At 39.2% G+C, this 288,358-nt stretch overlaps 1 protein-coding gene and 1 long non-coding RNA gene across 10 annotated transcripts in view; both read left to right on the forward strand.

Annotated features, from left to right (window-relative positions):
• The window catches only part of NFIB (nuclear factor I B), a 169,852-nt gene extending 117,979 nt beyond the window's left edge, over window positions 1-51,873 (forward strand). The window contains exons 7-12 of one of the 9 annotated variants that reach the window (XM_075079379.1): window positions 14,064-14,195; window positions 16,668-16,852; window positions 28,096-28,261; window positions 31,757-31,839; window positions 40,737-40,825; window positions 51,109-51,873. In XM_075079379.1, coding sequence (XP_074935480.1) covers window positions 14,064-14,195; window positions 16,668-16,852; window positions 28,096-28,261; window positions 31,757-31,839; window positions 40,737-40,825; window positions 51,109-51,238 — 785 coding nt within the window. In that variant the 3' untranslated portion in view covers window positions 51,239-51,873. The remainder of the gene's footprint in view (window positions 1-14,063; window positions 14,196-16,667; window positions 16,853-28,095; window positions 28,262-31,756; window positions 31,840-40,736; window positions 40,826-51,108) is intronic. The other 8 variants (XM_075079380.1, XR_012658073.1, XM_075079383.1 and 5 more) reach the window with 8 other exon arrangements.
• A 32,616-nt stretch (window positions 51,874-84,489) lies between these two features.
• Window positions 84,490-225,424, forward strand: LOC142050017 (uncharacterized). Its single transcript, XR_012657888.1, has 4 exons — window positions 84,490-84,634; window positions 88,155-88,216; window positions 201,466-201,639; window positions 221,499-225,424. It is a non-coding gene; the product is annotated as an uncharacterized LOC142050017 (long non-coding RNA).
• Window positions 225,425-288,358: the final 62,934 nt, after the last annotated feature.

Genomic DNA, 288,358 nt, shown 5'->3' on the forward strand with positions numbered 1-288,358 from the left:
ACTGAAACAGCCTTTAACTCTCTGCATGTCTCATAAACTAGAGAACTCCAAAAGATGAGAAAGAGAGAATGAGAGAGATAGACTTGAATCAGTGTGGGGTTTTTTTGCTTCCTTGGATATACATTTTTCCTGAATATCCTGTTCTCCAGCACTGCTGGGCCTAGTGAAATTTTACCAGATCCTTCATAGAGAGGTTGTCTCTGAGACACTATGAGGGACTTTGTTTTTTCTTTCCTTAAGATGTTCTTCCATTCCTGCAGAGGGACAGATATACCGCTGTCCACTCTGAAAACTATTATACTGGGGGAAGCATAAGCCTTTTGCCCCTAGCCATCTATGTTTTGCTCCAATCACTTTCTGAGATTATCCTCCTGCTGCGGAAACACTGTAAGGAAACAATGCCTGTCCTTGGTACCTGGTCTCACTGTGAGGGGCTATGCTGCAGCTCCTGGCATATTTGTTCTGCTGCTAGTTTGTAGATGCTTGATATTATCATCCTGCTAGCATGTATCTCCGTAAAGCTCCTTTTGGACACAGGCATCTTATCAGGATATGATATTTGTGAAAACATATATTCTGTTTCCTTATGCGTGCAATCGCAAAGATAACAGAAATAAAAGCTTGGTTTCTATGCCAGAGAGCTCACTGGCACTACTTCCCTCTCTCCCATAAGATCTGTGTGTCATATGAGGCTAAGCAGAAATGAAAAACAGGAGAAGCCATTTGGGATCACATTTGTGTTATCCAGTGTCACCAGGGGACCCTCAGGTAGTCCCAACAGGCACTGCTTTTCCAGATTCCAAAGGTTATCAGAGGGTGTTCCAAAGCACAGTGTCCACAAATGAGAATATGCAGAAGTATAATGTTTATGAGTAGGTAGCTTCTCTTTCACTCTGACGCAATTTTAACTTTTCTAAGAGGAACAAAATCAGAAATAGTGTTGGTATTAAGATAGAACATTACTGACTTCAGTTTCATTGTCTCTGAACCTGACAGAGCAAAAGCTCGAACTTCTGGCCTGAAATAGTTGTAGTTTCTTTGTCTGCATACCTAAGTGTAATATATTTTCATAGACATAGAAATGACATAGATTTGAAAGATTCTTTTATCATGAAGGCTTTTCATGTCTTTATTTAGTTGCATTTGTAAACTAGCAGAAATGAGATGACAGTGGTAGTTTGGAACTGGAGATAGTCTCGATGAAACAATGATAGCTGAAACAGGTTGGAATAAAGTAGTTAGGAGTTTCATAGGTGTCTATGGAGTATCTAACCATTTTGATAGAGAGAGTGGGACAAAGATTAATGGGTAACACGGAAAAATACTGAGATCAAAAATGTGACAGATGAAAATTTGCAGTGGGGTGGAACAGGTTAGGTCAACCTTTTATTGCTGTGAAAAACAAATATGTAGTTTAGTAGGTAAGCAGACATCAGGAGATGGGTGATACTGTATGAGTGCTTCTGTTGTAATCCTCATAGGTTCTACAGCTTCTCTTCCATGCAAGCATGCATCATGAGGGATAGCAACATGACTACAGGAGTACCTGTGGTTTAGCCAGGATGAGGCATTTGTGAAGGAAAAGAAATCTAGCCCAGCTACAATAAAATCTTCCTCATAACACACTCTACTTTCAGTTGTAAAACTCCAGACTTTGTCCTTTTGCTGTTATCAGTCGTCCTCCTGTTGTAATACTTCCAGAAATGTTTTGGTAAGATTTCCAAATGTTGAGTTCTACAGTCTATTTTAGGGGAGTTGGCTGTTTGAAGATGTAATTCTGGGCAGAAATAAAAAAACACATCTGAAAAATGGGAACTTTAGATGACATGAGGTTGGTCAAAGCCAATCCATGGAGGATTATGAGCAGTGGCTTCATTACCCAATGCTCTAGTGTTGTTATGCATGTTATTTTTCTCATACAAAAATAAAGAAACCTCTAATGAACCAAAATTAGTATTTAAAATAATTTTTATTTGTATTTATTGAAGTCAGATTATAAATACTTATGGAAGAAAAGAAAAACTTGTGAAGCTGTGATACTGTTCCGGAGGTTTGCTTCATTGGCTTGCAAAAGGTTGTGACTATTTTAAAAAATACATGTAAACACAGAAGTATATGTAATTGTTTCAAAAATAGATGAAAAACATGTTACTGTGGATTTACAATGTTGTTTTTGAGTTTATATACATTCAGTCATTGTGGGAAGATTCTGTAGTTTGTGCTGTTACTTTTGCTATGTTAAAATACTTAAAAAATGATTCTGTTTGCATGATTTTTTGAAACAGGTGTGAGGTCTTTCTGCAGAGCAAAAAGACCTTTATAACTGCAAAGATTTCTCCCAAAACTTCTCTCTACCAGTAGCTGTCCAAGTAACTAACCATCCTCCAAAAATCCTAGAACCTAAGAATGTGAAAATTCATCTCTGAGAATGGTGCTGTACTTAGAAATAGAGCCCTAACATGATAATTAGTTCAATTTCTGTGTCTGCTGTCAGATCTTGTGCAAGTTATTTGTTCTGTCTTGTATCTCAGTTTTTCCAGCTGAATGTCTTATTAACGTCAGTAATGTCTGGATGATGTCTTACATTTCTACCAGCTAGAAATATATCTAGACCTAAAAAGTAGTTTACTGTAAGTCTGTTGCAGTCTCCCTTTTTCCAGGTTGCTGTTACTGAATTCTTTACGTTTCTGTATTAAACAAAATTTTGACTTCATGCAGCAGTGTAGCAATACTTTGTGTAATAGATAGAAGTTGCTGCATGAGTAAATTTGCTGAGTGTTTTAGAAATTCTGAGGAGGATAAAATTTTGTACAGTAAAATAAAAAAAGTCACCCTCCCCATTCGGAAGAGGAAGTTATTAAAAATATAACAAAACTAGCGACCAGTGCAGTGGGTAAAAAATACTTCAGATCTAATAGGCGAAGAACCAGTGGTGAATATCTTGATTTATTAACCGGTAAGTAAATCAGATACTTTTTCTTAACTCAAAAGGAAGCAGGAATATCACAAGAACGGAGCACTGTGTGTACACCTATGGCTTCTCTTCTAAAAGCTAGCTTGACCCAGTTCATTAAGATAATTGCAGACAATTTAAGTATTTGGTCAGTATTGAGATCTGTTTTACTGTTGTAGCATTACAACACTGTGCATGTTGTAAATAAATAAATCGTGGATTATTACCAAGGCACACTGGTCATAATAAAAGTGGAGAGATTCATGTGGATTTCTGTAGGAGTCAGGTGTCTGGAATACTGAGCATCAATACACAACGAAGTGAATTTTAATTTTACAGTTTCTTCATCATGTTCACTCTCTTACACCTCACCCACCTCTACCAACAGTCAAGAGTCAAGACGCCAGCATACCATTAAAATTGAAACAGCTGGACCACCTTCACCCGTTGATTGGCCAGCAGCTGTTGGACCCTCCACTTCTCAGGTCCCGAGCCCCTTTGTTGGATACCCCTCTTCTGGACACTTGTCCCCTTTTGCTTTCTCCTCACCCACCGGACACCCCTTTCCCATTGGGGTCCTTCCCAATGGCTCTTTTCTTCTTGGGCCTTCCTCTCATGGACCGTCAAAGATGGATGTTCTCATTTCCGAAGTGAGGGAACTAAAAGAGGAAGTAGTTAATGTGGTCCAGGAGTTGAGAACAGTAACAGATCACCTTGGCTTTTTGGTGGCCTGTGTTGCACAGAGTTCAGGGTTTTTTCCGGCTCCTGGTGCTGCTTCTGAAAGTTAATGCTTTAGAATTTCACAGTCTCCATCTAACAGATGAATTAATCTTGCAAAGGTTTATCTTGATGAATATCTGTTAGATGCATTTCTGTGCTTTTGACTCAGTCTGAGTTCTTAAAATCCTTGTATGTCAAAGCATGTTTTCAAGCAAGTTATGTCTTGTTAGTAACTTCTGTTACATCTGCCTTTGTACTTTTTAATATTTCAAAATACTCTTTAATCAATGTATACACACACATACACGTACCCTTTATATATATATATACACACACACACACCCCCATACACACCTTATGGATCTAGCTGAATTTTCAGTGTTTTTAACTAGTGCAATGTATGCACAGTAGTCAAATGCTGCCGCTTGATAAGTTGTCGTAACTTCACACTCGTAAAATGAGAGGTACTCTTCACCAAGAGTAACTTTTCAAAGTGTATTTCCAGAGAACATTCTTAGCCATGGTGCGTCTTAGCCTGTTGGCTGCTATGATTCTGAAAGTGACATCATGGTAACAAACAGTAGCATTAGCAAGGAAGACTCACCTGGGAAGCCACAAGATCAGTTCTCCTCTTTCTTCCTGGTTGCAGAACAAGACGTTGGTAGTATTCAATGAACAGGCATTATGTCTACTTGTTAAAGATCAGTGGTTCTGCCATGATAGTTAAAAAAAATTAAAATCAATAAGGGTTTGGTTTACTTCTGTTTCCATAGTCGCAATTTTACAAGAAAATCTTCTGGCATGTAAAATGAGTTAAACATTACTTTCATAAAGATGAAGTGTGCTTTTTTACTCTTACAGCTTGAAAGGCACTAGATATAGAAAAATAGATGAACAAGCTTTCAAATGCTTATTTAATTAAAAAGGGAGAGAAAGAGAAAAATGCATGAACAGGACAGCAAAAACATCTTAAAATGAGTGAAGTTGCTTGTACGTCAAGAAAATTTATATCTTCCATTATTAGGTGAGAATGGTGTTAAGTTTACACTCTCTCAAAAAAATAAAGCAACAGAGATTCTATCTGTTTTCCTATGTTTAGAATAGCTTTAGACCAATTTACAACTTGTTCATAAATATTTTCAAATATTCAGAGTAGCAGATGAGGAAGTTTCTATTCTGGCCAGAGCAGAGACCTGTCTTTTCCTCCAGCCCATGTACACTTCAGTTTCTGAATGAATGAAGAGAGGAGTAATAAAATGTTTAGGAAAGAGAGAGAAAGACAGTAGGAGGTACAATAGGAAGCATACAAAAAGGTTTGCTTTTTTGCGTTCCTGGAAATGGCTGTTATTTGCTCAATAAAGTCACTGTAAAAAAATCTCATTATAGGTTCTTTGTCTTTCATTTTGACTAATTTATTGTGTCAAAGCCTATTCCTCAGTGTTTTCCATGTGTGACCAGTGAGTTGCATACACTCAGGGCTAGCATATGCATCTCCCATATACATCAGTGAAGGATGTATGTGCAAAAGGGTACTTTTCTTATATGCATAGCTCGTATTCTGTGATGAACTATATGCTATGGCAATATCCTGTTACCTTGATGGTGACTCTAGATGGCCTTTGATTAAAATTAGTGATAAAATGCATGTCAATGCAATATTTGGCCAAGGAGCTAGTATGTATAATTGTTCTATTCCAATGTTGCTGAATAAGAGATTTCATGATTATTTTTGAAACTGATCAGCTCCTATTAGAAATTGTAAGTTAAGCATTATTTTGTATGATCTAACCTATGTGGCACAGAATATCTTCAATTACCAGAAGAATAGGTATTTAGTACCTCATGAATCATAGGTGTCTGCACTGACTTTTTTTTTCTAGTACATCCATGAGTTGGAAGAAATGAATTTACTCACATATTGTAACCTCTTTTAGACACATCTTCTGTTTGTCTTCATTGATAGACTCTTTGTTTCTGTGCTGTATACCTAGATACACTTGAAAAGGTTCTGAATTTGTGTTTTTTACTGCTTTCATACAAACAACATCAAACTTGATCAAAGTAGTATGTTACAGTGTGAGTGATTTTATCTCAGTTCAAAACCATTCCCCAGATGGATCTACAATTAAATTAATATAGCACACCTATTAAACCATCCTAAACTGTTACCAGTATACACTATAATAGTAATAAAAAGGAGATGCCGTAACCTAAATGCTTCTAAATCAGCAACTTCCCTTGAATTGTTTTATCTCAAATGCCTCTTTAATCTTATTGCATTAGAAACTGGAAATACTTTTCTGACTTTTGCAGTTAAGGTTACAATATTGATTTCATTTTCTAGCCAAGTTCCTTGGATTCTCAGCACTAATGAGATGTTATAGCTGTGCATTTTTCCTTGGAGTCTGAATGACTTTCTGTAGGATAATTTAATAAATGACTAAAATGTACTTTAAAGTATTTATAATTTGTTTGGCGTTTTAATTAGGTTTTCTCACAGTATCCCAAAATGCTCTTCTATCACAGCTATCTACTGGAATCACATCTCTTAACAATGACTCATAGGTGATGAAATGCCCCAGTCTGTTTCTGAAGTGTAAAGTTAAATAAAAAAAGTAGTTGAGTACCTAAAGTACACTGTAACTGCTTAAGGGTTATTTATGGCAGCACAGGGTACTTGGAGCCTCATGTCGGTTTGTTAATGAAAGTATATATGTTTGTTATAGTACATTCCTTGTGGCAGCAACATTGTAGTTTTGGTCTCATGCATTTTATCTCTATTCCCAAAGTCAGCCTCACTACTCGCAGTGCCTGCTTCGTGTTTAAAAGGTAGCCACCCCACTGAACTCTTAAGTACTTCTCCTATGACATCTGATGGGTTGCGCTGGTACAGAGGTGCTTGGATAGACTGAGTCTGAAGTTGTGGGAAGAAGTGAGCCAGGAAAGGCTGCAGAGGTAGAATCTGGCATTCTGCTGCTGGCCCCCGTGGGTCACAGCAGAGCTGGTGGAGACAAGCTCACAGCCCTTGAACAGCAACACCCCAGCTCCCCATGGTCTTCCTGGTGGTGCCTGTGTCCTGGGGGTATCATAGCTGGACAATGCTTCTGGTATGAGGCATGCAGGGTGAGGAAGTATGGCCAGCTTTATGCCAGCAGATCAATGCATGATAAAAATGGTATTTTACTCCTCACAAGAAACAGTGCAGGTATGATACATAGTCATGCTGATTATGGACCTTTCCTGGGAGGTTTACTGTTACTTTCTGATGAGGAGTAGCAAGCTGGGTTTGAAGGATGAGAATGGAGAATTGCTGCCTACTGTTCTTGCAAGATAGTGTGCCATAGTTTCAGCGTAATCTTAGTGGAAATAGATGTAAATTTAAATAGGAATAGTCTTTCAGCATGGCAGTTAATTACTTACATGTCATATGGCACTCTCAAACAACTGTTACGGGGATTAGGTCTGTATGTCCCATCCTACTGTTAAACATTTTTTGAAATTACTTTGGGATGTGGATATTTTGCATGTCTACATATTCAATATTAATGCTCTCATCTGACCATCATATCCTTCCTTTTCTACTGTTTTATTTGCCAAAACTGAAAAAAAATAATAATAATAAGTTAATTTTAGGAAATGTGTATGCAGCTTTGCCAATTACCCTAGCTTAAATAACAATGCACGACAATTATACTTTTCAAAAGATAGTGTATGTAATTTTAGCAGGAACTGTAGTGAGTTGTGTTGCTTTCTGTCCACAAAAAGTATGATAATCAGTAATGCAATGAAGAAATTTTGTTGTCCAACTTTATACAGTTAGTCACACACACCAACAAAAAGCATCCTACAGCTTGTTTGCATTGACACTTGTCTGTGTTATTCCCCATTCCCCCCTCCCCCACCCCCAATATGCTGGGAGATATAAGGGCAGGGAGACACAACCCTTCTATCTTTTGTCCAAACCCCTGTCTATTGAGGAAAAGAAAATCATCACGATCAAGACATCCCACAGCATGTAACTGTTGGCAATGGAGTACAGTATTCTGCAAGCTTGCGTGTGGGTAAGGATGAGAAGAATGACGTGTTTACTCCATCTAGAAGGTTTCTGACTCTCATGTTTCAGTTGCCTGAAAGTTCTTGCAACACTTTCTTCTCTTACGTATGTTAATACTTATTGAACAATGCAAAATAAAATAGTGTGATTTTTAGAAGAGTGCAATAGAGAATGAACAAGGAAATAATTATATTTTAAGAAATTTACTCTTGTTTTGCTGTAGCTTTTCTGAATTGCAGTATTGTTGTAGTGTTTTGCTCACCAGCTTGCTGAACTGAAAATGGTGTTAGAAGCAGAAATTCTAGTCTAGTTCCTTTTCTTAGGTTTTTCACTACAAATCACAAAAGATAATACATTGAAATGCTTTCTCTGTTGTGAAATGGCAAAACAGCACAACAGAGTGTTTGATCATCCTTGGGTATGGTTCCTGGTAGGAAAACCAGTGTCACAGTCTGATAGACTTGGTTGTGCAATATCATTGGTGTGCCTGTGAAAATAGCATACGTGCTAAGTAGGTTGATTTGAAGATGGGAGGTTATTGAATCATTGTACACTGAAATATACTACTCCAGTATAAAATTTTCATATATAAAATGCTTTTCTACACTTGATGGAGAAGCCAAAATAAAACTGAGATCAGGTTGTTAAATGTGAAGAGAGCAGCTCTCTTCAAACCTTAACACTGGTTGCTCCTAAAGTTCAGAACACTCTCAGCTGCTAAGTAATGTGTATATATATCTTTGTATAAGACCTCACTGTTTCTGTCAAAAGCAAGTACAAAGGCATTCATACTGAGAATTGCTACCATTTGTCTCAGAAAGTCTCAGAACAGAACTGATAATTATTTTGTTTGTTTGTTTGTTTTGCTTTGTTTTGTTAATTTTCCACTCAGGAAAACATTGTTTATCAGAACTGAATTTTTCATGGAAATAAATGAATTTTTAGGACAGTTTCGCTCTGGTCCAATATAAAAATGAGAGTGAATGAAGGGGAATGAGACGCCAACAAGCCAATGATTAGAGCACAGATTTGGTTAATGGGAGAGCTAGATGCAAAGCCTGATCTTTGCCTGATACTGAACAGGAATTCTACCAAGTCTTTCTCTGTTCTAGGCATCAAGTATCTCAGACACCAAGCTGTTCAGGCACGTCTTTCTCTTGTATTTTTTCACAAAAATATGTCACCATTCATTTTTTGTGAAGAAGATAAATGAATTAAAACATTTTGATTTTCAGGATTCTTGGTTTCCATCCAGCCCCAGTGTGAAGTCTTTAGGACAGATAAAACAAAGCCTTTTTCTTACAAATGAGAGGTGGTTGTGCTTTAGAGTCACTCAGCTGTCAATAGTCAGTGTTAGGCGCCTTATTAAGACTTGCAGTTGAGAAACACAGAATGCTTATAGCGTTAAAGGAAATCAGACTGAGCACATATGAAAATCGGTGGTGCTAGCTCTGCCTGTGCAGAGTGGCTCTATTTGTTCTTCACATGAACAGGTGTAAACCAAAACTGATTCTACTGAGCACAGTGGGATTTGTCATGATTCATCATCATCACACAGCTATCTGATGTGAATTAAAAATTTTACTTAACTTTTCGCATGTGCTTCACAGAAGCTTAGCTGCCAGATGTTGTGGAGGCAGTAGAGAGTGAGGCCCAGCTGGATGTGATGTACATAGTATATCCTGCCACCAGAAATAATCCCAGGTACTGCCTCTAGGAAAAGAGGAGTTTGTTTAAAACAGTAGCATGAAGGGATGACTCTTATAGCTTGCTGGGGGTGCTATGGACTCCGACTCTATAGCTTTCCTGCTTTCACTGAGGTTATAAATACAGTAAGTTGAATGTTGTTTTGTCTTGCTTTCTGTGGAGGTGATGCTACCTACAGTAACGAGTGTTAAATGAATCTTTACAGATTGTTTTCTGCAGGACAGTACCTTGAAAAAAAAAGACTTGTGAAACCCAGCAGGAGAAAAGATATTAATAAGAGTTAAAGAATAAACTGGATTAAAGTAGATTTAGTATTTGTTTATGATTTCTTCTTTCTCTGCTCATGACTGTGTCTCACAACCAAAAAAGAGAAGCTGCCATGTTGTGGTGGTGAGCAAGAAAGCAGATCAGGTGTCCAGAAACAGTCAGGTGAATGTTTGAACTTGCCCTGGATCACTGCTCAATTCCAGCTGAGTTCTCCTAACAGGTGGCTTGCCGAGTGGTGTGCCAAGGTGACATTCACCCAGGGAACTGCCTGGATGACAAGCTGCTTCAGACTGAGGAAAAGAGTCTTTGCTTTGATGAGGAAATTGCCAAAACTCATGTCTCATTAGTGTTTCCTAAGGTTCTTCGGAAATGAACAACAGTTTAATCAAAGGCTGACGTAAACACGTTTCTGCACACTTTCCCTGCAGCATTTTGTCACATTAGAATTGATCAAAATTGTTGCCTTGGGCTTTCTTGAACAGCTATACATCTGGAGCACCATTTGTGCAAGCTGCTGATAAACAGGCTACATACGCTATGCTTCACAGCAGCTCTTCTGCCTTCCTGTGTAGACAGATTTACCTTGTTGGGAGATGAGATGATCTAACTCTTTTTATTTGCATAAGCCCTTTTCTCTTTGATGTGATGCTTTAAAATGTATGACATGCCACCCGTTTGGGGTATCTCCACAGTAATACAAGAATACAGGGAAGAATGATTTGGAACAGCACTGAGAATTTTTTTAAAAAAAGCCAACTCGTTTTTCACATTTGAAGAAAATTCTCGGCAGGACAAGACACAGTGTCTGATTAATGTTGACCTTTTGATAACTTTGTCCAAGTGCTTTTGGCATCTTTCTGCTTTTCATCCGTACTTAGCATTTTTTCCAAAAGTCGAAAAATAAATCACACTTGTAACTGTTTTATTTTCATTCTCAAAGTAGTAAGGATTGGAATCTCATTGCTGAAATATTGACACAGATGTAAGAGCAAGTGGCTTATTTTTGTGACCTCTGTTTGTCATTCATTATGTAATTATCAGTATATAACTAAGCTCTATGTAGCTACTAGACTATGTCTCACAATGTGGAAAAAATAAGACATGTTTTAAAATGAGAAAAATTTTTGTTTTCTCTTCTGTAGAAGCTACTAGTAAAATCATATGAAGCCTCACTGTTGCTTTAACTTATTCCGCTTTATATAAAGGCACTTTTCTTATAAGCAAAATTAAAGACAGTGAAAAGCTGCTTTGCATTTTTTTCCCCACTTTTTCTTTTGTAACTGGTAACTCTCCAAAGAAATCTACCATGTGTGTTTTCCTATTAAAGCTCTAGGCCTCCTCTCTTGGTCAAGGAGGAGACGGCTGCAGCCTTTCTTCCTAACCTATACAAACAGTTATTGTTCGGTCTCCCCTGTCGGCTGCATCTGTTATTCGGCAGTGGCAGGAGCATGAATGCTCTGTTACGATGGCCAGGCACACATGGGGAGAGCTGCGGGGGCTGTGGTGGGGGGAAGGCCCTATCTGAATTACTTCTCAATGTGAAGTGCATTGTTTTAACAAAGAGGCTACTGCCTGCACTTCAGCCATTATTCTTTGCAGTTGCCTATGCTGTATGTAACACGACTTCTTCTGAAAGTATTTCATGGTGGTGTGCTGTGCAGTGTACATTAAAGTTGCTGTTTTGGTGGGTAATCGGTATTTTTATGGCAGTGCTGATTTTTCTATTCCTGACTACCAGTTGTGTTCACTTTTAATGAGGAAAGTGTCTTTTATATAAGTTTATTCTGTTTGCTTTCTAATACATGCTGTTGGTTTTCTATATGCTTACTTCAATTCTTGCTTCTGTAAAGTAGGAGCAGGAATAAATGACACATTTTTAAAGCAAATGCTAGGGTTATCATGGCCCCCAATCTCCTTTGCAGTAGATTCTTTTCAAATTAGTGATGCCACTGGGGGGTTAATGGATACTCTGATTACATTGCACTTCATATAGCATACTTCTTTCAAGCAACTAAAATACTTTGGTTTTGAGAAACACAACAACTTTTGCTTGTTTAATGAAGTAACAGTCACCATCCAAATTAAATTTCTGTTGAATTCCAGAAATCAGAGCTGCTGACGCATACAGACCTTCCGGAGCTAAGCAGCTTTCTTTCATGAGGTCTTTTGTTGAATATGAGCTTTACATAAGGAAAAGATTTTCCACTTCTAGCCCATGGTTTGTTTTTTCCTTAGGGAAACTTAAATGCAGTACTTTTAATTTGAAAGAAAATTAAACTGTTTTTGTATTCTCTCTTTTGTGATAGCCTAGATGTGGTAGCGTCAACAAGATATGTTGTCACTGATAAGTTCTGTGACAACTACTGATGACCACAGCATTGTAGTGGGAGGCTGTGTCTACAAGCTATTAAGCATGTTTATTTTTTTTCTCAGACTGTAACCTTGCAACATTTCTGCTGAGACAGAGGTTGTGTATGTAGAGAACCACAGTACAAAGACAATAGCTGGTTAATTTTGACTGGGCTTTTATAAAAGTCTGCATCTGTTGTGGAGGTGTGAGAATTTTCTTGCTCTGGTGGAACTAGGGCCTTCTGTGAAGAAACTAGGGCTGTCATTCGAGCAGAAAATAAAACATAATGAAATATTTGAAAACATTCCAGAATTAATGTGCCTTCTTATCATGGTTTGCCTATGCAAAACTCCATTTAAAAAAATTCAGTCCTGCCTGAAACTTTTGGAATTATTTCTTAGCTTAGCAAAACTGTAACCATTTGGCAACTTTGTCTTTACTACCTGCTGATAGATTCAAAGAAACAAAATACTCTATTTCTTCCTCAGCAACAATTTATTTACCAAATTATGTAAGACAGCTAGACGTGCCCTGTCAGCACTCAGTGTTTTGATAACAACATAAAATTGCAACAGATCAGTGTAATAAAAAGCATAGAGTAACTTTTGTCATATCTGTTAAAACTGAATAAGTGTTGAATTGCTCTGTTGTAAAGCAATTCCTTGCTCTTGCTGAATGTTTTGCTGAATAAAATCCTTTCTCAGCAGTCTTCTTGAAGAGGTGAACCTTGCAGGGTATCTGGGACATCAGCAGATTTAGTAGTCAGGACCAAAGGGGAGCAGGAGATTTACAGCGGAATGGTGGAGGAGCACTGGCAGAGTCTGGTCTGGGTCTGCTGCTGGTGCCTATGCAGGGATTGACAGTGGGATGGGGCAGAGTGTACAAATGGTTTCTGTTTGGTGGGTCCTGCTTGAATTATGGCTTTTAGGGAGAAAACCCACCTTAAACTCCACCCAGTTTGCAAAGCTGTGGTCCAGTTTGGTCTCAGTAAGGTACTCACATTTTGCAGGCCTTTCTTTGGCTTCCAAGATGATAGTATGACCCCTAGAAAAGCACAATACAGCGTGCCAATATTAAAAGTGCCAAAATCACTTTAAGAGCTAACATGGTCCATGTAGGAAAGTCAGCTGCAACATGGCCCTAGTCCAGTAAAGTACTTAAGAAATGACCTTTGCTTTAAACATGAGTTAGTCCCATTGATTTGAAATGGAACCCACTTACAATATTGATGTGTGTCCTTTAAAAGTATTGTAATTAACTTTGAAATAAGTTGATGCAAAGTCCAACAAATGTTGTTTAATTAATTTAAACTTTCAGAAATAATCCAGTGTTTTTGCCTGATGCAATATCACTAACCTGCATGGTAGAAATCATACATTTGTTCCTACTGGTGTGTTATCTTCATCCGGTGAGCTTTAAAGAGATGTTTTTGTAGATAGGGAAAATGGAAGGAAGAGGTGGGAAGGCCCTACCTGACACATGAAAAATATGAGATGGAGAAGTTAAAGTATCCTTTATTCTTCAGAAGGTTACATTGTTTCATGATGGTTTTGGGAAGGGTAAGTGGTGGGTTTTGAAATAACAAAATAATAAATACCATAAACTGGCATGTGCATGGCAGTTACCCTACACACCTGAGTGTAGGTGTTCCGTTAAAATATGCAATAAAGATTATGTGGTTGTTGAAGGAGCAGATGATTTGGTGGTGTTCTGGGTAGCTGAGAAGTGTCTAGGGAGGTTCTGACGGCTTGCGTTTCTTCACTGTTTGTCTTGTCTGGTATGAAAGGAATGTAGTTTCTGTTTTGCAGGACAAAGACCAGTTAGGGGATTATTATTCATTCTAAAGTTTGAAAGCAATAGTTTAAAATTAGTTTACTGGTCATAGGGGAGTTGGGTCACCAAACAATATTTATGCAAGAACAGTAAAAGTAAGTATCTTCAGCCAACACAATAATGTGTCCTGATATGGGCTTCAAAGCTAATGTCACTGTTCCATTGTTTTTCTATTGCAGATATGTCTTCTCCTACAATGAAGAAACCTGAAAAGCCTTTGTTTAGTCCTACTTCTCCCCAGGATTCTTCACCAAGACTGAGCACTTTTCCCCAGCATCACCACCCAGGGATCCCAGGAGTTGCACACAGTGGTGAGGGCTATGAGGAGGAAGAAATACCTCCCCATTAATTTGTCTGTTCTCCTTTCCTACGTTCAGATTGTGGTGCATTTCTGCAGACTTTCTTAGAGACCTGATCCCATTTATAATACTAATGAGGGTAGAAATAGAAAAGGTTGGGCTATCCTTGCAGAAATGCTCATTATACTCAGTGCTGCAAGTGACTGGAAAGGATTTAGGATTAACCAGTGAATAAAAGAAGCTTCATGCAGTTGCATGAAGAAACTGACAGAGGAAGAATCCTTACTGTCTTTCCTTCTTCCACCTACATCCTTTTTTATTATTGTTGCTATGACTATATTATATTTTAAGACCAGAATAGGTAGGATTTAATTCACAAGAGAAGTCACAACCATGTTCACTATGTGTCACAATGAAAGCAGTACCAGTGCTTCTTTTGAATGCTCTGTCTAAAGAGGTAGAGTCCTGATAAATATTTTTTAACATCTGTTTTCTGAAATCCATAGCAAATTCGTAGTAAAACTTCACTCAAAGTGTGAAGGAGACACTTGAACTGTGATAGAATGCATGTTTCCTTGAGGGTTTATCAAGAATGACAGGGAAATTCCAGCATCATGGTCTGTTTAATTTTAGAGGTGAGAGTGACCCTGATTCTTCAGATGGGAACATGCTCCTTACAAGTGTCCCTATAGCAGCTCATCATGTCTCCTTACAAACTGCATGTAAAGGGATTCATTTCTTGAGCAGACTTGGATGACTAGAGGGGTAAAACAGATTTGAGGACTCTTTCTTCTTTTCTTTAACATGCAGTTCTCCTTTGAGAAGTTTCTGTTTTGTGATTTCTCCATGATTTCAGGTTCCTCTTTTTCAGTTCATGTGTAAGGACTGTTTCCCCCTTAACATCCTTTTATTTTATATTATGAAAGTGAGCCTGGACTCATTGTGGTCTCTGTAAGATTTCCACTAAGAGCAAATACTCAAGCACATCAGAGATGATGGGTGAAATGGAAGGGATAGATTTCTGCTTGCTTCTGTTTGTTTTGCACAGCTCCCACATGTCAGAGCGGTAACTAATGTTTTATGATTAAACTGAACTGGTGGGGCTGTGATTAAAATAAGCCTGTCACAAAAGAAGCTTCCATAATTATTTTTGGCCCTATACTTACATGTAGATCTTTATATTTGCTTTAGCGTGTAATTTTTAGATATATGCATTTGAGTGACAGTCATAACCTAATTTGTAGATGAGCTGTTTACTTGCTAGGAAACCTGATTTCTGTTTATGTAGCCAGTTCTATTGTGTCAGTGAGCAATGATTTTGAGATTTGCAAGGTTTTGATTACCAAGTACAGCAATTTTGGAACATTCCTACTGTTGTTTATTCTTGAGCAAAGTATGACTTGATCCCGGCTCAAAAATAGCAAGTCACTTAAAAATGAAGCTGAAAACCCCTCAAAGTTATGAGAGGTGGCCTGGAAGAGCAGTGTTGGTGCACTTGTGCTGACAGAGTATAGAACCGTGAACAGATTATAAAATACCTGGCTTATACAGACCTGATTTGTACCCTGCCACTAATGAAGATGAAAACACTGCTGCCTTTTCTCCAGTTCCATTGAACTCAGTACCTCCTTTTAAATACATTGCCAAGTAGGTGCCCTCTAGATATGTAGTAAGGGTGGAAAGCAGATTGTTGTGATAGAATAACACTCTCCGCTTCCAGCCAGATGACTGCACAGCAGCAGGACATGCTGTACATTCCTTTCACTGTAAAAACGTTACTGGTTGTTTAGACATTAAATACACTCTATAGATAGAGAAGTGTGTCGTTATAGGGGCTGGGAAGAATGAGAATGCAAAGGAAAATATATATGTAGGTACTTGTTTGTTTGTCAGATATATTTGTATTGGATGGATTGGTTTCCCAGGCCCTGAAGTTGAGTTTTCATTAACATTTTCACAAAGGTCAACTAATATTCATGGCATTATTGATGAGTAGTTATTACCCCCATGCCCACATGAGGCAGGACAAATGCAATGCAGTGAGGAATCACCAACTGTTTCTTAGGACTTGGTGACTTTGCTTTCCTCAATTACTGTGTTGTGGATACAAGTGCAGGTTTTATTTATTGAGTAAAATACTTGTTTTGTTTATTTGGGCTCCAGATGGGAAAATTGTATAATTGAAATGTCTTTTATGCTGGAGAATGATAACCGTTTAAAGAAAAAAATGAAAAAATATGATGGCATAACACACAAAACCAAAAAAAGATGTAGAATTGATGAATTTGAAACAGTAGCACTTTCCATTGCCTAGGATGATGTGAGTGGAGGACATATAAGTTTTTCTGTAAAGATGCCATGAAGCAGGAGTGCAGTGTACTGATTTATAACTGACTTTTTATTTTTCTTACTGTAACACAGAGGTGAAGAACTTTAGAAGAAACAAGATTTGAAGTAATTTTAATTTTATTTTATCTTCTCCAGTCATCTCAACTAGAACTCCACCTCCACCTTCACCATTGCCATTTCCAGCACAAGCTATTCTCCCTCCTGCCCCGTCTAGCTACTTCTCTCATCCAACGATCAGATATCCTCCCCACCTGAATCCTCAGGATACTCTGAAGAATTATGTACCTTCTTACGACCCGTCCAGCCCGCAGACTAGCCAGGTACTGTAAAACAATGCAAACCCTCCAAAAGAAATCCTGTGAGGAATGTGTGTCTTCCAGGGTGTCTAGACGGGTATCTCACTAATTCTGGTTTCAGAGCAAGCTGGGAGCTGGCATATAAGCGATCAAGCAACTTTTCCTGTTCAGCATGGTTGAGTACAGGGTGCAGGTTTGTCATATCCACTCGTAAGAAAAATACTTGTATGGAATGACCCTGCAGCACTAACAGGGCAGGTCCTAGTCCTGCAGCCCTCCTGCAGGCTGGGCGCCTCTCGAGTCAAAGCTCCTGCTGGAGGACAGAGCAAGGAGTGTGCTGATACATACACACGCACCCATGCACATGCGTGGCCATACATATTTATAGGCCAACAATGAAAATAAACTCTGGCAAGGTTATGCTTTCCCTGTTTCATAGACCTGATATTTCTTTGCACAGATGCAAAGACATTACTGTAGTGAGAACAGCACAGACCCACAAAATTGTTTTTTCTTCCTTTTGTAGTGAACATGCAGTAACAGATGAGTTCCTGGCTGCTACACTGATTCAGACTTGTGTCTGATATGGGAAATTAAGATGGTTTTCATTAGCGAAGTAATTTGTGAAGGACTGTGTGCAAAACCGCTTTCCATGATAGCATCAGCACATAGCGTTAGCGTGTGATCTGCACTAAAGGCTAAACTGCAGTTGAGACTTGGTCTGCCAATACTTGGAATATTTCCAGTGTCAGTGTAATGTAATATTTGTTGCTCAGGCTGTTATTTATTTCTGATGCCTTGTCTGAAAGGCTCCTGTGGAGCCCTGTAGCTTGTGTTTCATCATGTTCTCTGCAAGAGCCTTGCGAATGTAAAGTGAAGAGCAACCGTTAGGTTTTCCTGCTCCTAAGAGTTAGGTACCTTTGGAAGGACTGTCTTATCAGGGATGAAGGTGTTGCTGTGACACCATTTTGGTTTGGGTTTTGTTTTGTTTTGTCTTTCACCAATAATGACAGGCCTTTCAGTGTGTGTGTTTCAAGCACGACATTGATAGAACTTGATCCTGACTCAAACTTTCTATGTTGAATAACAGATATGGCCCTTCTGGGCTGTTCAGAAGGTCATTGTGGCTGTTGTCCCCACGGGCTAATATTCTGGTCCAGCTGCATGACTTTCTATGTGTTTAAAAAAAAAAAAAGTGGATTAATAGAATCTAATTTTGCTTTGAAGGGAGAAATCCAAACTATATGATTTTTGTTGGTTACAATATTAATGCAAATTAAACCAAAAAGTGAAAATGGAGTATGTCAGCTTTAGAATACAAATTGCTATCTGTGCATGGATTAAAAGTCTTTCAGTCCCATATAGTATTTTTGCTGAGACTCAGCTGGGAATGTTGCATGCAGGACCTGATTTTAATTTGTGTAAAATTTCCATGAATAACAAAGTCTAATTAAGACATCCATTAAAAGTCCTTAACGTTAATTCAGTGCGGAAAATCTTAGAGTTCTGTTGGTTTTTTTTTTTTAAACTGATGTCTTAATTAGGCACTATTAAGAGAAAGATTATGCAAATTAAAATCAGACCCTTACTGTTATGCATTTCTTTAATTATTCAGTGCTTGTTTTACTTACATTTTGATTTCTTATATATATTAAAAGGGCAGATTAGGTGGTAATGTCTCTGGATTGTTCAGTGTTCTGCTTTGGATCATCACTGAAAAAATACAACATCTAAATGAAGTATCTGACTTTCTTTCAGACAGTTGACAAGTGTTCTGTCTTGTGATTTTAACATTGGGGAGTATATTCATTGTGCAGGAGAAGCGTTTTCAACTCTCTGCCCAGCAAGAGTCTTATTCTCTTCCCTTATCTGTGGTTAAAAGATTAATCTTTAGACCTTGAAGGATAAAATTCTACTCTGCCGATTTTTTCAGAGTCGTAGCAAACTGAAAACACTTCCTATTCTTGTGTTGTGGCTCCATAGGGAATAACAGGCCAAACTGGCCTCAATTTACTACTTTCGTCACCTTTCATAACCTTTGTATTAGTGTTTTTAATTTCATTTGATGTTTGATTTAGTTCCTGAGAAGAGGGGATGGGGTTAAACAACACCAAGTATGGGATTCCAGGCATCTGCATCAGCTATTCTCTGCAATTTATTATCATTAATCAGTATTATTAGTGGAATCTCTTTTAAATTTAATTCTTTAAAGTTCACCTCTGAGAAATGCTATACATTAGGTTAGAGGAGTTGTATGCCCAGTCTAAAGAAAACAGTTAAAGGATGACTGTACAAAAAGTAAAACAGCAAGAATAATTTTTTGCTTAGGAAAAGAAGCAGCCGTCTGTGAAGTTTCAGTGACAAAAGGGAATTGTTCTGATACAATGGCATGCTTTGAGCCAAACCAGTTCTTCTTTTCTAAATAAAACATGAATTTTTATTCAAACGAATTTAATTATTATAAAATGCAAAACTGCATCTGTAGGAATACCACATAAAATTTAATTATGCTTTCCCACCTCAAAACATACTCATTTGGGTTTCAAAAAGAGAGCTATGATGATAGTTTTAATTTCAGCTTTAGAAATAGAAAGGATGGATACCCTGACAGCATTTACCTAAAATGAACTGTTCCTCCCCAACATCTTTCAGTAATACGCTAATTTAGATTGTTACGACAAGCAACCAAGATGCCTTGTACTCCCCACAGCAATTTTGAGATTAATTACATTACTGCTGCACTGATTATAGTGAGACAGTCATGCTATTCAATGGAATACTTTAAGTAAAATTAATTTAAAGATATAGAGCTTCCATAGGTTTCTACAGTGGGAAGCAGTGGGCAATTTTCTTGACATAATGTTAAATACTCCAAATTGTGTGTGATGAACAGTCAGAAAGTTCAAACAGGCCCTTTGGCTGCAGAGAAAAATGATTCAACGATGGATGGTCCTAAACAAAAGAAAGCCATGGCTGTCAGTTTCATGCATATCTGCTTTTTATCCCTTGCTCAATCTAGAGAATAAACACATGTACTGAACAGAAATGGACCTTGTTAGATATAGAGCTGGACTTGCCTCCAACTAGTAGTCTGAAAAGCTCCCAAGGTTTTGAGAACTGCTGTACTTTCCACTAATTAAGTAATTCTGCTGAGCTGTTATTATTATCCTTATTTCAATGCTTTTCTTCTTAGCTAAGCACGCATGCTACTGGGTGAGATTGTGTGTGTGAGTATATATCTGTATTATGACTTGGTGCTCGTTTCTCTGCAGTTAAATTAGTACTGGTTACTCACTGTAAGTTTCAGCAAAAACTAATAGGCTGGTATGTGTCTAAACCACCTACAGTGTTTATCCATCTACAGTGTGTTGAGGTTTTCAAAGCTACCACAAATTTTGAACACGTATTTCCTTTTTGAATGACTCCAGGTGGGTGAATCTTTTAATCTCGGAAAATATTACCTCCTCTGGGTGTATGTACACATGTGCACGTGCACACACAAATCTGCACAAACTTGAAATGCATTAGTAATAAAGAGGGTATGAATCAATACACAGTATAAAAATCAGACTTTGAGTGAGCCTGAACAAATCACCAAGCACAACACTTGAGTGGCTGAAGTCAAAACCAAAAGCTCTAAACTTAATGCCCCATTGAGTTAAATGGAGTAATTTCCTGATTAAGGTGTGGTGAATCACAGAAGAAGGGTCAATAAGTGTGATGAAGAAAATGATGGTAAACCAAACAGCTAAGGTGAATCCTGCTGAAAAGCATCCTGGGATCAATGAGAATTTTTTTTTTTCTGACTGAACCAAGCAAACACAAGTAGACAATCTTGCAAGCCCTTTGAGTTTGCTTTATGAAGGGCACAGCTTCCAGCTAACCTTAAATCAATTTTTGTGATATTTTTAATTAAATATGTCATTTTCAGTGACATAGTAAAAATGCCTCCAGTTTGGGGGAGTTAGGTATTGTCCCTTTTCCTCTTACAATAAATGGCTTACACATGTTACAAACTACAGTCCAAGTGAACCGCTGTCCCCTTATTGACTAAAATTACTGGGGCTGTAAAAACGTACTTTGTTGCAATGTGGGCTAGTTTGTAGCTTAATCTTTTTAATGATTTTATCTTTGTCTGAAGACAGAAATATCTGAACTGCTTGAGGAGAGCTGCTTCTGGAAACTGGTGAGGCTACTTATTGTCCTCTCATAGTTGATTGGGGTATTCAATTTTTTGTTCAACGAAAGATAGGCACACTCTTCAGGAATGCCAGGCAAATGCTTTGTCGTTCTTCAATACAATAACTGCAGTCATTTAGCAATGAAGAGGGAATCTTGTGAGGCTCTGTTTGGGCTGGTCAAAGGGTTTCCTGTTCCTGGGAGAATGCTAGCAGAATATGCAGACACAAGCAATATAGGTGCATGCGGTTATTTTGGTATAGCTAGTGCCTGTATTTGTTGACATTTAATAGTTTTCAGCTTCTTGGGCAAGTCTTTAATTGTAATTTTTAAGAAATTATTGAAGATTAAATATGGCAATGTGCTGTTTTTAATTGTAATTGGGAGGCAGAGAGAGTACTAGCTTAACTATCTACTGACAAGACATTTAAAGATTTAATTGCAGTTATAAACTATTACTTGGTATTTAGTTTGCTCATTTTTAGTTTATTAAATCCACAGCTATAAGTCACCAGAGTGCATGAAATACCATTTAACCTAAAGATATCTTTTGAACATTTATCTACAAAGAGATTTCCTTTCCCATACTTATGTAACACAGACTTACCCTCTTAAGACAAATACACAAAGAAAGCTGGATATTTCCTTGTGGTCTACCTGTTAACAAATAATTCATATTTTGTGAGCTCACAGGTAAAATTATGATTCAGGATGGAGCTCTCTTCACCTAGAATGTCTTATGATATCTGTGTCTGAACATGAGTTGCTGAAGCTCTGCAGTTTCTCTCAGTTTCAGCAGTGTTACACCAAGAGGGAAATGCTTTCTCAAATGGGTGAGACTCAGAGCTTTATAGATCAAAGTCAACACCTTGATTTCTCTCAGAAAGTAGTACAGAAGTGATGTTGTCAGCCAAGAACTGGCAACAACATGCTTTTTCTAAAGCTAATTCCTCAAGCAGACAGGTAGCTGCGTGCCACACCACCTGAAGCTTTTGTGTGGCATCTCCCAGTGAGGTCTGTGTAAGAAGTGCTGTACCAATAAGTTATTCAGGTTGCAAGGGGATGGAAACTAGTGAGATTCATCCTTATGAAAAGTGGTAAGGGGCACTGTAAAAAGGCAAAGTACATTTCTGTTGCTCCAGTAGTGTCCAACAGTAGAAAGGAAATCTGTGTAGCCTTGCTTCTTGTAAAACAAATGCTTCATGGAACCTACCAGGTTCAACCTGAAGAGGAACTGCCCTACAGTACCTTTTACAGTCTCTCTGGTAGTGCTCTAATAATACCATTCCCTTACATTTAGCAGAGTCACAAAGGCACTGTGTTATATTCCTCAGGTAATAACTTGAGGATGTCTTCTGTACATTTGATGAAAGTGCCTCCTGTACCATTGAGCTGTCTCCATGGCAGACTAATATGGCCATTGGATGTTTACAAGTGATGTAGCATTACAGTGCCCTAAGCAAAAGCTCTACTGAGGTAAAAGGTTGCATCTGTGTTGTATAACAAAAAAAAAAAAAAGAAGAGGAGGGGAGTTAGGAAAATGGAAGATACTTCTTCCACTTTCTTTCACTTGCAGATTTCCTGAAATGTCCATCACCCTCTGCGGGTATCACAGAGCACAATGACATGGTCTCAAAGACAGAACTTATCAGCCAGGATCTCTTTTGTATGTGAGCAGAGGACTAAAATGTGCAGGACTGGATCTTCTACAGCTTCATCAACAAAATTAATTCAACCAGTGGTCTCAAAACTACACTGCCATAGGGTTTTGCAGTGATATTTTTCACCATAGTATCTGAACTTTGCCATTACAAGGGATGGAAGCTGTTTCCAAAGAGTATTTCCAAACACAGTGAATCCAGTTTGACTAAACTGCACTCATTCGTTGATCACCTGACTGTAATATGGTAGCCTGCTTAGGAAACACAGAGTTTCTACTGAAAAACTTGTCTTTTGAGATGCCAGTGTATTGTTCTCCAAGTGTAGTGGTTAGCTGGAATAATGTTATTTTTATTAAGCCCTGAAACTTCTTTCTGAAACACCTAACAACAGTATTATATGCAGCTGTACCTAGGACAGGCACAGTATTAAGATGATTTTCAGCCTTTGTTGATTATTTCTTTGAATATGCTTTGTATGTTAAGATTCCAAGGAAATTTGGAAATACTTTATTTGGAATTTGGAATTATAATTACAATTATTTTGTAAAAAAAAAATACTGCGCAAATTTAAACATAAAATATATTTTGTCACTTAAGCAACTTAACAGTTTATGTGAATTGCTTAATATGTATATCAAATTTCTGTTATGTTTGGGTATCTCATCTGTAGGTGCTAGTGTTGCGATTTCGCTATGGCATCAGAAAGACTTCTTTAATGGTGGAATTAGTGGGCTATATGATAAAATGTACCTGAAGACCAAAGGTGTAAATGTGCTGACATTTGGGCAAATATGTGAAGAAGTCTGAGAGGAGGTTGATTAATTACTGATCATAAATATGTCACTAAAATCGTAGTAGGGAAAACAGGTATAGTGAATCCTGATTTTCAGAAAGTTTGTATTCATATCTGTTGCAAGTTTCTGTTCAGACTTCAGACCTAAGGATTAACTGAAAGTGTGCATAGTGCACACAGATTATCAACAGTCTGACAGTCTGAGTTAAGTTATGCTACAGCTATGACAGTGAATACAGTTCATCTGTGGCTTTAGGCACATAAATGGATTAACCTGTGGCGATTCAAGATGGTGTGAATTAAAAAGCTGGAAAATGTATGCAGATCTGAAAATCAAATTAGCCTCCAATCCAACAATAGAAAAATACATACCTGCATAAATTGGGGCTAAATTTGCCAGACCTTCATTGTGTTTACTTCTTTCCCTCTCCCATTTTCAAATGGACAGCTTGTTTATCTAAGACAGCTGCCTCCATGCAATTTGCTTGAGGTTTATGCCTCAGGCATAATTTCTGTGTTTGTGAATCCATGACACAGACATATTGATGCCCTAGTTGATGGTAACAGTTGATTTTTCACCTGTAATGCATTTGTCTGGAAGAATCTCTTCCGGAAAAACTGGAACTAGAACCTAGAACTTGTTTTAAATAAGGACAAAAAGATTTTGTATTAAATGATGTGCTATAAATATTTGCACTTGTAATTCAAGTGGATATTGTCCAAATAGATACATAGTTTCCATGCCAAAATATCTTTTGACATAACTGCAAAAGTTAAAAGCAGGACAGGTCACAGAAGCTATTTTTAGCAGCCAGTTTTCAATAAGATTATGAATTGACAACTTCAAAGGGCTATTTCTGACCAGAAGGTTTCCCCTCTTTGTGCTGAAAACTTAAAGCAACACAGAGGACTGAGACATCTGGGAGAGACAGTGTTCTTGAGGTTGTACCGCTATCAGCTACCACAGTCCAGAATCTAGATCTTAATTTCAAAAGCTTTTAGTTTTGTGTTTGCAAAGATAACCACAGAAGCGTGAACTGAGTATAAATCAATGCAGCAATGTCAGCGTCAGTCTGAAGACAGGCCTAAGCAATAACTCTGAGACAATTACATGATCTGTTTATTTAGGACTATTTTATGATCTTATGCTGCAAACTAATTACAATAACTTAAATATCAGTTTTGTTAACTGCTTCACTGTTGTTCACTCTGTGCAAGAAAGCTAAGTATGGACGTTTCAAGGTTTCTTATGAGTAACGTTGATGTAACAGAATTTGGGAGAGTATGAGACCGCTGTTCATAAACTCTGTTTTCAGATGTAGCACACCTAGGAGAAACACTGATGTTCTAAGAAAATTTCATGTGTACCATTTCCTATGACAAATCTCTGTCAAAGGGAGGACTTTAGTTCACATCTGAAAGACAGCTAGCATTGCGGAAGAGTTACATACGTAAAAGTCCTGGTAGGTATGTGCTTACCTACAACTGAGTTTAGTCAAAAAGTTAAATACAGGAAAGTTTCAGTATGGGGGGAGAAGTTAGGTTCTTAGACATGGTACCATAAGCTCTATCTTGTTTGTACTTATCCCTTCTTGTGTTATCCTGTTTGCTGAACAGTTATTGCAATATACAGTATTTGACATTACTGCAAAATTTTAAAACAAATGATATATTACAAATGTGAAAACAGAGGTAGAGTTCTTGAAAAAGGAAAAGAATAGATGTTAGAGATTACAAAAATAAAAGCAGAATAAATCATAAAGTGCAGTCAGAAGATACTTGGGGAAATGTGACAATATGCAGTAAAATTGCTAAGAGGCAGGTAACTAGATTATAATTGCATTTGAAATCTAATGTGCAGTCAGAGTCTGAAATGTTGGAACCAGAAGAATTAACCTTATTGAAGTAACGCGCTTTCCCTTTTCTTACTCTGGAGGTTTTATTTTTCTGTCTAGAGGTTGCAGACCTCAGTTGCATTATATTGTGTCTGCACTGTTCTACATGTAGGACAGATACGGAACAATGCCTTCCATTTAAGAAGGCATTAAAAAAAAGAAAAGAAAGGGAAAGGTAGACACTTGGTAGGGGGTCACAAACCACATCCACTAAAATCACTAGCAAATGCTGCATGGATTTCAACAAGGACAGGATTTCACCCTCAGTTTGAAGTGGAGTGATGTACTGCACTGCTGTTATGTATCGCACAGGGAAAAACATGGTTTACATGAGAATGGGGTATAAGTATTTTCTTTGTCTTATGATTCAGCAAGGAAGGGGTTTGCTCATTTGGACCACATGCACAAGGACTAAGCTGGAGTCGGTGTGAGCCATTGCATTCCTGTTGACCAGGATCACTAGGGAACAGTAGAAGGTGATACATTGTTGCCTCTTAGCTTTGGAGTATCGTGGGTTATTTGTGTGGGGAATTTATTTTAGGTAACTCTTAGAGATTTTCTGAATTTACATTAGTTAAAATTTTAATTTTGTTCTAAATCAGGTGGTTTCAGAATTCTGGTCACCATGATTCCTGGCTTTAAAGCTGGCAGGCCTTTAAAATAGAGCCCACAAAATAAAATTGCCTAAACCAATGATAAGATGGATCTCAAAGAAAGTGGACTTACTGACACATACTTAACATATGACTGTTTACTGTAATATAATGATGTAATTTGTGTTCTTGAGGAAAGATCTCTGTAATTACTGAATTCACCACTTATGACCCATTGGTCATGTAAGCGTGCAAGCAGATGCTCAGTAAACTTTTAGGCCACATTATTTGCTAGAAGTTGTCTTGTATATATTCCATCACATCTCATTTTCATTTTAAGTACATGTAGTAAGGGACATCTATCTAACTGTTAAGTTTCACCAGTAAATAAAACTTAATGTAGCATACCAGTTATTTGGGGAAATTATGTTATTTGTGAAAGTATTGTCATTGAATCCATGCTGATTTCTAATTCTGAAGCTACTTTGACAGTTGACACTTAGTCCTGTTACTGAACTCCTAGTAGTGACTTCTCAGCTTATGCAACTAGGAACATGAATAAAAAAGTGGTAAATACCTCTATATATGCAAGACCGTGGGATTTTGTGGCTCTTCTATCCCCTCCCTGCACCAGCACTACCCCAAACATACAGTTATGGTTAGGGGGTGACTTTTTTTCATTTAGTTTGTTGCCCGCTTCTCATTAGTGTGCATTTTTACTGTTATTTTTCATTGTAAGGCTTGTGAATTTAGAGAGGGAAATAGCCTGCTAACTGCCTACTGTTCATATGAATACAAGATTGGTCTCCATTTGCACTTATATCTTCTAGTGTTTTCTTCTAGCTTAGTTTTAGGTGTCCTAAAGAACAAGACTTTCCCTTAGGGGCATTTGCAAAGTCTATTAGATCATACTGCCAGGAAGTTTATCCTGCTATTAATTTTAAATTTCCTCATTCTCAATTTCATTCCATTACCCAAAGTTTATATCTCCTGTACTTTCCAAATAATTCCTCTTTGTGTGTTTATACTCTGCACATACTTACAGTAATTGTCTCAGCCCAGTTATTATTTCATTACTATAGTCATGCTTACCTCTTTTAACCTTTCTTTATATCAGTTGAATCAGGTCCTTTATCAGTCTATTACTTTACTCTGAGTTACCTCGAAGTTGACAAGATCATTCTGATGATAAGATGCCCAGTATTTTTTACTTTGTATGGCTGTATTTTAAAATACGTATGATTCACAGAACACACAATCATTTTAAGACAAAAGTTATCAGCCACTGTTGAAAAAACTATTTACTGCTTGCTAATTTTTACTGCCATTTATTTGCTGTTGGAGTATTTACAGTCATGCAGAATGTCTAAGGCATGTTTAAGCATTGGATAAACATATAGATTTAGCAGTGAACATTGCCAAATTTAGATTTGTCTACATGCAGAAAATAGCATATTATCTTCATGACCTGTACCATAAGGTCATATGCAGACTGCCTCTTGTATCTATGTAAGAAGTGTGTTTGTTTATTATGCTCTTGACTTGCAAAGATCCCATTATTAAACATTTCTGTGTTTTCGGAAGGTGGCTTTTGGCCTGATGTTAGGACATATGCATTATAGTGCATTGTATCCTAACCCTCTCTCCCACTCCCAAACATGAATTATTGGTTAGCCTTCCAGTATGTGTAATGTCTGTGGACAACTGTGGTCAAGTCTTGGTTATGCTCCAAGCCAGAGTGGTATGGCATGTGAAAACAGAGGTTTTGCATTGTTCTTTTGCTCGTAATACTTTGTACGTTAGGGCCTATGCCTGGTCAGTTTAATCCTGCTATCATGGGATTTACTGTGGTTCACAGCCACTACATTAACAGCAAATAAATTTTGAAACAATCTGATGCTTGCTGCATCCAGAAGGAAAGAAAACTTACCAAAAAGTACTGCTACTTAAGTATGTACTGCCTATCTGAGGAGGGATCTGCCTGCAGAAATTGCCACATAGAAATTCATAGCTTTGTTAGAATGGTACATTCCAGCATGGAGGTACTACAGTGATGGGCATTCTGGAAAACCCTAACATAGGTGGGTAGGTTCCTTAAATGCAACGCGTATGTTTCACAAGGCATTCTTTTGGTTTTGTTTTGTAGCCTAACAGCAGTGGTCAAGTAGTAGGGAAAGTGCCTGGCCATTTTACTCCAGTTTTGGCACCCTCTCCCCATCACAGTGCGGTGCGACCTGTGACCCTGACCATGACAGATACTAAACCCATCACTACATCCACTGAAGGTGAGGCATCTTCACCTACAGCAACCAGTAAGTATTTCTTTAGGAAACAAAAAATGTCCATCAAAGATTCGATATTATTTCAAATGGAGGCCAGAAAAAGGCACCTTTTCCTACTATTTGACCAAGTGGATGCTCATCATTTTATATGGAGAGCAAATGTGATCCGATTGCAAAGCTTTTCCTCCCCAAATTTCAACCACTGCATCATGTTACATGAACCAAAGTTTGTGACATGACAACCAAAATGAAAGGGAAAAGTCTGGATATTTGACCACTGTGCAAGAAAAACAAAACTTGGTTGTTCATCTAAGGTGGACATTCTTAAGACATTGAGAAGCACACCCAGACAGCAAGGTTATACAATGACCCACAGATGGAATTCCAAACAGAGATTGGATAATCTGCTCCTCAATGAGCTTTCCTACAGAAATCAAGCCTTGTTACAAGGCATACTGAATCTGAGCTATGACAATTGCACATTGATATAGGTTGTGTCGTTCTTAGCAAAAACAACTGATGTGGCAAAAGAAAATTTTAATTCCTCAGATGGTAGTTCCACTGTTCCTTCTTTTTCTAAAAAAAACCTAAAACCCTAACTTGAACATTTTGAGCTCTTTATTACTATATAGGACCATATTATTTGTCCTATTATCTTCAATGGAATTGCGGTTTTGGAAATAAGAGCAAAGGTGTTACTATGTATAGGGTAATTTCTTCTCTTCCAAATACTCATGCTCAGTGATGCAGAAAGTTGTTTTTTAACTACTTTCTGCATTTCTGTTGTCTTTGAACCTTTATTTGGACTTGCGATGGCCAGCGTTACCAGTATTTATGAGAGTGGTGAAGATTTTTATGAGACACTTCCAAACATACACTTTGGAAGAAAACTTAGCAGCCTTTAAAAATATTAATCTCTTTAGGGTCCATTACATTAAAATGACTTGCTTTAGACCTGTTTAGTGTTTGAACTGTGAATCCAGTCCCTAACTTCTGGTCTGTTATTAACAGAGACCGTAAATTCTGTGTTTCTTAGGTGTTATACTACTTTAAATCTTTTTATTAGAATATGAAGCAGAGCTGAGACTTGAATGCATAGGAGCGGCCAATATGTAAAGGAGGAAAACTGGTTATGTCTTTATTAGAAAAGGATAGTAGTAACTTTTGGACAAACTATTGTTTAAGTATAAACAAGTAATTATATGGACAGATATATGGAAGTATTTTAGCTGTTCTTTTATTATAGCAGGAGTTTTGTTAAAAAGTGGTAGAGTATATCTGCATCTGCCCTGGTGGTTTGTGGTACAGTTCTCGCACCTTTTAACATGACTTAGTTTTAGCAGCAAACAAGAAGCTGTTGCTCTAAACTTTTGGTCCAGAATAGAAAACTGAGAAAACTGAGTTCTTGCATACATTCAAGTATTCATGGTTTCATTCTGCTTCCTGTTTGACATGGTCATGCCTGGCCTAAATAGCTCTCTCAGATGAGGTCAGGGTTTGTAATACAAATGGCAAAAAGAACAAATACAATGTCAGAACTGTGTTCGGATGGTTTCTGGTAATCTGACCGTACTGTTCATCATTGCAGAAAAGCAAACGTAACCTGCTCATTGTCCTACTACTAAGGGAAAAAACTGGACTATATTTTCAAATGAAGTCAGCACCCAGTTTCTCATGCAATTAATTGGAACTTGGGTACCTGATTCCTCATGAACCTTAGAACATCTCAGCTTAGATATTTGAAATAAGGCCTCCTCATACTTCCACAGCATTGTGCAAGTAACTTCTTGCCTAAAGATCCAATGTCTGTCACTACAGCATGTAAAAATTCTAAAAAAACCCTTATGTACAAATTTTATTTGAACGTGTCACTTCTGCATATGAGATAGCGTATAAATGATACATGTTCAGAATGTTATGGTTGTCAGAGCAGTAGTCTATCTGCTTGGTAAAGCCTTTTGAAACTGGACTGGTAACTGTAAGAGGAAAAAGTGAAGGAACATAGACTGTTGATGAAGGAAGTAGCAAAAAATGAGGGATCATGTCCTGCTGATATATAAATTACATACGAATGCATATAAACTGTATTATCGGTCATAACAGACCCAACACACAGAGTGCTAATGTTAACTTAATGGGAAAATCAAGACTAAATATATTTTAAGGCATGGTTTTACTTTTATCTGCAATAACTGATTGTTTGTTTCAAAATATATATAGATATATTTATAAAACATATGCTTGGCCAACGAGTTGACCTTATTATTCAGTCTGATGAGAATAAAATGTCAAATGATTAGCACTCCTTTTCATTCTGAAGTGCAACAGCAGAATTGTTTTGAATGAGAAAGAACAGCAGGCTTTGATGATATTTGGGGAACCCTGTGACCCTCACCATAATTTCCTTCTAATAACTGATTTATTTTTATGGCAGTTTTTTCAGTAAAGCCTGTTTACTGTATAAAGCCTTTTTTTTTTTTTCTTTAAATTTGATTGGTTTCCTTTGCTTGTGTTTGCTGTGTGACTTTAATACCAACAGGCCAATTCAGTAAGTACTCCTATCTAGTTCCTCACTGGAATCCTTCCGTATGTCTGTTCAGTTTTAGTAGTTTTGATTTGTCTGCCTGCAAGTTTCCAAGTTGTGATGCTGCAAGTTGTAGTGCAGACATCTCCACACTGGAAAGTGGAGTAAGACCCCCTGCCTTATTCCATAAGTGCCACCAAAAGCCATGAGAGTGTAATGGCTTTTAGGGATTACTGACAAAGACCAGAACTGTGACCTACAGGTGAAGGATCCATATCCTGTAACTAACCCCAGCACTGCCTACCGTTCCCTTTCTCCTCAGAAATGGATTTCTTCAACCTTCTATAGCAGACAGCGAGAGACTACCTTAAATTGTCCCCATGGGAAAATGTTGTTTCCTGATGCATGGGGGAGTTGAATATTTAATATTTTATTGCACAGCTCTCTTCTTATGAAAATACTATTCAGATTATATCCTATTTTCAAAGGCCTGTAAAGATTCATTTCATGCCATTTAAGTAAACTAAACTTTTGATTCCAATTTTTTTTCTTTTACAGTTTTGTCATCAGCCTTCACAGCAGTAAGAATAATAAGTGTGCACTAATTTTTTCTCTCAACAATGCAATATCAGTGATTTCACTGGTGCCTTTGGTGTAATGGAAATGAGAGTCAGGCTCATGATTCCTTCAAATATATATCTTACTTAATAACTTTAAATATATATATACTAATCAGATGAGCTTTAATTTAACAACAGACATCAATAGGATTTACACATGCAGCTTCCATTGAAGTTTATAGGAATTTACATGTTTTTCCAAATTTGGTCCAATTTTTGTTTTGCATTCTATTAAAGTTTAAATAAAGGAAAAACACAGACACATCCTATATATTGCAAAATCATAACTCTGGATCTCTCATATTTGTACTGTACCTGCACAGGGTAATAGTTATGATAGGTTGGTATTTTTATCAATCTGTTTTGTTCTTCCTTAATCAGCCTACACAGCCTCAGGCACATCCCAAGCCAATCGATATGTGGGACTAAGTCCAAGAGACCCATCCTTCCTACACCAGCAACAGGTGGGCAAGTTTCACATAGGTGTAATGATATAGAGAAGCTTTTGCAATATTACCTTCCTACGTGCTGCCACTGTTATCTTGGACTAGACTGGGATCCAAAGGGTTTCAGTATTTGTCATCTGAAGACAAAGTTTATTCAAAACAAAACTGAACCCTTTAAGAAATATCAATTTAGTGTATGCTTTATTTCTTAAATTTGTGCCCTCTTAAGGAACTTCTAATTGTATTTATTTCAATTATTTTATTTTTCAAGAGCTCATACATGTATTCTTTAACAGGGTTTTAGGAAAAAGAATGAGGTGTGTAAGGAACAAATACTAATTTCAAAACCAGTTTAAAGAATAAGTAAAATTTCCAGAGCAGAAGGTCCAACTTATTATTTTCAAGCTATTCTGTTGTTTTTTTTTACCCCAGATGTTTAAGCCTACATTTCTTCGTTTTAGTTCTAGAATACGAGTTATAAAATTCTCAATGCAACACATCATCATTTTTAGTTTAATAGGTTTAAATTGGTCTGCTGATTTGAAATGTGATAAAACCATGTCTTTTATTCTAGTTTCTTACATCATTTACGTTTAAAGTAGCATTTTAAATTTCACATCTCATTAATGCTGTAAATTTAATGCAAATGAAGTGTTTACCCAAACTGTGAAAATACACAGCCGAGATTAATGGTGGCTTACAAACAAATTAGCTGCAGTCAGTAGCTAGGCCATGCATATACTGAAATGCTACATCGCTAGCAACAGGAATAAATTCAAACCCTTTAGAACTTTAACATATTTTATAATGTGTGTTTGTGTTGCTCCTCAATCTTAACAGTAAAGGACTTTGAAATTAACAGCATATAAAATGTTATAAGGAAAACAGCTGAATAAGGCAGTAAGAAAGGGGCTCTTAAATAGTCCTTGGTATTTATCATACTGTATTTTTTTCTCAGGCTTGGGCTTCTGTCAACAGTTGGTACACATGCCAGTTTCATTTTTCAGTAAAACTTACCTGTTCTGTGTTTGCTGAGGTATAGCTGAAGTGTGCTTCATCTGGAACTCCCTATCCCTACCCACTCCCAGGGCAAGGTGGCAGTATGTCTGTTTTAAAGGTCACCACATGCAGAGTTCAGAGAAAATCATAAAGATGATTGTTTATTCAAGACAGTTGATGCTTTGCCAATTTTTTTTTTTTAACCAGTGAGACCTAACTGGAAACATCTGTACACTTTTAGGAAAATACCAAATGACAATTAGTGGTTTTGCCAACCATTAATTTTTCAGTAATTTTTCTGGTGTATTGCTAGTTTTTTTAACCTCTCAAAGATTGTTGTATTATGAAACGTGTTATATTACTATAACATGGTCCTTTTTAAAAGATAAACAGTATATGTTTATTGTATTTTAAAACACACACAACATCTTTCTTTTTAAACACAGTGCATGTAACTTCTGGATTTCTTTTCATGTGAAGTTTTAGAGTATCCTTTGAAAAGTATCTGACATACAGTTAATTTGGGGATGCGTAATGACTTTTTTTCACTACGTATTTTTAGATACATTTTTTTCTGCAAATTTGCTACTGCTTAAGCCCACTCCACCTTCTTCCAAGTTCATTGAAAGAGTTACAAACCCCTTGTCACATGCCAGAAGGTAGTGACAGCACACTTAATTTTCTCTTGGATGAATTTATGTCATGTAAATCATATATTTCTTATTTCATGCATCTTCTATATATTTTTGGCTTTGTGTACATGGAGATAAATTTGGAGATTTCATCAGTGTCATAGATCATAAAAGTGAGAAGTATCTCAAGGGTCATCACAGTCTTTGGTGTTTACATGCACTGTGTCTTATACTCCCTTTCATGGTAAAACATGTGGCCAGATAGCTTAGGGGGAAGGGGAAATAAATTAGGTCTCACATAAACTTCATAAACAGAAAAATTCTTCAATGCCATTGTGTGAAACCAATGTTCTGCCTTCTAAAGTATAGTGCTTCATAGTCTCATTCTATTAATTCAACAATTACTGGTAATTACTGGTAATTCAATTCAATAATTACTGGTCACTTGGTGACCATTAAGCTGTATAGTAAACTTAAAAATTTTGTCATGGCTTCATCTTTGCTGTGAATTCTATATTCATTTCTAACTTAACTAGTGGATATATGTGTATGCTTGTTTGAGTGTGTTTGAGGGCGGTGCGAGTGTGGATGCCTGTACATATAAATATGACCAAAATTAGGGAATAGTGTGTACTACTGAAACCATTTGAAAGAACAGAATGCTTTACAACCAGGCTTTTTCAGAGGGAGAAATGGAAATATATAAATACCTATATATAAGTTTCTAATGAATTAATTACCTTCACTTACTTAAATCCTAAAGGCAGCTCTTGAGATGACAGTGCCATATACGTTTATTACCCAGAAAATGAGGCAGGGCACTGAGATTGTCTAAACAACTTTTATAGAGCAAAGGTTATCCTTTGGTAAGGCAGAAATTAGATTGATTTACTATGTCCTTTCATTACTTTACAACAGTTTAAAAGAGACCACTCTTCTTGTGGAAGATTTTAAATGCATTTTGTTTAAAGCAGCCCATGATGAATGAAAACAAAAATCAAGGGGTACATGAAATAAAGGCAATCAATCATTTTGTATTAGTGGAGAGAAATTCTAAATTAGAAAGCCAATGGTTTTAGTTCCAGAGAGGTCTTTTAAACATTCACCATACCCTGTAATGCACATTGACCCCTCAAGAATAAATATTGTCACCAGTACATTTTTTACTTCATTGGAGGAGTCTTTATGAAGATTTATTCTCTCCGGTTATGAGAAATATTGACATGTACTGTTGAGTACTTTTTGTTGTTGTTAAAAAGAACCATTATGTAGCCTTTTTAAGTTTCAGTAACTACAATAAATTTAGAAGTTACACATGTATTTTGAAACTCACACTTACATGGAGTTTTTTGACTAGCATGGAGTTTGCTAGAACTTCCAGTAAACAATTTATAGCACAGCCTACCTGGAACATTCACCTTTAGATGGGAAGCAGTGATTACAGCTTTGGAAGACAATGTATAATAGCACCAATGTGAGCCATTTATTTGCTTTTGCTGATCTGGATACTGTGAAAAATATGCTGTCACCTGCATTGCTTAGTGTCCTACATTGATCATTAGGAAGACAAGGTTCTAATGAATTATAACTATGCAGTCCACTTTCTGCTGCAGTTGGTGGTGGGTGTTCCTGTTACCTGCCTTGAAATGCCAGGTACTGTGATGTGAATAGTTACAAAACATATCTCTTGCTTCAGTGACATCTACGGAGTCACATATATCCTATCATTATGTTGTAAAAAGTCATGTCAGCCCCCCCCAGCTGTCAATTACAAATTGTTAATGACGACTTGGTTTGCTGTTCTTGATTCAGCATCAGCTCCTGAGAGTTGTTAAGCATTAATAATGTAACTGCAGGGAGGGCACCATAGGAAGTGGCAAAGGAAGTGATAAGAGTTAGTACCTGAGTGAGGGAGGTTTTCCTAATTTTACGCTTGGTGGTTGGTGGGATTATTTTATGAAGTCAAATCTGGTACTTGGTGCTCATCATCTGTGCTGAGAAACATCTTAAATGAATTGAAGAGAGGCTGGATAATCTTCACAATTATATGGGAGCACCTTTTCCCCCCTTCTTTCTCTGATTTGCATCTACAGAAGATTTGTGGTTTCTAAGCCTAGACTAGAGGAAAGAGCAACAGTTTGAGGAAACTCAGTCAGATTCAATCTTCTACAACTAGATACAGTCCCTTGCTGGATTCTAGTTGTCTCTCCATTCTTTTGGCTAAGTAATTTTAATGGAGAAATAAAGAGTTCAGTAACAAAGTCTTAATGATCAAAATTCTCATGGTTATGTAATGGCGTTTCTGTAGCCTCCTTGAGTTACTGTTCTCAATTTAATGAATACATTATGTTCTTGAAGTGATAGACATTTAGAGACAGGTTGATGCTGTTTCTGGCTATAAAGCTAGAATGTTGCCAGAAATACTAGTCATGCACTTTACCTGTGTAAACAATAGAAAAAGATAGATGGATGGATGACGGATGGGTAGACAGACATTTGTATTTATTGCAAATATAGATTAATGGTTTCACAAATACTAAGACTTAGAAGAGTGAAGTAACTGATACGTTTTCTTTCTTGGCCATTTATATCATCTGAATGCACATTGGAGCCTTCTATGGGTCATTCTATTTTTAATTTCTATTTTTAATTATATAAATAAATGGAATAGCTATTGAGGTCTGTGAAAACAATGATCTCTACAACTTTTCTGTCTGTTACAGTAAACTGTGCTAACTAATGCTGGCCCAGGTACTGAGGAGCTAGTAAACTCTTCTAGTCTTTGCTGTGATTAATACAATGGCACGATTTTCACTAGAGCTTGGACTTCCTGGTTGTGGTGTGCAGTATGCGTGATTTTCACACAGGTTTGGCATTTATGAGTGAGACATTTGCCATGTATGTAATAATAAGAAACACTTCAGGTGTCTAAAATACAAAATCAGAAAATTGTAGATAGCTTTTTGTTTCCTACGCACCAGATTTCCCTGCTTCTTCCGTAGGAAGTTGTTCTTACCAGATGCATCCTTTAGTTACTGAATCACACAGTTCAAAATGGAGTTCTCTTCATACTATTCATCTTGGAAATTGTAAACTTAAATGTCCACTGAACACAGAATATCTGTTTGCAAAATGTTTTGGGTGGATGTTGCATTTGCTTTCATCAGGCTGAAAGAAGAACACAAGTGGACTCTTAAACAGAATTTCTCAGTAAAGCCAGGAAACAGGTTATCAACACTTAGGCTGTTCTTATTGTGTCTCTTATCATAACTGACAGTTTGACGTAAAACTGGGTCACGTGACAATCAGGGAGGTATGTAAATGGATAAGAGGTCACCTTTCACATATGCTTGCTGGAAAGGAAACACATTTAAAGGAAGTTTCAGTCAAAACAATGACAATATGCAAATGTTAAGTTTTATGGGCTTTTCTCACCTAACAGAAGCTATAGCACAGACTCCTGTTACACTTTCCAAAATACATGTCTACTTTCACTAGCAATCACAGAAGCTTGAAATCAATGTTAGTCTTAGACAGCCACTCTTTAAATACAAGAATACAAAGCCTGCTTAAATAATGACCTACAAAAATTATTCAGACTATGATTAAAGATTGAACTGCTGACTATGGGTTTTTAATGTATGGAGGATTTGCATACTTAAAACTGCAGGATGTTTGTGCTTGTAAAGTGCCTGCTTTAAACTGAGAAAGCAGCTATAGTGAAATTTAGCTCTTGGGTAGAACTTCACATCAGTGCATCTCACCGCACTGGAAAGTGCAAAGCAAAATCACTTTCCTGGCATTTTACAAAGGGCAGAACAGGAGCAGGGAGGTGGATGAGTTAGGAGAAGCACTTGATCTACTGTGTCCCCTTCCCATGACATAGCTGAGGCAGGTGAGGGAGTTGCACTGCCTCTCTGAAGAAACATTTACAGTGGTCTTTGTGCACTCTGCTACTCTTCATGAGTATAGCAGGGAGTATGGATCGCAGGGATGAGAGACTGCTGCAGCTCCAAATGTCAGGAAATGGCTGGGATGCCTGTGAGGTTTCCCCATCTGCTGCAAGGCTGGTCAGAATTTTCCACTTCAGAATACAGACCTGTGTTCATTTTCCATGTGGTTAGACGAGAGATAAATTAAAAAATCATTCATAATATTTCATGGATGGAAGGTGTTATTGTTCATGTGGCTTGCCTTGCTGAAAATGACAAAGCCATGGGACTGAAGAGTAGGCCTGTCCAGCAGGCTTCTAGGAAAGACTTTTCACCATGTCATATGCCAAATCAGGACATTTATTTTTCATTCATAACATATTTTTGAGAAATTAATGTTTTTCAGCATTTATTAAATGTCTCATAAGGACTATTTCTTAAGTACCTCTACTGAGGAATTTAAGTTTTGTCAAGTAGCCTTTGTGTCCTGCCTCTCCCTTTTACGTGTCCTGCAGAGAAACTCTTTTAGGTGGCTTACTATGGGTGAGAATGAATGTGCCTTCTTGTCTTCAGCTAACACTGTGGCATGATTTTAGAGGTCTCTTAAGTTACTCTGAGGACTATAACTAGGCAGAAAGCTTTCAGCATGACTCCAGACAACATATAGCACTCAAAATACTGTACTAAAGTGCCATACATTCTTCCAAAGCTTGGTACTCATGTCAGGTCTGTGCCCCCAGGCTTTCTCTACCGGGCCATCTGGACATCCTCCAAGGGCAGCCTTCCCACTGATGCTGTGAACAGACATCTTCTTCCATCAAATGGAGCCAGGGCTCATAGACCTTTTTTAAGCTTTTCCAGCCTTTTTATGCAGAAAGCACTCAACACGCATGAGGGATGCAGATGGAGACTTTGAAAGTGATATTTCTACCTATTTTCAAAAGTCTAATTTCTAAATCTTGGACATCCTGATCTCTAAGCAGGAGTGATTTGGGAGAGGAAATTTTATGTGAAAGAGAAAAAAAACATTTTCCTGACAGGTTAGTTTTTAAAGACAACATGGCAGGTCTGTAAGCCTGCTGAGGAGTGCGGAGCAGTAGTTTTTAACATTGGGAAGATGGTTTTCAGCAGAGCTGATGCAGCCCTGGGCTTGTCACAGAACGCATTGTCATACAGACCTGCAGTTCTCCAAGGTGTTGTCAGTACCATAAGTATGGCACAGTTGGTGCAGTGAACAGCACTACAGTTTACATTAACTATAAGTCCAGTGTGGCGTGAATCTCCATATAATTGTGCATGTATGTGTCTACAGCATATATATAAAATGCACATGTTGTACTATATACCATTACAGTATTTAGATCTGTATTTATTGAGGTATGCATGACTGTATATAATATGAAGTATGTCATTGCTAACATTTATGAAATAGGCTTGAAAACCTCTATCCAGAGCTTTCTTAATGACAAATTTAACACATTAACTGTATATGTGGAAAGTTTTCATACAGACTGTGGGAAGAATATGATGATCTAGTGCAGAAGCTGATTTACTAAAATGTAATGTGTTAATCCCTTACTGTTTTCCCTAATTGGCAAATGCAATCAGGTTCTTTAATAAGCTAAGTGCTTGCCAGATTTTTGAGCTAGACCTAAGTGAGTAAAATCTTTTGGTTTGTGATTTTATTATTTTTTTGGATTTAATCAGCCAAAGGACTTTTATTCATAGATTTTATACTTTGTGAAAGAAGAGGGAGACATTAACCTTTCAGTCTTGTGTTTCAACTGGAAGTGAGTTTTTATAGCTAAGTTATAAAGCTTTAAAGTATGCATCTGTAATGAAGATGATGACATTCTTAAGGATTCTAGCAGAAATACATCTACTGTACATTGAGTAACTGAGCTGACATATTTTACTACGTCTTCAATATTAAAATCAGGTTTACAATACTGTTTTGTATAGTGACTAAACCAAATATTTACTTATCCCTTTCTTGAAACTTATCTAATGTATTATTCACAATTACCCCTAGCAAACTTTTTGACTGCATGTTTCCTTTTCTGGTTAATTTCATGTGGTTTGGTCATGCTTTTAATGGCCTTTAGAAGGTCCTTTGGAGTTCTTTAGATAACAAACAAGAAACAATCCCTACAAAAACATCAGACTAACATTTCCATTTCTCAGACCTTAACAGCAGGAAGCTTATGAGTCTAACAGCCAGACAGGGTCAGGTTTTCAATATTGTCTTGTCCTCAGCATTTGTATTTTTCAGGAAAAGATTGCAATTAATTGTGGTCCTGAGAAAACAGTTTATTGTAGTTTGTTTGGTATAGCCTGTGATATCTAAAGACTGTGAATATGGATAGAGAAAACTAAAATGCATCAAATGCAATTAAACTCAGCAACAATATTATCTTTGGTTCGGAGTGCTGTGTCATATGTAATGGTACAGCAATTTATATACAGCATGACTATACAGAGGTTAAAATGCATGTTTACTTCACAAGCCAGATAAGTTCACTTTCTTAAACTTAAAAATAAGCAGTATATCTTTTCAATAAATCTGCTAACACTATAGGGCAGCTGTTAAATAAACAGGGATATAGAGGGTTGCTTGAACAATCCGTGAAGGCAGAACTGATGATTAGAGGATCTGGGAAGAATTTGTTTCAGCTAACATTTAGTGCATTCCTCATTATATTAAAATGCAATAAAGTATTTTGAATGCTATTATTCTGAGTTCAAAGCAAGATTAGCTTATTCTATCACCTCTTGCTAAGTAATACCATTTTCAGTAACACTAGATTAATAAACCCCAATTACAAAACACCTTTACCCTTCTTAAATAGCTAGATAAGGACATACAGTTTGTTTAATATGGGCAAATTTTCTATAAATTGCATGTCTTCTATGTTTCACGAAATGCATGCTACAAGGTATTGATTATATTTGACCTTTACTTAATACACATTATATAAAGCATTGCTTAGAGAAAACAGCATTTTTTCTTGCATTCTTAAAGTATCTCGCTATTGAATATTAACATTTCCTTTTATTCCAGCTCAGTTTATAATCTAATAATGGCTAATTGTTATGTGCTAAACACTAGTTACTCTTTTATGCTTTATTAATAGAGGGATGTAATAAAATAGCATTATCTTAAGCAAGTCTATAGGCTTTTATTTCTCAGAATAAGTTCTTTTTCTTTGTTTGTTTGTTTTATTTTTTAAAGTTACTTCTTGGGAAAGTAAGGCTTTTGCCATGTACAGTACTAGTTTGCATGTATTCATTTAAATACTAAAAACTGTAGTACTGCTCGATCCATATCTGACTGCTAGGTTTCAATTGACAGCTGAGAATTTGTGACTGGACCATGAATCAAAACGGCAGGCATTTATACCCCAGTGCCAGTGAGGATACATTGGGAATTACTTGGCAAAGGTAACATTTTAATTATTTCCATCCCTACACCACCTCTAAATAGTTGCATTAAGCTGCAGTATCTGTTTTAGCAGGCCTCCAGAGGAATATGTGACAGCATTTGATCAAAACACGTGTGTAACATTTCTCCCATACACATTCAAATTATCTTTAGTGTAAGTTGAATTTAGAAACTACGTTAATGAAGCACCTGGAATGACAATGCTGTGCTGTCAAATCAAAGGGTTTGTGAATTTAAGCAAATACTGATCTTAGACTTTAAAAATGTGTGCAGAATTAAAGGTCAGATTTTGGGGGGCTTAGTGGTTAGCACAAAGAAAATGGTACCATTCGAGGTATAGATGAATATAGTAGTAAACGCCTGAGGTGGTGGTGGTTTTGGACAATGAATAACCATACTATATATAGAGGCTTTTCTGACTAATTGGCAGGTGTAGATTTAGGTCACTAACATGTACATGAAGGTAAGATATAAACCATCTTATTTCTCAAGTAAAAAACAGAATAATTAGGAATGATTTACACTAAAGAGAGTTTTCTTTTTGTATGAAAAAAAGGCAAACACAATAAAAGCCATTAACCCTTGGTACATTAATAAATTACTTATTATTACCTTCTACGTCTCTGGGTATAAAATGAACTATGGTAACAGTAGAGGTGTGTATGTCTAAATAGGTGTGTAAACAAATCAGCCTAATTGTGATACATCAGTTTTTCACCTCTTTCATGTGCAGGATTGTCTGCAACACTCAACACTTAATGGGGGTTGTACGTGTAAATCCTGAAGGTTGGGAACCTGTCAGATGAAGTATTAGCTACTCACTATCAAAATAATTTTAAATACTTCTTGGACATTTGTGTGCACTTGGAAGTATGTGTACTTCTGAATAGTTTGTGTAAGTATGTGTGTGAGTGTATAAGTGCATTATGTAAAAAATGCATTCTGATGCACTGTATTGTACTATGGATTGCTAGAAGGTTTGGGGTTTTTGAGTATCAACTTGGAAGGGTAATTATGGAATTTGAAAATTGGCGCTGTTTACAAATCTGAAGTTTAAACGCCTTGAATATTTTTGTTGTACTTTTCCTTTTTGCAAGAATTTTTCTGAAATAATATTTTAAATCTGCAAGAATTGTGGTGTAAAAACAAGTGTTATCATTTCTTCCCTTATTGATTAAATGGCACAGTGGAAAATTAGCTAATGGATTCACCTCATCTTCTCAAGGGCTGTGATTTACATTATAAATCCCCATCATGTAGTAACTACCACAGTTTTCAATGTACTGCCAAGAGTGAATCCAAACTGATCTAGTGTAGCACAGAGGGGGTGATTTATTCTCCCACTACAAAGGGTGTTGCTTTTTCAGGGCATTGACAGGCATTAGGAAATTTTATCACAACTGCCTATCTAAGACTGTCCTTGAATGATTTTGACCAGTCATCACTCAAACCCTGTGTAAAGCAATGCCAGTTTATACCAGCTGAAGCACTGTCCCAGTGTTTGCTGAATTCTCTTTTCCAATACCCATCACACAGGACCATTGGGCATAAATTATGAAAAGAAAGGAAAGGGGGGAAAAAGATCTTTAGGCGATGATCAAGGAAACTTTGGGGATGAATACAAGCACATTTCAAGATCCACTCATCTTTGTAGACAAAACTGCTTTGCAGATTGCTTGCAGAGAGCTGCCTGCCACTTTGACCGTACCATCATATAAAAGTGCTGCCAGATGAGCTTGGGCACAAATTCTGCCATGGGCATATCTTTACAGGCCTAGGCTGCACTTACTTGGCCTTGAATTAAGCACAGCCTTGGAGGACAAAGAAACAAACATTTAGTTCTGCCTAAGTAGAAGGCTTTTAGAGTTGGGCTTTGGAATACAACATTTTTCAAATCCTTTGTAGGTGAGGATGTCAGAATAGAAATGATAGCTGCACGGGTTCAGGAGCAGTGCATCCTTCTAACACTAAAACAAAAACTAAACAAAAGAACGTATTGCAAAAGGAACTGCTGCTTTTTGGCGAAGAAATACATCCTAGTCCAGGCAGTCAAATTTTCCCCCACAAAACGGTTTGATAAACTTCATCAAATCTTCAGTGCTCATTTTGATGGTACTCGTTCTGACCTTTTGCAGCAGGCATTTGTGGTTACTTTAAGCATACTGATTTTTCATAAATATCATTGACCTCAAGAAGGTAAAAATGGTGGCAGTGCCTCAATGTTACCTGTCCTGTCTCTATGGAAATCAGGTAGTAGAGGTGGCCAAGCTGAAAGTTTGGTCATGGGGCATTGTTGGTGAACCACACCTTGGAAACGTGGGGAGAGTGAATGATGATAGAACCTTTGTTACTTCTGTGTTCTTTGTTTTATTAGTAGTTGCCTAACATACCTGATAGTAGATCTGATACATAGATTTCAAAATATGAAATGCAGATTTCTTTCCATATAAAATTACGTACCTGCTCACATTTAAAGTCCCAAGTATAAGACAGTAGCGGTCCATATGCAAAAGACTGACCTTTGAAAAAAAAAAAAAAAAGAGAATGTGAACAATACAAAACAAAAAACCCCCAAAACCAACAAACCCAAAGCCACAAAACTTTAAGTCATTGATGCACCATTTTCTTCAAAACCAGGAGACTTACAAGGAATAATGATACCTAGATTAATACTTTGCTTAGCTTAATGAAACATTCTAGTATATTTAAAGGAAATTCTTATATAAAACATCCTGTGAGCATCTAAAAGAAAGGAGGAAAACCCAGTTATTTGGTGAAGTATTTGAATGTGATTTTTATTATGTTCTTGATACCCTAAACATCTACATTTGTTTTTGTTGCTTAGTTAGAGCATTTATGGTATATATTTAATTATGTCTGCAGAACTTTGAACAACATTTAAACGCATCAGTAGAATTAAGTTCTCAAGTACTTTAAGATCATTTAGGTCAATTTTTTGCTGTACATATGAAGATACCCAGAATCCATTAAAAAAACCCCAAACCTTCTTTTTTCTTAACCATAGTTCTGTAATAATTGTTTTACTAGAGGCAGAAGGTGAGGAGAAGCTGTGAAAATCTGTAAGGCTCAGTTAGTAACATACAGTCTCAGTTGCTACATGAGAGGAGGAGCATATGCAACAAGTAAACTTTAGACGTGAGTGAGAGTGAGAAAAAGTGTGTGTGTGTTTAAGTCTGATAGCATGAGCTTGAGCCTGAATCTCAGCCACTATTTACGCCATTGATGTTAATTCCAGTGGGACCACTCAGTATGGTGGGTCTCTTTTAGAGCATGTGGAGTATTTGTAAGACTTTCACATACTGTAAGCAAATTTTCATTGCCAAAGTGTACATTTTAACTCAGCTATTGCCAAACACATTTTTATTCCCAACTATTGTTATATTCATTTTTTTAACAATCTTTCTGTGTTAGCTTTATGGGTTAACTGTTACTTTAACTTTACATTTATGCTACCCATGCAAATGCACTGGGTTAGCATTTCCTGCTTTCAGTCTGTTGTCTTGACACATAAGCATAGTACAACAGCTGGTTTGTTCCTGGAGATGCTGAGGGGAGCTCCGTCCTCAAAGCGCTGAATTTCCTTCTCAGCTCTAGCTGTAGCAGTGTTCAGCTTTCCAAGCATCACTTTTTCTCCCCAGCACCGCTCTGAGTTTGTGATCATAATGCTGATAAGGCAATCAGATGGGATAATCTCTGATTTGTGAAAGAAATAAGAGGCGAATCGAGAATGGGTGGAGATTGCCTTTGTAGCACAGTACCTGGTGTGTGTTCGTTATAGAGCAAAAACATAGCTAAAGTAACATAATCAGCAGCATTGCTGTGGCAAGCATATTTTGGCAAACACAGACACCTGTTAGAGCCATAGTTCATACCCTCTGTGTCTGTCTGTCCCCCCCTCCCCTGTTCTCTTGGGCAATATTTTGGAATAGAAGTATCAATAATTTAAGAAAAAGAATGCTGAAGTATTCTGAATGTAAAAGTATTCATAGAAAGAAAACGTAATGATTTCTGGTCTTTATCAATTTAAATTGCTAACTCTAATAGTTTTTCCCAATTCTGTAATGCAGAAAGATGTGCAGAACATTATGTTTCCTCTCCATCTAGGCAAACATCTTCAGAACACTTCCTAAGAAATTAATTGTATTCAAGCCAGACTTGCATGCTGCCATCCCACAGGAAATGGGTCAGCAATCCATTAAGATGCCATTAGATAATCTAATTTGGAACTTAATCTCTAAATTAACCATGCTCCATACTTGAAGCATACTTGAGAGAAAGAAAAAAGTTTATGTTTGAATCGATAGGGGAGCCGAAGCGTGAAGAAGGCTGTTTGTTTTTTCTGTAGCTGTGGTCACGTCTCAAGCCGTCTGGTAACCAGGAGAAACCAGACATGATGTAATTCCAGATTGAACTTGAACTTCAGGGACTTAGAATGGGGGAACAATGGACCATAGGAATCAATAATGTCCATTTTCCACATGATTATGTTTGGAGCATTAAGCTAACCTTTATGGGAGAAGCAGCAAGAACTGCAGTGTGACCAAAATGAATGAGATGATCCAGAAGCAAGATGTTAAAGTAAAGAAAACAACTTCAGTAACATTTTCTGAGCAGCACTGCAGATTCCAGCAGGATTAGAAAAGTTCCCGCTCTGCAGTGAACTGGTTGCCTGTTCTGAGCACTCTTTGTTCACTTAGGTAGGACAAATTTAAGATTAAGTTTCCTGTCAGATGATTTTTGGCAGCACTGCTCGGGAAGGAGGAGCATATTATGGGGGATTCCCAAGTGTAAACTGTATCTTTAACCCCTTGGTTACTCTAGTTTTCTACTTCTTGGTCATCTTACCTCCAACTGTTTCTTTTGAAGCAGTAAAACTTTTTTGGTGCAGTTAGGATTATCTGTACTATTATGTAGCCATGCCAATTTGATAAATAATTTTTAGTCATATTTTTAAAAAATGCTAAGATAGAAAAATCTAACAGATTAAAATTGGAAACAGTATTATTTAGGGAAAAAAACAATGCAGGGAGAGTTAGTTTTTCATAGGCGACCTAATGATGTCTGGTAACCCGAGCCCACATTCTCCATTGTTTGGCTCTATGGGAGGCAGCCCTCCACTTGGTCAGAGCCCCCACTGTGCACATGTGTGTTTGCAACCCTCCTTTGGCTCTGTTCCTGCACCAAACACTCATGCACACATGGTCCAGAGCACAACATGGACATGCACCATTTCTCCAGTCCCTTTCTCTTCTGTGGATTTTGTTTGTTAGTGATGGGCTCTGCGGCCTCTTCCTGATCTTTCTTTACCTTTTTTGTTACACTACCACAAAAAGGGATCTGCAGGGATTAGAACAAGTATCCTTACAGCTAAATTCCCTTTTCCCTTTTCTGGGCATAAATCAGCAGGTCTTTACCTCCTCCATCTGCTAGATGGGTAGTATGTGCCCACCAACCTATGAAGGTCATCCTAAATTAAGCTGAGATATACTTAATATATCTCTTGAAATAAATGCTCACCTTGGAGGTGAAATTTGGCAGCTGTGTAACTACGGATACCAGTTTAGAATGGCAACAGAAGTACCACATTAAGTAGGTGCTAGAGGGGCGGTTATTCTTTTGGCAGAAATGCACAAGTGGGAATTTAGCCAGGCACTGAGGTTAGCGTAACTGTGTTTCCAAAGTTCATACAATCTTAAAAATTTGAAATGGTGAAGTTCCAGGTATTTGTGTGGGCAAAGACTTGCTTAGTACAGAGCTAGACGAACCTTGCTTCGTGACTTACTAGTGCCACTTCTGTCTACACAGGAGGCATTTCTGGCTTTTCTGTCCAAAGGCTGGTGTGGCATGATCTGATCTACCTTGTCTAAGCTAGTGTGTTCGTGCACAGGGTAGTAAAGCTGCAAGAAGGAAACACTATTTTAGGTGTACTTTCCAAATATTGAAGTACTGCGAAGCTGTTAATAGACAGGAGGTAGTAACTGGTAGAAAACAAGAATCTTCGAATCCTTCAGATTTACTGAATTCTGATTGGATTTATTTTTTATTGCATTTAGTTAATTGCTTAACATTATTATGCTCTTTCTGTTATTATAACCTCCAAAGCGGACTGTATATACCTACAATGTTAGTACTGCTCGTGGTCTATTCCAGGAATATTTTAATCAGAGGTTCTTGAAACAGCAATTATTATCTTTAAGAGGAAATCAGGGCAGAAATCTTGATTGAATTAAGATGTGAAAACCCAAATGGAAACTGTAATGGAGAATGTTAACCCTGTAGGATGCTTGCAGCATTTTCCTTTGCTATTTTATTACATTTGAACAGATAAATACATTATACATGCCATGGTTAGAGAGGGAACTGATGACTGTATAACACACCTAATAGTCTAGTTATGTTGAGAGAAAGCTGTTTCTGGTAGTGAAATTACTTAAAGGTATAACCCTTCAGGAAGGTGGTCCTGCAAACCATACTCTCTCTCACAAAGTGTACTAGTCTGAATCCCACAGCAATATCTGATGGTGCTTCACATGTAATTTTCTTCAAAACTTAGCCTAGAGCAGTTTTTTGGAGGTCTTACTTCATATTGGAAGGGACAGGCATTTATATTATAACCTCTGTCAGTGCAGGGCTAATGGATTTCCTCAGGACCAGTCAGCTGGAGAGTGGGGTAGACCTACTTAATTCCACTCGTACATACAAAGCTTCCTTATCTGAAGGAGAAGCCATGTGGACAGAGGGACATCTCATTAACTTCTGCAAGTACAACCAGCTTGCCTGTGTTCTGGACAATGGAAGGACTTTTGGCTTCCCCAGTGTTAAGGCACTTACTGAACAGAGACAGATCGTTGCCTCTGCTTTTGTGAAACCAAGGGCAGGAAGTTTACCTGGGACCCATGGGACCTGCTGGGTAGTGTGGTGAAGGGAAAGGTGTTTTCCCCTTTCCTGCTTTTGCTACCTGTGTGGGCCCCCAGGCAGAATTTGCTTTGCAGTCAGCAGTAACTGGCGCTTCTGCTAGGACACTCTGCAGGGAAACCATAGATGGTTTCTGTGGCAGAAGCTTAACTCTGCGATGCTCACAGAGGTCCCTTCAGAGCAGGTTTGAGAAAGCTGACAGGGAATTGCTATTTTGGTATTTTGGTATTTGGTATTTTGGGCTGTCAGTCTGGCTTGTCTTCCACAGGAGTGCTGGGAAGCTACAAAGCAGGGTATGCATACAAAGCTCGTATGGTAGTTGAAAGTTCAATTAAATTTACCATAAATGTAATGAGGCCTATGGGAATGCTGGATAGACAGCCATACATATGCAGCTTAGCAGAGCCTGAGTTTGTTTTTGTTTTTTTAATTCTTTGTACCGTAGTTGTTCTCAGAACTTTTTGCTGTGATTAGTGCTATTTATCTCAGTAACTTCCAGGTTTCCTCTTTTGTCTGCAGTAAACACTTGGCGTTGGTATCAGGACTGGGGTGGCCCAAGACAGAGTTACATCAAAGTGAAGTATGATAAGGTTGATTACTAAAATACAACCAGAGCTCGTCAAGCCTTGAAGATCATGGCTTAGGAAGTGCTAGCAAACAGAGGGTCCTGTCCTTCCTGGCTGCCAGTGGGGCCAGCCGCTGCCCAGAGGGTACGTGTAGATCAGGGACTTCAGCCTGCCTTCAGAGTTGTCAGAGCGATGGCTTTTCCAGCCACTGCATGCAGCCAGCAAGTAGCTGTCCTGGTGCCACAGGTGCTTCCTTGCCTGCACCACCACCATCTCTGGTGGGCAGCTGGAGGCTCTGCGTGAGCAGCACGAGAGGCTTCCAAAACTCCAGTGGCATCTACACAGGTGTTAACGTGGGAGATTTATGACTCCCTGAGGATTCATAAGCAGCATTGACAAATTTGTTGCGATCCATATTTTTGTCATGATCATAATATAAGGTGGGAAGATTGAAAGGTTTAAATAAACACCTATATTAAATTTGTAGGCCATACAGAAATGACAGTCCTACTAGTCACTTGCTACAACTTAGTTTTATTGAGCACTTTCCACAAAATCAAGGTGTCTGCCTCCTATATGAAGTAGTAGATAAGAAAGCTGCTACAAATAGTAGTTTGTTCTTTATCAGCATGGACTGCTTTCCTTTACCCACCATAGTCATTAGAAGGTTGTCAACTTTAAAACAAAGAAAAAAAGTCACTTTAGTTGTATCCAACCACTGAAGTACACTGTAAATCTTCAGAAAGATAACCTGGAAGCTGTGTATTTAGCCTTTGCAACAGAAATTGTTTAAAAACCATGTTGACCTCACACAAAATATACACTCTCTTAGATAGTGTTCCATTTTGTTTAAAGTCACTAAACACTGTAAATCCCATGTAACAGGACAGCAAAGAACTGTGCACTGTAAAATATATTCAGACAGATTCTGAAGAGGTTAAAATTCCTCAGATTTTCAGGTGACCTTCAATAACATACCCAGCTGGAAAAAAATTCAACCCTATTAAATAATATTTGTACTTTAGACATTTAAAATACATTAGGATATTCATATTTCTTATAGTTCATTGAGGAAAAAATTGCATCCTGCTCCCTTCAGAATTTGACCATCCAATGATGGTCATGACAAGCAGGTCAGCAATTTTTTCCACTTTTTAATGTGTAAAACAGAGCACCTGAAGTTAATTTTTAGGAATCAAATTAGTGAATTAACAGGTTTGGGAGCTAAAAAGTAGCAAACAGGAATAAACAACAGAAGCTGTTTGTATTTTTTTTTCATATAAAAGACCTGAGGAGGATGTCTCCTGGATTTCACTAAGTTGACCTCTTTCTTTAATGTTTATACAGCAGCAACTGAAAGGATCACATAAATCTGCCAAGTGAAATGTAGTTATTTTGTACACATTTAAAATACATTAAAAGGGTCTGTTTTCCTCTTTACACCCAATGCCACAGAAGTGAATCCGTGCATCCAGGGAGAGAGCAGTGTGGAGGGGTGACCAAAGATAAAGAAGGAAGAAAACTTCCAGCATCTGTCCTCCACAAAACATATGTTGGAGGTTTTAGTCTTCAGATGTATTATCATGAAGCTTATCAGTCAAATTGCAATGTGTATTCCCAAGTAAGCTGTTGTGTTTATGGAAACAGCTAGTGGGGAGGAAAACTCAATACAATGAAATGGGGAGGAAGCATGTGTTTGCACGCTACGTGTCCAGTTCTGGTGATAGTTGTTTGGCAATGATTGATGACATAACAATGCTGGTTTTCTTTGAATAAATTTGATGAGACTTTCTTTAAAGACCGTTATTTCTGGGCTGCCAGAAACACATCTGAGGAAAAGGCTGCTCAGGGTCTGCTCTGGGTACTGAATATAGGCAGCTGAGGTCTTTCTTTGAGTATCCATCCCGCAAATACTGTTGGGTATGGTACCAACCACTAGTTGGTCCCTGGTAAACATGTGAATACCATTGGGGCATAAGCTTCTCAGTGACAGAGTGCTTTTGAAATTATGACTTAAGGTCCAAAGTCATTGAATTGCCTTTGAAAATATTTTCTTTCTCAGACGTTTGTTGAAAACTTTGTGGTACTTGCTGCTACCCTTGACTCACAGCTACCCTTGGCTGCAGGTGTTTACATGTTTGGGCCCTGTGTTGTCCAGTGTTCCTTAGGCACTGATACCTTTTGGGAAAAATCTGTAAAGCAAGCAGGCTTTCTGAATATTAAAGGTCCTCTATTCTCATGGGGACCCACACACCTCAGAGGCATATCTTAGGACTGAGACAGGATAAACTACTGGGTTGTAAGAGGATAGGAAATCACACAGCAAGCTTAACTAACCACTGAACCTTTATATTGTTTCTTGAATAGAGCAAACCTGTACACTCTAGTGTATTTCAGTAGTTCTTAAATAACATTTGTTGTGCCACTTGTATGGTTGATTTGTGTCTGCTGTATATATTTGTGTCTGAAATTTTTGGGGGCTTTCATAAACAAGTACACCATTTAGTGTAAGACAGCAGTAATACTACTTGCAACTGAGATCAATGCAATTGTTTTTCTTTCAAATAAGTCATACCTTCACAAAGAAAACTGTAAAGTAGAATCTCAAGTAATACTCAAATTTTGTTTCTTATTTTATCTTAAGTAGTGCAATTAATTATGCATATTGGCTTAACCCTGATTCAAATTCATTATGTTCTAGTTTTTGCAGTGTGTTTAATTTATGTTTTGTTTTTTCTCTCTCTTTCTCTCTCTCCTTACCTCTTTCCCCTTTTCAACAGTCCTGGTACCTGGGCTAGCTTGGTTCCTTTTCAAGTATCAAATAGGACACCGATCCTGCCGACAAATGTCCCAAATTATGGTTTGAACATAATTGGAGAGCCTTTCCTTCAAGCAGAAACAAGCAACTGAGGGAAAAAAATTAAAAAAAATAAAAAAGAAAAAAAGGAAGACAGGATGAGAAAAGAAACTGAAGAAAGAAGAAAAAATAGACCAGCAATTGCAGCTCTTACAATCACTAATTCCCTTATGGTTAAAACTGAAATGTCATACAAAGGGTCGATGATATTTCACTGATGGGTAGAATGCAGCCTCTGCTATGTAGCCTTTGTTATATGAAGTCCGCTGGGAAATAGATGTTCTGTCTCTGACAATATATTTTAACTGACTTTCTAGATGCCTTAATATTTGCATGATAAGCTAGTTCTATTGGTTTAGTATTCTTGTTGTTTACGCATGGGATCACTTTTCCTGGTTATCTCACAAAACAAAGGCTAGGCAGCGGCAACAGAGCTGCAGGAGGACAAGGGCCGTGAGCCAGCCATTTTCTCAACACTCTGATTTCTAAATGTTTTAAAAATAAGCTCTGTAGCCTTTAGTTATGAGTATGGATTTATTAAACTTTGGCCCTTAAATCAGCCTTTTCTAGTGTGTTATGCAGTTTGAAGTTTTCAATCAGTATGAACACACAGGCTCTATGGAAGAAATGCCTCTACGTAGGTAAAAGTGTTATCTCCTCATGCAACAGTAAAAAAGAAAAGGAAAAAGGTGAATGATTTCCCCACTAAAGAAATACTTACAGAGGCAAGTGCAATTTAAAAATCATATCTAAGGGGTCATCACTATAAGTCCTTCAGCCCTTGGACTCTAAATTGAGGGGATTAAAAATATAAATAAAAATGACTTTGAACAAACTTATTTTTCCCCTCAGTTTTTGAGGGCATTAAAAGGCATTAAATCAAGACAAATCATGTCCTTGAGAAAAAGAAATCAATGGAAACACAGCACTTATGTTGGTTTAGCTGCTGCCTCCACAGAGGGGTAGGATTTATTTATTTAAAGTTACTGGTTGCATCAAGAACCCATAGGGTTTACATATTTCTGTAAAAATCTGCATCATAGAGACAAAGACATAGGCAAATCCATGCCACAAGGGCAAAGCTTACCGTTTACAAACTGGTAATACCAGGATGGGGATATGTTATATTTAAATAATGCACTCAATGTAAGCCTAATTACAGGGTGCTGAACACTTGCATGGTGCTTTCAGAAGTTAGCCTTGTTCAATTTTCACATATTGACAGAAATATAATGTGCATGGGCATTTTGCCTCTATGTCTCTTTAAAAAAATAATTAAAATATTCTTTCCAGTAATCCTAATTTGCACGAAGATATAATGTCCACATTACGTGCCTTGCCTTGAAATCTAAAAAATTGAAAAAAAAACACAAAAAAGAAAAAAAAAAAAAATTTGACATCACTACACTTGTTTTGCTGCATTTATTATCATTTTAAATCTTTACCATTTTTATGACAAAATATTTTGTACTCCAGATGGGAAAAATGTGTGACATCATGGATTTTTTAGACAGTTATACCTTTATCTCGCATTTATAAAGCATATCATGGCTGTGTATAGTTGCCGCTTAAAAATTGTAATCGACCAGCAATATTTTCAGTATTTTGGTGTTTTTTCTATTAACCTTTCATGTTTTTCATCTTCCAATTAATATTGGGGGGAGGGGATACAAATTTATACGAATTATGCAATACCAAGTTTTGCCTATGTAGGTAGTGCTTTTAGCTGTATTGGTTATTATAGGTAAGTACACAGATTTAAAAGAAAAAAAAAAAAAGAATAATGTATGCTTTTTTTGTTTGTTTTAATTGACCAAAGTGGGTACTGCTATTTTTGCAGTGTGATGAGGTCCTTTTCTGTACTGACAGGTGGACAGGGGATTTTTTTTTATACATACATATATATATATTCTGGGGTGGGTGGGGAGGATTTTTAACACTTTACAGTGTAGCTGTGAAGCAGTGCACCCTTAGCCAGGCAAGGGCTGCAAAGCGACTGTTCTGCCTACTGTGACAAACCTTCAAATCGGTTCCCTCTTTTTAACTTCCCACCTGGGGTGCAAGCTGAAATCATTTCTGGATTTAAAAAATAAATAATTAATTCTGTTGGAGGCAGACTTGACTTGAGGAAATTGTTTTATTTTAAGGGTTTTCTTCTTGAGAAAGAGAAAGAGAGACAGACAGACAAACAGAGAGAGTAAGAGGTCAAGACCCACAGTGAGATGAAGCCTTTTCCATTCTGGCAAAGATACTGCATCCTAAAGCGTTCACGGTAGAAAATGTTTTTGCTCAGAATGACAAAGACGTTTGCTTTGTCTAGGAAATGCGTGTACAGGGCCAAAATCTTTGCTGGCATAATTCCACTGACTCCAGTTGACTCTAGAGTTGCTCCTGCAGAGAATTTTTTTTCCTCTATGTCAGACATTCCCCTCCCCACCCCACTCCCCCCAGTTTTTTAACTCACAGCACCTGAATTACAATAATTACAATTTTCAGCCTGCTCAGTCTGTGTCAGAGCTTTGTAGTGCCTTCTCATATAGCAGGTCAGATGGAGAGCTCTGAGGTGTAGTGGGGAAGGAGTTTCTTAATGCGCAGAATTAGACTATGATGTAAGTAAAAGTGTATTTCCAGTAAAATCCCATTTTGCAGGTCAACAGTGAGCCTGTTGGTGGAGACCTCTTATGCGCCAGGGATCTTTGTGATGTATGGCTCAACACAGGGTGAATTTTTCTTAAAAGCACATCCTTTTATTAGGGTGCAAGCAGATGAGAGTATAGACTTGTGAGTATGGGATACCCTGGTGGTAAAATTAATCCTTTTGCAGTTGTCTCTGCATTTTGGAGGTTTTCCTACCCTGGAGCAGCCCCAGAGGGGTAGCTCCAGCAACAGCTGCCCCACTGAGCGCTGGGCAGTGGCACCCCAAACTCAGTCCCTTCTGGCTCTGGCCAGCACATGGTGGCTAACCAGCTGTGGTGGTGGTGCATCGCCCTGTCTCCAGCAGGAGATAGCTGTGTAGACAGGGTCTGAATGGCTACAAATACAGGAGCTGTAGAAAAGCAAATCCTTGAGATTTATCTACAGCTGAACTGAAAAAAAAGAAAACCCCATGTAAAAAGATAAGGCACCAAATGAAAATGAAAATCAACTTCATATTGCTCTTTTTCTGAGTCCCACAGTAAGTAAATTTATTCACTAAGCACATGGCTATTGAGACCACCAAAGTGTACTAGACCCACCCAGAGTGCACCTCAGGCTCTGGACTGGTAAAACAAAGTCCGTAATATCCTTTCAACACGCCACTGATACTGAGCATTTTGGGGGCAGAGGGGTGTGCTGGGAGGGCTGCTCTTGATTAGTTCCATTAGCAAGGTGTCACCCTTAAGCTTTTAATAGAACACCAGGATGAAACTGAGACAAGTTCAGGATTCAAAGTGCAATAGTCAAAATGATGATTGCCCCTGTAGGAAGATGAATGCCCTTAACAGAACGTTTTCGTTATCTCTGACTTCCTGAATGAAAAAAATTGAGCTTACAGATGCAATATTTAAAAAAAACCAACCTCCTTCCTTCCATGTGAGTGAATTTGGTTGTTAAGCAACTGTGGGTTTTTTCCACCTGCCTCTCTAATAGAAAAGCCTGTTTGGAAGAAAATGAACTTTTCATCGGTTGTAGGTTTTTTTTTTTGGGGGGTTTTATTTTTTTTTTGTGGGGGGATTTTTCCTTTTTTTCTTTTTTTTTTTTTTTAGCTCAGCTGTCAAAAGATTAAGATGAGATTGAGAACTCAAATCCAGTCTCTGGCCTCCTCCTTCACCAGGAAGTGTATTCTGACTAAATTGAGCCACCCCGTTCTATGTGCACTGTTCTGCCTTTATTAAGTTGCTTTGCAGCCCTGGCCTCATGGCTGTGCCACTGAAGTGTGTTTCCCCTGGAGTGACATGAACGTTTGAGGCTTGACTAAGGAAAAAAAAAAGGCAGTGAAGGAGACTGTACATAAAGACATGGCAAAAATATTAATTATAGCAATATAGTTGTGGGGTGATGTTCAGGTGGGCAGCTCCATTGAAAATATGTGAATGAATTTGTGAAGCTGCAAGTAGCGAGAAGAAAGGAGGATCTTCTGAATGAACCGCCTACCTTGTAGACAGTAATTTGTACACTGTATAGTTTTGTTAAGAATTTTTTTTTAATTAAAATACCCTTGTTGTAAAGCTAACTTTTTAACAGTTATAATGGAAATGCATGTCGTCATTTCCATTTTTAAAGTAAACAAGAATATTCCTTGTTTGGAAACTGGACTTGGGTTAAAACTCTCCAGTTTCTTAATTTATGTATTAAAAAAAAAAATCTGTCCATGTTAGGAGTTATTTCGCAGATCCCTGTGCTTAAAAAGCATAGGTTACTAATCCTTTAAAAATGTAAATGGAGAAAAGTTATATTTTATGAAGGTTATTTTGTTGTATTTAGTATTGGAAAAGTTGGTTTTCAGAGCATTTCAAAATGTTGGAAGCACCACTGTCTTTTTATTAGTATATATGGCCTTTAGCAAAAGTCTTTGTGATTGTTACATGATGGTATTTAAGATTAGGTTCACAGAGCAATTCAGGATAGGCAGAGAACTAAAACAGTACTTATGTCTCACATAGCTGTGTCCTCAGGGAGCAGAATTTTGGATTTGGAACTTGTAGCTTCATAAGGACTTAATGAAAGCAATTGCACAAGGACATACTCAGCTGTGACACCAGAGTGTGTTCTGTACCTAAATCTAAATTATATTTACTGTGTGAGATTATGAAGGCTGCAGAAAGTTATCCCATATTCAGTGTACAGTATTCACTTTTAATGAAACAGCTCTCTAATGTTGCTGGCAGTAAGGCCCCAGGCATGACATCCAATATAGTTTACATGATCCTGTCAAGGTCTTTTGTTAACATTAACCAGCTGCATGCTCCTGGGCTTTTTTATTGGGTTTCTATAGAAAACGTTAAAAAAAAAAAAAGCGAGAGAGTAAAATCGTATGCAGGCTAATCAAGTTCAACAGGAAAGCTCAAAGCTGAATGTTCTACTCCATGCTGAAGGAGCTGAACACTGCCTCCTTCTTATTTGCACTTTCTGCTAGTTCCCCAGTTTTTTTTCTAATTCCTCAAAATTGTGTGGGTGTGGTGGAGCACTGCAGTTGGAGGATAACCCGGACCACTGGTTTTGCCCTTTAACCCTGCACAATGACCTTTGCATCAGCCAAACTTATTGCCATGACAACTCTTTGTACTGTTTCCATGCCACAGCTCTGTTGGTCACATTGTTAATAGTAAAGGGGACAAGTTGGAGACGGTCAATTTTTACATTTTTTGTTGCAATTTTTTCTTCAATGGTTGTAAGTAGTTGGTTTTTTTTTATGATAAAAGGGTTCACTAGTTATTACTCTTTAGAAGTATCTGTGTGTTGCAATTCAAATGTATGTTGAATTTGTGAAAAGGGCTTCAGTGCCACTAGCATCATAAAATCTTAGAATAAGCCTTTGATACTTTTATTGCATGACGTGGTAACAGTAAAAGAAAAGGCGGCCTAAATAAATGGAGAGTAGTGTGAGCTAGTGACACTAAAGCCGGTCTTTGTATTACTGTATTTTTGACAGAATGGTTTTGAAAACTGTGCTACAGGGACTGATGTGGCAAATGTATCCCTATATGCAGAAGGAAGTTTTTTAAGAAGTATGGCTTATTATGCATTCTTCATTGAGGGCATTGAAGTTGCATGGACTGATAAAAGTTGATGCAAAATGAGAAAGAAACAAAAACCAGCAAAATGTTTACCAAAAAACTCAAACAAATGAGCAGTGCCTGTTCAATTTCACAGTCTCTGTTGAGTTCAGTTGTAAATATGTTTCAGATAACATTTTCTTCACAAAAAAAAAAATAATTAAATCTCTACAACATTGTAGAATGTGAGGGGTTCCTCAATCCCAGGCATAGGCTTCTCAAGAGCTGCATTAGATTATGTCTTCATCAAGCTGTTAATTTGTGCTTATATCATATAGAACTTTTAGTAAGCTGGGAAGAGGCACCCCATCTCAATGATATTTCTCTGAGAACAACTTTTGTAGGGCTGTGTGTTTCTTTAGATACATTTAGTACAACTGTAGGTGACAAGTAGTCAGTTATTGCTTGCTAGCTACACACCAGGGTTGATCCATTTTAAAACTTTTGGCATTTTTCCCCATACTGTAGGCCATAAATCCTGAAGGTTACATTTTAATTAAAAAGGAGGTGTGTGCACAGTCTTTGTGTAATGAACCTTCACTAGTAGGATGCATTACAGTACAGCTACTTAATTTTGGAATTAGGGCCCTCTGGCATCAGACCTGTTTTTAGCATGAGTGTTAACAAAGGTTTTTATTGTGCCTGGTTGGAGGATAATAATGTTCTTTTTGGTACTTTTTTTTTAGGTTACAAATGAACTCAACTGCCACAAGTTTTAAACTGGTGTAAATCAAGCTTGACTTAATGTGATTGTTACTGTTATATCCAGCCTATACTGCTAGCAGCTGCTCATACTGCAGTCAATTACTGGAAGCGGATATATTTCCTATGCAAAAACTGTTTAAACAATAAAAATGAGCTATGCTACAGACCTTGGTCTTATGTTTTCTTTTCTATCTCTAAGAGTCATAAGTATTAATATCTTAGGAACTAACCTTAAACCTTGTGCCCTGATGGCATGGCAGAACTTATGGGGTTCTGTGTATACTTAGCTTAGATTTAACATATTTGTTTACATACATTTTGGCTTAGCAGTTACACTGAAAAAGGAGGAGAACAGAAACAAAAGAAGATATAATCAGGTAATCAGGTCAATTTAAAAGTTTATATTTAGTTTTTTATCATCATGTTTTACAAGCACTAGTAGTTATACAGGTGACCTGAACTGCTCCTCCTGTGAGGTAAGATTGAGCATGATAGTGGAAGGCCAGGAGACCTCTGTTTTCTTTCAGTGTTATTGACTTGTGACAGACAGTGAATCTTTGATTTCTTAACAGCCGTCATGATAACATTTTCATTAAATAAAGACAGCAAGATCCAATCTTCCCAAAATTCTTCCTGACTTCAGGAAGCTTTGGTTTGGGTTAAAGACTTTGCCCTCTACAGAAGAAGATTGTTTTTTGTAAGTGTGAATTAGCTGTATATATGGGATGTTTCATTCAGCTTGTGTTCCAATAAATAATTTTTTTTCTTCTTATACCACTAGGGATCCATAAACTAGTAGCAACAGTCAGCAAGTAGCATGAATATGATCAAGATATGACTGACTGTATCACAGTGTAAAGACTTAAACTGGATTATATAAAAATCTTCAAATATTGCCCCACAGTGAAGCTAAACAACCCTCCATCTACTTAGATAAAAATATTCTGCAGGTTCTAGAGCATAAGCTTTATTCAGTTTTAACCATTAGTGTGAAAAATGCAAAATGGTTTGTTATTTTTCCTCACTGGTTTGTTTACATGAAGACCATTTGTTGATTAAATGGGCTAATTTTTTCTGTGAAAATCCCTTTGTTGTATGTATGTCCCTCCAAAACAAATTTTCAGGCACTGAAAAGTTAGGAAATTCTACCGACTTGTCCTGCTAGAGTTTCCTTGAAGACTGTCATTTGGATGTGATTTGAAAATAATTAAGGACTTCAGCTTCCACGTCTAAAGCTCCAAAACAGAAAACCTTCCTGCATAACTTCAGTCCTGTCTCCCTTTTCTGATAAGGAAATTCCCTACTTCTCCAGCTATTCTGCAGCCCCTGCAAAGCAGCTCTCTGCTGTACACAACCCACCAGAATCCTGCAGCAAGCTTGCTGTATGACTCTCATCCTCCACTCCATGCGTGCCAGCTGCACAGTGGCACTGATGCCAATAGTTCACAACAAAGAAACGATAGCTGCCTACATTTATGCACACTGCCAGTGCCAGAAGCAGGGCTGCAATGCCATGCTCAAGGTAGGCAAAGTAGTGCCCACGTACACGAAGAGACAAGGAGCAGGAAGGAGAGCATGCAAAGACGACCATGATTTGCAACTTCATGGTGAGGGCATGCTGAGGCAGGGAAGCTCCTGGTTCAGACATTTCTGCTTTCCCAGTTGCTGGGGTTTTGAGAAGGAACAGACAAATCATCTGTGGACTGGTCTTTACTGTCTTTTTTTTTTTTTTTAAACTCTAGTGTTATTTTTGTGTGTTATTCCATGAGCTTAAAAATTATAATTGAAAAAGAACAGAAATCTTGCCACCAGATCCAAGCGTTTGTGCAAGCATCAAGGTAGAAGTGTGCAATGCTACCCCACAGTTTTTTTGCTGCTTAAGTCATTAAATGAAGTTGTTAAGATATATTTGCTGTGTGTTGGTTTCTTTTTGAGTCTTATTTTTCTTTCTATTCTGGTTACTAACCTATATTTTTATATTATAGCTGTTGCTCAATCAACTTCTGGCTGATTGGGCAAAGCTGAAAACAAATGTAGTCTCGGCTTCTTGCTTGTAAGCCCAGGCTCATGGGCACCTGTTTCCTTGGGGGTGAAGGCACTGAGTGCTAGAGGACCCTCGGAGTGTTTAGCTGCCAGAATCTGAGTCACATTCATGAGTGCGTCAACAAAAGAAGGTTATTGAATGCTCAGGACTGAACCAAATTTTGTGTGTACTTCACTGGAGGAGAAAAAGGTTCGTTGCTGCTGTCCAGGTAATTCATACCCCTTCTCACATCTCCACTTAAAGGAGCAGCAGCTTTAAGTCTTTCTGGTCAGGTAACTACAGCATTGTTTTCTAGATATATATATATATGTCACCCTCAGGAATGGCAGAATCATGTCTACTGAGAGTTAACAACAGAGAGCAGTCTAAGGCAAACTGTTGGCATTGTTGGTCAAAATTTGACAGATGCATGCAGGATCTAGCAAAGGAAACTTCATTAGAAGAGCTATACTACTGCCTGACAAATACATCTTTAGAGCATCCACTGATGATGTTCTTAAGGTCCTTACTGGCATAAGATCAGCCACTATTCAAAGGCCATTATATGTTTATACATTGATTGAGCTGCTGAAAGCTGTAAAGATCTGTAAAGATTCAAGTGTGCCTTGAACTTAGTACACCTTTTCTGGCAATCACCATTACGTAGTACTCTGGTCCACTTTTCTTACTCCGTCCAGAGTACCAGCATGAGTGAACAAAGTTACAGGGTGTTACCTGCAAAATACAAAGCTTTAAAAAATATGGGAGGTGGTGACAACAGCACCAATCCTTCATCTCAAGCTTGACTTGTAGTTGGCCTCTGCACATACTGTTATGCAGTACCTAAACAGAACCTGCTGCTTAAAAAAAAGGGGGGAACCTGATACTCGAGGAGGTTGATCTGATGCCACTGGAGTCAATAGAAATCCCTCAGCTGATTTTTTAACAAGGTTTGGATCAGGCTTACATTGCTGGCAAGGCACCCTAATTTAGGTGAATATGGATTTCCAGGTCTTAACATGTGCATTGGTTTTTCTTTTTTCCCCAAAGCGGGCCCCTTAGGGTGAAAGGAGGTGTTCAAAGCAGAACATAACTCTTTCTGCTTGCTAAGCTGATGCTTGCTACTAAAACAATGGTCTCTGCTGACTATACTTAGCTGCACTGCAGGCTGCCAAAACCAGCACACTTGCTGTGGCAAAACCCACACGTTGCTGTGGGCAGACAAGAAAGGAAGTCTGATACACAATAGGGCTGGGGTAGGTATAAAAAGTATATCTCCTCATAACTGACAAGTCAAGCACTGCAGCAGTGTGAAGTTACAACCATATCAATTGTAAGCAGCTATCTATTAAAAAAAACCTCTCTGACCAGATAATTACTGATGTTCTAAGAAACAAACAGTGCCCCCAGTTAGACTGCTGAAATGCCTCTGAATGCAATGAGGTCACCCAAGGCTAAGTGAGGCCTTTAGTACTTAAATACTTTTCAGACATAGTTCTGGTTGTAAAATACCTCTCTCCCAAATTATTTGAGATTGAAGTATTTCCCTCGGTGTATTTTTCTGCTACAGTATACTGAAAACTGCCACAGTTACTTACAGTGGATTTGTTTCACAGCCCAGAAAATCTGGACCTGTGAAAACACTCAGAATTTGAGTACATTTTTCTGTTTCATGGGACAAGAATACGAAGATAAGATTTTTTTAAATGTAGCTTGATCTCCTTCTGCCCCCCTCCCCTTTTTTAAAATAATGTGATGTGAGAATTCACTTTGTATATAATACCTGAAATGCCTAATGTATATTGGTTTGTTTTGGTTTTGAACAGGACAGGAAGACACACACCACAATAGCCATAAAATACACTTAGTAACAAGAAAATAAACTAAATATAATATAATATAATGCCTCCTCAAGTCAAGTTTTTTAAAGGTTTTTTGGAGAGTAATGAGCATGGCAAAGCTCAGCGTCAGAGCATCAGCATAGTGAGGATCTTCCTATTAATTTCCTGTAAACCATTCAGAACTATCTGTGAAGCTTATACCTTACTTTGTCTACACCATGTAAACACAAATTTGAATACAAACTTCCAGGTTTCCTGTGGCTAGAGTTACAGTACTGAGATGTATCATGTAAGTTGCTCTGGAGCCCTCTTGGTACCACTTGTTAGTAGGTTGCACATTGGTATTAAAAGGCATTATGGGGATTAAAAGTGAGTGAAGATTATTAGTGAATCAGCTATATCAAAATGCAGACTCAAGCACACTGATCATTTCTCAGAGTGCTAAATTTGCATTCATAATGTGGTTTAGCACACAGTAGCCTGACTTTTACTAATGTTTTATGTTGACATGAGCATTGCTTTTCTAAGCCAGACAGTCAAACCAGTTTTCATCGTGAAATAAAAAAGAAGTATCTGTGATTAGCTGGTTCCATCAGCTTCCCTGCTGAGCATATGCAAGTATTTCTGAAGATTTTTCTACTAACTTTGTATTATATTCAGGGTCTCCTGCAGCTTCTTTTTTCATGCACCTCTTTATTTTTGTGCTGAGTTCTCTGGTGTATTATTCAAAGCGTCAGGTTTGTAGCAAGGAATTTTTTTTTTTACCCACTTTCTCCTCACACAAAGACGAGCAAAGGTGGACTGAGGAATTTCCAGAAGTAGAGGAATGCTCAAAAATTTCTGGATTTTAGGGTAATTTAAAAAATATTAATGTGTCGAGTATGTTTTTCCATATGCCTGTCTTCTGGAGTGGAGCTTCATATCAACACAACATCCTTGACTAGCAACTGAGTCCTAGCTGTGCCTTGCATGCACAAGGCTGTGCTCTGGACTTCAGAGTTTGCACAAATTAGAAATATTAATATGTGGACCCAGGATAAGTCTGGGCACTTTGGAGGATATGGAAGTAAATTAAGCCAGTCATGCAAAAGTAGATGCAATCAGATGGTAACCTGTTAGACCATCTTTACTTAGTGCCTTCCGGGTGTGTTACACTAGCATCACGCAAGGCTGAATGTCCCATTATGGCTACCAAGCTGTCTCTGCTCAGGAGCAGTCAGCAGCAAGACTCCTAGGGTGCTGGCAAGGCCAGACTAGTGTATCATTAGGAAGATCTGACAGCACCTGCTGTGGATGGTGTGTTTCTCTAGGCTAGCAGCTTTTGATCTGTGGTCATAAGAAACCCTGGGGTCCTTGCAATACTTTTGCAGGGGCTGTGAAAGGCAGTTAAGGAAAGAAAACTTACTGTCAACAGGCTCCAATTACCTATACAATGCCCATTAGAAAATTTTCAGGATCTGCAGATTGGAAAAAGTGATTTCCATGCATTCAGTGTTTTCTTAAAATAAAGACTGCAATAGGGAAGATAAAGTGAGTGGTACGATGGTGGCCTTCTAGTAACTTGCTTTTTTGTCTCACCATTTGTTTTTGAAGGAGATGTGGGAGACCCCTTCTGAGCATTTTTTTAGATTTATAACACTTCTGTTCCTGCCTGTGAAGTTTCATGCCAGGAATAATGCGAGGAACAGAAAGCTCAGCCATCATATAAAATTATAAGTTAATTCCCTTTGCAATTTGATAGTTGTATGGAGGGTCCCAGGAGGAGGACAACATTATGGTAACATAGGAAAAGTCTTGCCCTATGCTCAGGGAGGAAATTTCCAAGGTTGGGCACAGCATCCCACTCTGAGACATCAAAACTCTATGTTCCCAGGGTGCTGGGGACTGGAGAGACAGACAGCTGACATAGCCAGACTCTCAGCTGGCTTCATAAACATCTGCTGCCAGCCCTGTCCTGGCCTTCCTGTGGGCTCACATGCCTCTTCTCCAGCATGCTCAGTGCACCCCCTTCCCTTTCCTGCCTTTACCCTCTTCTTTTACTCAGACTCCTTACTTACCATTCCCCACAATCTCAGATGGATATTAATCACAGCAGCAGTTCCCATAATGCTTCCTTCACGTCATGTGTCCTCCTTGTCCCTCCGTGGAGTCGGATCACCCTGCCCCAGGGAGGGCAGCAGCATGCAATGGTGAGCAGGAGCTCTGGGAGGATCCCTTCCTGTCTCAGGGGGCAGCAGAGGGAAAAGGCATGCCAGAGTCCCACAGGAGCACCAAGGGCACCTGCAGAAATGACAGGCATGCCTTCCCTCTCCTTCACCTCCAATGGCACCACTTTTGCAAAGGAGCGGCTATGCCAGGGTGCCACGGTGTCAGGAGCTCCTCTCCAGCTTGACATGAGCTTGGCTGACCTCCTGCCTCAGGAGAAGGTGGGACCTGCTGGGTTCAGTTGTTTCAGAATTACACCTTCAGCTCAAGGTATGAGTTCTGTCTTGGTTGCACTTAACTCCAGTTTTGAACAGTGATTACTAAAATAAATAAACAAAAGCTGAGGGTCTGTGATAGCTATATCTGTGGCTGCTGGGACCTGGGGTATTTTGTCCTGGAGAAACCATCAAGGTGACTATAAGATTGTAAGCAGAAATTATTTCACTTCTATATGTTTGCTCCAGGGGTGTGATGAGGGGAAGACTTTTCAAAGCTGGTAGACAAATGCTGGTAAACAAAACCTTTCTGAGGGGCATTGTTAAGCATGGCTGGAGCAATGTATCTAGTGTCTGGAGATCCTGTCTGGCAGTATCCAGCAAGGGGGAAATTACTAAAGGGTAAGCACAATATGAGGCAAATTATGCTTCTGAATGAACTTGTCTAGCAGTTACAGTGAAATTGTAGGTTGGGAATAAACTACAAAAATGAAGGAAAAGTTGTTATGGAAAGGGAACATTTCACGTTAATTGCACCTTGAAGCAGCTTCAGGGATGGGCACTGCCTCAGGGGCTCAGCACTTCAGCAGCTGCTGCGTGTGGCCAAGCTCCCAGGCTGAGAGAGCAGAGAGATAGGAGCTGGGGTCAGGAGTCTTTGCCAGGATGGGCTTGCACTCTGTGCCTGGCACAAAGTTCATCAGTGGCTGCTGCTGTGTGCAGCACTGAGATAGGTCCCAGCTTCTGTACCACAAAACTTCAGGAGATCAAAGACAGAACTGTTAAAAGCAATCCATAAGGAAGAGCTTAATCTCTACTCTCTCCCTCCACCCCTGTTTAATGACTCCAAACTTAAATGCTCTGCCCTTGCATGACACTCTTCAGACACACTGTTGCCACCTGTATAGTGTAGAAATAGGTGGGCAGAATAAAAAAATCTGCTTTAAAAAAAATAATCCAGCCACTTTTTGAGGGGCATGATTCAGCCCACAATCATTATCAGTAACTTTAAGTGAAGCACAGCATGATGCAGCTGCTGGAGGTTATAAAGTTCACTCAGACTCAACAATTTTAATGTGTTTTCATAAAAAAAAGACCGCTTGAAAACAGCATAATTTCAAGACTCTGCTCAGAGGACCACATAGTGAACTTTCTAGTTGATTTGCAGGTAAAACTTCTGACTTCTAAATTATCTGCCTGTTTTCATATTGATGTGGGATGCAATGACTGGAAAGATCTTTTTGCCTTGCCTTCCCTTCATTGCTTTTTTGTGTGGGTATGTGGCTTAGACCTGAGAACAGAAACAGTTTCATAGCAAGCAGAAAATTTTAGATGAGTTCAGCACCAAATCACACCTGCCTGAGCTGCCACAAGGACACATGTGTCTTTGGGACTCTTTGGGACTCTTTGGGAAATGCAGAGTACCTGTAAGCAGCCAGCACACACCTTGCCACCAGCCACTCGTTCCCCATCTCCCTCCATGCTGGTCCTCTGGGGAATCTTAAGTCAATGGGGCACAAAAAACTAGAAGCTATGGGCAACGGTGCATTCTGTATATTTATTTTGGTGATCCTGGGCTAACAAGTGACATGAGATTTTTAAAAGGATTTTATGCATGTCACCAAAGGCTTAAATGCGAGTGCTCTCAGCATGGTCTGTTAAATGATGATTCCTGACAACCATTTTCAGAATGAAGGTCTGCAGAGGCTGAAAGTTGGAATAGTTAGACTTTAACTTTTCTGTATTTTGGTTTCTATGTGGTCAAATAAGATAACAGCTCTTCTTTGGATGGTCTCTTTATTTAGCTTACGGGAGCTAAAGCAGATGACTGCAGAAGCCCCAGTTCACTAAGGTTTCTAGATGTTCTCATCAATATAAGTAAGAAACTATTATTACAAACAAAATCCACATTTTTGAAACAAGATTTTTGAGCCTTTTCACACATCTTATTTTCCCTCAGCTTGAGGTAGATGATCAGTGCTCTCCTTCTATGTGGAAGTCACTTGACTATATTAAGAGTTTTGCTGGACCTCAAATCCTTCAACCTAGAGTTTTCTAGCTTGAATGAAGGCAACAAAACCACTGCCTTTACAGGCAAAGCTTCCTTGCAACACAGAAACCTTGCAAACAATGAAAATATTCACTGGTTTGCATTGGGTCCTTGTACTAGTCTGCTTGGTTGTTACTGAAGTATGTATAATTATCTAACTTCCCACAACTTATCTTTGATTAAGCAGATGATCTGTGCTGCATTTGAAATAAATATAGTGGTATGATTTCCAGTGATGTCATCACCTTAGCAGCTGTAGGGAGAAAGGAAATCTTGATGACTTCTGTTTCAAAACCAGAGGCTATACACTTTGCATTGCTAAAAATATAATATTACATTGCATTTTACTGCTGAAGCTGCTGCCTCTCTGGAGAGGAACATGGGAAAGTGCAAAGTTCCTCCCGTGAAGATAACTTTAACTGACTTATTTAACAAGTTTGACACTTAGGAAAAAGAAAATAATTTCCCTGAAAAGTACATTACTATGGGGATGTATTATATACTACATGGGATCTGTACATGAGGGTAGAGGGCTGAGCTGCCTGATTGAATATAAACAATGCATTGCCTCCACAGTAGGACACTGGAAACATTAAACTCCACACCCAAGAATAATTGGAGAATAGATAAAAGTTCCCAAAGTTGAGTGTTTACTTACAATTTCTTGACATTATACTGATTTAATGTTTTGACATTTTGCATTAAATTCTTTCTTCTCTTCAGCTATTTCAATTATGTTGATATACTAATAGGCAAAAATATTCTGCAGCTGGAGGAAATGTTATCAAATTACCTGATTATCGGTGTTTCTTCACACATTTTTGCATGATCATCATGCTTCTGTTACCATTTTAATGGTATGTTCAGAACCCGGGTGGAAGCCTTTGCTCATTTGCCATAATTCTGTGCTGGCAGATAACAAAATGAAAAATGTTCTCTAAGGTATGGCTTTGTTGGAAGTGATCAGAATAAAAAAGCTGAAAAGATGTACATCCCCTATGGCAAGGCAGCTTTAAACTGAAACAAGTGACTCACAGAATGGTGTCACACATTGCAGCTGAACAGCTGTTCCAAGAGCACAACAGAAGTGACCTACTGAACAAGTCTGCAGGGCACTCTAAGGTGAAGATACGAACTGCTGTCAATGAAGTGAGATACAAACTGCTGTCAATGAAGTGCAGGAATGCACTCCTGGATTATGACCTCACTTGCTGTTTGCAGAGATCAAGGGAGGCAGGGGGAGCACTCATGTTGGTCTTGCCTGATGCTTCTCCATTGTTCTTCTGTCAAAAGCTGCACATGAGGACCCATCTTTTCCACTTAAATGAAATCTCCCTCCTGTCTTGTTGCACCAGCCTTTCCATTTAATAGTATTTTGTTTCTCTTTAACTTCTTGGAAACTTATACTTTAGGGCTGTTCCACTGCTTATTCATTCAGTTGTCTGTCATCATGATTGATATAATTTATTGCTTGACTGAACATTTATCTTTTATAAGTGTTTATCAACATCTAACGACTGCAGAGAAAAACAAAATGTGGTAACAAGTTAAGGGATTTTTACCTGAATACATTTGAAGCTTGAAGGATTCCTAAAACAGATGAGACAGAGTTAAGTTATTGTACTGTCCTTTGTACTCTCCAAAATCTGTTAACTGTATTTGTCAGCCGGGATCAGAAACTATCTTATTTTTTCTTTTGCTGTTTCCCCTCAGTTAGGCACATGTACTGGACCTGACCCAGTGAATTCCAGATCCCCAATTATGGTCTCTATGCTTATGAATTAATAGGAATTAATATTCCTGGAAGAATTAATAAGGGGAAAGGCTGGTCTCAAAGTTTTGAGGGAGATGACTCATACACAAAAGAATAGGTTGTGGTTATTTTAACACAAAGTTTCAATTGTAACATCTGGAAGACCAGAATAAAATGCAGACTCTTTTACCCAGTGTGGGTCATGTTTATCACCCAACTGCTCCAGAATAATGGGAGGTTCTCTATGTGGTCAAGCCATACACAGTTTTTGAGAATGCTTTTTCTGTTCTTCTGAGGGAGGAGTGGAGAGATCTATTTATCAAACACAAAGTTGGTATCCTAAATTGTTTTGAAGTCCCAAGTCATGACCTATAGTAAAAGGCCTATGTTTTTGGACTTAAGTGGCAAATTTTTGCAGAGTGTGTAAAATATGAGTTGAGTACTTAATAATGTTATGATCTTCCATGCTTTTAGGTACAGTAGGAAGTAAATCCATGGGAAACAGAAACTAAACCATAAGCTCAGCACAACTTCATTTATGTATCTGCTTTCCATTTATGTGACCAGGAGAAGATTTTGATCTCTTTCTGACGGTTTGTTGTAGAAGAAGATTCTCAGCTGACTGGGAATTTTGAGCTGGGGGAATTGCTATCCCCAAATTACTCAATCAACCACCTTTCTTAAAGGATTAATAAACAGATCTGAAGGATTTGATAAAAATTATAAATAACGCAAATTCACAACTGCTAAATGGGTGTTGGTGCCTAGGTCAATAGGACAGAATAGAAAACCCAAGAACCTTCTGAAAATAATTAAGTGGCTTTAGTAATTTTTGAAAAAGTGGCTGCCATTCTTCAGCCTGTTCAGCACCTATGTCATTAATTGCAAAGGGATTTGTATGGTGCGTGAGTCCACAATTTGTTAAATCAGAATTACGTGCAGATGACATGCTCAGTGCCAGGTGCTACCTGATCTCTTGCTATTAACGAGTTGCAACTTCTGTTGCTGTAACAACTTAAATCTCCTCATTTTCTGTATGTTTTGTTTTACCTTAAAAACTTACAAGATATTTATCTTCTGATTGGGTTTATGCTGGCTGGACTTGCCTTTTTTTCCTAGAGATCAAAAAACTTGTCCAGCACAAAAGAGGAAGAAATTTAATTGTAGTCTGAAGACCACTTTTACAGTCACCTTGCAAGATTTTCTTTTCTGACTTGAGCACTTTCATGAGTAACAGTAGTATTTCAATCCTCTCAAGTGGAAATAAAAGAATCTGACATGTCTTCTTTTCTCTGATGAATTTGAATGCTACATTAAAAAAAAAAAAGACAAAATAGAGAAAAAAAAGAAAATAAGAGAATGTTTACATAGTTTTCTGATTTCTTGAGGCAGTTGAAACCATTTATTAAATAGTTATAAAACCCAGGCTGCCTATGAAGAGACAACTTTGCATAAAATCTCATCTCATTTTAGTGGGGAAGTGGGGCTGTCTGCTAAAAAAATGGCCTAAAAGGGAGAGATGTAACATGACAAAAATGATAGAGGGAAATGAAGGATATTAAGGAAAGTAACATGGTTGGCAGGGCTCAGAATAAGAAGGAGACAGAATACTTTAGGAACAAAGAAATTCTTGCAGTATAACAGGGCCATTACCAAATTGAGAGAGCAAAAGTTTCATAACAATCCTGAAAAGGCAGAATGGTTCCAGGGAGGTGCTCCATGAAAGGTGTTACTATTGGAAAGAAGCACAATAAAGTCCCTGTATGTCATCAGGATGCTAACATGCTTTTCAGTCCTTTAATGAGGAGGAAGACCACTATATGAAAAAGCCTGTAACTAGATAACACACCCCAGAAAGGGGTTCTCAAAGAGAGTCATAGGCTATTTATATCTGTGAATATATTAACTTAATAAATATTAAGCACTAAGGAAGTTCTAAAAGCCTGAAAAAGTGTTACCATTTGAATGGGTAGTTTGTTAGGTTGAAAATAACTGTTTCATAAAAAGTAATGCAAACTGAAAAAACCCTGGAAAAACACAACCAAGTTCATGTTGTAAAGGAGGCTGCAACTGACAGCAAAAGGTTTTGGTAAACAAATTCAGAACAAACAAACCGAGGATCTGGAGTACAGCACATATTCAGTACAAGAAATACAGAATGTTATAGCAGTGATGGCTTTCAAAAAGTTTTAATATATGTAAAGAGCAAACTAGTCAGCTTGAGCAAAGAAGGTCAGCTTCTTCCTGACCTATATGAGTGGTAGTGCTGTAACTGCGGTATTTACATGTATCTGCAATGATGATGAAAACAACACTATTGTCCTGTAATAGTTCAAAGGTGAATCTTTAAAGTTAAAAAAAAAAATCTTGAAGGAAGAAAGATTTGATACACTTGGAATTCAGGAAAAAGCACTGTCACAGGAAATGTAGAGCATCTGGCCTGTTTTCTTTGTCAAATATACATGAGAAAAATAGTAGGAAGAAGTCTATAAGCTGGAACTGGGCAATTTAAATAGAAAAAGTAGACAGATTTTTTTTTAAACATTAATGTTACTAATAAGCAGCCAAAAAAAGATGATCAGTTCTTCAACTCTTGTCTTCAACTAAATATGAATCTTTTCTTGGAGCTGTTCTTCCATCAAATGCAAAAATTATATTAATATCAAAACAGGAATACCTGGGCAAAATCAACTGTCATAACTGGACTTCAAACCAGACTGATGTCACACTGTGTTCCTCAGTGCCTTTCGCTCATGTCTGCTTGTGGACAAGTAATGCTTGAATTCCTTATGCTATCATCTTTCTGTGTAACTGCTGAGGACTGCCTTACTGATAAGAAAGTACAAAGGAAAAGATAAACGTGGTAATGGTAGAAGTGATAGAAGCAGGAATTATTTGGTGGTTTATTTTCTACACAATTTAATTCTATGTACAAATAAAAAGTTCTGAAACTAAACGGATTGATGGATATTCAACTCCACATTTCACTTACAAAATGAACTATGCATTTTATCCAAGTTTAGTTTCAAAATGTTGATTTCTGTTTGAGAGACTCCCACAGTTTTCATCTTAAACTTTTATTTACTTTTTAAAGTTTAATTTTTCAGCAAGCTACTGAAAGAGCAAAGAAGTATTTCCTGAATTCTTTCTGGGCTTAATTTTCTCAAAAAAAAAAAGTCTTTTTTTCTTTCCCCATCAGACTATTCACACTTTAGGTGAAATTTGCATCAGTGAACTCTTTGTCTGTGTGTGCTGGAGACTCACTGTGGTTCCTTACAGAGCTTATTAACATGTTCTCTAGAGGAACCAGATCTGGCTGTTCAAAATCACTCCTTGCTGACCCAAAGGTTGTGTCATTGTTTGCTTTCAACTTTCTTGAAACCAGAATGTCTCCTTTTGTGTCTGTGATGTGTCGACCTCAGCAGGTTACCAGACCCCTACCCAGTTGCTCTCTCACCTCCTGTCCTCAGAAGGACAGGGGGAAGAAAATAAGATGAAAAAGCTGATGGATCAAGACAAAGACATGGAGGTTACTTAAAAATTACCCTTACAAGCAAAACATACTTGGCTTGCAGAAAATTAATTTAATTTATTGACAATAAAAAATACAGTTGGATGAGAAACAAAGACAGAAACTAAAACACCTTCCCTCCAGCTCCCTTTCACTCTTTCATTCCCAGATTCTCTACCCCACCCCTTCCACAAGTGGCACAGGGAGGACGGGGAATAGGGAGTTACAGTTTGTCCATAACAGCTCCTCTCTGCTGCTTCTTCGTTCTCACACTCTTCCCCTGATCCAGAGTGGGATCTCCCCCATGGGCTCCAGTCCTTCAGTAAATAACCACCTGATCCAGCATGGGTCCCTCCCTGGGCTGGAGTGTGGATATCTGCTCTGGTGGGATTCTCCATGGGCTGCAGAAAATACCTGCTCCAGTGTGGTCTCTTCCAGGGCTTCCAGAGGGATCTCTGGTCCAGCTCTTCCTGCATTTCCTTCTTCTCTGTCCTTGGTGTTTTCAGGGCTGTTTCTCAGACTTTTTCCTCATTCCTCACTCGCTGTGAAGTGTTTTTTTCTCATTCTTAAATACATTTTCCCCAAGGTGTCACCGGCTTGGCTGGTGGGTTCAGCTGTGTCCTCTGGTGGGCCTTTTGGAGCCATCTGTGTCTGACATGGGGCAGCCCCAAACACTTCCACAGAGGCCACCCCTGCATCTGACCCCTACTAACACCTTGACATCTACACCCAGTACAGTATCCTTGTCATTTCCCCCCATCTGATTTAGGATTAGAGGCTGTGTAGCTGTACATTGTGCTGCTGCAAGAAAACTGAAAAGTTTTAGTTGCCGCAGTCGATATTAATTTGTGAAACAGCTTATGCCAAGTTCCTTCTGTTACTGGCAACCTTGTTATTTTTGCTGAAAAGTGATTTCTTTGAATGAAGTCATGGAGGAAATTATGAGCTTCTCAATGGCAGTGCTGGGAAGGGGCATAAGTTTTAGGAGAATTATTGCAATACAGAAAAATATTTGTACTGGGTTGTGTAATATTTTTACCTGGGACTCTCACAAGGGCCAGCTTGCTCAGGGGATTCGCAAGAGTGTCCTTTCCTTTGGGATACAAATACTACAAGAATGACACATTTTATAGTCCTCTAGGTTTTGTTTCCAGCTGAAACCTGGAAAGTCTGTGCAGAAAGGGGAAAAATGCTGGTAAACGAGTTCTGACTGAACTACAACATTGCTACATACTTCATATGCTTAAATTACCTTGTTTAACTTAGCCCAGGCCTTGATTCAACCCCTGGGGTACTGGCTAACACAAGGACAATGTTTACATTTTTAACAATGACCCCCTTCTCATCAGGTGTCTGAAACGAAGTGTGATGGAGCTGGCTGAAGCAGGGGGCTGAGAGCCAGCCTACAGTTGTGGGATTCCTTCTGTAAGGAATTTGCAGTACGTCCTCTCCTGTAACCTTCCAAAACAAGAGGCATGACAGTTTCCTTTGAAAAGGCTCTAGCTCAGTAACAGTGAGAGAAAATGGCCCAGCAGCTCCTTGAAGTGAAACAGCAGAGACAGGCAGACAATAGTGTAGCTGTGCAAGTAATCTACTTTGAGGGAAGAGGCAGTAAGTAAGTCTTGTGACTTATTTATGACAGGGAAATGAAGACTATGCAGTGGTATATGGAGCTTATGCACCAGCTGAAACCAGGAGTTGCCCTGCAATTTCTGGTCTGCATGAAATGGATGGGTTCTTTTTTATTTCTAGGGGTAAAGGAATAAATGAACTTCTTTTTTTTTTATGCTCTGGCCGACAGCATAAATTCTAATGGCTGCACAATGTTTTGTCATCGCCAAGAATGTGAGTTGTTACAGTTGTCTCTGGGTGCAGTGAGTTGAAGGCAGACTCAACCTGCCAGAGGCTGCAACTACATATTCATATTCTTCTCAGGGATTAGGAAAAAAAAGTGGGACCTTCTTCAATATAAACTATGCAGAGACTAGCTAAGATTAACGTTTGTTCAAAATTATTTTGACCTTTTACATTACTCTTATCAGCCGTAAGAGAAGGTTCCTACCTGATCGCAAGGAGGTGGAGAGGACATAAAAAAAAGGCTCATAAGAGTAACTGTGCAGTACCAGAATACGATGAACTATGACGCAGTGACTTTGTCTGTCCATAGACCAGGCATTTCTCCTGTCCTACAACAATAATTTTGGAGTGAAGGGAAGCACAGAGGTGTGCTGCAACCCTACCACAGGACTTCCTGCAGGGGGCACAGCTGGTGGAAAAATGATGCAACAAACACTCCTTGTGGTTTCTCAGCCGTTCTTTTGGTACAGCTGAATGTTTGACTTCTGCTGGAGTACTGGCAGGTATTTCAGGATCTGGGACTCCAAAATCAGGTTGTAGATCACCCTGTTAGACATCAGGTAACATCCCCAAATATGCTTGCTCATTGTGTGAATTCTCATGTCATGAGATACTCAAGTCTTGTGGTACTGCATGCTTGAAAAGAGGAAGGAAAAAGCCATTATTTTGTGTACACATCTTGTTTTGAAGAATACCAAACCACTTTTTTCCTATCAAGAATGCCCAAAACGTTCCTTGGGTGGGATTTAGAAAGTTCTGCCTCGTGACTGAGATACAGTGTCAGGACTGCATTTTAGAACAACTAAAATCCTTTGCTGCTTCTTACTGGGCCTTATAGGATTCCAGTATTCTATGTTGCAATTCAGTGACACGTTGGGGTTCAAATACAATATTTTGAAAGCTCTCACAGCAGAAGTAAAATCAGATTCAGAGTGGGAGCAGACTAAAGAAACCTGCCCTCAGAAAGAGGTAAAGAAAGAACAACATTTTTGCTGGTCTTGGTTTAAGAACACCTTTAGATCACTGACAGCAGCATTATGGGATTAACATCTTTCCGTAAAGCCAATTTAGCAAGTCACTACGATGAGCTGTGTAAATGCAACATATAAGATAGCAGCATGTATATTTTTCTGTTTTCTTTCACAGAAAATAGTAATGAAGTGTCCTGAAGACTAGCAAAGTACTGTTTCCTAAGAAAACAGAGCAATCCTGAACACTCAAGAGGAAGACTTGCTGCTTTATTAATTGGATTACACTAAAACATTGTGTTCACTCAAACTGTTTGAATGGTTCTTGTTCAATCTCAGTTCTCATTTGCGTTTTATTAATTCAGGAATCAAGATGCTTTTTTGTTTGTGTCAGATAAAACTTGCCATGGAAAATGTGGCATAAACAGATGCATTAAACTGCAGGAACACATAGCAGCCAAAAAATAAGGCACACAACAAACCTTTACATAAACATTTGTTTTAATAAATAACATACATTGTGCCTTTGTGAACAACGACATGTGAAAAATTATGAATGGGTCTGTAAGATAAAATTACTGTTATACAGTGGTTATTATCATTGTAATATTTATCAAATCTGAGAAGTCATCAAAACAGCTGACTTCAACAAACACATCAGCTCTAGGGGTATTGGTCTTCCTTCGTCCTAGATACATTTCATCCTCTTTGTCAACAACTATTGTCAGAGATTTCATGAAGCTAAATAAACTGCACTTGATTCTACTAATACATGGAAAAATCAAGGAATGTGTTATTTTTCTTTGTGGGTTTTATTTATTTTCTTCCCTGCACATTCAGTTTGGGTTTAAGTAGAAATAGCTTGGGTCATCATGTTTCTATCCACAGAAAATGCAATGAGAAAGTGAACTATACTTGAGGTCCTTTTTGTTTTTAAGTAGGCTTTTAAGTGCTTCTCTCAACAGTGCACTTTCCTCATGCTGTGAAAGAGACATCATGCAGCTGATACCCTGCCTGTCTCATCTGAATGATCTCATCTGAGATTGAAAGGAGTCCTATACCCGAGATGAGTTTGCAGGGTCTCTTGGGGTAACCTCTAAAGCTGACATACTTATCACTAGTACAACTGATGTGGCTTGGCACAGCTGGCAATGTAAGTTTGGTAAATGACAGAAACTGAGTGAAGATTGAGATTGGATTTATACCTCATATGTCCCAAAAAAGGGCAAATTCTCAAGGGCATTGTTAAGGTGAACAAGTGGAAGAGCATTTGGCAATGGTCTATGTGCTCACCAGTTTATGCACCCTGCATTCAGCTGCTTCCCCAGGATCATGGGGGTGTGTGGAAACATTTATTTTCCCAGAGATATGAGAAACAGTTAAAGTAGTATGTCCTTCCATCCTCCCTTCTCCAAAACACACCTCTTTTACTTCTCAAAGTGAAGCTGGTTTTGCTCAGATGCAAGTTTGCATGGAGACCACCGAAGCAGAGGTGACAACAAAGAAACTAGGAAGAGGAATAGATCCACTTACCGAGAGTACCCATCACAAAATGGTCCAGCAAAGAGAAATGTCCAGTGATCACTTTGAGGTGCAAGGGAAGAAGTTCTCTGTAAAGGCTAACTAAACATTGCAATTGCAATAGTGTAATACCATTTGTAAGTTATCTCCTTCTGAACTTAATGATCTAACCCGAGGAATTACTGTGTTATATTATTAAAAAAAGATCTTTTTGCTCTTTCCTGTGTGTTGTTTTAGCCTGTGGAGTTAACAGACAATAAGGATCACCTATTCTCTTTGTGATGCATCTTTCTTTTCAGGGGATGGCTACTAACTAGTTTCAGTTCACATAAAAATAGTAGTGCACAAAACAACTCCTTTTGTGGCCGTGAACACTCTGTGTTTCTTACACTGCGTTAAGGGGATGGTTAGACTGTAAGCCACATGGCTTGCCCTGGGGTATGGAGGAAACGTCACATCTTCAAGAGAGGTAGTTCATTTCCTATAGCTGAAAGACAGACTGGTTTCTACAAGAAAGCAGCTCCTGCCTTCCAAAATGTGAGGAGGCAGTAAGTCACTGATGTCATGGTACAAAATTGATATTTCTCTTGTTAAAGAAAGGCTGGAAAAGTTAACTTTTTCTGTTAACTTTAGAAAGGCCAACTTTGTGTTTTGTGAGATGAGTCCTACAGAGCAACAGGAAACTTTTCACTGTGGAAGATTTAGCTAAGATGAGCTTTAATAATGATAAACTGTGGTTTGTCTGGGATTTGGGAAGGGTTTATTAGGAGCCCTTTAGACTCCTAATAATAACTTCTTCAAGTTTTCTCTACCCTAGCTGAACATAAATGCTGGGTTAATGTCAGCATTCACTGAATATTTTAGGTGCTATTTTGGTAGTTCATGAGATGGGAAATACAGCTGAACATCCACACAATATTTGTAACACATGCTCAAAGTGTATGGAGAAAAGGGAAGTATTAGCACTGCTAAGGGAAATTGGCAGCTAATTTTAGAACTAAGTTGTGGTGGCAGAAGGTACAAAGCATTCTAGCTCCTGCTTCTTCTCCTGAATAACTTCTAATAGTGTGGCCTTTAAAACACATAATTTTCCTTCTGTATGTGTTAAATTCTAAGGTAACCACATGTAAGACAGGATGCTGAAATATAATCTGGGTTACTGTGCCACAGCTCCAAATCTGAGCAGGCCAGGATCGCAGTGGTTTTAAACACATAGGCTGTGTATTTGGATACATGGCCCCTTCCTTTGAATTAACTGTTTTATTCCTGCCTGCCATTTCACAAAATGCTCTAATCTAGATTCTATCTACTGTGTTATTAAAAATTCCTTTTACTTTTGCCAGTCTTATGTGTCCCTTGTTGTACTAATTCAGCATTTCCTGACTGTCAGAGTGATTGCTTGCTGGCATTGGTGATGTTTGTGAGTTAGCTTTATTAGGGGTGAACTAGAAGTGCTGGAAGGATAGCATTACCAGAAAGATGCTCTTCTGTATCTCCCCTGCCATTCCCAAGTATCCTGCCACTTTCCACCTTAAACCAGCTGGCAGATTTATATTGCAATTCCCCCCAATCTGGCCATCAGTTTAGTAACTGCAGCCTTCTCCATGGTGAAAATGGCTGAGCTGTGCTATGCTGCTGTTACAGCTGCAGAATGACCTGGAGATGTGAAGCGAAAAACAGATGTCTCAATAAATTTTTGTCAAAATGTAATTAACTTGGGAACAGGGAAACAAATGGGGGGAGCAGCAGAATCAGATGCATGACGTTAAAATATGCAATAATATTTATAGGGAAATTTTGAATAACTAAGCGGAGGATCCAATGACTGCCGTACAGAAAAGCCCTCCATGACTGCTTGTGATTTTGATTTCAAATGAATTCCTGAAATTCAGTTTTTGATAGTGGTGCTCAAAGCAGAAACAGTGGGGGTTGCACAAAAAATATCATCCAGAGTGCTTTTTTCACAAATAAATCTCAGCAAATATGACAGGCTATCTTTCCTCCAGGAATCTGGCCAAGTCGCTCCTTCCTTTTCAGTGAATAAAATATGCTGAACTATAGATTTTGTCAGTAACCATAAAGACTTTGTGTTTTCACTACATAGAAGGTTGGATGTGTATTAATACAACATGCTTAATGGGGAGGAGTGCTTTATGAATAAATTCTGATTTTGTTTCCATTGTATAAATACAGAGTGGATTACTGTTTGCATTGTCAGCTAAATAGAACGGAGTTTCTTCTGAGTGTTTAAATAGAAAGACAGGGTCCAGATAGGTTTCTAAGTCTGACTGGGTGCTTGGAGGTGCCACATCCAACACCTCATAGAAGACAGGGCATGAGTATTCCAAAACTGCAAGGCGAGTTTTGGATTTTGGGTGGTTGCTTTGTTTTGCTTTGGTTTGGGTTGTGGTTTGTTTTTTCTTTTTTTCTTTAATGGGAATGGACTTCTCATTTTTAGGTAAAGCAGTTATTTATAACTTTCTTAATATAAAGAACCAGTTCCTTTGGAGTTAGGCTGAAGCCTCTAGCCTTTATTATAGGCTACTTGCCATGCTCACTTTCCATAGCAGGTGTCTTACACTGCTACTGGGGCTCCTTGTGGTGGTAATCTTGTTGTGAAAATTACTCTGTGCCAAGCAATGCCTGGCCCTAGACAGCATTATTCTATAGAAATTCAAGTTCAGAAGTTTGTATTTGTTGGCTGCTCTTTGAAGAACAACTCCTCAAATCAGATCCTCAGATTGGTGCTGTTCAGTGTTGTAGTGACATTTGCAGTGCTGTTTCTGAAGGTGTATGGTGAGTAACAGAGAGAGATGATCTCTCTAAAACAGCAGGTTAAGTAAGACAAGTAAGGAAAGTAATCTACTCATCCAGTATGGGCTACAGGGTCAAAAGTATATATTTTTAGCAGTAGTTTAACATTAGACAATTTGTTTAAGTTTCAAACAGACTGTATTTTGAACTGAAACTGTATTTTAAGAAAATGTTGTGGAGAATTAGACCAGTTTGTTGAACTGCTTTTTAGGTGAATACAAAAGAACCCATTTCTAGGCTCTGTGAGTGATGTTGCAGAAAGTCCAGACTAGTTAGAGGCTTCCTAACACAAAGACCACTCAGGTTCTTCTCACCCTGTGCAAAAACCATCACCATTCCCTGAAGCACTGCATACCACAGCTTGGTATGTCCACAGATACCCTTACCAGATATGCTGGCACCTGAAGCACCATGTGCAGCCAGGCTGCCGCCCGCATATCCTTCTTCCTAAGGGACTTGCTGGAACTTTTACAACTAGAAAAATTTTAATGAATTAAACCTCTACTGAGGCAAGTTTTAGCTCACTGTGGAGGCTATTCCTTTTTCACTTCCCCTTCTTTGTCTCATATTCATATCTCTCCTGTGAGTGTAAAGGATTCCACTGTTTATCTTCACATGGAAATAGCAGTTTATGGGAAGTGTTCCCATAGCTTGGAAAGCAGCTGGCTGGGATCCATTATGTGAAGATGATTAAAGATTATTCAGGAAATAGTAAAACTTTACTCCTGTAGCTGACACCTTGTTTAAACACTTTAGGGTTTGGATACACTCATGGTCTATTTATGGCATTAAAAAGAGAAAATGTGCAAGCTGATTTTCTTGAAAAGGTAGCCTGGTTCCTCCCAGATGCCCTGTTTTTGTTGTGCTCTCAGACACGAAGTCAAAGTTTTTGTTCTGTCCACAGCCAAAAGAAGTGTCTGGGCCCCTTATTTGGTAGAAGTGTATTTCTCTTCCTGTTTAATAATTATGTTGACTGAATTACAGAAGGTAGCATCTCAGTTCAGAAGTCTCACTAGCCTGTCAGTTTTTCCCTTTTATGAGGCCCATTTTATAAAGAATAATACTCCCTCCCTCCCCCCCCCAAAATCAAGTTTACTTTAGTCATCAAGGCTGCTCTGTTAAAGGCAAGGAAGACTTAACACTTTGACTGACTCTTCTGTACTAATAAGCATCCCTTTCTCTTCTCCCGCATTGGTTTCAGGTTTTCTAATGAGACATTATGTAGGAAAGAAGCAGGGAAGAATTAAGATTAAATGTAGACACCTAATAAAAATTCAGAATTCACAGTTGAAATGTATACAGTTATAGTAAGTCTCCTGAATTTTATTTTCTTTCCCTATTAATAGTAACAGCACCAAACGGCTTGCTTCAGTGGATGCTATTCAAAGATAACTTAGGAAGATACCTTTTTGCTCTGCTCTGTTTCAGACTGAAGCTGAAGATACAACTGAGAGATTAATTTTGAGTTAATAATTTATTCCATAGAACAAGTCTAACACTTTCAAAGATGTCTTACAGACTTAGATATCCAACCTACTGAATTTCAGTGGCAGTGGACACCTAATTTTAGCCTTATAGATAAGATTACAAAAGTATTTTGAAGATTTATAAATGAACATAAAATTTCCTCAGGTGCAAGAAGTCACTTCAGATCTAAAACACAGTAGAAAAGAACAAAGATCAAAATGACATCTTTAATATTCCCAGTTAGAGCTGCCTCACTTTAGAGGTACCCAGGTTTTTCCAGTGAGTCCTTAATATTGCCAAAATACATCTAAAAAGCGAAGTGAAGTTTTGACAATAACATGTTCTAGGTTAATTTAATTAACATCAGTGTCAGTACTAAGGCAGACATATTTACATAATATGGATTTAGACACATGTTTAAGTAGACATAAGCCTATACTACCATGTTTTTATTCCTATCCTGTACTGATGTGAGGTACGGAAATGTGCTATCATACAGCACTATTTTACCTTCCTTTTGCTTTTAATTTATAGGTTGGCTCTTGACAACTGTTTGCAAAAATCTTTCTGAGATCAATAATAGATGAGGTAATATATCTTCTTAAACTCCCAGCAAAGTTCTTCTTCAGAAGACATGTAATGTCTTGACAACACCAGGACAAGAACCAGTTACATGCCATTTAGGACTACCAATCCCATTCACTCAAGACATGGGAAAACAAATTTTGATACATTCCTGTATTGTCCAGTTGTGAAGAGTAGGGTCAGGCTGTAGTCTGAATCACTGAAATGTGTTGGCGTTGTCTACCAAGAGAGAGAAAATCTAATTTTGTAGTTAAACACATTCCTGCAGAATGGTTTGCTGTTTTCACTAGGTGTGGTGGGGATTTACTTATCTTGCTTCATTTTTTTTCGGTGGGGAAAATAATATATGTGGCTTCTGAAATCTTAATAAAGCTTAATCTACATTAATACTAATAACACCTTTTGAAATGATTGCTTTATTAACTTCTTTCTCCATTTTTGCATCTCATAGGCATTGTTAGAACAAAATATAAAAACCCCTGGGGGTACATTATTCACTTACTGTAGCAGTTTTCATCCTTGAGTTTGTACATTTATTTTTAACTTTCCATCAATAAAGGATATACCAGTGATTTTTTTCAAAGTCCTCTAAGACAACTGTGAAGTTGGGCCTTCATTTAGTATGCAGTCTACAAAACAGTGATGTTCTAACTGTACTTATTGTTAGCAAAATTACTAAAAAACATTATTGTGTCAGATAAAAATAAATAGTTTCATTCCATGTAATAAGGATTGGAAAGAGCTCCAAACTATGGTACAGACTGGCATAACCCAAAGAATCTTTACTGTTGTTCAAAATCTAATTGTCCATCATAGTCTGGCTTGGCATTTCAGAGTTGGTAGACTCTGATGGTGCTCTGCTTCGTCTCTTGAACCATTTCATGCCCTCTTGTTGATCTGCTGATGTCTGCCAATGGACAGCCCTGTGTTTGACCGCCCTTCTTACAAGCAACTTGAGGCAGTGCTTGCAGAAATAAGGAGCCAATAGGGAGACCAAGGCAGCAAGTTTAGTACTGAGGATACTGTGATCTTTCATCACTGGCCAACACAAGAAAAGCTCTACCAGTCTTGGTAGGGTTCAGTTCTAGCAGTTTCATACAGAAAGTTTGCATATGTGAATGACAGAGTGTGAATCCTTCTTAAGATTGTTTGTCTAATTCATTAATATCCAGACATGAAAACAAACACATAGCTGAAGTAATTGGAAGAACATGGTCTCTTTAACTGTTGAAAAGGTGGTAAGGAAAAAGCTTTTTGGTGTGTGTTCAAATTTTCCTGCAAACTACAAAATTAATTTTGTTGATTTTTATGGTGCTTTGGGCCAGACTATCAGCTTTAAATACTGCATGTAACACCTCTGTCTATTCATTAATAATTTAGGTTTTATTTAAAATGTCATTTAAATATATATATTCACAATTTTTTAACAGGAATGTTGGGAACATGGTTGAAAAGTCCACACATCTGTGGACTGTACCTTTTTTTTAACCTTATCTTAGTTCTCAGGGAGTACAACATAGTTTATAAACATGCACATATGTATTTATACAACAAGTAATGTTTCGTTGGAAATCCTGAGATCCGCAAGGGCTGAGCATGACCTGCTTGACCCCCTAAGTAATAAATAAATAGTCCCCTCCTGGTATAGGCCAAGACTGCAGAGTTCTGCAGCCTTTTTCAAGAATGAAAAGTGAAAAATGACGTTCACTGACAGAGGAAAAGAAGGGTAGAGTAGAAACCACTGTATCACCTTTGTAGCATGTTATTGTAACATGTCTGAGTAGGCACATGCATCTATATAAACAGGATGCTAATATTTTAGACTGTGAGTTGAAGGAGTAGCAAGGACAGAAATGAGTAAAGAGTTCTCATATCTTTATGTTTTAAATAGCCTACTGCTCACTCAGAGAACTGTCTTTATAAAGAGCAGAGAAAATGTATTTTCACTACTGCATTGTATCAGCTACATTGCAGAGTCCTCTGCTGATATTCAGACGATAGTAAAACTATCAAGCATTCCACGTCATTGTACTGACCATTTTGGAAATGTGCAATGTGGTATTGCCTGTCAAATGTTATATGTTTAGCTTTAGAAAACTTAAGAGAGACGTTAATACACAAAATATGTACCCAGTTTTCACCATTTTAAGATCAGAAGTCTCTTGATTTTTTGTCTCTGATTTTAAATTTTATAATCAATTAGTGGTTGGATTTAAGCTTAAATGCTGTAGTTTTTCAGCATGAACAACCTGTCTGATTAAGGCAAAGCAGTGACTGATTTGTAATTTTTCATAGTCTTATTTTAAATAAAAAAACATTGTAAAAACACTGCATAAATTAAACAAAAGTGCCATAATCCACTTTAAGCATAATAATTTTTTAAGTGTAATTTGTTTGCAGTCTCAAATATTAAGAAGATTAGAGCTTAAATAAAAGAAATATCTAGAACTTCACACTTTGTTCTTCAGAAAACTCAGTAAATACCTAATTTCAATTTAACTTGCTCTGGTTTTTGTGCAGCAGCTTTCTTTTGTTCCTCGTGTGTCTCTGCTTCTTCCAATCCAACCCCCATACCACATGCTCTGCAATTCCTCCTGTTTCCATTTCATCCTTCTAAGAACTACTCAGTCTAAGTACATTGAGAACACTATGACACGTCCCAAAAACATAAAGTTAACCCATAAGTATCACACGGCACACTGCATAAACTCAGGGAAACAGTTCTTGCATAATCTTGTCAATCAAAACACACTTCCTAGCAGCTGCTGCTGCCCTGGAATTATGACAAAGGATACTTTCCTGAGTTGACCAGCGACATGCTGCGATGAAGGGGTTAACTACCATTATTCATGTGCTCTCCTTGATACCATTTGTCTCATCAGGACCCTCTCTCTTTTATGCATACACTGCATTTCATAAATAACTGACAGGATAAAAAACTTCTGATTAAATCTTCTTAGCAAAACCACCAAGGTCTGGTCTATATGTGCTCAGGTATCTAAAACCCCTTGTCTTCCAAGGCAATTAAATAGTTAAGATCTTTAACAGATCAAAAATAGATTCCAGTACTACTTTGCTATTTCATTCCTATAAGGGTTAGCTGTAATCATAGTCCTTCATTTATTTTTCATTTTCATTTTGTTGAATAAACCCTGCAGGTTTACAGTTCCATGGCTTATTGTGTGTATGTATGTATGTATATATGCAAGCATTATTCAGAACCTAAAACCATATGAAGAATTCTGCTTTCTTTGCTTTTTTATTTTTTCCTTTTGTACCGGGAAGTAGTGAAATGTTTTGAGATGCTATTAAGTCTTTAAGTTACAAAATCTAGATTCCACCTTAAAAATGTTCCATACTGTACGTTGCATAGCCTGGGGTGCTGACTAGCTGCCAAATATCTATCAGAGAGTGATTTATGATATATGATATGTTCCTCAGCCCAAGTGGAGACTGTTTAGTTGAAACATGAGAAAGGAGAGGCCTTGTGCTCTCAAACCCATGATGACAAGTTTCTGTTTGGCTTTCTGAGGGAACATACAGTACAAAACGTGCCATATTTTACAACACCAAAACTTAAGTAAGGAACAAAACTAAATTCACGTAACCCCTGCTTTCATTAGCTTTTTCTTTTTTTCTTTTTTCCTTTTTTCTCTATTTTTTTGGTGAAGTATGCATTGTGTTGTAAAAAAAACCCCTTTTTTTTTGTTGTTTGCAGAGTCTGTGAAATAAAATTGCAACAGCTTGGTTATGAAAATTAAAATATTTTCAATAGCTAATAGCTGTATGAACATATTTTTAAAATGAGGTTTCAGACTCAATTTAAATTTTGCTTACACTCTCCTTTTAACTCTAACTAAAGCCTGTCTTATGATTTCTGATGTTTTTTGTTCTGAAAATAATTTTTCCCTGCAGCTGTGAAGTAGCAGCTATCCCACGCGTGTTTTGGGATCCACGCTTTAACATTCCTGGGTAGAACAATGTGGTCAGTCACCTCTAGGGTCTTGAACAAGAAAATTCCTCAAGGTCTCGTCACAGCATTCATGGATAGTTACAGCCAGGGTGAAAAAAAAATAATCTAGCTGATATATCTGTTTTAGATAGACATTCAGTCACCACAGTACCTAGAGTGCTGAAATACAGCATGGATCAGAAACAAACACAAACCCTCATTACCTAAGGTAGGATGTATTTGTTTCTTCACATCATTATATTGACTTTCTTTGCATGTCCTCTCTCTGCATTTGTTATTTTCCAGGTTTTTGCTGTGGGAGAATGGCTGATATGAAAGGCTGTCTTTATAATGGGCAGTCAAAATGATCAGCCTAGAGTATGTTCTGCTCTCGAGTAAGGACTTTCACAGCTGCATAGTAAGTTCGTGTCATCTTCAGCATTTTCTATCTATGGTATGTCAAAAGCCTGAGCCCAGACAGAAGGTGCAGCAAGTATGTATTATGAAAACACATAACCTCCGTTTACAAAATCTTGCAGCTCCTCACTCTTTGAAAACACCTTTAAATCTAAGGAGTCTAGGTGCAGAAGGAAACAAATACTTTTAGTGGCTTTCTGCAAATGAACAACTATGGCAAAGGCCACATCTAGTCTGGTGCATCGAGGAGTGCATCCCAGGTCTATTATGACATTGTTCCGGCCCCATATTCAAGTGAAGACTCAGAACCAGGGTAGAACTATTCTGTGTCTGGACTTCTGCTGAAAGGTATGGGCCCAGTAGAGCCAGGGAATATGGCCACATCCCCAGCCCTGGCAGCTGGAAGCACAGGACCGTGGCATGTGTAATGGCATCCATCCTCTACTCAGCCCAGATACAGCCAGAAAGACAAAATAATATACCCTATGACGTAAAATGGAAAATGTTAGCAGAAAAAGAGACTTACTTTACCTCTTTTGAGTCCTTGTAAGGTCCTTAAACACAGGACCTTATTTCTATAAGATTCATTGAGGACATAGATAATTTCCACATATGTGATTAGCACAGTTATTTGGAAAACCTGCTAATCATAATGTAGACTTGAGAGGTCACTTTGGCTTCAGTCCATTGAGGCTGTCAGGATGAAAGATCAGGGTTTTATGTTGGATGTGCAGAGAGCAGAGTCTGCAGAAAATGAATAGACACTGGCCTCAGACCATTAAGACAGAAAACAGACTGTTGAGGGGGCTGGCTAGATAAACTGTGACACAGGTATGTTTCTATTTACGTGGATTATTTTTCTAGCTCAGTCAGAATTAAATCTCTGGGAAGTCAATTTGATTAGCCAGTCAATAGCAGAAAAAAACCCAATCAACCCAGCTATTGAGTTGACTATTCTTTCAGTTCCTGGGTCACTATACTGGTAGATGTCTTAGGGCTCAGTTATTGGCCTGTTCTGGGTATGTGCAAGTCAACAACTCAGGAAAACCCCACTCTGAAGGCTGCTCAGAGGCACTGCTTTTTCTTGTGTTACCCACAAGTCCAGTCATAGCAAGCTGTTGTGGGGTAATGCAGCTGATTGTTGTGAGAAAAGATGCAAGCTGGAAACCTAAGAATTATGCACGTGCCTAGAAAGTAAGCAATTATTAGTTTGGGAATGGAGACACTCTATCACTCAGATCTGTGCAGCTATGTGACTTCACTGCACACAACTCCCAAAACTCATGTTTAGTGTGATACTTTCCTACCTTAAATTGAATCTTGAGGTATTCTAAAATATAACTGTAGGAACTTGTGGTTTTTTTAAAGTCCTACCTCAAATGTTGTTGTCACATACTGCATTTTAATCCAATCTGAGAAAACAAATAGCATGCTGAGTCTAAGTACATTCTTTGCAATACCTGTGATATGTAAGGAGGCATGGAATATTGCAACGAAAATAAACAGAAACTTTCCAACACTTAAGAATGGGTTGACAGAGAGAGACCTAACCCTGTGAACAGACTACTCTATCCTGTAACCAGTGTGAACCTTTAGTTATGTTCTGAATTAATCTTCCTTCCTGGGTGGCTTTATAGTTAACACAGAGCAATAACACTACACAAAGCACTGCTTAAGATGTTGCCAGGATCTCATCTGTTTTGAAGTCCTTACTTTCTTCTGTCCAGATAGGCACAACACTACAACCATTTTGTGTAAAGTGACCCAGCCTCTTCGGCCACAGGAGTCCAAACATGGCCCAGTTGGTTTTTATCTGGAAGATACAAGAGCAGGTTAACAGCAGAGTACAGAGCAGTGCATAGAAAATTCATAACGAGCTACTGAGATTCATGGCAGAATGTTCTGATTGCCTTCCCACTATATCTCACAGTGTTACACCAATATTTGATGTCCTGAAATAATGATGCTTCATAATCAGAGTAGAAGTGTGCTTATGGAATGCTAACTAATGATGATTTTAGATTACTTTTTGAAAAAAACCTCAAAATAGTCTTCAGGCCTCTCAGCCCGTGGAACGCCGGTATTATCTGTTACTTTACTGACAACACTGAAAATATCTAATTGTGTTTAAGAAAACATTGTAAGTTGTCTGATATGTGCTCTGCAGAACTGTTAGAATACAAAAACGATTGAAGGTTATGGGTTCACCAGCAACTTTTCCTCACTTGGGAATAATCTGTTGCTCTTTTAGAGCATAAACAACCCTATTAATGTTAAAATAATTGTTCAAGACATTTTCTTATGCTTGGATATTCAGTATAAGTGCTGAGACTTGCAACTTGGCTAGCGGCTGCAGCAAACAAACATCCTGTCAAAGTGCCTGGCACTCTGTGTTCCTGCATGATTGGCAGGAAACAGTGTGTTTAGGGAAAGGGAAGATGTACGTTACAAAAACTATGAACTTGTTTTCCCAAAATGATCGCATGATACAGGACCAAAGGAGCCTTTTATTAAAATATTTACTGTTACATTTCTGTGTTGCATGTGTAAGTGGGGGGGGATGGATGGGGTGAGGGTGTGATAGTTTAATACATAGCTGGGGCTTAATATAACTGATGCGTTACACACACATTTGTTTCCTGGTAGGCTGTGCATCAGCCACACTTTAGTATGCATGGAACTGAAACCACCCATCCGTACGTGCCCAGCCCATCAGGGTTCATTTCTAGTCCACTGTATTGGCATTAGTCGCCACGTTAGCTTAAACTGACTAGATCTGTCTTTGCTATCACTGGGCAATGCAGATGTCCTTCTGCTTGTTCAGTCTCTTACAGCTCAAACTGCATGAGAGACCAGGTGTTTTTGTCCCACTAGTGCCATCCTAGCATTGTGCAGAAGGTTGGCTTTAACCTCTGTGGGGTATTGTATGCAAGTCCAGCTGGCTAAAGCTGCAGTGTGGTGTGCTGACCAAGCACGCTCCCCAGCTGCCTGGGCAACATCTCCTCCCCAGTTACTCTCCAAAACTCTTAGTGCTGTGCTGAGTCCTAGAAGCTCCTAATGCAGGAGAGTGAGGGAGCTCTTTATGCGACTGCAATCCTCCAATGTGAAATCCTTCTGTCTGTCTCTGGTGCCTGCCTCCTGAAAAGCAGTCTGAAGCAATTAATGATTTTTATATATATCTATATAGGCAACCAAATAACTAATTTATCTATCTGTACAGCAGCCAAACAGGTAAGGCATGTCAGGAGGGGACTGCTGGGTCAGACTGTATTTGAAGGGCAGTCAAAACTGGGAAATCAAATTTGATTTTTTTTCTTATTTCTTCCCAATAGGCATATCTAGAAATATACCTGCTTGTCTGTGAGACCCAAAAGCATCTTCTGAAACCACTGAGGTAAATTGCATCTAGATCTTAGAAAAAGGGGGTGCAAAACGTGCAAGTGACAGCTAAGAGTGTGGTGGTCAAGGTGCAAATCAGCTATCTAGTCTCTGAAGGACCTCTGCAGAGGAAATGTGAAAACCTATAGAACCTGGTTTTCTGTTACGTTTGATCCTGAATTAATCAGCTTGCAATGGAATAAAAGAAATAAGAATGTTATGACTTCTAGGTCTGGTTGCTATAAACATACAGATTAAGAAATGGAAAGAAGATTCCAATAACCTTGGAATGAGAAATAAGAAACCAGTACATTTGTTGTTATTTGTCCAATTATGAAAGAGTTTCTGCTCCTGTGAAAGGCTCTTGAACTAAAAGATATTTATGATGTCAGCCTTGTGTTGATGTGCAGTACTGTCTGGCACATTTGCAGCAGCAATTTCTTAATATCAATGGTGGTTCCAGCAAGGAGCATAATCAATTTTGGCAGGAAACTCGAATAACAATGAGAAAGTTGAGTTTCTCTTAATTGGTCAGAAATAAGAATGTTTGTATTACCTTACAGTGTTAGACCCAATGCAAAGCAGAACTTGCGCTGGTGTACGTTGGGAGTTTCTCTGGAGTTACATGCTTTTCACCTGATGAGAATCTGACTAACCATACAAAAGCTATCATGATGCAGAAATGACACAGATAAGTTGAAAGATGTAGAACAAAATGCTGAGGACAGCAAAGAGTTTAAGCTTTATGGGAATTGCTGGGACACATCACCCCATTTCCATAATATGGTACAGCTTGGAAAGAATTGTCTAACATGTCTACAGTTCCTTTCTTTCCTGTACAGATGAGGTGTCTATGTGCCCATGGATCACTGTAGACATTCCCTTAATGGTAGACAGATGTGGTAGGTGTCCTAGGTGTGTTACAGGGGATGAGGACAATCCAGTTGAACTCCATTATGGCTATCTCTCCTCTATAAGCAATGTCTTAATCTATAAATAATTGATATGCAGCATGAGACAAAGAAACCAGCCAGCCCTAACCAAACCGAGGATTACAGCTGCATTAGTGCCAGACTTCAGTCGTGACAAGGATGATAAAGATCCCACAGGAGGAAAGGATGGTGTAATTTTTATTCTGAAAAGTTAACATGGAGGTCCTTCCTCTAGTATTGTTAGTCCTTTTTACTGCAAGTGTCTAGCGGATGTTTGGACAAAGATGACATTTTGCAGACACAGCAGTAAGACTACCTCAATTGGTCTGCATGCTCTGCAGCTCACCACAAAGGTGTGGGCAGGTATGGCATATGGTTGAGCACGGCAACATGCTGCTCACTCAGTCCACACAGATAAGGTCACAGTAGCCTGGGAGACGCCTGCCAAGTTTGCTATCTAGAGAAGTAACTGACACTAGTGCAGCTGTAGGACTCAGTTTGGTTAGGGCTGGCTGAAGCTTCTTTACATCATGCTGCATAGCATGGTTTTTGCTCCAGAGTCAAGCTTATGAATGTTCGTAATTAGTTTGTTGCAAATAACTAGTCTTTGAATTTGCAGCCATTTTGGTTCATTTTGATGAAATGCAGGTTTCCTAAAAATGTTCTCCAGTCTTAATTTAAAGTCTTGTCTATAGTCAGAGATTCTCCTGCTGCTGAACTGATTAGCTGGAGTATATGCTGAGTGAAAACAAAAAAGTGAAAGAAAACAAATAGAAAATTGTATTTGAAATTGAAACAAGTATCTATGAGAGAAACTGCATGTAGTGATTTTTGGTCATAGTGAAGAGATTTCTCTGTGAGTGGCATTTAATTTAATGATTTCACAAATAAGGGGGCAGCTCCATCAATTTTCAGTGAGTTGACAGGCTCATTACATTTATAATAGTTAGGACTTGATCCTGCAAACCTTACTCACCAGAGTGAAAAATAGTTTGAGGCCATGACATTGTTATGTATAAAATAAAGGAGAAATAAAGACCAAAATAAATTTTTTCCCTCCTTTTTTTCAACTTTACCATATTTCTGCAGTGATGAAGGGACTCTCGTTCCTATCTGCTCTGAGAACAAATCAGTTTTCTGTTTTTTCTGATATATGCCTGAGGTAAAAATTATAACAGTAACAATAATAATAACAATAATGTACAACTCACTGGATAAACAGATTATTAGTTATGCAGCACAGTATGACAAAGCAATAACATGAAGATGACATAATCAAATACTTACAGACTGCAACAACAGAACTAGAACACTCCAATATCTTGCAATGGTGTCTTTTTGCTAGGCTCCGCTCCTCCATCTAGTGCTTAAATGCAGGGACAAAGTAAAATTCAAAAGATCATCAGAAATTCTCTGCATCAAAAGTCTTGCTGAATGCTCTTCTAGTGCCCTGCTTGCACAAGAACTGGCAGCTGGGCAGCATGTGGTGACTGTAGGTCTGTAAGTCAGCGATCATGAGAAAATAACTTCACCTTCACTGCTCTATTTCTGTACTGGACAGAAAAGCAAAAGTTTGGTGATGTGTGGAAAAATCAAATCAACAATTACAATAACTTCTTTTGAGCCTAAGAACATTTAAAGAGCATTTTCATTTAAAAGGAGACCAAAATTATCTGTGCTTAACTGAGAACAGCCATGCCCAAGGATGGGGGATGTCCTGTGCCAGCTGTGGTATGCAATGTTGAGAAGGAAGATAACAGGAAAGAAAGAGAGGGGAAAGGAAGTGAAGGAAAGGGGAATGAAGATGTTACATAGGCATAGAGGAGGACAGTGGAATTTGGTTAGGACACCCAGATTAGTAATCTCGGTAAAAAATCCATCTAAGTCTTCAGTGGGAAATAGCCAGAGTTTTACATTTTGTACTCAAGATGAGAAGTGAAAATCATTATTTAACTCTGGGAATCAACGTATGATGTAACAAGGCATACTGCAAGGTATGTACTGCCCTATAAAGTGCTTTTCTGTTTAGGATCAATACAGCAAAGACGCACATTAACTGAGGCTGCATTGTGTTAACATTATTTTATGGCAAATCGTTTATTTACAGATTCATAAAAAGGCTGATTTACTTGTAGAGTTTAATTCTGTCCTGATTAGTGATCACTTCATCACTTGAAATACTAGAGCAGGGGGGAATTAGAAAGGAGGGAACCAGTTTCCTATTTGTCTTTAAAATAAAAGGCATTGGACACCTGGCACCCTATAAATACTGTGACACTGTACGACTGCAAACATGGGCACAATGCAGTGCTTATTCTCAGTTGGAATCCATCTGTACCCTACAGTAGTAAGACAAAAGAGGATTGTTAGCACTTAAGGGCACCTTGACACAGTCATACCACTTGACTGTTTTATTAATTGCCCCATCTGTTAAGTGAGAACTTTCTGACATAGGTTGGTACGCACCCTTAAACCCCTTGGTCTGCTTCCTATTGGTTCCACATGTGTTTGTATTTGTTCTCAGTAAGCAGAGATTCCAGAGAGAAAATGAACCGCTGCAGATCGATTGCAGTATCAGTCATGCAGAAGACATGGTAAAACATGCCACTTCAATCTGGTTTGCTGTTAACCCTTTGAACACAAAAAAGTAGGGCAGAGAGAAAACAGTTAGCTGCCAAAGATACTACTAGGAGAAATAGGATTGGTATCGTGGCTTCTGGATTACTCATCTCGTTAGGGGCTCTCTGCTTTCTAATAATTCTTCACAAATTACATTTCTACTGCTGCCTGTCTTAGAGCTATGTACTTCAGTATAGCCAAGCCAGACAGTATTAGGATCATGTGGAAGATTATACTGCTGTGCTGAGCATTCCTGCCCATTCTGTACTGCCTGGCTAATTGTCTGACAAAATTACAGTGACAACAGCAGTGACTGAGGCCTAGAGTCACAACAGCCAGAGCATTTAAAGGTAAGGCCATGATTCACACCAGCAGGAATATAACAAAGGCACAGTGTTGTAAGTGTTTGCAGAAGGTGTAGGCCCACTTCCCTGAGTTTTTGGTTGGCATTTATGGTAGTTCTTAGAACAATATTCTAAAACAGGATTTTAAAAGGTATTAAGGAAGAATTTGTAGCTGGAAGATGTGGCCAGTAATTCAAGGCATTTCAATTTATTATTAAAGTGGGATTAAGATTAAAAGACCAACTTTGTGAACTCACAGGTAGAAAAGCCTTATTCTTATTAGTTTAAAAAGAATGGTAGTGGTGTACTTGGCCAGGGATCTAAAAACTTGGTGACAAATTTCTGAACTTTGAAGGTGACTTCTGTGAATTGCACACACGCTTTCATACATTTATGTTTGAGACAGGCAAGTAGGACTTGTTTTCTCCAAAATCCAAGGCAACATACAGGTCTTCTCCTGCTATAGTGGTACAATTGTGTTGACTGCAAAGCCTACTAAGGCTACATTAAATACAAAGGCCCACATTATTCAGTCATTTTTCACATAACCATAGAATTGTTTAGGCTGGAAAAGACCTTTAAGATTTTCAAGTCCAACCATAAACCTAATGCTGCCAGATCCATCACTAAACCATGTCCCTAAATCACCACATCTATATGTCTTTTAAATACCATACTGAGGTATGGTGACTCAGCTAGTTCATGGGGGCAGCCTGTTCCAATGCTTGACAACTATTTTTGGGAAAAAAATTTTTTCCTAATATCCAATCTAAACCTCCCCTGATCCAACTTGAGGCCGTTTCCTCTTGTCCTATCACAAGTAACTTGAGAGAAGAGACCAACACCCAGCTCACTATAACCTCTTTTCAGGTAGTTGTAGAGAGCAATAAGATCTCCCCTCAGCCTCCTCTTCTCCAGACTAAACAACCCCAGTTCCCTCAGCTGCTCCTCATTATATTTGTTTTCTAAGCCCTTCACCAGCTTCGTTACCCTTCTCTGGAAATGCTCCTGCTTGTAGTGAGGGTCCCAAAACTGAACACAGTGTTCAAGGTGTGGCCTCATCAGTGCTGAGTACAGGGGGACGATCACTTCCCTACTCATGCTGGCCACCCTATTCCTGATACAAGCCAGGATGCTGTTGACCTTCTTGGCCACCTCTGCACACTGCTGGCTCATGTTCAGCCAGCTGTCAATGAACAATCCCAGGTCCTTTTCTGCCAGGCAGCTTTCCAGCCACTCTTCCCCAGTCCTGTAGCATTTCATGGGGTTGTTATGATCCAAGTGCAGGACCAGGCACTTAGCCTTGTCGAATCTCATACCATTGGCCTTGGCTCATTGATTCAGCCTGTCCAGATCCTTCTTACTCTCAAGCAGATCAACACTCCCACCCAACTTGGTGTCATCTGCAAATTTACTGAGGGCACACTCAATCCCCTCATCCAGATCATTGACAAAGATATTAAACAGAACTGGCCCAAAAACTGAGTCCTGGGGAGCACTGCTTGTTACCAGCCACCAACTGGATTTAAATCCCTTCACCACAACTCTTTGGACCCAGCCATGCAGCCAGTTTTTTATCCAATGAAGAGTACAACTGCCTAAGCCATGAGCCACCGGATTCTTTAGGATAATGCTGTGGGAGACATGTCAAAGGCTTTACTGAAGTCCCACTAAATTGTACCATTTTTAGTGCAATTAGGTGAGAGGATGATATTACAGTTGAAAAGCAACAACAATGTATGAATGCATGAGTCTTTTTGGCCTGTAGCAGTGACCAAGGCTGTGCAAGTAAAAAGGAGGGAGCTCATATTTCATGGGACTCTTGCTCCATGCAGTCTTTGATTTTTCTCAAGTCAAGAATAGGGAGTAGGCTGAGCTGACCAATTTAATTCTCAGCAATGTGGCTTCCTTTTACAGAGGTAACTGGAACTGCCTATGACGATGCAACCACTGGGTATCTATTTAGTTACCCAGTGTATTAGTTGGGTAATGCTGGCCTTATGAAAAGGAGGTGAGTGGAGTTAAGTACAAGATCTGGCAGCACTTATTTCAAACTAGTTGCTGTCGCAGACTCTTCTGAGGTTCTTCCAATCAAAAGCTGATGATTCTGCTGGTTTTGGTTGTTGGGCAAGCTGCTGGGTAGTACAAAATGAGAATCCTTGCAGCAAAGACCAAGGCTGTGCAAATGAGAAGGAGAGAGATTGTATTAAATGGGACTCCTGCCACTTAAGGTATGAATAAACCTTTGGTCAATTCTGGGCATCTGTCCCAGCTGTGACCCCACCCAACTTCTTGGTCATGCTGGGCCTACTGACTCTGGTTGCCTTTTCTTCATTCCTTCCCATCAGGTATTAACACACAGGTAAAAGATCCTCCAGAGCATTTTTTTCTCCAAGATGAACACACCCAGCTCTGTCAGCCTCTCCTCATATGAGAGATGTGAGGTGGTTCATTAACCACCTTAGTGGCCCTTTGCTGCAGTCAATCCATTATGCCCATGTCCCTCCTGTACTGGGGAGCCCAGCACTGGACCCAGCAGCCCAGATGTGTCTTACAAGGGCTGAAGAGAGGGAAAGAATCACCTCTCTTGACCTGCTGGTAATGCAGTTCTTAATGCAGCCGAGGAGGCTGTTGGTTGCCTTTGTTGCAGGAGCACATTGCTGCCTCATTATCAGCTGCTTGTCATCAGGACTCCCCAGGGCCTTCTCCCCAGCCTATCAGCCCTCAGTATGTACTGGTGCCTGGAGTTGTTCTTCCCCAGGTGCAGGACATTGGTCTTTCCTTTTTTCAGTTGCATGAGGTTCCTGTCTGCCCATTTCACCAGGGTTGCAGCAGAACCCTGTGATGAATAAGCCTCTCCTTATGTGAAAATTTGCCAAAGGTGCAGTCTGTCCCATTGTCCAGGTCATTAATGAAGATGTCAAACAGTACTGGTCCCACTATTGACGCCTGGGGTACACAACTGGTTACTGGCCTCCAGCCGGACTTTGTGCCACTCATCTCAACCCTCTGGACTTGCCGTTCAGCTGTTTTTTAATCCACCTCACTATCCACTTATCTAACCCATACCTCTTCAACATGTCTATGATGTTATGAAAAGAAAGATAACTGTGTCAAAAGCCTAACTGAAGTGGAGCTAAATGACTTCTACTACTGTCTCCTTATCCACCATGCCAGTCACTTCATTGCAGAAGGCTGCTGGGAATTTGCTTTCGTGACTCCATGCTGACTACTCCAATTGACCTTGTCCTTCATGTTTTGGAAATGGTTTCCAGGATTTTTTGCTCCATCTCCTTCCTAGGGATTGATGTGGATCTTCACCAGCATGTTCTTCCCTAGATCCTCCTTGTCACCTTGCTTGAAGAAAAGAGTAACATTTGCTGTCTGCCAGTCATCTGCAGCCTCTCCTGGTCATCACAGCCTTTCCAAGGTAACCAAGACCGGCCTTGCAATGACATGGTCCAGCTCCCTCAGCACGCACAGCTACATCTCATCAGGGTCCATGGACAGGTATAGGTCCAGTTTGTTTAACTGCTCTCTAACCTGATCCTCCCCCACCAAGGGTACAACTACCTCCCGTTAGGCTTTCCCACAATCTCAGGGGCCTGGGGTTCCTGAAGACTAGTCTCACCAGTAAACACTGAGGTGAAGGAGGTTTTAAGTACCCCTGCCTTTTCTGTGTCCTTTGTCATAAGCTCCCCTACCCCATTTAGCAGTTGGTCCACATTTTCCTCAAGCTTCCTTTTGCTTCTGGTGTCCCTTTAGAAAACTTTCTTGCTGCCCTCCAAATTCAGAACTTCAGACTGTTCTTAAAACTATCTAAGAGGAAATAATTAATATCTTTTTTTAAAAAAACACCTCTAATTAGAGATAAAGCAATCATTTAGTGGTACTGTATAAGAAGAAGATACTTTAAGGTTGGATCATATATACTTTAATGCAATTTTTAGACGAGATTTTAGCTTTATCAAGCTCAGAATGGCTCTAACAAAAGCATCAAAGCTTTAATCTCACAGTTTATGGTGGCAACAGACCCTCTACATGGACAGAATTACAAGACTGTCTTTACATGGCTGGTGATGTTCCAGTGATCTTTTTCTCTTTAAAAATATACATTTATAGAAAAATCTCAGGGTTAGCCAAGCATGAAAGTTTCCAGGTATGCATGAAGGGTATGTAAGTTGACCCACTGTTGTGGGGCCTCCTGGCAGAAGACCACATGTGCATCTTTCTCACAGTGGACTGAAGTAAGGGGATGTGGCAATTTCCTAGCTTTTGAGCTTTGAGTCAGATTTACTATTCGAACTTGGTTATTTTGCATGTGTTGAAATTTTTTGGCTTGTTAACACATGCCTTAATGACTCAAGGGAGGTTCCACTGTAACTGGTTTTTACTCAATGTTCCTTTTTATAGACGCTTAGTTGTAACTGCAAGCCACCTTAGTGTACAGTGCTTGTTGAGGAGTATCCAGAGGCTGTGATCTTTAGCTTTTGCCTTTTTTTTTTTTTAAATTGAGAGATCATACAGAAAAGGGTTGTGAGCATTAAATCATATTTAGAAGTGTAACTACTTGTCATGGTTTAACCCCAGCTGGTGTGGGAGCAGGCCTGACTGAACAGGGAGCTTTTGCTGGGACTCAGGAAAAAGAAGACAGTTTACCACTTTTGGAAGAAGGGACAGGCAACTCAGGAAGGGCACAGGGATCTCATAAGGTCATGCAGAGAGAAAACTGAAAGGCAAAGGCCCAGCTAGAATTCAACCTGGCCACTGTTGTAAGAGATAACAAAAAATATATTCACAAATACATTAACAACAAAAAGAGACCAAGGAGAACCTCCATCCTGTATTGGATATGGCAGGGAACATTGCCACTGAGGATGAGGAGAAGGCTGAGGTACTTAATGACTTCTTTGCCTCAGTCTTCAGCAGTCAGACCAGTTACCCCCAGGGTATTCAGTCCCCTGAGCTGGAAGGCAGGGTTGGATCGCAGAACAAACTCCCCATAATCCAGGAGGAAGCAGTTTATGACCTGCAGAGCCACCTGGAAACTCACAAGTCTATGGGGATGGATAGGATCCACCTGAGACTACTGAGGGAGGTGGTAGAGGAGCTCACCAAGCCACTCTCCATCATTTATTGGTAGTCCTGGTTAACAGAGGAGGTCCCAGACGACTGGAGGCTTGCCGATATGATGCCCATCTACAAGAAGGCCCAGAAGGAGGATGCAGGGAACTACATACCAGTCAGCCTGACCTCAGTAAGACTATGGAGAGGTTCATCTTGAGTGAGCTTACGAGGCAAGTGCAGGACAGCCAGGGGATCAGGCCCAGCATGGTTTTATTACAGGCAGTCCTGCCTAACCAATCTGATCTCCTTCTCTGACCAGGTGACCCGCCTAGGGGATGAGGGAAAGGTTGTGGATGCTTTCTACCTGGACTTTAGCAAATCCTTTGACATGTCTCCCACAGCATTCTCCTGGAGAAGCCAGTGGCTTTTGGCTTAGACAGTTGTACTCTTCACTGAGTAAAAACCTGGCTGGCTGGCTGAGCCCAGAGAGTTCTGGTTAACAAAGCTAAAAACAGTTGGCAGCCAGTCACAAGTGGTGCACCCCAGGGCTCAGTTTTTGGGCCAGTTCTGTTTAATATCTTTGTCAATGATCTGGATGAGGGGATTGAGTGTGCCCTCAGTAAGTTTGCAGATGACACCAAGTTGGGTGGGAGTGTTGATCTGCTTGAGGGTTGGGAAGGCTCTGCAGAGGGACCTGGACAGGCTGGATCAGTGGGCCAAGGCCAATTGTATGAGATTCAGCAAGGCCAAGTTCCTGGTCCTGCACTTGGATCATAACAACCCCATGAAATGCTACAGGACTGGGGAAGAGTGGCTGGAAAGCTGCCTGGCAGAGAAGGATATGGCTGGATAAACATGTCATGCAGTGGGTGAGCTATTGGCTGATGTGTCGGGGTCAAAGGATTATAGCAAATGATGTGATCAGGCTGGTGGCCAGTCACTAGCGGGGTTCCACAGGGATCCATCTTGGGGCCCATACTCTTTAATCTCTTTGTAAATGACTTGGATGCAAGACTTGAAGAAATACTAATTAAATTTGCTGATGACACAAGATTGAGAGGAGCTGTTGACACTCTAGAGGGCGGAGAGGCCCTGCAGAGAGATCTGGACAGATTGGAGAGCTGGGTGATTACTAATCAAATGAAGTTTAACAAGAACAAGTGCAAGATTTACACCTGGGGCACAGCAACCCTGGATATACTTACAGACTGAGGTGAGGAATGAGAGGCTGGAGAGCAACTCTGGAAAGAGGGACCTTGGGGTTCTGGTGGATGACAAGTTGAATGTGAGCCAACAGTATGCCCTGGCAGCCAAAAGGGCCTACTATGTCCTGGGGTGCATCAAACACTGCATTGCAGCCAGCTGAGGGAGGTGATTGTCCCGCTCTACCCTGCACTGGTGCAGCCTTGCCTCAAGTACCGTGTGCAGTTTTGGGTGCCACAGTACATTAAGGATATAAAGCTCCTAGAGGGTGTCCAGAGGAGGGCCATGAAATTAGTAAAGGTTTTAGAGAAGAAACATACAACGAGTGGCTAAAGTCATATGGTTTGTTCAGCACAGAGAAGAGAAGACTAAGGGGAGACCTCATCACAGTCTGCAGCTTCCTCACAAGGGGAAGAGGAGGGGCAGGTACTGACCTCTTCTCTCTCGTGACCAATGACAGGACCCAAGGGAATGGCAGGAAGATGTTCCAGAGGAGGTTTAGGTTGGATATAAAGAAAAGGTTCTTCCCCCAGAGGGTGGTGGAGCACTGAAACAGGCTCCCCATGGAGGTAGTCACGGCACCAAGCCTGACATTATTCAACAAGTACTTGGACAACACCCTCAGATATATGGTGTGAATTTGGGGTGGTCCTGTCAGTATAACAGGAGTTGGACTTGATGACCCTTGTGGATCCCTTCCAGCTATAGAAATTCTATGATTCTAGCACCTGGGGTGCTAGTTGACAGCTGGCTGAACATGAGCCAGCAGTGTGCAGAGGTGGCCAAGAAGGCCAACAGCATCCTGGCTTGTATCAGGAATAGGGTGGCCAGCATGAGTAGGGAAGTGATCGTCCCCCTGTACTCAGCACTGATGAGGCCACACCTTGAACACTGTGTTCAGTTTTGGGACCCTCACTACAAGCAGGAGCATTTCCAGAGAAGGGTAACGAAGCTGGTGAAGGGCTTAGAAAACAAATATAATGAGGAGCAGCTGAGGGAACTGGGGTTGTTTAGTCTGGAGAAGAGGAGGCTGAGGGGAGATCTTATTGCTCTCTACAACTACCTGAAAAGAGGTTATAGTGAGCTGGGTGTTGGTCTCTTCTCTCAAGTTACTTGTGATAGGACAAGAGGAAACGGCCTCAAGTTGGATCAGGGGAGGTTTAGATTGGATATTAGGAAAAAAATATTTCCTGAAAGAGTGGTCAGGCATTGGAACAGGCTGCCCAGGGAGGTGGTGGACTCACCATTCCTGGAGTTCTTTAACAAATCTGTATATGTGGCACTTCAGGATATGGTTTAGGAGATATGGTCATGAGAGTTGGACTTGATCTTAGAGGTATTTTCCAAACTTAATGATTCTATGATTCTATGAATATCCCTTTGGTCAGCTGCAGTCAGCTGTCCCAGCTGTGTCTCCTCCCAACTTCTTGTACACCCACGGCCTACTTGCTGATGGGGCAGCGTGAAAAGCAAAAAAGGACTTGACTCTGTGTAAGCGGTTCTCAGCATAACGAAACCATTCCTGTATTATCAATACCGTTTTCAGAACAAAACCAAAACATAGGCTATTTACTAGCTACTATGAAGAAAATTAACTCTATCCCAGCCAAAACCAGCACTTCTCCACCCCTTATTGCATAAAATTTACATCATGCCATGTCCCACACATGCTTATTAACTACCACCACCATTCACATCCTTTGGTAAAATACACAGATATCATTCCCCTGTGTATAGACCACCCATGTGAAATGTCTGTGAAATGTCTGTAAAATAATCACAGATGTGCACAAAATGTCCACTGAGTTAATTTAGTCCATGACTTTCTCCATCTGTTATGGTGGTCACTCAGGACAGGAGAGGTGATGTGTTGCATGGAGTTATGGGGCACCAAAGCCATCTCGCAGAATCACAGAATGGTAGGGGTTGGAAGGGACCTCTGGAGATCATCTTGTCCAACCCCACTGCTTGAGCAGGGACACCTAGACCAGGGTGCACAGCACTGTGTCCAGGTGGGTTTTGAATGTTTCCAGGGAAGGAGACTCCACAGCCTCCCTGGGCAGCCTGTTCCACTGCTCTGTCACCCTCACAGTAAAGAAGATTTTTCTTATATTTAAGTGGAACTTACTGTGTTCCATCTTCTGCCTATTGCCCCTTGTCCTGTTGTTAGGTACAACTGAAAAGAGTCCAGTCCCATCCTCTTGGTGCCCACCCTTCAGATATTTATAAGTATTGATAAGATCCCCCTGTCAGTCTTCTCTTCTTCAGGCTGAAGAAACCCAGGTCTTTCAGCCTATCTTCATAAGAGAGATGCTCCAGCCCCCTGGCCATCTCGGCAGATCTCTGCCTGCCTTGCTCGAGCTGTTCCCTGCCCTTCTTAAACTGGGAGGCCCAGAACTGGACACAGTACTCCAAATGCGGTCTCACTAGGGCAGAGTAGAGGGGGAGGATAACCTCCCTCGATCTGCTGACCACATTGCTTTTAATGCACCCCAGGATACCATTGGCCTTCTTGTCTACAAAGGCATGGTGCTGGTTCAGGGTGAGCTTGCTGTCCACCAGCACTCCAAGGTCCTTCTCAATAGAGCTGCTTTCCAGTAGGTCAACTCCCAACCTGTATCAGAGCATGGGGTTGTTCCTCCCCAGTTGCAAGACCTTACACTTGTTTTTGCTGAATTTCATGAGGTTCACCTCAGTCCAGCTCTCCAGCCTGTCCAGGTCTCGCTGGATGGCAGCACAGCCTTCTGTCGTATCAGCCACTCCTCCCAGCTTGGTATCATCAGCGAACTTGCTGAGGCTATGCTCTGTCCCTTCGTCCATGTCATTGATGAATATATTGAACAGGTCTGGACCCAGCACAGACCCCTGGGGAACACTGCTAGTTATGGGCCTCCAACTAGACTCTGCCCTGTTGATCACAACGCTCTGAGCTCTGTTGCTGAGCTCACTGTCACTGTGAGCTCACCTCACTGTGAGGTGAGGTGTTGCTCACCTCACTGTCCACTCATCCAACCCATACTTCCTTAGCTTGTCAATGAGGATGCTATGGGAGACAGTGTTGGATGCCTTACTGAAGTCAAGGTAAACAATATCCACTGCTCTTCCTCCATCGACCCAGCTAGTCCGCCACTATAGAAGGATATCAGGTTGGTCAAGCATGATCTTCCCTTGGTGAATCCATGATGACTACTTCTGATAACCTTATTTTTCTCTACATGCCTGGAGGTGACCTCCAGGATGAACTGTTCCATCACCTTTCCAGGGATGGAAGTGAGGCTGACTGGCCTATAGTCTCTCAGGTCCTTCTTCTTGCCCTTTTTAAGGATTGGAGTGACATTTTCTGCCCTAATACATGAAAATAAATGCATATTCCATTGTTCAGCATTTTTTGAGATTGAGGTTGTTTAGAGAGAAGAGATTATAATAATTTTCAGGAATGATATATAATATTGTACAGGAAGGGATTATGTAGTGCCTTTTGGTAGCTGTTTTCTGTGTAGGATATTAAATTTGGTTTACTGTGCTGACTATCGAATGGTTGCATCTCGGAAACATGTTTCAGAGATGTAATTCTACACTCTTACACAAGTGCCTACCTGCAGTGCTTCAGACCCTCTGTATTCCTGACTCCAAGACCCTAGGGCTCAACCTCAGGTCTTGCCTAGTGCTTTCTGTCAGAGGCTCTAGCAAACTTCAGTGCACTCAGGGCTCAGCTGGGAGGGATTTGATGGGAGGCTTCCATGGAAAACAAAGGAGCTAGTGAGAGCTGGGAATTCTTCAAGAACTCTCTATTGGAAGCACAAAGCCAATTTATCCCCTACAAAGGAAAAGGAAGTAAGCGGAGCAAGAGGCCCCCATGGCTCAACCATGACCTCCTGGATCTACTCAAATCCAAAAGGGAAGCACACCAGAGATGGAGAAGTGGAGGACTGTCCACCGAGAACTACAAGGGCATAACCAGAGAGTGCAGAGATGCAGACAGAAAAGCAAAAGCCCAATTTGAATTGAAACTGGCTGTAGACATAAAAAATAACCAGAAAGGGTTTTTCAGACATGTCAACCACAAGCAGAAAAAGAAAAGGAAAACATAGGACCACTGTTAAACAGAAAAGGAGAATCAATCACCAATGATGCTGAAAAGGCAGAGGTCCTCAACACCTTCTTCACCTCTGTCTTTACCAACACGGTTGGGTCCCAGGCTTTGGAAACAAAATTGCCAATTCAGCCAAACACTGACCCATCATCGGTGAAGGAAGAGTTAGTATACGAACTACTACAGGAGCTTGACCCCCACAAATCAATGGGCCCTGACGCCATCCACCCAAGGGTGTTGAGAGGGCTTGCTGACATCATTGCAAGGCCCCTCCCCATAATCTCTGAGAAGTCTTGGAGAACAGGGGATGTCCCAGAGGACTGGAGGAAGGCAGATGTTACCCCTATCTACAAGAAAGGCTCGAGGGAGGATGCAGGTAACTATAGGCCTATCACCCACCTTGCTTCAATCCCTGGGAAAGTTATGGAACGAATCCTCCTGGGGGCCATCACAAGTCAAAGGAAGCACGTGACTGGGAAAAGCCAACATGGCTTCACTAAAGGCAGATCGTGCTTGGCAAACCTGGTGGCCTTCTACGACAAAGTGACTTGCTTAGTTGACATGGGGCGGGCAGTGGACATTGTTTACCTGGACTTCTCCAAGGCCTTTGATACCGTCCCCCACAGTCTCCTCCTGGAGAAATTAATGCGTTACGGCCTAGACAAGTGGTCTGTGCAGTGGGAGGGGAAATGGCTGACAGGCCGCACCCAAAGGGCGGTGGTAAATAGCTCTTTCTCAAACTGGCAACTTGTCACTAGTAGAGTCCCCCAGGGATCGATATTGGGCCCAATGTTATTCAACATCTTTATAAGTGATCTGGGCAACGGCATCAAGTGTAGCCTGATGAAGTTAGCGGATGACACCAAGTTGAGTGGGGAAGTAGACGCTCCAGAAGGGAGAGCTGCTCTGCAGGAAGATCTGGATAGGCTGGAAGAGTGGGCCAGCAAGAACCTTGTGAAGTTCACCAAGGAAAAGTGTAAGATCGTGCAACTGGGAAAACATAATCCGGGAGTGCAGCACAGACTGGGATGCACCTGGCTGGAGAGAAGCTCTGTGGAAAGGGACCTGGGGGTCCTGGTGGACAGGAAGCTCAACATGAGCAAACAGTGTGCTGCTGTGGCCAAGAAGGCCAACAGTACGCTGGGTTGCATCAAAAAGGGCATCGCCAGCAGAGAGAAAGAAGTCCTTATCCTGCTCTACTCAGCGCTTCTCAGGCCACACCTGGAGTACTGTGTACAGTTCTGGTCCTCGCTATACAAAAAGGATGTGGACAGGCTGGAAGGGGTCCAGAGAAGGGCCACCAAGATGATCAAAGGACTGGGAAGCCTGCCATATGAGGATAGGCTGGCAGAACTGGGTTTGTTCAGCCTTGAGAAAAGGAGGCTCAGAGGGGATCTCATCACTGTGTTCCAGTACTCAAGGGGTAGTTACAAAGAAGATGGAGACTGCCTTTTTACATGGAGTCACATGGAGAGGACAAGGGGGAATGGACACAAGTTGCTCTTGGGGAGATTCCGATTGGACACCGGAGGGAAAATTTTCACAGTGAGGACAGTCAACCATTGGAACAATCTCCCCAGGGAAGTGGTTGACTCGGCCACGTTGGACACCTTCAAGAGCTGTCTGGACAGGGTGCTGGGCCATCTTGTTTAGACTGTGCTCTTCCTAGAAAGGTTGGACTAGGTGATCCCTGAGGTCACTTTCCAACCTGTGATTCTGTGTGATTCTGTGATTCTGTGTGATTCTTCTTGCCCTTTTTAAGGATTGGAGTGACATTTGCTTTCCCCCAGTCCTTGGGCATCTCTCCTGTCCTCCATGACCTTTCAAAGGTGATAGAGAGTGGCTTGGCAAGAACAACCTCCAGCTCCCTCAGCACTCGTGGTTGCATCCCAATGGTGCCCATGGATTTGCGAGGATCTCAGGTTGTGTTGCTACTCTACTTGCACTGTTTCTTGCAAGGTTTCTCTTCCATTGGTTCAGATGGTTCCTTCTATAGTAACTCCTATAACATGCAATTCAAATCGTGGGTTACAGCAATTTACAGGTGTTTCTATTATGAACACCACCAGTGGTCCTTCTGGGCCATGTTATAGGGTTTAACATTGTAATGAACTTCTCCCCTTTCCTCTCTTTGGTTTGGACTTATCCATAGTCTGCATTCCTGCCAGGGGAGGTCCTGCTCTGTTGTGGGCTTACCCTTGGCCACATGCTTTGAGGTGCTCCATCGTGGCACAGCTACTGACACTCCAGGGTTTACCTGCTGCAGCATGGATTTATCCACAGCCACAGGTGCTTTGAGGTGTACCCTCTCAGTGTAGACTTACCCCTGGGCCACAGTCTCTTCAGAGGTACACCTGCTGCACACAGGCAAAACCACCATCACAGATGCTTCTAGATGTACCTGTTGTGGGGTGGATTTACCTACAGCCACAGATGCTTCAGGGTGTCCTGCTCCCATGTGAACTCATCCTCAGGTCACAGTCCCTTCAACTTGAGTTCACACTGGAGTTCCAGCCTGTCCAGTACGGCAGTACAGAAACAGCAGCGGTGCCCTGGCCATCTGCCAGCCCAGGCCTCTGGCCATTGCTGTTACAAAAATGTTCCCAGGCACAGCAGAGTGAGACGATCAGCAGTGCACCAGTACAGCAAGCAGTAACAGCAAAAAGCAGCTGCTAATGAGCACTATAATATGCAGTAAAACGAGCATGCCCAATGGCAAGCACAGAAGCCAGCCGGTTAACAGCTAAATAGCAATAATAGCTATAAATTTGATCTAGCACATTCCAGTCAAATCTGTCATTATCTCAAACCCCTCAAGCCCCACACTGGGCACAAAAAAGGACTGTAATGGTTTAGCCCCCACCAGCAACTAAGCACCACACAGCCACTTGCTCACTCCCCCCTGTTGGAATGGGGGAGAGAATCAGAAAGGTAGCAGTGAGAAAACTCATTGGCTGAGGTAAAGACAGATTAACAGGTAAAGCAAAAGCTTTCACTGCTTCCCATCGGCAGGCAGGTGTTCATCCATCCCCAGGAAGTGAGGGCTCCATCACACATAACGGTTACTAGGGAAGACAAAATGCCATAACTCTAGATGTCCCCCTCCCTTCCTTCTTCTTTCACTCAGCTTTAGATGCTGAGCATGATGTCAAATGGTGTGGAATATCCCTTTGGTCAGCTGGGGTCAGCTGTCCCAGCTGTGTTCCCTCCCAGCTTCTTGTGCACCCCTAGCCCACTCACTGGTGGGGTGGTGTGAGAAGCAGAAAAGGTCTTGACTCTGTAAGCACTGCTCAGCAGTAATGAAAACAACCCTGTGTTATCAGCATGGTTTTCAGCACAAACCCAAAACTATGAAGAAAATTAACTCAACCCCAGCTGAAACAGCACACTAATATTAATATTCTGCTTTTATTTCTTCAAGCCTTGAAAGAACCTTAACCAACAAAATTTTAATATTTAATTTACTGGTATCTGATAATTACTCATATTTTCTAAGGTATTAGTGTAAAACTGGCATTATTATTAATGAACATTTAGGTAGAAGCATTTGCTTTGCTCTGTTGCTGATGGGGTGAAATAAAAACACAAACACATTTATCACCACTAACCTACAAAGCAAACTTCAGCCTAATTCAATTAAGAGCAGCATGCTATCCTCCAAAAGAGGTTCTCTTTACAGACGGAGGTGGTAAATAAATTTACACATGTAATATGTTATAAGGTGGTAAGACTTAACAGGGTGATAAATGATGGGAAGTCACAAAAAGTAGCTGTTGGAAAGAAAAGGATTGTATATCTCCCATGTCCTGGTGTCCTGAGCTCATGTTTTTTGCCACTATATCCCCATTCTGTGAAAACAGAATGTTACAAACACACTGTAGGGGTATGATGATCATAAAATTCCATAATAAACGTTCTATTTCTAGCAAAACAGTTTTCACATAATCACTAATTTAACAGAACATTTTAAAACAACTTATCATTAAGAGCTAATGCCCACGAAATAGAATATTGTCATAGGTTAATGGCCTCCTGGTGGTTCATGAATGCAGATACATTTATTTTCTAAGCAGCAGGCACTGATCCTCTGACCGTGTTCTATTAGAACAACATTTTTTTGTATTATATAAAATGACACTAGTGCAGTTTTAAACATTTCACCTGATGGATGTTAGTGCATCAGCGTGACAGATACAGTACCATGTTTGACCCAATGCACTGCTACAGAGTGAAAGGCCTCTCTCTAGGTCCTAGATTAATTACTGACTTTGAACAAACCTTGTTATTTGCTCGGGATATCTGAAGAGTGCTCGGTTTGATGTTTCCATTCTCTTCCATTCCATCTCTTGAAAATCCCCAGCAAAACTTAAACTTCTAGCAATTCATAAGCATTTCCATAAAAGAGATCAGGCTTTTCTGGAAAGTGTTGGGGAATAGTAAAGAAAAAGAAGACGTATATCCCCTGTAAAGCAAACAAGGATTAATAAAATTATACGTTACTGGGATTGCTTGAGGGGATACATGGTTCCAACAGTCTTTGTGCAACTTGGGTTGTACTTTAAATCTTGCCTTTGTTATGATTTCCAAAAATGATCAGTGCCAATTCAATAGGAGTTAAGTCAGAGCTGGTCTGTGCACTCATCTCTTTTTTTCATGTGTATACGCCTGGGACTCAAGCATGGAAAATAAGTGGTGAAGAAGAAATATAGTTTTATGCAATGGTGAGCCTGATAGGCAGATTAATATCTTCCAATACATGCTATACCACTGACTGCTTCTGTCACCCTGAGCACTTAATTGTTCTGTCTCCCTGTTGGGAGTGTAGCTGTACGTCATCAACATTTGTACAAGGTTTCAAGATGCAAGAAAAAATATCATTAGTAAAATTTTTTGGGGGGATATGTTAGGAAAAAGAAACTGGGTAGCAGCTGTGGGAGAGGGAAGTCTTCCTGGAAGACTGGGTGCTGAACACAGAAACAGATCATCTCAGAGGATACCTTTTGAGAAAAAACGTCACAAATATTTTTTTAATCTCGCAGAACAGGAACTCTCAGTAAATGGCAATGGTGTGAACTATGTAACCTAACAAGGCAAGTAACAATTTTGAAATTTCAGAGTTAATGGGTTCTTCTTATACCTTTCTAATGTCAATACTGTTGAAGATGTTGCAAAACCCTTCCAGTAATAAAGAGGTTATCCAGCACAGCAGCTGAATATCCTGTTGGTTCTGAAACACCTTTCTTCCTTGTCACACTCCTTCACTCCTTTGAAAGACTTTCTGAGTCAGCTCAGCTTCTACCAGTTTCCTTTGAAAGGTATTTTTGAGTAGCACTATAAATTTTTTATCAAAACATAGGCAATACTCTGTTTCCATTGTTGAACACTCTATTTGGCCTGCACTAAATTAATTAAAGAAATATTCAGTTTCTTTACTAGGAGAGGGAGAGAGTGCATAAGAAAACAGGAGTTTATCTTTACAGATCAATCTCTCCTAGGGAATAACTGAATGCCAAGACCCCTGACCAGGCTGCAGCTGTAACAAGCTTTTATTAACTTTTCTACTAGTGTTCACATTCTTTGTCTACCCAGCTCTCGTCCTTTCTTAGTATGGCAGTGGTCCCAGGTGGATGACAGTGCAGTAAAGAGTGGCTTCTGCTCAGCTAATAAATGTGGAAATAAGAAAATGTTTTCCCTGAAGCTTAGCAGCTTTGTCTGGAAATATACCCTTTGTACACAGTATGTCCAAACGTCTGGGAACAATGTGGAACTTGGGTCACATCAGTCAAAGTTTTAGTGTATAGTAAAGATCAGGAAGGAGCTGGGCCATTACTATGGGATCACAGTTCCCTGTTAGAGGTGTTGTAACGCTGTTGGTGTTGGGTAACTGCGTTTGTCTGAAAATGTTATGGGACTAATGTCTTAGTGAGTACTTATGCCACTGTCACTGCGGTGCATTGGTGTTGCTAAAGAGCTACTGCAGATTTAGGCTAGCAGGAGCAGGAGCATGGCTGAACCCAGGCCTCTGGTGAACCAAAACTTTGTCTTCCTGCTCTTTCTGAATTTCCTTGGAAAGTCACTCCACAGTTCCTTATGGCCAGCAAGGTCAAAGGGAGATTAATTCTGTGGAGGGGTGAGGAAGAGCTGATTAATTCCTGAAAACAATGGAGCTTATTAAAGAGTTATTCCAGTTCAAGATGTCTCGTTTTGTTCAGTGGATTGTAGCAAAAAAAACTGTGCACCAAAATACCCGGGATATTAGCCTGAATGTTCTCCCAGTAATACCTCTTTAATAGGGGTGAATGAGAAGGTAAGATGAGCCACAGGGAGTGTGTGAGCTAGACAGGATGAATCAAAAAGAGATGCCAGTATAAATGACTAAAGAAGACTTGAAGTTGGACCTCACAGCTAAGTGTGCATCTGCTAAGACTTCTTGGGAAAATCTCCCCCTCATCTCTGGCACTTCCACAGCAGATAACCTAAGCTGACATTCACCTTGGCTGCATTACAGAAGTAATATTTTCACCAGGACAAACTTGTTGAACAGCAGCCCCATCGAATTAGTCATGCTTTCCTTTAGAAGGCCTGCATGTTTTCTTTTCCAAAGCAGGCGTTTTCTTTTTTTCTCCAGTGCATAGTAAGGCATTCTCAGTCCCCTTTCCACTGCTCAGACTTGATAGCTTTGCTTCCACAGAGTGGTCATGGATCATCCACTTACACTACTTTGACAGAAAGCAAACAATAGTTTTGACCATTTTTGTAAAGCAGGTTGATAAGTGTATAGGAAGTAGTTGTGGGAAAAACTTATTGTTCTTGCCATTTTTGCCTTCTAGTTTTTTAACTTTAGTGAGAAAATGAGGCCTTCATGGCTAATGATACAATTGTGGTAGGACCAATCTCTCTCTAACCTGGCCTACAACAGACAAGAGCCTAGATATGAACAAGAGGAATTGCAATACGTTTGCACAATGGGAACTTAGAGCAGCATAAAATGGGTAAATTGGATAAGCAATCATTCAGCTGCCCAGCTGCCTCTGGAAAAAATGTTTAGTGAAAAGGGTGGGATGATTTACACCAACATTTATCCTCCCAAAAACTGTCTGTTGACAACGTTTTTCTCTCTTCTCCTGAGAAACAGGATTTGTCTGACTTCCTGAGCCAGTGGTATTTAAAATATAAACAAATTAAAACAAAAAACAATATGTGTTTTTCTACAAAGGAGCTATTCATTTGCGCTTGGCTTTTCATAAAAAAAAGGTGTTACAAGAAGCCTAAATACAAACCTATGTTAAAAACTTTTTTTTTGTGTAGGGAAACATCTGTTTTTTTTCTTTTCCATCAATATTCAGCTTCTGATTGGTCTACTTCTGCCCTGGTTTCAGCTGAGATAGAGTTAATTTTCTTTCTGGTACTGGTGTAATTCTGTTTTGGATTAAGTATGAGAACAATGTTGATAACACCCTGATGTTTCAGTTGTTGCTAAGTAGTGCTTATACTAGTCAAGGACTTTTCTAGCCTCTCATGCTCTGCCAGGTGACAAGAAGCTGGGAGGGGAGGGGGCACAGCTAAGATAGCTGATCCAAACTGGTAAAGGGATATTTCATTCCATATGATGTAATGCTCAGTATATTAACTGTGCTGAGTTGACGGGGGGGGGGGGGCCTTTGGAGACTGGCAGGGCATTGGTTGGTGGGTGATGAGCGGTTGCACCACTTGTTTTTAACCTGGGTTTCACTGCTCTCTCTCTCTTGTTATTTTCCTTTTCATTACATCATCATCATCATCATCATCATTGTTATTATTATTGTTATTGCTATGATTACCATTGTAATATAATCACAATTTTATTTTAATTATTAAACTGTTCTTATCTCAACCCACGAGTTTTCTTACATTTGCCCTTCCAGTTCTCCCTCCCATCCCACCGCAGCTTAGGGGTTGAGTGAGAGGCTGTGTGGTGTTTAGCTGCCTGCCAGGTTAAACCATGACAGTCCTTTTTGGCACCCTAACAGGGACACAAAGGATTTGAGATAACGACAGATCTGACCACAGGATGTTAAAACAAATTTATGATAAGCACTCATTACTTTAGTTTAACAGTTGCTGGCCACAATGTTCGTTTATTTGTTCTCAGAGTTGTGTTATGTAACACCTTACTTGTTTATCAGTATTTATGTATGTGCTGTTTATCACCTCTGGGAGTTGGATTAAAGTTGTCACTTTACTGTACCACAGATTTGATGGCGTGGCACATCAGACCCAGAGGATACAGGGCTCTAGTGGACACTGGTGCACAGCATACCTTAATGCCACCAAGCTATACAAGGACAGAACCTGTCTGTATTTCTGGAGTGACAGGGGGATTCCAACAGCTGACTATTGGAGGCCCAAGTGAGCCTAACTGGGAATGAATGGCAAAAGCACTCCATTGTGACTGGCCCAGAGGCTCCGTGCATCCTTGGCATAGACTACCTCAGGAGAGGGTATTTCAAGGACCCAAAAGCATCAACCATAAGCAGAAAGAAAAGGAAAACATAGGCTCACTGTTAAACAGAAAAGGAGAATCAATCACCAATGATGCTGAAAAGGCAGAGGTCCTCAACACCTTCTTCACCTCTGTCTTTACCAACACGGTTGGGTCCCAGGCTTTGGAAACAAAATTGCCAATTCAGCCAAACACTGACCCATCATCGGTGAAGGAAGAGTTAGTATATGAACTACTACAGGAGCTTGACCCCTACAAATCAATGGGCCCTGACGCCATCCACCCAAGGGTGTTGAGAGGGCTTGCTGACATCATTGCAAGGCCCCTCTCCATAATCTCTGAGAAGTCTTGGAGAACGGGGGATGTCCCAGAGGACTGGAGGAAGGCAGATGTTACCCCTATCTACAAGAAAGGCTCGAGGGAGGATGCAGGTAACTATAGGCCTATCACCCACCTTGCTTCAATCCCTGGGAAAGTTATGGAACGAATCCTCCTGGGGGCCATCACAAGTCAAAGGAAGCACGTGACTGGGAAAAGCCAACATGGCTTCACTAAAGGCAGATCGTGCTTGGCAAACCTGGTGGCCTTCTACGACAAAGTGACTTGCCTAGTTGACATGGGGCGGGCAGTGGACATTGTTTACCTGGACTTCTCCAAGGCCTTTGATACCGTCCCCCACAGTCTCCTCCTGGAGAAATTAATGTGTTATGGCCTAGACAAGTGGTCTGTGCAGTGGGAGGGGAAATGGCTGACAGGCCGCACCCAAAGGGCGGTGGTAAATAGCTCTTTCTCAAACTGGCAACTTGTCACTAGTAGAGTCCCCCAGGGATTGATATTGGGCCCAATGTTATTCAACATCTTTATAAGTGATCTGGACAACAGTATCAAGTGTAGCCTGATGAAGTTAGTAGATGACACCAAGTTGAGTGGGGAAGAGACGCTCCAGAAGGGAGAGCTGCTCTGCAGGAAGATCTGGATAGGCTGGAAGAGTGGGCCAGGAAGAACCTTACGAAGTTACGCTCTGTGTAACTCTGGATGTCCCCCTCCCTTCATTCTTCTTCCACCCAGCTTTAGATGCTGAGCATGTTGTTATATGATGTGGAACATCCCTTTAGTCAGTTGGGGTCAGCTGTCCCAGCTGTGTTCCCTCCCAGCTTATTGTGTATCTGGCAGAGCATGGGAAGCTGAAAAAGTACTTGACTTAGTATAAGCACTCCTCAGCATTAACAAAAATATCCCTGTATTATCAACACTGTTTTCAGCACAAATCAAAAACATAGCACCATACTGGCTACTATGAAGAAAATTAACTTGATCCCAGCTGCTACCAGAACAAGCGGCCTCACCACTGTTGGGCTGCTAGATTCAGCAGCTCTGAATAAATACCAGCAAAACTTCCATTATTTAGAACATTGGCATGTGGACCTTGAAGTACCATCCTCACCGTCTTACACTTGGGAAAGCTGAGGCAGACAAAAGAGGTGTAATCCAATTGACCCATCAGGCCAAAGGACCATCCGTGGTTTTGACCTGCTAGAAAAGTGAGAGTCACCACTAAAAGGCAGTAAATAGAACAAAGCATCTCTGAGCTGAGGATACTGTATGTAAAGAGGAGTGGACAGGAATAAAAGCCTCCCAGCTCAACTACAAAGGTGTCTGTGAGAGGGAAGAGATTCTAAATGTCTTCCACATCTCACCTCAGCAGGTAGAGGTTAATATTTTGACAAATAGTCAAAGTGAAGACATTGCAAGTTTTATACTACTTGTCCCAAAGAAACAAACAGAACTACTACACTTCCCTTTAAGAGAGTGTCATATCTTCTGCTGGTAAGTTATAACACATAAGGTATAGTAACTACTATAATAACACATGCCTTATCATGCATTGTTCTTTGATTGTCTTTTACACTGGATAGTTTTCCATTCTATCCTCTGCCTTGCTCCAAACCACATAGTAAAGAAAGCATTTCTAGCACTTAGCATTAAAGTCTTTAAGACAGACCACAGTGCAATTAAACTATTGTGCTGCTGGAGGTGCATAACAGCTTGGCATGTGGTTTTTCTTATACTTCACACTTGGTTTATGTCAAGAAACAGTGCCAAGTGGCAATGTGAAGACTGTAGATGGTGACTAAATATATCTCACTGTGGCTAGTCTGCAGATCCAGGTTCCCTGCTTCAAGCACTGTAAAGCAAGCCAGAAGCAATGCAAAGGCAGGATGCTTGGCTTGATTTCCTCCGTGGCTGACAAATCTGGGAGAGATTTGGACCTGAGTAACTTAGTTGGAGGGAGCTTGTCAGGACATGGGGCATTTTGAATTGGTGCACACAGGGGCTGGTGGAGGAGACAGGAGAGAAATCCTGAAGTGAACCCTTTTACTATTACAGGAAAATATTGGAACTGTTTGGAGAATGCCCTGCTGAGCATCTCTGGAAGGCTTTATTTTGTGTGAAAGCCACCTGGAAAATCTTCCTGACTCAGCTGGAGTATGAAAACAACTTGCCAAAACATCAGCTCAGGCTCAGCTATTCGCAATGCTAGTTATTAAGTTGTTATTGGCTTAAGTAGCTCTTGGAACCATGGAGGAGCAAAATGAATGTGTCAGGAAGTGTAAGACAAGGGAGGTGGATGCTGTCTTCCTTTCACTACAAAGAAACAGTATCATAACTCACAGCTTCAGAGCTCCACACCTGTGCATTTGTGTATATGATGAGATTTAAAAAAAAAATAAATGACTGCATACAAAATAAAAATACATATACTTGCACACACATGTATATGTGTATGATGTTCTTTTGCCTACATAAGAACAAGATCCAGTGAACAGCTTGAAGTCTTCTGTATAATTGCTTGCATTTCAGTAGGAATTGTTATGACATTTTAATCCAATCACAACAAAATTGAGTTTGATTTTTTTTCTGTCATCCAAGCCTGCCTTAATTTGACAGGGACTGCTGGGTACAGGCACAGTCCTTGAAGGAAAACATGGCCCCTTCTATCTCCTGCATCAAAATCCTGTGACTTGAGGAAGGGCACTAAGCTGACAGTAGCACAACAATTTTCTACTGGGTATTTTTAAACAGTTAAACGGCACCAGGGGTTTATTGCCCCAGGTCTCATTCTATATCTTAGAGATGACAGAGATCTCCACTGTATGGAGAAAATAAAAGAAAAAGTGGATAAGGCCACTGGCTGGGGCAACTGTACATACAGCCTAAGCCTTTTTCTGATGGTGGTTAGCTGGATCTTTGACAAGTATCCAAGTCTTTCCCTGGTCCTGTTTTGGACCAAGTGAATTCCTCACATCAGCCTCAGTGAGTTGTTGCTGTTGCTGGGATACATGTGTGAAAGTATGGATACTGAAAATAGCTATACCTATATGTTGCACTCATAAAAGGCTGGGAAATAATGCTGCTCAATTAACAGCCAACAGAAAATGAATGAAGGTCATATGTACCCTGATTAAATTTCTGTTGCTCGCTATGAAGACAGAAGTTCTTGTGCTTCAGAAAACCTCTACAGCTCTCTGGACTTAGTCGAAGGTACTGAGGACATTTCAAGGGTTCTCCAAAGGCAATTATGACCTCTCAAACCAATGGCTATCTTAAGAAAGACAAGCCAAAATCTTGAATAAAGAAAGAACTGATACAATTTCCCATGAAATGGGAACACAGGAGCATGTTGCTGTGCAGAACTAAATGATAACATTGTGCCAGACTGGCAAAGAGCTCTATTTTGTTTAAGCGCAGAGCCTGGGGAACAGAACTGTATTTATCAGTTCACAAGTGCCTGTTCCCTGTGGTATTGCAGTATTTGATCAATTACAGCTCAGAATGGGTCACAAAGCACTCTGTAATAGAGCACCTTTTCAGACTGAGAACTTAAAGATTTGGGTAAGTGATGCATTCACTTCCACAGCGCTTATATCAGTAAAACCTCCAAAAACTTCACCGTTACATTACAAAAAGAGATAATTCTATTATTTCAAATGTTGCATAAAAATATACTTTAATGTCCAGAATTCAGACATAGACATTTTTCTTTCTTTTTCCTAAAAAATTCCCCAAAGTTCTTTTATGACTTTGACCTGGGCTTTTTTTACTATTTTTTCTCATTTTAAGTAATTTCCTCTGGCATAGTATATGAACATATAAATACGTATGCAAACACATACTTAATAATGAGTTTACTTAGAAACCATATTGATTGACTGTAGCTAAAATGAATTGCTTTGATATCACTTACATGTGGTTTTCTCCAAGTTTCTTGTAAACTGCAGCATTATGGCCTTTTTAGAGCATTTGGGAGAAGGTCAATCATTATTAAATTAGGATTGTTAAAGAATGCCAGTAAGGATAGGGTGTGAATTATAAAGAACATCAAACAATGTAGGTAAGTAACAAAATTAATGAAGCCTGGTTTTCAGTGAATTTGAGTCCTATTTCAGCTACCATCGTGTCCTCAGTTGCTACCTTTAAACCTATTTGTACTTCAAACTCCTTTTGCATCTCCAGTAGCCTTGGGGCATACAGTTGCCTGCATCTCTACCTGACTGGGTGGGAGGGAGCAGGCAGAAGCACTGGTCTGGACTGAGATGTGTGCAAGCCTGCTGGGACAGCTATGGCCTCTCTGAACAGGCAGCTGAGCTACCAGCCATTCCCCTGGAACAGGCACTAAACTTGGGCTCTTTTCAACCCAGATTTTATGTATCTCTGTAGCTAACAGGTATTTGTTCTCTAGTTTCATTTTTGGGCCAAAAAGTATTCGGTGTTTTTAAATACCTATTACTTATCAGCAATTTAAAATAATTGGTATTATTTTAAATTTAAAGTAAAAGGGGAAAACTATGATCTTTCATTACCTTTCCATTAAAGGAAAATAAATTAAAAAGACAAGGAATATCAGAGTTCACAAGCTGCTAGAATGATCAGAAATTATGTTAAATATGTATAGGGGTACTGCGGAGAAAAGGAAAGGCCATATTTGCATGAAAACTGGAATCCAGGGAATTGTTTCCACACAAATTTGTAAAGGTTTGCCGTACAGTTCTTGATAGTTCTTCTAGGGCTTTGTCTGAGGGTGTGTTTGAGATATGTGCAAGGACAGAGGGGGTAAAACACTAAGAAGGGCACAAATTCTCTACATATCACTGCCTTAGAAACTACTCATGGATTCCCATGCTCCCAGAAAATATGTCAGAGTAGACTGTTTTGTGGTACTTTGGGGATTTTGGTTTGAGGCTGAACTGTAGGGAAACTGTTCTTCGGATTTGGCTCTAGAACAGAGAATTTGTAAGTAGGAAGAAGCTGTGGTTGTGCAACAGCTGGCTCATCCACAACTGTGGGTCAGTGGGCAAAGGTGCTAATGGCTTGCTTATTAGTGGGTTTTGGGATGTAAGCATCCAAAATGAAATTTTCCATGAAAGGAGCAAAAATTGCTATATGATAGCTGTCTCAAGAGCAATACTGATGTAAAGAAGCCTTTAGAGCACTCCTGTCCCACTGAGCCTCTCTCCTATACACCATACTGTCTCTAATAATACCCTTGAACAAGAGGTTTCTCAGCTGAATGACTCAATATTATAGTAGAAAAGGGTCACTGAGTATGAACTACTTCTTAAAAAGTTGAACTGCTTAACAGAGGCCTTTTGATGAAAGTTGTTCCAGACATGCAGCTGGATCCTTTTGCATTGCCTCTTTCTACCACCCGCTCAAAGAAACAGGACTCATGCACACTGAAAATAAAGACTATCAAAATGCTGCAGATCAGCACACCTACCAGCTTTGCCGCTCTGTTGCTGCATAATGAAGGAATTATTCTTATTTCAGTGAGAAAGCTGAAAATGTAATAAAAAAGATGAGAGAATTCTTTGCTCAGTGACATGCTTACATAGAGTAAGGGTCCTGCAACGTTGGAAGTATTTCCTTCAAAGTTGAACAGTTATTGCACATTTTAACTGCTTATTTGAATTAGTAATAAACTGCTGAAAACATTTAGGGAACAGGTAGGTTGTGATTATAGTAGTTTAGGAGTCTATGTGTTTCAGTTCAACAGACATTCTTGCTACACAGAAGGGAATATGATCCTCCATTGGAAGCACTAAATGAGAAGGGAATGTTTTCATTAAAGAAACTCTGAAAACTGATTTATGGCCCACTGGTTGCACCTCATACTGGAAAAGGAAACCCCATAAATAAAATTGCTTAGAGGGAGTTCAGTTTACTTTCCAAAGGGCCATCTGAAAAGTTTTCTTTTAAAATAAATAAATGCTGAACAATAAAATACATTAAGTCTAGTCCTAGCTGCTATTCCATGTTTTAACTGCTTCCATGCTTTAACTGTATTCCTCCAAGTTTCTGAGAGAAGCTTCTGAAGAGACAAACTCCCAATGAAAATGCAGACCTTACCTTAAAAGTGATGTATCAGATGTGTAAGGAAACACCTGGAAGTATCAGGATTCTTCGTATCTCCATAATGCTTGAAGGTCTACTCACAGTTGAGATCCTATTTTACTGTGTACTGTCTAAACACAGAGTATATTTACCACAACCTACTTAAAAAAAAAAAAGTAAAAAATAAAAAAAAAGGAAAGAAAGAAAGAAAAAGAAAGAATGTTATTGGCTACATTCAGTTTGTCTTCACTGCAGAACACATTTGCCTGGAGGAAGAGAGCTGCCATTGTGTATAAATTCCTTAAAAGTCAACATCTCCTCTTGCTGGTTTTTGGGTGGGTGCTACTAGGGACTTACATTTATATTAATTATTCATTTTACAATGAAATGTGTTTAAAACTGTCTTCTAAATGGCATAGTGATTGGAAGAAGAGAGTGAAGTGGAAAAAACCAATTTATGATACCCTTATTCAGAAAGAAGTCTATCATGTCCAAAGACAACCTATGACATGGTAATTATGTCTAACGGAGGAAAAAAATTTCTCATTACTAAATTTTTTGTGTAGTTATATACTGAAATAGTTTGCATTTCCTCTTTCCATATTAAAATCTGCTTCTGAATACTGTATCTTCCTGACATATATAAATGGACATCTTGTCTGAAGTTGATAATATGAATAGTAAAAAGAAATGGGAGAGTTGTATATGGTTACAAATCTGTACCTTATTCAGCAACAATTTGATTAAGCAAGACCTGTAACCTGAGTTTTGTCTCCCTGAGGTAGTAAACTGAGATACAAGCTCAAGCTTTTTGTCAAATGCTCACCATATTTGAAGAAATTCAGAGATAGATCCAATCTCCTCTGTTGTTTCTGTATAATAGACAGAACCAACACCTCAAATCCAAACACTCCTGGCTTGAGTGGGAGGGAAAAAATTAGTGTTGTCAGGGAATGTACTGGATAATTTTTGATGCAGCATTCCAGAAAACACAAACTATGGCACATGTCCAGTTCCTGTTTACTAACCAGAGAACTAGCTACAGCTGTTTATTATGTCTGGTTGTGCCAGTTTGATAGTGTGTACTCCTATTTGCATAAAGATAAAAAGGAAGGTGTCATAGAACAGAGTTTAGCCATGCTTTTACCATGAATTAAAGGTAATTTCAGAGTAATTAAGTATAATTTGTTAAAGAATTCTCCCAGCAAATGATGACTCTGATTTCATAATTACAGGACAATGCTTACTACAGCTTTCAAGGCAGGATAAAACATACCTGGGGGGGTAATGTCCCACACTAGACAGATCTAATGGCGTTATGAGAGACAGGTGTTTTGTCAGATTTCAGCTACACACTTTCACACCTGCGATGCATTAACCATAGCAGTGATGTTAATGAAGTCCAGGTGCTTCTACCACCCTCTAGATGAGGGATTGACATGTGTGTTACTGTGTGCTACCTGGGAGTCTCCCCTTTGTCTTTCCAGATGGCCTGTCATGCCTGCTGGAATGTATCCTTAAAAACTTCTAGTGTGGGAAGATGCTCAGGTCTGGAACAAGGTTCAATGGAGCAATCAGATAAGGTGAGACAGAGAAAATGGCAACAACCAAGCTCATAACAAACAATCATGGCAGCTATGCATGGAGCAAGCAAACAACATTTAGAAAAAGAGATACTTTTAAGGTTATGCAGCCACATCTATTCTTTTCAAACCAGGATTTGGGGCGGGACCTGAGTGTCCAGAAAGTAGCAATAAAATAGCTATAAAAGCTGCAAGATACGTATCAAAAAGATGCCATATTATTGACAGCTGCTGGATTCAGTCCAACTGAAGGGTCCTTAATCCTTTAAAATTTGAAAGTTTGCTATTTAATCCAGAAATGAGTAATGGATGCCTTGAGCAAGATTTATTTTTAATAAAACACAAGGTTTTCATTGTGATTGTGCCTGCATAGTTTTAACATTCTGTTATGGAACATGAACATTTTTTTTAAATGAGTTCTTTCCAGGCCAATATTTTCCCCTTTTCTTTGCATTTCCATATGTTAAATTTGAGGTTGTCCACTCTCTGCAATCTATAATAGAGAAGAAAAAGTTAATGACTCTGAGAAGCAAAAAAAGAAAAAAAAAAAAAGAAACCTATTGAAAGGGAAAGGAAAGGGGAAAAGGTCTACATTCTCAGCAGGAGCATAGTTAATTATCTGACTCCTTCCAAGCCACTTCTGGCACACGACACTACCTCAGCAAAACGATTAGCCTTTCCAGACTGAGGTGAAAAAACAGGGATGGCCAAATATCGGAGTGTGTGACATAGTACTTAACTCTGAAGTCCCAGTTAAGTTAAAGCAGACCTGAAGTACTGCAGATATAGGGCTGGTTGTTTTCTCTTTGCTTTTAAGTGTGATATTCTTGAACTGAAAATACAGAGTGGGAAGAGACAGGAAAGTTGTGCATACAGTAGAGTTTTGAAAGGCTAAGCTGTGGTGTAGCGCATGTAATGAATCCTATTGTGCTGTCCAGTTAATGAACCCTCCTGTACTGAGCTCTGATACAACAAAAAAGTGAAATTTCCTGATACGTTTTCCTTCCCTGCTCATTTGCCACTGACTTTATGTTGTGTTTGGGATATCTGTGGAGTCCTTCCCCAAAACCTGCTTGGGCCATAATATATTTAAACCACTTTAAACCAACACATCAATCTACGCATATATTCTGATCATTGTGGATCTACTTCTTTTGATCTAATTTTTTTTCCCTAGAAGTCAGTCAGCCTCACCTTGATCCCTGGGCAAGTGATAGAGCACCCGGAAACCACTTCCAAGCACATTAAGGATAAGAAAATTATCAGGAACGTGGCTTTGCCATGGGAAACTCATGCTTGACCAACTTGATAAACTTCTACAGTGAAATGAGTGGCCTGGTAGATGAGTGGAGGGCAACAGATATTGCCTACGTGACTTCAGTAAGGCCTTTGACACTGTATTCCATAAGATCTTTGTATACAAGCTGTTGATATATGCACTGGATGAGCAGGCAGTGAGGAGAACTGAAAAGTGGCTGAATGGCCAAGCCCAGAGAGCGGTGATAAGTGAAACAAAGTCTAGTTGGAGGCCAGTAACTAGCAGTGTAGCACTAGTAGTAGTGTAGGGATGAATACTGGGCCCAGTTGTTTAACAGAATGATCTGGATGATGGGGCAGAGTGTACCCTCAGTGAGTTTGCTGCTGACACAAAACTGGGAGGGGTGGCTGGTATACCTGGTGATTGTGCTGCCACCCAGAGGGGCCTTGAAAGGCTAGAGAAATGGTCTAACAGGAACATCACGAAGTTCAACAAGGAGAAGTGCAAGGTCCGGCACCTGGAGAGGAGCACCCTCATGCCCTGCTGTATGCTGGAGACCATCCAGCCAGAAAGCAGCTTGGCAGAAAAGGACCTTGGGGTGCTGGTGGGCACCAATTTGAACATGAGCCAACAATTTGCCCTTGCCACAAAGAAGGCAAATGGGATCCTCTGCTGACCTCATAGAACACCTCATAGAGCAGCCAAAAAAAAAAACCAAACCCAAACCAACAAATTGACCTTTTGCCCTTTGGGACAACAGTTACACTGAGTGGGTAGAGTTTCTTTGTAGGAACTTAAGACTACTCAAATGGTATGTCCTTTCCTTTGGTGGCCTCTGGATGAAAAATTTTTGCACAGCAGCTCACACTGTATCCAGCATATATTCTAGGAGAAGGAAATACCCTTACTGCAATTATTAGAACTATTACTATTAATGTTTGTGCTCATGCAGCAAGATTTTTATATATCAATAGTAAAAAATTCTGCTGTGCTATAGATTGTGTTCTTGTTTTTACTTGAAGTGATAGTGCAGCTGCTGTCTTTTATAAGAAACTACTATCCTTCACCACTCTGAGAAAAATCTACATTTTTATAAGAAACTTAAGAATATATATTTACCATAGTTTTAAAGTCTAATCCATTAAGAATATTCTCAACAAACCTGCATTTTAGTGAATGTGCCTTTCTGGGTCCACTGACAACAAAAGCAGCAAAATATTGAAAATTAGAAATTTGTATATATTCAAATGAGTAACCCACACCAGGATGATTACACATGAGATGAAACAAACCAGACATTCCCACCTGGCACTGTCAGTATGGTTTTATTCTGCACTATATAGTAATTGTGCTCTCTGTGTGTGATATATATCTGCTAGTGAGACAGCAATCATACATAGCTGTTTAATTAATCTTTTTCTTAACTTTCAGGTAATTTTGTTGTAGTGACCTGAAAAGGTGTCGGGTTTTTTTTTTGTTTTGTGTGTGATTGGACACAATTATGAAGTAAGAAAATATTTTAGTGATTGGAAGATGGAGACATAATTAGCTTAAAGATTATGTTTTTTCTAGATATTAAAACGTTTAAACATTTATCTGCATAGTTAGACAACTAATGGGATATTTTTGAAATACTTCTGGTTGTCCTAATGTCCTTTTGGCACTTAGAAACTGATCCATAGGTACCTAACCAGAAGACTCACTGAGAGAGCAGCTCCTGAACTGTGAAGAAGAATGCAGAACACCTCACACAGTTCCTGCTCTAGTGCTGGTCCTCCTTGTCCAGCCTATTTGAACACGTAGCTCAACAAAGTTATTTCACAAATCTTTAAAGAATCTTTATAGCTTAATGATAATAATTAGGTTAGTGGAACAAACAAATGAGCTACCTGGGCCAAGCCGCCTATAACAATTTCCAAGTATCCTAGTGGATGGCATAAATTAATTTGCAAGGCACAAAATCATGTAACAGTTTAACCATGGGAGAAGTCTCTTCCTAATGCCAGCTGATAATCAGCTTTGTTTCCTGAGGCATCAGGTCTGCTTGTCTCAGATACAGATGTAAACTGAACAAGACAGTGCCTTGCCTCCCCTCCACTGTTCAGGGATGACAGTGTGTGGCACCTGTGGAACAACAGCTTTGGTCCCTGGCATGTGCTGACTAGCTGTGTATGACAGTGATACCCCTGTGCCCCGGTTCCTGCCATGGAGACACACAATTTTTGTTATCATATCTTCCTCCCCCAGCCAAAACTTAGCTCCTCAACTCTTAAATCAACAGCTTAAAACACAATTACAAATATTCATACTGCACCTAATAGCTGACTTTCATAAGAATGCCTGATTAGGCCCTCACGCATCCCGCACCTGGACCTCCAAGAGTTTCCTTCTAAAACAAACACTTCAGCTGTTAAGAGTAAATTCTATTTCTTCTGCCATTGTATCCTGAAGCTCTCTTCCTTTAATTTGGCCTGTTTTTTGTTTTTGGTGGTTTGTTTGGGTTTTTTTTTTGGTTTGGTGTTAGGTTTTTTTTGGTTTTTTTTTTTTTTTTTGAACTGCCTGTAATCTGTTTGGACAAAAGGATAGATGTGAAGCCTCTTATTATCTTCCTTTGGGGTCTTTGGATAAATAAAGTGGAAGATATAGCATGGTATGCCTATATGTCTGAGTTTTAACCTTCCCTAACTAACAGTGAGAATACTGCAGTTCGCAGCTGTTCTCACTCATAAAAGAGATGAACAGATCTTTCTTATGATGGAGTGACAGACTGAAAATCATACTTTTGCTCTGGCTTTTTTTCTTCATATACTGCACCATTCTCTGCATATGCTCTGTATATTCTGTCCCCTGTGTCTTACTGCAAGTTTGGTAACTGACATCAGCCTCTAACAATACAGTTGTTAGCCTCACATTCTGTACTCCAATCCATGCAGTTTTTTCTTCTTTTATGAATAATACTTTTTTGTACTATTGGTTGTGTACCCATGTCCAGCTGAAAACTAATGCACAACATTTGCATTAAGAATGATATTTCAGATGATGACCCCTACTAAAATATCCATCTCTCCTTTGAAAAATTTACCTGAACTAGTGGTGCTTTCTATCTGCTCACTTTACTGATGTAAAGTTTTGCATCTCTTCTCATGTGGTAGTTACGGTGTTAACTTTTGCAGTTTGTAATAGCAGATGAAGCTCTAACTGGTTCGTATTTTTCCTTATGATGTGGAACTCCTAATGCCTTTACCTCTTGTAATATTTTGCATTTATTAAAAAATGTTCAATACTAGAACACTGTTGGTCTAAGCTTTGGCCTTAGACAGATGACTGCTTATATTGGTTAACTCTAGTTATTCCAGTAGTTATTTCAGATCTGGTACCTCCAAACTGCAATATTTAACCCTTGGCTGAACCCTTAGCTTCATCTACTACTGCCAAATATTTTCTTCTCTTTATATCCTCTGTTTGATGGTATCCCACTCACAAGCATCATAGAACACTTCTGATAAACCTGTTTGTTACAGTTTTCTTCTTAGTCTTGTCTACAGAAGTAAAATGAAAACTCAGGGGGCACTTAAAACTAAAAACATCAAATACACCAGTCCAGGCAAGCTCTGAATAGATATTGTTATCTTTCAACTATTCTTCCTTTTGTTTGTAAATATATATGGGACTGATATTTATATATACCTAAACAGCCTAGCAGATGATACCTTCCTGGTTTGTCTGGTCCTTTGTAGTGTTAGGTGATCACTCACTGCTTAAGACACTTGCAGGAGTTACACTTTATTCTGTGACGGACTTCAACTCTCTGTGAGTAACCAAATTGCTTTGCAATGGCTTAACCATTCTTTCTCTGAAAGGCTTAACTGTTAGGGTACAGTTCCAGTCTGTAAGAGAAAATGCCAGTCCCTGGTCTGTAAAAGTTGTTGCAAGAGGAGTTAGTAAGTAAGGTCATAATCCTTGATATGTTACAGGAACTGAGTTAAACAGAGGTTTGAGGTGAATATGCTGAGATCATCTCCCAGTGTGAGAAGACTTTCAAAATAAAAAAGCTGTATTCTATAAAAACAAACAGTAGGGCATTTAACTTTTGAAAGAGAAACATAAAGTGTCAGAAGGAGTCGGAATAGGTTTCTTTTTAAAAAAATTGTTTATACACTGCTTTCCCACTTTCCACTGTGGCCTAGGAGGTAGGTCCCATGCCTGTTTTAAATTGGTTTCCGTAACCTTCAGAGTTTTGGCAGTACTGCAACCTCCTCTGGTAGCCGAGACATTCCTTCTGTCACATCTGGCTTGTGTGGCTGCTCACTCAGCCTTCCCCAGGGCATACTCCCTTCCCCAGCAGCCCCCAGCACTCTCTTCCCTCTCTCTGGGAGGGCTCACCCGAATGCTTCTCCTGGAAGAAGCATAGTGCAAACTGTGAACTAAACAAAACCAACCTACTGTCCACCACAGGACCACTCTCTATAATTGAGAGAAGAGAGAGTAAAGTCCACAGACACAGTAAATTGCATCATTGTTTCATTATGGAATGGCCATCCAGAAACTCTGCATTCTGGGATCTGCTTTTCTCCCCAGAATGTTTTTTCCTTTCTTTTTCTTTCCTTCTTTTTTTTTTTAGTGAAATTCCTGAAAGGTTCATTATTCAGGGTAAATTCAGTTTGGCCTTCAAGCAACATGCTGGATTAAATGTGTTATCTTTCCAAGTACACAATTGTTTTTAATTACACTGCCAATGAAGCTGAACAAATGACAGTCAGGTCACACTGTCCAGCATGGCTCATAAGTTTTATGAGCTATGTTGCACACCACAACAATGTGTGCAGCCACCTTTCACAAAACAGCGCGCTATCCTTCAGCAAGATACTGCTTTTACTCTGGGTGGTCCCAGCTGCATTTCTTCTTGCAGGGCTGTCATATAAATTCAATATCTACCATGTACATTGTTAGCAATGAATCGAAGCTTCCATTACCATGGCTTTGCCCTGAATTTCAAGCAATTTCTGACTCTTTACCCCTAGCATACATGCACAGTGTCCTTCTGAGTGACTTAGCACTGTCCACAAAAAAGTAGTCAAAGTATTGAGGAACTATAGTGAGAACAGCCTCCTATCCCTTCCACCTGGGTTTATCCTGAAGGTAATACAGACATAGGTTACTAATACTTTGTTCCCGGCTCTGAGACAGACTTTTCCTTAGGATGAGTCTCTGTGACTCTTGAAGTTCTGTTTTCCACTCAAAATGTTTACTTTCTCCACCTCTGTATTTTAATTTCTTCAATAAAGTTCTTGGGTATTTGTTCAGTGCTAACAGCTCAGGGGGCGTGCTGTTCCTTAGGTCCCCAAGGCATAATTGGTATTTGAGCTGTTCATAGAAGCATATAACCCTCATGAGGAGTGTTTAACAGCTACAAGTGAGAAGTATTGCCAGCAGTCATTACCTTCTTATCCAGAGTTCCATTAGAAAAGTGATTTTCAAAGCGTCTCTCTGTTTTTCGTGTAAGAATTTCTAACAGTGAAATTACTGCTCAACAGCAAAAGTCCTGCCAATTAGAGGTGAGGGAAAGAAATCTTCAGGTTTTGCTTTCTTGAAAAATTAAGGGGAAGAAAGCAAAAATTTTGATGGGGATTTCATTTTCTGCTAGCTCTCACAGCTCTCAGTTCTCTCCTGCTAGCTGAATGTTACTTAGCAGTATGGCTATAGTGTCCAGAGGCTACAGTGGGGATCAGGCCCTGCTGCTAGGTGACACATATGCAAGTGGTGTACTGGTTGAGTTGAAACAGTGCCACAGAAATCTTTAAGGTCTTCCCTGGGGGTCAGTGTCTTGGTAATATAATTCAGAAGTCAGGCTGCTGCTCCCTTCTAATTTAGCTGTCCTGATTCCTACCTCAAGATGTTGGGCTGGGGCACACACTCAGACTCAAGAAGGTGAATGATGTCCCATCAGCCCTGATCCCAGAGCAGTGACAAAAATAAAAATGGCATATGAAGGTGATGAGGGAGATGGGTGGGAAACAGGCAAGGAGAAGCAGTGTACTGAATTAATTTGCCTTTGGGAGTTTTGCCCATTGTTTATAAAGATGGTAAGGCAGTTAAAGGAAAAAATGATCAGCTAGACAGGGAAACCCCAGGGGAGTGTGAGAACATGGGAGCAGGAAAGACAGTCTGAAACAATCTTCCAAATCAGTAAATGCAGAGGGCAGCAGGATGCTGACCTTTTAGTGTAACCAATGTTAGCTGCAAGTTGTAACTTCATGCTATTAATTACAACTAAGCATACTTCTAGAGCATTACTGGTGTGTTTCTTTTGTTGGCATTAAAATTTCCTCCTTTCCTCTCCCTCCTGCTCTGCTCCAGTCCCCACCTCCTGAAACAGGATCAAGTTTCAAACTGCACTGAGATGAAAAAAAAAAGAGTATCAAGGAAGGGCCCTGGAAGAGAAAAAGCCGTTTGTACAATCTTGCGGTTTTTACAACCTCCTAAGGAACTCCCAGCGCGGGCCACCTCCAACTGCAAATGCTTTATCTATGAATGCAAACATAGTATCAGCTCAAATGTTATGTCTTTGCAGAAAGGCTTAAATGACTATTCAGTGGACAAATTGCTGGACAATTCCTCCATGAGTAATTTGTACCTCAGACAAGTAATGAACCAAATGATTTGGGTAGAATTAGAAGGAACCTGTAGTTATAACACTGTGGATCAAAGCCAAAGTTCAGTCTGAGGTTCGGGTTAGAGATGTACCCAAACTGCGCGCAACCCCACCCCCCATCCCCCTCACCCCCCCAGCCCCTTACTATAAATAACTCCACATTTTAGATATATTTGATGTAGGTTTGGATCTGACTTTGGGGTTTGAACTTGTTCCAAGTTTAGGTTTTTGTCGTGTCAAGTGTGTTGATTTGCTGGAAAAGTAGGGATTGTTACTTCTGTAATGACATTTGTAAGTACACAAATTAGCAGCAGGTATTTTTTTTCTCTGATTAATTCTCAGAGTCAATAACACTGCTGTGAATCTGGGGAGAGGAGGAAAAAATGTCTAATTATATTAATGGAAGAACTTTAGCATTGTTGTGGTTTAACCCAGCAGGCAGCTAACACCATACAGCCTCTCACTCAACCCCCCGCCCCCACTGGGGTGGGGGAGAGAATTGGAAGGGCAAAAGTAAGAAAACTTGTGGGTTGAGATAAGAACAGTTTAATAATTAAAATAATAATAGTAATGACAACAACAACAACAACGTAAAAATTGTAATGAAAAGGAGAACAACAAAAGAGAGTATGGGGCAACACAGCAGAAGAGGTTTTGGAGGAAGGGAAGAAAATTAACTCTATCACAGCTGAAACCAGGACAAGAATGAATAATATTTACACAGCAACAGAGCTGCTAAATGTTTGATCTTGCAATTAAACTTTTATGCACACTAGTTGCTTTACAGGACCAGGGTGTATGCCAGTCTGTTCTACATCCTGCTGAGAGGTAAAGGAATTCTGATTTTAATGGATATGAAGATACCTATCTGTCAACAAGATTTTGCAAAAAATAGAAGAATAAAAATTTGCATAAATGCAGATAAAAACCATGGGGAACATATGCCTCATGATTTTAATATTCAGATACAAGAAGACCCCTGGATAGGGAGATCTTTGTCACATTTTATTTCCACCTTGGAATCCATTAGGTTTGACAGCTGCCTCTTACTGTTTCTGGTACTCACTCCCAGTTAAAACATCAAACTTTTTTTTGTTGTTGTTTTGCACTTTAGAGGCAGAAAATAAATGTCAATTTGACTGTGAGATCAATCTGAGACATCGCAGGTCTGAGTCTTTTCAAGTGTCCAGTGCCAGGTTCTTCAGTTGGTCTTGCAGACATTGAGCACATTTTTAAAATCTTTTTTAAGCTATCCCAAGTTGGACACTCTCAGAACATGCCACTGTCTTGAATACCTTTAGCTTGAATAACTTTAGCAACACAATACAGTTTGCTGAGGCACTTTAATAATATGATACTGATGCACTTTGTTATAAGATAATGAAATTTTCCTTCAGCTAGCTTGCTTTTTATTCTAGGAAAAGAACCTATTGAGTCTAAAACTGACCATGTAGTTTTTGTATCTTTTTTTTCTATCCACAGTTTGCAACAGTAACAGACATTAACAAGAAAAATGACAAAATGAACATGTATTTCCTTTGGTCTTTCTCTGTGTGAGGACACTTGGGGAACTATTCATGCAAATCAAATGACAAAAGAAATAAATTAAATAGAATATCCCTTTAAAACATTTACTTCCACTGTCTTTGTTGTGTTTTTTGTTTGTTTGTTTTAACACAGGCAAATTGCTTTCTTATTGCACATAATATATCTTTATATGGAGTGGACATGAAAAAAAATTAGTAGGTAGGTCTGCTGGGAAACGTGACTAGTTGAAGAAATCAGAAAAACACTAATCTGCTGGGAACACCATTTCAGCCGGCACACCTGCCAACAGTGCCTCAAAGTTGGACAGGCAAGATGCGCATATTCCCCCATTTCTGTCCCTTTCCTGCTTGGCTGACTTAATATGGAGTATTTGTGGAGGGATGTTTTTAATGGCAGGATTTCATACGGTAAGAACATCATGCAGGAAATGAAATTTGGCATGTTGGCATCTGCTAAAGGCATTCAGCCCGTCTTGATGTATGAAAGCCTGACATGACCACGATGATGCTGTCTCTTACAATTTTATCTTAAAGACTTAAACTAGTCTGTTATGAATGTTTCTAGGGATACAAATCCCTTTTCCATGCACTAAACCAAAGCTGAAAGTGACAACTGACAATGATGTAAGTGTGAATTTTAGGTAGATCAGAGTCCCTCCTGACCACCACAAATAGTTTCCTGTACTGAACATTTAAAAAATAAAAGAAGTTCAGATCCAAACCAAACTCTGAAATTTTCTGCCTGTGATTGAATTATTGTATCCAAATATCTACTGAAAAGACTTGTTTACGAAATGTTACACCTGCTGTTTGGATTAGATCACCCAGTTTATACCTACTTTGTAGATGACATCAACATATTAGTTCATTGTGAATGTTGTCCTAGGGAAGTGTTTTCACTCCTGACTACTTTATATGCTAATGTTGGTTTTGTGCAGCTTCAGTTTAATTAATTTTCACTTTTTGGGTGTCAAATAATACCAACACTGCACATTCGTAGGCAGCAACATGTGCTTCCTTCATTCTTAGAAGTAGACTGCAGATATACAGACTTCTAATCAGAAAGAAATTCATGCCAGTTCAGACATGCAAATTTGTGTAACTTCTTTTCAAATGGATTAGATTTATTTTATCTATATTTTTATTGCCTGTTACTGCTGTTGATCTCTAGGAGGATTGTGCACTGCATGTAATGCTATCCTTTTTCTGTGCTGTTACATAACAATCTTCAAAAATCTTCCAAAACAGGTCTTTTGACATGTCTCAAGATAATAGCAAAAAATAAGCTTTAAATCTTCTGTTGTTTTTCATGTCGCCATGTTCTTTCTAGAAAGGAGAGTGTAATCAGCTTATGTTTCACAACAGACAGCCCCAAAAACTGTTTTATTTTTCTCCATTTCTTGGGAGTGGAATTGGGAAGGCTGAAGTTGTTTGAACTGCTTTCTGTGCTCATTTGTTTGCTAGTATCTTGGAGGCTCTTTTTTTCACGCCTATTTGGTTACAGTGATGGCAAAGTATGGAAGACAGCAGAGTTTCTGGACAGGTTTATGAACACATTGATGTATTCTGTCTTGTCAGCAAGCTATTGTAAAGGGAGATGATTATATAGCTTATGTAGTTCCTCTATTACTCCCAAAGATGAAGCGGGACAACATGGCCATACAGATCTTGAATAGGGAACTAGGCTACCTTAAAATTAGAAAATTAAAAGAAGAAAGGATTTTATTTAAGTTCCAGTGTGTATGTCAAAATAATGTATGAAACTAAGATTTCACTTTCATTTTTCTGTGTTATGTTTTATAAGTTATTAATCTATTTTGCTTGGAAGTGTTTTTACTGGATTACGAACAATTTCCCATTTAAATAAGTATGTGTGTGTGTTTTTACAGGAGGTTGTTAGCAAAATATGTAGCTAAGGCTCAGTTCATAGCCAGAAAAGTATTACTTAATGCTCATCACACTTAACTTAGTTGGCTAAATCAATCAACATTCAAATAGGTGAAGCCAAATTTGATTAATTTCCAAAGACATGCCTTAAATCCTGAAAGAGGTAAAATTCTGCATTCTGTGTCTGCTTACCAAACTATAATGAAAGTAAGGTCAGTTGATTAGATCTTTTTTTTTTGCAACAGTTCTACATCTGAAACTGAGAAAAAAAAAAAAAAAAAAAAAAAAAGCTGTTTTCTTAGTATCAGAACATTTTCTTGAGACAGAAATTGTTGAATTAAGTTTTTCAGACTCTTGACCAGATTTAGCTTTTATACGACTTTATACCACCACTGTATCAGGGTTGGCTACAATGGAAGAAAAATGCCTGAAAGTTTTTACTTTCAAATGGATTTAAAATGATCAATTAACTTTGTTCTGATTTGGGAGATGAGCAAATCTGGGGATACAGGCATTCTGAGTGGAGTCAAACCACTTTTGTTAGTTGCCGTACCAACACAGATCCTGGACCAGGCCAGCTAGCATGCTTACCTTGAAAGGGGTCGGCACATCTCTTAGAATGCTTGGATGATATACAAATAAGCAGTTAGATCTATCACACGCTGGTGTCAAGCTCTGCCTCATCTTGTGGTCTGACAGCTGTAATATTCACCCCTTCAATTCTCTCTGCCCTGGTTTGCTGAAATAGCTTAAGGATATTGAACTAGCGTAAGCCAGGTGCATCCATTGACTTATACTTGGTTTTAGAAAGTAGATAGCAATGTGTGTTTTTTGTTGTTGCCATTTTTCTAATGTGCTGCAGGCTAAATAGATGGAAATGATAAATGATTTTATATTATTTCATGGCAGGGTCTGCAGACATCCGTAGCAATACTGTTGCACTTTGAAGTGACTCTGCTTCCTAGTAAACAAAGGGCTTTTTCAGAGTGCCTTGACTGTTCTCTGCTCCTCAAGAGGTGGGAATGTTGTGACAGGCGGAAGCTATATGTAAGTAGTAACATGCCTGATAATTTCAAAGGCACTGCTGCAGCACCTTTCCAAGGGTTTCAGTGGCATCCAGTTAATCGATTTATAGTATTAACTTGCCATAAATAAAGTGTCACTAGTGGATGAGCAAGAAAAACCCCAAAACAAACAACTTAGGAATCAACTATGAGTATAAACATGTACTAGAGAGTTATCCTGAATTGTTGGCAAGACTACAAATGTTCCCACAGCAAAGCCCTGCATCTGATACCACAATGCCTTTGCTTGTGCTCTTCATCTATTTGGGCTTGAGAATACGGCCTTTATCCTGAGATGTCCCAATATTTCTCCCTGATCCTTGGACCAGTTCCTTCTGGAGGAATTGTGGAAAGTGAACTAGATGACCATCACCATTTGAATGATGGTATTTACTTAACCCTTCCAAACAAAGAAATGCTTGGCCTCTAGCCTGACACCAGTCTGTATAGGGCACTAATAAACCTCCAGATGTGAGTCTGAGGGTTTTCTAGATGTATGACACAGGGATATGTAGCAGTCAAATGCAGACTTTCTCATTGTCTCTCACAAGGGAAACCGGTTGGCATAAAGGTAAGTGAAGTGTTACAAATCCTTCTCCTTCCAGGAACCATGCTTGGTTATGTATATTGGCACCTTGCTTTTTAACCACTTAAATGTATTTCAATGACTGTTGCAGCACCTGAAGTGGTCAGAGGTACAAAATAGTCTCTTAATAAAGAGTTGTTTGGTCTTGTAGTAGTTCCTGTATAAAGCCCCAATTTCAGTTTAGATTTGAGATCTAGCACCGCTGTTAAAGCTTTACGTTGTAAAGAAAGTGTGCTTGTTTTGGCTGGGGTAGAGTTAATTTTCTTCATAGTAGCTAGTATGGGGCTATGTTTTTGATTTGTGCTGAAAACAGTGTTGATAATGCAGGGATATTTTTGTACTGCTGAGGAGTGCTTACACAGCGTCAAGGCCTTTTCTGCCTCTCACACCAACCCATCAGCATCTAAAGCTGGGGGAAGGAAGGACAGGATGTTCAGAGTAATGGAGTTTGTCTTCCCAAGTAACCATTATTGTTGATGGAGCCTTGCCTTCTTGGAGATGGCTGAACACCTGCCTGCCGATGGGAAGTAGTGAATGAATTTCTTGTTTTCTTTTGCTTGCGCATGTGACTTTTGCTTTACCTGTTAGACTGTCTTTACCTCAACCTATGAGTTTTCTCACTTTTACTCTTCTGATTCTCTTCCCCATCCGACCAGGGGGGACTGAACGAGTGGTTGTGTGGTGCTTAGTTGCTGGCTGGGGTCCTCTCCTTACTACCTATGGCATAAAGTTGGAGAAGAGCTATGGGAGATAGTGAGGTGTACAATATGGATCTAAGAGTAAATGTCACCTCAGAAATGGGAAGCAGGAACTGGGATGCAATGCAGAGATTGGTGCTCCTGGAGGACACTGAAGAGGTACATTTTGCAGCACTAGGCAAGGTAAGGAAGAGTCACCAACCGGCTGTGGAAGCCCTAAAGCCATGTTTGCATGGTGCTACTGTGGGTTAATAAAATTTCTATGTTTGCAAGGTGATTAAAGTGACCAAACGTCCATTTATGACACAGCAGAAATAAGCTTGTGAGAAGATTTTGAGTGAGAAGTGAATCACTTCTTCAAAAAGGATTTTCTACTGCTTGACTGAATATTAGTTAACTTCAGTAACTGTCATACTGGGCAGTACCAAACAGCAGATTGCAGACATGAAGTTGTATGAGCTCATTTGATGAAATAATTGATTTTTTTTCCTTAAAATTTCCTAAGTCCTACAGTAATTTCTTTTGCAAGGAAGAAGTAAAGTTGAAATATTTATCTATGGGATTTCATGTTGATAGTTTATTCTAGTATAAAGTGGAAAGATGTGTTTGACATCTTTTTCATGCTCTATTAATTAATTGCCTAGAGAATTATTTAATTGAGTTTTAATTTCTTTTACCAGTCTCCTGCTGCTGATACAACTTTTGGCTCCTGTGATTCACACTTGCCCTTTGGGCACACTGGTTCTTCAATACATCAAAATGTATAAAGTTTTTCTTGTTGGCCATGGATTTTCCTTCTCTTCTCTAGAAATCATCATTGGAGTATAAGCCTTACTTCTCTTCTAGTTCCATGCTACAATCTATGATACTACAATCTAGTAATGGATAATAGAACTTTTTTCTCAGTTAATTTTTTCTTTTGTTACGTACTTTTTTGCATCCATTACTTGAAAACTGTGTGATTCTATACCCTTGGGGGATATTGTCTGAGACTGAGTGACCTGTTTTATTAGATGTTGCAAATAAAATGTCACTGAAATACACAAGCTCTTATTTTAATTTTCTTCCCTGTCCTCAGTTAATAATCCAGTATCAAAGCAAATTAAGCGCGACCTGGTTTACACTTTCCCAGTTTTCACAGGCAGATACTGAGCAGTCTTGCTGTGTAGGCTCATGCTAACACATGACCACCTACATGTGTTTTCCTGTCTAAAAAGACAACATCTACCTGTCTACTGTTCCTTCTTCATGGATAAAATTCTTGAACAATCACAAAGCTTTTCAGAAACCAGCCTTGGTTTCCCCTGTCTTTACCACAGGACTTTTCTGTTCCATGTGGCATTCTGTAGAACCGTTTGATTCATTTGACTTTTCATTTGAGTGATAATGCTTTCTAACACTTTCTAACACAAAAGCTGGAAATAGCAAACCCACTTTCCACAGAGTGCTGCACAATCTCAAATTGCATTTATGTAATGATTTTTATTCAGAATCACACAGAATCATAGGTTGAAAGTGACCTCAGGGGTCATCTAGTCCAACCTTTCTAGGAAGAGCACAGTCTAAACAAGATGGCCCAGCACCCTGTCCAGACGGCTCTTGAAGGTGTCCAACGTGGCCGAGTCAACCACTTCCCTGGGGAGATTGTTCCAATGGTTGACTGTCCTCACTGTGAAAATTTTCCCTCCGGTGTCCAATCGGAATCTCCCCAAGAGCAACTTGTGTCCATTCCCCCTTGTCCTCTCCATGTGACTCCATGTAAAAAGGCAGTCTCCATCTTCTTTGTAACTACCCCTTGAGTACTGGAACACAGTGATGAGATCCCCTCTGAGCCTCCTTTTCTCAAGGCTGAACAAACCCAGTTCTGCCAGCCTATCCTCATATGGCAGGCTTCCCAGTCCTTTGATCATCTTGGTGGCCCTTCTCTGGACCCCTTCCAGCCTGTCCACATCCTTTTTGTATAGCGAGGACCAGAACTGTACACAGTACTCCAGGTGTGGCCTGAGAAGCGCTGAGTAGAGCAGGATAAGGACTTCTTTCTCTCTGCTGGCGATGCCCTTTTTGATGCAACCCAGCGTACTGTTGGCCTTCTTGGCCACAGCAGCACACTGTTTGCTCATGTTGAGCTTCCTGTCCACCAGGACCCCCAGGTCCCTTTCCACAGAGCTTCTCTCCAGCCAGGTGCATCCCAGTCTGTGCTGCACTCCCGGATTATGTTTTCCCAGTTGCACGATCTTACACTTTTCCTTGGTGAACTTCACAAGGTTCTTGCTGGCCCACTCTTCCAGCCTATCCAGATCTTCCTGCAGAGCAGCTCTCCCTTCTGGAGCGTCTACTTCCCCACTCAACTTGGTGTCATCCGCTAACTTCATCAGGCTACACTTGATGCCGTTGTCCAGATCACTTATAAAGATGTTGAATAACATTGGGCCCAATATCGATCCCTGGGGGACTCCACTAGTGACAAGTTGCCAGTTTGAGAAAGAGCTATTTACCACCGCCCTTTGGGTGCGGCCTGTCAGCCATTTCCCCTCCCACTGCACAGACCACTTGTCTAGGCCATAACGCATTAATTTCTCCAGGAGGAGACTGTGGGGGACGGTATCAAAGGCCTTGGAGAAGTCCAGGTAAACAATGTCCACTGCCCGCCCCATGTCAACTAGGCAAGTCACTTTGTCGTAGAAGGCCACCAGGTTTGCCAAGCACGATCTGCCTTTAGTGAAGCCATGTTGGCTTTTCCCAGTCACGTGCTTCCTTTGACTTGTGATGGCCCCCAGGAGGATTCGTTCCATAACTTTCCCAGGGATTGAAGCAAGGTGGGTGATAGGCCTATAGTTACCTGCATCCTTCCTCGAGCCTTTCTTGTAGATAGGGGTAACATCTGCCTTCCTCCAGTCCTCTGGGACATCCCCCGTTCTCCAAGACTTCTCAGAGATTATGGAGAGGGGCCTTGCAATGATGTCAGCAAGCCCTCTCAACACCCTTGGGTGGATGGCGTCAGGGCCCATTGATTTGTGGGGGTCAAGCTCCTGTAGTAGTTCATATACTAACTCTTCCTTCACCGATGATGGGTCGGTGTTTGGCTGAATTGGCAATTTTGTTCCCAAAGCCTGGGACCCAACAGTGTTGGTAAAGACAGAGGTGAAGAAGATGTTGAGGACCTCTGCCTTTTCAGCATCATTGGTGATTGATTCTCCTTTTCTGTTTAACAGTGGTCCTATGTTTTCCTTTTTTTTCTGCTTGTGGTTGACATACCTGAAGAAACATTTCTTGTTATTTTTGACATCTTGTCATGGTTTTAGCTGGGATAGAGTTAATTTTCTTCACTCTAATGGGTAGTGCTGTGCTTTGAACTTAGCATGCAAAAAAAAGTTGAGATGACACACAGATGTTTGGCTGTTGCTGGGTAGCGCTTGTACTAGTCAAGGACATTTCTAGCTTCCCATGCTCTGCAGGGTGTACAAGAAGCCGGGAGGGGAGGGGGCACAGCTAAGAGAGCGGATTCAAATTGACCAAAGGGGTATTCCATATCATGTAACATCATGCCCAGTATGTTAACTGGGAGAAGCTGGCCGGGGGAGGGTGGCAGCAATCGTGGCTCAGGGACGGGCAGCGTCGGTCGGAGGGTGGTGAGCGGCTGTATTTTTCATGTTTCTGTGTTGTTTTTTTTTCCTTTTTTTTTCTTTCCCTTCATTTTCCATTTTATTATATTAACATTATTGTCATTATCATAATGATCATTATTATAATTATTATTTTATTGTAATTATTAAACAGTGCTTATCTCAACCCACAATTTCTTTTGCTCTTCCAATTCTCTTCCCCATCCCACATGGGTGGGGGCCAGTGAGTGAGCGGCTGCATGGTCTTTAGTTGCCAGCTGAGGCTGAACCACGACACATCTACAGCCAGTTTCAATTTGAGCTGGGCTTTAGCTTTTCTAACTGCCTCTCTGCACACTCTGGCAATGCCCTTGTAGCTCTCAACAGAAAATCCTCCACTTCTCCAACTCTAGTATGCTTCCTTTTTGGATTTGGGTAGACCCAGGAGGTCATGGTTGAGCCATGGGGGCCTCTTGCACCACTTACTTTTCTTTCCTTTGTAGGGGATAAATTGGCTTTGTGCTTCCAATAGAGAGTTCTTGAAGAACTCCCAGCACTCACTAGCTCCTTTGTCTTCCATGGAAGCTTCCCATTGAATCCCTCCTAGGTAAGCCCTGAGTGAAGTGCAGTTTGCTCTTCTAAAATCCAGAACCCTTGTCTTAGAGCTGACCTTCAGCACGCTCAGCAGGATCCCAAACTCCACAATATTGTGGTCACTGCAGCCAAGGTTATCACTAACTGAGATATTACAAAGCAGGCTTTCTCAGTTTGTGAGTAGCAAGTCCAGCAGCGCCTCCTTCCTGGTTGGCACATCTAACATTTGTATCAGGAAACAGTCCTCTATACATTCCAGGAACTTGGTGAATGACATGTGAGCTGCCATATTGTTCTTCCTGCAGATGTCTGGGTAGCTGAAGTCCCCCATCAGGACCAGGTTCTGTTGGCCAGAAGCTTGCTTTAGTGCCCCAAGTATCACTTCATCGACATTGTCATCATGATTAGGAGGTCGGTAGCAGATGCCCACTGTGAGGTCCTGCTTGGAGACCAGCCTTTGACTTTAATCCAGAGGCATTCGATAGAGCAGTCGCAATCACCATAGCTGACTTTGATACATTCAAGGTTTTCCTTAATGTAGAGTGCAACGCCTCCACCTCTTCTACCCTGCCTGTCTTTACGAAAGATCCCATAACCTTCCATTGTGATGCCCCAGTCATCTGAGTTGTCCCACCATGTTTCAGTTACTCCTATGATGTCATAAGCTTCTGAGTGGGCACAGAGCTCCAGTTCCTCCTGTTTGTTACCTAGACTGTGTGCATTCATATACACACACCTGAGGTGATTACTCTTCTGTTTCACCTCTTGGGAGACAGCTAAGGAACACTTGTTACTACACTGCTTGGCCTGACTTACTCTCCCTGCCAAGTCCTTCAGTTTAAAGCCCACCTCACCAAGGTAGCCAACCTACTGCTGAAGATTCCCTTACCCCTTTTGGACAGGTGGATTCGATCCCTCCCTAGCATGTTGTAGTCACTGAAGAATACCCTATTTTCATAAAAGCCAAACCCCTCATGGTGGCACCAGCGAAGTAGCCAAGAGTTGATATATATTATGTGACTGTTTCTGGCAGCTCCCTTCCCTTGAGCTGGCAAAATGGAAGAGAAGATCCCTTGGGCGCCAACGTTTTCCACTTGCTCCCCCAAGGCTCGATAGTCTTCCTTGATTTTACCCAGGTTACTGCTCTCAGTGTCGTTCATGCCTACATGAAATAGTATTAGTGGACAGTAGTCTGTTCTCCTGATGAGTGTGGCACCCTCTTGGCAACGTCTTGGACCTTGGCTCCTGGAAGGCAGCATACTTCTCATGACTCCCTGTCAGGTCAGCAGATGGGTGCCTCAATACCCTTCAACAGAGGGTCACCGACCATGAGCACTTCTTTCTTTTTATGATGTCCACTGTTTATTGCTGGTACAGTTTCACCTTGCAGGGGACTTTGCAGACCTTGCTCATGGGTGTCCTCAGTCATTAAGGCTTCATAGCTGTTTCTGATTGTGATGGTGGAGGGTGCAGGCTGATGTGGAATCCTGCTTCTGTGACTCACCAGGGTCCATGGTGCCTCATTCCTGGTGGTGTCTGCCACAGGAATCAAACGTGCTTTTCAGACCTTAGTCCTACTTTAGGGGATAAGCTGTTCCCCTGTAGCCTTAGGAACCCAGTACATACCACCACTAAAATGCAATCACCATCAGGAAGGAATTTCACTGTGAGAAAGGTATTGCAGTGACCATATTGAGGAAAGGATGACTTCAAATGCACAGTTGAGCCATTACTCTTCCACAAAGTGATACAAGATTTTAAATTCATTAAGAAGAAAATGTGTCCCTTAGTTTCTGTGGCTGACCATATAGGGATAATATAAGCTTTCTAGAACTTACCTTATTTACCTTAAATGGAAGAAGTAAAGTAACAAGACATCACAGCAATGTACTAATACCAATAAAGATTGAAGCAATGAGGATTAAAGGGATTGAAGATGAAGTAACCTTTTGAAGTTCAACAAGGAGAAGTGCAAGGTCTGGCACCTGGAGAGGAGCACCCTCATGCCCTGCTGTATGCTGGAGACCACCCAGCCGGAAAGCTGCTTGGCAGAAAAGGACCTCAGGGTGCTGGTGGGCGCCAAGTTGAACATGAGCCAACAATTTGCCCTTGCCACAAAGAAGGCAAATGGGATCCTCTGCTGCATTAGGCAAAGTGTTGCTAGCAGGTCAATGGAGGTGATCCTCTCCCTCTTCTCAGCACTGGTAAGGCCACACCTGCAGTGCTGGGTTCAGTTCTGGGTTCCACAATACAAGAGAGACATGGACATGCTGGAGAGAGTCCAGCAAAGGCCCACAAAGAAGACAAAGGCACTGGAGCATCTCTCTTATGAGGAAAGGCTGATATTATGTGATAATTTTAGGAAAGTTGATTGTTTAACCCTGCTTAAGGTTGGAGGGCTGAGGGCCCTCAGTACTGCAGTTTGGCTGAAGAGAAGCTGTTCTTAGCCATTTTCACTCCAACAGTCACACTCAACCTGTTTTTGCATTCTTTATCTGTTGCAATGCGTATTGTACAAGCAATAATTTGGATATATTCAATTACTATTATTTGATATATTTAATAATTTGAATAACTGGAGTTCATACAAAACCAAAGTTCCTTTGAGCAAAGGAGCATCTTCGGTCAAGCTTTCTTACTAGATTTCAAGGTATCTTTGTACTGGATAATATGTTGCCCCCACAAAAATGAAGGCAGCTTTAACTTTCAGTTTTCTTTGCTGACCATTGTGTAGTCCTTCCCTCTCTCTCAGCACAAATCCTGTGCTGATGACACACAAATTGATGATCTTCCTTTTCTGCAGCCTTAGAGGTCTGAGAAGATTGCAATTTGCTCGTAGTTCACTTGTAAACCAGACGGGGTATGCTTTCAGCAAGACAGTCTTACTAGAAGTCCCCTTGGATTCCTTGAAGAAGACAACCGATGTGCAAATATATTTTCATGATTTACACTCATTCTCCTCACCTATGTAGCAAAAGTGACATAACCTATGTGGGTTTTTCTTTTTTTTCCTCATGAGTTGTTAAATTGCAACAGTTAATACTGAACTATATTACCACATATAGCTGAAGTCCTTGTAATTGGTGTGCATGTGATTAAAGAAATCTCTTACCCTTGAGGCTCTTGAGTGAGTTTGCTTCATTTTGCTGACTGATAAGGGTTTTCATATTTGATCTAACATCAAAAGTGTGGAGAGGAAAAGCAGAAGCAAACCAAACTCTAAATTTTTTTTGAGGTAGAATATGAAATTTGTAAGTTATGTGAGTAAAAATAATTATGTCTCTTCACACAGTACTTGTAAGATACAGAGGTGTTTTATTTTGAGGGATTTTGAACAAACAGTTGCCACTTTCAGGGTGGATTGTTTCAATGGGTGGCCCAATTCCATAGAAAGTGCATAGCATACAGGTAAAACTGAAGGGAGAAGAAACATTCATTGATTTATCTTAATTACAAGATACATCTGTTTTCCCATCTTGGCTGTGTTTAACAGTTATTTCCAAGGACTGTAAATCATGCATCTAGACATATCTTTGGAAGGCTGCAAAAAGAAATTAGGGATTTTCCCCTTTACATTCACAAAAAGGAAAACATTTGTTTTCTTTTTTATTGAAGTCACTAGTTTTAATTATGGTTAGGGATGGATGACAGAATGATAATAACTGTTTAAAATATATGGGCCATATTCTCAGATGGTGTCACTTTGCATTACTTTATCTCAATAGCGAATCTGAATTTTATGATATCAAACTAATTGAAGGTAGTAAAATTATCTAGTGTCATCAGCTATTGCAGCTCAGCATATGCAAAGTAATGGTTCTGAAAACAAAGAAAAATGCACAAACATAAGAAGCAGTGAGGTTTTTAGCACAGATAGACTGAGGCAGATGGTCCAGCTACCTGTTAAAATTGTGGTGGCAAAACAGGATGATTTCAAGAGAAGACTGGGAGCAGAGGTTTCTGATCTTCACTGCTGTCTTCTCGCTTTAAGGTAGTTGATTATGTTTATTATAATAGAGCCTAAAGGCTTAAATATATAAAAAAAGGGGCCCTCAGAATTAGTTGTTGCAGAGGAGAGGGACAAACAGGTCAAGGGAGAAGGCTAAACTGCAATAAACAGCGTGAACAATGCAACAACAAAAGATGGCACTCTGGTGTGATGAATGGGGAGGGAACATGTGGTGAGGTGAGGAAGATTACTTAAAGAAAACATGATGAAGGGAAGGAAAAGTGAAAGAGACGGCAGAAAATAAGAGGATAGAGGGCAGGTGTAGTTAAGGAGAACAGGAAAAAGAGGAAAGAAGAGCTGCATCAAGCTGATCACATTCTTTTTTTACCTGAGGGGTCTTGCACTGACCACTTCTGCAGCTATTCCCCATAGTTCTTTCCCCAGGGTGAGCTCCCCAAGAGCAAAGGCTTCTCTCCAAAATATGAAAGATGCTGGGAAGAGAAGCTGAATCTTGCCTTGACTGCTTCCCATTTAGTCTTTTTTCTCCCTAATTTTGCTGGTGCTTCTTTTAACTTGGCAGCTTATCCAAATATGAGTCTCAGTTTCTCCAGGTGTGGAAGCAGCTATCATCTGAAGATGAAAAGTGCTATAAAAATGCTCAATCATTCTTGTTCATGTCAGGCTTTGCAATGAAACTGGTTTTCCACTTGTCACCTGTCTGTGCTTGTTCTTCATAATCTTTTTAATGAATCTGCTATCATCAAACTGAGCTCTGAGATGAGCTCAGGAATATACATTATCAGTTTTAAAGAACTGAAGGTGAGGATGGCTCTACAAATGGAATGTTTTTAACTTTTATTATTTTGGAGTGGCTTCTATGTCTACCAGTGTTGTAAGCTTAAGGCTAGACTAATCAGTATGCAGCTGCTGTTCTGCCATGTAACCTTATCTGAAACTGCAATACAATTCAGATCAAAAAGAGACTTGGTGATTTTGAGATGGATGGACAGTCCCTTAAGTTCTTTAAAGGTTTTAGTCAAATGCTTGTAGTTAAAAACTTATTTGGTCTTCTGGAACTAAAGTAAAGTGGTAAAAGTTCTCTAGGTAAAAACCTGTGGCAAAAAATTTCAATCTACAAGAAGTAAATATATGATCTCCATACTAGATGTTCCTATGGTAAGTTTTTAAGTTAACCCTAGAAAATTAGTGAAACATATCCTTAATTTCACAGCTTTAAACAAATCTACATTTCAAGACTTTTACTTGGAAATATATGACAAGGTGTCTTTTCCCAATGCAGCATGGGCTCACAGTTTCTTTGAGCGTGATCTTTGTGTGACACAAGTTCCCCACTACTAAGGTTAAACTTTAAAACTAAAGGAAAAAGAAAGGGATAACAATGGAGAGGTAATTTTAACTGCTATGATTGTTGGAATATTTCAGCCTCTTATTCCTTGATATTTTTCCTTTATTAGACCTTTATAAGGTCTAAATAACCCCAGGCCTTACCTTGATGAATCTTTTTTCACTGTCTAACCCAAATCATAGCAGTGGTTTTGAGAGGAAAATTTTACCTGTGAAAAACTTTCAACTTCTATTAAATTTTATCAAGTATGTCCATTTACTCATCATAAACCACACACTTAGCTGACTACTCCTTAAATTCTGCGTGTTTATTATGCAGGCTATAAATATGGTTATGCAGGATAATAATAATTTCTGAGTTAAAAACTTAGTGATGCTTTAATAATAAATGCTTCAGTAACTTAAAAAAGAGTAAGACTTAAGCCCTGCAAATTATCTAGTTTATTTGAAGTGGTGCCAATAGTCTTTAATTTTCTGGGATCATGATGCACACTTATCACTCATGATCTGCACTATATAGTCAATAGCTCAGAAATATAGAAGGCTTTAGCATAAAAAAAATCAGAAAGTGTCTTCTAGCTTGAAGTGTTGTCCACTTCAAGTTACTGGCTCTAGGGGAGCAGCAATAGTTTTCTGACACTGTTGTTGGTACAGATAACATTAACTGTATTGTTTCAAGGCTGAAGAAACTTTGAAGATTAGGAGCTGCTAAACAATAGCAATTCCCTCCCTCATTTTCTGTGCCACCTGTATTACTTGGGTGGATAACCCATGCTTTTCAGCAAGGCATTTTTTCTTCCAGTGCATGCTTAGTATGGACTGAATTCAGATGATCAGTGCAGTGTTTCGTTTGTATTTTGTTACTATTTGCATGATGACCATCTACCAGAGATCATTCTCTGCACACAGAAAAGCAGGGGAAACATGACGAATTTCATTCTCTGCTAGGCAATGATGCTCATCACCATCTCTTTCATACACTTTGCTTTCATTAAACATAGAAACATGACAAAGCATGAGCCACTGTCAGTACTGTGAAATATTAGTAGTGGAGGTAAGACCAGCCCAAGCTCTGAACACTCTCCCAGCATCTAGGCGTGACTTACAGTGATTAAAACCCTGGAGTGATTTATTGCAAATAAAGAAAGGAGAAGCAGTATATTTAATTCTCTTTATATAAATTGTTCTTCCATCTTCAGAAAAGGATCTGAATCCTGAAGAGTTTATTTAATGATTTTTTTTTTCATATTTTTATTACCATCATGAGTATAGTTGCCATGTGGAGAAGCAGGTCCACTGGTTAGTGTACAAACACATATAAGGAGAAAATTCTTGAGTCTTGCAAGAAACAGAGCATCAGAAGAAACATTTCATTATTTTTGTACTGTCACTTTTCTGCAGAGGCCTGAAAGTCTGCCAGAAATTTTATATGTGCAGACAGTAAAAGTTGCTGTTTGTGTGCTGTTCATGCCTTTCCTAAACACTCATAAGATTTACTTTGTCTAGGTCTCTGAATTGTCAGCTTGACTGCTCTTTTGTTAAAAATCTTCTGTGGTACAAATGGAAATCCAGTCTTGACCTGAAGACTGTTTTTGTGTTTGTGTAGGTGTTTTAAAATACTCTTTCTTTTCAGTACTTAATGGTCAGCTTTTCTTTATTTAAAGCTGATTTCGCTTGTATTGTTGTTGAGTAATAGGCTGCTGTGAAATGCATCAAAATCTCAGTATCCACCAAAATTATTTTAGGCTAGAGAACTAGAAATAAATAATATATGTTATTTTTATAACAGCATTGTGTGTCTCTCCATAAAACAGGCAGCATCTCCAAGACCATAAGTATGCTGCCTCATATATGTCTAGAAATGTAAAGGCATCAGGCAGGGAAGTCAAAGCCCTGAACTCATAAAATGCCTTCCCTGGGACTCTCTGGGGATCTCTCTGCATGTATAGCTTGTGTGGAAGAGGCCGTGAGATTGGGGTCATCACAGCTTCCTGGACATATCAACACAGGACGTCATACAGTAACGGACTTTAAAAAAAACTTCCTAGGTGTACTCAAGCTCTGCTCCTGTCTAACAGGCCATTAAAAAGATATAGAACTGCACCGTAGTAAATGTGATATTTTACGTTTTCCTGATTATGATGCTCAGATTAACCTAATGAAAGTCTGAAGAAATAAATGAAACTTAAAATGCGTGTTAGCATCCGAATTGAAACAAAAAAATAATAATTATGCTACTCTGTCCATTTAAAATATCTTTGGAGGAGAGAATTAACATGTGTCCTCAACTCTGAAGATTTTTTTCTCCTATTCCCCATCTTCCTTTTTTAACAGTTAGTACTTTACTATTGGACTGAATTTTCACAGCACTGAGTCTTGTGCAATTTATAGAATAGAGATGCTGACTGTATGCAGAGACTTGGAATAAATTTGCATTCATTGATACAGCTGAGTTTCTCATCAATATGTGATGTACTGTATTATCCAATCAGTATTTCTGAGCTGTCATGTGCCAAGATACTTTAAATTATACATAGATGTAATATTTAGCTGAAACAGAACTTGAGCACAGCTTTTGAAAGCTGAGAGTTTCCACATATGAAAAAACTACATGACTATGGTTCAGTTCACTGAAGGTTATTTATACCTCAGAACTTACTGCCCTAAAAGTGTCTGTCCCATTGGAAATATGATTCAGATGCCCTGAACTGAAGAAACATTTTCCTTTTTCCTGTGTAAAATATGAAACAAAAGACAACTGAAAAACACCTCATTAAAACAGTTCCTTTGTCCTCTTTGACTAAGTAAATTGTAAAGACCCATGGCAATTTCCCTGCGTAGGTGGTCTATTTTATGTGCTAGCCTCATAACAACCTCTGAGATACGCTGCAAGTTATTTGATGGGTTCTGAGAATTTTTAGTGTGCTGAAAATCAACGTATTTTGCAATGAGAGATTTCAGGTTTTCAGTCTATTAGAGACTAAGTTTCCAAGTGCAAGAGACTTCTTTCAAAAATATTGCTTGCCTTTGGCCAGTGCCACTTGTACCTGGCCCAGGTGAATGTTTTAACCAGGATGACCCTTGCCTACTGGACCATGTTCCCTTAACCTTTCAGGAAGACGCAAGTAGGTTTTCATTATCAGCTGCAGCAACTTGATCTCATCGATGTGTGTACGTGTGATCTTTAAATATGCTTTCGGGGAGACTGCCACAGGTACATATTTTTGTGCTGAGCAGTCATAGTATGTTTTACCATCCTCTTCTTCTAGGCTGAGTATCTTTGCATATATGGCAGCAGGCAAGTGAAGCTTTTTTTGGTGAGGAAAAATAGATACCATGGGCCAGATCCTCAGCTGGTATAAATCATGCCTGCTCTGCTGAAGCCACTAGAGACATACCAGCTTACTTCACAGAGGAAGCAGCCGTGTGTTCTTTGTGACTTTCTTTTTTAGAAGCATCTTGATAGAGTTGCAAATGTGTTTCATATCCTTGGTCCTGGGAGGAGATCGAGTCAACAATTGAGTACGTTACAGCGTTTTAAATACAGTAATATAATGACGGCCGTTAATCAGTCAGCTAACTCGCATGGAAAGTCTTTACAAAGGAGAAAATGTAACTTTGAGTTGTTACTGTTAGATTGAAATCCTTTTTTTTTTTAAAATATAATTGGTCTCATTCTTTTTACTGCCAAGTAAAAGCAGAGGCATTTTCCACCCTCTAAATATTCTAAACTGTCACTACCCATAGTCTGAGACAGTTGTGAGAGAGGAGCTGAACTGCTTCAGGGTTTAATATGGTCCCTGTAAAGGCTGGGTCTGTCATTGCCCAGTGATGTAATTTCATTCGTTTGTACAAAATCGTTGGGCTGGGACAGTTTGCTTGCAGACATTTACATTCCTACTACTTATAGAGGGAACCAATTTTTAATAGCAGATAGCAGAGACAGGATGGAAATGTTCTTGCTTGAACTGGCGCCACATGACTGCATCAGCCTATTTAGGGGTGAGCCAGGGACAGAAACTGCAGTCTCTCATCAGTCTGACATACCTGTAGTTGATTGGTACATAGAAATACTGCCAAATTAGCAATAAAAGGGAGGAAAAAATACCCCTGAAGGTGTGCTTATGAAATTTCGTTTTCCTGAGACTTATTTCATAGGCCAGGGAGGACCATTAGATCATCTCAGCCCACTTTTTGTATGTCACAGGCCATTACAATTTCACTTAGCTATCTTTTTAGTCAGCACCAAAGCTGTCAGCTGGATTAAACATTTCTGCAGCCAGAAAGCAGCAAGGGTGTCCAGTGAAGGAACAGGAAGGATTGTGGTACTGCCAACATTTGAAGCTCTGGACATTACAGTGTACTGATTATGTAAGGTTTGTCCAGGCAATCTCAGGAGATGAACCAAACTCTGCGTTGCAAAGTAAGGTTTAAAATCCCAGAAAAAATGGACCTGTTAGCCTTTGTGAATGTAACGTCAAAAGAAATTCTTCTTTCATTTTGGAGCTGAGAGTTGTGATGGAGCTATAGGTGTGGTTGAAGATATTCCATTTGAGTGCCTGGGGAAAGGGCCATACTACAGCAGACTTACAGTGTGTCTGTTAGGAACAATTGGTCTTTTACCATGCATCAATGAAGAACCATGCCTGGACTATCACTGTGTCTTTAGCAAACATTAGTATCATCTCCATAGTATGGGAGGAAAAGATCTGGAATAGTCCATTTGCACCCAAGTGATGTTTCAGCTCTTCCCCAGGACAACTGCTACTACAGTTGAACTATGAAGAATCCCAGTTTTATAGATACATCTATATAAATATACATGCGTATACTGTGTGAAGGACAGAGACATGATTAGGATCTGAAAGCCCCATGGGGGGAGTGTTAGATTCTCTGATTTGCAGCCAGGAACAATGACTTTACATGTATCTCTGTTCTCTTGGTCTTTGCTGACAGACTCTTCTTAGTGACATTTTATATTCTTGCTTGCTTTCTTTCCCTCCCCCTGCCCCTCAGTGGTTTTGCAGCCACATCTGACTGTTTCCATCAAGCTACAAGTCATTTGGAGCTGGAAAGACTGGTATTGCATGGGACAGCATAGTTACATATACGCAGATAACAAAGCAGAAAGGAAAGGAATAAGCAAACAAAACTAAAAACCCCAAACCCCCAAATTGCATCACTTTTAATCATACATCCAGATTGCAGGAGTTGAAATTGGTTGTGTCCAGTGGAAATCTAAACAAATCCTCTATATGGGCAGTAGTGTAATGAAGCAATAAGAAGGAGTTTCCACCCAGTCTTATGTCGCTCAAAGGAAACAGAAAAAAGATAGGTATGGAACAGCTAAGTAGCAAGTTCACCTGGGTAAAGAGGAGCTCATGTGAGATTTTCAGTGGGTGAACTAAGTCCTTAGTGACCTTTGTTTGAGCATTGCTTCTCTTTTCAGACAGTAGTCACTGAGTGACTACACCACAGTGCTTTCATGAAGATGGGATCAGATTGCCTTGATTCCTGCCTTACTCATCACATTTTATACTGCAGTTACACTTCAGTGCTTATAGCATCCTACATACATGCTCTGCAAAATCAAGTCCACAGGCTTAAATTTTGGAACACCAGATGTCATTGTGTTCAGTATTACCTGCTTCAGTATTTTATGTCAGCTGAATGTGAGCTTCTGCTTGTAAAATATTTCCCCACATGAGAAAAAAAAAAAGACTGTATGTTTGTATTATTCTGTGCAAAACATACATTGTAACTCATATGCTAGGCCAGATATGCCTCTTGTTTGACTTCACAACGTAATATGGCCATTAGGTAGTATTTTGAATTTTGGTTCTCAAAAGCACGTAAAATGTTAATTAATTAAGATGGCTATTTCTCATAATACAAATAACCAAAGGCTATTATAATACCCCTAATGAGGATAAAACAGTTGCATAATTTTCAAACCTATGACAGCACTTTGTAAGACTAATGAGTAAATGCCAACTAATTAAAAAGGACACAATTATAGAAGGTAACAGCTATGAAATTAATAATACTTGTTAATCTTTGAGTAATGTTTAATAATCACTTGATAATTATTTAATTTACAATATCTCTCATATTAAATCTAAATGGAGGGTTATGTTCCCAATTTGATATTTGTGGCTTTAACCATGCTACTGGGAGTTGGGCAGCTAAAGCCTTGTTCTTAGCATTGAAACCATATAATCTGAATAGGAACCTTAATTAAGTGTTACCAAATGTATTTTACTTGGCAGCGGAAGGAGAAATACAAAGTCTTGGATCTGAACAGAAGCCTCAGATCTACTGGCAGATGAATGTGCATTTTCATGGAGAGGAAGGGCTGTGATCCATGCTTGATTTGTATTGTTGGAACGAGGTACAGCAGCTAAGATTAGATACCTGCAGCTTGGGCCAAACTTTTAAAGAAGTTGAGGGGTGGGGTAGGGGGAGAGAGAGAGAGAAATAAGTCAGCAGTCAATCGGTGTCATTCTGTTGCCTGTCTGCTACTTAACTGTTCGTTTTGGCTGTGTGTGGTTTCTGGTTGTAGATTGGGTTTCCTTTTCCCATCCATTGACATGCTAAATTCTCAGCAGTAATATTAGCTGAGTGAACATTATTCCTGTCCAACTGAAGAGCGGATAGAGTTTAAAAAAAGAATATAAAGCCTAGCATCTTAATCTAAATATCTTTGTGTTTGGGAATCCCATTTCTCTGCTTTGCTTACCAGTTAAAGCTTCAGTTTTGGTAGGACCAGTAAAACAGTGGGGTCATGATTCAATACAGTGTTTATGCAAACACTGATATCCCTCTTGGCTATGCCAGAATATTTGAGTACGCCAGTCTTTAAGCCAGCATCTATGTCCTACTGCAGTCAAACAGCAGAGCATGGAAATGGGAAACAGATTCTGTAGTGCTTCTTGCATTATCAGTTTGCCAGCTCAGTTTGATATGGTAGTCCCTATTAAAGGTAGAAGAGGTATTGCAAAGTGCAGAATGTAAAGCCTAACTCTCTGACCTCATAAAGCATGTGGTGATGGACATTAAATTTGTAATTTCATTGCGTTGCAGAACAACACAAATGAAAAGAAAGAATCCTGACAACCCTAACCCCGCTCCAATATTTTTAAGATGCTTCCTCATTTTGTATGCATTGCAAAAAACTAAGTATATATTCTACTTTATCATTGTATTCCCTATTATTGTAGTACACTGAAAGTGTACAAGCCTAAAGTAAAGAAGTGTGTCACTGAATATGAATTCTATTAAAGAAAATTACAATTAGTTCTTTAACAGGTAAGGGATATCTTTACATATTTTCTTCTCTTATGTGTTGTGGGTCTTTTATAATATGAACAACTACAAAAAAGCTAAATAATTTAAATTACACTGTGATTAATTTCAGAATAATTTTTTGTGACAATGAATGCTGTGAGAACACAACAAAATACTGCAAAACCTTACTGCTATGCAAGGTAAAAAAGTCGTCATGTCATGAAATTAAATCACAGAATAAAGAATTAGTATGTTGGGATTTTTTTTGCCAACATGGAGCAGAAACCTTTTGGGAGAATAAGAAAAACTGTATTATCCGGGAAGACACTTTGTCCATATCTCTTTTTCACTGCCAAAATTCCACTCAAAACTTTTTCCAACTACTTGGTTTTGGCTTCCTGTTAAATGTTAAAAAACAACACCCAGTAAAAGTACTCTTCTAGGTAATAAAAGATCTGCCAGAAGCAAAAATATGAAAAGTAGATGAAATTAGCAAGTAGTCTTAGTAATTAAGAAAGAGTAATAAAAATACCCTACAGAAAATTGTTAAATTATTCCAGGTTAATAAGAAAGGCACACCCTTTTAATTTTATTTCAAAATCTTTGGAATGAATTCTGCTAGAATTCTTACAGAAATAAAATTGAAAACCCAGTAAACTAATGGCAAAGTATTTGAGAAATGCAGGTGAAAATGTCTTCTAAATATCTTTTAAAAAATAATAGTAAATAATTCTTTTGCTAATCACTGTTTCAAAGAAACCACTTTGTGCTATTATGATTTTTTCATTGGCCTTTGCAGTAGTTATTTGTAACGTTCCTCCAGAACTTTTGGCCTGAAAATTGTGAAACATTTTACAGAGTAATTGAATCAAACTTCACAGTACTGTAATGCAGTACAGATAGCATTAATCCATTTTATAGATGGAGAAGGTAATTTAGCTGGGATTACAGTTTGCCCAAGGTCACACAGCAATCCTGTGTTAAAACTACAGCTAGTTCTTTGTTCATAATGTTATCAATTCTAGACTGTGACCACTAGACCAGTTAATTAACATTCAATTCCCATATTGTTCTTGACAGATAAAGAAGTAAGCAAATATAAATAGGGCTTGACAATTTTCCATGTGGAGTTTGTAATAAGAAATAAGGAAAAGAAAATGAGTGTTAAGTCAAGAAATATTATTTAAGAACATTGAAAGCAACAGAGGAAAAAATGCAAAATCATTTTTAATTCTGTCTTTTAATAATGTTTTTTTCAAAGCACAAATCTAGTACTTACTGTGCCAATCATCATCCCCAGTTAATAAGTTTGACAGTGTTGCAGAAGCTATATTTTTCACAGGAAAGAACGTCTGCCAAACAATTTCACCAATGAAGCAGATTCAGGAGGCTTGTGTGCTGCCATTGTATTTTCTTTTAATTTTTTTACCCACATTTGTAGTTATTGAGGAAACTACAGAGAAAGTTCTAATCTTTAGTTGTATTTGACTTATTCTGCCTATCTTGTAATATCCCAGACCAATAAGCAGGATATGGTAAGATCTGAGAATGTTTGCAAATGCATCAGTGCTGCTTTGTTTCCATTTCTCTATTCCAAGAGGACTGAACTGCAGATTAGCTTTATTAATACACCTCCTATATCTAGAGGCTGCTTTAGTAATAGTAGCTTTGAAACACACAAATACAGGTTTTGAGGATATATTTTTGAATACTAGGACTTAAATAAAATATTATTTGTCTCTTTTGACCTCCAGGGTACCATGAAAGCATCTATTTACTGAGGCATTACACAACAAATATTTAGTAAGTATGTATCGTGCCCTGAAATTTGGTTTAAAATTCTGCTTTCTTACCACTACAGATTTTCAGTAGTTTCTGACATATAACTAGTGGATTGTTTGTTATTTGCAAATTACCGTGAGTTTTTTGGTATGTGTCTTAATTAATTTTGGTTTAAGTGATAATTATACCTGGAGACCATGGGATATGTATTTGGTCCTTAAATGGCAAAGGACGTAGGCTGCTGGCTTTGAAATAATCTGAACTTCCTCAGAGCTTGGGATACTTAGATTTTGCTTATTATGAGAAATAGTTCAGGCTGGGTCTAGTGGAAGGTTTGAAATTTCTCAGTGTTTGGGGTGGTTCTTATAGGCAGCTTTATATTACTGCATGTCCAGTTGTAAAAATACAGTTTCATATACATCATTTGTTCATGATTCTGTCATGGTCTCTTAGGCAAAAGACAAACTGAACTGTCCTTCATGTCTTTTATGAACATTTTCTCTTCGAGTTGGGCAACTTGTTCTGAAGATGCTTGAAGTGTCAGTTTTTGAAGACTTTGACATTAACACTTTCAATTAACACTTTCAGTTTCCTGGTATTTGGAATCATGGAATCATAGAACAGTTTGGTTGGAAGGGACCTTTAAAGATCAGCTAGTCCAACCCCCACTGCCATGGGCAGGGGCACCTTCCACTAGTCCAAGTTGCTCAAAGCCCCATCCAACCTGACCTTGAACAATTCCAGTGATGGGGCTTCCACAGCTTCTCTGGGCAACCTATTCCAGTGTCTCAACATCCTCATCGTAAAGAATTTCTTCCTAATATCTAATCTAAATCCACCATCTTTCAGTTTAAAACTCTTGCCCCTAGTCCTGTCATTACAGGCCCTAGTAAAAAAATTTCTCTTCATCTTTCTCATAAGGCCCTTTTATATATTGAAAGGCTGCAACAAGGTCCCTTGGAGCCTTCTCTTTTCTAGGCTGAACAACCCCAACTATGTCAGCCTGTCATTATAGAAGAAGTGTTCCATCCCTCTAACTATTTTTGTGGACCTCCTCCAGACTCCATCTAACAGGTTCATGTCTTATACTGAGGACACCAGAGCTGGATGCAGCACTCCAGGTGGGGCCTCACAAGAGTGGAACAAAGGAGGAGAATCACCTACTTCAACTTGCAGGCCATGCTGCTTTTTACGCAGTCCAGGATATGATTGGCTTTCTGGGTTGCAAGTACACATTTCCAGATCATATCTAATTTTTTGTCTGCAAATATCCCCAAGTCCTTCTCCACAGGGCTGCTCCCAATCCATTTGTCTTCTAATATCAGGTGATACTGGTGATTGCCCTGACTTAGGTGCAGGAACTTGCACTTGGCCTTGTTGAACTTCATGAGGTTCACATGTGATGTGGTTTCATAGTGATGTTTCCGAATGATAACCAAGGTCAGGGCTGGGAGAGTACTGGAAACTGCAGTGGCAACTTGATGCAGGAATAGCCTATTGGAATTGCTCTGCTTAAAAAGATTTGGTTTTCAGACAGCTTCATTTTGCCAAAACTGGAAAACTGAAACACAAACCATGAAACAAAACCCATTTCTGTTCCTAGTATGTTCAGTCATGTTCATCAATATTTGAAGACTGGTCTATGTGTCATAATACCTGATAAAAGCTAGTTGTCTCCTGCCAGTGTAAAGTTATGAACCAATACTTCTGTTCACTCTGCAGGGGACAGCTTTTCCCATAATTTTCAGCAACGTACCTTCTCTCACAGGTCTGTACTTGTTGGGCGTAACAAGATTTTGTTGGGTGTCTGAAAACCTGCAGTGTCAGACTGTCTAGTGAATACAACCAGCAGGGATTTTTTCAGGATTTTTTTATTCTCATTTGTTTGTGAGGTTCTTTTTTTGTCATTGGTTTTTTTTTTTTCTCTATCATTTGGCATTAAGGGATATCCATTTTCATATCAGCTTCCTTGGAAAAGACTCCTTCCTTCTCCCTTCCAAGCCCTAGTTTCTGTTCCCTTGCTGAAAAGGTAGCTTGCCTGCAGTTTGAAGATGTGCTCCTGGGTAAGAAGCTAAGAGTCTAAAGCAGACCCTAGAGAAGGTCTGAAGGGGTACCTGAGACTCATTGCACCTGGGACAGAGGGAGGAGTGGGAATCGATCCTTTCTCCAGAGCTAGGACAGGTTTCTTGGTGAAACACTGCTTGCCTATGGGTCCTGTATTGTGTTCCTAGGAGGGCAGAGCACACCTGTGTCAGCCCAGGGCTATGCCTTTACACCAGGGCTCTGGTTCTGCACAGCAGCATAAGCCCAGTGACACTGATTTCTGAAATATGATTTGAAAATAAAATAATCACCCTGATTAACCTCTAGCCTTTCTCCTTTAGTCTTGCATGTGTTCCCTCTGCAAGCAGTCCCCAGAAGAAGGGAAGCAGTGTTCTTGTTCTCTTGGTCTTGTGGTAATACTGGAAGCTCATGTGCAAAAGATGCCTTTCCTGTCCTGGCATGCTTCTGGGGTGGTATTAACAATAATACAAGAAAAATAGGATGATATTATTAAGAATGTTAAATTAATCTGATTTGAAAAGGAAAGCTTGTCAGCTTTCACATGACAAAGAAAACAGGAAGTAAAAGTATGCAGAACAATTTGAGGGCATGTCTGAACTTTCCTAGGCAGCACTGTCATCCCACTCATAAAGTGGGAAGCAAAAGAAATTAAAGAATGTTCTTTGTTTCCAAATTCCAGATTGGCAGCTTTGCTTTTAGACATGTTTCTATCTCCCATTCTGTCTGTCTGGAATTTTTTTTCGATTTTAATGTATAATTTTCCATAACCGTGTAAATAAAGGTTTTGTATGTTCAGTGTATACTTCAAAATTTCACTCTAGTAAGGTATTCAAAAAAATCAGAAATCCCTGGCTGCAAGAGTAGAAAAAGTTCAAAGTTCATCTCATAATCATAAGCAGACATCTCCCTCCCTCTCCTCCTTCATTCTCTCCCCCTTCTTCCCTCAACTTTCTTCTTTTTCTTTTTTTTTTAAATAGGTCAGAATTAAATTTCCACTTTTTCTCTCTTCCTGTGGATGAGCTGCAATTTCATAATATGATAGTTTTATCAAGAACTAACAACTTTGGTTTGGCAAAGAACTATGCAATTTTAGAAAATATTAAGTAATAGTTTAAAAGCTTGTGCTATGAAAGGAAGGAATACTGCAGCTTAGTAAAAGCATATGTTGCTTGTGGGGACCTCACAACCACATTCAATTTCAGCTCTTGCCAAATCACGTTACATTGCTAGAACTCCTTTAAATTTCCCCAGTGAGGCTCATATGGCAGGATCTATGTTCCTGCTACATAATATTAAGAAGGTTCATGGGCCTCTCCTTACCTTTTTTTCTTTATTTATTTTATAAAATTATTATACCATTTAAAAATTCACAAATTGAGAACTCATTACATCTTTTGGTTTTTTTGACAGCATGGTTCCTGACAACAGAGTTTCTGAAAGGCAGAGTAACATGGCAAAAACTTCATCACAAATACAGATGATTTTCTGTTAAGACAGCTCTGCGCTGGGAGCTGACTTTGTTTTATAGCAAGGCACATTCAGCGTATGGAAAGTATGTTTGACTGCAACTGAGTTTGAAATTTGAGTACAGCAGCCATGAGAGAGCTAGAGCTGTGCAAATCTATCTAGGTTTAGTTCAGAAATCATTTATAATTTTTGCAAAAGACCTACTTATGAATTTTTTCAGGGAGATTTTTCCACCCTTTTCCCAGGTACAGATTCTTTTAATATTTAAGGAAAAAAAAAATGTATGAATGGTGTTATTATTGTTACCTTAGCAAGATCCTGTAAAAAGAATAGAAATACTTGTTTTCTTCAAGGATGCACAAAATATTCTGAAGAATTTTATTTTCTGGGCTGATTTTTTTAGGCAGGGTTTTTTTTCCCCACATTAATACTAGGGGGATTTAAGACACAAATCTAACCGAAAGCTCAGAGGGCAAAGTCTTTGGTAGTGTAATGTCAAAGTGGCATACCAGCAGACTTAGGCCAGCGTCGCATTTAGCTCCACGAATGCTGTGTTTATGGAGAGACTAGCTTGTCAGAAGTAAAACATAAAGTGCAATGAGAATGTTGCTCTGATGAAACTGAGGCAATTTCAGACTAAAAACCTTTAAAGCTTTGAATGCACCATTATCTCTTTATAACTAATCTTTTGTTCATGGACTTCCAACTCAAATCAAAGTAAATCATATTCAGGAAAACTTTATGCCAGGCTGTTAACCCTCAGAAGACCTCTCCTGTAGTCTTTATAAGGTTTGAAAAGGTATTGACAAAAAATCTACCTTAATCCAGATTTTCTGTATACTCATTTCATCAAGTTATACTTAATATGCTGCTTATCGAATTGCAAAACTATTTTGAACCTCCTACCCCATTACTGAATAGCAGAATAAAAATGTTTAATATGGTAAAACTAAATGTTTTCTGCAAACATATAGTGCAAATGCTTCTGTTCCTTTTATGGAAAAGAAAGAAGAAGGAAGGGCAGCAAAGGCCAATATAATTTTTGCAGACTTTCTGGACTTGTCCTGTCCCAGAGAAGGAGTTTGAGTTGGTCAAGCTATGAAAAGGCAAAAGTCTTTAGCTCAATATAGGTGACAACTTGCAAGTCTCAAGCTGAGGCAAATGCTACCTTGCAGTGAAAACTTTCACCCAAACCCATCCATTGGCCAGCTTTTTATTTGGAGATGCAGATGAGCATGAGAATTCATGATTACAGTATGCGTCAACTTAAAACCTCTTTTGTGGAGAGATGTACCAGCAGTGCTGACATTTTATTTTGTGTCCTGTCATCTTGGTAAAACCCAGTCTCTCCGAGTTTCTTGGGAAACAATGAAAAACAGGGCATGTTGGTAACAGAAGATGATTCACCGGATCATGTGGACTGATGATACATACAGAAAATTCTTTCCAGAATTCACTTGGCTGTAGCTGCTACTAAGTGGGAACATTACTGTGAGACTTTGGCAACAGAGCAGGAGTGAGGAAAGCTCTCATTGTATCATAATAAAATCAGTGTCACCACACACTAAATGTTTGCTCCTATTTTGCTTTGGCAGTTTCGTATTTTTGATATTTCTGGAGGTGGAGTTGTGGTAGTAAGATGAAGCAAGACTTACTAGAAGAATTAAAGTCACACCCTATTTAAGATCAGGTTTATAAGAATGTATGTTTTTATAATTTTAAGTGGCATTTTATAGAAGTTGTGTTAAAAAATCAGTCCAATTCCATTCAGAAAATCAGTATACATACCGTAGTTGCACTTAAAGTTGATTATTTTCCCGGAGTTTTTCCTGCTTCTTGCAGTTTTTCATTTTGCATAAGGTTTCTGAAGTGGGATGAAGTTTAATGTCGCCTCCTATATGCGTTTTCCATATTCATAAGCAAAAGTTTCATGATGCCTTTTACTCACAGGGAAGCAGAAATACGTATAGGGTCAAGAGTTACAGGGATGTCTAATTATTTTAGTTATTTATTGCATATCTATAGGCTTAATTTGACGTATCTCAGATTTTCACCAAAGCTGAGTCAGTAGAAGAGCAAAGTGCCTACCCTCTATCAGTTCTGGCTTGCTGGGGCTTGCAGTCAATGTTCTGTGTCTTCAGCTGGAAGACAAAATATCAGGAATGCTAAAAATAGGTATATACTCTATATATATATATATGCACGCACTATAGTCTATGCAAGAATTAATTGGTGCATTTCTAATGAAAGAAAATTTCCTAGCAAGTCTAAGATCAAGTATGCTCAATAAAGCAAAACAAACCAACCAACCAAACAAACCCAAAAGGTAGGTAAGAAATTACAAAATAAATAACAAGAAATCCTAAATTCTGCATTTTCCACCAGTGTTTCTGCTCTAGAAACTCGGCCAGTACTCTCAAAACCAATCTTTGTCTTTTCTAATATACTCCTATAGCCCATGTACTAAACAGTCTGCAGCTGGAGCTGAAGTATAAAGGTTTTATCTGTGTTGTTTTAGCTAGAGTATGGTTCACTCTGGCATAGCTGGATTGACCTTGCAGAACTAACAGAAGTACAAGAAAAGGAAAGGTAGTATCATTTTATAGTGATAAGAAAATAAATCAGTATGAGGTCAGAATGGTTCCTGTGCAAAGATCTGTTGTATTACAAGATACCATTTTAAATAGTTATTATTATGGTTACCATAACCACGCTTTCAACAAATACTACATGTGGTTTAAAGAAATACTTCAATGACACATATGTTCCTATTAAGAATGTAATTAACATCAAAGGAGGGTGCAACATGAGAGCTAAATAATGCATTGTTGCTCATTCAGTGCTGGTGATGTGGGTGACTGAGTCCAAAGACACTTACTTCTGCATCCACAGCAAATACGCAAACTCTATGCTGGTGCTTTTTCTTTACACCTACAAAACCCAAACAGATAGGAAAAAATTACACTCCAAGTCACTGTGGGTTCATACGACCATGTAAACATAGTAACCATTAAAAAATCTGCTATATGCCATTAGCTGGAGCTGCTTAATAAAGAGTGAAGTATACCGAAAAAGATTTCTGTTTTGGAAGTTTCAACTGACTTCCAAGTGATAACAAAAATATTTAGAATATTAATTGCTATCAGAGGAGGTGCATTCTTGAGGTGTTCACATGTACATGGGTATACTTTCCTGCTGATGAACATGTACCACTCTCATTAACGTTAAGGCAAACAGATTGTTTAAAACTGTGATACTCTTATCATTTGCTAATAGATTTTTTCTAATGTGTCCCTGTTGCTAAAAATATAAAAGATATAATCTGAGAAATAAGAAAGGATCTAAACTCAGTTTCAAACTCCACTTCCAATGTCCAGTACAACAACTCTTGTCTGTGGCATAGTAGAAGTGGAGACTCTGTTATAATCATTTGAGAGGCAAAACAGAATGCAGTTTTGAATAAATGCTGGAGAGTAAGTGCTACAGGAGCATCAGCACAGTTTGGGGAAAGTTACCTCCTAAAGACTGTCTGGGTTGGTTCCATATATTGAAAAACAATCTGAATGTGATGTATAATGACTGTCATCATGAGTGACTTTCCTCTCTGGGTAGCAAAGTGGATAGGGTGGTTGCATTCACACAAGATGTCCAAATTATACACTTTGTACTTTAACTTTATCAGTGGCTTTATTTCCATGAAGAACTGTGGTCTTCTCCAGTGAACTTGAAAAGTTACTGACCACACAGGACTTGGTCCAGAGAAAGTGCATAAGCACCTGCTTAACTTTGAAAATAGCTCCAAACCATTATTGCACCAATTTACATCCTGTTTAAAGGGATTACTTATATATCATCTGCAATCTTTGTAACAGGACACAGTCCGAAGATATAAGAGAATTGGAACAAAGCCAAGGTGACTCCGGCTGTTACCACAGAGAAGCAGCATACTTCAGCTGTCCAGCTGACAATCAGTTGTAGAACAGACCAGCTACTCTACCACTAGCAGCAGCCATATGCTGCTGCTTGAGCTCTGCACTTTGACGTAGGAAAATATAAACAGCTCTGTGTTTGTCTAAGGCTATGAATATGGGAGGAATCTGCAAAGAGCAGAGGCATGAGGAGAGTAAGTTGTAGAAGGGATGGGAAAAGCTTGCTGTGTGTTTTTGTATTTTAGCCAGCTACTACAAAACCTCAAGTACATAGTGACATAGTGACCCTTATCTTTCTTAATGGGTTGTCTGTTGTTTCTTCCCTGGGATCTGTGGCATGCAGCCACAAAGTTCTACATAAGAATTGGATAGCATCAGTGAAGCTTGTACAAACACATTTGAACAAACTGAATATTTCTAGCCCATTCTACCACAAAAGGACAAACCTGGCACTTTGTCTGTAATGATCAAAGTTTTTATTCTTTAACCCTTTGAATGTTGAAGTAAGAGATAAAATATCATAAAAAACCTGTGGAGCATTTTAAGGCCAATTTTACTTCGCTTTAAGGAATTCAATGAACTCTAGTGCTTCAAGGGATTAATATTTCAATTTATATACAATTTTATTACTTTTCTGAAATTAGTATTACCTCCCAGACACTCAGTGCTAAGCTATTAATACTCTGAGGACTATAGCTTCATCACCTTTCCTGTGCTGTTTGTGGTAAGTTTTCTTTCTAGGAAGAAAAAAAAATATGTTAAGTCTTCAGTATTGATAAAATCTATTGTATTTACATTAGCAATTTTCAATCCATGGAAGTTGAAATAAGCTGGCTATTTGCTAATTGTTTGGTTTAATAGAAAACTATTCTTATTTGTTAGGAAGTATCAGATAGTTCTGTCTCAGATACAAAAGAGACATTATGTTTATAATAAAAGTTAATTAAGACATCTTAGAGAAAAAAGTTGATACTTCGGAGATGGGGCAAGAACTGAAGCCAAAGATCTCAGCTGTAGGTACCTACAGTTATGTGGTTAGTGACAGTATTTTATTGACTGAAGAGCACAAAACTTTTGATGGGATTTGTCCATGAAAGTCAATGGAATGCTTTTGGAAGACTGCTGTCAATATTCGTATCCACATACCACAAATGTATTGAAATGCTATTATTCAAACAGATTATTCATAGGCAAGGGTGGTTTGTAGCTCTTCCAGGAGTGTTCCCAGTGAAATTAATTTTGTTCAGGTGGGGATGCCAGAACTTGGCTGCTGGTAGTCTGTATGATACTTAAGTGAATTGGAAGTTAATTTGCATGTATGTACCTATAAAAATATTCCTGGGTGAGATTTGGTTCTTGCACAATAATGTTGGATTACTTTTAGAGAATGTAACATTGGGTCTGTGCTTAATTTTTTTTTTTATTTGATTTTTAAAATGTCTTTGATAACATTGAGTACTGTCATTTGTCTGGTTAAATACCAAACAGAACCTTTTATCACAGAGATTGTGTTGAACAGAAAAAGACCATACTGTAGATTGCATATAAGTCTTCATATGGAAACTGTATGTGCAGCTAGCCTGTGTCCACTATGTCTACTGTAGATTGCAGAAGGTGAGAATGTGCAGCTGGAAGAATGTACTGGCCTCTGAGCTGTGTTTTCTTAATTTGTGAAGCTTTACATAGCAGCACAATAGTTGTTACTTGCTAGCAGCTGATATCATCTGCCAGCTCTGCATAGATTCCCTTCCTCTGTCTACTACGAGTCACAGATGGCTATCCTCTATAAGTCACACCTGCAGGACTTGAAACAGATATTTTAAAAGAAGTAGAAGAGGTGTTCAAACTTGAACATGTAAAGAAGACGTAAAATCTACTCTTTTGTTTTGTTTAAGATTTTAGAAAGTTTTTCTTCAACTACCGAGGCGACAAAAACGTATACTAGTCTTTGCATCATATTAGTTTGTTAAGGGTTCTCAGCTCTGTTCCTGCATGTGTGTACATAAATATAATCCTTGCATGACTGTACACTATAGATATTATACTTGTGTATGAGTGTTTGTCTGTGTGCATAACACAGCCTGAATAGATCTTGCCTGTAGTTTCAGTAGTGCCTTTCTGGCATGGGGGACAGTGCTTCCAAAAGGGGGACCGCAGTAGGAGTGAAATGAAAAGCTTTATATCCTTCACACCATCATGTATAAAACTAAATGCTGCCAAACAGCATCACTTACACAGCCTGTATCTGTCTTCAGGAGCATATAACTGCCTGAAACATTTTTGAACTAAAATAATTTTTGCATCCTCATCTGAACTAAACAAAATGAGAAAAGACATTTTAAGTAAGAAATTACAAAAAATATAGTAATTCTTTCAGTTAAAAAGTCTTTAGCTTTACTGTAGCCATGGCTACAATAGGATAGCCAGGATTTTGAGGTGCAAATGTAGCTGCTATCAGATAGGTGTGCCTGATAGCAGGAAGTGGTTTAAGGATGCCACAAGGTGACTGTCTCACACAGAGTTGTTCAAGCAACATAAAAAGGAATTGTTTTCAATAGCTCCTGTTCTTTATATTGCACAATGAGATGGTACCTACCTCTTGCACTGTGCACTTATCTGTTAGATATCCTGCTGCATGTCCTTGGATACAAGCAGCTGTCAATAAGATAAGAACCTGCAGAGGAAAATTTTTTTTACTAGAAGATTTCTCCCATTCTTTCACATCTTCCTCATGACGGGATCATGAAGTATCTGTGGATCATGGCTTTAGCCCAAGACAGGGGAAATGCCTCTTAAAATACATCCTGCTACTTTTTATTTGGATACAGATACTTTGCATGTATATTAGGAAAAACAAACTGATTAACAACTTCCTGTACTTCGTCTGCTGATAAAGAGGGCAGGATTGTCTCTCACCTTACTTAATTCAGAGATGCATAGGTTCTCTCAAGGAAGTTGTATGCATACAATAGATAGAAAAGTGAAAGTTTAATGTAAAGAAAAGTAGCTAAGTCATGCAAACAAAGTGGAGAAATAAAACTGAATTGAATGTGAAGCTATGAACTCTTCTGTAAGCTATGCAAACTGAATATCTCTGGATTTACTTTCTGTCTTTGAAAAAAATCTGACAGTGAAGCTGAGCAGGTAGCAGTAGTTGAGAGTGGGGAGCTCTCTTTAACACAATGATAAAGTTAAATACCTAAAAATCAAATTCCAAAAATATGAGTTGGTTTGATAGCTCTAGTTCAGCCAAGTTATACACATCTATTTTTTAATCCTTTTTTCCCCTAGAAGAATGTGATAAATAAATACATAAAGTTTCATGACATAAGCATAAAATACATAGAATAAGTGAGGCTTGCTCAAACAACACTTATATTTGGATTTCACTATAAATTAAACTATTATGTTATTATTTTACTGTATTACTTAGCCTGTAATAGGAATGACTGGGGTGCATTTTATGCTATGGGGATAATATTTACTGATGCAAACCTGGAAGTTAATTCAGCAACAAGATACAAGTTATGGAGCAATAATTCCTGGGGAGTTGCTCGGCAGCAAGCTGAAGGCCAAACATTATCACAGTATCTATGCAAAAAATTACTGTGCAATAATTCTAGTCACTAACAGTTTCAGTACAGGAGTGTTTGCAGAATATAGATGAAATAATATAATATGCATCATTTTGCTATGAAAAGTATCTCATAATAGAATAATATGAATAAAAACAAAGAGTGTTGTTTTACTTAATTTATTCATACCATTGATCTTTATTCAGACAGATGAAAGCTGGGAGTCAAGGCCAGAAGCCCGCTTCACAGAAAACCATTCTGGGTGTTTGCTGTATAGTGAGAGGCTGCAAATACACAGCATGTTTATGTGTCCTGACAATGTCCTTATTTTATTTTGTTCCTAGAATTTTAGGATTCCAGTACTGTGACCTAAAACAAAACTTTAAAAAAAGAAAGTCCACAGTAATATTAAGGGAAAACATCTCATATCCTTGGATAAGAAACAGAAAGGCTTATAGATTTTCTGAGCTAACTACTGACTTCTTTGATTTCAGCAATTCAGTAAACTGCTTAACTTCAACTTCTTTTTAAAATTAGATTTACTAACACATTTAAAAGGCAGTTTAAAGATAAATAATGTTTGGATGAAGAGTTTCAGTGTTGTATTTTATTAGAAATCCATAAAGAAGTAAGAGACTAGTGAGAAATGGACAGAGTAATAGCTTGCACATAAAAAGGGTTGCTTAGATATTCTTCAATCTCTGCAGAAAAATTATACTTGTCTTTCAGAGTCTGCCTAGCAACTTCTCCATCAAGCAATTTTGTTAATCACTGTAATAAAACAGTTAACAATAGGATTTATAATAAACATGATAGTGAGCTTGATGGGGAGCAACTTTAACTTCTGCTATTAGTTCTTATACTTTTCCTTTAACCTGCACCCAGTCTGCAATCACATAAGCAGTTCAGCAAATCTGAGAGACATCAAACCTTGAAAGTCGGCTGGGAGAACTCCAGAATTCGTAAAGTTAAACCATGCCTCTTGCAATATGATTAACATATGGTCTTAACAAATTTCACCAGTCCTATATAAAAGGACCAGCTCCAGAAAATGTTTCTGTTAGTCTTTCAGTTACTCTGTTGGCTCTCAGTATGGCAGTGACTGTTGTTAGGATTTGGTTCTGTCCGAATTGCTAGTATAGTGCTAGCAATTATTATTTCTACAAAAGGAGATGTTTCTAGATGCATAACTTCACTGCTAGATTTGCAGTGCTGTCTTCCCAAAACAGGCATCACACATCTTTTTAGTGACGATAGGCAATCAAATTTTCTTTACATGACAGGGAAATATAATGCATTATTGGCTCTACTTCTCTTTAAAAACATTTTCCAGTCATAAAATTCTGTATCAACATCCACTGAACAGGACTACAATTCTATTTAATACTGAACTCTGCACAATTCAAAAAGTTTTAACATAGTGTGGCTAATCCATTTCTGTTTAGAGTCACAGTGCTTATGGAAAATGAGTCAGAAGTGCTGTTATACAATTGCTAGATTAAGTTGTTAAATACAGTGGGATCTATTCTCTTGCACTGTCTTGAATACTAGAATTACATCTCTGACTGTACATACCAGTAGTTCATAAAAGCACTTTTGTTTGTTACCTTATAACCTAACAGACAGCCTCTGGTTTTAAAAGCCATCTGGTGGCTGATAAGAAATGTAAAATCTTATCTGCTTTCCTAAGGCCAGTGGATCACAGCCAAATGGAGGATGAAAGCTCCAAAAATGCCACCATCTTAGTTGTAATCTTCTGTTCCATGGGGTCACTGGATCTGAGATTAACAATGCATTGAGGATGTCACAGGGAGGGGGGTAGGAGAGGAGATGATGAACTATTTTGTCTGTGCAACCTTTTTTCTCTGCTAATATTCAGAAGGACATAATTTAAGGGCAGTTGGAAAGATGGCCATTTGCCGTACTACTGGATAAAGACTAACTGTGCCTTCAGTCTGAGTGCAAAGTTTGAAAACAGCACTTGGGAATTAAACTATTCAGTCGCCAAAGGTATGTTTTAGCTGAAATATGGGTACAGTCTTTGGTAAAAGACTATTATCTGATGCCATTACCTTTCGATATCAGAATTCATTTATGTTCTAATTGTTTTCACAGAATCATAGAATCATAGAATGGTTTGGGTTGGAAGGGACCTTTAAAGCCATCTAGTCCAACCCCCCCTGCAGTGAGCAGGGACATCTTCAACTAGATCAGGCTGCTCAGAGCCCCCTCCAACCTGACCTGGGATGTTTTGAGGGATGGAGCTTCTACATCCTGTCTGGACAATCTCTTCCAGCATTCTACCCTGATCATATAAAATGTCTTCCTTCTATCTAGTCTGAATCTACCTTCTTTTAGTTTAGAACCCCTTGCCTTACTGCTACATGCACTATTGAAAAGTTTGTCCCCATCTTTCTTATTCGCCCTCTTTAAGTATTGAAAGGCTGCAGGAAGAACTTCTCCAGGCCAAACAACCCCCACTCTCTCCGTCTTTCCTCATAGGAGAGGTGCTCCAGCCCTCTGATAATTTTTGTAACCCACCTCCAGACCTGCTCCATCAGGTCCATGATTGTCCTGTGCTGAGGACTCCAGAGCTGGATGCAGTACTCCAGGTGGGGTCTCAGCAGAGCTGAGTAGAGGGGCAGAACCACCTCCTCCACCTGTTTCCCTCTCTTCTTTTGAAGCAGCCCAGAATATGGTTGGTTTTCTGGGCTGTGAGCACCCACTGTGGGCTCAGGTACAGCTTTTCATCCATCGATATTCCCCAAGTCCTTCTCCACAGGGCTGCTCTCAAACCCCTCATCCTCCAGCCTATATTGATACTGGGGGTTGCTCTGACCCAGATGCCAGACCTTGTACTTGGCCTTGTTGAATGTTATGAGGTTCACATGGGCCCACTTTTCAAGCTTATCCAGGTCTCTCTGAATGGCATCCCATCCCTCAGGCATGTCAGCTGCACCACTCAGCTTGGTGTCATCTGCAGACTTGCTGGGGGTGCACTTGATCCCACTATGTCATTGATGAAGAAATTAAACTGTACTAGTCCTGATATGGACACCTGAGGGACACCACTTGTCACCAATTTCCATCTGGACCTTGAGCCATTGACCACTACTCTCTGGATGTAACCACCCAACCACTTCCTCATCCACCCAACATTCCATCCATCAAACCCATCTATCTCCAATTTAGAGAAAAGGATGTTGTAGGGGACCATGCCAAAGGCCTTACAGAGGTCCAGATAGATGACATCCATAGCTCTTCCCTTGTCCACTGATGTAGTAAGTCCATCATAGAAGGTCAATATATTGGTCTGGCGAGACTTGCCCTTGTTGAAGCCAGGCTGGCTGTCTTGAATCACCATCCTGTCCTCCATGTGACTTAACATGTTCCTTCTAGGAAGATCTGTTCCATGATCTTCCCAGGCACAGAGGTGAGGCTGACAGGTCAGTAGTTCCCAGGGTCCTTCTTTCTACCCTTTTTAAAAATGGGTGCAATGTTTCCCTTCTTTCAGTCCCCAGGGACCTGACTGCCATGACTTTTCAAATATCATGGAGAGTGGCTTGGCAACTACACCAGACAATTCCCTCGGGACTCTGGGATGCAGCTCGTCAGGTCCCATAGACTTATTTATGTTCAGGTTCCTCAGGTGGTCATGAACTTGATCTTGTCTTACAGTGGGAGGGACTATGCTCTCTCCCTGTCCCTGCCTTGTGTTCCATCCACTCAAGAGGTGTGGAGGAGAGGCTGCCAGTGAAAACTAAGGCAAAAATTGTTGAGTACTTCAGCTTTCTCCTCATCTGTTGTTACCAGTTTCCCAGTTGTATTCACTGGCGGGGTACACTTTCTTTGACCTTCTTTTTCTGGCTGACATACTTGTAGAAGCCCTTCTTATTATTCTTTGCATCCCTTTTCAAGTTCAGCTCCAGCCACACCTTGGCCTTCCTGATCTCCTCCCTATGCAACCAGGCAGCATTCCTATACTCTTCCCAGGATACCTATCCCTGCTTCTGCTGCCTGTGCATTTCCTTCTTGTCCTTTAGTTTGACCACCAAGTCTTGACTCATCCATGCTCATCTCTTGCCTTCCTTTCCTGATTTCTTACACCCGGGGATCGAGAGCTCTTGTGCTCTATGGCAAACATCCTTAAGGTCAGCCAGCTCTGTTCTACTCCCTTGTCCCTGAGGGCAGTTTCCCAGGGGGTCCTATTGACTAACTCCTTGAAGAGCTGGAAGTTTGCTTTCTTTAAATTCAGAGTCCTGACTTTACTCTTCACCTAATCTATATACCTCAGGTCCACTCTTGATGTCTTTGGTGACCAAAAGGTCCAGTATTGCATCCCCTCTGGTAGGGCTGTCTGTTACTTGGCTTAAGAAGCTATCCCCAATGCACTCCAGGAGTCTCCTGGATTGCTGTAGAGACACTGTGCTACTTTTCCAGCAGATGTCAGTGTGGTTGAAGTCCCCCAGCAGGATCAGAGCCTGTGAGCATGAAGCCTCCTGTAGCTGGAGTAAGAAGGTTTAATCAATAGGCTCCCCTTGATCAGGTGGCCTCTAGTTAACACCAGCCATAAGGTTCCCTTTGTTGCCTCAGCCTCTAATTCTTACCCGAAAACTTTCAACCTGCTCATGGCTGTTCTTCAGAGACAGCTCTTCACATTCTATCAATTTCTTGATGCAGAGGGCAACACCTCTGCCCCTCCTTCCTTGCCTCTCCCTTCTGAACAGCCTGAGGCCATCGATAGCCACACTCCAGTCATGGAATTTGTCCCACCAAGTTTCAGTAATGGCAACTAGGCTGTAGCTGTCTAGCAGCATGGTGCTTTCATCTCCTCCTGCTTCTTGACCATGCTGCGTACAACAGTGTAGAGGAACTTCAGCTAGGCTGTCAGCTGTATCACCTGAGAGGAACACCACTTAATTCCTTTGAGGTATTTCACTGGTGTTCTCTTGTTGGCTCCTATTGCCTCAGGAGCCCCTGGCTCATCTCTGTAAGACTTCAAATGTGCTCCAGTGTACACAGCACACCTCAGAACAACAGGCTGAGGGTCCTCACTGGCACCCCATCACTCTAACTTTGGTTCATCATCCCATGGTTGGTCAAGGGTGAGCCTGATATTATCGCACTCCCCCTTCAAGATTGTCTAGAGCTCTGTCAATAAGTCCCACTAGCTTGTGAGCAAAGACCCTTTTCCCCACCTTAAGAAAGGTGAATCTCACCTGATGCCAGCATGCCTGGTACTCTGTGGACCGTTCCATTATTGAAAACCCCAAAATTCTGCAAGTGACACCTGCTACTGAACCATGTATTAATAGACTGGGTACATTGTCACTGGTATCAGTGCACATGATGTGCAGGAATGAGGGACTTCTGAAACATTTTATTCATCTGCTCTAAGGAAGTCACAGGACTAGGGCATAGGTTAGCATTCACTTACATATAGCTCTGGAACAAATCTGAAAAACAAAAAGTGTTTTGTGGGAGTTTGATCAAACTTAAAACAAAAACTTCTTTCTGAATAGAACATGGCAGCATTGTCTTTTCAATAAGTCTGATGGCTAGCTGGAACAAAATAACTTTTGAAAAAATGAAAGTGTCAACAGAAAATGAAATCAGCTGTTACAGTAACCCACTAATTACGAGATTCCTAAGCAAAATAACCTTACTGAATTTTTTGAGCTCCAAAAAAACATGCGTAGAGGCATCCAAACATTATTTTTCTGAACTCTGTATGCACATCGCAGATGTTAACGCAATTTTTGTGAAGCCTATGAATCAGTATTAGAGGAAAGTGCCTGTGTGGAACAAACACACATACTAATTTTTTATCCAGTTTTCACACTGGTGTCAAGCAAGTGGTAGTTCTTCAGACTCTCAGTTCTTAGAAATCTCAGTCTAGAAATCTTATCCATATCATCTATCCATAAGCCTTTCTTTTTTTCTGAAGTTTTTGCCAAGTTGCTATTCCAGGGTCACAGGAAGGGGGTAAGAGATTTCTCAATATGGTCCCGCTCACTGTGGGAGTGGTCTTTGGATCAGATCCTCTGCTCTATATTTTCTCCACTTACATCAACCACTTCTGTCACAGCTCCAAAGTCTCCTCTTACAGTGTCTTTCCCTCATTTCCATCTTCTGCTGTAATTTTGAATCTCTACCCTTTGATGTAAGCATAGAAGTATTGGGAGTCTTCTGTTGTGCGTTTCTTAACTCTATGCTCTGTTACACCCACTTCCATTTCCAGTCAAACTGAATCGAGTTGGTAAATTACATGTAAAAGCTAACTGCTGTAGCTTTTCGGTCTGGTGCTCTTCAGTGTCAACTTATGTAACTAAAGAACGTTTATAATGCAGGAGTACAGTGTCTAGCCTTTTTTTCTTACAGGACACTGTGCTAACCTGACCCAAGATTTAAATTCTGCATGTAGCAGCCCTTCATTCTCCAAAGAGTTCCAGTCAGACAGGCTATATAAGCAAATGCAGCTGGATAACAGAGGTGCTCCTCACATCAATTGTTTTGCCCTCTTGAGCAACCAATTGCTACTGGTCATACTTTTGTATATTCTTTTCTGCAAAATTGACTCCTGTGGACAACATAAATGGCAGGACTAGGAGCAGAAATGGTTTCTTTTCAGACTGGAATTAAATTCCTTGCTTGGCCATTGGCTTTCTAAGTAACCTTGGATCATAGGATGAATAACCCCATTTCTCTGTGCTTCCATTCCTTCCAATACAATGAGGAAAACAGTCCTCAGAAATCACAGGACAAGAAAGGCTGGCAAGAGAGGTGGTCTCCAGCCCCTGCCGAGAGCAGGCTCAGCCATGGGCTCAGGCTGGGCTGTTCACGGCTTCACCAGTCAGGGTGTGAAAACCCCCAAGGCTGGAGACAGCACAACCTTCCTAGTCCCCAGTCCAACTGCTGGGCTGTCCTCATGGAGGAAAGCCATCTCCAGCCTGAGCCTCCCATGTCAGCTTGCACTGCTGCCTCTTGCCCTCCACACACTGCTGTGAAGAGCCCAGCTGCGTCTCCTCCATCCCCTCCTGCTGATGCTGGGAATGCTGTTGGGTGCCTCTGAAGCCACACTTTCTCCCAGCTGAACCAGCCCTGGTCCTGCAACACCTCCTTACAGGGCAAGGACTCCAGCTCCACCAGTGGCATCCCCTCACTTTCCACGAGTTCTGTCTACATTGAAAAGGTACATAGCAGTTGGTGTAATGAAAACAGTAGGTGGTTAGAGGTTATGGTGATAGGGGACATATGATGGCTAGGATAGGAAGAATTTGCCAGACAATAAAGTGACAATAATGACACAGTTATCACAGCCATTATAGTCTCATGCTCCACAAAAGTGACTTGAATACCACTAGCTTGTTTAATTTTACTATCTACTGAAAGAAAAGAGAGGATATGTTTCTCCTAAAATCTATTCAAACAAATTTTATATTTTGAATTCAGTAGAGATTCTTCCTTACTGTATCAATGCTTTTCTTCAAGGTGACCCAAGAATAGATATTAAAAAAAAAAGGATAAACAATGTTATTTCAACCTTATTTCAAAAGCTTAACTGGAACTAAATGAGTTTGCAGACATGGAGCTGGCCCTCTGCATTTGGGTTGTTCTAACCCCAGTGTGTGGACAGTCTCACAGACTGTTTTGAGGGAGTTCCTCAGCTGTCTCTCTCAGGCTGAATCTTCAAGGTCTTCCCTTGGAGGAGAAGAACCCTTCCCTTCCTCCCCCACTTCAAAAAAATCCCCCTCAGCCAACAAACAACCCCCAGCCCTTTCCTTCTCTCTCTACCACCCTCAGATACCATAAATGTTATGACAGGCTTGAGAAGACATTTGTTTGCAGTGACTGAGTGCTCTTCATTATGAAGGAACCCTTTGCCATCTGGGTTCGGTCTCTCCAGTTGGGGTCTGGAGCTTTTCAGTGCTGGAGATGAAGAGTGAAGCATAATATGTGTTGGATATTGTGGCTAGAATGCAAATATTTTCCAGTTACATTTTGAAGAATTTGAGTCCAACTGGAGTCCCAGGGCACAACAGTGAGAAAATTCTTTCCAGTTGCACTACTGTATGCAGTAACACAACTGAACAGAGCTTTGACAGCACTGTGGCTCTTGTTCTCAACCTTGTATTGGTGCTGGATGCTTGCCACTGGAAATAGAAATGCAACCTTATCACTTTACTCCAGGAAAATTCTTCCCTGTGCCATATGTGGAAAATACACAAGGCCAGCTGGGGAAGCCCCTGTTTGGAGGCAAGAAAATGCCTCGATACAGCATGAGACAGGTGGGGAACAGGAGCTGCAAGAAAAAAAAGCACAAAGAGAAAAGGTAACAGGTTTATTTCTGAACAAATAAAGGGGTTAGGATGCAAAAGAGATTTACAACAAATTAATGGACATTCTGAAATGTTCAAATATAGAATACCTGACACCAGATTTCAATTGCAGATATAGAAAGGAATTGGAGGAAAGAAATAGAAAATCTCAATAACAGATTTGTAAAAACCAGAGATGGCAGATGCTCTGGAGCTCAGCCAGACTATTTTCCTGGGCAGTGAGAGCATTCTTTTTCAAATATTCCTCACATTTCAAACAGAAATTAAGGTGAGAAGTGGATTTGACCCACTCAGCCTGTTTCCCTTGCCCTTTTTGGAAAAAGAAAAAGGGTGGTGGAAGAAGCCTTTGCCACCTCTGAGTACCTCTGGAGGGTCTTCAGAGGCACAGGCACGGTTCCAGCTCATGTGGCTGTTTGTCAGATTCATCAGTGGGTCCTGGGAGTTGTTCACAGATAACTTGGTTCTGGACCTCCTTGCCTGGCAATAAGAGAGGAGCAGCACTATTGTGCTTCAGTAAGGTTGTGCAAAAAGCAAGAGACAGGAAAAGAGAGGAGTTCTGGAACAGGGTAGAGTTTAGGCCCTTCATCAGTACTTGACTTCTGTAATGTGGCCATATACAGACTGTCCTGGTGCTTCTTTCTTCGATGCCCTTCTCTCCACCACCTCTTCTCAACAGCCTTCAAAGTTTTTGTCCAATGCCTCAAGATTCTTGCCAGCTGTTCACATTATCTGCCCCTTATCAGGCTTCCTGTGATGAAGTGGATGATTGCTTTTCTGTGGGTATCCTCAGTTAGCCATGGTCACACTGAATCTGAAAGCAGAGAGAGCTGATGGCCATCTGTATGAAGTGTAGTCCTGCTACTATTCATGAAGCTGCAAAGGGGAACACGTTAAATTTGGCCTCATTGACAGAGATAGACAATGACTGATGATTTGCATGAAGAAAAATTAGGGTATTCAAAGTCAGGAATTATCATATGCAACTTTAATTAAGAACACATATTGCAACATTCATAATAATGCTGTGGGAGTTGGCAAGGCTGGTTGAATTTATGCTACCAGCAGCCTATAGCCCTCGCAGTGTAGTAGTTGGCAGCAAACAGAGAAGAATCAAAAAGCAGAGCACATAGGCTCCTGAAGTGAAGCACTGAGGGGCTTAAGCCTGTGGCTATGGGTACCAAGTTGGAGGGAAAGACTTCTAGACCTGAAAGCTTTTGCATGGGTGGGCAGATGGAAGAAGAGGAGACACATATTCTGAGATGGAGAGGTTGCCTGATACAAGGCAAAGTGCAGAGAATACCTAAGAGGTTAATAGTTGCTCATAGATGTTCCATGGAAATAATTCTAGTCTGGCATCAAAACTGTTCACCTGTGAAGTCTCTTTACCCAGGCTGCAATTGTTAGCTTGTAAACAGGGCACATGAGGTTATCCTGCAGATACAGTTTATCAGTGAGTGTGTTTGATGTAATCCTTTCGCCTCATCACTTGAAAGCTTACCTCTACTTCTGCTCTGATATATACTATCAAATGCTATACTGTGGAACAGTTCCTAATTTGTCACCAATTTAAAGTGAGCTTTCGAATGTAAAATCCACAACAGTCCTGTGTTTGCTTTTATGTAATCATGTTGCGTTATATATAGAATTGGATATACTTACGCAAATCAGATTCTGAATTCACATAAGAGCTAATTGATAACGGACATGTAGGTGTGTTTATCAGATCAGAGAACTGGATCAGCACTTTGTAGTGCATTCTAACAAATGCAGCTGATGAGCTTGAGTTGTACTGCATAGATAAAATTCAGCTGTAAAACCCTTATCCCTTCTCTCCCCACTCCTCACCTCACTTAAGGAGGTATAAATTTCTAAATTTATATAACTAGTTGAAAACTGTTCAATTGATTTGCAGATTTTTAAAAACTGCTTAGTCAAACTATAGAAATAAAGAGCTTGATTTGTCTCAGACTTTATTTTGATGCTATCCATCGCATTTAGAATAAATACTCCTGTTTTATATCATCATTAAGTAACAGCATGAAAGCAAAAAAGTTAGATTGATGATTTTCTGGGAAGCAATACAGGCATCTGAATGTTAGTTTTTTTAGCATTTGGGATTTTTAGGTTTTTTAGCCTCAGTAGAGCAGGTTATTTTCTTCAGACCTGAAGTGTTACACCTATAAAGGCACAGAAAATAATTTTGTGCATTTGCATTTGCATTGCTGACCATATCTATAGGTTTTCACCTATCAGTGGGTAAGAATACTTGCTCATACAAACAGGAGATTAGTCCTAATAAAACATTTCTGGAATTCCCATTAGTCATTAAAAGGTCAGCCTGCTTAACGGAAATTTGGGAGAAAAAGTGAATGTGAAGGGGAAAAAAACTTTTAAAGATTATGTTGAGCAACAGTGAATTATAGGCCTACTTAGGCATACGCACATGAGTAAGAGGGTGAAACTTTTGTAATTTTTCAGCTCATTTAATCTGAAAGGCCCACATACAGAGTTACATAGCCAGAGTTAACATCTGCAGTTTGGTTGGTACATGCCTTTGGCACTGGTATTAGCCCTGTGACCACAGTGGCTTCTATTGCTCAGCTCTTTTAGTGGCTTGGCATCTTTCATATTCCCTCAGGCTCTATGGTAGAGCAAGCGGACACCCACACTGGATGCCAAGAGAGTCATCTTAATGAATGACATATTACGAGCCTTGTGAAAGTAATTTGCTTTGCTCCGTGGTGTAGTTGGCTAACTTCCTATTACTGAAGGTTCAGGCTAAATCCAGCACTAAAGCTATGCAAATACTTGCCTTTTGGGCAACACATCACAGAAATGAGTCTTATTCAAAGTAATTCTTGCCCTTGTTTTCTAGATGGAAACTTAAATGTTACATTGGCTTGGACTACAGTTATCTACTATCCCATGTTGCAGGTAATTAATTCACATCTAAGGACTTGGTATTTTTGTAGTAAGGTATAGCTTTTAAGAAATGTACAACAAAGACTCTGTCTTTTCTGTCCTGTGATTTGATGAGGACCACTACTAGCTGTCAGACTGACAAAAAGCTGAGAGCACAGAGCAGGCAGCTCACCCTTCCTTCAGCCTATGCCTTACTTTTCCTTTCTCTCTTTGCAGAGCATCACCTGAATACAGTAATTCTGTGACATGCACAAATGTGTCCTGTAGGCACTCAGTCTTTCCACAGCTAAGACTGAGTAATATTTGCTGCTCCAAACTCCTGATTCAGTCACTTTTTTGAGGAAACATTCATCTTTTAGATTTCTAGCTTTGCCTGAAAAATCCACCTGCTGTCTTTGCTCCCCAGCCCCCGATTCTTCTGAAGAGCACATGCATCAAAGGGGAGAGCCCTATGTATATAGAAGAAACTGCTTTTTTTCTGTCACCGACATTAGGCATGGAAACAGTCTCTGTGGAAGGGCCAGTGTAGGCTTGTAGATAAAGATGAGCTATGATTTGACTGAGCTCTGAAGCTCTGAGGGTAGCATTCAGCAGTGCTTGTTGTGTGCACGGTTCCCAGTAAGCTCACACTGTATGCATCTGAGGAGTGCTGAGCTGTGCCTACATGTGAAGCCATTTTAGCTGGGTAGTGTAAAGAAGCTCTGTGAGATGAAGCCATGACCTTCATCTTGTTCATTCCTGAGGGCAAGGTAGGTAAGACTGCTGCACCCTTCAGGATAAATTGTACCCAGGCATGACTTGAAGGCGTCATAATGCAAAAGAAGTTGGTTTTTTTTTTTACTTTACTTTGGAGTAAAAGTTTCTCCTTCATTTAACTCTGTAGCTTAAACTTGACTTAATACTGGAGTTTGAACATGACAGAATTGCTGTCCTACTGTTACTGTCTTAGTGATTATTTTAAGACTTGTTGAAGCTCATGCATGGTTAAAATGTCATTATTCTATTAGTTACAAAGGTTTTTATAATGCCACGCTTCCTTCTTCTCTACCTCAACATAGGTTTTCTGAAGCATGTTTATTCAAAGTCATATTAAATAGCTTGTCGACTCTCTGGTACACAATTTAATGGGAAAAGGATTTATCCTTGAACTTCTGAGCAGATGATCTGACAAGAATGGGAAATAAATAAGGCAAGGGCTAATCAGTAGCCATGAAATAGTATGGGGAGTCCACATCTCTGCCATTGAAGGGGTTAGAATATTCTGAAGGAGGAAGGACAGTAGTAGTGCTGAAATCATTTTGTCCTAGGAGCTGCCTGTAGTTTAGCTGTATCACTAATGTACAAGGGTCTGAATGATGACATATGGTCACCATCAGCTTGGATATTTAATTTTGAGATGACACTTCTATTAATCCATCTGAAAGTGGGGAAACTACCACGTAACTGGTTGCAATTAGCCAAACCACAATTTTCTCTAACCAATTCACTCTAAACCAAAAGCCAAAATAGTATTTTAGAATTACAACATCACTAACATCAGTCCCAGATTTGCATCTCCTGATGAATTCCCAAGGTTAAGATTCAAGCCATATTGTAAAACCAACCCTCAATTATACCTTTTTAGAGAGGAAGATCAGTGGCAGGTGGTGCCTGCTATAAAAGCGTCATTAAAACACCTTCTGTTTGAATATCACAAAAGGGAGTCACCAGATGGAGGTACAACTCCACATGGTAGCTTTACCTCAAATGAGAGTTTCACCTGACACTTTGGGGACAACAGATATTTTTTTCCTCCAACTAACAATCCACTGAGGTTCAGGACAGGATATATTAGGATTAATTGCACGTGATCACTAATCCATTGTAATGCCATATGCTAAAGACATTGTTCATTGTCAAGCCTAGAGACAGGTAGGGCCCCTCTGGTAATGTACACTGTCCCCATCTCCAAGGAGCTAATCTAATTTCACCTCCTTACAGACCTCAGATTCCAGTAAAGATACTTAACTCTTCCTGCTTTGTCTCCTGATGCATTTTTGAATGGTAGCAAATCTGATATAGAAGCTAATGATGCTGAAACCTGCTGACTAACTGGAAAATTATTTTTGCTGGTGCTGCTTGCTGAAATGAACAAAATATTGAAAGGGTGTTTGCTCTGTTGTGTTCTCAGCTTGTTGGTTCAAAGAACCAGCTCTTCCCTCATCAGCCACACAGTTTAACTTCTCACAACTCCTCCCCCTGCTAGTCCCAAAACACATTCAAAGAATATGTGATTTACTAGATGAGAACAATTGGCAGGCTGAACCAAGTGAGTGAAGTTTATGTTTCTTAGAGGAGGCGTTGTCACCTTGCACAGCCCTTGGAGTGGGAGGATTTTTTCAGTGGCTTGGCTTTGGGAGTGATCCAAACCATTAAGTGCCAAACAGTGTAACCAGAGCATTTTTCATAGTTCTGTTGTGTGTTTTGTGTTAAGCTACTTTAAAAATTGCCACCCACCAAGCCTGTTTCTTAAACCAAGAGGTCATTATTATTTAATATGTAGTGAGTGCATTTGTGAGAGGCAGAAGGAAGGCAGATAGGTGCATTGTATTCACATATTTTATACCAAGTGATGCGTAGCATCCTATGTTCCAGAAGCTAAAAACCTGCAGTTTTTTTGTAGTATTGTACTAACTATTCAAGGCCAAAATATGTTTTCATTCTAATGTGATTTGAGGGCTGGTCTACTCAAATTGAGAGGGTAAGAAATGAGTCAGGGTTTTGGTGTATAACATCTCATCTTGCTACCTTCTTAAGACTCCTCTATACTTACAAAATGCCTTCTATTCCAGAAGGGACTCCAAGTGTGTTGCCAGCTGTATGCACTTAAAGATCAATTCAACCACCACTGAATTGCAACCATCTCTGGGGTGGAACACAGCAACTCCTCCAGCCCAGAAAAAGCAAAACAATATTTTTAGGAGAAGGAAGTAAAAAATAACAGCTCCAACTGCAGTTTCAAGGGAAATCATGCTGGCAGAGTATAATTACCCTTGTTGAAAGTTGGCCAAGACACTGGAGCTAATGTTCTCCACTCCTGGAAAATGTGCCAGGGTATCTTTAGCAATTACAGGTGCTCAAGACCTCATTAACACTGAGGTCAAAAGGCATTGGCTGACGTATGTGACAAAACCTTTCCTCTCCTTTAAGTAGAATTCCAGGTATCTCTGGCATTTCCTCCTTCCCCCAATATCTGTATTACACGTAGTGTGAGGCTAGGTGAAGGACCCTGCTCCTACTAATGCAAAGTCACTGAGAGAAGAATACAGCTATCAGCAGCTGAGGCTATCCACAAAAGCAACCAACAGGACCAAGTCCACCTGGTCTAGCTCTAACATCTTATACGTTTAATGTAAATTTGGATTTCTTTTAAATCAGGAATTTGATGGCATTTTCAAAGAAGTACAAACGTGCCATTGTGTTTCCCCAGTGTCTCTGCTAAAGAATCCCTTCCGGTTAATTTGGAATTCCCAGTTAACTGGGCATGTGGCCCACAATGTAGGAAGAAGAGAGAAAAAATTAAATGTGGTGGCTGAAAAGAAAATTGTATAAGGTGCAGTAGTCCCATATTCTCATTTGCTTTCTATCCTGCCTAGGCTTGGACTCAGCAGTGGTACATTAGGAATTGACTGTAAACTAGTCCACCATCTCCACTGTATACACTGCATGCATAAGGGTCTTGATAGGTGTATGTGTGTACCATCGTATCTATCCAGGCAGGCAGATGGCTTTTCTTGATCACAGATGAATGGATCTGGCAGAATTGTAAGAAAACAAACAAATGATCTCCAAAACTAAACCAGACCAATGACTGTGTCCATGAATAGAAGTGCTGAGTTCAGGGTATTCTAATTAATGGAGGCCAGTTATTCATGGGAGTATAGACTATCCTTGGATATTCAGGAATAAATTTTGAGATTTGTAAAATATTTATGAGAATTAACAATAAAAAGGTAAAAAATGCAAGTGTACATTAATTTTCATTAGTATTCATCTGTTTAAAAGCTAGAAAATTTAGTAAGGCAGCAGAAAACTGATTTGGGTGATCAGGTAAACAATGGGAAAAAAGCACACATAGCTGTGTATGGTGACTGTGGATGCAGTTTTTGCCTTCTGAAGGTGTGGGTCATGACATACCCTTGCTCTTTTAGGAATGATCTTTCTTGCAAACTTAGTGCTTTGAAAAACTGTTATGTAATTGTTGTGGTTCAGCCCCAGTCAGCAACTAAACACCACGCAGCTGCTCGCTCACTCCCCCCACCCGTGGGATGGGGGAGAGAATTGGAAGAGCAAAAGCAAGAAAACTTGTGGTTGACAGTTTAATAACTAAAATAAAATAGTAATAGTAATAATGCTAATGATAATAATAAAAACAATAATGATAATAAAATAAAGAGGGAAATAATGAGAGAGGGATATGAAAGCTGGGAAAAAAAAGGGGGGGGGGGGGAAAGTTATGCAGCTGCTCACCAACCACTGACTGACTCTGCCGGTCCTCAAGCCACGATTGCTGCTTCCCCCAGCCAACTCCCCCTAATTAATATACTGAGCATGATGTCATATACTATGGAATATCCCTTTGGCCAGTTTGGATCAGCTGTCTTGCCTGTGCCTCCTCCTCTCCCAGCTTCTTGTGCACCCAGCAGAGCATGGGGATCTGGAAAAGTCCTTGACTAGTGTGAGCACTACCCAGCAACAACTAAAACATCAGTGTGTTATCAACATTATTTTCATATTAAGTCCAAAACACAGCATTATGCCAGCTATGGTGAGGAAAATTAACTCTATCCCAGCTAAAACCATGACAGTAATCTTCATTATAAGCTGCTTAGCAGTGCCCTTTCTGGCTATGTGTTATATTCCTGGAAAGTGAAAAGAGTTTCAGAGAAGTTGCATGTGGCCATTACTCCTCTCATTGAATGAATGAGACATACAAGAGAATTGTCTCAAAGCACCAATTGTACCTTTCTGATATTTCTCTTTATTTTACTTTTCATGGTGTTATCATTATTATTATTATAATTACTATTGTTACTATTACTATTTTATTTTAATTATTAAACTGTTCTTATCTCAACCCATGAGTTTTCTTGCTTTTGCTCTTCTGATTCTCTCCCCAGTCCCACTGGGATGGGGGGAGTGAGCGAGCGGCTGCGTGGTGTTTTGTTACTGACTGGGGCTAAAATGTGACACTGGTCATTCCATCATAAAAGCTATCAAGTTGGTCAAACAACATCAGAGTTCATGCCACACTGATGTGGTGGAGAGGTAAGGAAAAGTATACGGACATGGCTGGAGCTTATAAAACTGTACTGTTATAAAACAACCCTAAAAATCATATGAGATTACTGCTACTTAAAAGGCAGGCTACTGTGACAAATCATATGCTTTAAAAGTCAGAAAAGACCTACTTAAAGAATTTAATTTGTAGTTAGGGTTTGGATCATTGACCTGCTACATGATTTCAATCTTTTTTTTCAACAGAACGAGCCAAGGATCTTGAGGGTCCAGGAGAATTTAAATTTTTAATTGGTTAATTTTAAGCAAGAGTGAGAGGAATGTCTAATAGATACTTCATTACTTCCACACAGAGTTGTAAAACAATGTATCAGCTGTATCAAGTTTTCCTGTACCAAAAGTAATCTGCAGCTAGATTGTTACACTTAATCTGTATTTCAGATTGGAGTCTATAACTACTCTTTAATTCAAAATGGGGAAATGCAATAGCCCACATGTGTTAAGCTAATTTTGCAGAACATAGTAAACCTGGGGAAAAGCTTTGATATTCTTTTTGCCCATACCAGTTTTATTTCTCTCAGTGTTACTGGTCATTGTTTTCACATCAATTAGAAAGAATTTCAAGACTTCCTCCTTTCTGCAGTTCATTTGTGTGCTGTATGTTTTTCTATGTTCAGCCATTTCCATAGTATTTATATGTATGTTTCTAGACCCTGACCAAAAGACTGGGGTAACAACCCATTGGACTTGGGTTTGGGAAAATGGTGATAAACAGGTTTTTGCAGATCCTACCTGGTAGTACCTTCATGTCCAGTAGGTACATACCTTTAAAGTTACTAAATGTAATCAAAATAAAAACAATTGTCCTTTGTAGTAACTATTTGATTAATGATATTTATTTTCTGTGCAACTGCTTTCACTGATGTCACATTTTTATATTCCTGTTTCTCACATTTTTTATTTCTGTGTTCATCCTTTAATGTAATCTTTTACCTTACATACCCAAGGGACAAAGGCCTTACAGTTCCAACAACTATGTTAATCCCATTGAAAATAATATAATGTTCCTACAAGGAACAGAACTGCAAATCTAGCTCTGCCTCCAGATATTATTTTTTTCGTCACCTGAATTTGAGATAAATAAATCTTGATTTTTGTAAATGCAAAGAATCTTTTCATTTATCTGATATTTTGGGTCCTCAGGCATCTACATTAATCAAACATTGGTGGATACCCAAGCAGATAGGCTAGTTTTCATATTTTTACAAAAGAAAGATTAATTTTGTGATCTAGTGTCATATGACAAACTCTGGCCTTCTGACACTACAAAAGGACAGACTCCTGTGTCATTATTGTGATGTGCCAGAATGATGAAACAAATAAATAGACATAAACTACAGGTTCATAGCCAGTTCATCTGCATAATGCTTTTGTATTGTGAATAAGAAATGAAGCCGACAAACTGGAGCTATTGTGTAAAAGGTAAATGGCCTACCTTGCTCTGGTGAACAGATATATGTCTTTATCCAATGAAGATGCAGCAAAGTAATAAATCCACAGCTGATTAATCACTACCTCTCCTGCATTACTCTTCGTCTCCCAAAGTGGAACACCTGGCTCTGCAGTACCATGTGTACTCCGTGTTTTCTCACTGCAGTCTGGTGAAAGCAAAGGACTGCATTGTGCCTGGAAGAAAATTTTGCTCCTGAAATGATTACTCTTACTACTACATGGGTATAAATAATTGGATTTATTATTTTCTCTAATGCTTAAGTGGAATTCTTGTAAATATGTATCTGGAGAAGTATTCATATACTTGTACTGTTATGCAAATTATAAGCAAAATAAGTTACTGTTTTCTCATGTATCTTCACTGTTTTCTTTTTTGCTCCTGTTTTCTTTTCATGATTCTTTTAAGCTTCAGATAGAATTTATGTCATACTGGTTGTTTTTTGAAGTAGCCTTATGGCCTTTCATGCCTTTCTGAATTATCCCTTTTTCTGTTTGGTTTTTGTGCTCTTATTAGGGTTGTTGTTAGCTCTATTCTGATGTTTGTAGTTTTCGGAAATCTGAATCTTTGTTATTTATGTTATCAGTGATCTGACCTAGGTTGCTGACAGCAATGTTCCAACTGTTCCTAGGTCCTCAATTACTAATTATGCAGATGAACAGATTGTGCAAACTCTTTCCTTATGGCCACATTCTGGAGGAGTTGTTTTTATTAAATTGCTACTGCACTTGAATTTTAAGTAGGTGCTGGACAGTTCTTAGTAGCTTTTTTTCAGATGTCCTGTACATGTTTGTTGTAGTAATTTATTAACACGTGATCGTTACACACATCACAAAATTCAAACCCACAAAGTAAAGGACACATATTAAAGACATATCCAGAGGAGCAGCATCCTCCTGAAGATCACTAGGACAGTGGACAGCCTGCCAGTAGAATACTTCAAGCTGTTAACATTAACAAAATAAATTAATCACTAGTGAGCATTGATTGATATCATTACCCTAGGGATGTTCAGGAAGAATTAACTTTTGAGGTTAAAGAATTCCGCTATGTTAATAATGCTTTACCAATTAGACAATGCCCGAGTTTTTGAGGAGCAAGTTGCAGTGTGTGATTCTGCACAAGGAAATGAATCTTCATGGATATTTTCATTAATATCTAATATCATTGCAAGAACACAGAGCTGACCCCAGCTTGGGTGACAACACTGGGCTATGTGATTGTGGTCATACTTTATCCTTTTTCACTACGCTATAGTGGTGCCCAGAGGACGTATCGCTTCTGCTTGAATAAAATATGTATTCCTGATAATGTTTTGCACTCTTGGTTATGTGAAGTCATATAGTGACTTTGGCAGCACCCTCAGCCATCTCTTGCTAGTGTGAGCACGCATTTAGATGTCTCCTGAGGAACAACCTTTACCTCAAAAGACAGACAAAGGTAACCAGAAATTTGGTCATTTTCTTCACAGAAAAGGCTTCTGGAAATCAGAAAACAAATAGTTTTTTCTTTTCCTTGCTTCCCTCCTACAGAATAGTGCAGGGTGGAAAAAAGTAGGATGCAGCTGGAAGAATGGAAAAAGTGAACACCAGAAATCAGTAGGAAATTTTATGTCTCTGAAATGTGAATACCCAAGATTTTCAGATAAAGTTTCAGAGTGAGATTCATGTTGTCAGTAAAATAAAATCTCCTAGTGACTTCAGTAAGGTCAGATTTCAGCCTTAAATATTTTGGTGCCTACCTAAATAGCCACTTAAAGTTTATGTATAATTAGATATATCATCTGAAAAAAAAGGAAGGTAAATAGTTTCAGTTTAACAATTAAACTTACTTCCAAGTCTTATGTCAATCCATACAGTCTTGCAGACAAATTTTCTTTTTAAAAAAAATCCTGATTTTTCTTTTTCATGTGAAAGGAAGTTTTCATATAAACAACACGGCAAGTTGAGTAGAAGTGGGATCTATAAACAGTAAGATACTTTTAAGCAGCAAATATTAGACCATAAGCACAATAATGACTGATTTTTGTAGATAATTTTTATCAGTAACTCTCAAAGTATTTTACAGTGTCATCAGCCTCAAATTACAGAGAGACAAAGCCATGGGTATGCAAGGTGATTAGAGTTAACCAGGCCACTGATAAAGGCAGCCTGGTTATTTGAGGTGTACCACAAATTCTTTAATTCTTTTTTTCTGCAGTATTTACTAGAGCCTTGATGGAAGAGTCAGTGTTCCTGAGTCTAAAAGGTAAAATGTCTGTGTAAAAAGTCTCAGGCACAACCACTGAGATCAGAAGGCAATCAGAGAATAATTCAGATCAGTCAGTGTCAGTGGAACCACTCTGATTAACTTTGAAGACGACAGTTCATACAAATCTGTTTCAAACAGGTTTCTCAGTAAAATCCTACTCAAAATGGTTTTCCATTAAAAACGCATACATTTTTATTCATAGTCAAGGGCCCTAAAAGTCTGTATTTTAAAGCTCTGTTAACAAAATACATTAACAAGAAGGGTTGTAGATTTCACTGCTGAATAAGAAAAAGGTAAAACTGAAATGTATTTTGCATTTTATCTCTGTTAGGCCACAACTGACTAATAAGCACCTGTTTGGCTTGGGACCTGTCTATGTAGGTAATCTTGGCAAGCTGGTGGGTGGAGGTTACAAAAGTTTTTTGCAGACCGAGAAGGGTGTAAGGAACAAAGACTTCTTGGAGGGAAGCAGCAGCAAACTGTTCTCCCCTTCCCCTGTGAAAACAAGTTTTTTCCTGAATTGTGATACCATATTACATAATTGTGAACTGGAGTTACTGTGTTACCTGGAGAACTATGGTTCTACATGGTAGAGTGGTATTTGTTTGAGATACATAAGATCTGTGTTCTCATTATGGATTCAAGCATGAGCATGTACTAAATCTAACAATTTTTAGACTTTTATATTTAGAGAATGAAGTTCTAGGAAGTTCACTAATGCTGAAATTTCTATATATTATCTTATGGAGACAGATATCGTAAGGAGACCTATTAAGAAAATAAATTTATGACATTCTTCCTGTCGACTAATAATTTGGAATGGGTACATGATGATTTTTCCTTTCCCCATCAGAGCCCAAAGGTGGTGTTTTCTATGTTTACTGTGGGGATAATTTTAACTTCCAGCTTTTTCCATTTGTCATGCACATGATACAGTACTCTGAGTGCCACACATACCTCTGTAAGTACAGGACCTCTATTCCTAACATGGTGTAAACTGTTATTGAGAAAATGTTGGACAGAGGCCTCTATTAAGACCTCTGACTTTAGGGTAAGTGTAGGCCTACACTTTTTTCCTGCCTCCTATCTGTCTATTAGGGTGAAAGAGAACCTGGATTTTGAATAAGAATTTTGAGGTAACTTGAAAATGGTGTTGGATTTTTCTGGCTGAACTCATCTTGGGCTGATGTTCTAGCTCTCCTTATCTTGAGGTAGTACCAAGCAAATTTTACTTTGCCAGTTTCTTCCAGATATACATGATATTATTATGTGTTCTTAAGTGAAAGCTGTAAAATCATTTTATGATAAAGCAGAAGGTTCTTTATTATAAAGAACAAGGAATTAGTTAGGGGCCCAAATCTGTCTTGATGGGAAAGAGAAAGGATCTTAGAAACCTGTTGTGTACTACATGCATATACTTTACACAGATGGAAAAGTACAAAGTTTACTTTAACAGAGACCAAAGTCGTAGAGCTTTAGACAGAATTTAATGTTCTGTCCTCTTTATTCCCTGGTTTGTTTTGGATCTGGATTTAAAGTGCCAAAATACTTTGAGAAAATCTTGGTTCTCTTCATGTTGTCAGATTTTTCAGGCACAGAAAGTAGCAAAAAATCTCAAACAACTCATTGTTTTCAAACATTGCGGCTCATTTTTTTTTTTTTCAGGCCTAGAAACCTAGCTAGTACAGATGCATTGAGGTAAACATCAAAACCATGTAATTTGTCTTTGAGAGAGATTACATGTACCGTATATATAGATGTAGAAAAATGAAATCACAGTCTTCCCATCAATTGTTCTATAAAGAAAAAATGCAGTCATTTTTCTTATTGACTTGTGTTTTTCAGCACCTTGGACTTTGACGTGATGTTTCATAGTTTCAGAAAGACTCCCTTAAATTGCCAAATAACATTATGACTGCCAGTAAGGACACTTGTTAAATAGAACTTCAGATTTTGTACCAAAACCAGCAGACACAATTGTCTTCAATCTAAAAATCATACATGACAACTTTTAACTAAAACTCCCACTGGAGGCCCTTAATGAAAAGTTGGATTTCACAGCACTTGTGGCATTGCTTTTATAATACACCACGTTCTTGAACAGCTTCTCTAGGGAGAAAATACTGTGGTACATGCGGGCATGCCAGAAGTTTCCTCTCTCACCGCAGTTTTGCAGCTGGCCAGCATTCCTGAAGCATCCTGGAATAGAATGGTTCAGGCAACCCTAGGGACAACAGCAGGTTTCCAAAATGTTTTTATTAGAGGTGAACTTGATAAACAACTTGATAGTAATATATTAATCTTGATGAGAAAATATGCTTTTCATTTAAAACAGCAGTTTGGTCTGGAATGTAATTTTGAGGGTGGGTGGTGGGGACAGAGAAAGATTCCTACTTCTTATTCCTGTGAATTCTGCTACTTGACCAATTGAAACTCTACTGATGACCCCTTCATTCCTTTTTTTTCTCTCAGGGCATGTTTCCCTGTATCTAACTTAATTCTTTGATCCCTAATCGTAGTCACATGATATTAAATTCCTTTAAGCAAATGCTGAGTTCTGGATTCCAGTTTTATCCTGACTTTACCTGGTAGAAATTCCTTCAAGAGGAGCACATGGATATATGGGTTAATGGAGAGGAGGTGATATGTGAAAAAAAAAAAAGGGGTTTGTTATGAATAAAAAAATATTAACCATATATACCACATATTTCTGATATTTTCCTGTTGTATATCTTTACTCCTTCTGGAATAACGTGGATTCTATTTTTTCTTTTTTCTTTTTTTTGCCTTTTAAACATGGTGATGGCTAGAAAAACAGGTAAACTAGCTCAGAAAATACTTGCAGGTAACTTTCATAAGTATTCCAAATCCAAGCCAAAATGTAGGCTTTAGACGAAGAAAAGCACTTTAACAGAAACAAGACATTTTTGAGTATGTATCTGAATGACAGAAAGATGCAGAGATTCTCTCATTTTAATTCATGTGAAACCTTCCTCTACCCTGTGTGGCTTGCAGTGGCTAGCAGAAGGAAAGAATAATACCCTCACATATGTTATCTGTAATCCACCTATAATTAAAAAATGTTCTCCCAACCAGTCTGTGCATGCATTTTTCTCAATTCCTTTTCTGCTTGCAGTGTGGTTCCGTGGACCTTTCTAGAGATAACAGACTGAAGAGCCTGGGATGTGGACAATAGCACTTCTCTGAGCTTCAGAGGTTTCTTGAGGTCCAGCTGGCAGATTAATGTTACCTTAGCTCTTGTGGAAAGGGTCCTTTTAGCTTTTTGCTGCTGCTGCAGTATTTAATTTTTTGTTGTTATTTTAGTCTTTTGTCTTCACTAGAGCAAAGACCTTCTGCAGGTAACAATGGTAAAAGAAAAACAAGGCCTTTTTGAGGGAAAGTTGGGAACAAAGTGATGGTCTCGCTTAAACTTTGTTCAGATTAGGACTGAAAGTGAGAAGTCTGCATATAAATATCTGGAGAAAATACTGATGAGGATACTTTCTGAGCAAATAATCAGTATTTTAACAAGATGGAATGAGCAAACAGATGCAGTTAAGCGCAAAACCACTTCAAACTGAATCAGACACAGTGTTAAGTCTGAGCATAAAATAGCATGCACCTTGCAAGCTGTACTACAGTAAGGTATAGAGGGTCAACTTTCTCCTCAGAAACAAGAGAGAAATTTGTTTGGTTCCTCCTTCTCCTCTCATATGTTCACCCTGTTTTTTTGAAATGTGATGCTCACAGAAACTTTGGCATGTTTTTCTCCTGTAATCATATATCCTGGAGTGGTGTGACAATCCAACTTCTACTAGAAAATGAATCCTTAGTCCTTGTCCTAAAAAAAGGTGGATGGTTCTATTGTGAGTAACATAATGTCAAAACCCAGGAAAGAGGTGGTGTCCCTAATATTCTCATGGCTTCTCTGCAATAGATCCAGAATTTCTGAAAGTTTAGGAGTATCAGCCCTACAGAGCATGGAGAAAAACTCCTTTTATTTTTGTGGCAACAATGCAAGAGGTTCTTTCCAGGGACCTTAAAGCACTCTGATAAACATCTCCTTATAAACACCTTAGAGCAATGCTTTATAAGCCATTCAGATGTTGGTATGTTTCAGGAATTAGTAATTTATTTTTACTAATAGAAAAAGTTTAGGCTTTTTTATGAGCAAGAAAGGCAATATAGTCTAAATATCTTACAGATCCAGTGCATTCTCCTAATTTCCAAGTACCTTTTACTACTTTTCCCTTTCAAAGTTATTTTTAAAACATCATCATAGCTCCCAGCCCTTCAGATACTTTTCTTGTGAGGATGATTAAACAAAGCAAATGCCTTTGTAATAAAGGAAAAATAATTAAACATTTAATATTTAATAAAAATATTTAATTGTATCAGGTTCCTTGTTTGCCCATTTTCACTTGACTCAAGCAATGAAAACACTCTAAGCTGATTCTAATACTATCAATGATAGTAGTGCTACTGCTTCAGTAAAATCTTTTATCATTAGTATTCCCACCCCAAGGAATGGCTTGTCATAACATTGACTTTGCCATATGCTGCCACTCAAACTGTAGTTGTCAAGTTATCGATGACATGGATATTTCACAGAGTACATGCTTCTTAAAGCACACACTCTCCCAATCACACAGATTTCACAGTGATCAATATAATGTAAAGGTAGAAAACATTGGGAGCTCTAACTCTTACACAAGATTCACCTATTCAGCTGTTCTTCCTCCTTCTTCCTCCAAAAGCTATATTAGTGATGCTTTTATTTGCTAAGTGATACCTTAAAACAGGACTTAGCAAACATGAGGAAGATTCCTTCCAGCAACAACTGTTAGTTTATCTGTTAATGCCCCTGGCAAAACACCGTTGGAGCTGACATGCATGACTGATGGGCTCCCTTAACAAGTAGCTCATCCTCCAAAGACGAGTTGTGTATCTCTAGCTCTGTTTTTAGTGCCATCTGTGTCTGAGTCCCTACAGATGGTAGTATAAGAGTTTTTGCACCACCTTGATCCTGGGTATCACCTTGGCCTAATGTGTAACCCAGATGAGCCTCAGAACTAGCCAAGATATCAGTGATCACTGAATGGCTACTCCTCTACCTGCTTTGGTTCTAAGATTAGCAAAGCCAGCCTGATTCCTGCCTGTGTTGCAATTCCCCTGTTTTGTTCTACTTTCTCATCCTGTTTGCGCCCCTGGAAAAATACCAAGGACAACTACAGGGTCTTGGAGATCCAGCTTTGAAACACATAAGGGTTGGAGGGATCTAGCAGGAACGTTTCCGCCTCTTAGGCCTCTTATAGCTGAACAGTCCTATGACAAGAATGGCATTTGACATTGTAAATTTTTGGGATAGGATATTGTCTCTATTTATCAATGTAGTACCATAAATAACGTTGTATAAATAAATAATAATTGTAACCACAGGTGGTCTAAAGTGGTAACTTGACCTCAAACTTGTTTCACATATAGAACTTTATGTGTTTTTTTTAACTAAAATTCCTATTGCTTTTGACATTTTTACTGTGACTAATCCATGATTTTCCCCATAATTTGCCACATCAGAGTCCAAACCCAATAACGTTACATATTGTAAAACCCCTATGCCTGCAATTGTGCAGTGTGACACAGTTATTGTATGGCTGCCTTCCCCATCATCCCTTAGACAAGGGGAGTCCACCCAGAAAGTGGTTTTTTTCAAAGCTTGTTAGTACATAATTTCTGCTTTCTACTCCATTTCTTAGTGGACTGACACCTGCTTTATAAGAACTGTCTTATTTAATATTGCACAACAAAGCTGACTCAGTTAATGTTTCCCACTCCCCTAGAGAGTGGTGTGGCCATGTGGCAATGATCTGCTGTCAGCTTAGAGTCACTGACAAGGCCAAGTGACAAAACTCACATTATGGCTGTCGGCACCATACCTGAAGCTCTAGACACAAAGCAGAGGACACAACCTTCTGATGCTGCAGCTAACAGCTTTGAGCAAAATTAGAGTTGGAAACACACATGCAAACATCTTTTCCTGTGTGCTGTATGTTCAATTTAGAGACGACATGCAAAAATATGTGCAAATATAAATACATACATATGTTATGGATATTCTAACTAAAACTAAATAAAACTTTGTTTCATAGTACTTCTACAGTGAAAGCAAAAATACTTACTTTCACTATATAAAGCTATACACTTATATTTTAAATATTGCATGTATGTGAAATGAAGTGTTTTACTGCTTGTATTACTGCACTGATAATACATCGCTGTTTTTTATTTATAAATCGTGCTTTATGAAATTATTTCCATTTGCAGCATCTTGTTCTCCGTAATGAAACAAATTTTCACCACATACACTTTTTATTCAGCCATTTGAGTTTTATTTTTTTTTTATTTTTATTTTGGTGATCCAGTGGAAATTAATCTAGCTTTTTTATAAGGTTTACCCTCTGGAGCTGCTGGAGTAAAATACCTGCAGCTGAACTACATTTAACATGTATATTGATTAGCAAGTGTTTAATCTTTTTCATCAATTACATCGGAGCCTCAGCTTTCAGTGCCTTGTAAATTCTGTATAATTTGTGCGTGTATCTTTGTAAAAGGGACTGCTCTGTTCCAAAACAAGAACAAAAGTCAGGATAGGATTGACAGATAATCTTTTGTTTGTTGACAGATCTAGTCAGAAGTGTACAGTGTACTTTGGGGGATCTACTGTAAGTCAGTCTGTTGGCAAAGAGATCTTCTCTTGTTCCGGCTCTAACTACACACACACAGAGATATGTGCAGCTACCTCATCCACACAAACACACATTTACACACAGCTGCTTTCATCTTGGTATGTGCCAAAATATAAGGATACTTCAAATACTTACCTTCATTGAGAGTTTCAATGAAATTGATTGTATGTTATGTATCCTTTGGAGGCTGCTTTAAATATTTTCAGCTCTGCACCAGCTTGCATGTCTTTACTTTTCGTATTCAGACTCACTGCACCATGCTCAAGTCAGAGAGAAGTGATTTGTCCGACACAGTGTTAGAAAGTAAGATAACATTGATGAAGATGTCTCCAGTATTTTGAATGGTATGCCCAGAAAAGAGTGAGATGGAGATGAATGAGAAAGGAGGAAGGGAAAAAGAAAGTTGGAGGGAAATATTATTGCAAAGAATCATAGTGTATCTCAAAACAAGGTGAAAGTTTGCTGGCTTTAGTCAACCCAATAAGTATAAACAGATTCAAACAGGTTGCACATGAGTTGAACTGGTCAACTGATCTGTTAAAGGATTTCTGGTACACAGATTCTTATGTTGTAAAGCTGGGTGAAATAAAATGCACAAGCTCATTTTGGAGGGGATATGTTAATTGAACCCATCTTGCACTTTCAGTCTGGAAAGCAGGTGTGAAATTTCAGGGGGTTTGGGTTCTCCTGTGAGAGTCACAGAACTTCCTTGTTTGATGAGGTCACTTGATAGCAAGAATGAATTTTCTTGCAGCATTCTGGCTGCAGCTCGGAAGAGCTGAGACACATATACTGAAACACATGAAAGAAGAACAGCTGATCTCCCCGCTTGACACTGGGGGGGAGGGGGTGACAGAGAATGCCCATGGGAATGATCCTCTGCATGGGTAAAGGGATGAAGAGGGAGAAATATTATCAGAGCCTGCTCCCCTCATCTACTGTTTATAATATCAAATGTATTGATGGCAAACTTGGCTTTGAAGCAGAAACTTCTTGTTCTGTTTCCACAAAGCACAAGTCCTAAAATAATTTCAGCTTAGATTTCCGTTCTTGGCTTCTAAACTCTGACTGAACTCTGAATCCGCAAGTTGAGAGATCTGTATGCTTGGGATGGTTTCAGTTTTATTTTATATTTAATCAGTTTAATGACTTCAAGCTTAGTGCACACACTCTAGGACTCAAATGAGTCAGAATCTATGGATCTGCCCCTCAGTTTTTAGCAATGAGACACATGCCGGCCTTTCAAGGGAGTGAGGCTTTAAATAATCACACACAAGGCCTGTGGAAAAAGGCCACAGGCACCTGCTGGAAACCAAAAGCAATGCAGCAGAATATTAAGAAGGGCTATGGAGATTAGGTGAGGAGGAAGAAAAGACAGAAAAGGAAAGGACTAACATAATGAACTAGAACATGTTACGGGATCACAGAATCAGGTGATAGGTGGGAAGGAACCTCCTGATCTCATCTAGTCTAACATCCTGCACAGAGCAGGGTCAGTTAGAGCAGGTAGTCCAGGACTGTGTCCAGTTAGGTTTTGAACATCTCTGAGAACTGAGACTGTATGGCAAGCTGTGCTAGTTTCTGACTGTCCTCACAGTATAAAAGGTGGGATTTAATGTATTTTCATTTGTGCTGTTGACCTCCTATCCTGTCCCTCTTCTTTGTTCCCTCCCATCAGGTATGTTGGCCCATATGAGGCCCACATGGATAAGGACCCCCTGAGCCTTCCTTTCTCTAGGCTGAACAGTCCCAGCCCTCTCAGCCTCTCCTCACATGACACATGCTCCAGCTTGTTCATCATCTCTTTGGCCCTGTGCTGGACTTGCGCCAGTATGTCCATGTCTCTTGTACTGGCAAGCCCAGCACTAAAAAGTGCACATAATACTCCAGGTACAGCCTCACTAGTGCTGTGTAGAGAGTAAGGATTAGGATCGAAAGGGTATTAGGAGAATTATGAGGGGAAAAAAGTTACAGGCAGATTAAGCTGAGAGCAAAAACATGCCATAAAAAAGATACAATAGAGCACTTCCAGGAGAAGAGGTACAAAACTTCACAGAGTAAAGGTATGAGATAGCAAGAAAGAGAAAGAACAAAAGAAAGAGAATTTTCAGCTGGAAATATTGTTGTGTTTTTATCTGTAAAAATTGATTAAAAGCATTACAACAGAAACATGCCTCCTGATATGTACAAGAATGTAAGCAGGTTACAAAAACTGCCATAACCTCAGCTAATGGGTTAAGTCACATGATCAAAAAATGCTGAAGTAACAATTCCAGGACTAACATTAATTACACTTTCTTTTATTTATGATATAGTCTACAGTTCACAGAATATTAACTATACTAAGGAAAAGCATGTGTACATGTGAATGTCTTTGGGGAAGACCTGCAGTTTAGTGAATCTTAGATCTCAGTTTTAATCTCTACCTGGTTTTTGAAGATACATCCAAGTCAGTTACTGTGTATAGAATATAATTAATTACAGCATTAGCTTATCTCTGAAATGAAGAAGTATTTTAAGCAATTATCAGAGTAGGATATGTTTAAGAAACCATATTGCTTTTAAATACAATCTCATAAAATAAGGATTTATGTGGGATTGAAAGTGCCCATTACTCTGCAGGATCAGGCCTATTAATAAACATAATGAGCATTTTAGGCAATAAGATTTCCATAATGTCTTGACTTTCCATAATGTCTTGACTTTACTGCCACATTTCTAATGTAAAGCCTGTTCCAAGAAGATACTGCCAAACTGGAAGTTTATATGATATTGGTTTTGGATCTATAAAGCCAGTTTATATACCCCATTCCTGTGCTGAAACTGCCCTAGTAGATTCATTACCCTTGGGAAATACACACAATGTATATTTAAACAAAAAGGTAAATGATTTTAATCTCTAAACTTCGCCTCCCTCCTGCCTTCCTGTTTTCTTCTGCCTTCTCTTTCTTCCCCTCTACCACCCCCTCCAAAAAGAGAGTTCAGGGAGGAGGTGAGTGTTCAACACCATGTGACAGTCATGAAAGATGTATATTCCCAATAAAATTTGGTTCTCCAGATGAGCATAGTTGACAGGATTGCCACAGCACAATCTTTTTTAGTTCATGTCTCTTTAAGGTCTCTGTAAATAAACAGAATGAAATTATGGTGCTGAGAGGTCAGAATAACAATATTTTCTAGTTTAATAGTCTCTCTCTTTCTTTTCAGCTGGCTGGAATTCACATTGTTGTTAACCACTTTTTAATAAATTCCAAGTTTTGAACACTGTGCACTTCTATACAGCTTGCAGCTGGAAATAAACAGACTCACAATAGCTGAAGGTAATTCAGCAATTTTAAGTCTTTTATGAGGATAATGAAGTGAGAGTTTCTGGAAAAAATATCTCTGTGAACTATTTGTTTTCCAGAACTTTTTCGTTGTTTGGAGGATAATGTCCTCTCCTTATAATAGTTATGATTTTTCATTATATTATATATTATATATAATTTTTCATTATATTTCTTGATTATTTTTTCTGTTAAAACTCCCCACCATATTTAAAACCTTTCATCTGTTCCCCTACTCCCATTTCTTCATTGTTGATAAGGATGCATCACCTAACACATAAATTATTTTGGCAGCTATTCAGTGAGTGCAGACCCTGGTCTGTGTGCAACAGCTTGCTTTTACTTGTTTTCTGCACTGACTGTTTTTCAAGAGACTTCTGTATCCTATTGCTCTCTGTATATTGTGCCAAGCACTGCCCATGCTTTTCTGATCACGATCAGGCTAAAATATTACCTTTAGCCTTTTTGAGGAAAAAAGATTCAAGAGTCCTTTTTCTGAGGCTGCAATAAATGTGTGAATTGCTCTACTTTGTGGCTACTGGAATATTGAAGGTACAGCTAAAAACAACAAAAAATAACCCTTCTGTGTGGAATTCTCTGACAATGTGTAACAAAGGAAAACAAGGAATTTAAGAGGTAAAAACACAGCTTGCTGAAGGCCAGTAAATAGCTTTTGACTGGGAATAGAACCTAAGTACCCAAATCTATTCAAATGGATCTCAGGACTCATGAACTCTTGCCTGTGATGATAAAAGTTGCATTAAAAAGAAGCAAAACTATTTGAATAGCTAGGAAGGTCCCTTTCTTTTTCTGAGCCACTCTTCTCATAGTCCCCCATGAACATCTTCCTTCTGCTTCTCATCAGGAAGAGAGGTTTCCAGCAGTGATTAGGTTTGGAAAATCGTCTGGTGGTGAAGCTTTTGGGAATATCCTTCAGAGGTTATTTTAACCGCATCCGGCCAGCAGATCTTTCATTGCATTGTTATGCCTATCCCTGGGAACTGTATGGTGGCATTCATGAATGCTGTCATGAACCAAGATGGAGGCTGCCTGTGTACTGTGAAATGGAGCAGGGTACAAGAGCTACCTGTGTAAATGCTGCCTGACTCAAGTAAAGGTCCTGCTAGCTGAGTAGCTGCATCAGCCCACATCGTACCTCAGCTGACTAGCCTTTCCGAGAACTCTGTGAGCATGCTTAGAGCTAACCCGGGGTCTCAGACATGATGCCTACTTGTGTTGTAAAGAAGTGTTTCTAGTCCTTTCCCTTAGCCACTAGACAACCTTGATTCAGAAGGTATGCACAGGTGTGTTTGACTCAGTATGGGCTTAGCAGCTTGGGCCTCATTGCTGCTTTCCTTTTACCGCACTTTTAATTATGACACTGCAATTGCAGGAAATGGTGAGACACTTGCAGTACTGCCAATATTTTAAAAAACCCAAACAAACAGGTGGTAGACTCCCCTGACTTCCCCAAAAATCATGTGATGAATGCATCTTGAGGTTTTAAAATTTATTTTGGTGTCTTTGAGGGGTTGAACTAGACTTGCCATATATTTTCAACTTCTTTCTGCAGTTATGAAGGTTAGAGACTCGCATTTATACATCTGAAAGCTGAGATTCCTGTGCAGATGCTTAATTCTGGGAGCTGCCGACTTCGAAAGAAGATGACAGGTTTGATATTACAAATTACAGGAGCTGGTGATCTGCACTTAGGTTTAATCTCAGTTTGGTATTTTCCATTAAATGTTGCCGCAGCATGACTGGGATACGGAGGTTGCAAAGAAAACTTCTTGAGCAGCTGAGAATCAAAAATAAAATAGCTATCAGTGTGAAATGAAGCGATTTTACACCATGTCTGTACATACATATACCACACTTTCCTCAGAAATCCTGGGTTCTATTTAGACAGGCATCTATGTTTATAGTTGACTCTGTCCTGAAAATTACCAGCTATGTTATGCTAGATTTAACTGGCTCTGGAGAATTTAAAGGAATACCATAACAGAATTGCCAGTGTTGAATAGGAAAATTAAGCCATTATGACAGTGGAAGCACATTTTGAAACTCCATGCTTACCTTTAAATGCAGTGTTTAAATTAATTTTATGTGGTCTTTTTTTAAACTGTTGGGCTTCCCATAGGGGACCGGGATTTGGGTCTTCCTGTTTGAATGGTTGGAAGTATGTCTGTTTTCCTCCCCTTTCACCCCCCTCTGAACTCCGGATACAGTTTAAATGTGCTTTGCTGGAAAAAATTCCCCTATTCTGGACCCCCTTTCTTGTGTGGATTCACTTAGTCTACAAGCTGAACAATGGTACTGATGGTAGAGAAATTTATTCTGCTTTCAGCTATAAAATTTATTTGGACTGAGGAGAAAAAGCTATTGACAGATATTCAAGAATAAGTGCAGAATGCTAACTTTGCAAGCTTTGCTTCTCTCTTAACCATGCAATACCTTTTAGCACAGAAATGGAGATTACAAGGTGTGTACCTTAAGTTCTGGAGACCAGATTTTGTTCAGACACGCACTTGAAATTTGAGAGGCACTCCTGAAATTTATCCAAACCCCTCAATTCCTCAAAACTGTTCTCACAGTATTGCTATTGCAGGCTCTGCCTGCTAGCTTTTTTGGCATTTTTTCTTCTACTTAAGGTGGAAGTTCAGTCTTTTACACATTATTTTCTCACATCTGCTTATGATTCTAGAGAAGAAAAAAGGGAAGCTGAGAAAGCTTACCAGAATTGTAAGAAGTTGGGTTCTCAATGTTTTTCCATCCAAATATTTTTCCTAAACTCTCGTCCCTTCCCTCTGTAACATTCTGGCTATGCTTTCATCCTCTGGTGTTTTGCTGCTAGATGCAATACAGTAAGGTAAAAAACTAGTTGATTTGAGCTAGTTTGATCACTGTGACAGCTCCTTCCTCACCTTTTTATTTTCTCCTGCACCATATTCCTCTAAGGAAAATGCTGAGATGTTATTAAGCATGATGAGATGTTATGAACCCAGGCTAGGCAGCTGGTCCCACATAGACATGATGAGTATTTTCTGTGTATGGAATTATGTTTCATACCTTGAGGAAGAAAATGTATATAGCAAATAATTGGAGTAAGACAGGAAAATGGTGGGCAACAGGGTTTTTTAAAATCTTCTTTTCCTAGTTCCTACTGTGTTGTAGGACAATGGATGTTGCATTCATATCAACATCTATCAAGTCCTTTGTCAGCAGAACACAATACAATAGACTCACATGTGCAGGCTGTATCAGGTCAGATGAAGATTACTAATTTTTCTTTAAACAAAAATCTCTTACTTGTCAGTAAAGGTGCAAGAGATTTTTTCTGAAAAAGAAAAAATAATATTGAAAGTAACCTCTTTTTAACCCTCCTCTTCCTCCACCATGCATAAATGCTCTGGGAGTTCTAACACCCTCAGCTTTACAGTTTACATAACATGAGCCTGTTAGTCTGCTGGAGTCAGTCTCCATTGACAATGAATGGAACTGTCAAGCTTGCTATGATTCCCCAAACCCTCAGCTGATGCCTTGTCAGCTTGGCTGGGTTTAGAGCAGCCTCAAGGCCACCCTAAACACTGTCAGCTGCTAAGGCCTCCCAAGGAGTCATCAGCCTGATTGAGCTAAGCTGCTCTCCCCTTCCTGCAATAGTGTCTAGACATAAGCTTTGACGGGAGGTGGTTTTACAGCTGGCTGCCACAGCAGGAGTGGAGCAGGACCCGGATTTGGAACTATATCCTTCACTTCCTTGTTTTGAAACTGTTTTTTGGTGAGTGCTGCCTAAATGGATCAGTGATCCTACATAGGTATGACAGTGCTGATATGACAGAGGAAGGGCAACCTGAATATTGTTATTTTAGAGCTTGGACAAAGTACTGATTTCAGCTCATTTTGGAATGGGTTGAAGATCATATCTATGATTTTGCTGAGAAATATAGCTGGGTATCATTTCAGAACTGTCATCCTAAGAGGTTTTTCTCCATTAATTAACTACATAAGATTCACTATATTTCTTGCACATGGCATAACTCAGAAGTAGGAGTGACAGAGAGCTGGAAGCATTTCTGCAGATTTGCATCAGCTTATGGTCAGTCTTGACTGCAGCAACAAGTAGGCATGATCCCATCCAGGCCCTGCTGTCACATATGTGTTTACACATATCCTGTGCCTAATAATTGAACTATTCCTAACGTGTATTTTCCTAGCATATTTTAACATGCTATTTACTCTATTTAACATCTTATTTACTATTTGTTGTGATAGGTGGGGCTGTTATGGAGCTAAGGAGCTATTAGTCTTCCTGATTAACAGTTTTCTAATAGCATCTTCATTTAATTCTAGAACAGAAAAGCTCCATCTAAAGCCAAGGTTTTTTTGAATCAATTTAATGAAAGAAACCAAAGTGTACATGCTCATATGAGTACCTGTATTTGTGGTCAGCAGTATTGACCAGGAAGATGAGCAGCCATAGACCACCTTCTTTCCAGTTGTAATGATTTTTCCAGCTACCATCCAGGGAATTTGTTACTGGATGGATTTAATTACACATTCCTTAAGGTTAATGACAGACAACATGTTTACCTAATGGCACGAACTATGAGGTCTGTAATCTGGAAGCAAATGAAGTGTTTACAGTACTACAGGAAGATGACATGTAGGCCAGGGAAACCCACTGTGATTTTCGTTTCCAGGCAAGCTGTGAGTTCCCATTTCTTTGTTGATTTGAATAATACTTCTGTGCACAAAAGAACAATTGTACCTGTGCTTTAGCTGATGGTCTCCTGCAGTGGCTGTGGACGGAGAAGTAGAAGCAGCTCTTTGAATTGTGCTTGCTGTCATTGCATTTAAAAAGGCATGCCCCTTGCAGCTTGTGTCAATGTAAGTGATGCTCCATCAACACACTTTAACAATCTGATCGAGTAGTTACTGAAACCCTTGAAGGACACATGCAGGTCCATCTGGAAATTAGCACCACTGCTGCCTTGTGCTTATATGCTTGTACTCATAGCTTGTCTCCAGGATGCGCTCTGGGTTTATGGTTTCAGCATATATTCCCTTCACTTCAGGACAGAGTCCAGATGTAGTGCTCGCTAAAGTAGATGTGCAAGTTTGGGGATAAAGCTACCTATTTGACTGTTCTTCTGACATATCAATGAGAGTGTTAAACTATTTTTAAAACTCTCTGCTAACCATGTTAAGCAAATGCCCTGTCCTGAACTCCTGTGAGTACTGACGCTTACTCTACCTGTCAGTATACTTTGACTAAATAGCAGTTTAAAAGAGTACTGCTTGTAATTCAAGGAAAATTCCAGTTTTATTGCTGAAGCCTAGGCTCTGCCTTCCACTTGCCCCATGCGTTTGCCATGTCTCTTTTTGTTATATTGTGATCTAAATTTCTGTTCATTGTATTAGTTTTGAACAGATTTTAACTTTCAATATTAAATGGAGTTTCTTGTGGAGAAAAGTGCTATGCATCATGTCAAAGAGAAGCAGAATCTGGCTTTTGACTAAAAATTCCCCTGTGTTTTTAGTTTTCTATAGTGAACCTTAAAAATCCTATGCAGCTGACTAAATTAAACTATCCAGAATAAATGATACCAAGGTCAGTTTTCAGCAAGATGGTTTCCAGAAGCAATGTGTTTAGAAATGCTAATTCTGTTTCTATGCATAATTACACAAAATATTTTGGAAGTGAGATGTTCAAAAAAATGGATGCCTTTTCCTTGGAAATGTATGTCAGTGGCTGAGGTGGTTACTCAAACAGAAGAAAGATGTTCTTTAGTGTACTGGAAAACAAACTGGTTTCTTCCAAGGGACACAGATGGTGTGTACTGAGACACAGCAAGTCATACTGCCTCTCCTGTAATTTTGCTATTGTGGTTTGGTCATGGGAAGTAGACCATTCTATAATTCCTACCTTGTTCTTCACTTCTCATGCTGTGAAAAACCTGCACATATAAGTAACCTCTTTCTCAAAGTCACTGTGTTTTAGATATTGAAGTCTGTATATCAGGGTTGTCACTTTAACTTCCGAACTTGAGAATGAGGGCCTGGGACTTCAGCTGCTTAAAAATAACCATGAATTAATTTGATGTGCCTAGTTTAGAAACTTGTCCAAATCCACTGGTTACACTGATGCTGGGGCAGGAGGGGCAGCTATGAGTCCTATACGCATGTACTTGATAGTGCTGCTTGTAGCAGATGGCTTCTTGACTGACTTCCGCATGAACCAAGCACTATTGAGAGGCACTCTGGCTCTGGTCTTGCATCCCTGATAAGCTGCATGGCCATCCAACCCTTTTTAAAATGAAAAGTTTTGAGTGTTAGTCAAAATTTAAAAGATGTATGGATGGTTTTTTTTTGTGGAGGAAAGGCTGCTGAAGGCATTTTGTGATCTAAGAGCAGAACAAGCTTGTTTGTATATAGATCCTTCTACTTTAATCAGAGTAAAGGTAACGATGGTCCTTTCAGTTAAGACATTGTTCTGCATTTTGCAAGATCTGGGTTGAAATCTTTATGCTACTGCAAGCATCCTTTGTGAGCTTGGACAGGTAGCTTAATCTGTACAGGTATAATGTCCCCATTTATAAATCAGCAACAGCACACTTTGGCAAATCATTAACCTGTGCTAGATCATGAGGTATATAACACAGAGAGATGTTCATATCTATGGTACTGAGGACCATATTAATTTCTAATATGGTTAGAGTCTACCCAGGTAGCTTAGAAAGCTTAAATTTTTTAACTTTCTGTTTTAAATACAGGGGGAGTTTTTGGTTTGGGGAGTTATAAAAAAGGTTAAGAATGAGCAGAATATAATGAGAGGTATGAACATCCTGTGGGGAAAAAAAAAAAAACAAACCAAAAAAACCAGTTTCTCTGGATGGAGGCAAAAAAGCTGTCTTTGAAAGTATCACTATAAAATTGACCTTAATGTACTTTTAATGTACATTGAGATAGTGGCTGAAATTTTCCTTGCCATCTCTCTGCTTGAAGGAGAAATCTTAATGAATGCTTGAGTTCAATCAATTAGTTTTACCTAAGTAGAACAGAATAGAAAAGAAACACCACCCATTTTCTCTGTTTATACACCAAGTTTTGCAGTGTTCTTTTTCAAAGAGCTCTACGCCCATGTGTAGTTTTCGTGGTTTAGCCCCAGTCAGCAACCAAGCACCACGCAGCTGCTTGCTCACTCCCCCCTGGTGGGATGGGGGAGAGAATCAGAACAGTAGAAGTGAGGCAGCTCATGGGTTGAGATAAAGACAGTTTAATAGGTAAAGCAAAAGCTGCGCGTGGAAGCAAAGCAAAACAAGGAATTCATTCACTGCTTCCCATGGGCAGGCAGGTGTTCAGCCGTCTCCAGGAAAGCAGGGCTCCATCAAGCATGACCGTTACTTGGGAAGACAAACATTAGCACTCCAAATGTCCTCTCTTCCTTTTTATTCCCCCAGCTCTATATGCTGAGCATGATGTCGTATGGTATGGAATATCCCTTTGGTCAGTTTGGGTCAGCTGTCCCGCTGTGTCCCCTCCCAGCTTCTTGTGCACCCAGCAGACCACTGTGAGCTGAAAAAGTACTTGACCAGTGTAAGTGCTACTTAGCAGCAGCTAAAACACCTCCACATTATCACCACTGTTTTCAGCACAAATCCAAAACAAAGGCCCATACTAGCTATTATCAAGAAATTTAACTCTACCCCAGCTGAAACGAGGACAAGATAAAAAAAAAAAAAAAAAAAAAGAAAATTCAGAATGGGAATTGTTTTAATAGATTAGTATCTTCTGAGTGTTCTGCTGAAAAAAGCATTTGATTTTAATGTATTATGACCAGTAGAAATTGTGTTTTGTGTATGTGCAGCAAATTCATGACTAAAGCACTGCACACTTGTTGATAATAAAGGCCATTCAGTGCCTATGGCCAACTCAGTGTCATATCCTCGCAAAAAATTCCCCAGATAGTGCATTTTTTATGCTCTACAATGTGGTGATTATTCTAGAGATAAAATTTTGTTGTATATTGGTGCTCATCCTTGAAACAGTAATGTCTTTGTAACATGCTTCTATTTGAAGAGATCCTGTAAAGTTTCTCAAACAGCTAGTGAGTGAAGCAAGCTATGCTTTCCATTTTTACTGTACTTAGTAATTTAAAGCAGAAATATTATTGCTGGAATGAGGGACAACACAAATTGTGAGGATGAGTAGATTCGCAGGGTAGAAGAAATGGATTTTATCAATGAGACTCTAGAAGATGAAATGAATGATTTTTTCGGAACAAGAGAAATCATGCAGTATGTTTAGCACTATTTTTCATGTTATGTATGTTTGTTGTATGCACTTGAGTCCTTTAGAAAACTCTGGAAGGGACTTTGGTTGAGAACTCACATGATGAAGAAATCTAGAAAAGGAAGATGAAAATGTAATGTAATGTCTAAAGGAATTGTCAGTGGATACTTATGCCTTAATCTGCTGTGATAAATTATGCCTTAGCTGCCTTTTTCTTATCATCCATAGAGAAATTAATATACATTTCACCCAGGAGAGTGCCAACTTTTTATCATATGATCAAGTGCAGAAAGAAGGACATTAATAATAGACAGAAAGCTTTCAGACAGAGAAAGCTACTTATTCAACAACATCCGATGCAGCCTGCAAGAACATTCTGTCATGCACACAAAACAGGAGCACAGAAACAAGAGACTGACCTCTCCCAAAACTTAGTATGGTATGAGTTAAATATGATTTACTTAATCATTTAAGTGATTTTAGCGGAAATACTCTTGAACTATAGTGGAGTAAAATGAAAGAAGAACCAGTCCCATGGACTACTGCCTTTCTTGCTCTTGTTTCTCCCTGTGTGTACACAGCTCCAGTAGACTTGGGCTCCATCCTGGATTCTGTGATAACTCCTTGTGCAAGTCTCGGCTGCCAGAGGGCTCTGATATCCCTCTAGGACAGTAAAAGGAGAGGTACTGGTAAAGGACAGCAGAAGCCATGACTCTGGAAGGAAGCCCTCTAAAAATCCCAGCAGCAGGACTGAGGTAAGCATATTGGGGGTTTGCTGTGGAAGGGCAAAGTAGCACGTGCATGGCTGAAAGAAGGGCTTGGATTCAAGCTGGGAGGCAGTGTACAGGGGCTAACAACAGAGTACAAGATTGGGTGGCCCTTGAACAGGAAGCTTTATGATGTGGTTAAATGAAGCAGAGAAAATTACTAGGGTAGAACAATCTTCAACCTGGTAAGTAACTGCCGCAGTGGAAGCTGTGATGTGGCATGGTTATGGCTAACACTATACCTGTTGAAACCAGGCTTCATCCTTCCAACTGATGCACCCTGCATATCCAGAAAATTGGGGGCTGCTGGATTCATGGTTTTGTCTACCAAAAATAATAGTGTTGCTTATTCGTAGCATTTGAAATAAGATAATGTTGTTATTATTCAACACAGACACTTAGTACTTCTCAAACCTTTGACAGGCTTAGTAAATGGAAGTGGCTAACACCTGTGGCGAACAGGCAGTATACAGCTTATAACTGCAGACACCCTGGGGAAGGATATACCTACTGTTTTTACAGGGGTGTGTACAAAGTAATTTCAGCATGTGTTGCAAAGAAAACCACTGAAATAAACCAGCTTTTGTCAAAGAGTTAGCATCTACACAGTAAGAAGCACCACCTGAGGACTCTCACCATGAGCTCAGCAGCTGCACCTGAAGAGTTTGATCTGGTGCACATTTATGTTGAGAGTGCATTTACTGCGTGCACTATCTAGATTTGAGACTCACTGATAACTTTCACTCTTAGAATGTGTAGATGCACCTGTAGGTGTCCCTTCAAACTGGAGCCTGGTGCAATGTACCATTGACATAAGACAGCAATTTTGTGGGCTGTAAAAGGCTCATCTGTCCCGTTTATCGCTCTGTATCTGGACTTTGCAGAATAATGGACACTAAAGCTTTTTTTTCTTGCATGGTTTTTTTGGAGATTTTTACTATAAAGTACAATCTTTGTACATAAATAACACATCTATGCCTTTCTATTCAATGATATTAATATTTCCTCTGCTTATGAGCATTAAGGGTGCTGCATTGGCTTGTTGAAGCCAGAAAATCAAAGCTACAGTTGTTACAGTTTGACCTTAACTTGTCCTAGTGTGCTTTTATTTTTCCTCCGTAACAGTTTGATTTGAGAGATGGAGCTCTAGTCTTAACTTTGGATGTCCTAGACTCTCCCAGTGCAAGCCAGTTCTTGACATTGTTTTTTAAATATTGGATTCCCCACCCCTTGCCCTTTGTATTTAAGGTTATTTTTAACTGAACTGCCTTGTTAACCTTGGGGGACATCAATGGAGCTGAAAACCATTCAAGTAATAATAGCTCAACAACTTGCTCCCCTGTGGACAGCTCTTCAGAGTCTGTCTGGAAAAGCTCATATTCAAAGGAAAGTAACTGACTGGTTCCTTTTCTTTGAGTTCATTTGGAATTTTCTTTTAGTGGCAGTTTCAGCAAAAGGAGTCACAATGAAAACCCGGAGTCAAAACAGGGGCCACTGCCACACTAATTAAACCAGAGCCCATTTGTATAAACTGGTATCCTCCTGCAAAAAGGCAAGAACTAATGCAAGGCCTCTTTCCCCACAGCACCCTTTAATCTTCAGGGAATTACATTTTTAAATATGATGAAAAATAGTGTCACTTTGTTCATTATACTCTGCTTGCCAAACTTGAGTGCTATAGAACCTGCCAAACATTAACTTTAAATTTAGTAAGCTGAACCACTTTCCAAATGCTGTCATACTCTCAGAGGGGAGCACAGGCTGTGAATTGTTCTGCATGGGAGATATCAGCAATGTGCTACTATAGTTTTTCAGAAGAATGATACTAAGGAATATATGATGAAACTGCAGTATTATGTCACTAACCTTTGGGAAGAAAACGTGTTCCCATTTCACTTGTTAAGTGTTGTAAAGGAAGAATAAAATCACTACAGTTTTTTCTTTTTTTCCCCTCTTCTATTATTCACACAAGAGCAACAGTTATATAGATAGCACAGTAATAATTCAAGAAAGTATATCAAACAAATCAGAAATGTATAAACTTGCCTGTGGAACATCTCCTGTTTTAATAGCGTACAATATTACAAAGTGCAGGTGAGATGATTCAATTTTTCTTTCCCTGTCTTTCTCTGCTGTGATTTAATAGTATCCATGTTTATATCTAATTAATGAACACTGCTGTTGGTGTGGGTTGTTTAAATAGAGCACATTTTGTTATTTTATCTGATTTATTTTTAAAGATTTATTATTTTAGCTCTGCTTCTGGTGACTGGGGAGAAGTATAACTCAGCACAAAGAAAGAAAAGAGAGCTAGGGGCAAGAGTAGTAATGAAGACAAACCTTAGCACAAGCGTTCTTCTTGAATATGAACAAAAACTCCATCTGCGTAATAGTAAACAAATCGCACTTATACCAAATTCAGGGAAAACCTTTTCAAATTAATGCTCCATGCTAAATGGAGGTGACAGGAGGTTAGATTTGAGACCTACATTCAAAATCTGTACCAGGTTTGGGCTTTGGTCAGCTCCAGAATATGTTTTGAAGATTCTGTTATGGATGGGCTCATATTTGAAAAACTGGGGAACTTTAGTTCTCTTATGTATTAGCCTAAATTCAAGTATTCACTTAGCATCCTTTCTTCAGTCTGATCCTTTGTCAACACAAATGCAATGAGCAATGTTTTCACCCCTCACTTCTACTGAGTAGTGCAATTCTGGTTTCCCTGGTCAAGATATGAAGACTTTCCTCTGAGAAGCCAGGTTTGGAACACATATTCAGCTCACAGTAGAGAGAACTATTCTCCATTACACAGTGCCTAAGGAAATCACTACAAACACAGAATCAAATGCTGTTGCTAATAAAATTTTTGTGATCTAGAAGAACTTATGACTTACACATTTTGGTACTTAGATGCTTGTGCTCAAAGGATTGCAATTGTTAGCTAAACAAGGGCTTATGAGTGTATGTATTCCTTTTATTTTTAATGAAGACTAGTTGAACATGCACTTTGGGAATTTGAGGCAAGTGATGGATTTCATGTCTTAGCACGTTTTGTTTAATCAGAAGACATTTTGCTGAAGTGAAGGAGACAATGTGTGTGTAGAAATAAAGGGCTTTTCTTGTCTCCTTCTTTTAATGGACAAGATTCTACAAGGATTCCAGTTTGCAGCTGTTGGAAGCAAGGTAAGGTATGCTGCCTAAATTCTGCTGGTGTTTGAGAGTGACATTTATGTTGCAGAGGACCTCTGACTAGAGACATAAATATAGCAACCCCTTCATATTTCTCACTGTGCTTCTAGTTACTGAAAAAGCAGATTACTCCTTGCTGCTGTTCAAATACAACAGGAACTACAATCAAAGACCAATCCCTTTGGCAGACTAGTCTATTGTAGGATATTTGGAATAACAGATGACAGTGAATGTTAGGCCAGCACCTGGGCCCTTAACTTGCCATGGTTAGATGTAGTGAAAACCAAGAGAGCATACAGCATTACAGTAGACATGAGGAAGGGTACTTCTTTTTCTTGAAATACAGCAACTCAGTGCTTTGATGTGACTGCAGTACCCATCAGCAGTTTCAGGGCCTAGTCTGGCCACAGGCTTTGACAACAAAGTCATTTCTGTGGCCCTCTATAGTAGCCTCATTAGTCCACAATAGCACAGGAGGGTGAAGCACAGGAGAAGCTCTGAGACACATACTGATTTCATATTTAGTTTTTAATAAAATATTCCTTTATCCTAGACCAACTTTTGTGAAACTCACTCCAAAAGCACATGCAGGTATATGTAGTCCACCCAACAGGAAATTATCACTAGCTGAAATAATAGTAATAATAAAAAGCCATAGAAACTTTAGTTTCTATGTAAGTAAATTCTGCTTCTCCCTAAAACCTCTCTGTGCCTGCATCACCTTATATTTTCCACACACTGGTGGTTGGACTAGGAAGAAGTGCTTGTTTTTGTAGATATCTCAATAGATAGGCAATGTGTGACATTGGTCTATAGCAACTGTGCAATGGTTAAGTCAGAGCTATGCATTACTTTTGCAGCCATATCAGCCTCTCTTTTAAATTACTGCATGAAATAAGGGGCATAAAGGAGAATAATTCAGCTCTTTAAAATATTTTGTACTCTTTCAGTGCTGTAAAGATATACAGAATATTGACCATTCAGGGATACCAATAGCACTGGGATATTTAACTTTGGAAAAACTTACATCTTGCATGTGTCACCTTTTGTCAGATAATTGCTGAAAGGTCAAAAATCACTAAAGATAAAAGTCTTTAGGTATGTACTTTGACCCAATACATTAGAGATATATTTCAACATTTAGTATTTGTATTCAAAAATTGGAGAAAATGGTTGCACAGTGTCTTTTCATGAATTTTTTTGCCAAAGAGATACACTTTGAAAATGACAGATTTGATGTGCCTTAGCAAGTGGTTTTGGTGACAGAAGGGTGAAAAGCAGAGAACAATAATGTTTTTACATTTCATGAAAAAACCTAAATTTTTGGGGGAAAAGCTCATACTCTTGACTTGTCTCTATCTCTCAGCCCTAAATATGGGCTAACCTTGGGAATATGGCAGTTTGCTTATGCCAGTATGCCCTCTATACTGTTAGACTGCTTGCATAAGCGATCACAAAGTTTTGTTTAGGGGAAAGGTTTCATTTTGCTTTGACATAGCAAGATTTCAGCATCTTTCTCCCAGCTTTCCTCTGCTGTCTCCTGAGATGGAATACGATTGTTCAGACTAAAAGCTAGTTATTACTATGCTTTTCTATAGTATTTACAATGTTTTTGAGTTCTTTGAGAAGCAGGTCCAAAGTCTAACCTTACTGTTGACTGCATAGAGATATATATCAGGGCTAATGCATGGCATACCTTATGTTATCTATTATCCATACAGAGGTTTATCCTACGTCTCTTTTCAGTCTGGAGGTTGAATGGATTGCTAACTTTGCACCATCTTGCCAGCCTATCATTTTCTTTTACTACTTTTGATCTACTCCTGTGGAAAATCCACACTGACTTTCATGGGTCAGGTTCAAAATCAGAACTTCCAAGCTCTGCAATCCATTGCCTCTCCATTGGTGAGGCTGGTAAGAAAAAGAAATGCTAAAATATGGGGTAACATATTTAATGCAGCTTTCAGGAGGAAGTGTAGCTCATATCTATTTGTAGTGTCTGCTAAAAGACTTGGGAAGCTTTTTAGGGATTGCCTACAATAGTTTTTACTGCCTTTCTTGGCAAATGTCAAACAAGATTCATGGGTTTTCCAGCCTTTAAGTAATGTTGGTCTTTGTTATCTCAATGGTATGAACAGGGTCAAGTGAGCTTAAGACCTGTTATAATAAGGTCAAAGGGATTGTTGCAGGGGAAATAAGCACTTGTCTCCACAGGGAAAGCAACAACTCAGTGGTGTCCAACTAAACAGTCATGTAGTCATACTAGTAATAGCAATGAGGATGATGATAATTATAATAGTAATAATAACATGAACTGCTATATTGTCTGTCAGCCCTCACTAGGATCAAGACCCTATTTTATTGGCCATCCAAACAAACAGTGAAATGCTTTTCCTGATGACTTGATAGTCTAACTAGGAAAGACAGAGCCAGGGTGGGAGACCAAGTCTGTTATCCCTCTCTGGTACAAACGGACAATCGGGATGCAAAGAGGTCAAGTAAAGCATCCAAGACCACACAGGAGTTCTGAGGCATTGGACCAAGAACTTCAAGTTTCCTTAAGTCTGAAACATTCCTTAACTACAAGTATGTTCTGTATCCCACTGCAAAAAGTAACTGAGAAATACAATGCAGGCACATCTTAGCAGAGGACTGTTGTGTGACAGATGGTAAGGAACTCTTTCTATATATCAGTTAGAGACTTTTGTCTCTAGAATTTGGCCAACCCATCTCTGTAGACTTAAAACTACAAAATGAAATAAAAAAGAAAGCTGAAACACTGTGTTCTTGATTTATTCTATTAATTTGACATGAGAAAGAAATTCCTACTATTTCCTTAGCAAACTGGATAAAAACTATTTTTGCTTTACATACTGAAGAAAGATTTTGATTTTGTGCATTTATACTTATTAGCCATGCATTAATACATATTTAGTATTCTGTCTTCTCCCCTTATGTGTATAATTTATTTTTCTGAAAAAATTACTTGAGAATTTACATATATAAAGTAGTGTTGTATTTTCTTGTTTAATTCTGCTTATATGTTTCATTTTGCTAATCTCTCTAAATATATCTCTTGCTGCCTGTACCTAAGTTTTTGCTGAATAAGCACTTAAGGACAAAAATGCAGCACTGTCTGCCTATGATTGATAGAAAAAAATAGCTTCCAGCTGATGCAGACATTTCATTGACTTCCAATAACTGCAGGTGCAGAATTATAGTTCTCGTTTAAGTACACTGTCAGTATTTATTTAGGTGCAGTGACTTATTTAGGTGCAGAGATTTGATGACTGGTGATTTTAGTACACCTAGGTATAAATCATAGTTCTTCCTAGCACAATGTACAAAAAGAAAGAGCAGAAATATTTAACGTACTACTATTTTATTTTTTTTTGTGTCACTTAAGTTCTGCTGACCTGGGTTATTGTAAATATTTCTCCAAGCGCAGGGAATTACCTCCAAAGTTCACTATAAAACAGATTCCTTCTGGGCTGATTCAGTCCTGTAAAGTTCAGATAGGCTGATGGGAGTCTGGAGCAGCTTGTTCCCAAGAGTATTATACATGGGCTTCTTTAGAGAATCCAGCTGGTACTCACACGTATGGCTGAACTTGGCCTTGAGTGAACCCTCTCTTGATTAACTCTTGGATTAGATCGGAAATACTACATGCAGGTTCTGAACTAAATCTACAGTCAAAACATTGAGGAGAGGCAAAGAGTGAAGGGGGATATCACTCAGCAAGGGAGAGCAGTAAGTGGGGGAACAAAACATTTGTAAAACTAACGTGCTGCTTTTGAGGAAATTTCGAAGGTAGATATGCTTTGTGAGAGTTATTGCCGTTCTATTTAACACCAGTGCACTGTAAGCTTCTATCCTTCCTTTGGTGACTAAATTTATCTATTTGATGTACTGGTTAGTGCTAGTTTTCCAGTTAGATGAAGACTGTGAAGATGTGTCTTCGAGGGAGAAGTTAATGTTCTGCTTAATCATCTATCCTCAGCCCAAGCACATCACCTGTTGCAATTAATCAAGGAACTTGATTAGGGAAGTCTAATGGTGTGCGTTGTGCTGCAGGTCAGCCTGGATGAACACAATGATCTTACAGCCTACGGACTTGTTGAATAAGGATGTGGCTGTTAAACAGGCTTATTCCCTGGCTCCACATTAATCTATATAGAAGTCTCACTGAATGTAATTGAAAAGCAGTGAATTCTGGATGAAAGAAAAAATATAATATTTTCCGTTTTTCTGGATGGAGTGCTGTCAGTGTAATAGAAACCATGGTTTCCTTTATCTCGTAACAGGCAAGCAGGATTTGAATCTGTGCTCTTCCATATCATGGATAATAAAGGAGTAGAAAGGTAGAATAAGGTCTCTTCTTTCTGACAGCTGTATAAGCCTGCTATATCCAGTAAAATAAAGATATAAATTGATATCTGTACAACAGAGACAGATGCTGAAAATATACGCCCCCTTTTTCCAGATAGCAGTGGCATCTGCAGTGGTCAGCAAACATGCTGACGTTTTCACAATACCATACCAGGCATGTTAAAGAGAACCTAGGGGTAGTTTTTACCCAATTCTTTTAGCAGGACTGAATATCTAGCATTAGAAATCCATACCTCTCGTCTGCAGAAGTATGAAGTCGCTGTGGTTCCTAGAGTACAAACACCTCTCCTTTGAAGAGCGTGCAGCTTTTGAGCACCTGAAGAGTGTAGTGCCATGTTGGCAACATCCTGTAAACAGCTCATCTTCAGAGATAAACACATCTTTCTATTTTTTTGGTTATTAAAACATCAGTACTTTTCCTTTGCTTAAAAGAAAACAAACATCTGATTTACCTAGAGGAAGCTGAGTCTTAAAGACAGCCTAAATGTTGTCTTTCAGTAGTTGAAACTAGAACAAGCAGAAGAAAGTTAAAGAAATTTAAGAAAAAGTTTTCTTAAGAAATAATTTTAACTCATTTACTATGGATTTGTTTTAGATTGTTGGGGTTCTGCTTTTGCAGTACTGTAATACATACCTTTACTTCAATTTTCCAAATTTCTGGAAATCACACAACTTGTTAGCATTTTAGCTGTTCCACATTGAAGGAATGTGTCTTCCTCAACTTACTGTATTTTTAATTACAGGACAGTACCTCTTTTCTGCTGCACTAATAACAGATTTCCTACTCTTAAATTTTTACATATCTGCCCTATGTAAATATCCCATGGGAAATTAGAATTCCAATCTGTAATGCACTGTGCAGATACTTAAGTATGAATCATTGTCCTGAAGTCTAAATAAACAAAGGGCTAAATTTATGGTATAAATTAAAGAGAAAATAAATAATGCCTGACAAAGAATTGTTCCTATGTTGCAGATGGGAAATGGAGTCAATACAAGATTAAGTGATTTGACGTGACCAGGGTCATGCAGGCAACCTGTGGCAGCTATTGACATTGAATTGCTGCCTCCTGACTGCCAAGCTTAATGGTAGAACCATCCTTCTTTCCATGATACCTTCCCTCTTCTTAACTCTTTCATGTTTTGATGCTGTGAGTGGATGTCACAGGGTGGCAGAATGCCTGCTTTATCAAGCACTTTTCATTAAGAACATGTGTCGGAGCTACAGTACTTCCTGTACTTTCCCCTTCAACAAAACCTCATCTACATACCTCCCACACAGCTGTTCTCGAAGACACAGTTTATCACCAAACAGCCCCCTCATTTCTTCTCCCCACCATTTTGCTAGATGCATATGTTTCTGAGCTTTCTGTGGGAGCAGAACTAACATTTAAACTTTGTTGCTAGGCAGATGTTAGGACTGTAAGGTAGAGTTCCTCTGCACAACAGTGGATTTTCTGGTTTGTCTTTATGAAGCATGGAGAACAGGTCACTTCCATGCCAATACTTAATTGGTACACAGTATAATCTTGGGGTTTTTTTCACAAGAAGCAGAAGGAAGTGGTAAACCTTGCTAGAGAGTAAAAAAGCTAGAATATGTTTCAGATAGTTACTTTCTTATGAACTACAATTAGCTTCCTGTTTTAAACCAAGGCATGCCTGACAGAGACCTACATCCTAGTCTATCACACTCCGGGCTGTTCAATGAATTGTTAAATGAATCATGTCTGCAAATTAGTAGAAACAGTCTTTGCTGTAAGAGGAATTGCTCAACACTATCCCTCCTGAGCTGCAATGTGAAAAGATTTTACATGGAGCTATGTCACAGGTTTAGAAAGCAGAGCCCTGTCACCAATGGAAATATTATACTTCAGCTCTATAAGGAAGTTACAGTGATCAGAAAGAGGAATACAATGCTAAATAATGTTATCATCAGCGCACTGAAGGAATGTTTTTACTTCCTATAATGTTACAGAGGGGAGTGACCTCAGCCTGTATGCAGCAGTGCACAGCACAGCATTGCATTAGCTAAACTTTTTTGACCTTTTGTCTGCAGTAAAATGGTGTCCTTCACTGTAGGTGAGAAAGATGGAAATGCTCTTCCTGTCTGCCTAGTCTCTCTGGCAGAGTTTACGCTCTTATGCTATGCAGTCTATTTATACTCTTTTGCTGTTTAGTTTATACTAAACGTGTCCAAATAAATCCAACAAGCAAGAGGGAAGAAGATAACTACTTTTTTAATCCACACCCCCTTTCTAGAACTGTGCATGTAACTCTCCTGTACACTATATGATCAAAGTACAGCCCATGTGAATGCATAAAGGATGCAATAGGCGTCACCCCTATACTTGCTAGTATTCAGGTTCCCAGGGAGCGCCAGTTATCAGTCTGGACAGTTTGATGTAATCCTACTAATGTAGCTGAAGCTATCTGGACTGAAGGATTTATTAGTTGTGAACGTTCATTTTTGTTTTTACTGGGTGAGTGCCAGTAAATAAGTCACCAAAACAACTAGCTGGGTGTCATTTGATAGGAAAAGGCTGGGATCACAAGTAGGCCTTCTGTCTTTTAACAAAAAAAAAAGTGCTGAGGTAAGCAGTGTCAAACCCAGCTGCATCAACATGATGGTGGGAAGATAAATGAGAGCTTTCACTGCTGGATGCAGGGGATGGAGAGCCCACAGCTCTGAAGAACCTCTTCATATCCCAGAAACAGCTGTCATAACTGAAACTGCAAGGGACTGCTTTTTAAGTCACGAGTTTTGATAAGGGGAATTCTCTCACCAGTCCTTTCTCTAGCTGATATACACACTTCTAGCAACACAGCCCATCTGAAAGGTGACTGGAGATTTAAATATCTTCAAAGGTTTCCAAACCCCTCTTTTTATAATCTCTTCCGAACACTTATGCTGAGTTCCCAGCTGGCATTTCTGAAGTATCTATCACTATAGTATCTGGCTGCTGAGCCGTATGAGCTCAACAATTACTGTGTAATGTAAAACTTCTTAGATTTTTCCTATGGGAGGCTGAACTTTACAAAGTTAGATCTAACATTTACCCTGCTATTGGCAACAGTGAATCATTAAAAGAGACACAATAGAAGGGACATGGGGTCATTTTAGAATAAATATTCGGGTGATGACAGTTTTGAAATGTTCTGTTGGCCTCTCCCGGTGTGTGTTCTGGGAACAGAAGGTCACGCGAAGTCAAGGGTGATGAAATGCATGTTCTCATGGTCTGACCTACTGTAGGGGGGAAGGCATGAGTGACATGCTTGGGTCTAAGCTCTGCATATGCAAGTGTGTGTGTGCATGCACGTGCATGCAACATTTGTGCAGGGGGAAGAAGGAGAATGGAGAATCATGAGGCGGGGGAGGGAGGTGTTTGGTGCTGGTGGTGCAATGAACTCCAGACAGGGACTGCTTTCTCTCCACAGGGCCCGCCAGCTCCTTGTGGCTGTTGCCTGGGCAATGGCTGGGGAATTATGAGGAATGCTTGGAAACGATATCCTTCTTTTGGGCTCATGGATGGAGCAGAAGGGGGTGGATGGCTTTTCTCTGTCTGTTTCTTTTTTATATTCAGCAGATTAGACAGGCAGGTTGCTGTGGCGACGACACAGAGGAGGTCTCCTGCACACCTGCAACACAAACAAGGAATTCTGCCAACAAAGACTTAAGGAATCCCAAAGGCATCTTTTTTTTTTTTTCCTTTTTTCTTTTTCCTTTTTTTTCGCTATGGTGAATGCAGAAAAGGAGGGAAAAGGGGAAAAAAGAGGAGGAGATGGCAAAAGAGGGAGGAGGGAGAGATGAAAAGTCATTCAATATTCAAACAGCTTAGCTGAGCAGCAGCTCTCGCTTGCTGCAAAAGAGGATGTGCATAAACAAGACGCACAGGCTGTCCATAAGAACACCGTGAGCAAGGTGAAAGAGAAAAGAACAAGGAAGAGAAAAGAATGAGCATTATTTTGGTTTTACTTACTGAGTGTTCTGAATTTCATTATGTCTCTGGAGGAAACCGAAATAAAGCAACTAAGGAAATGCCAGAATGCAGGCACAGGACACAGAGGCGTGGATGGGGGGGTGTAAAGCTGGAAACTGAAGTAACTTCTTTGTGTCTGGCTAGGGAAGATGTATTTGTGTTTCTGAGTGCACATACAGATATAAGATTTCATTTCTAGAGGAATCCCGCCTTTAGAAAAAGAGCTGCAGAGTGGTGTGAAAATTGACATTACATGCCTGCTCCTTTGCTAAAAGAAAGTATCCAGAAGGGGGTATATGTGCGGAGTGGGGGTAAAGAAAAAAAGAAGAAAACCTTTATAACCAAGAGGTCCTCAAGACAAATGTGTTGCTCTGGGATGCCATGGCATTTCTCCAGCTTCTCCCAATGAAGTAGTCAGTTCCATGAAGACTTACTGTCCTTGTCTCACCTCTCCAGGCTGTCTCTCTTCTACCCCTTGTCCTCTGTCTCCTACCTATCCACCTATCCCTTTACAATCCCTTCCAGTAATTTTTCACATCACCTTTTCCCAACATCTGAAATGATTGTTTGCCTGCCTGAAGCACTATCCAATGTACTTACAAACAACAGATTAAATAAAATATATAAATATATAAAATATTAAAAAAAATATATATATGAACAGGCAGTGAATGCACAGATGGCTCTTTGTTTCTGCATATGCCAAAGTGTGGCTGTTCAGAGACTTGTTCCTCTCCTCTGACTGTCTCCCTTGTCACTGGAAGGATGAAGGTCCTCACCAACCAGGATGTTTGATAATAGAAAAAAAAAAGTTTAACATTTCAAACTGATACATTTAACAAGTGTCTGGAACTTGCACTATAAATGGTAAGGGAGGAGGGGTAAGTGGGGATGTGAAGGAGGCAGAGACTTTAACCACATTCTGTTTCTTGGATGCAACAGGTGTCAGGAGTATTTCCCAGGCTGTCAGGGAAAAGAGCACTTTGCCCCCCATCCAGTTATTTTTTCCAAGCACAGTTTCCTGCAACTGGAAAAGGGAGCAAGAGAGAGTTTTCTGCAGATAACAGTGATAATGAGCTTAAAATTATAGTTCAGGTGACCCAAATATAATAAAGTTCGGTTGTTTTCATGACTGGTTTAATCTTTGTAAAGAGTTTCATAGCCTATTTGTGAGATGAGTTTAAAAAAGCCAAGCTTTTCCTGCTCAGATATCAGTAATTTTGGTGGAAGTTTATCCATGTTTATGGAAGGTAATGGCTTGTTCAGGTCCCATATATTAGATTTCCCTTCCCTTTCCTTTGTTTTATTTTCAGGTTGAGTGTAGCTTTCCTTCTGGACATACTGTATTACTGTGTCTGTGGCCATGTTTATAGATAGAGCACTTTGTGGATAATTTAAAAGTACCATAAAATACAGCCTATTGCTCATCAGTTTATTCAGATTCTGAGCTTAGCATTCATGTCAGTAAAATTTTCTGAAAAACAACTTTAAAAGAGATTGCATATGCTCTATTCCAGTTAACACAGTGCATAATGCCTCACTTCTTCAGTCAGAAAACTAGACTAACCTATGGGGCCTCACATAGGGATATGTTTTTACTAGCGGATGGCTGTGGATTTTTTCATGTCCTCTATTGTGCTCTGTTGAAGTGATATCCCATGCTGAACTCTATTCTACACACACAATTCAAACAAAGCGATGGGGGATTGAGTATATGATCCTGGGCATGATGGTAAATGTGAACTGACTGTTCAAAAGAGCAGACTTCGGCCTGTCTAGAGCTCGCTGAAGTCAGTGGGAATTTTTTCCATGGGTGTCAGTGGATTTCTGATCAGGCTTTACACATTAATGGAATAAAGTCAAGTGTTTTAGTCCTGTCCCCCTAGAAGTAAATCTTCCCCTGTAAGGAGTGTATGTAAGAGACAAACCAATATGCAAACCATGATTACATATAATGAAGGAAAGAAATTCAACTGAGATATCAAAGTGAGGAAAAAAAAGGAGAATTCTTGGAGGAATTTTCCATCTCCCTTCCTCTGTGCTGGCTTGTGTCTACCAATCTTACTTCCCCCATTTACAGGTTTCTGAGATCCATATTGCCCTTCCAAATCTAACCCAAGAAAAGCACTCAGAGAACAGTGGCACTCCCCTCACTGAGCGAGGTACTATCTGTAGCTGGCGGGTCCTCTGAGCATGTAGAATTCTGTAGCATGATCCAGCCAGTGCTGGGAACAGGAACTGAAAGACATTGAGGCTTTCTGAGGTGATACCCTTTGATTGGATACAAGCAAGGAAAGGAAAGCCAAGATCTGTAGACACTGGAAGTATATTTTGGTGTAAATGAAGTAGAGATTATTTCTAGGATCTTATGAAAAGAGCTACAAATACCAGATTCCGAGCCACATTCTGATCTGATGCTTTGTGAGCCTCTTTTCATTTTAACGGAGTCACTCCAAACTTACGGTAGAGTAACTAGGTGGAAATGAGTCCATGGTTATTTATTAGTAATACCTTTTGTTGGCTATTCTTTTACAATATGGTACTTATGGGTATAGTCCAGATTTTCTGTGTTACTTTAGCTATTAAATTGCAGTAAAGATTGAGGCAAGCTATTTTAATTGCGGTAGAATCAGACTTTGTTTCAATTTCTACCTCCTTGTGAACCTATGTTTTTCCATATGTCACATAAGTCAAGCTTTCCTATAGGTCAGTTTATGATTGTGGGTATGTGTGTATATATATACACATACAAATATATATATATAAATGTATGGGTTTTTTAAAGAAGACAAGCTTGTTCTTCTTTCAGTGGACAGTACTGCATCAGAAAATATCAACCACAAATGAGACACTAGAATTCAAATTCTCTGAAGTGCTCAGATGGAAAAGAAATTGGAATAAATAACAGTGTCTTTTCACTGCATGTAATAAACACAGAAAAGGCAACCCACGTACAGAGAGAGATTTTGATTAAAGGAGCATTTGGTCTGTGAACATTAGTTTGTTTTAGTTACATGAAAAAATGATCGATTGTTTATCACTGAACTGAACTAAACTTTCAACTGTACTTGAAAGTTAAATTTTAAATAAAAAAATGTGGATTGGTCCATGTCTGACACAGAAATGCAACGATTCAGAAATCTGCATAAAACACCTCTTAAAGGAAGATGATCCTTGGACCATAGTAAAAAAGGTGATACATTTTTCTTTCAAAATACTGCATGAAAAGTATGATGTTAGTGTTTTGCAGCCTCTGTTACTTCCCAGAGGAGGAAAAACCAAAGGGAACATGAAATGCCTTGAGCATCCAACCATGTCTGAAGTGAGGTTTTACAGAGGCCATAAGCCACTTTTAAAGGGCATAAGCTTTTTATAATGCCAGATATAGACTCTTTTTTTTTAAGGGTTACAGTCATAGATCTGGAAAACTAATAACAACCAGTGTGAGCAGGTATGTGAGCAGGAGATCTAGCAAGGAGCTACTGAAAGCTGTGTGTCCTGTTTTTCATATCTCTATGTTTATTCTTAAGAAGAATGAGAGGGTGGAAATGGCCCCATTTCTGCCTATGAGGCCCCACCTCTATGGAAGGAGAGGAGTGCTCCCAGTGGATATAGTGTGCCACACTGGTAGCAGTTTGAAGAAGACTTGCTGTTCTAGTCTGCCTTTCTGGTTGGAAGAACAATTGCAAAAGTAGCTCTGAGTGTTGGGGGGAAAGGGACATATGCTGAAAATCAGGACAGGGCTGCATCTGGAACCCCATGCAGCCTGAACTGCAGTGAATTCTCTGTAGATACTGTAGGAAAGGAACATGGGTTCTCATTACACTCTCCCCATGCATGACCATCACATCCAGCATACATACGTCTTCAGAGTCTCAGAGATGAAAAAACACTTTACAGCTGGCTGACATCATCCCCACTCCTCATCTGCATGCAGAAAATGGGAGACCTGTTTGTGTGGCTCCCCTCAGACTGAGTTGTTCTGGAGTTGTAAATTACTTTAAAGCTCTTCAGGATGAAGGACATTGTGAATGTGGGACGGTTATCAATGTAGGTTGAATACACAGGCAAAATAAATATTATGAATGTATCTGGAATGAAATCAACATGTTCTTGCTTGCAAATTTGGAATGTGATTAATCAACATGCTGATTACTTTGTAAATATTAGTGATGTATCTATTGCCAAACTATCTGAGCAACTTAGTACCCATAGACAGTGACCAGCTAGGTCCCTGGAAGGGCATCTCACAATTGTATATTCTCATGAGCCTTCTTAAAATCACCAGTTTAAATATAAACATTGCAGAAAGCATCATGTTCCACTTTTAAGCCAGTTCTGAAGTGTAACCACCTCTAGGCTGAAATGTGCCATCTGTTTAGCACTGTCCAGTTAACCCTGACTTCCATTTTGGGAGAAGTGAATAACACAGCGTATAGATTCAAACCGTAATAAGATTTTGGATGAAATATTGCCATTTATGTTGGAATTTGATCAAGAATTAAAGAGGAACCCTAATTCTGTTGATATTCACTGAAATGTAGGTATTACTTCTGGGTTAAGTAACTTCACTGAGGATCTAGAAACTGATAAATGTTCTGTCTTAGTTAAATCTTCCCTGCTTTGTGAAAATTTTGTTTTCCAAATATTGTTTTATTTTACAAAATTTGGTAGTGTTACAGATGTGTTTTCAGGTTTTTCTAATCTCTTACCTTGATGCTGCTTTTCTGAGTGATTGTTTGAGCCTTCATTGTCCCTTCCTAATGTTCTTGGGTTTTACCTGCATGAAGGCATCTGATTTTGAGCAAACAGTGACAAATGAAGAATAATTCTATACGTGCTGATTCCTTTAACCTCCACTCTTCTTGTGCACTGCTGTTCAGATATAAAGTGTTATTATCGAGTAATGTTAACTGTTAGTACAGATTCCCTCTATTCCAAAGCATTTTGGGACCTCAGTGTTACTCTGAAAGCCGATCTGGCTCAAGGTTCTCTGTCTTTTTCTTCAGCCAAATGTAACACTTGAGGATTAAAGACTCAACATGTCTTCCAAATTTTTCATTGCATTCAAACCCATGGTGCAGAATTTTGTTTATATTTTTTATATGTTAACTGAAGTGAAGAAATGGGAAGCCCTGGATAACTGACTCACCCAATGCAGTAATACCCTGAGTAATAAAAGAGATAAGATTGTTTTTTTTAAAGTATTTTTAAAATTTTTCAAAACTTTTGCCAGCAATTTGTACATATATATGCATATGAATAATTTGTACATATACAAATGTAAGAGTATGTGTGTGTCTGATTTTTGTTTTCCTGCTAAGTAATTCTACATGTCCCATACATACAGTATGAGACCAAAATCATGACAATGGATAATAACTTTTCATTGCCTTGTCATTTTATTGTGGATTGTGCTTGTATGGTCTCTCTCATTTATTAATAAATTTGTATTTATTGAAATTTTTCCCTTCTTTAGCCTGTCATAGGCACTGAAGCCTAACTGACTGCTTGCTCTTTTTTGACTTTTCAAGCCTAGAGGATTTTACCAGAAAAATTCTGCTTAGTTTCATTACGGTTAGCTGACATTAACAAAAACTGTGTTCTATCTACCAAAGATGTTTTTACCTTCAGCTGTACTCTGCTTTATTGCAGTAAAAGAATCTAGGTTAGTCACTAGGTAGGAAAGACCTTATTTTCAGGCATACAGATATTATAGCTATTTTAGACTGGGACTTGGATGAGATTGATTGTACATGCAGCCTAAGGGGCAAACTTCAATGTATGATGCTTTATTTTTAATTTAAAAAATAAAAGAGAAGCGATGTAGCCAAACTGCTGTAGTCTGTTATCATGACAGCATAAATAGTTTAGGCCTGCAAGCATGTCCTGCACTATTATTGAAAGGGATATTACTATTAGAACTGTTATTAGAGAGCTTGATTTCTCAACCTCACCAGAGGTACTGCAGATAGACATGAGTTCAGCAGTGGGCTTAATGGGGCAATAGGAACTGTTGCACTGTGAGATTAGAAGTAGTTAGGAGCATAAACCCTGCTAAGGTTATGGGCAGAAAATATCAAAATAGTGTGAATTTGAGGAATGTGGTCCACATAGGACTTGTAGAAGTTCTTTTCAAGTCATCTGTTCACAGGGTTTCAGAGGCCTGTAATTTCCACTCAACATTTGAAGCTCTTCTGAGCTAGAATAAAGAAAATATTTCATTACAAAATCAGTCTATTTTTAGGATTGCATTGCCTCTGCATTTGCAAAGGTTTCCATGCTTCAAGAAACTCTATTTGGAGTTTATCTAGGACACCCAACACATGACAAAGTGCTTTTGGTACAATGCCAAACCTGAGCCAAGCCCATACTTTGTTATGAAATCTATTCTTCCTTTTCGGAGACAGCAAGAGAATTATCTGTTTCATCTATGTTACAAAATCAACTTTCCAAAACCAGGAGAATGTTGTACTTACTCCTGCACTCTTCTGGGGCAGCTATAGCTCTGAAACACATGCAAGTGAAAATGGTGCTAGAACATTTCTGCTCTATCTCATTTAAAGGATCATATGATGTTTGCCAACACTTGCAGTTAGGTGTACTTTCTGCCTCCTTTTTCTCTGTCACCTTGTAATTTTAGGGTTAATGGACTATGGATTTGGGTTCAAAATCAAAGCTGCAAGCAGAAATATGTTTAAAGATCTCATCCTACCTCTCTCGTGACCCAAGCACTTAGCCAAAAATCAGGTTATTGGAGGTTGTTCTGTGGTATGGAGCCAGATGTCTTTATTATTTGCAAAGAAGATAGAAATTCCTTTTCTTCCCTGAACAAGGAGATATCAAGCAGCAGGTAGCTATTCACTCACAACTCCAAATCCTTTTCACTTCATACAAAAAGCTGTTTAAATTTGTTCTTATTTCCATTCTCTGTGGGTCAAGCTTCATGCGTGTCTTTTTTTCCAAGCTTTTCAGTTTTATTTGTTCTTTCACTCTGAGGTAATTGATCCTTCAGAGAAGGAACTCCCACCAAATCACTTTGTACTATCACTCTGGGCAGCAGGGAGTGCCTGCATTGATGCAAGGGCCATATTGGTTTTAGCTGTAAATGTACTTACCAAAGCTCAGTGACTTCTTTGCCTGCAAACTGGCTGTTATGTTCATGGACCTTCATCCTGATAGTGTAACCCAAACCCTGTCATTAATTTCTAGCTGAATGACTGACATTAACATAAAATAGAAGATCTTGTAAATTACTGCAGTAGGCATATAAACATTAGCATCCAGGGTTAAAACATGTTACGTTTTTCCTGCACATCTGGTTTCAAGGCAACAGTCTTAGAGTCACAGTTCTTCAAACACAAATGTGGATAAGCAGGTACTCGGATGTAGTTGTTTTAGTCTTCCATTGACTATAATGTGTCTGTTCCTCACCCACATTGTATTGATTGCATCTAAGCTTTTTCATAGCTTAGTAAAGAACTATAAATCTAGCTAAGTGTCTGGAACAGGCTATGGCTCACACTGGCTCTACCTATCTGAGCTGTTCCCCCACCCTCAACACTGCTTTTATCCTTCATGGTTTTATTGCAACTCTTCTGCAACATCACTTTTCTTCAGTCCAAATGTTAGAGTACACTGCTTTTGTTAACCCTTTTGCAGAAGTTCTTGGTTCAACCTTGATGAAAGTCAGTAAAAATCTTTCAATAAATGGGAATAGGGTCAGTCCTTATTGAAAGAGAACATGACAACAACATGTCCATAACGCTTCTGGTTCCTGCCCCAGGCCAAAACGCTGCTGCAGCAAAATTTTATTTTTTAACCTATCCAGATTAAAAGCACTGGGGCAATTCTTTCCCACTCAGAACTATCTGTAGAAAGGGTTTGGAACACAGGGAAATCTTCAGTAGTTCAGACTGTGAAAATCACATTCCTTATCTCCCAGATGGCTTAGGAAGAACCTTCAGACAACACACAAAAAAGGTAAGCCTTAAATTTCCACGGAAAATATACTGTGCAATTCTTGCACATCTGTGGCACTTTCTCACTCTCTGCTGAAAAGATGCAGTGAATTGAAAAATGTCCTATTGCGGCCAATTTTTTATCCTACCACACATAGAATCCTGGAGTCAGTCTAATGAAATCTGTTGTTGTTAATAGCTCTAAATTTACATTGGGGCACTTGAGATCAGACTGAATTGTGATCTCCAAGGCAGCATGGGAACAGCCTGCTTGTTTGAATACTTAAGCTGTTTGCCACACTGTTTTCTTCTTCTATATTTCTTTTTCCAGGGTAGCATTCTGGATGTGGAAAAACAGAAGAGGAAAATTACAAAGGCAACAAAATAACTCCAAGATCTCAGCAGCTTAGCTATCCCACCATCTGTTAAAAAGGACAAAACATTAAAACAGAACAAAACTTGTGGTCCAACAGCTATGTCTGCAAAGAAGAAACAGTGCTATAGTTGAAATTCCGTGCAACTCCCTTTGGATCAAAATATTACGACAACAACAAATAGAAATGACCACATTTAATGGATACTCAAACAGCTAGGCCATGACTCAGATTTCTTACTGTTGTTTGGAAGTGAAATCTGAGAGCAGAGACGAGAGAGGGAAAGAAACCTTGTGTTAAGCTGGCATGCACCAGTGAATAAATGGCTGGCATTTGCAAAGCTTCATTGCAGGGGAGCTTTTAACAGTTTGCCACTGCCAGCTGATGTCTCTTTAAGTATCACTGCCAAGAAGCCAAAACTGGAAGCAGGTGCAGGGGCAGAGGAACTGGATGTGGAAAGGGAGAAAAAAAGAGAAAGAACAGAACTTCTGTTGTTAAAATTCTGTTGCTTTCATTAAAACCTAAACAAAGCTTTACTTTAAACTTGAATAATAATTTTTCATGTAATAGACTCCTGCCTATCAAGTTTGACAATACTCTTACATTTCTGCACTGAGCTAAAAGATTTTTGTTGGTTGTTGGGGTTTGTTTGTTTGTTTGTTTCCCTGTAAAGCCTTGGATTGACTGAGAGAATGCTGTATAATGATTACAGCAGCTTTCCTTTGGAGATTGAGAGCATCTGCTTCTTAACGCCCCTTGTTCCACCCCCCAACCAAACTGCTTTTTATACACTCCTATCCCCATTACTCCAGGGCCTCGGAACAGAGCTGCTTCCCCAGCTCAAGTCTCTCTCTTCACTGTGCCATGTCACTGGTTCAGGACCTTAGTACACTGCTGTCTGATAAGATGCATAGGAGGAAATGTTAGGTGCGAAGAATTTAATTTGTAAATACACTAAAGCAATGTGCTACTCATGATTTTGTGAAACATCTTGTGTTCCTTTTTCTTAAGATCAGTTATAAAAAGCAGGAAAAGACAGGTATGGGCTGGACTGTAGGGTAATGGTTAAGTTCTGCCAGATATTTTGTGAGAGATCTTGATTACCTTTGGGTTAACTCAGAGGAAATAAATTCTCTAATCATTAGGAAAACAAGGCCAAAAGAAAATAGAAAACTTATTTTTATGATGGCAAAACCCCAAAACCTTGAAGTACACATGGCAGAAGGTGGGAAAATTTTCTTAAATTCTTTGTTAAGAACCTTGAATTTTAATAATTCAGTATTTACTGTTCCCACAGATTAAACTTTTTCAGTTTATACTGTATATTAAACCACTTTTCCATTTATTTTAACAGTTAATTTTCTTCTCTCTAACTTTTCCGTAATATCAAGCTATTTCTTACTCCTCCTGTTTCAAAAATGTCCAGGAAATTAAGCTCTGAGATACAGACATGTCTAGATTTCCATCCTTCCCTCATCTTTTCTTTACGATTGTGCATTGTTTGGAAGGTGCGAAGGACTGCTTTAAAGCAACTCTTCTTCTGGGTCAACAGGAAACATTCAGTCTGCCTCAGGTTAAAAAGTGTACAGAACGAGCATGGTGCAAAAAAGAATTTACAAATCAACAATTAACTCAGCCTGAGCATTGCTCACTAAGTGTGAGCAGTCCTTCAATTAATGAAATTGATGTAGACATTGTAGGACTTTCAAAATATCTGCCCTAGGATTTCAAGCTGTTTCCTCCAACTCTTACAACCTGTGGAGGCATAGTCTTTATTCTCATGAAAGCTGAGATTCTCAAAAGAATAACTTCAGTAGCTAGAGTTTGCTAAAAAGGCACCAGAATACTTGGATAAGAATAGAATGGAAGTAAGTCTGTGATCTTTTTAAAAGGGAGAATAAACCTAAGTAAACCTATTCTGTTCTCTGAGACACCATTGCATACGAGATTGCCCACATGTATTAGAGCATTGAGGCTTTCTCAACACACAGGACTTTCTCAAGCCCTGTGGTCTTGTTTTAGATATGCATGGGTAGTTTTGACAGGTCAACAGTTCTCATTAGGAACCAAACTGGGTTCCCAATGAAAGTCCTATGTATTTTCATATGGAACATAGGGCAGGCTGAAACATAAATGCACAAGTTTTTGAGCAAGCTTCTAGAAGTGCCCTGGATAAAGTTGTCCAGAGTGCATGAGAACTGGATGGAGCACCAAAAGCAAAGGTATGCGTTCATAGTATGTTCTGATGTACAATGGGAAGTAAGCACTACAGGCTGGTAGTCTCTGTGTAGATGATGGATACGAACAAGGAGGAATCAAACCAGAGTCATCTCTTTCTGCTCTTCATTTTAACCCTTGAACTGGCATCCTCCTATTTTTTTTTTTTCTGGGGTATTTAAATTGATTGGTCGAGAAACTATATTTCAAAGAATTAACACAGCAAATGGAAAACTGTACCTTTAAGCACTTGATCCCTGCTAAACACTGCCATAACTTTTCTGATTTTATTTCTGCAGCACTGAGGAAAACTTTTGAAACTGCTAGCACTTTACAGTTTTTTTCCATGATTAAAGTTTAAAACAATGAGTGTTCTAAGATAAAAAAATATATATTTGTGTGTATAGATAGATAGGTACACTCGCAAAGACAGGACACACTAACAAAAGCACAATAGCTCATTTATAAAGTCATCAAACTGCTAATGGGGTAAATTTTCTATAAGCTGAACTAGCTTATAGTTATATATATTAAAAAAAATACAGCTAGGGCCTATTAAATGAAACCATAGTTGAAGCAACTTATGTCATCAGTCTTTGCATTTTGTACATTTTGTACACTATCCAAAAATTATAATCCACTGTTTGAAATATTATATCAGTGGAGAAGGAGAAATGATCTCCTCATTACAAACTTATAGCCTCAAACATTCACATCCTGCTGTAAATATATCACATACTGTATCATGTTGCTTATAGAAAATAACTTTTTTTTTTTGTCCCTTTTTGTGAAGATTAGTGTTTGGCAAAGTCAAGGCTCTAATTGTTCCTTTCCATTTTACTCTACTGGAAACAATGATCTAAACCAAATTATTTTATATTTCCATAGTTTCCATGATCTGTCATACAAATAATGAAAATCAATGCACCTTGAGGATCATGTGACCATATGTATACCTGTGGTTGCTTAGTCTCTGAACTACAGTATTTTTGTTTAGTGTGTTGTTGCACTTCATGATCTTTACGTGTATAAAGTGCTGCTTGGATGAGCTGTAAGTGTTGTGTGTCTAAAACCATAATAATAACAAAGAAAATATATAGCTGAAGCTCAGGCTATCTTGAATATATTAATAAGAAGACTAAATAACTCAGCATAAGGAAAAATCACTCTCGCTAGAAACGAGCATATTTGCTGCTGGAAGTATTGTGCTGGTAGAGTTCCAGAAATACCCTGGAAACCCTCAGCACTTTCCAGCTTGGGATCCTCAAGTATTTGGGATCTTCAATTTCCTCAATAAAACACAATATTAGGTCATTATTTGTTTCTGGTGTGTTCTGAATATATTAAATCAAAGTCTTACTTTAAGGTTTTCTTGTTTTATATTCTGGTAAGTTGGAACAGGACTGTTCCTCTGTAGCATAAAAATTACTACTTCCATTAACAAAGCACTTGTTTCATTTCTGTTTTCAGCACTTTTTCCACCAAGTATCTTTTTCATTGTGATTTCTTCGGTGAGGAAACAAGTATTGCCATCCAAGTGGCTTGCAAAATATTTATTCTCTGTTGACCATGGCATGAGAAAAAAGATTCAACATGGCTCATTAGTATACTTCACAGTATAGTGCATTTCCCTTACACTTGTGACCTGTCAGAAATCTCATCCTGATTCTGGACATTTTGGGCAGCTTCACTTCTCTGATTTATTAGTTGCCTATTTTCTTATTGTTATTTGTGTTACTTTTACAATATTAAAATTTAGGATTTGTCTCTCAGAGTCCAAGGCATTTCATCAGCACCTGGTAATTGTCATATGTCATAGAGTAATTAGAAGTGAAATGGAGGAGGGTGGCCCATATAAGCAAATAGGAAGTCTGGCAGCAAAATGAAAGAACACAAACAGGACATAAAAATTGTAAAGCCAGAATCTCTGCGTGCCAAGATATATATAATGGGAATTGTGGTTTCAAGTGGGGGGAAGCCAAAATGAAGTAAATAATACTGCTACAGATTTTTATATTAATGAAAGTGGCAACTGAAATTAAAAGTTTTCATAACTCTTCACTGTGCATAAATAAACCCTGAAAGGTAATGTGCATTAATACTGTGTACATTTGCCTTGGTATTTGGAGGTGATTCTGTTCTCAGGCATGGATGGGTTTTGGCAATTTTTTCCTATATGTGTTGCAGCCAAGAGGTATGAAATGTAGATGCCTAAAGAAAAAAGTTTGTCCTTGTTCAAAAACACACACCTTCTCTGCTATAAACTCTTGAAGAAGGGCTCAAGCAGGCCAGAATTCAAGTTGGCTACTGGACCTCTATCCCAAAGTAAATTCTATTATTTGGAACCCATTTTTTTCTCCAGATACTGTACTCTCTTCATGCTTTGTTTCCCCTTCACCTCCTCCTTCTTTCCCCACTACCCATGTGCACCCAAATTTGCTCAATTATTGTAACACAACAGTGTGTTTCAGCTTATTTTACAGCTTCTCTTCCCAAAACTTTCAACTGAATATAAGTGAACTGCTTGACACCGAAAACAACTCTTTTCAGTTATGATATGAATATATTTTTTCTGGCTGCTTTCTTAGTAGAGAAAAAAAAAAGCTGCTACATACAGAAGACGCAGAATATCAGGAGGAATTGTAACAACAGCTGGAACATTATTGGTAGGTAATATACTATTGAAGATAAGAGGACACATTGCAGAGTGAAGATGGCTTCTGCAGAGAGCTCCTGAAAATGAATGTACTATCTAACTCCCTCTTGCTGCTAAAAGACACTTAAAACTCTGTAGGTTTTGAGTGCAACTGCTTTACAGACAGAGATGCTTTTTTCTTGGCTATACCAGAAAAAAAATAGCTAATATATCTTATTGGCTATAGATTTCTTATTTTCATGGATTTGCATAGCAAAAAGATGCCTAGGCCCTAATTTATAGCACACTATTTTTTTTGAGATGGAAATGAGTTCTAACCAGGACTCTCTTGAAATGGAGGCTAGCTGGGGTCTCACCCTCTCTAGAAACAAAGTTCAGCCAAAGGCAATCATGAAGAAATCACATATCTTTATTACTTGTCAACAATAATTTCTTCCTAATAAAACCGATCAACCCCCAGCAACGATGAACTATTGCACAGGGATTTTGGTAAAGAATACTTAGCCTATTGTAGGAACAGGAAAATGACAAATTTGTTTCCTAGCATCACTGGGGATCTCTTTCTGAGCATTGATGGGGTCCTTGAATGCTTCTCTTGTCACTCTGACTTGTCTGAGCAGCATCTAACACAAACTGTGCAATTTACACTGAAGTTAATTGGAAGTGAGGGCACTCAGTAGTTGCAAATCTGCTTCATAGTTGTCATGACCTGTGGGTCAAACAGCTGCCATTACTAGGATTAAAACTGGCATAGAATAAAATATGGATACATTTAGGGTGAGATTTTTAAAGCTGCAGGATGTTTTAAACACTGGCTTCCACAATAGTAAGTTGGCTGCCTGGATCCCTTTTGCTGTCCACTAGAAAATTCCTGCTTAATTCTTCTGCTCAGTAGTTGTAATTTGAACAGTTGTTTCTCAGGTTTTAAAAATTATTTTGAAATTTCAGAGGGGCATCATCCCACAGAGAAAACAGACATGATGTCAAATTTTGTTATTTCAACAGGTCAGTGTCTTTTTGTTTGTCTGAGGAGAACAAAAAAGTATCTAAACCCACTATTTTTTCTGTTTTGGGGGAAGAGTTGTCTAGCTCAAATGAAAGTGGAATATATCATTGTACTGCGTACTTTTTTGCTGAGTGTTAATTATAATTTATAAATTACAGCTGAGTCAGAAACCACAATTTCAGATACGGTTCCAGTCTTCCCCCAGAGGCTGGGAGGTGTTCAATTTTGGTTCTGTTAATTCTTTAAATGAATAAAGATAACATTCCTACAAAGCATATTTCATCAGTAAATCAAATGTTTTTATAAAGAGTCATTATCCTCATTTTATGGATGGGAAAATAAGAAACAGGGATACAGTGGCAGGTCTGAGGTCAGTAAGACACTCAGTATTGGTTCTGGGACAACTCTGATCACATGAGTATCATCAGAAGGAAACACCTATTGTTACTGATAAGTATAACTCTAGAAGTTCAGCAGTTTGGTTTGGATAAAATCCTCAAATTTTGAAGACTAATTTGAATAAACCTACTATTTTGGTATTAAAACACTAATAAACTGCCTGCCACCTGAGGGAAAGTGGAACATTGCATTGTGAGGCAAAGCAGATGCATTGTAAAATTGATGCATTTAAGCAGGTTTTGCTTGATATGTATTCTGCCTATTGAAAATTTGCCTAAAATTAAAATTTTCCTGAGGCAATGGTTTTCTCTAGTTCTACTGATGTGTTTCTAACCAGAGTGTTTTTTATTTTCTCCAACAGTCCTCCAATTTTTCCTGTCCATTCTAACTTGAACATTGCAATAAAGGCAAACAAGCACTTCTTTACTTTAGAAAACACTTCTCTTGAGGCATCCAACAGCATTATTGTACGTATTCCCCACTTTTCTAAGAAATGCTGTTTTGTAAATAAGCTTGCAAAGCATTTCAACTGCTTTTGGGTTGTATAGTGGATGATAGCAATTAAAAAATGGTAATGGTTTCAAATCATCTACCATGTTAAACATGTTGGGGATTGCAATGACACTTTCGTGAACTAAAGAGGAGCTATTTTTGTGCAGATCCAGTAATTCCTAAACAAAATCTGGAACAGACACAGATAATTTAGTTTACATGCCATACCTGCAACAGCACAGACTTGTGCTAGTAGCAAGCTGATAGGACAAGAGTAATGCCTTTAATGTTTATCCAATAACTCCATGCCATACAGACATTTTTCATTCCAGTATGTCTAAAATGGCTGTTTAGAGACAGCTCTTGATGGGTGATGAAAATGAGAGAGGCCTGTGTTTAGGATGCTAATATGTGCTACAAAGAATGATTTAAAAAACCCAATTTTTTTAATAACGACTTGTATAGCATTGATATTTTAATAAGTTCAGTATCATAAATCACTGGGAGTCCTTTATTTTCAGACATATAAACAATATGCATAGGTGAAATTATGGTCATAAAGGGCTATTTCAGCATGAATCACAGGTTCATTTTAGAAACAAAACTGATGGTCATTTGCAAGATTTTAAAGACAGAATAAGAACAAAAACAGGCTGAAAAACACTCCTACTCACTCCACATGCTTATTCTCTGTGTCAAAGATTTGTGTTTGTTGGCAAAAGTAAGGATTTTCAAAACTGTTACAGCTAGACTCAGTTCGTCTTGTAACTACTCACTTATGTCTGGCTGTTTCAATGAATTCATACTTTCAGGAGAAAGTATCAAATTCAAACTAGTCAAGGAATGTAAAATTTCAAAGAGGTTTTATCGTCTTATATAAAGTATAAGTTTGGTCCAGAGTATTAAATTGTAAGCCATCCATGCACTAGGTATTTTGTGTGAATAAAGATAGATCTAATCTACCTTCTTCATATCGGTATAATTAGCTCAAACTCAGAGCAATTAAAAAGTGATTCTGCTCAGAAGACTAATGGTAAGGTGGGGACTTATATCTTAAAAATGTGCTGAGTTTTCAAGAACAAAAAAATAAAACCTGAAAAAACAGCAATGGCAATTGTCTTCCTAAACTTAAACAGTGATCTGAGAAATAATCTGATCAGTTTCTCAACTATCATTGTTACTAATGGTCTGCAAAACAAATCCTGTTATGATTTCTAGTTTTGAACATGCTTCCATAGGAAATTTGCAGTGATGTACACATATTTACTTAACACAAAGGACTTTCAAGCCCATAGTACTTTAGCTATGCGTGGGTAGTTTTGACAAGTCAACACATCTCATTAGGAACCAAAGAGAAGTTGTCCCACGTGCAATATAAGCAAGGCTGAAACATAAGTGCGGCAAGAAGTACTCTGCTCCTGTCCTTGAGCAAGCTTCCAGGAAGTACCCTAGATGAAGCTGTCTAGAGTCTGTGAGAACTGGATGGAGTACCAAAAGCAATGATAGGCATTCATGGTCTGTTCTGAGATATGGTGGGAAGTAAGGCAATAGGGAAGGCTGCAGTGCTACAGCCACTACAGGCTGGTAAGCTCTGTGTAAAGCCTGGATATGAGACCCAGCGGAATCAAATCAGAGATATCTTTTTCTGCTCTTCAGAACAGGAAAGGAGAGAATCCAGCTCAAAGCCTCTTTTTCTTAAGTTTCATAATTCTGCATTGTTGGTGGAAGACAAAAACTATTGAAACATTGTTTGTTGACATTAATGTACATAAATGTGAACCTGAAACTACCAAAGAAACACAATTCTTGAAGATAAAAGCAGAGATTTCACATAGTTAATTTTGTAGTGGTAGTATTCTGCAATTAGATTTTTGAGTTTTGTTTGTTTTTTTTTTTTTGTTCAATAAAACTGCCTAAAATGGCCAATGTGTATTTTAATAGTAGTATAAATAATAAAATAGATTTGGAATTAAATATCCACTAATGTCAAAACATATCAATAGGCCTTCTAAAATAAGTTGCCAATGAAAACAATGCAGTATTTTCATTGGCATACTAACAGCTCCTTATATGTCATTATAAGACTAATTTTCTTTGCTAAAATTTTGCAGAATTAGAATACACATTGCTGTCTAAGATGAAACCAAGGCTCTACTTTGTAGTTTAACTGCAGATGGATTTGAGTCAAAAGTTTGGATAAAGTTCCAACCTTTTTCAAAGCTTAGAAGTGTTTGGATCTGGTACTGCGGTAGTTTTGTACTTTAGTTCAGTCAATGGAGACATTCTTATAGGGTTACACAGGAGTTGGATCAGGCTCTCAGAATGTAATGCAAATGGACAGTACCATAAATTTCTTTATTATGAGAGCATGAACTGTAGGATTTTGTAAGGAAAAAATTCTTGGCATTGATACTTAGTTTAAAGTGTAATCATATTTCCAGTGAAGAGTTCTGTTTATAACTGTTACTATCAAGGCAACTAGAAAATAGCAATCACCAAAGAAATGGAAGGATTTGGACTTGCTCTGCTTCATACACCAGCTGAGTATAAAATAAAAATGTGGGAAAAAAAGTTAATTTGCATGGTCATTAGATGAATTTATTCTTTATAAATACATCAATCATTTAACTTCAGCTGTAAAGGGGTTGACTGTGCTCTCTGTTAAGATCCTGTAATAATTCTCACTTCTTAATGAAGTTTTTTTCTAGCCAGAGGGAAAAAATAATAGTACCATATCCAAAATCTGTCCAGAATAAAATGGGGTTTTGGCTTTTCTGTAGCTAAGAAAACTGCCCAAATCAATTTCAATCACATATTATTAAACAGAAATTAAACAGCGCATAAGTCTCTGAAGATAAATTCTATCTGACCACAATTTAAATAGCAGTAGAGACTACAGCCCAATTATTAAGCTCTCTCACCCAGGATTTCATAATAGAAAAAACAGAATCATTTGTGTGTATGTGTAAAGTATAGGAATATTAACCATCTGCACATAACAAGGTAGCTTCAATTACATAAATTAGGTCGTATTTTTGTCTGGAGTTCCCACAGACATACATAACAGCTGAAGATCTGTGCTGTTATTTTCCTATCTATTTTGTATGTCACAGACAGATGGCTATCCTCTACATCCGCAGTCTAGTGTTTTTATAGCAAACAGTGCCAGGTATGTGTACAGCACATGCAAGTTTCCTTCTAGGTTATTGTAGTACAACATCTTGCAGTTCTGGGCATGCCACTAAGGAAGCAGCATATAGAGTTGGCGCTAGTAGTTTTGAAAGGAAAATTACTTCCAGAGAGGATATGTTAATAACAGAAACTGAGGATTTGTTGAAGGAAATATATAACTTCATGGGAGTAGGTGAACAAATCCCTCTCATACCATCTGAAGACTTACCTCATTGAACTGGGGAGATTCAGGGAGGATGACCATTAAGTTCTCATTTGATTAAATATGAATGCTACCTGGAAAAAACACTGAAACATGCTGAGAAGCACCTATTGGCTTATAAATACATACAGTTTCATATTAATACTTAACTCAAATATTCTACATTTTCACTCTTCTGCAAACTGCTGTAGGAGCTTTCTGTTTCTTCCTTTTACAGGCCCTTTACATTTTGGACACCTCAGAGAGAACAGTTGTGTAAACGTCCTCTGACTAGGGTTCATAAATCTGGTTCAGTCTGTAGGAATGATGTGCCAAGGCAGTGAAGTTCTGAATTCGGATAGTACACACATTCTGGGCAAAGGCTAGGCTGTGCTGTGGTCATCATGCAATATTGAAAACAGGTAGAAACTATCCATTGACCTTTGTGTGGAGGGGGAGAAGAGGTGTATAAGCTCTGTGACCTCAGTGATAGCCCACAAAGCTACTGAGTAGAGAGAAATAGACATAAGTTTACACCACCACAAGTTTAAAAATATCTCTCATTCTTTGAAGAAGTCAGAAACTGAAGAACTGTGATTCTCTCACATATTAAAACACTGGGTATAGCAAGGGTACTACAATGCCAGGCACTGTCATGTTTTCTATGGAGCTAAGTTTTTATGGACCACTTACATTGAAATGGTACTTGCTCTCTAAAGTCTTTCAGCTCTGTCTTTCTTAATAAGACCGTGAAGAAGACTGACATTCAAAGCTGTGATTTTGTGACAAGTGAGTTATCCTTTGGGAAGAGGACAAAACCCACTAGCTTATTTATTGAATGATATTGAAGGGACAACCATTTAGTTTTAGTCGCTCTTTCCACCAAACAAGTTTTAAAATCAAAGCTCAGAGGACAAAGAAACCCTTCTGAGTCAGGAAGCAGCAAGACTGGGTGGCACCATAAGGGAAGATGAACTGGGAGCTGAGGGTGACAATGCATCAGCACAAGGATCCCAACCAGCAGTCAGTGACAGGGTTGTGTTTCTGCAGCCAAGACAGCCTGAGGATGACAGGATAGAGCGGGATACACAGGAGTCTCTGTCTGTCCACGTCCCATAGTTTACCTTAAGATAAACATCTCCATCACTCCCATCCATAGCAATGAACATGGCTGAGGTGGGATGGGGTGAAGTAGGCAAGTGGGCATTCCAGAAAAACTCATAGGCCACAGAACTATGGGCTGAGTGGATTGGGCAGTGCACCCTGAGATGATGGTGACAAGGAGTATTGTGTGGGAGGGTGCTGGTGCAGATGCCTCCTGACAGCACTCCCTTGCTGTGGCCCGAGCATGGAGGTTGTTCAAGCCAGTTGCCTTTCTCACCATAGCAAAAGCATGAGCCTTCCTCCTATCTGCATGTCACTCTTGGGATGTGGGGTGAGGTCAAGTGGTGCCCACCTCCATGGGCTTCTCTTGTGTGGGTGGTAAGTAAAGTAGAGAGAAGAGTGCCTGGGCAATCCCAAGGGCTCTGGCGCTCTCTCATGTGCCATCAGGCACCTCTCCAAAGTAACAGCCGGGTCCAAGAGCTGTCCCATGCTCTACATGGCTGCACTCTGGCCATCTCACCATTGAGGCCATCAGCCAGTGCTAACGTATAGCGGGCTACAAGGAATTACTCCCTTCTAGCCAGTCCTCACAGCTGGCTCAGTGAACTGGATGGTGCCATTGGTGGCAGACTGGCTACTCTGCTGGAGCTCCAGCAAGGGAGCCTCAGCCTCAGCTGTAGGATTACTCTTTCCAAAACACTGCTCCACAGCAGTCAACTAGGAGCCTGGAGCCTTGGTCAGAAGGCATTGCCCTGTAGCTAGGGGGTTACCCAGCTAGGCCATCCTGGAGGGCCAGGAAATTACTGCTGAGGATGGGTTAATACCTGTTGTGCAGGCCAGACATTAGACAACATCGAAGATTAGACTCACTTGAGTAGTCAAACCCTGTACCCCTCTCCTGATCCTCCTGAAGTGGTTGGGGAACTGGGGGGCAGGAGTTGCCCTGGGGTCAGTGGATTAGGGAAGACCAGAGGGCTGTGAAATGCCGCTCTGTCCTGGCCCCATTTTTGGTAAAGCCCCTGGCAGATGACCTCCATGGGACACAGGTGTGGGTGTACCCCCTGGCATGGCTGTGGGCCCAGGACACATGGTGCCTGGCTGTGGGGGCAGCCCTTGAGACAGCCATGGGGCCCATCCCCCACCTGCAGGTCATGCCCTGTCAGAATTTGGCCCAGGAACATCAGCAGGAGCTGGAGAGGGTCCTGAGCAGAGCCCAGCAGCTCTGGGCCCAGGGTGGCAGTCATATTGACTTGTATGGGTGAAATCCAGCAGTCATTGAGGAAAGGACACACATGGCTAAATTCCTGTTTATTTGTGTGGATGGATTATTCCAGAAAAGTTTCCATGTTTCTGCATTGTCCTTAGGCGATGAGACTTTTTTTGTTTGGATATTATAACAGCATGTGTAGTGGTTGTGAAATCACTTTTTTCTTATATTGAAAAACCCAAAAATTCCCCAAAGCCATTGAAATGTTGTTAGATTGATCCAAGACTGTGTTGCCAGACTTCAGTCAATAAAAAAAAAAGTGAAATACAGAGAACAGAACCACCATTCATATTTACATAAAGAATATCCAACTGTTAATAGATAGTTAGAAGTTCAGGTGCAATGAAAGGTGAGGTATTAGCAATAAAATGCTTGCTGTCTATGGGGAATTACATCCCCAGCAAACTCCATCATCACTGTTGGAGGTAAACTCTTGTTTATTTGCACAGATGGATTATCCTAGCCTGCAGTTCTCTTAATGTCTCTAGTCACACTAACATTTTAGGGACACAGTCCACCTGGAAGGAGGTACACCATTCTCTCCATTTAGGAAAGTGGCACTGATGGGTAGACAACTCACTGAAAGCACATGTTGACCCTTAATCCTTTGTTAGCACCATTGTGAGGCCTCAAACACAGAGAAGTTTCTGGCCTCTGCAACAGGCAAAATCTGTGGCTTCTTTAATAAAACTGCATCAGATCACTGATATTCCAGTTGCATATCCATGCACAAATATAATATATGTCTTGATGATTTCTGATCTTTTAATTAGGTTTTCAAAGATGTTTCTATCACACCAGCATATACATCTCTGCATTACCGTCTTAGGCAGGCTAAAGAAGCCTAAGGGAAAAATGGCAATAATTTTTATTATAGCTCTGTTACCTTCACCCTCAGCCTTGGAATCTCAGTATCCTGTCTGTATTATGTCAAAAGCAAGTAACTGACTTGAATATAAAAACCTTAGATTTATGTGTTCTGCAATTTCTTAAATTTCATTCACTGGGCCACTTAAAAACTTGAAAGAATCAGATTTTATATAGGAACTGTCCACATAAGGGGATTGTTCCCTGATTTATATCTAGAAATACAGACTAAAGTTTCAGGTTGCCAAACCAGTCACTTGAAAAACACAGTAACTTCAGGAGGGAAAGAAATGGAAGAAGGCCTCAGTGTTTACAGTCATTCCCTAATGGAACCGTTCTGCACTGTTTATTTTTAACCCCTTCCATAGACCACCCTGCTTATAGAAAAGGAGGACTATTTGTTCCTAAGGTTATACTGAGTATGACTTACTCACTCAGTGCCAAGATCTAGCCTCACTGAATAAAAAAGTGTAAAAAAAAAAAAATAAAAAATCTCGGAGATGCCAGTTGTTAAATACCTTGTCTGCTCTGTGATAGCTTCTGTAATTGTGTAGCAGTCCTTTATGTCTTGATGGGACTGTGAAGTTATTGCTTTTGAAGTTAGCTAATAACTCATGCAAAATATGATCTTCATCCAAATTGGAATTATTGCTAAAAGCTAAATTACATAGTGAAGTTATATAGCCTGGAGCCAGCTCCATCTGAGAGGGTTGGGATGGCTTACCTTCTACTCACCTTCCCACTAGAGGCAAGATAGATACACAGAGTGTCTTGACAAGGCGCCCCTAGTTATTAAAAAACAGTCCACAAGGCAAACATTGTTCTCAATGCCTGGATGAGAGATAGCCAATAGATGACTCCGGGGAAAAGCTTTGATAGGAAAAAAGGTCTCCACAATAGAGCAGCAGCAAAGGTATAGAGCTACAGTAGCAATAGCTGCAATGCAGCTGGCAAATGAAAAGTCATTTCCAGCCAAAACACAAAGGAAGAATTGTTCCAAAACCACAACTAGAATAGAAAAAACATCATAGATGTTAGGCTGGAAGAGGAGTCTTTCACTACACCACCGTGAAATTTTGGTCTTGTGGAGAAGAATAAAGAAAACTATCAATTTCAGGATGGCCTAAGATTTTGCATTAATATAGCCTATGGTGCCCTTCATGAAGCTACTCCACAGCTCTTACTGCCCAAATAGGTAAACTAATAGTTTACAGCTACTTCAGAAATAAAAATACCTGTCTTGCTGAGTTGGCATCACCCTAGTTCATCTTCATTAGTATGTTATTCCCCCCTCTCCCACCTCACATGGCTGCAGCTCTGTAGAGAGAGCAGAGCTGCATGGTCCTCAGTAGAATCTGTTCTGTCACTTTCTGCCTGCCTTGTGTTTCCTCTGTTTCACCCACCCTTACTGATTTTAAGTCTGTAAGGACTTCTCTGCCTCTAGCTATCCATACTTCTTTTTCTTATTGTCAGACTCTGTAAGACTTTGAAGATGTGGTTAGGGTTGCAAATCCCCCAGTCTTTGATGACAAACACAGTGTTCTTCTTTTGAAACAAATTCTGCCCTGAAGCAAACACTGGTTTCCCACATGTTTGCTCAACAGAGAAAACCAGCTTTTGGCACTTTTTCCCCTGACCCCGCCTTCCCTTTCCATATTCGCAACAAAATGGTGCCCTAATTTAAATGGTATGTTTGTTTACCTATGAAAATGGAGTTCTGCTTTGGGGAAATGGGAATTAGATGCAAGCAGAGCTTCATGGCACATCACAGATATTTCGCTTTTTTGAAAAATAATGAAATGCAGTGCAGGAGAGGAGGAAAAAATTAAACTATGCAAAGATGTGTCCTCCAGGAGACACAGAGGTGACAAGTTCTCTGAGGTACATCATGGAAGTAAAGGCTGAGACACAGAAATGCCAGAAAGTCATGGAGAAAGGCTCAAAGAACCTTCTGCTTTTGTGTTTTTTCTGTTTTCAGGGTGTTCATAAGTAACACCTAGATGGCTGTTCCCCAAGATACATACTGTATCTCTACTGTTAGGCAAGTAGGATAGCTAATGCACCCAGACAGACAAGGACAAAAAAGAATAACAAAACCAGTAGTAGTCGTGAATTTTGCTCTTTTGGCTATGTGGTTGCCTGGCATATCTAATACATCTTATTTTTCATGTCAACTTCCTTTCATTTTAAAAAGAATAACTTAGCAATTGTAACAAATCTTTACAGGGTTAAAGTAAGCATGGCCTACATATCAGTTTAAGACCAGCGAGCAGAGTCCTTTGATGCACAGAGACTGATCTGCAGCTGTTTCACATTTTCTGCATGCAGACTCTGCAGTGAAAAACAAGGTCAATGCTGAAGGTATAGCAACAGCCCTTTTGATAAAGCCTGTAGAATCTAGACAGGGACATCCTCCAGGTACCAGACTAACTGTAGCCTAACTCCTGCCAGATCCGTAACAGTTAGGTGGACCATAGCAGTTTCAATTTCTATTCTTGCTCTAGTAGAGCAAGTGAACTCCAGATGCTAACTCCGCTGTGATAAGACAAATCTAGTACTGACCCCTAGCTTCACATCAAAATCCTCTCATATCTGTCCATTTATATCTATACCCTATATCTAACAAACCCACACCTGAATGACACCTGTTTCTGCCCTCTGTCTATTAACCATAGCCTGGCATCTTCCATCTGATCCAGTTCCTGCTGTAGTCTATCAGCGTGTTCTAGGCTTGGTGCTCCAGCCTGGATCCAGCTCTCATTCCCAATCACTGGATGAAGCTTCATGCTCAGCTGAAGCCTTACTCCAGGCCCAAACCATCAGATTTGGCTGGAGACCCCTTCTGCTGTTAGTCATTAGACTGTGAGCTGTAGATTAAGGTGCAGTCTTTTTTTCCTTTTTGTTTTTTTTTTTTAATTTGTTTTTTTAAACTACAGACCTGCTGTCCTGTACCCATCTGGTTCTGTCCCTCATGCATAGCACAATTTAAAATAAGCTCTAGTGTATGGTGCTTACAAAAGTCTGGCAGATATAATCTTCTCTTGGAGATATAATTTTAAAATGTTCTCAGCTAAGGGAAGTACTTTGTAGAAAAATGCTTCAGGAATATGGAGCAGCCTGGAATATCTACTTCGTATTCCACCAGTTCTGACTGAACTTACATAGGCTATTATATTGGACTATTTTGCTGTTAATGAATGACACATGCTTATTGTGAAATAATGTTTTATATGCTTCATGTTGGGTCTCATTTAATATATCGGCTCAACCCTTGTAAGTATAGAGATTCATCTTACGACTCCACAGTAGTGTTGCTGATATATTGTCTGCTCAGTCTATGTTAAGGTCCAAATCTACATTGTCCCTAAAGAGATCTGACCTCATTACAGAATTGCATTGAGCTGCACTTACAGATATTTAAGATTGCTGTTTGTGCCTTTTTGTTGTTGCAGTGATTAAGCTTACAAGACTGGGTGATATCCGTAATTCTTAACAAAATATCCCATCTAAATAAAACTTTTAGAACTTGGCCTTAAGAAAGTATCAGTACTTCCAATTTGTGGTTACAGTTTATACTAATGCAATAGAATGTGCTTTTCATATTAATTTTTATTAAGAATTTCTTGGCAAAATGTTATAATAAAGTTTTTGCATATTGGAGTTCTGTCAGTTTTTTCAACAGGAACAAATATTGGCGTGTTGGTAGTTAGTAATTTTTCCATGTTAATATAAGTATATTTTTAGACTTATAAAATGACACATGAGTTTAATAACTCAGTCAGCAATATCTTTGAAATATGATCATTAAAAAAGAATAAACCAACTCCCTTGCCCCTTCCCCAGCAACTAAGTTTGTCTGCTGATTCCCTTACCATTTTCCAGACTTCACATCCCAGCAGAACTGTTTTGGAAATTGTTCACTGCTTGTGATCCAGACATGCAGCTGGGGCTGGTTAGAAGGTGGACTCGTTTCTCATTAGGTGTATTTGAGTTACCCCTCCCTGTTATTTCAAGAACAAACACCATCCCATGTTTGCAGTTTCATTGAGCCAGGTGTATTCTCGTGGAAAATTTTTTGTTTTGTTGAATTGTCTCTTCCTATAAAAAATGGTTTCATCAAAAAACAGAAAAAGTATTCCTGCCACAGCAACATTTGCATTTGAAGAAATGGCAATTTCTATTTTCAAATTCTAATGTAACCAGACTCAGGTGTTAGTGCTAGTAGCACTTAATTATAGCCAGAATATCTCTACCTAACTTCTACTTACTGTAGCATTTGTAGTTTTGATTTACTATGCCCTAAACCATGTTACCAGGAGTTTTACATTAGAAACCTGCGTAATTTTGGTCTCCACATATAGCAAATAGCTTCTGTTTTTAAAAGAAGCAATAACTGATGACTCAATAGAAAACCTCCCAGTGGCTGTGTAGATAAGGCAGTGAAGGGGACAAGGGAAAATCAAGCCAAGCCAAGCCAGCGTAAGTCTGAATGCCAGTGAACTTTTTGCAGCATCTTAAGGTAGGAGGGACTTGGGAAAATGCTGGTCATCAGGAATACTTTACCAGATGAAAGAGGAATATTTAGTCATATGCTAAATAGATTAAGACCTGTTCCTGAAGCACAATTACATGAAGTAAAGATGCCCAGAGTCCTGGAGCACTGATTCAGGTTCAAAGCAGACAGCAGACTGCATCATCCTGGTTTTTAATGCCTGCATAACTTGCATGCCCCCTAAATGGAATGCAGCAGTGTCATTCTTGCTTCTTAGCTTGGTCACTGTTTTGTCCTCACAGGTCTTCTGTGATGCATTGCTTAATCCTGATCAGGATTTCTTTGCTGCCACATCAGATAGTACATATGCCAAAGAACTCATCTCTTGCTTTGTCAGGTCGTATTCATTTCTAAAATAGTCTTGCTGGCTGATTAAGCAAAATTGCTTACTCTACAAAACCGTTGAAATATTTATTTACTTGCTATACAGCTGCCAGAGTCATCTGCTATCACTGCTTATCAGCAAATTAAAACCTAGTTGTATGTTTGGGATGTCTCTTCATCCCCGGAGTGCCAGAGAATATCTTTTTACATGATAGATTATACAGCTCCAGAGGAATTTCCCTCCAATTGTGTTATATACATATTTATGGGCAGATCTTTCTTCTTCATTTTGCTTTTAGAAAGGTTTAAAAACAATGATAAAATAAAATTGTTCCCTGCTCAAAATGAACAAAGAATTTTACTAAAATGAAAAAGCAATATAATTTCTAAAACCAGTCTCTGCTTAATCCCCCGTCACTTCCTGCTTCATTCCCTGCTGCTTTTTAGCAACTAATAGACTTCCATGCATTTTTGCATCTACACTTTTTTTTGTCTTTCATGACAGTATTTTAAATCAGATTTGCTATTTAGAACACTTGTGCTAAAACTGTAAAATCATGTTTCAAATGTCAAGAACTTTCTTAAAGGGATTAATTTCCATCACAAAGGCACAGGGATGAGTAGCATTGCTAACAGAATCACATCATTATTGTATTTTCTCCTGGGCCTGGGTGGGGTGCTAGGTATTAACTTCATTTATAAGAAAAAGCAATCAAAATAAGAGTGAGAGCTTTCACTTTCTGGGATCACCTAGCAGCATGAGTGTTGGTATTTTATGGTGGAGTGAAGTGAAACCACTTTATCTTGTCTGATGGGACACAGTACAGGAAGAAAATGTGTTAGGCTGGCATGCTTGCTCACAAGCAGACCAGTTGCCAGCAAACTACGTTCTATTTGTGGAAAGAAAAGAAACAGGAACTGCCTACTTGCTGTGGAAAAATAATACTGCCCCATCTGTTCCCACTTCTCAACACCTTCTCCACATAGGAGGGAGAGACCTGTGAGAGTTGTTCTGCCTTGGGAGAAGAAAACTGTGATACAGTCTTTCATGGTTTGGTGGGGCAGTGAATCTGAACCTGTATGTAACTCTTTCCCCTCTGCTGCACTAGGAGACAAAAAATCCTTCCCTCAGAAAAGGGAAAGCGCATACCTTTGACTAGGACATTGCTAGGATCGTTCCAAACCCCAGGAAGAGGTGATGAAACTTTGGAGCACAGATTGGAAGAAGAATAATAGTTCCTAGCATTTAGGCAGGGCAAGGGGCATCCCAAATTCTCCTTTCTTCAGGTCCTACCTGTCCTCCTTACCTAATTGGAAGAATGACAAGCTTCAGTTTTCTGGGATGTCTTCTTTACAAGATCTTAAGAGGTTCTTCGTGTGTCTGCTGATTTTAGACTTTTCTTTTTTCCAAGAGTCAAGGGACAGACATCTTGTGGTTCTGTTAAGCAGCTATTTCTGTGATGGTTATTGGCTTAATAGCTCTGGAGAAGCTAGAGCTGGAAATTCAGGCATAGGAATGCAAAAGAAGTATCCTTCTGTCAGCTGGAGGAGGAGATGTGGGGACAGGTCATCAAGAAGTGCTGGTTTATCAAAGCAAATTCAGGGTTAGGTTAAAAGGAAAGGTAGAGAGAGGAGTAAAGGGAGTGGAAAATGTGGACTGCTTGGTTGGAAAAGGGATAGAGCAGAATCAACAGGAAAAGAGGAAGAGAGGAGAGGCTTTGAAAGAAACAACTGAAGACAGCAGAAAAACATGCTAGGAGAGATGTATTATGTGTGAGGGATTGGCCAGGGTTAGAAAAAGTCAAGAGCCAAGGCAGCAGCAAAAGCAATGTCATATTTGTGAGAAGGAAGGAGAGAAAGAGCATTAAAATAGAGGACTTTGAAAGACGGAATTTTGTCATGGTGGTAGGAAGTGGGAGTGGGGAGAAATGTTAGAAATGAGACATGAAAAGAGGAAGGAAGAAAAAGCCATACTTTACACTGGCTTTCATTTCTCAGTAATTACAGTGGGATGGCGCTAATTTGGAGTTTCCATTTAGAATGGAGCATGTCAATGAAGGATAAATTAAACATCTGATATCTGAAAATCTTGCAAGTGGTGAATTAGAAAGTTAAATACATCTTGTGCAACCTCCATGGGGTTTCATTTGCAATACCACACCAATTACACAGATCTTTCTATTCATAAAACACACTTGTGTAAGCATTACCATTCACAAATGACCCATTCTTGAAAGATGACAAAGAATTCATTGTATGGGACTTTATAAAACAATTATAACAGGTGAAAAACTTCTGCATTCCTTTTTCATTATGTCTTGGGCACTTCTGGGAAAAAGAAAGGTACTGAGTTGCTTACATACCTAACCAGTGCCATGCAATTTTGGGCCTGACAAGCTAGTTAGACCTCAGCTAAGCTGAAGGAGAATAAAGTCCTCATTGTTAAGCCAGAAGGAAAAACTTGCAGCTGCTATATGTGTAGGTGAATACATGGAAAATGGAGATGATTACATGCACCATGAAAACTGCTAGTTTATGCATCCTACCATTTCTGGTCTCATCAAACTGCACAGGGCGTGAAGAAGTGCAGATTTCAATTTAGGTAACGTATATGCAGTTGGAGTGGAGCAGGGGACCATGTCTATGACAATTTATCTCCTGCAGATTAATGTCTGGTGCAGGCAGGTATGTCATAAACTATGGCTTTATATGGAGAACCTCTCAGTGTTTCCCCTCATTTTCACTAATGCATTGTAGATGCTTGTAAGTGATTCACAGTAGATGCAGGGCTATTGCTTTTAAATGTTGCCTCTGACCCAGATAATGTCAAAATGTCTGAATGCAGGCTATGCTTTTTTTAAAATGAACATCTCTAACGTAATGCAAATGCACATTGTGGGGAAATTCCAGCTGAGAAAATGAGGCCTTATATTTCTGAAACCATATACATGTCAATAGCCCATTATTCTCCAGTTTTAAATGTAATTGCAGCCCAGCTTGGAACGAATTCCTGAAATAATAAAATACACTGAGTAGCAGTTACTGAGTCTTCAAGTTATTTTATGTTCCCCCCTGCCCTGCAAAAAGAAAAAAAAAGGAAAGAAATAAAGGAAAAGTGAAGTGAAAAGAGTGGAGGAGAGAATGGAGTGAGGAAGGGAGGCAGAAGATAAAAGTGAAAGTCATATCCTTTTCTTTAATGTGTTATTGGAACACTCTGTACAAAAATATGCTGGGCTCCTAAAAGGCATTACAACATCAATGCATCTGAAGCTTTTGTATAAATGTATCTCAGTCCAATTTTGTATGACAAATTATTTCCAGGCAATTAAGAATATTTATAATTGTTTTCTTTGGTAGGAACTTTCTTCTATTTCCAAATTTCTTTTAAGCTAATGTTTCCTATAAAGCCTGAACAGCCGTCATTTTGAAAGAATTCTGTCTTAGTCATGTGAACTGCTGCTTGCAACCATATTTTTCTGATAAATTTAACATGTGCATAGTACCGCCTTTATCTCCAGTATTGGTACATTTTAAGGTATCATTATTTCATTGTGGAGTTCGCCCCTGCTCCTAGCCTTTCTTGGAAGAACTCCAAGAAACAGTTTCTATGATTAAAAACAATATAGATGAATATTGCGGTGGTGCTGAGATGCAGTAGATTTCTTTCCTTTCCTTGCTCTCTTTACTTCCCTCCCAGCTCTCCCCTCTAAGCATGAAACCCTATACTTCTCAGTAAATGAAACATAAATGGTTCAATTGCCTACTCACATTTCTAGGGTGGAGAACATACACACGGAGTTCCTGAAAAAACCAGTATGCTAGCAACTTCTTAAGAAGCTAAAGGCTTATTATGCAGTGAATCCATGATAAATAATCCTTCTGAATACTAAATCTGAGATACAAATGTGTGTGTACTGTAAATGTCTTATGAAGACTCAGAAATGCGAATTTAGTTTGTCAGTGGAGGTGGTTTGTGGAAACGGGCAATTGCAGTAAGAACCAACTTTCCTTCTCAGTTTCACACAAAGCAAGATAGAAAGTTGATACCGTTCAGCATGCTTTTTTTCCCTTTGGGTCTTTTTTTCTCCTTCACATAAGGGAATCTGGGGTCTTTCTATCTGACTTATGGAGGTGCTGTTAATTATTTAAACCTTTCATCTTTCTTTAATTTATGTCATAGTGTAAGCATAAATTCCACTTTTTATCTGTTTCTCATCAGGCTGCATTTCTGTCATTGTTTGTAAGCCTGAGGATAGACAAAACTGTAAAATTAACTCTGCTTCAGTCTTTGAAAGAAAAAAAATACAGATAAAAACAGTCTTCTCAGGACTTAGTGCCTCTGGTAGTTGATTAGTCCCTGCAGTAGGGAAAATTAAATTTTGTGGTTGAGACCCAGCATGCTTGGATGGTTTAATAATGCTGTGGCCATCATCCAATGGCTGACAACCAAGAACTGAGGTACTTTCTGTTCTTTACTCCCTCATGCAACACCTGAAAATCCCGGGGCGAATCAAACAGCAAATTAAAGCTCAAAAAAACCCCTCACCTGCAAAGCATCTATAAGGAACTCATTTTAATGCTTTCAAGCTGAAGTCATTGGGACAGAAGCCCAAAAAAGAGTGACAAAGGTATCTTGGTAAGTTCTTAAAGTACCTTTTTCAATTTGTTGTAGCTCCAACTGTGCTTGCTGTTTTAATATATTTATGTTTCCAGTGCATGTATCAGTCAGTCAAAGCCAAGTAGCTACTAAAAGCAATCAAGTAACACAAAGTATTTCAAAAAACCAAATCAGTGATTATGACTAAAATACAAATGAAGGCTGTGGCTTCTCAAAAGTAGTTGTGTGAGGAATTTCTTCCTAACAGCTAAGCCCAGTCTAGCACGCAGCGTGCACAGTGTGCTGTGTCTTGATTCTTAACTGGCCAGTGTGGTGGTTTGTACGACACATACATTGCCTATGCATCAGGGCTGTCCCTGAGGATGACTCTCTGGTTACCTGGCAAATGAAAAGTCAGCTGTAATGACATTGGCTCTGTTATTCTGAAGATAAAAAGCAACAAGGGTTCAGTGAAGTGTGAGGTTGGATTTGGGTTATGTTATGTAGAGAAAATTCTCAAAACAAAAATAATATGAAATTGCATTTTTGTGGCCTCTATAAGGTCTTTGCTACATTGTTTTTAATAAAAAACACAGGAAATCTGGATGGAAGGAAAACAGCCATTTTATACTTCAGTGCTGAGAACATGGTGGATATTTTTCTTCCTAAGGCAAATATCTTTAGATTCACAGTTTTGGCAAGTTCTGTTTGGAATTTTGCCACTTTTCCCCTTCAATGCCACATTTTCTGGGGAGAAAGGTGACGTTTTCTTTTGGATCAGATATACTCTCAGAATAACCTTGAAGAAACAGCTGTCAGCTTTGTTCTGTTCTGGTTTAGACTGAGGCTTCAGTCACAAAGAAAGCAATTTCTTTTTTTTATCATTCACTGCAGTATAGTACCAGAAAGCTGCTGCACAAGTGTTGACGTAAGAACTGTACTCTGCTGCTGTTTCTTAGCTTGAAGCAGGATGGGGTGGAGGAGAGAAATGAGACCATGTACTTTAGTGGTAGTTCTTTCAGTCAGATCTCCAAGCATAGCCTTTGAAATTGTTTCCCTGCCTGTAAATTCTGTTTATCAGGAATGTTTTGGAAAAAAAAAACAACAACCAAACCCTACACAATCACACCGTTCTGCTTGCTGGTCTGTCTGTGTCATCCCTCTAACAGTTTTGCAGCCATTGGTCAACTTCAGAAAATTTGAGAAAAAAAGAGGAGTATGAAGGGTATTATGTCTTCATGAACTTTTCTGAAAACAGGCCACTGGATGGGGAAGACAGAATTAAAATCTTAAATCTGAAGGGTAAGCAATTGGAATTCATTCTGCCTTCTGTACTGAGAGGCTGCCCCATCAACAATTTCGACTGGCCAAGTGAAGTCAGAGACTACCTTGAATCTGCTATGGCATGTGTCAAACATGGCTAACCAACCTGGAAGCCGATGCAGAACAGAGCTGTGTATGTCTGTATGTGGAACATAAAAAAAGCTAAGGGTACTGAGAGATTTGTATTTGTGAATTTAAAACACAGATTTATAGAAGTGAGGTGGGTTTTTTAAAAGATGTTCTTTGAAGGCATTTCTGCACTGTACAATTGGACAGCCTGCATTAGGATGTAACTGATACCTGAACACGGATTTTACCTTCAAAGCCTTTCTGCTTCATATCATTAGGGAGCTGATTATATGGGCTAGTGCTGAGCAGGTCCCCAGGTTTAAACTGTTTAAAATCCCAGTCTAGAGATGAACTTCGCAGTTTAATGCTATTTATTATTTACATAGACAGGTATTTATCTCACTCCTTCCCTATGGCCAGCCCCTTGGTCTAGCAAATATCTTCACTATGACTGTTTTAGATAAGGATGTAATGCCATCCTCATTTTACAGGTGGTGTCTCAAGAACAGGACAATGTAAGTGATGTTCTCAAGGTTGTACAAGATACACATGACACATATTAAAATTTCTGCCCTCAATGCATGTCAAGAACTTAATTTGATGTGCCAGTTTTCCTCGGCCAGCCAGGCTATCTCTTGTGACTTCTGCATCTCAGGAGTCTGGCAGAGTGATTAGAAACAAAGGACTCCCACAGGAAAGCAGAAGACATCAGCTCCCAGGGAAAGTCAATGTGTAAAGCAGTGTTTCTGCCCCATGTACGTCTGGACCAAAGTACACCATTTGAAAACCACACAGTCTTCCCCCCCACACACCTCTTTTCCTCATGTTAAATTGAAAACTACACAATCTCTCCTCCTCCCCCTTTTCTTCATGTTAAAGTGGTGGGTTTTTTTTAGTTTAATCCCTCTGTTGATTTCATGGCTAGCTTCTATAAGCAAGCAGCAAGATTTCAATATTCTGTTCTGACATGTTTTGCTCAGTTTAGACACTGATCTTATATTTTTACCCAGCCTTCTTTTCCTTGTTTAGTTTTTACCCTAATGGCAGTCCTGATTTCTCAGCCACTCAGTATGGTTGATGTTGTAGATACTCTCAAGGGTATTTGCTAGCACAGTCATTCCTCGAACTCTCAGACCTAATGCTGTTTTCACAAGAGTGATTTGCATTCAGTCTAGAATAAAGTCCAGTACGTGCCCGCAACATAAAATGTGCTTGTTATGAACGAAGTAAATGCAGAGCCTCTTAAGAATTCACCCAACATAATTAGATACACCCTGGTTCATCTAAATGTTATCCAAAGGCTAAATATCTGAAGCTTTAATTGAAAAAGCTCATTAACTTTAAATACAGCTAAAGTTGTTGAAAAAATCTCAGTGGAAACAGTAGATTCTCCATGAAGTCCAAAAATAAAAGCATTTGAGTCTGAAGCTATTAATCATGAAGTTGACTCGCATATTTGTGCTACTTTTGAAGTAAGTCTGAGTGCTTAATTAAAAAAAAAAAAAGAAAGGAAACTTGTGCATGCATGCTAACTAAATTTTCCTATTTTGTTGCATGTTCATTGGATGTCAAGTTCTTAAAGGAGCCCAAACTAAAGAGAACTGGTTGACGGAGGAGCACAGTAGACAGGTCTACAGTCAACTTGAAACAAACTGATGATTATGTGTGCTACTTGTCCACAACGTATTAAACCAATAACCCTTCTTATTGACTGCCACATTAATAAATAAGCTGCCATCAGAAGAACATTCAAAATGTGTATATATGAAATTTGTTATCACAGCCAAAAGAATTTAGTACCCAGAGGTAAACAACCCTTAATAAAATAATCTTCTAGTGTGCAATGATGCAACCAGAGAAAGCTTGTACAGCATGGATTTTATTGACAGTAAGCCTCCACCTGGAACAGAAGTGAGGGGAGAATACCAGTCAAAGGTGAGATAATAGTAGAGCTGACAAACTTGCATAATCTTTACATGTGCTACAGAATGATGTGGATTAGCTGACACTAGCACTTGACTTTCAGAAATATTACTGGTAAAAAAACCGCCTGATTGCTGCAAAAGCATTTGGTTCGATGTTGATACAATTGACATGGAACAGTGTGTGCCACTTGTGAACTACAAGCGGAAATATGGCTTTCACAGCTTCTTTGATATTCTTTTTGTCCTTCTCTTGTGAACTAAAGTAGAAATGAAAATCAGCTGCTGTTGTTGCAGAAGTGATTATGAAAGTGGCACCAAGGCAGATTCAACACTACAGCTTTTATTTTGTTATTCAGATGCACACAGATTAGGCTGGAAGCATACACCAGAAAAAATCAAAGAATTAATGTTAGGCAATATTGGTAAAGTGTTAATGTGCATTACAGTGTCTGACAAATCTGGATGGGAATTTCACAAGGATTTTAAAAGACATTGTTAATATTTGAGCAGTATCCTTTACCAGTTTTTATGTGCCAAAACCCTGAACTATGACAGTGCTCAGAATTAATTTAAAAATTACTCTAGCTCAACCTAAACTATCACGAGTCATTACTTTCAAATTATTTCTGTGGGAAAACAGCTAATATAGGACCAGGCTTCAAACCACAATTGTCCTTCCTAAAGGGAACAGACCTTGCCATTAAAGTAAAAACAATATAATCCCAACCCATCTTCCCTTCTCCCTTCCTTTCCCAAAGAAACATCTACAGAAATAAATTTCTGAGATAGATATACATTGTAGGTCACTGTAATACAGTGTACAAACATTAATTAGTAAAAATGAAAGTAAAGATAATTGTTATCAGAAGCTTCAGTTTTAAAACCATAAAAAGGTAGTAGAATTGTAACAATTAATAGTACTAGAACAGTGTCTTTCATTTGCTGATTTTCACATAGCATTATAACCTCAGAAGAAAAATTAATACCTATATTTTGACTTCTGCTAAAATTCATTTTCAGGCCTCCTAAATGAAAAGAGAAAACATGACTCAAAAAAGTTATAGAAGTCTTAATATAAACTAATAAAAATATAGATAGGTACAAAATATTATTTAAATAAATATAAACTACTACATAAATGTGCTATTTGTTCTTCAAGTAATTAAGCCGTTCCCATGATTTTTAGTGGCAGAGGAGCTTGACTTCTTTGTCCTGAAGCTGGCAGTCCTGCTATTTTCTTTCATGTTGCTAATTTTCACACATTCAAGCTCTCAAGAAAATGTCGTACCTTTATAAGGATAGTAATATATAATTCACAGCTTCTGAATAATGTTTGAGTTTTTTCCTGATAGTCACATGTTGTGAAAGTTAACAAGTATTAAGACTGCTAAAAAAATCTACTAAATATATTCAGCCATTTTTGTTTAGTAGATATTTAGTAATACATAGACATTTTAAGAACATGTGACCGATGTTGTACTTAAAACTGTCGCATAGAAACTGAGGTCAACATTTATAATTGTGGAATCTTACAGTTAGCCTCTAAGAATTGTTCTTAGTGCATGGAGAATTCACGTATTTCATCACAAATTTTAGATATCTATAGCATCTTAAATCAGGCTGCTTACTTTACTGCCCAAACACCTAAATCAGTGCCCAATTGGAAGCCTTCAAATTAAAAAAAGAAAAAGAAAACTGGGCTTTTATTTTCTGTGGTGCTGAGGGAAAAATGATCAAAGTTGGAAATGGGATTGCTAAACCTAATCTATTGTTCAGAGCTGTCATTTTTACCTTCCTTCCTAGGAGATTCTTAGTACTCATTAGACCAGTCCTGTTTATGAAAATATTTGAAGAAAAGGCAAATGCAGGTATTTTCAGTTGTTTTTGATGAAGTCCCTATTTATATCTAATCTTCATACACCTGATTACTTGGTTGGAATGTGACAAGAAAAGTGAACATAAAATCTATTTGGCAGTTAATAAATCTGGCTTACATCTTTCTCTTGTTGGGAAGGAAATCAAGTATTTTCAATCTGGCATTCTTGTATATGGGCAAATATAAAACTCCTTCTTGTTTCAAAATGTGCAGGAAAAATATTTCAGATTTTAAAAATTTGCTGGACTTCTTTATTGACTCTATTCTCACTCTCAAGTGGACTTTCATCTCTCTTCTCTTGGGAGAGGTTGTTGGGGGTGGGGGCTTGCCACTGTTTCTGCTTGTAAGATGGAAGTCCTCCAACTGGCAAAAAGAAACTATACCCATTACCATTTAACCAGACTAAATACTGGATACAAGACCAAATACTTACAGAAGTGCTGATCTTAAACATGTACCATGGGAGCTGGTTGACCAAAACATTTCACTAGTATATTTAGAAAAGTTACAATTAAGGAGCTCACTTCCACCATCAAGCTGAATTTGCAATCAATTTAACAGGAAAAACCTCCAAATTTAATGACTACTTTGCTTCAAGAGTGTTTTTATCCACATGTAGTCAAAGTGAGACACTACTTGCCTTAAGAATGGAAATTTACTTAAACACAGAGTTCCTCAAAGAAAATACTTTCAGGTAAACATCCAGTCCTCTTCCCCATTGAAGGATGGTTTATTTCTTTTTCAGTTAAGGTTCAGGTTGCAAAGGAACTGGGTGTGATATTTACATGCCTCAAGGTAAATGTAATATTACACACCTAAACTGTTCTGCTGAAAGGTAAAGCCTTACCTAATCAAACCAGAAATCACACCCTCTGCACCATATGCTGGAGGCTTTTAACACCCAGAAAATGTCCAGAAACCTTGTTAACTTTGGAAGAGCTTCCATTTAGACAAAGAAATTTTTCTGGAAACTTAGTAATTAACGTTAAAACCTCATACATTTTTTGGACAAATATTAAAAAAATACTACAATATTGCATGAGAAGGATTGTTCTGTACAGTCATCAAGTTACCAGGGTTTTTATGTGTTCTGATTTGTTTTTTTAAAATGTTTTATGAGGTTTAATGCACATCCTTCAAACAGCAAATGTCTTCCTGAACCCTGAAGGACATTTGGAGGCAGGACCAGGATAATATAAATCCATGAGGAATAAATTTTTCCTGATTTTAAAGTGAGCTTTGAGAAAAATGCAAACCAGCAAACAACAGAGTGAATGTTGATTGTCTAAAATATGATTGATATTCAGAACTTTGTGCAATCTTTATATGAGTAAGACAGTCACTTGCTACAGTTAGCATTGATGATAGGTTTAATCTATAGTCCTGGTTGGTCTGGTGTTCCAAGCAGCAAAGCTTGCTACAGGGAGTAATGACATGATGAAAAGGAAGGCGACAAAGGACAGAAATAAATATGAAAGCAGGTTGCTGGAACTAATGAGTAATCAAGCAGTATTAGATTTTTCATGTGAGCTCATTCAACAATGAGTGTTGAACAGCAAGGAAATCTGTTTCAGATTAGATGTCCTTGCCAGACAGTCTGAACTCCCTCCCTTGTCAAAGAAATAGGATATGAATTTTGCACAGCATCTTGTGGAGTATTGTTGCTACAGAACCATTGACTTCTATACCACATTTTTATTTTAAGTATTGCTGGCTGAAGGCATTGATGAGTAACAAGAAAAAATGGGTCTCTAGAACTGGATTAAACTAATACATGTATCTGAGCCACACAGAGGTCCTCTTCTTTCATCATAAGCACAGTTATGAGTCCAAGAGAATTAAAAAGGTAACAAGAACATCCTAAACAGTCCTCACCAAATCCTTCTAAAAACCAGAGTTTACTGTGAAAATCAATATGGTGAAAACTGTCCCTCTCCCATTTCTAAATTAGATCTATTATATCTGACCACAAGGTAAAATTTTACTATTTAAGGTGTATGTGATTTGTAGCCAAAGATAACAGACAGAACTTTAAAAAAAGTCTCTGTATATGAAAGAGAAATTGAAGTATAAGCTGGGGTTTTTTCCTGACTAATTTCATTCCTTTTTCTGTATTAAAGATCTGCAACTGTAAACATTTAATTAACAATTGTGTTGATAATGCATGAATCATGAAAGAAACAGGCTTATTGTCCTCTAGCTGGATCAGTTTCTGTGAAATAAAGAGGAAAAAAGGTCTATTTCTGTTCAAAAACCAAAGCATATGCAAGCATGAAGCAGTTCTGTTGCATACACACCATTTTTACAGTCATTCTTCTGACCATAAACACGATTTTTGGGGCAAAGTGGTAAACTCCACCGTGTAATAAATGAAACAGAAAAAGGCAGATTACAACCTTCTTGTTAAAGGTGCTGAGCCAAATTTTGCTCCGATACACATGTACAATGGGAGCTGCTTCACTGTCTGTGACGGTAGGAGATGGCCTTCATATGCAGGTGATGATGAAATGACCCAGTGGGTTTATAACTTCCTTCTTTAATGATCTCCTCTTCAAAATAATCCCTATTTTTCTATTTCTCTTCAGTAGTAGAGACACTGACACTAACAAATATCAGAAGGAAAGAACATAATATTGATACAGGAGAGAAGTGTTGTTAATCAGATATGTCAGGCAGGTGGCCTTTTAATCAGACAGGAAAACATGGATGCTAATTAGCTACATTTTGCTCCATGTTGTTGCATTGGGAAAAGTAGCTGAGAGTATTTGATGTCAGGCTACTGCAGTTAATGAAATTTTGATCATGACTGGCTTCAAACTCTATACATTCCCATGGGTGAAGACAGGACCAAGACTATCTCTAGCAAAGATACTTCCTTCATCCTACAGCAGTGTAAAAACAATATTGTAGCTGGTTCTCTAGAGGGTGTCTTTTATTGTTTTGGACCAAATATGTAAAACTGCTGGACATCCTAAATATTGACTTCCTTAGGTTCTTTAACCTTTGATAGGGTCATATCTTTTACATAGGAAAAATAAATGTCTGGTAGGAGATACAGCAAAGAGGTTTGACATGATTAGTAGCTATGACTTACAGTATGAACACAGAGAATTGAAAAGTGATATCCCTGGGACAGTATGGGTCTGGTCTCTTAGGATACTTGGTCCTGGAATTGAAGAGATCTCTTTACAAGTATTCCTAGAATCACAGAATCATAGAATGCTTTAGGTTGGAAGGGACCTTTAGAGGTCATCTAGTCCAACCCCCCTGCCGTGAACTGGGACATCTGATGAAAATGTTAAACAGCACTGGTCCCAGTTATGGTTATTCACGGTTTAGAAACAAGTGACAGTCTTAGCTATTGCTTTCACACTCCTGACCTTGCTTGAGGCTCTGTGGTCAGCAGAAAAATTACCCCTTGCCATAAGCAGGGACATTGGCCCAAGTAATCTGTTGTGTATATTCCAGTGATGGAAACAAGATATCTAGTTCTAGCAGCCATACCTAAAGGAGCTCATATACCTTGTTCCTGCTTGACCTCAGCTGCTATAGGCCCATCTTTTGTTTACGCTCCTCAATCCAAAGTACAAGTAGACCAGCAGCACATGGTATCCATTCTTCTGTAGTATCTCATGTTATTTCTGCCCTGTTTTCTGATTACACAGTTTTTCAGACGCTTCTCCATTCTAAGTCCTCCTCTACTTAATCTGGAATAAATACAGGCATTGTGCATCCCAGAATTTACATCAGATTTAAAACCAGAAATATAATAGAAAATACCTTACATGGACAAACCAGAAGTTTTCATTCCATCCAACAATTCATGATAAAGCTATGAATCAGCAACCTGAATGTGGCTAAATGTCAAACAAATGAACGAGCAAAAACTTTCTTAATATTAAGAATTGGTCTCTGCTTTATGCAAATTGTTTAACTAAGACTCTGAACACATGACAAAAATCCCATCTTGTGCTCAGGTGCTGGCTGATCTGAGGTATGTCACTTAGTTTACACATCTTTGTCTTTAAATCAGGATAACTCTTCCCTACCTCAAGCGCATGTGGCGAGGATAAAACTGATTAATGGTTACTACCCTCTTGAATTTTGGGAATCAGACAGTCCATTGAAATGAAATAAATGGAGATAAAATGCAAACTGCACAAATGCATAAAATAGCCTGGAAATATTTCTAAATTTCTACTTGCATAACCTGCTAAATTTCCTTAATTCTGTGTCCATACCTAGGATTATTTTCATAGCTCTGCCACTGATTCAGTACAGAGCCCTCATTAAGTCAGATCAGGATTTTGTACTGCTTCCTAGTTAATGTTGCCATCCTCATTTTGTACACCTGCTTCTGTACACTTGCCACTGTACAGTCTGTAAAGTACACTCAGAATGTTCTATTTTATTCAGCACATATGTAATGGCATTGTAGACATAATAGTATAAAGTAGGAACATAGAAAAGACTAGAAGCACAGCTGGGTGCAACAATTGCAATCCTCAGAGTAGGATATTGCATTTGCTGGCATCACTGAGAGAAATATCAAATCACTTAAATGAAGTCTGGGATTACTAACAACTAGATAGGTTCAGAGGCAGAATTCACAATTGCCTTTATCTACCTCACAATACTAGTGTATTTTCCTATTGATCTCTGGATGAGACTTCTGATCATTCAGGATATTACTGAAAGCTGTACCCTCATTTCAAAACATGCATATAACATTCAGACTCTGACGATGCTCTGGTATGAATGTGTCTCAGTAACGTGGAGAACACCTCTCTATTTCTTATCCATTTGGGAAAAAAAAAAAAGACAACATGACTATTTCAGAATGCATAGTTAGTTTGCTGAAGCACATACTCGTTAATCAAAATATGTTTATAATCACAAGTTGTGATGAATGTATATTTGTAGGTAACTGCTCTGATTTAGAAAAGAAAGGAAAATCTCAAAAATCTTGTATATAATGTCTCTAACTCTTCTGAAAGAGCAGGGTGAGTGTTCACAGGAAGTAGCTGCAAGATCATTCTGGTGGCCTGATGGAGATTTCATAGCAGTATAAATCAGAAATTACTCTGAGTACACTAACAACTGAATAGTTTTCAAAAGACTTATTTTGTTTCTTTTGCTTTAACTCCTGATTAAATGGAATTCTGAGAAAAAGAAACCCACTTTCTACTCATTTTCAAATTTTATTTAAATTTTAGGTTACTGCTTCTGCCAAAAAAAATGTTAATTTCTCATTGGAAATATGTGGGGGTTTATTAGTGTTTTTCAGGGCATAAGAAAATGAGCAGAAGGGGAGGAAAAGAGAGGGGGAACATGTTCAGACCAGCTCTAACAATGGAGCTGTGCCAGTCAAACAGAGAATGAGGATTCATGTTTTCTTCAAACTGAAAAGCATGATCATACAGCAGGTATGTTATTTTAGAAAATGGTCTCTGAAAAATTCTTCATCATTCTCAGTTCTAGAGGTTTAGATATTCATGTGTTAGTAAACAGGTTCCCATCTTAGGAACACCGGGACAACAAATGCACTAGCTCTTTAGTGAAGACTAATACCTGTATCTTTTCCACATCACTCATTGTATTGGGATGGTGCTGCTTCTGTTACTTCACCTCTGACTACTCCAGGATTGGGAGCAGTCAGTCGTATGAGTTTGGCAGCTGCAGGATCCAGATGTGCAGCCTTTTGAATGAATCTCTCTGGCAGTCGCAGCTGGCTACCACTTTCCCTTTTCTGTTTTTCTCAGCAGATGTGATGTGATTGTGCTGTGCATCACACCAACATTATTCATTTTCACACTATTTTCTAGTTACAATTGGGAACTGACTCACTGTGGTATGTTTTTGATGTGGGACAGGAACAAATTACACATAGAGGTCCTGTTTCTTTTGCCTATGTTGTTTTACCTTCTTTGACCTGATTGGATTTAGCCTTGATTTAGATGGACTGAGGAGAATAAGGTTCATAATGCATGGTAATCCTACACCAGCAACAGACCAAATTCAGTGCTCGTCTCTGTATTTTAAATAGTGCACAATGCTCCAGTCAAGTTTCAGAAAAACTAACCTGGACAGTAACTAGGACTGAGATGGAAATTCTTATAACTTCTGAAATGGTTTGCTAGCAGACTTTAAACCAGACTTAAACTAATTAAAGTGACACTGGAAACAGTTGGCTCAGTCATTCTGGAGAATATGGATGGGGATGAAATGGAAGAGCCTGTGTAAAAACAAAGGCATAGATAATAAAAAGTGATTTTAAATTATGCTACAAATGCATTTTTCATACACCAACATTAGAAAAAAAAAGGCTTTTAAACTGATTTCTGTCCAGAACAATGACTGAGTGAGAAGTACATGAAGAGCAGACCCCAGGAGAATACTGTATCCTGCTTATTACTCTGTGGCACTAGGCACTGACTAGTCCAGGTAATCTAACCACGGATAATCCAGAGTTGACTGCACACGTGTTTATTGTGTAGTTCTTTGTTCAGGCTTATTCCCTTTTTGGATTGTGATCAGTTCAACCACATGGAAAACAAGAATGAATTGGACCTAATTCTCCTGGGTTTTCTAATTAAAAGCAAGCTTTAACTGAAATTTGTTAGGGAAAGATAAAATCTCACCAGTCATCTTCTGCTAATATCAGGGGATGCTGTGAATTTCAGTAACTGTTCTTATGACATATGCAATTGAATTAGCAGGATTGCTGCCTGCAGTTGACATTGGAGTACACACTAGTCACCTCTGTCCCAACTGCTTCATCTAAAAAGGGGACTGAAAAGGAAAAATTGAATGCATGGATTTTGTTTGTAAATACATGATCCTAGATGTCAATGGAATACTTGCCATCCATTATTCTGGTGGCCACTTAATTCTCATAGAAGTAATTTCTCCATGCATCTTTTTGATTAGTCTAAAGGAGGAATATTCTCCTTTCCCTCTGTGTATGGCAAGAGTGTCTCACACTGATGACTGACAGTGACTCAACCCTAAAGTCCCAAATGCATGGGAATAAATGATCAGGGCATGGCTGCCTACATATAACCAGCCCAGATTCATTCTTTCCTTTTGGCTCACAGAAATAAGTTTTCAAGTACAGACTTCATGTTTTTCTTCACATCCTGTAACATAGCATGTTAATAAAAGAGCAGATAACCAACTTTGATATATAGACGTGAAATACTGCTCCAGTGTCTCACAGGGTTTATTGGGAAACAGTTTTTACTCTGCATGATAAATTTGGCAGGGGCTATCCCCATTTCCTGATTTTATTTTACTTTATTCTTCCTAGTTTGTTTTTTTTTTTTTCTGGAACCAAGTCCATGGATTCCCAACTCTGCAAAAGTTTGGGTCCATATTTTGTTAAAGATTCTAAGGGCATCCAGCTGCTACTGTGCTTTGCAGGAAGGTCTACCTGCAACCACTGAGGACCAAAACCTCAGGAAAGGCTGTTTAAAAATTTTTTAGCATGTAGCTTTCTTTAATTGCTTGAGTTACATCCTAGCAGAAAGATCTGTGCAACAAAATCAAGTGGACTATCAAAAATTCATTTCCCCCACCCAGTTGTAGTTGTAATTTCAATTTGCAAGTGTTCCCATTTTGCTGTCCTGGACTAGCAGGTAAGAGGTAGACCTTTGCTTTTTTAAATTCTGGACAATGTGTTGGAGGCCTGTTGGATTTTTTACTTGTTATGAAAACAGGTTGTGTGTGTAAGAACCTAACCAGGCTTTTCCACTGGAATTCCTTCCAAGCTGTCATAGGTAGAATTTATGTGGTTCTGGCAACAGCGTACATTTTGAAGGTAGAAGGTGCCGAATGCAAATAAGAAAAAAACCAAACAAGCAAAAAAAAAAAAAAAGAAAGGATAGAAAGACTTCATTTTTCCCCAACATAAATCCTTTTTTATCTTTAGCAATTTTAAAAGAGTGGAGGAGGAAGGAAAGAAGACTCATTTACTTGGCTTTTGATTAACCCTTTATTGCCCCAACATAAATTGCCTGTGATCTTTATTTTGTTTTCTCTTTTATTTAGTTTTGTCTTTTTTATTTTAAGCACCACAGAATCTTTTAATCTCTTTTTGGGCAGGCTTTAAAAGATGTGATATAAAAAGCCATCAGGAACATTAAGAGGTCTAAATTTGTCAGACTAGTATTAAACTTAAAGGATATTATATGAGCCAACCTAAGACAGTGAATTCTGCTTTGTACCATCAATAAGCCTGACACTTCCGCTGGTGCTTACATTATGTTCCTTGCTTCCCTATTTTGTAAGGACAGTATGTATGTCTTTCGGGTGGTAGCAGAGAGGGAGAGTTTAGCATTTTAGGTTCTGTGCAAGAGCACTGCTAGGGAAAAACAGTTCTTTTTTACATACAAAATAGCTTTCCCACCCCATTCACCAGCTCCAAACTCAGCTCTCATGCCCTAGCAGATTTGGAGGTGATTAGGGTAGCGGGGAACAGAATTACTGCCTTCATCAGCTTATTCTCAAAGGCCCACGAATAGCAAGTTATGCTTTTCTTTCTGTGCAGAATTCTATGAGATTAATTTTCCATGTCTTTTTGCCTGCAAAGCTTCTACATGTGGAACAAAAGGGAGCCCCCTAATTTCATTCTTTCACCCGGAACAGGATCATAATAAGTGCGCATGGGGAGGGGCATGTTAGTAATAAGAGAAGGAAACAGGGTCACCTGGGCTGTGAGAGACAGTCCAGATGAGATTCAAACAGAGAACTGTTGTGATGACTTTTCAGAAAATTGGGTGATGGGACTTCTGCAATGCACAGTATGATCTGGGTTTGGCTGAAAAATACCAAACAGCTTAGGTCAGAGCTGCAATGTTCAGTGCTTCTAAACATATATAATAAGGGAACACTGTGCTTTGCCTTTTCTCCCTGCTTCATAAAGTTTTTGAGCCATATTTCATGAGGACACAAAAACTTTCCTAAAGGCTACCTGTATTTCTGGTATCTTTTCTAGTTAATTCAAGAAAATGCATATTTTTAAATGTATATGATTATAAATGTCTAGCAAAATGGTTTTGATCTAGAAACAACTGGTAGAGAAAGGAGGAAAAAACTGAGAACAGCGTAGGCTCCAAGAACATTCCCAAAGGACAATATTTTCAACAATAGGAAGATTAACATGGGAGAATGAAAGGCCCACACTACAGTCACAGCCTTTTTAAGCTCTGTTATCAGTTGTTCCAGGATCTAAATTCTTTTGGAGATTCTTTTTAGTTATAAGTAAGACAGCGACTGACAGCTTTAAATGAGGGGTAGGTGTATGTCAGATTCTTGGCAAACAGTCAGAACTGCAGCTCCTGGGTGGTGTCAGGGAGGGAGGGAGTGAGGAACACAGTCCTGAAAAGACCTCAGTTCTGCAAAAATTCCAATTGCAGACCATTTCCCTAAGCATTTTTGTTATGCCCCTATACTATCTTTTAAATACGTAATTTTCAAAGACTGCACACATGCAGTGTTACATAGATGTGCTAGGTCAATATGCTTTGCTCAGAAGAGTTTGTATGCTCTCTGCCACAGATTGTGGTAACTATTTCTTTTGTGCTACAAGCCTTTATTTATTTTTTTTTTTAATAGAAGAACAGCTTGCTTTCCTTCTATTTTTTTTCTGTGATCATGTTACAATTAACCCAATTCCACAGATAAAAGTAGTCAAACAGAAATGACACAGTGTACTTACCCAAATACTTGTTGACTACACTGCCTCTCATTAATGCAAAAGTTTCATTACAAGAGGACTCCAGTTCTGTTTTACTGTAAGAGACAGACTGGGAGAGCGCAGTAAGTGTTGGCTAGTCTCTCTGCTGGTTTTCCAAATGCAGTTTGGCTTAGGACATAACATGCACAGACAGCAAGCACCAAAAACAGACACAAGAAAGAACCCAGTCTTAGCACAGATAAGTTTAAAATAATAATAACAATATAATAAAAAGAGCAAATAACATTTTGCAGACATCTAACACAGAGTAGTTTACCCTGGCATGAACCTTGGTCTAATGATGAAATTATATATGGCATTGCACTAGATGACAATGGCTGCAGTATAGCCTGTGTGGTTTTGTTTAATACTTTACTTGGGACAAAGAATTTAAAACAGAGGCAATGCAGAAAAAATAAATGAGTGGGTTTAAGTTTACAGTAATATAAATACACATACACATTGCTGCAGATGTTATTCATTGGCAAGTGCTGCCACATAATTATGCTGTGAGCTTCATAATATTTTAATAAGCTTTTACCCTAAATAGCAATGAAAATGGAACAATAAGAAGCTCTTGAGCAAAAAAGTTTAGGAAGAGTGGAAGGTTGTTAGGTATTTTCTTTTGGGGAGGATTGTCTTTGGGCAAAAACACATACATTAGAAAATGTCAGGATTGAAATAGTGTCTGAGTTTAGTAAAGCAGAATCAACTCTAATACATGGGTACTCTGCAAAATAAGAGTGTTGAGTTATTTACTTTTTTATTTATTCATTTGTTTATTCATTCATCATTCATTCATTTTTTGTATAGTACATTTGTGATAAAGGAAAGTAAGAAAAGGCACTAGTGTAATTCAAGTTGGGTTTGGTTTTTAATGCTGGGGAACTCCTAAGAATCACTGTGACAATGGTGATGTTAATATACTGTGCTAATTAAAGTCTTAAAATAAATAATAAAACACTTGATATTTTTTGTAAATGCCATGGTGATTTAAGCATTGCTATGCATAGATTAAAGATCTTTGGGGATGCATGGCAAGGCAGTCAGTGAAGGGTTTGAGTTATTTTCTCCTAAAAAAAAACAGCCACAAAATACAAACCCAACTTGACTAGGGAGAATTCCAGCAAAAAGTGGAGAGATCTGAAAACCACATTAATGCTCATCACTTTAATTCTAATGACCTGTAAAAAAGATCTCTATTCTCCCCTGGATTTGGCATGCCACCAGCTACCTGAGCAAATAAAAAAAAATAAATGTCCATCTCCTCCCACCCAAAGCAGCATAATCCACTTGGATTTCATTTCAGCGTACCCCCCATTATCAGCTGTTTCCACAGACCCCTCTGTACCTCCTGCTGAGGCAGTTTTAAGAACAGGAAATCTGCTTTTTATTTGGGCCTCCTCCCAGTGGATTTGTGGGATTCTTGTTGTCAATTGCACTGGAAGCCCTTTCTCTTGCCAAAGAATGGGATGAGCAGGCAGGCAGCAGCAGGGTGGGCAGCTGGCCTTTGCCAGCAACCATCCCACCCCTGGCTGTCCTCCAGCTACAAGGGAAGGGACCTGAGCTGTCCTTTCTGCATGTCTGTGGGAGGAAGCCGGGGGGCCCATGTCCTTGATCTGCTGCAGCTGCTGGAAGTGCCCATGATGGTTGAACATGGGAATGAAAGCCAAGTGGATTATTGTGATGCATGACTGCAATTTTGGCTGACCTGGTTGAATCCTCAGTTTACCTTGGGATAACCCATGTCTTCCCAGCTTTCTCTGCTCTGATTCTGTGCCAGGTCAGAGGACAGCAGCACTGACTGTGCAGAGATTATCCAGCAAAGTCCTCCCTGCCCCCTATTTCTGTAAACTGTGCCTGAACTAAGTGGTGAGGAGGACTTACCACTTTTACTTGTATACGCTTTCAAACCTCACACGGGAATACATGGAATGGAAAACTGGTGTAATTTGACCCTTGAAGTCTGTATTTCTACAGTGGAAAGTGTAATATCTGGAGTTTCTTCCCTTCTGTAGGGCATTTGCAAATACACTTACACGCATAAGAGAAAAGGGAGAGATTTCTAGGCTGGAAGTTCTCTGACATAGCTCATGTGCCATCAGGGGATCCAGATGTTCCAACATCTGTGGTTAAAACTCATTCCAAACCTGGAGTATAGAATACTGGCCTGTCCTCTGCACCACACAGGGAAGCACCTGAAAGGAAGGAATGGCTGGCCTCTTATCATGGAAGGACACGAAAGAGGAGGAATAAAGACCCTAGGACATTAACCATTTTCATACATGGAATTTTACATTGCACACACAGAATCTGTCAAACAGTTTTTATCTGTTCACAAATCCCAACTGATAGGTACAGGAGCATATCCTGAATCAGGTCAGGGTTTGATTAACATGGAAGACAAGGTTTGCCTGTACATTTCATCCAACTTATTAGTGGAGGAAAAGAAGGTGGGTAAAGTGACATGTAAAAGAAGGTGTATAAAACAAGGAGTAGAGATGTGGGAAAGAATAAAGATTGCTAGATGAAGATGGTTTTCAAACTCTGCTTCTGTTCACCCCTATTTTCTTTATTCATTTACATCCTGAGGAAATGCTGATTTGTTCCTGATGAGCTTAAAATTCTGAGATGTATTATGAGATGAAAAACAAACTTACATGAAATTCATCCAGCATAAATTTTTATAAATCAGTAGAAAGACACATGATTTCTGCAAGCTGGCAGAAGTTAATCTTGGGATCCACCCCTTAGAACATTTTAATCCTGTCCATTAAACTGCTACTTAATTTAAAAGTACATGTGCACCACATACTTTGGGAGGAAGCTGAGTTAAACTTGCAGTCTCCTTATAATGTTCTTTCTCTTTGATGCTCTCTTTTGATCAAAGAATTCAGAAAGCTAATCTGTCTAGGAAGAATGATGTGAGCAGTGCAGACAGCTATTCTTTTACTGAGGTGATTACTTCTGGTGATCAGCTTGAGGATTGACTCTTGTTCTAGTGTGCTTCTACTCTGAAGGCCTTTACCACAACTACAGCAATACCAATCACCTACATGGACAAATCTGTGACAGAAGAGCTGTGGTCAGTAGAGAAATGTACAAAGACTGCAGAGGGAAATGGCATGTTTCTCATGAAGACAAGATCTTCATTGATCTTTGTTAGCCCAACTCTGGGAGTTGTGGATGTGTGAGAGCTATGGATGTAGTTGCTTACTACGCAGTGGAAATAATGGAAGATGTTCTGCCATGTTCTGTGATGTTGTCATACAACTTTAGTATTGACAAACTACTGTCAGGATATGCTGGTTTATTAACGCTAAGCAATATTCTGTACTCTGTATAAGCAATATGACTTTTTCACACTGAATTCAGCATTTTTGCTCTCATTGCCTTACAGGTCGCAAGAAATCATGACAGAAGCTGCGAGGTGTTTCAGGAAAGATGACCATATGTAGGTGTATTTATATCATTCTGCAGAGTGCTAGATCAAAAGCCTTTAATCTTCTTGGTACTAGATCAAAAGTCTTCAATCTTCTTGGCCTGAAAGCAAGATTTACCCTTTTTCCTGTTCCTTTTTTTTTCCAATTTGAAATATTCAGAACATAATTCAGACATCAAACTAAAATTTTTTTTTCAAAAATAAGTTGTCCTTAAAGAAAAAACAACTGCATACATAAAAATCACGTTGTTTCAAAACTTCTTTTTTTTTCAACATTGAACACTCCAGACTCTGGTTTTCCTTTTTATCTTCTGTTATTTGTTTTCACAGAATGCAATTTAGTGAGTCCCACTCAGAACCTCCAGGGGATGTAGCTGCTGTATATATGTTTTCCATTTGGGTTTGGTTTACTTTTTTCCATTTTGATACATTTTTAAACTGTCAACTTTGGAAAGCTGCAAGGTGTTTATAGTAATAATGGAGAGTATATCAAGATGATGACAATGAAATGTGCATGCTGTTGTCCAGATCTTCTTCAAGCTAGAAAAGTTTGGAAAGAAATGGAAAATTGGGGCTGAGTTGTCAGAACCGAAATGGAGAAATAAACAGAAATCAGTATGACTGCTTAAATGTCAACCCTCGGACTATACTCAGTGGCAAAGGGAGCAGATATTCACTGCTTATTTTAAAGCTTAATATTTTTCAAAACATATTTTGTTAAGCACTTCAGAAAGATGGAAGACTTCTAAAGCTCCTTTAATGGAAACCTGTACAAAAATTGGTTTCAAACATTTTAGTCTACCTTAATAAAATTGGCTTTAGATTTGTTTACATCAGGACTGAATTTGTTATCCTGACGGTTTGTATTTATCTTTAGGCTTTTACTCACTTTTAAGAATTATGCAAGTTTTAAAACTTTTGGTAGAAGACTGCTCTCTCTCTCTCTCTGAAATTATGTGTGTAGTATGATTCACAGTACAGGCACATATTTCAGGAAGCTGCATTGCATGATGGTATGAATTATTCTAACACAGCTGCCAAGAGCACCTAGTTATTGAGCTTGCCTTCAGCTTACCACAGCCTCATAAATCCAAATCTATGGACGAGGGGGGAAAAAAAGGAAAAAATAATTTCTGGCTTTTTTTACAAGGTACAGGAGAATAGCTGGACTATTAATCAGATTATGCCTTATCAGTAGATTTATTGCCACAGATATTAATATATATTTCTCAGGTCCCTACAAAGGATAGAAAGCTTTGTTGAGGATCTAGAAAATATGCCTTTCTCTTTATTTAAATGTTCTCCTTTGAAGACTGCTGGATCTGTCCCTACCAAACATTAAGCTTGTTTCTATTGTGGATGACTAAGTACAAATCCATGGCATCATATAAACTATCATGTAAATAGTGGACTTATCCCTCTCTTTGCTGTCCTTCTCCCTCTAAAATGTAAACTTTCCATACTATTGTTATTATTTTGCTGAAATAATGACATTTGGAGCAATATATCTAGTTTAAGGGTATAAGCCAGTGTGCTTTGCCCTGATGATCCCAGTGTTCAATGATACTACATCAGCTTCTCTACAGCACATAGCATTACTGTATTACATTAGTCATGAGGGAATCCTTGACTTCCAAAACAAAACACCCTTTCCCAGATCTTGCCAAAAAGGCTTGAATTTAGACACCACAATCCACTGAGAAAAATACAGTACTTTTCAATCTGTCCTCTCTAGAGCATACTGTGCCTGTTGTAATGTTTCTTACACAGTGCTAATTTCTCTGTGCCTCTGCAGCAGAAGAAAAGTGTTAAGACCAGCAAGCAATGCTTTTCAGTGTACAGGCCATGTCTTTTTACATTTACAGTGCATCCATTGCAATATCTGCTACACCTTCTGAATAGGATTCTAGTAAACATATTAAGTGATAACTCTGGATACAAACAGTAGGACATCATGGAAGCTTGAACTCATGGTTGATGGAGCAAGAAAGATTCCCCTTCCCTCCCCCTGCACCTGCCCTACAGGTCAATTTGTCTCTATTAGCTGAAGATGGATATCCTGTAACCACATTTCTTTTCATCCTACTCTTGGGTGAAAAGTATTTACAGTGACCTTTTCAATGAAAATAAAACTCCACCCGACCATTTACTAAAAGCAGTTAAGAGAAAATTAGAAACTTTTTTTCCACTCACTCAACAAACAGTTCTTCATTTGCAAAAAAGTGAGGAGGTACACTATTTCCCAGGAGTCACCATTCACCATCAGGTAGAATTTGTTGATTCAGTAATAATTATCTTCCTGAGATAGCATGGATTAAAAAAAATGCTACTAGAAAATTCAACACCAGAAATAGAAATTCTATACTGTTGATTGCTCCATGATGGAGGTATAAAAAACATTACAACCGTAGCTTATGAAGGGAGCATTGTGCAGAAATCTTCCTTATACTTGGAGAGAGTGGTATAAAACCAATTCTACCTGTTTAATTCTTAGGGTGTTTTTTTCAGTTTTACTATGTTTTATAAAGGTGCAGAGTGTCCTTTAATGCATGCGTCTGTACTGCAGTAGATATCTAAGTGATGAAGGCATTCTTTTACATGAGTAATCTTTCTAGTCCTCTGTGTTGAGATTTTATAAAAGTTGCCTCTTTGTAACATCCTGTCATGCCCTGGAAGACTGTGATTGCATTGTGCTTGCAACCAGGCATAGCCAAAATATTGACTTTTGGGCTAAATACATCACTTCTACCAGAGTGAAGGGTCTAATTGTTGGTGGTATTAGACCAAGGATTATTTATCCCACTAATATTTATGTGTCCATCTGAAACAGAATGTTACATTTTTACTGTCTGGCTCTGCAGAAGCGGCATGAGAACCTACTGTAGTCAGAATGACCAAGAGCAGTGAAGAAAGTATCTTCATCAGTCCTTTTTCATATGCATATAGAATACCTCCAAGGCATGAATTGGCCAGGAGATAAATGTATATCAGCTATATTGGCCTCCATTTACAGCTACAATTTCCTATAAATAGAACTTTATTGAGCAAAAGAGTGATGTTTGCTGTTCTATAAACAAATTCAGTAGTTTAAAAAATCAGTCAGAAAATGTTCCAAACAATGCAAAAACATTAAATGCAACAATTAAAAGAGAAGCACTGAAGTAATTTTCATTGGATGGGGTGTGGGTGTGCAGAAGTAAACCTACTGTCTGGTAGTTGTTGCACTTGCTTCCATGCCAGTCAGGATTTATTTCTGCTAATTATTAAACACATTTTTTAAATGGCAGTTATAAAATGGCAGACACACCTGAATGGCAATCTTGTAACTGTGTTGCAGTAAGTCACTAACATTTTCTCTATCACAAAGGAAGAGGCTGAATGAGAGCAAGTGGCATTATCCTGCCTTCTCAGGATCTCTACAGACATACTCTATACTGAAAATGCAGTCATTACTGGAATATGGCAGTATGAATTAGGAGCTTCTACAAAAGGAAAACATAACCGGAAGTTAAGAGAACTTCCTCTAAAACCAAATGTGAATGCTCCGTACAGAAGGAATCACAATTTAGAGGATAAACTGTACATTATGTTTGTATTGCATATTCACGATAGGATATGTGAATCCACAGTCATTTGCCCCATGATGGTGCAGCCATGTCACTGAGCTGACATGCCAAGGTCTGCAAAAATATCATTATTTGGTCATGACAAACACTACAGCAGTACAGTTTGAGTAGATACTCCAGGAGGTATAGCACCACAAATGCACTTGTATCTGTGGGCAAAATAACACATTTGCCATTTTCTGGGAATCATACTCTCCTAAGACCTCATGACAGCACATCAGCACAGATTCTTATTGGGAATTTTTCTCCTGCATAAATTCTGGGAAGTCTGAAACAGGAAGATAAACTGAGCAAAGGCAGATTAGGTCATCCACATTTGGCAAGAGGAGCTGGAGAACAAACATGGCTCAGCTATGACAGCCCTTGGCTGAACATTTTCATTGCAGTTAGTGTGAAGTGCTAACACATCTTGTAAGTTTTATCATGGTCCTTCTGGCTGTGACAGACTTGTGACACAGGACCAATGTTAGCATTCAGATAAATAAATGTAAAGCATTTTAGGAAGGAGAAAATCTGTGGCTGAACCTCACTCAATCCTACCTTCTCTGAAGTAACATTCTCTAAAATATTCCTTGCCTCTTGGAAAGAGAGTTTGAGATTAATTTCAAAGTATTGGTGTCTGCATATTCCTTTCCACTGTTGCAGCTATCTAGAATATCTGAAGTAGCCAATATTTTACTTAATGGTCCATTAGAAATTTAACATTAAATTTATTTCCTCATTGCCATTTGAAAATCTCTGGCACATATTTTTAAATCCTTTACATGTCTATATATTCTCCTCCTAATCTAAATGCTGGGCTGTTAGTACTAACATTTTAAAACAATAAACATTTTGGTTATGTTTATTGTTATCTGAGCTTATCTGAGGTCGTGCTGGAATAATTTATCTTGTTTGATTCCAGTGTGCCATTTTTGTATAAGGGTAGAAGTACTGGTTATGTGAAGTCAGAATTTGTGGATCAGAAAAAAAGGATGATATGGTGATTTTCCAAAGAAAGGTAACTGGAATGACAGGCAAGGAAAAAGGCTGAAGGAATTTGTTTCAGTTTGGAACTTGAGAGAAAGCTGAGCTACAATGACAGTCTTTCAGTACATAAATGTTTTACAAAGGAGGCTGTCATCAGTTGCCTCCTGTTGCTACTGGGATAAAATTTTTTTTTTGGGGGGTGGGGGGGGTGGGAGGTGGTGGTGTGGAAGGGGGTGTGGAAATTAACATGGAACATCAGGAAAAGCTTTCTTAAATATGAAGAGGTGACCCAAACAGGGTACATACAGAAGCTGTAAAATGCACTGTTTTAAGAACAGGTTGAATAGACACATGTTGACAACGGCCTCAATATATATATTCTGTTTGTGAAAGGAGCTGGTCCTAAAGGTATTGTGGTGGTTTTGTACCCTGCCATTTCTACAGCTATTCAAAATCTGGTTTTGATCTCTTTACCCCTGCTTGTGGTGTTATCTAACACTGCAGCAACTGTTCAGATGAAAATTGAATTGTGCAAGCCTCTTATAGTTCTTTGTCCTCAGACCCACAGACACACCTACTCCTAGCTTAAATTTAAAAAAAAAATAAAAGAAAAAGAAAGAAAAAAGAGCTAGTTTTCGGATTAGGAACTAGGAAAAATATAGGTAACTATACATTAACAATTTCGTCTGGCTCCAGTTTGGAGAAACGTTAAGATGCAACTACCTGACTAGTGAAAACAAGATGAAGACAGATAGGAACACGCAAAAAGAGAGCATTTGAGATGCAACAACAAATACTGCTCATTTTCTCTCTTGATATATCCCTCTGCCTCTCTGTGAGAATTCCCAGGGCTCTGCCACTTCTTATGTTCTTTCTAAATATCCAGATGTGCCTATAAATATGCTATAGCAGAATGGGATCAGCCTTGGCCACTGATGCCCAGAATTCATTTTTAAAGTAATCTCAGCCTTTGATTCCCTTCTTTCATGGGAATCTTGGGAAAAATGGGACCACCGCCTCAGGGTACAGAAGATATCAACCTAGTGCACTCTTTCAACTCCCAGCAGTGGCTGCAGTGAGCACCACCTCAGTCTCTGAAGGGTGTAGAATAGTCATATTTTAACCAAAGATGCTGAAGGCATGCCTTCTGGATGGTGACATTCATTTGATAAAACACCAAAACCAATTTCCCTTTATGCAAAACAGGTCAGTGAGGCATCTGAATATGTAAGAAACTTAATAATCACATTGCAGTACCGCTAAGCGTGGATTGTTTCCTTTAACACTTCTTATCTTTCCTTTCAAATAGTTCCAGCCACTTTGAAAGCTCAAGGTGTGTTTCATTATTAAGGTTCCCAGCTGCACATTCAGGATTGTTTTGAGATCTGAGGTTTCAGTTCATCCCACTTTTGGTCAAGAACCACAAAGCCATCCATCTCCCAGTGCTGTACCCAGAGCTGCCCACAGTGCTGGCTATCTGCTGACCAGATACAGCGATTAGGTTCACACTAACCTTTAATGAATCTCTTCAATCTGATCGCAGACTTACGGATCATGACAGCTTTTTCCTACATGGTCAAAGTAAGGTATGGATAAATGGAGTGTATTTCCTTTAAATGTTTCAGTGGCTGATTGTCAGAGATGATAGGCACAGAAGGGAGTTTTGTACCTTTTCTCTTTATCCACTGAATGCCACCCCTGTCCCAAACATTAGGTGGCTTGTGGTTAACCTGCAAGTCAGATTGTAAAGAAAGCAATTATACAAGAACATACTCCTTTGGTAAATTGCAAAGGAAGGCACATAGCTACAAGGTGGTAAAGAGGCACTGTTTAAATCTTGGCAGAGCACAGAGTGAACTGGAAATGGTTAACCACAAAGACTTCTTGCTTTAAAGTTGTTACGGGAATATCACTTTCCCCTCCAGTGCTTGTTCTATGGAAATAACTATGTGCCGTTAAAGTACTAAAAGTAATTAAAAAAACTTGGCTAGACTGCCTCATAGTATATTAAAAAAAAATAAGCTATGCACATTCACCATTGATTTCATCCTGGTGGCATTGCTTAGCATAGTTAGTATTAAGATTCAGAGGTATTTTGCATAAAATGGATGACAGCTCAACACAGTCGGGGGTGTTTTTATTGCCAGTTTAACTGGTGTTAAATTAGTGCGTATTTAAGTAACAGTAAAACAATTTAGAGTCCAATCCACAAAATTCTTAGCTCCAGAATATTCTGATATCAATGAAAAACTTTATTTTACGCTTCTGTTCAACTCATTGCTTTGTAGCAGGCAATCACATTCAGTTTAAGTACATTGCCTCCCTGAGAAATATCCCACCTTGCTACGAGAGCAGAGTCTTAGGTAGGCATTCTCTGAACCTCTTCATGGGGATTATGGATGCACAGACCAGTTGAAAACCATGCTGCAAGATTCACAACCCTAATTCATAATCATAACAATGAATTGAAAGGGTTCACCCAGGGCTTTCAGCACAAAAAATATACCTACTGAAATTGTCAGCACTGCTAGGTTCATTTCCCTCAAATAAATGATTAGTACATGGAAATAAAAAGCTCCGACTCTAAATTTGCTGCCCTCCTTAAAAAGACCTGCTGTGCACTTACCTACCAGCAAATGTATTATTTCTTTGGGTTTTTCCCAACATAAGGGATGAATTATTCAGAAAGCCTGACTTCATATACCTATTGTATCTGCTGGTAAGGAGGCAGCATGTTGCAGCACCAGAAGAGCTGGGCGCTTTACTTGCAGAGCTGTGTGCTGTGCCTTCCAGAGGCTCCTGTGCTTTCAGGTTAGTGGAGCAAGCATGGGGAGTTAATGGTGGCATCAGCTGTGGAGGCAGCTGTTTTGCCCACCCTGTGTGATAGAGGAAATGTGCTGCAGGGTTTTTTCCTTTTTCCTTTTTTTTTTTTTTTTTCACAATAGGGTGTGAATGAGGAGTAAAGGAAAGATTTGGAGGATCAGAGAAAGAAGAACATTTTACAGTTAGCCCTGCTGTTCTTTTCCTTTTTTTTAACCCCCTCCATGTTTGAACTTACACTGCAGCCTCCAAACTGTTCATGAGTCATTTAATTCTGGTAATTTATATATTTGAAGATTTTGTTGGTGGATTTCAGAAATGATTTATTCTTCAGTTATTGCTTTCTTTACTTACCTAATGAATTGATTGATGTGCCAGCATCCCTCAGGCAGCAGAGTCCCTGTTTCTGTTTTTTTCAAAAGAAGTGAATTGCTAACAGACAGGAGTTTCACAAACACACTAAGTCAGACCTTCCTTATTGTTCTGTGTTTATAGTAAGTTCTTGTTGGCCCACATACGGTACCTGTCACTGCCTATCTTTTGAAACAGAATCCCACACCAGGCAGTTGTGAGCTATCGCAGACACTGAGCAATAAAATACTGCAAAAGGCTGTGGAACCCAAGCGGTGTTTTTCACTGGCTTGCATGTTCAGAGGATGCTGCTCTCTCAGACAGCACTGTTCCAAAAGTAGCAGGACTGTTTCATAACAACAGGAATTATTAGAATCCCATCTGGTATCACTTATTTGAAATGAGAAATGTATAGGCCCAGTAGACTACAGTGTGACTTACTAAAATCAAGGCTTCATATTGCCTGCTGTTTTGTGTGGCTATCTATCTAGCTCATTTTAATACTGAGCTCATTATTCCCTCCTTAAGAGAGGCAGCAATCACTGGGAATAGGGGGAGTCAGGAAGATACAAGCAGGTGCTCACACACATTATCACATGGTCTTTCTCTCCTCCTCCACCCCTCCCTACCATTCTCACCATTCACTACCATTACCTCTTATAATTACCTCATTTTTCCTTCCATCACCTTATGGTAGATCATAATACATTTCAAAGCACAATGCTTTGTAAAACCTGTATGGAACTGTACTTGTGCAAATGTTGAACCTGCAGATTCAGCTGGCCCCATTGCTACCTTTGTTCCCCACGCTGACAGTTCCAGCTGTCTGAATACTTCTGGAAGTTTGTCCCTTACAACAGGAAGCACTAAAGTCATATAAAGGGTTGTGGGTGAAAATCAGAGCAAATGAACTGGGGCATGGGGCTTGGATCAGGGTCTCCTGCTTTCCCTCAGAAAAACCTGGGATTGTTTTGCTCTTGCTGCTGTTTGATCTTTAAATGGTTTTACAAACATAACTAAGCAAGTCTCACAATCCTCTGCAAAACAGGTCATAGGCCATTTCATAGACGGGATAAAATTGGGAAGCCAGGTTACAGAAACAGAAGAAGATACTGTGAGACCAGGAAGAGATCCCAGAACCATATGGAGACTGACCACACTTCCCTTGATTTGACATAATGGAAGAACAAAAAGCAGCACAGCTGATGGCGTGCACCAAAGTGCACGTATTTGATTCAGTTCAGATTCTAAACAGCTGGTCCCCCACAAATCAGGGAGAGCATTTGAGTGCTCACAAATCAACAACCGCTGCTTCTCATCAAACTGTCTTTGTAGTTGGTTTGGCACCTTGCTGTACAGATAGGTATCATATTATTAGTATGGGACTGAATATACTAATGATGAGGTAATGCTCCTATGGAAGTATCTATGCTAACAGATGTGTTCATACAAAGACCTATAATATCATTATGCAGCTGCTCAAATGGATGCTTTTTTTTTTAACTTGCTGAATAATTGTACTCTAGAATCTCAGCTTTCATCAAAAATATTAAACACTTGCCTTATGGCTGGAAGGATAATTACTGAAATGTGAGTAGAGCAGGGGTCTGAGTCTGTAGTCAGCCTTGCACATAGCTCTAAGACTACTTGAACTGCTTCCATTGCTGTCACTATTATTTTAATTCAGAACACTACCAGTGGCTCTTTAATTGTTGTTATTACTTGGTGACTTACTGGTAGTTTAATAGAGCTACAAAGCATGTGGTAGCTGTGCTACCAGTACTGAGAAGCGGATGCTTGCTGGCTAATGCAGAACTCAGATTTTTTTCTTCTAACATTGAACATCAAAATCCAAAACAAAAAAAAGAACACCACCTTGAATTGAATCACTGGTAATTAATTCCTTTGTCGGTACCTGGAAATTGAACCCAGCTCCAAACCCTTCCTGGGGGCAAGGAGCCCTACAATTGCCCAACGCTTCTTCTACCACAGAAGTACACGTGGCATATTTGAATCAAACTGTACTCCTTCTCCCTCCCCAGATTCACCAATACATAGAAATACATAAATAGAAATCAGGATTTTAAAAAGTAGTAATATAAGATAGCAGCTATTTCACTGACAGTACAACACCCTGCAAGAAAGGCTCTGAGGCCAAGAAAGCAACAGAAGGGATGTTCTTCCTTACAGCACTACATGTTTCTTGCCAAATAATTCAGACCTAGTATACAAATACAGGGCAAAAGGCCTCTGAGTATGCCCAGAGTCATGCAGGAGTAAGTGTTCTGAAGCCTTATCAATGCACAGCTGAAGAACATCAGGTAGTTACTGGAAAGTTTTCCACCCAAATAGCCTACCCCACCAGAATTTAATAAGCATGATACCCTCCCAGAAATGGTATCAAAACAAAAATCTAAGTATTATTCAATGAAAGAAATTATGAGGCAACAATTAATATGTCATAAATAATCATATTTGTAATTTTGTATGTAAGGATTGCCTTTTGGCAAATTAGATGAGGTAAGTTAGATGATTTCAGATATACCATTTGAAGGTATGAAGACCCATAAATCACCATTTAATATTAGTTCTGTACTTGAGGGATTTCATAGAGTGATTTCACAGACTTTTTTTTTAAGGATTACATGATCCTGACATTGTAATGAACGGTGATTTAATCTGGATTGTGAATGATACAGAATAAGAAAACCCATGGAAATTCATTATAAAGATAACATAAATCTCTGAATTTTAAAAAGCCTAAAAATCAGTTTAGCAACCATTGTATCTATCACACATAAACTAAAAAAGATAACATAATTCCTAATTCAAATGAAATAAAATCAAGAACTGAAATACTCCATGGACAGTATAGAGTGCATCTAGTCAGTTTTTGTGTTCAGATTAAATTCTTTCTCCATATGTTGAAAGTCAACAGACCCTCAAGGGACCTGCTAGAAAATTACTTCATCTGGTATTAGAAAGACATTTACAATAGCCATTTAAAAATTATTAAGACTTAACTAATCGGTTGCCTTATCTGTACATCCTTGGAAAAAAAATACAGGAGGGCAGTCGTCACCACAAAGAAATTGTGCTCCAGCTTACAGCTCCATTGCAAAAGGCCTTGAAGTCCACCACCACTTTGCTGCATGGCTGACTGCACAGTCCCTTACCCTTCTACTCTGACCCAGGCTATCTGCCCCATGAAGGGCTACTGTTTCAGGAATTTCCCAAGGTGCTTACATCTTACTGCTTGAGTGTTTATGGCAGCTGTATAAGGCAGTGTTCAGTTAGGCGCCAGATGAGCTTTTCCTGCAGCAGAGACAGCCAGCTGTATTTGCATGTGGATCAGCAAACAGGGCCAAGAAAATCTGTGTTCAGACTGAAAAAAAAAAGAAAAAAAAAAAGAAAAAAGAAAAGAGCCTACTTGTAACTTTATTAGCTTTTCTCTAAGTACAATAGCCTCTTGAGTAATGTAATTATATAAACTAACTGGAAATAATTCCAAAACTTCATTCCCCCACAAAAGAATACGAAAATATTTTAATGTACCACTATCCTACACACGGTGCCGAAACTGTAGAAATATGTGGCTGACTTAGAGCTACACTTCAACAAAAAACACCTTTCAAAAGCCATCTTGACAAAGAGTATATACTTTGCGGGTCTTGAAATATATGGGAATCAGATCTGTCTCCAATGTCATGACAGAGTCTGGTGTTGGAGGAAGCGTAGAGTATTGAGCCACTCCTGGCTCCAGCATCACCACTTTCACACAGTGCCCAGCGAATACCAGCTGAGTTTAACATAATTGAACTGGACTGAGTCATGCTGGTCCTGTGTTGTGAGCCAGCCAGCCTGATACAACAGGGACAGGCTGCAAACAGATAGACTAAGTAAAGGAACCAGTACTGTATTAGATGCTATACTCATTTGTAACATGCTGTTTCAAAGATGAATGTTGTCAAAGATTAATTTAAATAACAAAACAGGATGGGGTGTGTGCATGCCTGTGTATGAGTCAGGGAAATGTTGGAAATGTAAGTCTGAATATCAGCTCACTGGTATGGGAAAGGATATATTAGCATTGCTATGGATGGGAAGCAAGGCCATAAAGCAGCCAAGAGTTGAGCCCCTAAGCATGTCCAATGTGAAATAGACATTTCCAGAAACTAGAGCAGACCCAGCTGTGCTAATTATTCATGCCATTAATAAGTGGTATTTCTTCTTTCCAACCAACCTGCCTCCTGAGTACTTATTAAACATTGCAATCACTGCTAAACCTGTTTATGGGGAATAGCTTTATCAAAGTGATGAAATTCTAACAGAAATTATTCAGGAGTTGCAAAGAACCAGAGACTGTTCCAAAAGCTTATGAACTTGGCAAAGCAGTAGTGGGTCCTTCTCTTACAAAGGTCAATTAAAAATTCTAGCTGGACTGTAAACATCATTTTCCATATAACAGTGGCACACAATGCCTAAAGTAGTCCCTTAATACAAAGTACCAATCTGATTTTCCCCAGGAGATTAGCTCTCCTTTTGCAATGCAAATATTTTCAAGTGTACTAAACACATTATAGCACCTCAGTATAGGGACTAAACTATTTGCATGCAAAATTACCCAAGTAGGCAGACTGGCACAAGCTTATGCTTCTGCCATATGCGCTGAAGAATTTGAGCCAGGAAACTAGTAGTATCTGGATACTATTTACAATTTAAATTCGATTTTACATTATTATTCAAAAGAGAAAATAAATAAAAAGCTTTCATTAAAATTAATGCTATATGTGATGCTAAGTTTACCCCAATGTTATCTGATTACACTTTTCCAGTTAAAAACATGGTCCAGGAAATGCACAGAATTTTCTCATTACAACTATGGCTTTCTTTTTTTCAATCTCTCAGTGCTTCTAATTTTTAGATGCTTTTTTTAAAAATCTGAAAGCTGTATCCCTCACATTTCTTTTAGACATTAGTACTTGTGTTGCTTCACATTATCTCATGCACACTGTGTGTAGCAGGTTGTCACTGAACTTTGCAGTATGGCAGAGTAAAAATTAGATTTTTTTGCCTGGGTAGGGATTCAGGGCCTACCATAACTTTTGTTTGCACTGCAGTTAAGTTTGGAAGGACTTCATGGATTTCGGATGAGCTGCTGCGGTTTTGTATTGACAAAATGGAAAAACAATTAGACCTGCTGAACCTATCAGTGAAGTACCAGAATGTGAAAAACATAACTCTCATGCTTCAGAAGTTCATTGAAACACAATTTTTCCAGAAACAATGATTAGCATGACATAGGATGGGGGACGGAGGGAGGGGATTTTGCCTGCCGTTCCAGCTGTGCTTATACTCTTGCTAGACCTTTGCCAGCAGCACCCGTGGACAAACAAACTGGTAGCAATAGCCACTTTCAGTGCCAATGCTACAACGGTCTGATTTATTCTTCCAAATTTGTACCTTAGCTGAGTCTAACAGAGTGGTGAGCAGGACTGCATAGTGACTGGGAAAGGGGAGCTATCAACACGAGGCGTTTCTCCACCTCCAGAGCAGCAGAGACACCACCAAAGCACCTTGCCCTGCTCATGCCTACCTTACTGTGAAGTTAGTGGAGCCCTTCCCGTGGAAACCTGTTTTCAGTCAAAACAGAACCAGGTCCCCTGGGTATCTCCTTCTGCCTGACATCTACAAACAAATCAAACATTCACTTGACACATGGAAGAGGAGAAGTACAAGGAGCGAGTGCTTGCTCTAGTGCCAGCATCCCAAGTTAGCACATAATCTTCCAAAACAGAAAAGTGAATGAAAATACTAGGTTTTCTTTCTCTCCTAATGAAATCTGAACACAAGGAGAAAATTCTTGGTTAGTACAAAATTGACATCTGTGGCACATTGGGTATGCCTGACTGAACAAAGATTTTTATTATTATTATTGTTGCTGCTTTTCAAGATAAAACTGATCAAGTTTGATCTCACCACAACCATGGCATCAAAGTATGCCCACATGTTTATCCAATGTATGCTAATATCACTCAAAAATGCTTATCCCCATGCCTCTCTTCCTTTAAAATGGTTACAGTGTGTTACATGCCAAAACCAACAAAACCACATTTTTAGGTTTGATTCTGGCTTCCTAAAAATTGTCACATTTGATTTGTTTTCAGTCTCAGAAACACTGAACAAGCGCCTCAGTGCATGAACTCTTTCATGAGAAGATTTCGCTGTTAGAGCCAACATTTCTGCTGCACTGACTTTCCAAAAACATCCCACAAAAGTACTCAAAATTTGTGGTTGTGTAGAAAGTTTGGTGGAAATTCTCCATGTTACTTGCCTACCCTTGCGTATTAATACCAGTGCATTTTAAACGGTGGTTTGATTTCAAACATTGAGTTAATTAAGTGGCAAAAAACAGCCGAGTAAAACCTGCTACCAAAAGGCATGCCAACATCTCCCTCTACTGCCGGCGGGGGGAGAAAGCAACGGCTGGGCGCTCCTGGAGGGGAAACCTGGGTTTTCATCCCAGGGCGCCCTGAAAGCGGTTGGCATTTAGGCTGTGCGGTGCAATAAGCCGTCGGCTCTAGCAGCTTCCCAGTTCACTCACTGCGGGAGTAAACCCATTAAATGCAAGCACTTCCCCTTTGCATTCTTTCATATAAGTCTTTTTGCTTGAACTGTGCGTTGCTGAACACCCTGTGCACATGGTAATGAAACCTTTGGCGCATTGCTGCCTCTGCCAAAAAAAAATCAGCTTGCAGGCACATACTGGAAAGTACATCCTTGCACAATGCAAATCTGAAAGGTGTCTTTCACCAGCATTCCTCTCCTCAGCTGCACAGAAAGTCAAATCTCCTTTAAAAAGTCTCTGAGAAACTTTCAGAAGCCTATTTGGCAACTTTAAAATACAGAGATGGGAATATAAAGTCAACTTCTGCATGCACAAACAGAGGGTAAATATTCTTTAAAATTAGGAACAGGATCCATCTGTGGCTGACTTTTGAACAAATGTGCAAGCAAGATGTGCAAAGTCTCTCTGCCACACACACATCTTCTTGCTAGGACCATCTGTGACAGCAGACACTGAACAGGGGAGAGGGTGGCTATGGGGTCATCTTTCCCCCTTCTAGCCAAAGAGAATGACCCGCTGAGCGAGTGATGCCTGCTTTCTCCTATGAAGAGTGCTGTGCCATTGCAGAAGCTCAAGAGTACCTCCAGAAGGGCTCTCAGCTGTGACATTTCTACCTTTTTTGATGGGATGAGGCTCAAGTTAGTTTTCAAAGGGTTATGACTCCAATAGAAGAGTCATACCCTTTTGTTACTGCCTCTGTAATTAAGTCTTCCTTCTTTATCTAAACCCATGCAAACCTGTCAACCGCATCACCCATCTCTGCTTAGAATTGCTATTCTCTGAGCACCTGAAATAACATATGACAGACCTATCCAGTCTCACTCATTTGAAGTGAGTGGTCTCCTCTTGCTTTTGGCTTCATTTTCATGCAGCCGTAAAGATTCACGGCATATATCAATGGAAAATGTAATATAACACTCAGAAGTTTTCAAATCTCACTCATTCAAATGAGTGTGACTTGACAAGTCTGATGTGATAAAATAATGCAAAGGGTTTTAAAGTTTTCACTTAAATGCACAATGAAATGAAACATTTTTTCTTTCCTTTCTTTTTTTCTGCTTTTCTTAAAACTTTAGAAATGAATTCTAAAAAGCTGTATCAAACTGATAGAAAACAGGGAGACTCTTAGTGTAAAGCCTGTCGTTTCTCATCTCAAAGCAAGAGTGATTTGCAGTCACCCTCACTTACAGTGGTAGTTTTACAGGGGGAGGTGTAGAGTGGGGGTGAGGTAGGCAATTGCAAAGATATGAAAGACTAAGGAATTGCATACAATAGAGAGGTGGTTTTATCAGAATAAACTTGCAAAGAAAGAATTATAAATGAACAAATAAATTAGCTGCAGCACACCTTAGCTTGCAGAGCTACCACACTGTAAATGCAGGGAGGAAGACAGGAGAGAACAGAAAGAAATAAAAGCTAGTAAAAAAGATCACTCATCTGCTTCCAGAGGAGTGCTTCAGTTGGTGGATTAGCTTTTCAATTGTTGGATGATTAGATGCTGTGGTACGGAGCACCATTTAAAAATGGTTAAATTGATTTGATGGGAAAATACCTACACCTATTGAAAAAACAAAGGGTTTACGTGTGCTGGTGAGTCCTGGTCATTACAGGTACTGGAGACATAAACCAAAAATGTCAAACTGGGGTAGCTAAGCATAGGCTTCTGCATTTCTATTTGATACATAAATAGTTGTGGATGAGTCTTCAGAAGAGCTGGAATCACACAAATTCTGTTGAGACTGGTAGGACCAGAAGGTTCACAACTCATTTGAAAGGTCGTCTTATCTATTTGTGAATCCAGCTTCTTAATTTTATGAACCCTGTTTTAAAGGCCAGCCTTAAATGATTTAAATGTAGCAAGATCGAATGAAGAGGACTGCACTTCTTACTGAAATGAGACTTGATTGGAAAGACATATATGTACACATCCTGTTTACTCTAATGGGAGCTCCAGCTATAGCAGAGGGAAGAAAATGCCTCCTAAGTTAGCCTTTTTGCAGCTTCCTCTAAAGCATATACTACTTCAAGCTCTCAAGAAGAAATTGGTCTAAATGGACCAATAGATTGTTTTAATCCATCATGTGTCAATCCTTGTCTCCCTACTACACAGAATTAATCTCTGTACTGGAATTGAAGTGCTTTTCCTATTGCTGAACTACCTGAACATCAAGAGTATTAGATTCTTGCTTGTTTAAAGCCACTCTGAGTCTCACAAAGTGCCAGAATTCAAGCATGCCATTTTGCTAAATATGAACAATTCAACACTGCTCAGCATCCTGTATAGCTCCTTGCTGTTTTGTATCTACGACATTAACTGAATTCTGTAATACCTTGGATCTTCTTTGGACAGCCAAAATAAGCAAAATACATAAGAAAGCCATACGAAGTGGTGGCAGGCAAAGCAAAGTTGCCAAAGGTGAGAAGTCTAGGACTGCTGAGCACAGAGCTCTCCGCCAGATAGTGCAACTAGAACTTTGTTTAATTCCTACTTCAGAAACAAGTAGGGCCAGACTTCATCCTACCTTAAGTTTCCATAGACTCCTACAGTCCTTTCACCTGGAAGGCACCTTGAGGCTCTCCAGTCCAACCTTCTGCTCCAAGCAGGAAGTCAACACTGAATTCAGGTCAGGTTGCTAGGACTTCGTCCAGCTGGGTCTTGAAAACCTCCAGTGACGGAGGTGGCATGACCTCTCTGGCCAATCTGTTCTGCTGCTTAATTATCCTTACAGTGAAATTTGTTTCCTAACATCCAGTAAGAATCTCCCCTGTTTCAGTGGGCACACTGCCGGCTCATACTGAGGTGGCTGTTGACCAACACCCCCAGGTCCTTTCTGCCAAGCAGCCTTCCAGCCACTTCTCCTCAAGCCTGTAGCATTGCATGGTGTTGTTGTGATCCACGTGCAGGACCTGCACTGGGCCTCGTTGAGTATCATATAGTCGGTCTTGGCCCATTGATCCAGCCTGTCCAGACCCCTCAGTAGAACCTTTCTACCCTCAGGCAGACCAACACTCCCACCCACCTTGGTGTCATCTGCAAACTTACTGAGGGTGCACTAAATCCCCTCATTCAGATCATTGACAAGGACATTAAACAGAACTGGCCCCAGTACTGAGCCCTGGGGTCACTGATTGTGCCCGGCCACCAACTGTATTCAACTCCATTTACCACAACACTTTGGGCCCAGCCATGCAACCAGTTTTTTATCCAGCAGAGTATGCCCACCCAAGCCATAAGCAGCCAATTTCTCCAGGAGAATGTTGTGGGAAAGAGTGTCAAAGGCTTTATTGAAGTCCAGGTAAACAACATTGACAGCCTTTCCCTCATCCACTAAGTGGGTCACCTTCTTGTAGAAGATCAGGTTACCAAGCAGGATCTACCCTTCATACACTCATGCTGACTGGACCTGACCATCTGCTTGTCCTGTACGTGCCATGTGATGGCACTCAGGATGATCTGCTCCATAACCTGTCTACAGACTGACAAGCCTGTAGATGGACATCACATCCAATGATAACCTCCAGTCAACTGGGACCTCCCTGGTTACCCAGGACTGCTGATAAATGATTGAAAGTGGCTTGCTGAGCACTTCTGTCAGTTCCCTCAGTACGCTTGGGTGGATCCCATCCAGCCCCACAGACTTGTGTGACTAAGTGATGTAGCAGGTCACTAACCATTTCCCCTGGGATTATGGGGTCTTCATTCTGCTCCCGATCTCTGTCTTCCAGCTCATGGAGCCGAGTACCCAAGAACAATTGGTCTTACCATTAAAGACTGAGGCAAAAAAGGCATTAACTACCTCAGCCTTTTCTTCATCCCTTGTCACCATGTCCCTAAGTATCCAATAAAAAATGGAGATTCTCCTTAGCCTTCCTTTTGTTGTGAATGTATTTATAGAAACAATTGACTTTTACCATAGTAGCCAGATTAAGTTATCAGTCAATCCTCATCTACTCCTGGTAGCACATATCTTCCTTGGGTCCTGTCAGGGGAAACCTGGGAGGTCGTTTCCATGAAGGCCAAGGCAAAGAGTACAGGGTATGCCTTTTATGCGTCCAATGTCACTAATTCAACTGTCTCATTCAGCTGCATTATGACATGTTCTTTTTTTTATTCTTTTTATTCATCTGTGCAGATAGAATCTCATCTTGTTGCCCCTGGTGTCCTTTGGCAATTTCAACCTTACCTGAACTTTGCCTTTCCTGACAATATCCCTGCATGTCCAGACAATGTTTCTATGGTCTTCCTTTGCTGCCTGTCCTTAATTTCCACCTCCTGTGTAAGAACGTTTACACTGGGGCTCAGCCATGTGTTCCCATTTAGCCAAGCTGGTCTGTGATAGGTTGACTATTTTCCTGAAAATCTGGATGACTTGGAGCTTGGAAGGGATTGTCCCTGAAGACTTGCCCCTTTTCTCTACTGCAGTTGCAGTGGTTCCCCAATGGTTTCATCATTCAGACAAAGCCTTGCCTTGAATCGGCAGCAGTTGTCACTGCCATCTGGCATTGGAGTTGTTTTTCATATACTGCTATGTTATTTACTGCTGCACAATAAATGCAGAGTACTCACAATATTAAAAATTTGTCAGCCTCCTTTCCTTTTTGTGTGAATAGTCTGTGAGTTGCTTATCTTTCATTGCACATGCTTCAAATTTGGTTGGGTGCTGCTTGGATATTGCTGTTGTATAGGGGTCTGGGCTATGTTTCAGTTTTAAAGCCATGCTCCCTGAGGGAGCAGTGGAGAGAAAAGTATTTTTCCCTTGGTAGTGGTGCATTTCTAGTAGATATAAAACATACCTGTGTGCCTTGAATCTGTATTGAATATGGGGGTAACTATTAACATGGAAGATTTTACAGAAAGGAACTCTTGCAGACTCTTCCACAAATGGGAGCTTGTGAGCTTGCTCCAGTTACAATGGATAAGAGGAGGAGGACTTTCCTATGTGTGAGAATCATAAACACTTATAGGAAAACAGAAACACTCAAGAACTAGCTCTAAGCCCATCAGAGCACACTTGTGTGAGTATAGGTGAATCTAGAAGGAGAGGTGGTAATACAGCTCCATGTGAGTAATTTACAAGGTGCTGTACATTTCTGTGTTTGGAAAATGCTCAAAACACAGCCTCAAGTTTCATGGGAAATGAGATTGTTAATCTAATTCTGAACCAACTTCCATGTGAATAATAGCCAACTCACCAGTTATCACACTTGATCAGCGGTCTGTACTGGAAGGCCCCAGGAGACATCCCACGCAGTTTGAAGACTGACTTGATATATTCAGTGAAGGATGATTTTCCACATGTGCATATGTGTTTGTATGTGTGTTTTGAGGGATTTGTTCTCGTAAGCTACTTTCTGCAATATAAAGTTTCATTGTTGAAGATGCCCATCTTCATTTAATTTAAATAAAATAATTCAGTGAATGGGTATGATTTTTTTTCTGTTGTTCCAGTCCTGCCATTTGTATAATTCCCACACTTTTATTTGTGGACATGGAATCTTATGCTGTTTGTGAACCGAAAGAGGACATACTCATATGACTGCTAGATATTTTTCTTGTTTAGTGTAGCATACCCTTTCATGGCATATGCTCTCAATTTCCCTTCTTCCTTTAGCACCATTAAGTGATATTTCTTTACCATGAAGAATAAACTGCCTAACAGCTCCTGTTCTTCACCTACCTACATCAAGTGGATTTTTATTGTATTGACTACATCACTGCTGTTTCTCATTACACTGAAATGTCATCACATTTCTACAAGTTCTTTCCTCAAGCTTACTTCTACAAAGACTTAAACTAATTCATCCTAGTTTTCCTTTTTGTAGTCTCTTTCAGATGTGTCTTTTCTGAAGGCTTATGAGAAGCTCATAGGCACAGGAGCAGAGTACCATTGATATGAAAGCCAAGTACCGTATTACTGACCCTTCAAATGAATCTTTTCTTACTTCCTTTTCAGAAGTTTTACCAATCCTGAGCATACCCCTTTCTCCTAGTACTTTAAAAGCCTTTGCATATCGTGCATAATGTTTCATTTATCAGACTCTGTCTATTTCTGACTTTTAAATTAATGGAGACTGAATGTTATTTTTTTTCTGGTTTAGTACAGTTCTTCTAGCACCACCCAGTTTGGAGTCTTACAGTATATTCAACTGTAGTGGGTAAAAATAATGTACACCAAGGTCTGCAGTTTGCCTGCAGAGTGAGATGAGGGAAGGACAAACTGAGGCATGGAGAGATGTTGAAGCTGAGTGTATCTGTGTATGGAATAAAATCCATATAATCTGATGCACAGAACAATGATCTGTTTACACAATTAATTTTGTTTCAGTTGCTGTAAATACATTTCCAGTCACTGAAATCACAGGTGTTGATCTTGACTCTCACTATACTCCAAAGAATATATTGTGCAATTAATATATGACTCTGACTGGAGCTCCATTGTTGTTTAAATATAATTGAGACAACCTAACAGCTACAGGTGGATAAACAACAAGCATACCACTGCAAGGGCAGATTGAGGCTTATCTGAGTAGCCTTCTGCTGCTCTGTGAGCACAGGTTGCCTGGTAAGATTTTCTGCTGAGCAGAACAGGCAGCCCAAGACTAATTCAGCCCAGTGGCCCTGATGGCCCAATGGCATTAAATCAACTTTGCTCAAATTTTCCCAAAGCTTTAGTTGTTCTGTTCTTCATGCTTGCCTTGGAGAGGTGCAGCTCAAAAGCTAACCAGCAATATTTTACAACACCAAGTAAAAGTCAAAACTTCTCAAGGTTGTTTCTTCTCTGATCTTTCCTCTTTTCTTCACACATCTTGACTGCATCATTCTCTGTGTTTCACTGGCTCTTTGGTCTTTTTATTCTAAATGGAACTTTTAAATTTGAATATTATACACTAAACATTTTATCTGTCCCCTTATCTTAGTAAATATGATTTAAACAAAATCAAATGCCAGTCATGGCCAGATGAGTGGGTAGTTACATGGTATGTCTTTTGTTTTTCTGGTTAGGTTTTTAGGCTTTCAGGCAGATGAAGGACATGAAGACATGGAGTCCGGAAAAACACTGTTATGGTCTCATTTTCTAAAAATGTTAGAAGCTGAATTTATTGTTAGAGTAAATTAATTCTAATAAACATATGAATGAAGGAAAAAGGAATATTAATAAATAAAGAAAAGAGATGGAAAAAAGAGTCCCCTTGGTCCTGGAAAGCATGATTCAAGACTTGAATCCTGTTTACTTGTGTTATGAGCTCTGTCCTGAGCTATGTGTTGGATAGCAGGCATCAGAAGTATTAAATCCAATTAAAAGTTTGTTCTGCTGGAATTTTCCTTCCTCATTTTGGGACTGAAATATAAAATTACCAGGGAAACAATCAGTTCCCAGCCCCTTTTTCAGTTGTTCCAGAAACTGAATTTACCTACTTAGAAGTGGGAGCCTACCTCTCTCCTCTTAATCCCTTCCCAAAGCCTAGCACCATGGAAGGGTGTAAGGCTGGGTTATGCAGGAATCGTGCCCCTCCCCCCCACTTCAGACTGTGTACAGAGGGGTGGGATTTAGCTATGCTCATAAAGGATAGCTGCATGCTTTTGTCCTGCTGGATTCCCAATGCTGCTCCCAGCAGCCCATCTCCCAGCTACCAGCAGTGGCTCTGCTCAGCTATTCACCTCAGGAGAGACTTCTCTGTGAACAGCCAGTTCACAGCTGGGCAGAGCACCCAGAGCACCTCCCACAGCCAGCACCAGTAATTAGGAGAGTCAGAGTTACGTCCCTTCCTCTGGCAAGGCTTGAGTATTGGGATGGTTTTGTGGCATCACAGTGTGGAGTCCGTTCCCCTTTTTTCCCAAAACACAAGACACCTCAGAAGCCAGATGTGTGGTGCAGCTCCACTGGAGCCCATGTTGCGAGGGTGCCTGGGGCTAGGATGTGGTTTCTAATATGAAAACAAATGAATTAAATGTTGCCATCCTGTTGCTCCACAAAACCACCACCCAGCATAGCATGGCTGGGAGGCATGTTTTTCTAGAATTAGTGAGGTTAATTTTTGGCTTGGAGGTACAGTGTGAAGAAACTGATCCTTCCACTGTGTCCTGTGGATGTAAAGGGTAGCTGCTATTGTTTGTCCCTTCCACAGCCTTTGGCATTTTAAAAATAACAGAGTTGTTAAGAGGCTTGTTTGTTGTTTTGTTGATACCCCAGTTGCTGCTGTTGTTGTTTGAAGAATCTCGATTGGTAGTGCAAATCTCATCACTTTGTTTCTCTTCAGCATGCCACCTTTCTCTGCCTCCACCCACTCTACCTTCTCCTCCATCTCTTCCTCCATCATTTTTGGTAATGTCACTGAGCTGGACTGGTCACCCAGTCCCTGCCACCCCTACAGAAACCCTGCTCAAAGTGAGACTCTGCTGCAGTAATCTAATCTGGAATGTGCTATTTGATTTCAGCAGCTCAATTTAATCAGCTGCCTGCAGAGCTACATACTCTCCTGCCAGCTTGGAAGAGCAGAGCTTAACCACTTCCCTTCAAGGCCAGGTCTTGTAAACATGGGATGTAGTTCCACTGTGGATCTACTCAGAGCTGAAATAAATGGCAGGAGCCCATGGAAAATATCCTATAGACTTCAGTAAGGTTAAATTAAATGAGAACTGTTGACATCATCAGGTTTTTTATACTTTGTTCTGCAGGCTGAGGATTTTTAATGGTGGAGAAGCGTAAATTCCTTTTTGTCCCCTAGCAGCAGGAAAAACATCACCTCCAGACTGTGTCCCCAGGTCTTTCACCACCCTCTTCCTTTGGCTTGGAATTACAATTCTTCTTTTTCTGTTTGAACACACATTAACTACAGCATTCAGGAGAGACCATTTCTATAATCTTTGTGTCACTACCACACAGAATTATTTGTTGAAGGACATAATTATCCATCAGATTGAAAAGGCTTGTTTAGAAGCACCCACCCCAACCTTGCACATTCAGTTTGACAGGACTTCTCCCAAGAGATCAGTCAGACGGCATCTGTGTGCTTGCAGGGTGCTCCAATGTTCATGGTGCCTGGTGAGCCCAGGCGTTCATACCTCAAGCTAAAATAAATTGAAGAAAGCTTTTAAAATTACTGCACATCTCATAAAATGCAGCACTTGCTTCCCACACTATGACAGCTCTTTTGGTTCCACTTGTAAGTTCCTTCAGTGGCTGAACTCATAGATGGCTCCTCTTCTGAATCACACTAGGTGTGGTCCATAGGCTGTCAGCTGCCCTGGGAAGCAGTGTGCTGTTAAATCTCTAATGTTTTCTTTTATCTTCTTTTTTTTTTAATTCCTTAGGAGGCAAATTTCTTACTCTTTCCCTTCTGGCTTCTTCACTGACATGCAATCCTTGGAGTCTGACAATCTGTCAACAACTTCTTAAAGTATTTGGGGTGGGGGTGGGCGTGGAAAGCTTGTTCAAGTTCATGACCACTTTTTCTTGGAACTGATCATCTGGGTTCCCCTCACCCGCTTTAAAACTGGATTTGATTTTAAAACTTGTCAGGTAAAGCACTACGCACAATGCTATGGATAAAATAACTTTTCCAAAACATACCCTGGAAAATCATATACCCCATGTTCAGCAGATGCTTTATTTAACAGTTAATTTTCCTTTAGAATTCCAGATCCATCTTCCCCTTGCTTTTCTTTTACTCACAGGTTTGCATGTGCATGTTCTCTCTGTGATCATATTCTTTAAAGATCAGATTGTTTCTTTTTCTTTTTCTTCTCATTATCAATAAACTCCAAAATGCTGAATTTTGTATCCAGCTTTAAAACTGATTATGTCAGTCAGGCCAAGTTCAAATTGAGCAAAAAAGGATGATTTGCCAACTCATGACAATTGAAACTCTGTTTTAGAGATTTAAACTTGGAATCTTGCCAAAGAAAACAAGTTTATGAGCTTCTAATACTGACTATTCCTAAAGGTGGAATGATAGATCCACTGATATTACCTCTAAGCTCTTCTACTCACCTTTACTTTAGTCATTGCTGCCACAGGTTTTACGTTGTGAAAACAGATGAAGCACAGGTGGCATTTGCCTTTCAAATATAGAGTAGATCAGACAATAAATTCTGTTTGAAAGAAGGATTCTCTATGAAATGCAGAAGTTTGGTTACATGTAACAGCTTCAGTGCTTCAATAGCTATTAATTTTTCACACTACAATACGCAATATTTGTTCTGAACAGCATCTAGAAAACAGGCATATTCCTGACGCACTACTGGGTAATAACAGAGCTTTGCATTATGACGGCTTAGTAAGTGCTTTTTGATAAATAAAGAGAAGACGAATCCTTGGAGCCTCATTCCCACCCTGCCTACATTACTCTTATTCTTTTGTAAATTCATGGAACTATATAGAATTCAGATATTTAAACCTATGGTAGTTACAAGAAAATGAACCAAGTTTCATCACCACAAGAGAAGATGGTACAGATTTTAAAGGCCTTTTCTTCTTTCCCCAGAAATATCTAAACAGATCTCAAAATTATACCTGCATCTTTTACAAAAAAGTCCATATTGCAAGGAGTTTCTGACAAAACATCTGTATTGCAAGGTGCTCCTGACAACAGGAGATGAGGTGTAGAGTCTGGGTACATAGGCTCTTGGCAGTCATTCTGCAAGGTGGAAGCCTGGGCACTGGGGCTCCTGCGCAGCTCACCTGTTGGCAAGGCAGGACCTCCCAGAGTCACTGCTCAGGGGCTCCTCAGTGCCTCTGAGGGCTCCTGGGCAGCCGGTTCCTCTCTCAGGGCAGAAACATAGAGGATGCCATGGCTGAACCAAGGACTTAACTCTTCAGCCTGCTGGCTCCATTTTCTTCCAGAATGAAATGTTTGCATTGTTTCAAAATGATTCTTCTGCCTAGATATTTTACTTTGCAGGACATTTCAAAGTTCCTACTCTGTGCTCCAAAACATAATGCTTTTTCAGGATGTTGAAGTTTCAGAATGGAAATGAAGATTTCTGAACAGTGACACGCAACTAGTGCCTTTGCAATGCCGCTGGCAGGAAGCCTTGGAGTGAAGTTACCTAGATAACATTTGAGGGGCGAAGAAAGAGCAAGAAAGATTTCTTAATGGTAATGGTGCTGTGCATGTCCGTGAATACATGCAGTGTTTATTCTCTGAGTCTATGAAATTGACACCATCTTTGTATATTTAGTCCAACTCAACTTCAT

Source organism: Phalacrocorax aristotelis, chromosome Z (genome assembly GCF_949628215.1).
Source record: "Phalacrocorax aristotelis chromosome Z, bGulAri2.1, whole genome shotgun sequence".
NCBI classification, from domain to species: domain Eukaryota; kingdom Metazoa; phylum Chordata; class Aves; order Suliformes; family Phalacrocoracidae; genus Phalacrocorax; species Phalacrocorax aristotelis.